We start from the raw sequence: 288,358 nt of genomic DNA, 5'->3' as shown, positions 1-288,358 counted from the left end.
CATTATTCGGACCTCAGCTAGCCCCTGGTCATCTCCTGTCGTCTTTGTAAAAAAAAGGACGGGTCCGTGCGTTTTTGTGTTGATTGCCGCGCACCTAACAAAGTCATTCGCAAAGATGTTTACCCTGTGCAACGAATTGACGACTCCCTCGACTGTCTTCAGGGCGCCGAATATTTCTCCACTTTAGATTTGCATTCCGGTTACTGGCAGATTCCGATGCACAAAGCCGACAAAGAAAAAACCGCATTCGCTACTCCCGATGGGCTTTACGAATTCAATGTCATGCCTTTTGAAATTTATAATGCCCCCGCTACGTTTGAGCGCATGATTAACACTGTTCTTAGAGGACTTAAGTGGAAAACATGCTTGTGCTACCTGGACGACATAGTTATCTTCTCTGCGACATTTTATGATTATTTCTCAAGTAATACCACTCACATGGGGCATTTGAGGCATTCGCAAGTAAACAAATAAATAAAATAGCGAACGTGGATACGCATCACGTGATCCAAACACAAATATATGTTACAGCATTGCTAAATCTATTTATGCTAGAACAATAAGTACAACATATATTTCTACAATTCCGCTCGATAATCAATTGCCGACTTCTCATCCGCAAATCTTTTACTTGCTTTTGATCCATGGGCTTTAACGTCACAAAGCAATTCAGGTTAGGAAAAATGTCGTAGTTAAGTGCTCCGGAAATATCGACCACCTGGGGTTCGTTAGAGTGCACTGACATCGCACAGCATACAGGCGCCCTGCTTCTCCCCTTCACTGAAGAGCGCACCGCAGTCGAGATTCGATCCCTCATCTTACGTACATCACTCTAGCAGCCTAACTATGGCGCGTGACGCCAATATTTTACTCTCAATTCTAACGGTACAATTCCCAATGCTGCGTGGGATTAGCATCCTGCCTAGAGATCAGAACCTTCTACTTGACTCAGATAGGTATAGTTTATTATTTTCCTGAGAAAGCCTTGACTTAGTTTCATGTTATTCTTAGTAAGGTGCAGTTCGGGCAAGTCAAATCTAATACTTAGTGAAGTTAGTGCTAATAAACGAAAACGAGCGAAATGAGCAAGACCCGACATAAGTGCTATTCCGAAACTGCGATTCTTAGCTGAGTCATACTTATTGTAAGGACGAGACGCAGAAATATATTTTCATACATTGTAATTTCTACTTCAGTGCGTTCTTACTTTAACAACAGTGGCCTTAACGAAAAAGAACCATTTTAGTGTTCCTGCAAAAAACAACCACCCTCCTTTTCTGCAGTCTAGCTCTCCGAGGTTCCGGCTCTTAAACTAACCGGATTACTTTGACAAATCCTTGTGCCGTTTCCGTTATAGAGGATAGTAAAAGTATGGCTAGACCACCTGAGTGAGCGTGGAAAACAGTTCTCTCTTACTTGTAGTCCTAGACGTGGATATTGTAGTAGTGCTTGGCCAGCTCGTAAATCTTTCTTTACGATACGCTTCGCACTCGTATTGACCGTAATAAAAATGTTGGGTGCCATTTTCTGGCCTTACGAGCCATATGCTGGTTGAAAACTGCCAAAAAAAAAAACACCTGCGGGACATCGTACAGGATGCTTTATTACCAAAGTTTCACTGGCTCGATGACTATAGTCTGGGCATAGGCGTTAGCTAGGTAGCTCATTTCTTTTGGAACGGTGTGATTCCATGAAGCCGATTGGCACCCCAGGTTGTCCAAATTTCCGGAGTCCTCCACTACGGCGTCTCTCATAGCCTGAGTTGCTTTGGGACGTTAAACCCTACAAACCAACCAACCAACCAACTTTCAGCCACTTCAAATACGTAACAGAATATGAATTTTTCTCATAAAGAACAAAACTCGGTTCGGAACTTGAATCAAAATGCAATGACTGCATATCTCTTTGAAAAATATTTTGAAATGGTTGCATTGTTAAAATACAAAATATTTTCTGCTAATTAATACATTAATTATTCTGCACGAACCAAGTTTCAAAAAGATGCCTATTTGCTACTATTCGCCGTATATTTCTTATAATTTAAAAGCAAAACTTGTTATTTGTATGGAAGAACGGTTCAAAATATTGGCTGGCATAGCAATATACCATTTTGAGAAATATTCTAACTGCTCTCACGTTTCATCCCTGCCAAAGCAGTTTTGATCGTGAAGAAATTCCATCGCGATCTGCTCGATAGTCCAGCTTATTATTGGTGTAAAAATTATGTGAGCAACGTTCGTAGGCAGAACGTTAACTGCGTGATCATAAATTTTCTGGACAGGGATAGTTTGAGTATGGAGAGAAAAGGCAGATTTTCGTAATAGGTAAAGTGAAGTTCTGAACTCTGAGGGAAATGCTGTGAGGGTATCATGCTTAACGTCAAATGTCATATCCATGGTGATAATACTGCTGGCAGGATCAGCGATTAGCTGGTCGGCTCATAAAGCGAGAATAAGCAAATATACTGTCCTATTCTTAGTGCTAAAGCTAAGAAAAACATTAGTGATTGCGACCAGGAGAAGCAAGCGATATAGAACTAGAAAATTAGTATATTTAAGCCCCTAACAAGTTCAACTTTGATTCCGAGCCTCTGAATGACTTTCGTAAAAAGTGTAGGAATATGAAGTATTAGAAGCACGTTTCAGCTTCGCCATTAAGAGAAGATGCGAAAGCACCTATTCACCGCCTTTTCATTCCGTAAATGGGTTCGGCGTATGTGGCTTAACGTCCCGAATCGACTCAGGCTATAAGAAACGTGGTAGTGCAAATCTTCAGACATTTCGACTACCTGAGGCTTCTTAACGTGCACTGATATCCCAGAGGACACGAAAGCTTTGCTTTTCGCCTCCTTTCAAAGATGGCTGCCACGGCCACTTCTTTCGTGTACTTTCGTGTGCTGTGATTACATCCCGCATTCTTGGGCGCAGCATTCGGACGCCGAGCCTCTTCACCCCCGCGGCGGGGTACATTCTTGGTGCTGAGAGTCAGGCACAGATTTTGGCAAAGTGCGAAGCGTCTTCAGTCGCTTTGCTTGTTTGGAAAACATGAAGGCGCAGTATATGTATATTTTCGGCTTACTATGGATGCCATTGAATTGGAGCAAATATGTCGTCATTTCGGATACCTATCTGAACATAGTCTCTAACTTTACTTGCAGATCGACGCTGAATGAAAACGAAATGTTATGTTACACGCCCTGAACACTGGCGAAAGGACAGTGGTGTCACGAATTTGATATGAAATCTCATGCACGTTTTATTCCAATACTTTTTACTAAGAACTAGGGCACGGGGAGGCTTTTTTTTCAATAAAACAAGCTGTATACTGTGCCGCGTGATAGTTTAGGCTTCTACCCATACCCATGTGTTATTTTGTAATTGCCGAAGCAACCTTTATATTGTGAGCCTTCTGTGGACGTTCTTTAGTTTGTACATGCCATGATCTTCTTCTTTCATGTGCACATACCATCATCATCTTCCCGCGGCGCCGTCTCCGGCACGCGCCTGGGTTTTGTCATCGGAGTAAAACGCCAGACACGGCATCCCTTGCCTTGCCGTCTCGACCTGGCCTTCTTTCACAATATGTACATATTGAGACATACGTTATATATATGTCAGCCTTCAGACATTCAGGACTGCTACTAAACCACATGCCTACGAAACACTTAATTTTATCGAGAGCGCAATCCGAAGTAACCTGAGGTCATGATATAAGCCATAACATGGAAATTGCTGCCACCATCTTGACATTCTGTAGCCCTTTGCTTAGGCGTTTCTTAGCGAAGAATATATTCCGCTACATAGGGGGATCCGTTGTCGTTCATTTGCACTACATATCTTGCCCTAGGCATGTGCGGGAAATTGCAGCTTGAGCTGGGCTTCTGAAATTAGGGCCCAGCCATGATGGTATTATAATTTTTAAAACTTTGTACTGTCTATTATTTTTTCCCGTGACGCTTTCACTCGAACATTCATTTATACGTCGGTATTTCGTCGCGAATATCCTTAAGCGGTGTTTTTTAGTTGAGGTCTTCTGTCCCTTTTTGCGTTTACCTTATATACACGTAAATTTGCTTTCAAGTCACAGCTATGTTGCTCTTAACTTAGGCAAAGCATCTTCCGTTAGGCTCGGTGCTTCTGCCACTTAGGCAAGCACCGATAAGTCATAGCAGCTATACAAACGTTTACTTTAGGCAGAGAGCCCAACTGGCCTTGATAATATGGAATATCCTGATGATAGTATTTGATCCCTACGTTATTTTCCGTTAGTTCACTCTCCTTGTACGAACCTCCGGTAACTTCCTGCTCTGCACTGCACGTCTGTGTTACATGAAAATGCATTTGATTAGAATTAATGGCAGCAGTGAATTGCTTGCATGGTGCAAGCATTGGACTCGTAGAGAATAAGAGTAAGAAAGACGCATAGAAATATTGCAATTATCTCGTTTATGGTCCGTAAAAGGAAACAATTACATGATATTTGACGCTCCCTCTCACTGCAATGCGAGTAAATATGGTGCGAGTTTATAAGAAAAGGAGAACAAATAAAGCGGATTCGTATTTTGACATAGTTCTTTTTTTACACCGGTATTCCGTATACAGGGATACGTCCAAGTCACATAGAAATGATGTTCTGGATGCCATATTTGGTCTATACTTCTCCGTCTTGAGTGAAGAGGGGAAATAATACGGAACGGAACGTAGCCTAAAGAAACCAGGAAATAGCTAAAAAATAAAAGAATTTATTTTTGTGATCAAGAATCGCAGCTGCCTTTCTGTCACATTTGGGTTTTCACTCATACAATGAAATATTCGTTTTTACGGTAGCCGCATTTTGGTATTTCGAAGATATGATTCCATATTTACTTGGCAGCATCGGAAAAGTTTCAACCCATTACTGCTGCGCTTTGGCGAAATTTTGTGCACGGTAATTTGACCCACTATGGACACTGTTCAAACATCATCGCTCTAAGTCTAACAGTTCATCACGCTGATGAGTATATGTCCAAGCGTGCATCTTTACTCAGCAGCTTCAAGATTGCAAAACTGATCACTCAAGGCACGTAGTCATTGAAGAATGTTTGTAGAAGCTTGATTGCCATTGCGTCACCAGCATGCTCGGCACCTCCTTAAATTTACGTAGAAAACTCCATGCCCTATTTCCCGCTGAGAACATCGTTGCTATGCTGAACTCCCTGAACTCCATGTGAAAGTATTTGATGCACGCAGATTAGGTTACTCGATTTACCCCCTCAATTAAAGTTAGTAATGCAGCATAAGCAGTTTGACAGCTGTTATCTGAGTGGAAGGCTTCATTTAGTTTCTTTTTGGGTAAGTGCGTGCCAAGCCTGCAAATTCCTGTATTAGGATATATGCTTATATATTCTTATGGTCACCGAAACGGTAAGTATGAGCATCGCCTGCGTTTGCCTGTGTTGAAGGTGTACGTTTGCTAACTAATTTGCACGAATTGATCACTTTATCAAGGCGGGCGCCAAATTTTAATGGCAGCCTTGACCAATCGGACTATGTATCTGGGGTATTCATCGCGTAACCGTAAATCATTTATTCATTTTTTGTTAATGTCCTTTCACGCTCGATATTCGCGGAAATGACGCAACTCATTTCATCACGGAAGACAATACCCGAATAAATGGCTACCGACCCGTTTAAAGGTGCCGCTCGTTGACTGATTTGTTGCTGAATCACAGAGCTCCTCAGCCTATCTTGGCGCTACCGACGTGACGTTTTCTTTTTACACTTGCCTTTTATGGCAGCAAAATTTAATAGTGTATGTGCGCGTGTGCATGGCTTGCTGCACATATAGTTATTGGGCACACACTTCAAGGATCACCTGGAGAGCGAAGCCTAATCGCTTACGCTTCGTCATGCGGTCGCGTTTTCGGCATAGGACAATTTTGTGATCTGCTGCTTCCCGAGAGCGCAAATAAGGGCGCACCCGTCACCATTCTTTCTGTCTGTTTCGAACTAATACGCTTTTGGCTATAGCAATAGCCCTCCCACATGGGCATAGTTGTACGAAGGTCTCTCGTTTAAATAATTACAGATTTCCATGAACGAATAGAGTCCGAACGGAATATTTCAACTACGGTAGCAGACGAAAAGGGTGGAAAAGGCATGAAATTCAGCTGTTCGTTTAAATGTCGTTCAGAGAGCGCGGTGCCCTGAAACGAGTATGCGCCGCTGTGAACACCCGTTTTCTATCGGCACTTGTCCCATGGTGGACGAAACTGTCTACCGCGTGACCTTCGCGACTCGTTATTGATAACGTGCCTATATGGTGCCCATAGTGCGCTGAAAGACAACTGAGGCCCTGGTGGCATGCTGTGCTACTGAACGGCCCTCTGCACTCAAGCAATGTAGCAACAGTCCGGAGAAACAAAACCCTGACAGAGGGTTGATATCCGAAGTGCAGCCTGATCCGAATAGCAGGATGTTCCCCTTGAAGTGTGACACCAAAGGAACAACTGGGAGGACACCTCTATCAAAATTTTGTTTGCATACAAAACGCCACTACAGCCTCTTTCTAGCTCCGGCTCTTTATTTTTCCGGCAGCACAATGTACATTTCTCGCTCCGTAAACCGAATAAAAGTATTTTTCGCTGTTCAAACTACAAGAAACGAGAAAAAATCAGGTTTCACGCATTGGGATTGGTCGCCGTGTTTATGACGTCATGGAATATTCGAGCCCAAGTTAGAGAAGATAGCATCGCTTGCTCTCCTTTCAAAAAACTTTGCCGCCGTCATTTTATTTTTTTTTTCTAGGCTACATGGGTACATGCAGTACAATATAGCATATATGTGAGTGTGTAGGCTTAGAGCTGAAAAATTACACTAAAATTTTGGAGTGCTGCAAAATCATTAGCAGGGCTCGTGTATTCGGGGACTGAGGTAGAGCACTTTAAATAACATCGGCTTTCAAAAACATTTCTCCGCGCAGAGCTAACATTTGCATGTGTATGTGTGACTACAATTCTTGGTGTCTACGTACTCTTGAGGCTTCAGAGAGCAATGTTTTTCAAGGAACCGCACTCTTTTATTCAAGTGGCAGTAGCGCAAGCCTTAGGTGGGTATTCTTATTATATCACTAAATTTGTTAAATTTTCGCGGCAGAAATTTACATCATCAGTTCGATGATATTAAAGCGTTATCACCACACCCACACCTCGATGAAAGGTTTCTTTCTTTTTTTTTTAGCGGGAACGGACCTTGTATATTTTACTAAATTTAATATAGAGACGTCGCCGTAGAAATTTACATATTTCAAATTTGCTGTTTACAGGGACTGAGACTCTATTTGCACCGAGCAAAGTTTTTATTTAAAGCATATTGTTTATTTAAAGCATAAAAACACTTCACCTGTGATTTGCCCAGAATTTTTATCGCCCCTGGTTGAGAATCACGTCCTGAACCTTCAGTGTATTAGTAGGTAAATACAAAAAGGAACAGGCAGAAAGATGTCACCAAGGACAGTGCATTTTCTCTTTATTTTCACAATACAATAATATTGCAAATACAGATGGACGTGTTACAACTTTAAACAAATTCTTGAACTCACTGGAAGCAATACGCCTAGAGAAAGCGAAGAAATCAGGGAAATCATTTTATTAGATGCTATGGTATCATCATGATCGAAAAACAGTTCTCGTGGTTGCGAAAAAAAAAAATGCCGACGATTACATTACTTCATAATGCGAGATTTGAGCGCAGTTCCTCAGCTGTTTCAGCTTTTCGATAGGTTGAGACAAATGTGAGCAAGACCTATGTACAGTTGCAGACAACGTTTTATTTTTCACATATATTCCATACCAGTGGCGTCGCTAGGGTTACTCGCACCCGGTGGGCGGAGACGCGGTCCTAATTTGATTCCTGCTGACATTACTGTTCCCTTTTGTGCACTGCCGCAATAATATTGTAGAGAATAATTTTACCATTCATCTACCGCCGTCAGCCCTAATGGGGGCCCATGCTAGCTCCATCGTACGCAGACATATTCATGACAGTTCTAGAATACAAGTTATTGTTTCCTTGAAAACCCCTTGATATACTTGCGCTATATAAATGAGATCTTCATAATGTAGCAGCATGAATCAGAAATACCCCAATCATTCGTCTCTCATCTTACTTCAGTTGTCACTATCCGAAACTGCAAGTCAAGTTTCTTGGCGCCACAGTGTTTTGGAAGTGAAAATCATAAACTTTGTGCAGAAAACGAATTAACCGGCAACAATATCTAGATATCTCTAGTCATAAGCCGAAATACTGCAATGAAGAAATATTTGTAGCATAGACGACACAGCTGATTATAGAATTTAGCGATGATAATTGTCATTTTTATGTAGTGCGCCTGGCGACGCAGAGCCCAAAGATTCAGGAGGTGGATGTCCGGGTTTGGCTCGTCTTCATTTACTGTGGTGGTAATCGTGTGGGACGCAAGTACAGCATGGCAAGTACAGCAAGTACAAGTATGGTCTGGCTTTGGCGTCCACTAAGGAAGCGTGGCTTAAGTCAGAAACGCTCGCACACTATATCGGTCCTTGTGTTATCATCGTTAAAATTAGTGACATCACCTATCAGATTGCGCGCCTCACCAAATGTGGCCGACGTTCTTCACGAACTGAGCTTTCTCTCGTAGCGCGTCTGAAACCCTGTCATCCTCGTGCTGACGATTAACTCGCCTGGAGGACTTCGCCTGCGACGGGAAAGTGTTACGGATTCGGTCTCCAGAAAAGCACTGAGTAGGGAAGAATGAAGAGGAAAAAGCGTTGGTTTCTGGGGCTAGCAGGCTTCACCTGGTCCGGCTGCCACTGCACTGTAAATAAACACCCCCTTGCTTATTTTACCGTAACAATATATTAGGTGCCTGAAACTACAAAGGTATCTATGGGATACGAAATTCACGAATATTTCCAGCTTGGTAGCAACGCCATTGCGTGCTTTACAGAAGCAGGATAACAAAACGTAAATGGGAACAGCGACGAAGAGCATATCCAGCAGGGCGCCCCCGCTTCCTATTTGCCACTCCCATACATTTTTAGGAGTGATTTACATATATCGCGGTCTTCGGGCTGCTGATTTCGACGGCTTTTCATCTTGGCGCCAGCGTTTTTATTACGCTTCTCACTCGAACCGCGATGTGAACCGCTTGAATAGTGTCGATTATACATCAAAGGCAGCTCACACCAACAAGATTTTCATCTCATCTCTGCCTCCTGTGTGGTTCCTTTCATCTAGGACTTCGGGAGGCACGTGTATGGATTGATTGATTGATTGAAAACTTTATTTGTTTTTTGGAAGTTTGTTAGCGGTGGAGGTCGAGGCTTTTTCTGGAAGTCCGTCACCTCCCTGGCCGTGGCTGGGCCCCTAGTCCAGGGCTCCACTGAGTCGGGCCACCTCGCTTGCGTGTGCTGAGTGCCCTCTGGGCCTCTAGCTCGCAGCTGGTGAGCCGGCTCTCCCATTGCTCCGCACTTGGCGTTTTCTGTTTGTGAAATGCATGATTTCTCTCGCATTCCCACGTGTTGTGATATAGTGTTGGTTTTGATCCGCACCATGGGCAGCTGGCGCTATATTGTGTTGGAAAAATCTTGTTTAGGTTTGGGAAGGAGCCCGTTTGTAGTCTCCTCCATCCCGTGGCTTCTACCTTGGTTAGTTGTTTGTGTGGCGGGGGGTAGTGGAACCTCAGCCCTTTATATAGGTTTAGTAGGTCTGAATAACGCTCTCCGCATCTGATCTGGGGGTCCTCCGGGGTGTGCGACGCTCCCGCTCGCCTGGTCATCCCTCGAGCTAGGTTTTCTGCCCCCTCGTTGCCCCTGATTCCCGCGTGGCTCGGTATCCAGATTATGTTTTGCTTTGGTGTCTCCTCCGAGTGCGCACTCTCTTTGAGGATCTTGAGTGCCGCACTGCTAATCCTCTTCTAGTGTAATTCCGGCACGCCTGTTGTGAGTCTGTTAGGATGTGGAGAGGTCTCCCTGTCCTATATCCTTCTCTTACAGCCAGAGCAATGGCTATCTCTTCTGCTTCTGTTATGTCAGACACCCTGGTCGTGATACTTGCGATGTGTTCCCCTTCGTGGTTTACTATCACCGCTACAGCGTTTCCTTTGTGCGCTTGTGGATATCTAGAGGCATCTGTGTAGACTGCGTCTTCCCTGTATCCCATGTTTTTCTCGTAATGCTCTGCCCTAGCTGCCCTTCTGCGAGCGTGGAGATTTGGATCCATGTTTCGGGGTATGGGTTGTGTGCTTGTCTTTCTTCGTAGCAGATCCGGTACTGTCACTCGGCTGCTCTGTGGTTCTTCTAGCTTGCGACCTAGTCTTGTCAGGAGCGCTCTTCCGGTCTTCGTACTGCTCAATATTTTCTCTTGGGCCTTAAGTTGGCTCTCTCTTAATTCTTCAAAGGTGTTGCTGACACCAAGTTGCATGAGTTTCTCGTTGGATGTGCCCCTTGGGAGGTGAAGCGCCGTCTTGTATGCTTTTCTTAGAATCGCTTCTTCCTGTTCCTTTTCTGCCTTGGTAATTACGTGATACGGCAGTGAATACGTCACTCGGCTGACCACCAGGCTGTTTACCAGTCTGAGTGTGTCTTCCTCCTTCATGCCATATCTCCTGTGTGCTATTCTGCTGATCATTCGGCCTTCCTGCCCTGCCGCATTATTCAACAGGCTGAGTGTGTGGCTGCTTCTTCGGCTCCCTTGCAGCCACATGCCGAGAATTCTAATCATCTTCTGTTCTGGGATGTTTTGCCCTTCCAGTTTTACTTCAAGTGGTGCGTCCGTGGGATGTCTTCCCGCTCTGAGGAGCTCTGATTTTTCTGTGGAGCATTTTAGTCCTCTTTGTCTCGTGTACTCTTCAATACAGGAGGCCGCCTCTTGTAGTACCTCCTGCATCTCTCCCAGTGAGCCTTTGGAAATATGGGAGCCTCGAAGTATTGAAGCAAACACTTCTTTCATTTTAGAGAGCTACAGTTCCTATTTAAATCGCACAGGGCATGCTACTATGAATTCAGAAAGAGAATATTTGCCAGTGGAATCATTCTGTACACGGAAAGAACAAATCACATCCTCCATAAAGTTATGTCGGAGTAAGCATTCTCTTCCCATTGTTATTGTTACTCAAGTCACTTTTTTAACTTTAAAAATATTCTGCAAGCGAGAGAGAGAAACCGAATAACGCAGTGGAAGAGAAACAATGGCCAGAGGGAGGGGAGGACAAAGAGAAAAAAATGACAGCGGCAACAATATCAGCTTTCCACGTGTCCACGTAATACTGGAACAGGAGGCGCGCGTTTAAAGTTTATAGTCGGTAGCTCAACACCGAGCCCTTCATAGAGGCAGTCTTTTTGAGTAATACAGGCAAATATAAAGCTTTGCGTGGATGTTATAATTTAGCAATGATTCTTGAACACTTATAAGCCTATATGCAATGGAAGCGAAAGCTTCACTACGCTAGGTATAGCAAGTGTTCGTGTGACACTAAGTTTGCACTTCAAGTGATCTTGACGTAATTAAGTATGGGTATCCACAGTTTCTAGGTGTAATGTGTGTACTGCGCCTTCTTTTCACCAAAACGTAACGGGATCGATCCCCACAGCAGGCGGCTGCGTTTTTATGGAGGTGAAACTAAGTCGCGCCCACGTGCTTTGCGATGTCAGTGCACGTTAAAGGTCCTCAGGTGCCGAAATTACTCCGGAGTCCTCCATTACGGATCCTCTCTTTACATTTTCACTCCCACCTTCCTCCCTTTCCTTACGGCATGGTTGAGGTGCTTACAGAAAACAAGTGAGGCAGTTACCGCGTCTTTTCCTTCCGATAAATCAGGTATCCTCAGAACAAGTGTGACAGATACTGCTCTTTTCCTTTCCTATGAACAAATAAATTATTGTTAACGGAGAGGCATCCCTAGGTTGTGCGATGTCAGCGCACACCAGAGGTCCAGAGGAGGCCAAATTACTCTGCAGCTTTTGACCTCTTTCTCTTCACTTACACTCCCATTATTTCTCAAGTCTTGCAGATACAGCACCTTTCTTTTTTTTATAGACCGATATGCAATATACAAGAAAAATAGTAAAACATGAGCTTGACGTAGGTGTCCACAATCCCGTGGCGTCGAATAAAAAGTATGAGGAATATTGTTTGTCGTTTTTGTTGTGGCTGTAGAATGAAGGAAAAGAAAATGCACGGGCCTGCTACTGGCTCTGTAGCTGAGCCACCTGAAACTGATTCGTTAATAGGATGGGAAAGGCGCGGTAGCTGTCTCACTTGTTTACTGTGCACACGTCAACCGCGCCTTAAGGAATGGAGGAAGGTGAGAGTGAAAGTGGAAAGAGAGAAAAAGGAGCCGTAGTGGAGGGCTTAGGATGGTTGGTTGGTTTGTGGGGTTTAACGTCCCAAAGCGACTGAGGCTATGAGAGACGCCGTAGTGGAGGACTCCGGAAATTTCGACCACCTGGGGATCTTTAACGTGCGCTGACATCGCACAGCACACGGACGCCACTTCGTTTCGCCTCCATCGAAACGCAGCCGCCGAGGTCGGGTTCGAACCCGGGTATTCCGGACAGTAGTCGGGCGTCTTACCACTGCACCACCCCGGCGGGGGCTGGAGGGCTTAGGAGTAATTTCGACCACCTGGGGATCTTTAACGTGCGCTGACATCGCACAGCACATGGACGCCTCTTCGTTTCGCCTCCATAGAAACGCAGCTGCCGAGGTCGGGTTCGAACCAGGGTACTCCGGTACAGTAGTCGGGCGTCTTACCACTGCACCACCCCGGCGGGGCTAGCTGAGCCACCTCCGCTGCCTCGTGCAGACAGAAGAGAAAATAGAGAAAAAAGAAAAAAAAAGAGAAAGGCGCGCGCCGCAACAGCCGTCGTCCCCCACCGAAGAGGTGGCGGATGCATTGACGGCCTACAACAGATAAACATTCGGTGCAGGCTATCCCCCGCCGTAAGCGGCGGTGACCTGGCCCAGCCCCATCAGGGGACGATTAGGGGTGTCTTAGTTAAAGATCCCCAGGCGGTCGAAAGTACTCCGTACCCCTCCACTATGGCTCCTCTTTCTCCATTTCCACTATCACTTCCACCATCCTCCCATCCCTTAAGGCGCAGGTAAGGTGTCCACAGAAACAAGTGTGACAGATACTGCGCCTTTCCCTTCCTGTGACCCTATTAAAGATAAAGAAAATTAATCTTTTCGTCAATACCCAATTGAAATACACAATATGAAATAACAGCGGAATGAAAAGCAGGTATTGAAGATGCTATCGCTGCAACACAAAGCTTTCAGTCTAATAATATAATTGGTTCACAGGATGGGAAAGGTGCAGTATCTGTCACACTTGCTCTGTGGACACCTGCACCACGACGTAGGGGAAGGGAGGAAAGCGGCAACGAAGGTGGAAAGAAAGGGAAGCTGTAGTGGAGGACTACGGAGTAATTTCGACCACCTGGGGATCTTTAACGTGCGCTGACATCGCACAGCACCCGGACGCCAATTCTTTTCGCCTCCATCGAAACTCAGCGGCCTGGGTCGGGTTCGAACACGGGAACTCCGGCACAGTAGTCGGACGTCTCGCCACTCCACCACCCAGACTGGGCCACTAAAGCCATTTTTTAAACCTACACGTGCTATACCAGTGCAGCAAATCTATACGTTCAATGGTTGTTCGCTACACTAGTGTAACTAATGTAGGTTAAAAAAAATCACCCTCATGACTAGTTTAGAGCACTGCTTGTTCTTTAATGCTTAAGACCCCAGAATTTTCTTTTTCGCCGGCGGCGTAGGCTGAGTTAAGGAGAGAAGGATCATCATTGTCCATCGCCTATATGCTCGGCGCTAATGCAGCTAAATGAAAAAGGTTTGCGTTGCGGAAATGCATAGGGTGCCTGTTGCTCGTACGCATTTTCTAATTTTAGAAAATTGTTTTTCTCGGGCCCTACAGAACTCCTGGAGCGCCTTCATCGCTTTACTTTATCATGAAGGTTTTGCCTAGGGGCCCAGAATATTTGCTTCTGTAAGAGAAGGAGAATTTAACTGGTTACGGTAATGAAGGGGGTTTAGACAAAACATTCTTCCCCATCATTTTTCATGGGTGCGATTAAAATTTATTTGTCTTACTCTTTCGTGTCTGATTATCTAGCTTACTTAAGGCACTGCCACACACGACGTACTGTACATGAATATTTACATGAAGGGAAAGGCGCGGCTACTGTCTCAATTGTTTTATGTGGACACCTAAACCGCGCCGTAAGGAAAGGGAGGAAGGTGGGAGTGAAAGTGGAAAGAGATAAAGAGGAGCCGTAGTGGAGGGCTAAGGAGCAATTTAGACCACCTGGGGATCTTTACCGTGCGCTGACATCGCACAGCACACGGACGCCTCTTTGTTTCGCCTCCATCGAAACGCAGCCGCCGAGGTCGGGTTCGAACCCGGGTACTCAGGCACACTAGTCGGGAGTCTTATTACTGCACCAACGTGGCGGGCACAATACTTTCCTAGCACGTCTCAAAACCAGCAATGGGAATCGAGCTAGCAGCCCTATCAATTGGTTTGGCATGTTGTGTACAATCATCATCAGCCTGGCTATAACCAATGCAGGGCGAAGGCCTCTCCCATAATTCTCCACTTAACCCGGTTCCGTGCTAGTTGCATCCACTTGACCCCTGCGAACTTCTTAACCTCATCCGCCCACCTAACTTCCTGCCGCCCCATGCTACGCTTTCCTTCCCCTGGAAACCAGTTTGTTACCCGCGACCATCGGTTATCCTCTCTTCGCCCTACATGTCCTGCCCATGCCCATGTATTCTTCTTAATTTCCACTAGAATGTCGGTAACTTGAGTTCTTCCTCTGACCCACTCTGCACGCTTCCTATCTCTTAATGTTACCCCTACCATTTTTCGTTCCATAGCCCTCTGGGTTGTGCAGAGTAGCAGGCCAGGTTCCCCAGTGCAGAGTAGCAGGCCAGATTTGAATTATTCGGGCCAACCTCTCTGCCTTTTCCTTTCAATAAATCCATCTATCTATCTATCAATTTAAGTAGAACTCTCTTGGTTAGCCTCCACGTTTCAGCCCCATAGGTGAGTACAGGTAAGATGCAACTGTTGCATACTTTCCTCTTGAGCGATACCGGTAAGCTGCTAGTCGTAATTTACGAGTGCTTGCCAAATGCGTTCCATCCCAATCTTATTCATTTTGTTATTTCTTTTTCAAGGTCCGGACCTGCGGTTACTACCTATCCTAGGTAAATATATTCGCCTACTACTTCCAGTACTTCGCTACCTAATGTAAACTGCAGTTCCTTCCCGAGGCTTTTGAACATTACCTTAGTCGTCTGCATATTGATTTTCAAGCCTACCTATCTACTTTTCCTGTCTAGGTCACCAATCATTATTTACAGCTCATCCCCCGAGTTGCTTAGCAAGGCAATGTCATCAGCAAATTGCAGATTACTGAGGTATTCTCCATCTACCCTTATCCCTAACGGCTCCCATTCCAAGTCTCTGAATACTTCCTCTAAGCAAGCTGTGAATAGTACTGGGGAGATTTTGTCTCCTTGCCAAACACTTTTCTTTATGGGAATTTTGTTACTTTCTTTATGCAGAACAATGGTTGCTGTGCAGCCACTATATATATCTTCCAGCACTTTTACGTACGGCTCGTCTACCCCCTGATTTCGCAATGCCTGCATCACCGCCGATGTTTCAACTGGGTCGAATGCTTTTTCGTAATCAATGAATGCTATGTATAAAGGCAGGTTATATTCCGAGCATTTTGCTATCACCTGATTGATGGTATGTATATGATTGATAGTAGAGAAACATTTCCGAACACCTGCTTGATCCTTTGCTTGATTGCAGTCTAAGGTTGTCCTGATTCTATTAGCGGCTACCTTAGTAAATACCTTATACGTAACAGACAGTAGGCTGATTGGTCTGTAATCTTTAAGGTCCTTAGAGTCCCCTTTCTTATGAATGAGGATAATGCTTGCATTCTTCCATTGTTCCGGTACGGTCAATGACACCAGGCACTGCGTATACAGGGGGGCCAGTGTTTCTAGCACGATATCCCCCCTGTCCTTTAGCAAATCTGTAGTTATCTGATCCCCTCCAGCCGATTTCCCCGTTTTCATAGTTTCTAATGTTTTCTTGGCCTCGTCCTTCGTTACTGGTGGAACATCTGACTGTTTTTCCCTGCCGCTAATCTCATTACCGTCCTGACTACTTTGGCTTCTGTACAGATTTGTATAGGTTTGGTTTGGTTTTGTGGGGTTTAACGTCCCAAAGCGACTCAGGCTATGAGAGACGCCGTAGTGGAGGACTCCGGAAATTTCGACCACCTGGGGTTATTTAATGTGCACTGACATCGCACAGCACACGGGCGCCTTGCTTTTCGCCTCCATTGAAAAGCGGCCGCCGAGGCCGGGATTTGATCCCGCGTCCTTGGGAACAGTAGTCGAGCGCCGTAACCACTGCGCCACCCCGGCGGGGTATAGATTTGTATAGAACTCCTCGGCTATTTTGACTATCTTGCCCATATTTGTGATGACGTTGCCCGCCTTGTCCCTTATCGCATACATCTGGTTTTTGCCGATGCCTAATTTCTTCTTTACCGCTTTAAGGCTTCCCCGGTTCTTTACAGGATGCTCAATTTTCTCCATGTTATGCTTCCTTATATCGGCCACCTTGCGCTTATTAATTAGCTTTGATATCTTGGCCAATTCGATCTGGTCTGTTCGATTGGAAGCTTTCATACTCTGGCGTTTCTTAATCAATCTTCCGTCTCCTTAGACAGCTTACCAGTACCCTCTCTATCTATCCTACCGCCTACTTCTACCGCCGCACTCAGTAATGATATCTCTGAAGTTATTGTTCCTTGCATCTAGGTGATGTCGCCATCCACAGTTAGAGCTGAATACCTATTCTGTAGCGAGATCCTGAACTCTTCTGCCCTCCCCCTCACCGCTAATTCGTTGATGGGTTTCTCTCTTGCTAATCTGTTGCGTTCCTTCTTCAGATTTAGGCTAATTCGGGACTTCACCATCCTGTGGTCATTGCATTGCACTTTCCCGATTACCTCTACATCTGGCATAATGGCGGGGGTTGAACACATTATGAAGTCAATTTCATTTTTAGTCTCCCCGTAAGGACTTTTCCATGTCCATTTCGGGCTCTTCCGTTTGCCAGAGAAGGTATTCATGATTCTTAAGTTATTGCGCTCTGCAAACTCAACTAGTAACTCCCCCCTGCTATTCCTAGAACCAATGCCATAATCACCTACTGCCTGGTCTCCTGCTTGCTTTTTCCCTACCTTGGCATTGAAGTCGCCCATTAGTACAGTATACTGCGTTTTTACTTTTCGCATTGCCGATTCTACAACTTCGTAGAAGCTTTCAACTGCCTAGTTATCATAACTACATGTAGGTGCATAGGCCTGTACAACCCTCAGATTATACCGCTTATTAAGCCTAATTACGATGACTGCCACCCTCTCATTAATACTACAGAATTTATCTATAGTACCCGCTATATACTTATTGACAAGGAAACCTACAATATTATGTACAATATTTGTTGCCAAAAACATGCATGCGGACCAATTCGTACCTTTAACACATTTTTTCTGCCTTTGATACGACTATGAAAAAAAGTAACAATATTGTTTTCAAAATGCCAGTGCTGAAGTACCACAGTAGATTATTCGGTGTCTTATAGCCTCAGTCGCTTTAGGATGTTACCAAAAAAAAACATTTATTTAGGTTGAGCGACGTTGTTGTTGTTGTTGTTCTTGTGGCTGTAGGAAAAATAAAAAAGAAATGCACGGGCCTGCTACTGGCTCTGTAGTTGAGCCACCTCTGCTGCCTGTGGTGTCGTATGCATAAATGGCCTGTAGGGCACACGATACCTCCTCTGCCTCGTGCGGACAGAAGAAAAAATAGAGAAGAAAGAAAAAAAGAGGAAGAGAAAGACGCGCGCCGCAACAACAGCCGTCGTCCACCATCGAAACGGTGGCAGGTGCAATGACGTCCTAAAACAGATAAAAATTCTGTGGCAGGCAAGTCCCCGCCGCAAGCGGCGGTGTCCTACCTGTCCCAGCCTCATCAAGAGAGTACCAGGGTCCTGAAAGGACACTCCGGATTTATTTTATTTAGGATCGCCGATCTCACCGCGATCACCACGCATTGCTAACTTTAAGCGGGCTTGTCAGAAGCTCTAAAGTGCTTTTTTTTTTTTTTTTTCAGGAAGGAAAGGCTTGTGTTGTTTTCTGCGTAAACCCTTTTTTCTTACGCTGTGCAGAATACAGCAAGGTGAGTAGTATGTCAGGGACCACCTTTAAAATGACTGTTTTAATGAGTCTATTAATATATTACGAAACTGTTTATTTCTCGAACGTTTTGCGAAACAATATGTTCTTCTATAACGTTCCATTTTATTGAGAAATGAATCATTTTAAAGAGCAAAAGAAATCTGCCTAATAAATTGGTTTCCACCTGACATTTATCTATACCCTCAAATGCAGCGAAAACTAGCGAACACAGAAAACGCAAGTGCACAGAGCCTCCCTTCCATGCTTCATAAATTGATACATAATGTGCACTTTTCTCCGAAAAGATGACCTCTGCGAGAGTAATATTACAAGCCCTCATTCCATCAGCCCTTAAGGTGGAAGTTGTTAATTCAAGCAGCTTAGGCGGATTACAAATGTACGCAAGTGTATTATGGAAGCGGGATTAGTTTATTGAACCTTTGTTTCTCACTAACGAAGCTATGAGTCAATGGGAGCAGGCTCTCTTATCCGGATCCTCTGAGGCGTATAAACATGTTTCCAGAGGAAATGAGAAGCCACTCAGAGGATTGCCTTTACTATGGAAATGTGCAACAACCGCTTTAAAGGAGAATATGTAACGCATGAAAGACAAAATAGAAAGAAATTTTGTGCGAGCTGTTACATTTTTACATTAGATCATTATCGCAAGCCCTTGTCTGTATACCAGTGCTATCCCCTCCTTGATGAGCTGCTTTTACAACGTGAAGGGGAGAGGAAAGTTTCCCTTTGCATATTCAGGAGTACACTGGCCCTCACAATGCCTTGCTCACGTTGAGCAGGGCGCCTAACTTTAACAATGCGGTTGTTTAGAGCCCTCGCTTGCCTCCTAGTCGTCACAATTCGTGATTACTAGAAACCGGATTTTAGGCAAGTGCCTATTTTTTAGTGCATCGAAAACTACCCCACTAGTTTTACATATGAACCCGAATTAGGTGCTGGGAATATGTTTATATACTAGTTCCATAGTTTCTATAAATGCCTACCTCTGACGCTCGTGCCTAACACTGCAGTATGTTGGCATTTTTAAAATATCCTTCAAACATCATGCTAACAACGTGAGGAGAAAATGCCGAAAAAATTACTTTCTCATTTCGGAGTTTTTTTCGTTCCGCCTTGCAGACTTTTGGCAGGTAATGTGGTTAATCGACCAGAAGGCGCTTCAGTTCCGAAATTATTTGAATTTTTCTTCACGTTCAAGCAAAGTAGGACATTGATGAAGCTAATCAGAACGATAAATTAAGTTTCAAAATAGCCAATAGCAAATCAGCATCCACACGATGATATCGCTCGCCAGCATCGCGTGTCTTCCAACAAGTCCTACACGCTTTGAACCCGTAATGATGACACACTCTCACGCTCAGAAGCGAAGAACAATGAAGCAAGACGCAGCCGTGACCTTCATCCACAAGGCTTAGGGAACCTGGGCCCCGGCGGCCGTAAACACTAAAGGAAACGTTTCCTCGCGCTTGCTTGCCCGGCACAGCCAGTACGGAAGCGGGCCTAGACAACAACGTCGTCCTTGTGCTTCCACGTTTCGGCGAACCCTTTATGATGCCGCCGCTCACAGGGGTCACGAAACGACTCAACCATAGACGCAAGGAGGCGCACGGGTTCTGAGCGGCGCCTAGGGCGACATACATTTTTGTCCGAAGCCGGCACCCGTCTCAGTTGGTACCACTTTCTCGCCGACATGCTTCATTCGAAATGTTATGTTCGCCATTCGAACGAGATACACTTAAAGAAACGACCCGCCGGATCTTGGCGATTTCTAGGAACGGCGAGAAAAGAGAACCACGCAACGAGATGCCGTATGCGACGCTACGTGAATGCCCACGGAACACCTCCCATTAAGGAGTGCCCGCTTCTTTTAAAGCATCAATCGGCTCACGCCGACTCCGCCCTACGGCCCTACAATACACCTGGCCAGTTGTCGTCCGTTCGATGCGGGCTCACCGTCATTCATTATTTTTTTAATACGAAACTTTGCTATGTTCGCAGATTTCCGTCCGCAGACCGTGTCCGAAAAATCGTGTCCGCAGCAGTTGTAACTGAGAAGTGGTAGAGGTTTATGAGGGGTATCAATCGATCGAGGCTGACGTAATAATATTGCGGAAAACATAATTAGGCCAATAAAGTAATGAGGTAATTAATTAGAATAACTGGTTCACAGGAGAGGAAAACCGCCGTATCTGTCACACTTGTTCTGTGGACACCTGAACCGCGCATAAGGGAAGGGAGGAAGCTGGGAGTGAAAGCGGAAAGAGAGAAAGGGGTGCTGGTAGTGGATATGACGTTAAGATTGTGACGTCACGCAACCGGAAGTAGAGCCAAAAAAGGGGCGTAGGGAGGGATTAGCGCGCAATTTGAAGGTACCAAAGACTAAAATGGGCAAACAATAAGTGAATTAAGCAACCAGAAGCAACCAGCAGCAGCACTGGTGCTTTCGCCTTACTCCAATGCAGGTGCTGCAGTGATCTTAATATTTTTTATCTTTTCCAGCAGTGCACGTTAAAGAACCCCAGGTAGTCGAAATTTCCGGAGTCCTCCACTACGGCGTCTCTCATAGCCTGAGTCGCTTTGGGACGTTAAACCCCACCAAACAACCAACCGAAACAACTCCGAAAAGCGACTGGGTGCGTCCGCTCGAAAACGCTAAAAAATAAGAGAAGACGGGCAAACTGACGGACAAACAACAGTGGGACAAGTAAGCCGCTCCGGTGCGCTCTCCCGCGCAGCAGCCTCGCATCTTAATTCTTTTGTTTAATGCTTGTACGAAGAACACTCTTCTGCCCTCAGTCACGCGCCATATTTTATCAATAGCGCTATATTACGCTCCGCCAGAAGGATTAACGCCCCTTTAAAAGGAACGCTACCTTTCCGCTTTCACAGAAGCAGTGGCATTAACGCGCCATCCTCGTTATATTCATATTTTACCACGAATCTTGACTGCGCTAAATAGTTACTCGAAAGCGAGAGAATGGGCGAGACACAAAAGAGGGCGTCGATTCGGTAGTAGAGCACCTGTATACCAGGCTGCACACTCCATATATCGACAATATCTTGTGCCAACCATGCGGTATGAATCGTTTGGTTTGGTTTTGCGGTTTAACTTCCCAAAGCAAATTAGGCTATGAGATATGCCGTAGTGGATGATTCCGGAAATTTCGACCACCTGGAGTTCTTTAACGTGCACTGACATCGCACAGCACACGGGCGCCTAGCTTTTCGCCTCCAATAAAAAGCGGCCGCCGAGGCCGGGATTCAATACCGCGTCCTTGGGCACAGTAGTCGAGCGCCCTAACCACTGCGCCACCCCGGCGGTGTCGCGGTATGAATGTGGACACGCAATAGACGTGTTTTAGTTGAGTCATTAGAGTCACCCGAAAATTGTCAAGCTCTGCACGCAGCCTTCCGGCATCATTTATTTCGTAACATGCCCATAGTTGAAGTCAGGTGGCTACATTTGTTAAAATTTGTCCATTGCGTGAGAGCGTATGGGGTTCGCTTCACCTGAAAGCCTTAGCTGTGCCCAAGTTTCAGAGGGAGCTTTCAAGGACTAGTCGAAATCAGGTCGAAAAAAGATGCATGTGATTTCGTAACTTAAACTGTGACTCAACATATATTTGTGCAGCGTTCGAGATGACGTCATACCACTTCGATTCGTATTTAGCATCTGTCTGTTAAATAAGTGGGTGGCTAATATACTTCGGTGATTCGAACCAATGACTCATGTATACATCTTTTTGTGCTTAGTCCCGCTTTACTGCTACTGACGTGCCGGCTCACATTTTTACAGTTTTATGCCTTGAAAAAAAAAAAAGCAAGCCGCAGCAGGTATTGTTACAAACTCGCAGTAGCTAGTCTTCATCAAATCTCATAGATCTCATTCGGAAGAAATAACTGAACAATTTTTGTTGTTACGACAAAAGTTATGCGCGGTTTTTCCCGGGAAACCTATTTCAACAGAACGTTTTGTAGTAACATCAGAAATTTCTGTAGTTACAACAGAAAAGTGTTAGAGAAACAGACAACAGATATTAACTACAGAAAGACTACAGTACTACAGAAAAATACTACGGAACTACAGAAACAACAGTTACAACAGAACTAAAGAATATTTTGAAGTACTTTTGACATGGTTCCGTAGTTTTTCTTGACTGGGATGAATATCTTAGACTAGGGTACGCCGCTAGCCGAGGAAGGTTTGTGTGTTGTCGCAAATTTACTGCAGGTACCGATTCTCATGCCGGTCGTCGCATCTCAGAGCTCCACTTGCGTCAATTCGTGGAGCTTCCTCCAAGGTAACATATGTTTATTCGAGTTATTTGTGTGGGGCGGAAGTTTTAACGCAGATCTACGAAAATATTATTCACCAATTGCGGAATGAGGGCTATCGTTATCAAACCTTTCACTGATTATAAATTAGAAATATTGCTAGTTAGATGATCTTCAGATAAATGTTTTGCATCCTCTCAGGCGCTTTAAAGCTTATTTATAGCACCATATTATCTTTACTCAGAAAGCTTTCGGAAAACTCTTAAAACGCTGTGCCTAAAAGTACATTATAGTAACAGGAGTCGAACTCGAAGCCACCACGAAAAGTGGGTACTTCCTATACCGATTTCTTTCATCTCAACTACTCGTCTAACTCAACAAATAAGAATCAAAAGGGTAAAGTTGTTTTCACAAGAATTTAACTTCATATATATATTTATCTGGAACGTGTATGCTCCTGTTACACTTGAAAGCTCAGCGATATATTTTGTGCCGCACGTCAAGAAGAATTACAGTGTGTAAAAAATTTTTCTGTTCTGTCAAATATTTGACAAAGTTCAGGATAAGAGCAGAAGAGAAAGCTGACATTATCTTTCGGTGTGAAAGAGTACAGATGGGATGACGATAAGAAAGAACCTGATACGAAGTTCTAGTCATGCATTACCTACACACCAAGAAATAACTAAGATACATGCTGATGGTCTAGCGAGGCAGGAGAGTATTAGAAAGTTATAGCGCGCGGCATTTAATGTGATACCACCGCCTTGAAAGATTGTATCCTCTGTAAGAGGTTCAGGGCCCAGGCGTCTGCTTCTAAGCCTTTTTGAGACACTCCTTCAGGGCTCTAGCAAATTCTTCCTTTCGGAAAGTGTCGAGTAAAAAATCACCTTGCCTTCAGGAGATTTCAAATACTGTGATTACATAAAGAACCAGATGATGTGGCTCGAGCGCGAAATCTGTGGGCTCTGAACTTGCTCAAAAAATGTTCATATGGCTAGAATTGGTCGATGCATAAGCATTCGCCTGCATGCCCCTGAGTATTCCTCAGTATTCACTTTCTAGAGGAAGCTACTCTATTTGAAAGGCCGACGCGCCGTCGTAGGGAAGGAGCAAAATAAACATAAAAAGTGCATAATTTTCGTTGCGTACAAAAATATGTTTTTCTGTACCGGATTGAAACTAGAAAACTTCAGAAGTATATATAGTGTGAGCACTCTTGGCGCTTCATCTTTCACACGAGTGAACGTGCTGCTTCATTTTCATCCTGCACTCTCTAGTAGATACCCATCGTCATCGCGGAGTGTGGTTCGCCCGATCTTCGCGTTACCTTACACGTGGTGGAGGTGAGCCTTGATTTCCCCGCTGCTTCGTCACCTGCTTCTAACTGGAGCTCCATTCTGGCCGCCGTCTGACCCCGACCACTATCGTCATGACCCAAGAGGACCGCTCCTCTGTTCTGCGTTCTTCCAACTCCAACCCAGCTTCCCTTGCCACTTGGACTGTCACTAGCCATTAGCGGAATCCGCAGATGCTCGCCGGTCTCCGCGGCGACGACACTGATGATTGGCTCAACAACTACGACCGTTGCAGTGCTTTCAACTGGTGGGACGATTCTTTTACACTAATTAATGTGTCATTTTATTTGATGGATGTGGTCAAAACGTGGTTCATTTAACCATGAATCAACTATTCCGGATTTGAACACCTCTAAACAAAAGTTACGCCTCAATTTCTGCTCTCCTACCGTTCGCACGGAATCCGCCAAGAAGCTAGAAGCCCGACTTCAGCGGTCCAATGAAACCTATACTTCTTATATTGAAGACGTTTTTACACTTTGTCCGCGCATAAATGACACCATGCCAGAGGCCGAGCGGGTTCGGCACGTCCTTAAAGGTATTGGGCCACTCGCTTTTAACGCCATGGCCGTGCAGAACCCTATGGACGCCATCATATCGACATGTCAACGCCTTGGCGAACTACAGTCAATACGCCTGCAGCCTGATCCCACCTCCTTTGGTTTCACTGCCGACGCTGACCTCCGTGCGCTTATTCGCGAATTAATTCATGAAGAGCTCGCAGCTCAAGGTAATTTGTGCCGCCCTGCATCTGACCCATATTCTTCAAGTTCCGGCCTGCGCAGCATTGTCAAAGAAGAGCTGGCCTCAATGACTTCTTCCCCCCCCCCCCCCACCCAACACCATTCGCTCCTACCACCTGTCATGTGCCAACGTACGCCCAGGTCACGTCCTTGCCGCCTGCAGTTGGAGCGCCTATGCCACCGGCGCCTATCAGTGCTCATGTCACCGCATTAGCACCACCTACCGCGGCGCCGACATACTACCCCATCTGGCGCGCAGTCCGCCCTCTTTGTTATTACTGCGGGTACCAAGGCCATATTTCCCGTTTCTATCGTCGCAGGCTCCAAAGTGAACGTCGCGGCTACGACATTTGAAGTAGACTACCCTCCTCGCTTCTCTGGCTGTAACCACCGTTAATTACCTGATTATCCCCGACGTTCATCGCCCCCGCCAGAAAGTCCCGCTCCGCCTGGTGGTTACAGGCCTTCAAGACGCCACTCTCTTCCGCCTTTTCGCCGCTCAATCTCGCCGCTCCGCCAAGCTTCTCTGACGACCCCCCATCTATAGAAAAACTGACCACTGCAGTTTTAGGAGGAAAATTTGCACTCTTCGGCCATGACAAAAATCCTCTGGAACGTCCCTCTAATATGATTGTAATTTGGGTTGAAGGTTTACCTTTTGAGGCTTTGGTTGGCACGGAGCCGCTGTTTCTGTGATACGCACTGACTTGTGCTCCTGCTTGAGAAATGTGAAAACGCCTTACGATGAACCTGAACACCGTGGAGTTAATGGCCTAATTATTCGGCCTTCAGCTAAGGGTACTGTGCGAGTTTTTGTTTTGACAATGTCCGCCACCATGTACAATTTGCCGTGATGTAACCGTGCGCTCACCCAAATATTTTAGGTTGAGATTTTCTGTCTGCCGCATCAGCCAGAATTTCGCGTAGAGACATTACATGAACGAGAGCGATCCGTCTCGTGAACCTCCCGAGCCCCATCATCGTCTGCTTGCCGCTACTGACTCAGTGCTGCCCCCTGGATGAGAACGACTTGTCGTGCTTACTTCTACTGACATTGATAATGTGGATGTGCTAATCGTGCTTTCTCATCGCCATCTAACCCGTGGAATCGCGTTACCACGAAGTCTTGTTCGGTTTCAACATGGCACAGCGCTTGTCGCTGCTTTGAACACATCCCCAGAGCCGATTGTGCTAACTAAGCAGACATGTTTTTCTTGTGCCCTGGACATTCATCCGGTGTCCCTCACCGCCCTCACCATCCTTACCGTCCCTTCTTCCTCATCAGCAGCTTTTTGCGATGCCTCTCTCTGTGTTCTCTTTGGCCCCATCAATCCTCACCTTCCTGCGGCTCACCGCCAAGCTTTGCAGGAATTACTTCGAAAATACCAAATCTCCTTTGACGTCTCTTCTCCGACCTTGAGCCGGACTTCTGCTGCACAGCACCGCATCATTACAGAAGGTACTACTATGGTTAGCCGCCGTCCTTACCGTGTTTCCTGTTGAGAACGCAAAATCATAGAAGATAATGTAAATGATATGCTTCGACGAACATTATTCGGACCTCAGCTAGCCCCTGGTCATCTCCTTTCGTCTTGGTCAAAAAAAAAAAAAAAAGGATGGGTCCACGCGTTTTTGTGTTGATTACCGCGCACCTAACAAAGCCACTCGCAAAGATGTTTACCCGTGCAACGAATTGACGACTCCCTCGACTGTCTTCAGGGCGCCGAATATTTCTCCACATTAGATCTGCGTTCCGGTTACTGACAGATTCCGATGCACAAAGCCAACAAAGAAAAAGCAGCATTCGCTACTCCCGATGTGTTTTACGAATTCAAAGTCATGCCTTTTGGAATTTGTAATGCCCCCGCTACGTTTGAGCGCATGATTGACACTGTTCTTAGAGGAATTAAGTGGAAAACATGCTTATGCTACCTGGACGGCATACTTATCTTCTCTGCGACATTTTCTGATCATTTATGCCGCCTTGATCAAGTATTAGCGTGCCTGGCATCCGCCACACTCCAGGTGAACAAATAAAGTCTAATTTCGTCGCCTAAAAAGAAATCAAGGTCCTGGGACCTCGTCAGCCGCGATTGCATTCGACCCGACCATGACAAGCTTGCTGCAGTTTTGAATTTTGCACGCTTTCAGCGGACTAAAGGTCTACGCAGTTTCCTTGGCCTATCTTCATACTTTCGCCGTTCCATTCGCCATTTCGCTACCATTGCTGCACCACTACACCACCTTCTTACCGACGGTACTATTTTGAATTGGTCCGAAGAATGCGAAAAAGCTTTTCAAACCTTGGAGAATGCCCTCAATTCGGGCCCTTTTCCCGCTGATATCGACGCCACTACTGCCTCCATTCTCCACACCGATGCCAGCAGCCTCCGTATCAGTGCCTTACTTCTGTAACGTGGTGCCGCTTCTCGGGAAAAAGTAATTTCGTTTGCCTGTCGAACTCTAACAGAAACCTAGTGGTTGTTTTCCAGTCTTGTCGAGGGATGAGAGTGCGAAGTGCGAACTCTTCTCGTTAAGTCTCATTCGTGCCCAGATTTTGGCTCCTGCTTCAATTACGGCATCACCTGGAGCCCACCGGCAAAGAGAGTTAAAATTAATGCTTAAAATATTGTACATACGCTAACATTATTCGAACACACGACGAAGTGCAGAGGTCCGCTTTAGAAGAGGCTGCATTTGGCAAGCAAACCATCGAAGCAGCCTGACAAAGCACGTGTTTAACGGCTACTCGTTCTCGCTCTGTACGCCCCCGTCTTCATTGCTCTACACAAAATGCCCTGCGCGAAAAGTGATGCCCCCCCCCCCCCCCCCCCCCCCCCGCCGTAGTGGTGCAGTGTATATGGCACTCAAATGCTGTACGTAAAGATGCGGGTTCGAATCTTAGTCGCTTCGGCCAGTTTTCAATAGGGGCGAAAAGCTAGGCCTCATATGCTGTGCTCTGTCAGATCAAATTGAAGAACCCCAGGTGGTCGAAATTTCCAAAGTCGTCCACTACATCGTCTCTCTCGTAGACGATTCACTTTGGGGCGTTAAACCCTATAAACCCATCATTCCACTCCAGCGCAAGTCACAAGCTCAGACCTCGCATACGAGAGCATCAGTCTTAAAGTAGGACCATGCACGCAGTCGCTTGTATGGGCAAGGCAAGATTTGAATGTGTGCAGCATCCGCTAGGGCAGCCTTGCTAGCGATATATAGGCTACTCTAGTTCATTGCAGCGGGAAAGAGCAGGTACAGAGAGGGAGAAGAAGAAGAATGCAGCTCTTCGCATTCCATGCCAAAGCCGAATGCCTTCTACCACTCCACACATTTCAGCAGAAAATGCAAATAACAAAGCTGATCGAAGCACAAAGCCGCTAAAGTTAGCTCTGCGAGTTTGTTGAGGGTGAGCGCTTCTAGTTACGATCCTTAGTGCCATATTTCCCACATTCGAAAGTCATGTGAGGCATATTTTCAAAATGGCCATCTAGCGTGTCCATCGCATATATCCCACGTATAATAACACACGACGAAGTTAGTACCATAACACGTGACCCAAATGGAACCATACCACGTGAATACCCGACAGCTGCATAGCAACAACGGAGATGTATCGGCGGCGCTCCAGCACAGTAGTTTATACCTATACTTTGTTTCGTTATATATTGACCAATCTGGCGGACATCAAGGTTGGACCCCTCAGTATCACTTTCGTATATAATGTGTGCGCGAGAGTCTTGGCGTAGCATTTCGGAATCGTGGCAAGCGATTTGGCGGGTCACTGTCAGCCCATTCTACGCTAGGCATTCGTACGCGTTAATTCTGATCTGCGAAACATTATAGATCTCCCAACTGTCATTTTGCCAATGTTCAAGGTAGTAGGATACTATTTTTGTTTCTCATTTAGCAAATAAACATGGCGGCTTGGTTGAGGTACTAGAACCGACGACATATAGGCTTCCAATTCTATGCCGTCAGTGGTAAGCGTAGGTGTCCGCAGAAAAGATACATATACGGCGCCTTTTTTCCCTCCCAAAAGCCAAACCAACTGACGACGTTTAACACTTTGCCAAAATATGTGCCAAAGTCCCAGTGCCAAGAATTTACCGTGTCGTGGTGGTGCAGCGGCTAGAACGCTCGACGTCTGTGTCCAATGATGTAGGATCGAATCCCGGTGGCAGCCGAGGCCGGTTATGAATGGAGGCGAGAAGCAAGGTTCCCGTGTGCTGTGCGATGTCAGTGCAAGTTATAGAACCCCGGGTGATTGAAATTTCTGCGGCCATCCACTGCGACGTCTCTCCCAGCCTGAGTCGCTTCGGGACGTTAAGCTCCGTAAACCAAACCAAATACCACAAATATGACAGCTTCCACCATTACCACATCGGTAAAAGAGGTGGCGGCGCCTTAACAGCCATTCATTGTAATCTGCAATTCAATACTTTAAAGATTGACTCTTCCCTAGAAATACTATTCATCTCTTCGAAAGCCTCGTTGACACCTACACAAATCTGCGCCTGCTACCATGCAGATAACAGCAGAGCTTCGTACATCACTTCCTGTCATATCGCCCTTCACACGACAATTTCAACACTTCTGCATGCCCGTCGTTTGATGCTGGGTGGTTTCAGCTTCACCGAAGAAACATTTAATTGTACTTCGCACGATTTGCCGGGAATTGCATAGAAACAGAGACCAAACACTGTTAATGTATTTCAATGTAAAAAAAACATCACTTTTATCATTCCATCAACTTATTCACAACCATCTTGGAGGTAACTTATCGGCGATTCTGAAACGAGCTCCGTGATAACTTACAGATATTTAGGCATCCACTTAAAGCGTGGTCTAAGCTATTCTTTTTGGGCATTTCAGGTTGGAAAAAGGGAAATAGCGTTTTCGGCTACTTCTGTTGAACCAAACGACAACCACCACCATCCGTGAAATTTCTCGCATATTTAAAAATTATTCGTCCCAAACTAGAATACGCTCGCGCTAACTGGGACCTTCATCACAAGAACATTTCAGCTACTCACGAAAAAGTACAAAATCGCGTGACTCGATTAATGTATCGGCTTATTCTCATAATATTAGTGTCTCTGAACTAAAGCGCAAAGGAAACCTGCTAACTTTGGCTAACCGCCGAAAATAACCTGAGAGAGAGAGAGGGAAAACATTTATTGCTCTAAAAAGTTTCTGGGTTTTGCGGCGGGCCGATGTCTTCGTATCTTCGGCCTCTTCACAAGGTCGGCGCCCCTATTCCAGGGCACCGCTGAGTCTTGCTGCTTCGCAGGCGTGCCGCACCAGTGCCCTTTGGGCCGTGAGCTCGCTGCTGGTCAGCAGACCCTCCCATTGTTCCGCACTCGGGTTATTTAGTTTGTGGAAGGCTCTGTTTCGTTCGCATTCCCATGTGATGTGGTATAGTGTGGGGGTTGCCCCGCACCACGGACATGTGTTCCTGTATTGTGTAGGGAACATTTTGTGTAGTATGTATAGATTGTGGAATGTCCCTGCTTGCAGTCTCCGCCAGCAGACCGCCTCGTGCTGTGTTAATGATGTCTGGGGTGGTGGGTATCTGAATCTCCGTCCTCTGTGCCAGTTTAGTATTTCTGTATACGTTGGTTCCACCGTTATGGGGTCCTCCAGGGCTTCTGACTGCCCTGCTCGGTTCGTGATCTCGCGAACTAGGCTGTCTACCCTCGAGTTACCCTCTATCCCGGTGTGTGCCGGTATCCAGAAAATCCTGTGTCTTAAGGTCTTATTTGGAAGCCTTGCTTCGATGAGGATGCTCAGCGCTTCCTTGCTTATTTTGCCCCATGTGTAGTTCCTGCATGCTGCTTTGGAGTCTGTTAGGATTATGAGAGACTTGTTCCTACGGTAACCTTCGGCGGCCGCTAGAGCTACGGCAGCCTCCTCCCCCTCCGTTACCGTACAGTTTCTTAACGTCGCACTGCTGATTGGTTCCCCCATGTGGTCTACCACTGCTGCCGCGACTCTGAACTTTCTGGTCCTGCGGTCCCATGGGTATAGGGCTGCGTCTGTGTATACCGTATTTTCCATTGTGGCTATGTTCCGCTGCACATAGTCTGCCCTGGCCTGCCTTCTAGCGGCGTGGAGGTTGGGATCCATGTTTCTCGGCAGGGGGCTGACATCCAGTGTTTGATGGACCTCGTCTGTAATGGTGGCTGTTCTATCGACGATCCCTTCTACGTCGTGTCCTAATCTCTCTAGGAGCTTGCGGCCGGTGACTGTCTGTTGGAGCCTGACTATTTGCGCACTTAGCTGGGCGTCCGTTAGTTCTTCGAATGTGTTGACCTGACTGTATTTATTCCAAACGTTTTACTACCATCCTTTTCTGAACTCCATTATCAACCCCGCCCACCGCATCCTTGACCGCACAAAACATGGAATGGCTGTCTTCGCGCCTCATGCCCGGACCTCTGCGCATTTGTCGTCTTTGTTGAGTCAACAAGGAATTTGAATGCCCTGCCAAATTTCAGCGTGGACAAAAACGACTCATCATCATTCAGATCACCAATAGAGAGTTTAATCTCCGAAATGTGCCACTCCCTCAAGAAATACCACTCACATGGGGCATTTGAGGCATTCGCAAGTAAACAAAATAAATAAAATAGCGAACGTGGATACGCATCACGTGATCCCAACACAAATAATGTTACAGCATTGCTAAATCTATTTATGCTAGAACAATAAGTACAACGTATATTTAAACAATTCCGCTCGTTAATCAATTGTCGACTTCTCATCCGCACATCTTTTACTTGCGTTTGATCCATGGGCTTTAACCTCCCAAAGCAATTCAGGCTAGGAAAAATGTTGTAGTTAAGGGCTCCGGAAATATCGACCACGTGGGGTTCGTTAGTGTGCACTGACATCGCACAGCATACAGGCGCCTTGCTTCTCCCCTTCACTGAAGAGCGCACCGCGGTAGAGATTCGATCCCTCATCTTACGTACATTACTGGAGCACCCTAACTATGGCGCGTGAAGCCAATATTTTACTCTCAATTCTAATGGTACAATTCCTAATGTTGCGTGGGATTAGCGTGCTGCCTAGAGATCAGAACCTCCTACTTGACTCAGATAGGTATAGTTTATTATTTTCCTGAGAAAGCCTTGACTTAGTTTCATGTTATTCTTAGTAAAGCGCAGTTCGGGCAAGTCAAATCTAGCACCTAGTGAAGTTAGTGCTAATAAACGAAAACGAGCGGAATGAGCAAGACCCGACATAAGTGCTATTCCGAAACTGCGATTCTTAGCTGAGTCATACTTATTTTAAGGACAAGACGCAGAAATATATTTTCATTCATTGTAATTTCTACTCCAGTGTGCTCTTACTCTAACAACAGTGGCCTTAACGAAAAAGAACCATTTTAGTGTTCCTGCAAAAAACAACCACCCTCCTTTTCTGCAGTCTAGCTCTCCGAAGTTCCGGCTCTCAAACTAACCGGATTACTTTGACAAATCCTTGTGCCGTTTCCGTTATAGAGGATAGTAAAAGTATGGCTAGACCACCTGAGTGAGCGTGAAAAACACTTCTCTCGTACTTGTAGTCCTAGAAGTGGATATTGTAGTAATGCTTGGCCAGCTCGTAAATCTTTCTTTACGATACGCTTCGCACTCGTATTGACCGTAATAAAAATGTTGGGTGCCATTTTCTGGCCTTACGAGCCATATGTTGGTTCAAAACTGCCAAAAAAGAAAAAAAAGAATAGCTGCAGGACATCGTACAGGATGCTTTATTACCAAAGTTTCACTGGCTCGATGACTCCAGTCTAGGCGTAGGCGTTAGCTAGGTAGCTCATTTCTTTTGGAACGGTGTGATTCCATGAAGCCGATTGGCACCCCAGGTGGTCCAAATTTCCGGAGTCCTCCACTACGGCGTCTCTCATAGCCTGAGTTGCTTTGGGACGTTAAACCCTGCAAACCAACCAACCAAGCAACTTTCAGCCACTTCAAATACGTAACAGAATATGAATTTTTCTCATAAAGAACAAAACTCGGTTCGGAACATGAATCAAAATGCAATGACTGCATATCCCTTTGAAAAATGTTTTGAAATGGTTGCATTGTTAAAATACAAAATATTTTCTGCTAATTAATACATTAATTATTCTGCACGAACCAAGTTTCAAAAAGATGCCTATTTGCTACTATTCGCCGTATATTTCTTATAATTTAAAAGCAAAACTTGTTATTTATATGGAAGAACGGTTCGATATATTGGCTGGCATAGCAATATACCATTTTGCGAATTATTCTAACTGCTCTCACGTTTCATCCCTGCCAAAGCAGTTTTTATCGTGAAGATATTCTATCGCGATCTGCTCGATAGTCCAGCTTAATCTTGGTGTAAAAATTATGTGAGCAACGTTCGTAGGCAGAACGTTAACTGCGTGATCATAAATTTTCTGGACAGTGATAGTTTGAGTATGGAGAGAAAAGGCAGATTTCCGTAACAGGTAATGTGAAGTTCTGAACTCTGAGGGAAATGCTGTGAGGGTACCATGCTTAACGTCAAATGTCATATCCATGGTCATAATACTGCTGGCAGGATCAGCGATTAGCTGATCGGCTCATAAAGCGAGAATAAGCAAATATACTGTCCTATTGTTAGTGCTAAAGCTAAGAAAAACATTAGTGATTGCGACCAGGAGAAGCGAGCGATATAGAACTAGAAAATTAGTATATTTAAGCCCCTAACAAGTTCAACTTTGATTCCGCGCCTCTAAATGACTTTCGTAAAAAGTGTAGGAATATGAAGTATTAGAAGCACGTTTCAGCTTCGCCATTAAGAGAAGATGCGAAAGCACCTATACACCGCCTTTTCATTCCGTAAATGGGTTCGGCTTATGTGGCTTAACGTCCCGAATCGACTCAGGCTATAAGAAACGTGGTAGTGCAAATCTTCAGACATTTCGACTACCTGAGGCTTCTTAACGTGCACTGACATCGCAGAGGATACGGAAGCTTTGCTTTTCGCCTCCTTTCAAAGGTGGCTGCCGCGGCCACTTCTTTCGTGTGCTTTCGTGTGCTGTGATTACATCCCGCATTCTTGGGCGTAGCATTCGGACGTCCGAGCCGCTTAACCACCGCGGCGGGGTACATTCTCGGTGCTGAGAGTCAGGCACACATTTCGGCAAAGTGCGAAGCGTCTTCAGTCGCTTTGCTTGTTTGGAAAACATGAAGGCGCAGTATATGTATATTTTCGGCTTACCATGGATGCCATTGAATTGGAGCAAATATGTCGCCATTTCGGATACCTATCTGAACCTAGTTTCTAACTTTACTTGGAGATCGACGCTGAATGAAAACGAAATGTTATGTTACTGCCCTAAACACTTGCGAAAGGACAGGAGCGTCACGAATTTGATATGAAATCTCATGCACATTTTATTCCAATACCTTTTACTAAGAACTAGGGCACGGGGAGGCTTTTTTTCAATCAAGCAAGCTGTATAATGTGCCGCGTAATAGTTTAGGTTTCTACCCATACCCATGTGTTATTTTGTAATTGCCAAAGCAACCTTTATATGTACATATTGAGACATTCGCTATATATAATGTCAGCCTTCAGACATTCAGGACTGCTAATAAACAACATGCCTACGAAACACTTAATTATATCGACAGCGCAATCCGAAGTAACCTGACGTCATGATATAAGCGTTAACATGGCAATTTCTGCCACCCTCCTGACATTCTGTAGCCCTTTGCTTAGGCTTTTCTTAGCAATGAATCTATTCCGCTACATAGGGGAATCCGTTCTCGTTCATTTGCACTACATATCTTGCCCTAGGCATGGGCGGGAAATTGCAGCTTGAGCTAGGTTTCTTATATTAGGGCCCAGCCATGATGGTAATATAATTTTTAAAACTTTAAACTGTCTTAATTTTTACCGTGACTCTTTTACTCGAACATTCATTTATACGTCTGTATTTCGACGCGAATATGCTTAAACGGTGTTTTTTAGTTGAGGTCTTCTGTCTCTTTTTGCATTTACCGTATATACACGTAAGTCTGCTTTCAAGTCACAGCTATGTTGCCCTTAACTTAGGCAGAGCATCTTCCGGTAGGCTCGGTGCTTCTGCCACTTAGGGAAGCACCGATAAGTCATAGCAGCTATACAAACGTTTACTTCAGGCAGAGAGCCCAACTGGCCTTGATAATATGGAATATCCTGATGATAGTATTTGATCCCTACGTTATTGTCCGTTAGTTCACTCTCCTTGTACGAACCTCCGGTAACTTCCTGCTCTGCACTGCACGTCTGTGTTACATGAAAATGCATTTGATTAGAATTAATGGCAGCAGTGAACTACTTGCATGGTGCAAGCACTGGACTCGTAGAGAATAAGAGTAAGAAAGACGCATAGAGATATTGCAAATATCTCGTTTATGGTCCGTAAAAGAAAACAATTGCATGATATTTGACGCTCACTCTCACTGCAATGCGAGTAAATATGGTGCGAGTTTATAAGTAAGAAAAAGAGAACAAATAAAGCGGATTCGTATCTTGACATAGTTCTTTTTTTACACCGGTATTCCATATTGAGGGATACGTCCAAGTCACATAGAAATGATGCTCTGGATGCCATATTTGGTGTATACTTCTCCGTTTTGAGCGAAGCGAGGGAATAATACGGAACGGAACGTAGCCTAAAGAAACCAGGAAATAGCTAAAAAATAAAAGAATTTATTTTTGTGATCAAGAATCACAGCTGCCTTTCTGTCCCATTTGGGTTTTCACTCATAGAATGAAATATCCGTTTTTACGGCAGCCGCATTCTGGTATTTCGAAGATATGATTTCATATTTACTTGGCAGCATCGGAAAAGTTTCAACCCCTTACTGCTGCGCTTTGGCGAAAGTTTGTGCACAGTAATTTGACGCACCATGGACACTGTTCAAACATCATCGCTCTAAGTCTAACAGTTCATCACGCTGATGGGTATATTCCCAAGCGTGCATCTTTACTCAGCAGCTCCAAGTTGCAAAACTGATCATTCAAGGCACGTACTCATTAAAGAATGTTTGTAGAAGCTTGATTGCTATTGCGTCAACAGCATGATCGGCACCTCCTTATTTTTACGTAGAAACCTCCATGCCCTATTTCCCGCTGAGAACATCGTTGCTATGCTCAACTCCCTGAACTCCATGTGAGAGTATTTGATGCACGCAGATTAGGTTACTCGATTTACCCCCTCAATTAAAGTTAGTAATGCAGCATAAACAATTTGACAGCTGTTATCTGAGTGGAAGGCTTCATTTAGTTTCTTTTTGGGTAAGTGCGTGCCAAGCCTGCAAATTCCTGTATTAGGTTACATGCTTATATATTCTTATGGTCACCGAAACGGTAAGTATGAGCATAGCGCCTGCGTTTGCCTGTGTTGAAGGTGTACGTTTGCTAATTAATTTGCACGGATTGATCACTTTATTTCAAGGCGGGCGCGAAATTTTAAAGGCAGCCTTGACTAATCGGACTATGTATCTGGGGTATTCATCGCGTAACCGTAAACCCTTTATTCATTTTTCGTTAATGTCCTTTCACACTCGATATTCGCGGAGATGACGCACCTCATTTCGTCACGGAAGACGATACACGAATAAATGGCTACCGACCCGTTTAAAGGTGCCGCTCGTTGACTGATTTGTTGCTGAATTAAAGAGCTCCTCAGCCTATCTTGGCGCTACCGACGTGACATTTTCTTTTTACACTTGCCTCTTATGGCAGCAAAATTTAATAATATATTTGCGCGTGTGCATGGCTTGCTGCGCATGTAGTTATTGGGCACACATTTCAAGGATCACCTGGAGATCGAAGCCTAATCGCTTACGCTTCGTCATGCGGTCGCGTCTTCGGCATGGGACAATTTTGTGATCTGCTGCTTCCCGAGAGCGCAAATAAGGGCGTACCCGCCACCATTCTTTCTATCTGTTTCGAACTAATACGCTTTTGGCTATAGCAATAGCCCTCCCACATGGGCATAGTCGTACGAAGGTCTCTCGTTTAAATAATTGCAGATTTCCATGAACGAACAGAGTCCGAACGGAATATTTCAACTACGGTAGCAGACGAAAAGGGTGGAAAAGGCATGATATTCAGCTCTTCGTTTAAATGTCGTTCAGAGAGAGCGGTGCCCTGAAACGAGTATGCGCCGCTGTGAACACCCGTTTTCTATCGGCACTTGTCACATGGTGGACGAAACTGTCTACCACGTGACCTTCGCGACTCGTTATTGTTAACGTGCCTATATGGTGCCCATAGTGCGCTGAAAGACAACTGAGGCCCTGGTGGCATGCTGTGCTACTGAACGGCCCTCTGCACTCAAGCAATGTAGCAACAGTCCGGAGAAACAAAACCCTGGCAGAGGGTTGATATCCGAAGTGCAGCCTGATCCGAATAGCAGGATGTTCCCCTTGAAGTGTGACACCAAAGGAACAACTGGGAGGACACCTCTATCAAAATTTCGTTTGCACACAAAACGCCACTACAGCCTCTTTCTAGCTCCGGCTCTTTATTTTTCCGGCAGCACAATGTACATTTCTCGCTCCGTAAACCGAATAAAAGTATTTTTCGCTGTTCAAACTACAAGACACGACAAAAAATCAGGTTTCACGCTTTGGGATTGGTCGCCGTGTTTTTGACGTCATGGAATATTCGAGCCCAAGTTAGAGAAGATAGCATCGCTTGCTCTCCTTTTAAAAAACTTTGCCGCCGTCATTTTATTTTTTTTTTCTAGCTTATATGGGTTCATGCAGTACAATATAGCATATATGTGTGTGTGTAGGCTTAGAGCTGAAAAATTACGCTAAATTTTTGGAGTGCTGCAAAATCATTAGCAGGGCTCATATATTCGGGGACTCAGGCTGAGCACTTTAAATAACATCGGCTTTCAAAAACATTTCTCCGCGCAGAGCTAATATTTGCATGTGTATGTGTGACTAGTATTCTTGGTGTCTACGTACTCTTGAGGCTTCAGAGAGCAATGTTTCTCAAGGAACCGCACTCTTTTATTGAAGTGGCAGTAGCGCAAGCCTTAGGTGGGTATTTTTATTATATCACTAAATTTGTTAGATTTGTCGCGGCGGAAATTTACATCATCAGTTCGATGATATTGTGACATATATGCCCTGCTTTATTAAAGCTTTATCACCACACCCACACTTCGATGAAAGGTTTATTTTTTTTTTTTTTTTTTAGCGGGAACGGACCTTGTATATTTTACGAAATTTAATATAGAGACGTCGCCGTAGAAATTTACATATTTCAAATTTGCTGTTTACAAGGACTGAGACTCTATTTGTACCGAGCAAAGTTTTTATTTAAAGCATATTGTTTATTTAAAGCATAAAAACACTTCACCTGTGATTTGCCCAGAATTTTTATCGCCCCTGGTTGAGAATCACGTCCTGAACCTTCAGTGTATTAGTAGGTAAATACAAAAAGAAACAGGCAGAAAGATGTCACCAAGGACAGTGCATTTTCTCTTTATTTTCACAATACATTAATATTGCAAATACAGATGGACGTGTTACAACTTTAAACAAATTCTTGAACTCACTGGAAGCAATACGCCTAGAGAAAGCGAAGAAGCGAAGAGAAGCGAAGAAACAGTTCTCGTGGTTGCAAAAAAAAAATGCCGACGATTACAGTACTTCATAATGCGAGATTTGAGCGCAGTTCCTCAGCTGTTTCAGCTTTTCGATAGGTTGAGACAAATGTGAGCAAGACGTATGTACAATTGCAGACAACGTTTTATTTTTCACATATATTCCATACCAGTGGCGTCGCTAGGGTTACTCGCACCCGGTGTGCGGAGACGCGGTCCTAATTTGTTTCCTGCTGACATTACTGTTCCCTTTTGTGTGCTGCCGCATAGAATAATTTTACCATTCATCTACCGCCGTCAGCCCTAATGCTAGCTCCATCGTACGCAGACATATTGATGACAGTTCTAGAATCCAAGTTATTAATTGTTTCCTTGAAAACCCCTTGATATACTTGTGCTATATAAATGAGATCTTCATAATGTAGCAGCATGAATCAGAAATACCCCAATCATTCGTCTCTCATCTTAGTTCAGTTGTCGCTATCCGAAACTGCAAGACAAGTTTCTTGGCGCCACAGTGTTTTGGAAGTGAAAATCATAAACTTTGTGCAGAAAACGAATTAACCGGCAACAATATCTAGATATCTCTACTCATAAGCCGAAATACTGCAATGAAGAAATATTTGTAGCATAGACGACACAGCTGATTATAGAATTTAGCGATGATAATTGTCATTTTGATGTAGTGCGCCTGGCGACGCAGAGCCCAAAGATTCAGGAGGTGGATGTCCAGGTTTGGCTCGTCTTCATTTACTGTGGTGGTAATCGTGTGGGCGCAAGTACAGCATGGCAACTACAGCAAGTACAAATATGGTCTGGCTTTGGCGTCAACTAAGGAAGCGTGGCTTAAGTCAGAAACGCTCGCACACTATATCGGTCCTTGTGTTATCATCGTTAAAATTAGTGACATCACCTATCAGATTGCGCGCCTCGCCAAATGTGGCCGACGTTCTTCACGAACTGAGCTTTCTCTCGTAGCGCGTCTGAAACCCTGTCATCCTCGTGCTAACGATCAACTCGCCTGGAGGACTTCGCCTACGACGGGAAAGTGTTACGGACTCGGTCTCCAGAAGAGCACGGAGGAGGGAAGAATAAAAGGAAAAAGCGTTGGTTTCTGGGGCTAGCAGGCTTCACCTGGTCCGGCTGCCACTGCACTGTAAATAAACACCCCCTTGCTTATTTTACCGTAACAATATATTAGGTGCCTGAAACTACAAAGGTATCTTTGGGATACGAAATTCACGAATATTTCCCGCTTTGTAGCAACACCACTGCGTGCTTTACAGAAGCAGGATAACAAAACGTGAATGGGAACAGCGACGAGAGCATATCCAGCAGGGCGCCCCCGCTTCTTATTCGCCACTCCCATACATTTGTAGGAGTGATTTACATATATCGCGGTCTTCGGGCTGCTGATTTCGACGGCTTTTCATCACGGCGCCAGCGTGTTTATTACGCTTCTCACTCAAACCGCGATGTGAACCGCTTGAATGGTGTCGATTATACATCAAAGGCAGCTCACACCAACAAGATTTTCATCTCATCTCTGCCTCCTGTGTGGTTCCTTTCATCTAGGACTTCGGGAGGCACGTGTATGGATTGATTGATTGATTGAAAACTTTATTTGTTTTTTGGAAGTTTGTTAGCGGTGGAGGTCGAGGCTTTTTCTGGAAGTCCGTCACCTCCCTGGCCGTGGTTGGGCCCCTAGTCCAGGGCTCCACTGAGTCGGGCCACCTCGCTTGCGTGTGCTATGAGTGCCCTCTGGGCCTCTAGCTCGCAGCTGGTGAGCCGGCTCTCCCATTGCTCCGCACTTGGTGTTTTCTGTTTGAGAAATGCATGATTTCTCTCGCATTCCCACGTGAGGTGATATAGTGTTGGTTTTGATCCGCACCATGGGCAGCTGGCGCTATATTGTGTTGGAAAAATCTTGTTTAGTATGTGTAGGTTTGGGAAGGAGCCCGTTTGTAGTCTCCTCCATCCCGTGGCTTCTTCCTTGGTTAGTTGTTTGTGTGGCGGGGGGTAGTGGAATCTCAGCCCCTTATATAGGTTTAGTAGGTCTGAATAACTCACTCCGCATCTGATCTGGTGGTCCTGCGGGGTGTGCGACGCTCCCGCTCGGCTGGTCATCCCTCGAGCTAGGTTGTCTGCCCCCTCGTTGCCCCTGATTCCCGCGTGGCTCGGTATCCAGATTATGTTTTGCTAAGGTGCCTCCTCCGAGGGCGCACTCTCTTTGAGGATCTTGAGTGCCGCACTGCTAATCCTGCCCCTAGTGTAATTCCGGCACGCCTCTTGTGAGTCTGTTAGGATGTGGAGAGGTCTCCCTGTCCTATATCCTTCTCTTACAGCCAGAGCAATGGCTATCTCTTCTGCTTCTGTTATGTCAGACACCCTGGTCGTGATACTTGCGATGTGTTCCCCTTCGTGGTTTACTACCACCGCTACAGCGTTTCCTTTGTGCGCTTGTGGATATCTAGAGGCATCTGTGTAGACTGCGTCTTCCCTGTATCCCATGTTTTTCTCGTAATGCTCTGCCCTAGCTGCCCTTCTGCGAGCGTGGAGATTTGGATCCATGTTTCGGGGTATGGGTTGTGTGCTTGTCTTTCTTCGTAGCAGATCCGGTACTGTCACTCGGCTGCTCTGTGGTTCTTCTAGCTTGCGACCTAGTCTTGTCAGGAGCGCTCTTCCGGTCTTCGTACTGCTCAATATTTTCTCTTGGGCCTTAAGTTGGCTCTCTCTTAATTCTTCAAAGGTGTTGCTGACACCAAGTTGCATGAGTTTCTCGTTGGATGTGCCCCTTGGGATGTGAAGCGCCGTCTTGTATGCTTTTCTTAGAATCGCTTCTTCCTGTTCCTTTTCTGCCTTGGTAATTACGTGATACGGCAGTGAATACGTCACTCGGCTGACCACCAGGCTGTTTACCAGTCTGAGTGTGTCTTCCTCCTTCATGCCATATCTCCTGTGTGCTATTCTGCTCATCATTCGGCCTTCCTGCCCTGCCGCATTATTCAACAGGCTGAGTGTGTGGCTGCTTCTTCGGCTCCCTTGCAGCCACATGCCGAGAATTCTAATCATCTTCTGTTCTGGGATGTTTTGCCCTTCCAGTTTTACTTCAAGTGGTGCGTCCGTGGGATGTCTTCCCGCTCTGAGGAGCTCTGATTTTTCTGTGGAGCATTTTAGTCCTCTTTGTCTCGTGTACTCTTCAATACAGGAGGCCGCCTCTTGTAGTACCTCCTGCATCTCTCCCAGTGAGCCTTTGGAAATATGGGAGCCTCGAATTATTGAAGCAAACACTTCTTTCATTTTAGAGAGCTACAGTTCCTATTTAAATCGCATAGGGCATGCTACTATGAATTCAGAAAGAGAATATTTGCCAGTGGAATCATTCTGTACACGGAAAGAACAAATCACATCCTCCATAAAGTTATGTCGGAGTAAGCATTCTCTTCCCATTGTTATTGTTACTCAAGTCACTTTTTTAACTTTAAAAATATTCTGCAAGCGAGAGAGAGAAACCGAATAACGCAGTGGAAGAGAAACAATGGCCAGAGGGAGGGGAGGACAAAGAGAAAAAAATGACAGCGGCAACAATATCAGCTTTCCACGTGTCCATGTAATACTGGAACAGGAGGCGCGCGTTTAAAGTTTATAGTCGGTAGCTCAACACCGAGCCCTTCATAGAGGCAGTCTTTTTGAGTAATACAGGCAAATATAAAGCTTTGCGTGGATGTTATAATTTAGCAATGATTCTTGAACACTTATAAGCCTATATGCAATGGAAGCGAAAGCTTCACTACGCTAGGTATAGCAAGTGTTCGTGTGACACTAAGTTTGCACTTCAAGTGATCTTGACGTAATTAAGTATGGGTATCCACAGTTTCTAGGTGTAATGTGTGTACTGCGCCTTCTTTTCACCAAAACGTAACGGGATCGATCCCCACCGCAGGCGGCTGCGTTTTTATGGAGGTGAAACTAAGTCGCGCCCACGTGCTTTGCGATGTCAGTGCACCTTAAAGGTCCTCAGGTGCCGAAATTACTCCGGAGTCCTCCACTACGGCTCCTCTCTTTACATTTTCACTCCCACCTTCCTCCCTTTCCTTACGGCATGGTCGAGGTGCTTACAGAAAACAAGTGAGGCAGTTACCGCGTCTTTTCCTTCCGATAAATCAGGTATCCTCAGAACAAGTGTGACAGATACTGCTCTTTTCCTTTCCTATGAACCAATAAATTATTGTTAACGGAGAGGCATCCCTAGGTTGTGCGATGTCAGCGCACACCAGAGGTCCAGAGGAGGCCAAATTACTCTGCAGCTTTTGACCTCTTTCTCTTCACTTACACTCCCATTATTTCTCAAGTGTTGCAGATACAGCACATTTCTTTTTTTTATAGACCGATATGCAATATACAAGAAAAATAGTAAAACATGAGCTTGACGTAGGTGTCCACAATCCCGTGGCGTCGAATAAAAAGTATGAGGAATATTGTTTGTCGTTTTTGTTGTGGCTGTAGAATGAAGGAAAAGAAAATGCACGGGCCTGCTACCGGCTCTGTAGCTGAGCCACCTGAAACTGATTCGTTAATAGGGTGGGGGTGCCCCGCCGGGGTGGTGCAGTGGTAAGACGCCCGACTACTGTGCCGGAGTTCCCGGGTTCGAACCCGACCGCGGCGGCTGCGTTTTGATGAAGGCGAAACGAAGAGGCGTCCGTGTGCTGTGCGATGTCAGCGCACGTTAAAGATCCCCAGGTGGTCGAAATTACTCCGTAGCACTCCACTACGGCTCCTCTTTCTCTCTTTCCACTTTCATTCCCACCTCCCTCCCTTCCCTTACGGCGCGGTTCGGGTGTCCACAGAGCAAGTGTGATAGTTACTGCGCCTTTCCCTTCCTGTGAACCAATTTAACTTTAATAGGATGGGAAAGGCGCGGTAGCTGTCTCACTTGTTTACTGTGCACACGTCAACCACGCCTTAAGGAATGTAGGAAGGTGGGAGTGAAAGTGGAAGGAGAGAAAAAGGAGCCGTAGTGGAGGGCTTAGGAGTAATTTCGACCACCTGGGGATCTTTAACGTGCGCTGACATCGCACAGCACATGGACGCCTCTTCGTTTCGCCTCCATAGAAACGCAGCTGCCGAGGTCGGGTTCAAACCAGGGTACTCCGGCACAGTAGTCGGGCGTCTTACCACTGCACCACCCCGGCAGGGCTAGCTGAGCCACCTCCGCTGCCTCGTGCAGACAGAAGGGAAAATAGAGAAAAAAGAAAAAAAAAAAGGGAAAGGCGCGCGCCGCAACAGCCGTCGTCCCCCACCGAAGAGGTGGCGGATGCATTGACGGCCTACAACAGATAAACATTCGGTGCAGGCTATCCCCCGCCGTAAGCGGCGGTGACCTACCTGGCCCAGCCCCATCAGGGGACGATTAGGGGTGTCTCAGTTAAAGATCCCCAGGCGGTCGAAAGTACTCCGTACCCCTCCACTATGGCTCCTCTTTCTCCATTTCCACTATCACTTCCACTATCCTCCCATCCTTTAAGGCGCAGGTACGGTGTCCACAGAAACAAGTGTGACAGATACTGCGCCTTTCCCTTCCTGTGACCCTATTAAAAATAAAGAAAATTAATCTTTTCGTCAATACCCAATTGAAATACACAATATGAAATAACAGCGGAATGAAAAGCAGGTATTGAAGATGCTATCGCTGCAACACAAAGCTTTCAGTCTAATAATATAATTGGTTCACAGGAAGGGAAAGGCGCAGTATCTGTCACACTTGTTCTGTGGACACCTGCACCACGACGTATGGGTAGGGAGGAAGGCGGCAACGAAGGTGGAAAGAAAGGGAAGCTGTTGTGGAGGACTACGGAGTAATTTCGACCACCTGGGGATATTTAACGTGCGCTGACATCGCACAGCACACGGACGCCAATTCTTTTCGCCCCCATCGAAACTCAGCGGCCTGGGTCGGGTTCGAACCTGGGAACTCCGGCACAGTAGTCGGACGTCTTGCCACTCCACCACCCAGGCTGGGCCACTAAAGCCATTTTTTAAACCTACACGTGCTATACCAGTGCAGCAAATCTATACGTTCAATGGTTTTTCGCTACACTAGTGTAACTAATGTAGGTTAAAAAAATCTCCCTCATGACTAGTTTAGAGCACTGCTTGTTCTTTAATGCTTAAGACCCCAGAATTTTCTTTTTCGCCGGCGGCGTAGGCTGAGTTAAGGAGAGAAGGATCATCATTGTCGATCGCCTATATGCTCGGCGCTAATGCAGCTAAATGAAAAAGGTTTGCGTTACGGAAATGCATAGGGTGCATGTTGCTCGTGCGCATTTTCTAATTTTAGAAAATTGTTTTTCTCGGGCCCTACAGAACTCCTGGAGCGCCTTCATCGCTTTACTTTGTCATGAAGGTTTTGCCTAGGGGCCCAGAATATTTGATCTGTAAGAGAAGGAGAATTTAACTGGTTACGGTAATGAAGGGGGTTTAGACAAAACATTCTTCCCCATCATTTTTCATGGGTGCGATTAAAATTTATTTTTCTTACTCTCTCGTGTCTGATTATCTCGCTTACTTAAGGTACTGCCACACACGACGTACTGTACATGATTGATTTACATGAAGGGAAAGGCGCGGCTACTGTCTCACTTGTTTTATGTGGACACCTAAACCGCGCCGTAAGGGAAGGGAGGAAGGTGGGAGTGAAAGTGGAAAGAGATAAAGAGGAGCCGTAGTGGAGGGCTAAGGAGCAAGTTAGATCACCTGGGGATCTTTAACGTGCGCTGACATCGCACACCACACGGACGCCTCTTTGTTTCGCCTCCATCGAAACGCAGCCGCCGAGGTCGGGTTCGAACCCGTGTACTCCGGCACAGTAGTCGGGAGTCTTACCACAGAACCACCGCTGCGGGCACAATACTTTCCTAGCACGCCTCACAACCAGCAGAGGGAATCGAGCTAGCAGCCCTATCAATTCGTTTGACATGTTGTGTACAATCATCATCAGCCTGGCTATAACCACTGCAGGGCGAAGGCCTCTCCCATATTTCTCCACTTAACTCGGTTCCGTGCTAGTTGCATCCACTTGACCCCTGCGAACTTCTTAACCTCATCCGCCCACCTAACTTCCCGCCGCCCCCTGCTACGCTTTCCTTCCCTTGGAATCCAGTTTGTTACCCGCGACCATCGGTTATCCTCTCTTCGCCATACATGTCCTGCCTATGCCCATGTCTTCTTAATTTCCACTAGAATGTCGGTAACTCTGACCCACTCTGCACGTTTTCTATCTCTTAATGTTACCCCTACCATTTTTCGATCCATAGCCCTCTGGGTTGCCCTCAACGTAAGTAGAACTCTCTTGTTTAGCCTCCACGTTTCAGCCCCATAGGTGAGTACAGGTAAGATGCAACTGTTGCATACTTTCCTCTTGAGCGACACCGGTAAGCTGCTAGTCGTAATTTCCGAGTGCTTGCCAAATGCGTTCCATCCCTACCTTATCGTTTTTGTTATTTCTTTTTCAAGGTCCGGATCTGCGGTTACTACCTATCCTAAGTAAGCATATTCGCCTACTACTTCCAGTACTTCTCTACCTGATGTAAACTGCTGTTCCTTCCCTAGGCTTTTGAACATTACCTTAGTCGTCTGCATATTGATTTTCAAGCCTACCTTTCTACTTTTCCTGTCTAGGTCACCAATCATTATTTACAGCTCATCCCCCGAGTTGCTTAGCAAGGCAATGTCATCAGCAAATTGCAGATTACTGAGGTATTCTCCATCTACCCGTATCCCTAACTGCTCCCATTCCAAGTCTCTGAATACTTCCTCTAAGCAAGCTGAGAAAGTACTGAGGAGATAGTGTCTCCTTGCCTAACACTTTTCTTTATGGGAATTTTGTTACTTTCTTTATACAGAACTATGGTTGCTGTGCAGCCACTATATATATCTTCCAGCACTTTTACGTACGGCTCGTCTACCCCCTGATTTCGCAATGCCTGCATCACCGCCGATGTTTCAACTGAGTCAAATGCTTTTTCGTAATCAATGAATGCTGTGTATAAGGGCCGGATATATTCCGACCATTTTGCTATCACCTGATTGATGGTATGGATATGATTGATAGTCGAGAAACGTTTCCGAACACCTGCTTGATCCTTTGCTTGATTGCAGTCTAAGGTTGTCCTGATTCTATTAGCGGCTACCTTAGTAAATACGTTATACGTAACAGACAGTAGGCTGATTGGTCTGTAATCTTTAAGGTCCTTAGAGTCCCCTTTCTTATGAATGAGGATAATGTTTGCATTCTTCCATTGTTCCGGTACGGTCGATGACACCAGACACTGCGTATACAGGGTGGCCAGTTTTTCTAGCACGATATCCCCCCTGTCCTTTAGCAAATCTGTAGTTATCTGATCCCCTCCAGCCGATTTCCCCGTTTCCATAGTTTCTAATGTTTTCTTGACCTCGTCCTTCGTTACTGGTGGAACGTCTGACTGTTCTTCCCTGCCGCTAATCTCATTACCGTCCTGACTACTTTGGCTACTGTAGAGATCTGTATAGAACTCCTCGGCTACTTTGACTATCTTTTCCATCTTAGTGATGACGTTGCCCGCCTTGTCCCTTATCGCATACATCTGGTTTTTGCGGATGCCTAATTTCTTCTTTACCGCTTTAAGGCTTCCCCGGTTCTTTACAGGATGCTCTATATCGGCCACCTTGCGCTTATTGATTAGCTTTGATGTCTTGGCCCATTCGATCTGGCCTGGTGGATTGGAAGCTTGCATTCTCTGGCGTTTCTTAATCAAATCTTTCGTCTCCTTAGAGAGCTTACCGGTATCCTCTCTAACTATCCTACCGCCTACTTCTACCGCGCACTCAGTAATGATATCTCTGAAATTATTGTTCCTTGCATCTAGGTGATGTCGCTATCCACAGTTAGAGCTGAATACCTATTCTGTAGCGAGATCCTGAACTCTTTTGCCCTCCCCCTCACCGCTAATTCGTTGATGGGTTTCTCTCTTACTAATCTGTTGCGTTCCTTCTTCAGATTTAGGCTAATTCGGGACCTCATCATCCTGTGGTCACTCCATCGCACTTTACTGATTACCTCTACATATTGCATAATGGCGGGGGTTGAACACATTATGAAGTCAATTTCATTTTTAGTCTCCCCGTAAAGACTTTTCCATGTCCATTTCGGGCTCTTCCGTTTGCCAAAGAAGGTATTCATGATTCGTAAGTTATTGCGCTCTGCAAACTCAACTTGTGTCTCCCCCTGCTATTCCTAGAACCAATGCCATAGTCACCTACTGGCTTGTCGCATGCCTGCTTTTTCCCTACCTTGGCATTGAAGTCGCCCATTAGTACAGTATACTGCGTTTTTACTTTTCGCATTGCCGATTCTACATCTTCGTAGAAGCGTTCAACTGCCTAGTCATCACAACTACATGTAGGTGCATAGGCCTGTACAACCCTCAGTTTATACCGCTTATTAAGCTTTATTACGATGACTGCCACCCTCTCATAAATACTATAGAATTCATCTATATTACCCGCTATATACTTATTGACAAGGAAACCTACAATATTATGTACAATATTTGTTGCCAAAAACATGCTTGCGGACCAATTCGTACCTTTAACACATTTTTACTGCCTTTGATACGACTCTGAAAAAAAGTAACAATATTGTTTTCAAAATGCCAGTGCTGAAGTACCACAATAGATTATTCGGTGTCTTATAGCCTCAGTCGCTTTAGGACGTTACCAAAAAAAAAACAACATTTATTTAGCTTGAACGACGTTGTTGTTGTTGTTCTTGTGGCTGTAGGAAAAAGAAAAAAGAAATGCACGGGCCTGCTACTGGCTCTGTAGTTGAGCCACCTCTGCTGCCTGTGGTGTCTAGTATGCATAAATGGCCTGTAGGGCACACAATACCTCTGCTGCCTCGTGCGGACAGAAGAAAAATTACCGACGATTACGTTACTTCCTAATGCGAAATTTGAGCGCAGCAAATAAGCTGTTTCACCTTTTCGATAGATTGAGGCAAAGAAATCGAGCAGCAGCAGCAGCAGCAGCAGCAGCAGCAGCAGCAGCAGCAGCAGCAGCAGCAGCAGCAGCAGCAGCAGCAGCAGCAGCAGCAGCAGCAGCAGCAGCAGCAGCAGCAGCAGCAGCAGCAGCAGCAGCAGCAGCAGCAGCAGCAGCAGCAGCAGCAGCAGCAGCAGCAGCAGCAGCAGCAGCAGCAGCAGCAGCAGCAGCAGCAGCAGCAGCAGCAGCAGCAGCAGCAGCAGCAGCAGCAGCAGCAGCAGCAGCAGCAGCAGCAGCAGCAGCAGCAGCAGCAGCAGCAGCAGCAGCAGCAGCAGCAGCAGCAGCAGCAGCAGCAGCAGCAGCAGCAGCAGCAGCAGCAGCAGCAGCAGCAGCAGCAGCAGCAGCAGCAGCAGCAGCAGCAGCAGCAGCAGCAGCAGCAGCAGCAGCAGCAGCAGCAGCAGCAGCAGCAGCAGCAGCAGCAGCAGCAGCAGCAGCAGCAGCAGCAGCAGCAGCAGCAGCAGCAGCAGCAGCAGCAGCAGCAGCAGCAGCAGCAGCAGCAGCAGCAGCAGCAGCAGCAGCAGCAGCAGCAGCAGCAGCAGCAGCAGCAGCAGCAGCAGCAGCAGCAGCAGCAGCAGCAGCAGCAGCAGCAGCAGCAGCAGCAGCAGCAGCAGCAGCAGCAGCAGCAGCAGCAGCAGCAGCAGCAGCAGCAGCAGCAGCAGCAGCAGCAGCAGCAGCAGCAGCAGCAGCAGCAGCAGCAGCAGCAGCAGCAGCAGCAGCAGCAGCAGCAGCAGCAGCAGCAGCAGCAGCAGCAGCAGCAGCAGCAGCAGCAGCAGCAGCAGCAGCAGCAGCAGCAGCAGCAGCAGCAGCAGCAGCAGCAGCAGCAGCAGCAGCAGCAGCAGCAGCAGCAGCAGCAGCAGCAGCAGCAGCAGCAGCAGCAGCAGCAGCAGCAGCAGCAGCAGCAGCAGCAGCAGCAGCAGCAGCAGCAGCAGCAGCAGCAGCAGCAGCAGCAGCAGCAGCAGCAGCAGCAGCAGCAGCAGCAGCAGCAGCAGCAGCAGCAGCAGCAGCAGCAGCAGCAGCAGCAGCAGCAGCAGCAGCAGCAGCAGCAGCAGCAGCAGCAGCAGCAGCAGCAGCAGCAGCAGCAGCAGCAGCAGCAGCAGCAGCAGCAGCAGCAGCAGCAGCAGCAGCAGCAGCAGCAGCAGCAGCAGCAGCAGCAGCAGCAGCAGCAGCAGCAGCAGCAGCAGCAGCAGCAGCAGCAGCAGCAGCAGCAGCAGCAGCAGCAGCAGCAGCAGCAGCAGCAGCAGCAGCAGCAGCAGCAGCAGCAGCAGCAGCAGCAGCAGCAGCAGCAGCAGCAGCAGCAGCAGCAGCAGCAGCAGCAGCAGCAGCAGCAGCAGCAGCAGCAGCAGCAGCAGCAGCAGCAGCAGCAGCAGCAGCAGCAGCAGCAGCAGCAGCAGCAGCAGCAGCAGCAGCAGCAGCAGCAGCAGCAGCAGCAGCAGCAGCAGCAGCAGCAGCAGCAGCAGCAGCAGCAGCAGCAGCAGCAGCAGCAGCAGCAGCAGCAGCAGCAGCAGCAGCAGCAGCAGCAGCAGCAGCAGCAGCAGCAGCAGCAGCAGCAGCAGCAGCAGCAGCAGCAGCAGCAGCAGCAGCAGCAGCAGCAGCAGCAGCAGCAGCAGCAGCAGCAGCAGCAGCAGCAGCAGCAGCAGCAGCAGCAGCAGCAGCAGCAGCAGCAGCAGCAGCAGCAGCAGCAGCAGCAGCAGCAGCAGCAGCAGCAGCAGCAGCAGCAGCAGCAGCAGCAGCAGCAGCAGCAGCAGCAGCAGCAGCAGCAGCAGCAGCAGCAGCAGCAGCAGCAGCAGCAGCAGCAGCAGCAGCAGCAGCAGCAGCAGCAGCAGCAGCAGCAGCAGCAGCAGCAGCAGCAGCAGCAGCAGCAGCAGCAGCAGCAGCAGCAGCAGCAGCAGCAGCAGCAGCAGCAGCAGCAGCAGCAGCAGCAGCAGCAGCAGCAGCAGCAGCAGCAGCAGCAGCAGCAGCAGCAGCAGCAGCAGCAGCAGCAGCAGCAGCAGCAGCAGCAGCAGCAGCAGCAGCAGCAGCAGCAGCAGCAGCAGCAGCAGCAGCAGCAGCAGCAGCAGCAGCAGCAGCAGCAGCAGCAGCAGCAGCAGCAGCAGCAGCAGCAGCAGCAGCAGCAGCAGCAGCAGCAGCAGCAGCAGCAGCAGCAGCAGCAGCAGCAGCAGCAGCAGCAGCAGCAGCAGCAGCAGCAGCAGCAGCAGCAGCAGCAGCAGCAGCAGCAGCAGCAGCAGCAGCAGCAGCAGCAGCAGCAGCAGCAGCAGCAGCAGCAGCAGCAGCAGCAGCAGCAGCAGCAGCAGCAGCAGCAGCAGCAGCAGCAGCAGCAGCAGCAGCAGCAGCAGCAGCAGCAGCAGCAGCAGCAGCAGCAGCAGCAGCAGCAGCAGCAGCAGCAGCAGCAGCAGCAGCAGCAGCAGCAGCAGCAGCAGCAGCAGCAGCAGCAGCAGCAGCAGCAGCAGCAGCAGCAGCAGCAGCAGCAGCAGCAGCAGCAGCAGCAGCAGCAGCAGCAGCAGCAGCAGCAGCAGCAGCAGCAGCAGCAGCAGCAGCAGCAGCAGCAGCAGCAGCAGCAGCAGCAGCAGCAGCAGCAGCAGCAGCAGCAGCAGCAGCAGCAGCAGCAGCAGCAGCAGCAGCAGCAGCAGCAGCAGCAGCAGCAGCAGCAGCAGCAGCAGCAGCAGCAGCAGCAGCAGCAGCAGCAGCAGCAGCAGCAGCAGCAGCAGCAGCAGCAGCAGCAGCAGCAGCAGCAGCAGCAGCAGCAGCAGCAGCAGCAGCAGCAGCAGCAGCAGCAGCAGCAGCAGCAGCAGCAGCAGCAGCAGCAGCAGCAGCAGCAGCAGCAGCAGCAGCAGCAGCAGCAGCAGCAGCAGCAGCAGCAGCAGCAGACGGAGGACTTCCACCGGTCGTCTCGCTCATGGCTCAGAAAGAACTGGCAGGTAATTTCGCAGTGGCGAACGGCAGCGGCAATTTCGGCTCGGGCGGTGCACATATACAGATCCGCCGCCACCGATCTGGCTCTCTGCCACCGCACAGGGGTTGCATTGGAGGAGGAGCGAAGAAAGGAATTAAGTTCGAGCCGGCGCTTTGACAACCGGAGACTCGTAGGAAGAGAGGGGAGGGGGGCGGCGTGTACACCCAGCGGCAAACGATGGGGGCAGAAGCGCGCGCAGCAAGCGGCCAACGCGATAAAGGGAGGAGGGAAGAGATAGCAGCGACTGACTGGTGCTGCTGACGCCGATAGTGAATCAACCCCAGCTGCGGAGTTGGTGTCAGGGACAACGCCGCCGATGCCGACTCAAACAATATGATACCCTCGCATCCGCAGCGCCAAGAACCAGGTCTAGCCGTGGGAAGGTGGTCACGTATTCGTCGACGTGCCGGGGCATACGTGAAATAACCGGCGCGTCGGCAACTGAAGAGCACCTTATCCGCCACACAGGAACAGGGGGGCTGGGACCCTCCCCTCCTCTTTCTGCATGGCGGTGATGGTGTTCTATGCAGTACGTTATCTTGATTCTCTACCGGCATCAGCGGCATCCAGCGATATCAGTCGGTCGCTGCTAGCGCTGGGGGGATGAAAGGGGGGCGGAGATGGTTACGAGGCCGACGCCGACGCCGACGCGAAACCCAGGACAGGACGCCAAAGAGGTGCGCTCTAAAAATAGAGAAGAAAGAAAAAAAGAGGGAGAGAAAGATGCGGGCCGCAACAACAGCCGTCGTCCACCACCGAAACGGTGGCAGGTGCATTATTCTGTGGCAGGCAAGTCCCCGCCGCAAGCGGCGGTGTCCTACCTGTCCCAGCCTCATCAGGGGAGTACCAGGGTCCTGAAAATACCCTCCGGATTTATTTTATTTAGGTTCGCCGATCTCACCGCGATCACCACGCATTGCTAACTTTAAGCGGGCTTGTCAGAAGCTCTAAAGGGCCTTTTTTTTTTCAGGAAGGAAAGCCTTGTGTTGACTTCTACGTAAACCCTTTTTTCTTACGCTGTGCAGAATACAGCAAGGTGAGAAGTATGTCAGGAACCACCTTTAAAATGACTGTTTTCTTGAGTCTGTTAATATATTACGAAACTGTTTATTTCTCGAACGTTTTGCGAAATAATCTGTTTTTCTATAACGTTCTATTTTATTGAGAAATGAATCATTTTAAAGACCAAATGAAATCTGCCTAATAAATTGGTTTCCACCTTACCTTTACCTATACCCTCAAATGCAGCGAAAACTAGCGAACACAGAAAACGCATGTGCACAGAGCCTCCCTTCTATGCTTCATAAATTGATATATAATGTGCACTTTTCTCCGAAAACATGACCTCTGCGAGAGTAATATTACAAGCCCTCATTCCATCAGCCCTTAAGGTGGAAGTTGTTTTCATAAGCAGCTTAGGCGGATTACAAATGTACGCAAGTGTATTATGGAAGCGGGAATAGTTTATTGAAGCTTTGTTTCTCACTAACGAAGCTAAGAGTCAATAGGAGCAGGCTCTCTTATCCGGATCATCTGAAGCGTATAAACATGTTTCCAGAGGAAATGAGAAGCCACTCAGAGGATTGCCTTTACTATGGAAATGTGCAACAAGCACTTTAAAGGAGAATATGTAACGCATGAAAGCCAAATAGAAAGAAACTTTGGGCGAACTGTTACATTTTTACATTAGGTCATTATCGCAAGCCCTTGTCTGCATACCAGTGCTATCCCCTCCTTGATGAGCTGCTTACACAACGTGAAGTGGAGAAGCAAGTTCCCCTTTGCATATTCAGGAGTACACTGGCCCTCACAATGCCTTGCTCACGTTGAGCAGGGCGCGTAACTTTAACAATGCGGTTGTTTAGAGCCCTCGCTTGCCTCCTAGTCGTCACCATTCGTGATTACTAGAACCCGGATTTTAGGCAAGTGCCTATTTTTTAGTGCATCGTATAATACCCCACTAGTTTTACATATGAACACGAATTAGGTGCTGGGGATATGTTTAATACTAGTTCCATAGTTTCTATAAATGCCTACCTCTGACGCTCGTGCCTAACACTGCAGTATGTTGGCATTTTTAAAATATCCTTCAAACATCCTGCTAACAACGTGAGGAGAAAATGCCGAAAAAATTACTTTCTCATTTCGGAATTTTTTTTCGTTCCGCCTTGCAGACTTCGGCAGGTAATGTGGTAATCGACCAGAAGGCGCTTCAGTTCCGAAATTATTTGAATTTTTCTTCACGTTCAAGCAAACTAGGACATTGATGAAGCTAATCAGAACGCTAAATTAAGTTTCAAAATAGCCAATAGCAAATCAGCATCCACACGATGATATCTCTCGCCAGCACCGCGTGTCTTCCAACAAGTCCTACGCGCTTTGAACCCGTAATGATGACACACTCTCACGCTCAGAAGCGAAGAACAATGAAGCAAGACGCAGCCGTGACCTTCATCCACAATGCTTAGGGAACCTGGGCCCCGGCGGCCGTAAACACTAAAGGAAACGTTTCCTCGCGCTTGCTTGCCTGGCACAGCCAGTGCGGAAGCGGGCCTAGACAACAACGTTGTCCTCGTGCTTACACGTTTCGGCGAACCCTTTATGATGCCGCCGCTCACAGGGGTCACGAAACGACTCAACCATAGACGCAAGGAGGCGCACGGTTCTGAGCGGCGCCTAGGGCGACATACATTTTTGTCCGAAGCCGGCACCCGTCTCAGTTGGTACCACTTTCTCGCCGACATGCTTCATTCGAAATGTTATGTTCGCCATTCGAACGAGATGCAATTAAAGAAACGACCCGCCGGATCTTGGCGATTTCTCGGAACGGTGAGAAAAGAGAACCACGCAACGAGCTGCCGTATGCGACACTACGTGAATGCCCACGGAACACATCCCATTAAGGCGTGCCCGCTTCTTTTAAAGCATCAATCGGCTCACGCCGACTCCGCCCTACGGCCCTACAATACACCTGGCCAGTTGTCGTCCGTTCGATGCGGGCTCACCGTCATTCATTATTTTTTTAATACGAAAGCTTTGCTATGTTCGCAGATTTCCGTCCGCAGACCGCGCCCGAAAAATCGTGTCCGCAGCAGTTGTGAATAACTGAGAAGTGGTAGAGGTTTATGGGGGGTATCAATCGATCGAGGGTGACGTAATATTATTGCGGGAACATAATTAGGCTAATAAAGTAATGAGGTAATTAATTAGATTAACTGGTTCACGGGAGAGGAAAACCGCCGTATCGGTCACACTTGTTCTGTGGACACCTGAACCGCGCATAAGGGAAGGGAGGAAGCTGGGAGTGAAAGCGGAAAGAGAGAAATGGTGCTGGTAGTGGATATGACGTTAAGATTGTGACGTCACGCAACCGGAAGTAGAGCCGATAAAGGGGCGTAGGGAGGGATTAGCGCGCAATTTGAAGGTACCAAAGACTAAAATGGGCAAACAAGAAGTGAATTAAGCAACCAGAAGCAACCAGCAGCAGCACTGGTGCTTTCGCCTTACTCCAATGCAGGTGCTGCAGCGCTCTTTATATTTTTTATCTTTTCCAATGGGCAAACAAGAAGTGAATTAAGCAACCAGAAGCAACCAGCAGCAGCACTGGTGCTTTCGCCTTACTCCAATGCAGGTGCTGCAGCGCTCTTTATATTTTTTATCTTTTCCAACAGTGCACGTTAAAGAACCCCAGGTGGTCGAAATTTCCGGAGTCCTCCACTACGGCGTCTCTCATAGCCTGAGTCGCTTTGGGACGTTAAACCCCACAAACCAACCAACCGAAACAACTCCGAAAAGCGACTGGGTGCGTCCGCTCGAAAACGCTAAAAAAAAGAAGAGATGGGCAAACTGACTGACAAACAACAGGGGGACAAGTAAGCCGCTCCGGTGCGCTCTCCCGCGCAGCAGCCTCGCATCTTCTTTTGTTTAATGCTTGTACGAAGAACACTCTTCTGCCCTCAGTCACGCGCCATACTTTATCAATAGGCGCTATATTACGCTCCGCCAGAAGGATTAACGCCCCTTTAAAAGGAACGCTACCTTTCCGCTTTCACAGAAGCATCGGCATTAACGCGCCATCCTCGTTATATTCATATTTTACCACGAATCTTGACTGCGCTAAATAGTTACTCGAAAGCGAGAGAATGGGCGAGAGAGAAAAGAGGGCGTCGATTCGGTAGTAGAGCACCTGTATACCAGGCTGCACACTCCATATATCGACAATATCTTGTGCCAACCATGCGGTATGAATCGTTTGGTTTGGTTTTGCTGTTTAACGTCCCAAAGCAAATTAGGCTATGAGAGATGCCGTAGTGGATGATTCCGGAAATTTCGACCACCTGGAGTTCTTTACCGTGCACTGACATCGCACAGCACACGGGCGCCTAGCTTTTCGCCTCCAATAAAAAGCGGCCGCCGAGGCCGGGATTCAATACCGCGTCCTTGGGCACAGTAGTCGAGCGCACTAACCACTGCGCCACCCCGGCGGTGTCGCGGTATGAATGTGGACACGCAATAGACGTGTTTTAGTTGAGTCATTAGAGTCACCCGAAAATTGTCAAGCTCTGCACGCAGCCTTCTGGCATCGTTTATTTCGTAACATGCCCATAGTTGAAGTCAGGTGGCTACATTTGTTAAAATTTGTCCATTGCGTGAGAGCGTATGAGGTGCGCTTCACCTGAAAGCCTTAGCTGTGCCCAAGTTTCAGAGAGAGCTTTCAAGGACTAGTCGAAATCAGGTCGAAAAAAAGATGCATGTGTTTTTGTAACGTAAATTGTACCTCAACATATATTTGTGCAGCGTTGGAGATGACGTCATACCACTTCGATTCGTATTTAGCATCTATCTGTTAAATAAGTGGGAAGCTAATATACGTCGGTGATTCGAACCAATGACTCATGTATACATCTTGTGCTTAGTTCTGCTTTACTGCTGCTTACGTGCCGGCTCAGATTTTTACAGTTTTATGCCTTGAAAAAAAAAAAAGCAAGCCGCAGCAGGTATTGCTACAAACTCGCAGTAGCCTTCATCAAATCTTATAGATCTCATTCGGAAAAAATTACTGAACAATTTCTGTTGCTACGACAGAATTTATGCGCGGTTTTTCCCGGGAAACCTGTTATTACAACACAACGTTTTGTAACATCAGAAATTTCTGTTGTTACAACAAAAAGTGTTACAGAAACAGACAACAGAAATTAACTACAGAAAGACTACAGTACTACAGAAAAATACTACAGAACTACAGAAACAGCTGTTACAACAGAACTAAAGAATATTTTGAAGTACTTTTGAAACGGTTCCGTAGTTTTTCTCGACTGGGATGAATATCTTAGACTAGGGAATGCCGCTAGCCGAGGCAGGTTTGTGTGTTGTCGCGAATTTACAGCAGGCACCGATTCTCATGCCGGTCGTCGCATCTCAGAGCTCCACTTGCGTCAATTCGTAGAGCTTCCTCCTAGGTAACATCTGTTTATTCGAGTTCTTTGTGTGGGGCGGAAGTTTTAACGCAGATCTAAGAAAATATTATTCACCAATTGCGAAATGAGGGCTATGGTAATGAAACCTTACACTTATTATAAATTAGAAATATTGCTAGTTCTTCAGATGATCTTCAGATAAATGTTTTGTACCCTCTCAGGCGCTTTAAAGCTTATTTATAGCACCATTTTATCTTTACTCAGAAAGCTTTCAGAAAACTCTTAAAACGCTGTGCCTAAAAGTACTTTATAGTAACAGAAGTCGAACTCGAAGCCACCACGAAAAGTGGGTACTTCCTATACCGATTTCTTTCATCTCAACTGCTCGTCTAACTCAAGAAATAAGACTCAAAAGGGTAAAGTTGTTTTCACAAGAATTTAACTTCATATATATATTTATCTGGAACGTATATGCTCCTGCTGCACTTGAAAGCTCAGCAATATATTTTGTGCCGCAGTGTGTAAAAAATTTTTCTGTTCTGTCAAATTTTGACAAAGTTCAAGTTGTTTGGAATGGCCTTTATTGGTTATTTCTGCAATTTTCATTAGCACACACCTGATTACAATATTACAACGAAATATCTTTATTAAATACAAAGTCGCACCCGGCCTTAATGATGAATTCCAATCGAAGAGATGGAACACTTCCAGAACGACGTTTTCTGCTCTTTTCGGAGCAACTGTATTTCAAACGCAGATTCAGAACATGGACCACGTCTTCCAAACGTAGATGGAGAGCAATCGCTGAGCCAAGATCGCTCCGTGGAGCAGTCAAAACTGCTCCGCCAAAATCTGCGGAAACCGCCGGAAGTTTCTTAACGTATTTCTTCAGCTGCTCTTTCCACTTCCGGCAACTTGTCGTCGTCGCTGCGATGACTCCGGCCTCAGCGCTTTTTAACAGACTATCAGTACTTGCCGCCGCTACGGATGCAATTCCCGTCGTGAAATGGCGCTCTCTCTTGGGGAACGCGAGTCGGAGAGCAGCCCCGGCTCCGTGAGCGAGTGCAAAACTCTGCTCGGAAACTCTATGAGCTTGTATTTCGTAAACTTGAGGTCATTCAATTACTGTACTGCGTTGCTGTACTGTGCATCGTGTCATTGCTTTTATGCGAAGCATATTGCTAGAGGTAAACCACAGCCCTTCGTGACGGTTACACGCCGTGCAAAGAATGTGGAATGCTATGTCACACCACGTGATACGCTGACGTCACGACAGAGGAGAGACGGGGGTACAGCTCGCGCCGTCGGCTGCGGTTGCACGCCTTGCGGACCACGTGGTATGGTGACGCCACACCACGTGATACGCTGACGTCACGACAGACGAGAGACGGGGGACCGGCTCACGCCGTCGGCTGCGGTTGCACGCCGTGTACGTCGGTGTTCTAAGAGCTTTTGCTTTGCGTACATATTCGCGTAGTGGCAATCGAGTATCGTTCGCCTGAGGGACGACATGTTCGTTGTGCGTGTCGGTAACGCAGTTAGATTAGAGATGAACGAGTCATGCTATTACCTAGTTTTATGCGATGGGAAAACATTGTGCCTTCCAAGTTTAAACCGTGTAAAAGCACGTGCAACCAAGGAAAGAAAAGTTTAGCCAAGTGTAACCATGGAAAGCCGAGTTTAGCAATCAATATGCTTCGCAACTGACCAGGCTTAACCAAGCTAAGAGGTGTTTGGCATGTTTTCGAATAAAATTGCTGAGGCTTAACCAAGCTAAGCCTCAGCAATTTTATTCGAAAACGTGCCAAACACCTCTTGCCGTGTGCGCCCGCGTTCCATTGCGTGAACGTGAAAGAAATAATCGCTAATAAACTGTTGATGTAAACATTTCAAGAAACAGAGGGAGCAGCGCGCTGATCTGTTACTGGTTTGAAAATTGACGACATGCGTACACGAAGCGCAGCGTGGCAAGTGCAAGTGACGATGGGTTTTTCCCTATGCCACCTCTGCCAGTTTGAGAGCGCCACCTACTTGCACCGGCAGGAGCTTGAGTGTTCCAAACGCAGAATCGGAACGCATGCTCCCCTTCGGATTAAGGCGCTCTGTCACGGAGCAAGCAAACCGCTCTGATTCTGCGATTGGAATTCCCCATAAGTCACTCCGCTAGATGGGGAGGGGGGTCTGTGTTTACGTCATGTGCGATACCGCTACTGGTGCACTGAGAAGACAGCATGCGCCGCTATTTTACAGTTTTATGCTTTGACCAAGTTCGAGCTGCTATGCAAACGTTGGACGTATAACCTATTAAAATAGTAACGTTAACAAGCCTTAAAAAAGTGAAACACACGTGAAAAACAAATACAATGGAATCCAAATGCAGGGAAAAACGTTCAGGTCGTTCTAATGTAATACCTCTAATACTAACTAGACAGATTTCATTTTAACAACATATTTAAGTATCTTTAACAAAAGCAGTTAAGGATACTGAAATAAGCTGATAAAATAGATTGCGTTAAGTGGGTATTCGAGGTAGAACTCAGGCACTCTCAATGCGAGACGGGCAAGCTACCATAGGCTACGAAGGCTCGTCGGCTCACGCATGTTAGAGGGGGACCGAGGGAATGCGTTGTGATATAAAACGTGGTAGCCTTCTTTGGAGAGGATTGCTGATAGTAATTTATTTGTCAGTATGCTTATTAGGCGCTAAATAATTGCGCAGAATAAGCGGTGATGTTATAGTAGTCCGGTAAAGACAGATGTATGTAAGTTTCGGTGCAATGCAGTGGCGCAGTATTTGAGCAGTGCTACCTGGCCCGTGATTGCTGATTGTTATCAGTGATTAGTAATCACCCCTGGTAATTTGAAGCGGCGAATTGCAATCGCAATTTTAATGTTTAATTGTAATTGGCAACTACATATTGGTAATGGTAATTGATGATCGATAATAATAATTGTGATCGGTAACCAATAGTTGTGACCGGTAATTTACCTCACATTGTTATCGCGTTCTACTCCAAACCGCGTAGCTTTAGCGACCCCGTTTTTTGCGAAAATTTCATACGTAACAAACTAAGTATATTTTATACAAGCATGTGTTTCACACGACCAGGAACAGAATATAACACAAATCAGGTACACCACAGGCCATCAAATCATTCTGAGAAAGTCTTATCATGTGTTTCCAAAGAACGTTCTTAAGCGTGCGGCTCCACGCGGTTATATTTTCCCATATAGCACTCAGATAGATTTGTGCATCTTGTAGCTTAAATACTGCTGCACGTGCATTTCTTTCACGACACATGCATTTCCAAGTTGCCTAAAAAGGTTAACTTGGCAACATCGTTTGTAAAACGCTGATATTAAAAATGGAAGCTTATTCCCCTAAACATAATTTCAGAATTCCTTGATGTCCGTGCAAATAACAAAAAAAAACTCATTAAAAAGTGGTGGCGTCGCTGTAAGCTTTCATATAACCTTTTCTTTCAAAGAAACGGGCGAGAAACGGCGTACGAAACGGCATCCTGTTGGCGATAAAAGTCGCGGGGCAGAAAGCAGGGGCACTCGAACAGAAATAACACTCAGAAGGAAAGACTAAGGCGCCTCTAAACTAATGTGGCCGAGCATGGGTCTATAATGAAAGGAAGAAATAATTTAGCGATGGCCACATGCAACACTTATTTTGGTTTCATCACTTTATTAAGAAGAAATTAAGGCACCTAATGCACATTGCATAGCCTTTGTGTCTATAATAAGTGACCGAAAAACAGTTCCTCGAACTTCAAAACGGTGATGACGCGGAATGTGGTTCATTGTTTCATAAAGGACAATTTGCTTTTGGGCACACCAATAAACAAGGATTATCCTTCATGCCTCTTCATAGTTATGCATACGGTCGAATTCCATGTTCTCTCGTTGCACTCCCTTGACCCTGCTTAAGCATGGCAATTTGTTTCCGACTAGGAAACTGCATCGGCACTACTTGAGTCGAAATTAACATTTTACGAAGCGAAAAACCTGGAAAGACGATTTTCCAGGCTTGAGGACTACGCTGGCCGTGGCCGGCGCATCTAAATCGGTGCCCACTCCATTAACCTCACCGCTGTTTTCTTCAGCTTTTTGCACAGAGGAGCTCCAACTTTTTTGCACAGGCCTATTTATTTGCACCTCACCGCAATCAGCATCCACATTTCTCTCTGCGCTTTGTCTAAGACAGCTGCAGCGGGATTGGGCGGCCCGTCTGCCGTGATCCGAAAGTTCAGCACGGGCAACCGGTTGATACGTGGATGCCCGTACCATCTCTCTGTCGACGAAATTCCTATTGGTAGCACTCGGGTGGAGGCGATGCCTAATTCAGACACGCGTATAACTAAACTTCCAGCAGTCCACTGTGCCTGATTTCATCTTTGTGAAAAGAACAGGTGGCTTGATGCAATTTTATGGCAATTACTGATGCACAAAGTACAGAACCCGTAAAGACACTTAATCGCAGACCATGATTGGTGAAACCATTGACGCAAAGAGCGGCGCTTTACGCGAAAGCGCATGCGTCTTTTCGATCAAAGTCGTTACCGTACCTCAGTTTCGGGTCCGTGTTTGCCAAAAGTGTTAGCAACGTCATAGCCAAAATATAGGCCTGTAGTTGAGACGGAGTACTTTTATTCATGGCTCCAGTTAAAGTGTCCACCGATATCTGTAACAGATATTGCTCCATCGCATTCCTGTAAATCAATTTACAAACTACGTTAGGCGTCAGCTGGAACTTGAGACAAATACTGCGCCTTCTCTTGCCCAAACCTCTCACTAAAGAAAATATACAAAGACAAATTCACGACATGGAAAGCGTCACAGATCCTCGGAGAACACTCGGGTCGAAACAATAGACTAACTAGGCAAAAAGCGTTCGCACACAGATGCACTTTTAATACACTCTACGCGACACAAACACTAGCCTACAAAACTAACAAAAAGCAGAGGCTACTAGTTTGCACGATCCGGGAACACCGAGTATTCGAGCGTTCGGACACTATAGTTCGGGGATAATGCTCACGGTTGTGTGCTGATGGAGCGTTGCATGGGTCCAGTCAGTGACAACCAGGCCGCAGGCGTCGAGGTTGCGTTATAATTGCGCAGGCTGGTTTCACTGCCGGCTTGGTTGGCGGCGTCGTACGAGCCCTCGGTCCAAGGGCCCGTGGAGGCGATGCTGGTGATGTCGGCGTTGTGCCCCCCCCCCCCCCCCCCCTCCGACGAGGGGTAACAGCACTGGAGGCAACAGCTGGCTATAGCAGGTGATTGCGTCAGCCGGTGACTCTCCGAAGCGGGCTCACGAACGGCAGGAGGTGTACGGTGCGACGCAGTAGAACTTGAAACAACGGAGCAGTAGCCGGCGTTGCTGTATCTAGAAGATGTGTCGTGATGTATCTAGAATATTCTCGCCACTCGCGTGTGTTTCTGCAATGTTTTAGGGTATGGTAGTCATGGTCGGCGGCTTTATCTAGATGATTCTTCGCTTCTTTTAAACTGGGCGTTGGCGCGTGCGACGGGCATTCCTAAGCCGACGGTTGATGAACACTTTTGCTGTTATCGCCGCCGCCAAATCGATTAATTCTATTGCGGGCGCATGTTACAATATTAATCTAAGTTATCTCTTTCAACAGCTTGCTTTCTGATTCTGCGAAAGGTTTGCCGTCGAGTAGTTGGTGAAATCTTCACCCATTGAGGAAGTTTGCAGCTTACTTGCCCTGTGCATTTACTTCCGGAGTTTTCTCCTAAATCTCACCTCTGTCGTCGTGCCTCTGACGAAACTTCCTCGCGAACTCGACGCCCCGTCAGGCTTGTCAAGTGCCTGCGGTGGCACGTTAACAGGTTGCGCGGTCCCCTAGTCTCAGAACCTTTCTTTGCAGAAATTTGACCAAACTGCGCTCACCAAAATGAGACACCGATGTTTGTGGCGTCAAACTAGTCGCACTGCGTAAGCAACGTAAAATAGAATTTGACGAGCTGTCTCCTGCGCACGTGGGCCGCGCTCTGAAAAGACTTAAATCCTGATATTACTTCACACATGCAGACCCACAAAAGCAGTGCATAGCATTGTTATCCCGTCAGAAAGTTAAGCTCTTGACGTTTATGGCTGCCCATCTGACATCGTCGTAGAGCGCCAATGCTTTCTTTACTGTGCTTTTGTTTGCTTGTTGTTTTCTTTCAACGCCCCAGCGCGCCGCTTCGCTAGCTGAGCCATACACCTACATAAGTGAAATATACACGTCATAAATTGCTCCGAGCGACAATACAATGACTCCAGCGCTTTGTCGCGCCGTCTGCCCTCGCCTAATTGTGCCTGCTCTTCACAAGTCGGTTAAGCTCCGGTTCAGTTTCTCTGGACAAAACAAGGAAAAAAACAAACATAAAATCCTTAGATAACTTTTCACGGCCGCCTTCCAACCCCCAAATGCCCAAGCAGCCTATGCTGTACGCCGCTGCTGCCCAATTCGCCAATGACTTGTGGGCATCGCTGACCGTCAGGTGTAGTTTCTGGTCATACCTCTTCATTACAGCCGAAAATCTGCGTCTGGTTTCACAATGATCCGCGGTATTCTAATGTAAGCACTCTAAGACATATACATTATCACCTCTGCTTTTAATATCGATGTATTTTTGCGTGCACCCGGGGGTACGTCCGCTTCTTGCGGCGACTTCCAGTGTGCACGGAGAAGTCTGTTTCTCGCGCTTTCTGTCCCTTTGACGAAATTTATGTCAACATCTGGGGACCCATTTCATACACTGCTGCTAGGAACAGCTCCCGCTCCATTGTCGGGTGCTTTTCGTTGACACCTGCCTTGCACAACATGGCTGGCGAGAAAACATGGGATCTTTGAATAGCTGGTCTTATCAATTTTCAATCACATCGGCCGGACTTTTCCTCATGCTGTCCGCTCCTATCTTGCTCACTTCGCCATTCGCGACGGCCCTCTGTTCGTCGGCTTGCTTGGTCTTGATGTACGGACCGCAGTGATGCCAAACCCCGCTTTCAACTCTGCCCACAATCTTGCCATCTTCAAACCCGCATCTCCCACCTGGCTTTGCGTGCCATTTACCACACTCGGTCTCTCCACCAAACTTGCATCCAAATACACGGATCCTAGCATCCTCGAGCGCACTTCACCAGTCTACTACATCGTGGAACCTGTGAAGCCAGCCGGTGATGTCCGCCCATTTAACCGGGAAACTGTCTATGTGTGCTGCTTCAAACAATACTATTACATCGTGTGTGTCGTTATCACTGTGAGCCGCCAGAATGGCTCGTCTTTTCACCGGGGGTAATTATAAAGACAAAGATGTGTTCCGGCAGCAGCCACACCGCGAGAGCGCGGTACGAGATCAACTTATTAGAGATTTAGCTTACCGTGATCCGCGATCCGCCACCATGACTCTCTACCGCGCGTGGATGGGGCGCTCAGGCTGACTGGTCCCGACGCGGCAGGTCTGTGTGCTGACATTCAGTATGTGGCGCCATTTATCGGCGTCAAGGGGAGTCTGGGTGTGCGCAGTGGAACGCGCGGTGGCAGATTACGGTAGCGGATCGCAGATCACGTTAAGCTAAAACTCTCTATTCACACTGAAAGCTCACCGGGACTATCGTTGTACGACTTCTCTCTCGATTACTCTTTACTGCTAAAACCTCGTTACAACATGTTGTCTTTAGTTTAATACGTAACTTTACTGTTAAGAACGCGGGATCTCACTCTTATTCCGTTTTCAGCTTCACGTAAGTAGCCTTCATCGTGGATGGTACTTTTAAAGAATATATGGTGACCTAAGAATCTCGCAGTCTCATATTTTATTTATCATAACTCACACGTCGGCATTCGAGCGTAGAGTAGAGAGACGATTATAACAACTAAATATAAACAAATCATTTTTGCTGTCTGTAAAAAGCAGGATATAATATTGAAGTTCTGTGTTGTCGTTTAAGAAATGTGTAAGGTGAATGCGAAGGTCATTCACCTTAGCCACATGTCACTCTATATACTGGAGGCTGCTAGTTTAATCTAATAATTTTGGCATAGCGTGACTTTTCTAGAACCGTAAACGTAGTAAGGGTTGATATGCAAGGGCAGTTTGCTCACTGTCAAAGACATTGAAAAAAAATGCTTTGACGAATTACAAACGCTTGGCGGTCTGTGTACTCTGCCAATATTTGAAAGAAATAAAGTTCGCCTTTTTACTTTACAACACGTGGAACCTTCATCGTAAAGTAAACGTTGCACAGACAATGACGGAACTTTCTCCTAGTTAATCTGTTGAATAACGCAGGAGCAAAGTTCATCAGCATCAGAACAAAGAGCGAATCGGCCCGATTGAAATTGATAACCGTTCCCTCGGTGACTCCCTTGCAGGTATCCTTGAACTATCTTAGTCATTTGTGTCTTTGTTACAAAGGTAATTGAAATAAAAGGAAATGAGCAGCTAGAGCCTTTATTAAGGATGTTGGAATGTCGTCCGTATTACATTTGTTCGGTTCAACGACATCAAGATGCATGTCGGCTGAGGAGACGACCTAAACAAGAGTCGAGGAAAATGTACGTACCACTTGGCCTCTTAGCATCTCTTCCGATTTCTACTCGCCTGTTGTGGTCGCCGTTCCAGTGCATAAGAAGCTCCAAATAGCAGTGCCATTAACTATTTCACCAGGCGGCATTCCGTGTTTTGGTGAAGAACATTAAGGAAATTGAGCTGCTTTATTTCAGTTGTAGTACAAAGTGTGGAAGCGGTAGCTTATACAAAATGTACGGCTGGCTGTAGTTCCTTGGTCTTCTCTGGGGACGCCATTTAAGGTAGGAGTTTAAATGCATCAAAACTAGGGCCACCTCCCTTGATGGAGAATATTGTGCTTCTTGACCTTCACTCAAATTTTCTTGAGAGCGTCCGCCAGGAGAGTCATATCCGCTGTGAAAAAAACAGAAGTTCGTTTTAAAATATCACTGCTTCATTGTTATGTTTTGTGTTCTAGACTTAAGAGCATAATCTTTTTCTCTCGCATGTTCTTTGGCAAATAATTACTGCGCGAACAGGGAGAACTGCACAGGTAGGCAAAGGCTGCGCGGTCATTGCTGGAGTAAGAAGTTTACTGGTCAACTAAGTGTGCGTCAGGCATGAAAACACATCGGCCAGGGATTATGCCACGAACACTAGACTTCCGTACCCCAATACGGGCTGCGGAAGCTATCCAATAAACAGTGACGTAAAAAGAGAATTTACTGTGACTCAAGTTGCCTTCTTCTACGAGCGAGAAAAACCTGGTCTTCCATACAGTGATGACCCATTCGTTCCTCTCCTCTCTAAAGTGGTGAGAGAGACGCCTCTAGCTCCAAAGTAAGAAGTCAAATCTATTTTTCCAAATTAAAAAACAAAAACAAAGCAGCAATGGACAAAATATTGGTAAACAAACGAGACACTAATACTCTCTACGCCACACCGTTCGCAGGGTTGCGATTCATTGCACGTAATACTCTCGAAATGCAAAACCAAGCACGTGGGACACGCTGTTTCAAGGATCTGCTCTGAAGTAAATTGGGCAGGCAGCGAACCTTTTCATAAAGCAAAGAATGCAATGCGGCAACAGAAAGCGCTTAAGATTGTCTTTCAATTGAGCGCAGCGAGCAACAACCTGTCAAGGCCTAGTCTACTGCCTAGGCCTTTCCCCTGCATTATCAAATAAATAAATAAATAAATAAATAAATAAATAAATAAATAAATAAATAAATAAATAAATAAATAAATAAATAAATAAATAAATAAATAAATAAATAAATAAATAAATAAATAAATAAATAAATAAATAAATAAATAAATAAATAAATAATCATCATGACTGTCGCTCCCATTACGGCTGAAAACTGCCAAGAATTCTTTCAGGAATCCTGCAACCAAGCGTGTCGTTATTTTCAAGTCATGCTTTCCTTTTTCACACAGAGCGCTGCTAAATAGGTGAGCTTTCCTTTTTGTGCGTTGTGCATTAAGTACCACTAGACAGCTCTTTTACTAGGCCATTATTTACCCACTGACTGTGTGCAAACAAGAACGTGTCTAGTGTTGCAGACAAAGCAAGTAACGAGTGTCGAAGGCTTAATAATTAGCTCTGGTGAATATACCGCAGGTGCAGTCTACTTCCTCGCAGTCAAGACACTTCCAACACAGAAGCAATATTAGGCCAATTATTAGTGCAGTTTCATTCACTAAGGGAAAAGCCAGGGCCGACAACGTCATTCCTAACGCACATAATCTGGATAACGAAGTCTTAACGCTGTCAGGTTAAAACTGGAAATGATATAGATGCGCTTAAGATAACAGTGAATACTAAAGGTAGTATTGAAGTACGACATCGTCTATTCAGCGAGTGAACGTTTTCGTTGCAACCACGTACATTGAACTTTATAACAAAATAAAAAAGATATAGCCAAGTAATAACCTGAAGGTGCTTATCCCCTGTCGTCGCCAGATTGTGTTTTTGTAACAATTTGAGCAGCATCACTATCCTAATTGTAGGCGATTATTGTCGTTTAAGGAGAGGAGTTCTCACAGGATTCTGGCCCCTATATCTTTCACTCTCCCATCCTATTCCAATTTTCAATGTTTTTTCTGATTCCTATACTATACTTTTTCCTTACTTATTTTCAATCACTGTTTTAATTAGTTGTTGCTGAATAACTGTATGACACTGTAATTACTGCTGAGTCATTTAGTTAGGCACCGTTTTCCCCCCCTGGCAAGTGGAAAAAAGATTTCTGTTCCAATAATGCCATAGTGGGCGCGTAGGGAAAAGCAACATCTCTCAAATACTTTTTGACATCTGACAGATGGAATGTGGAGATTTCACAGAAATTGTGAACGCGCCTGTGGTCGGTGTAGGCACTGATACCAGATGCTTTTTGTCTGCATGGCGATCTTAATGTTTACTCATTGAAATAAACATAAAATTCACTTTTTGCTTCGGTCAGTTAAGTCGACATTATCTGACGCAGTGAGGAAAAGGTTGTGCATATATTTTGAATGGCGAGATCATTTCAAATAATTACTACTATTTATGGCGTCACGCTTGTACACGCGATGAGCATGTTTTAGTACATGTTCGTAGGTACGTTTGCAAGGAATCGACATAAGTCGAGTCAGATCACCTTTTAGATAGAAAGTGTAAATATATTGAAAAGTAGGTAAATGGATGATCACACCTGTCGCTCTCAAACCTCGTTCGTTCAATGGAGCACTCAACTATATCCGCATTCTGACAAGTTCATGTATACAACCTACACGATGATATACCGAGGGGTGCAGATTATATTTTCATTGTTCATAGTTGATGTATTTAGGCCCTGCTTTCACAATGGCAATATAAATAGCGATGAGCGCTTTTCTCCTTCTTGAGAGCCATCGTATTAACCCCTTTTGCCAGAGTGTCTTAAGAGGCCGACTTTTAGTCATGCACATTATTTTGGTGCTTATTGCTTAGTATGTCGGGTTTATATTTTTTAACTGAGCCTAAAAGACGGTCGTAGTGCGCGGTAGTCTACGGTTTTTAGCATCATAATTGTCAGCGCTTTCAACAGCACTTTCAAGAAAGATGATCTCGGTGCGAGGAGTGTTTCCAACATCATGATTTCACCGAAGTGAGACCATCGCATAAGACATGGAGATTACGTTTTCTTTCTTTGCGACACAAGATGTGTGACACCCTACGTAGATGTGATGCCGAGTCACCACAACGTTTTTGAAAGGGACGTATTTCTGTGTGTACGCGGAAAAAAAAAGTTAGGAAAACGTATTCTTTAAAGAAAGAAAAGTGCATTTTGATGAATTTGCGGCTTGAGTAGTAATTACCGACATTCTAAATTTGACTCATAAAACAGATTTCAACCAGTTACTTTATGCTCTAACGGCAAAAGTGTGGCACCGTTGCTTGTTTTTGAGCCACCTAGCCCCTTATGCTCTTTGTGTATTCTTTGGAATATGTAAACCCACAAAGTTGTAGTCAAGTTGGGCGTGGATGCGGTGTTTTTTTACTCCGTAAAAAGCTGCAGAATCAAGTTCTTGGCTCAGGCACGGCCAACATCTACAGTGAAACCGGGAGTGGCAACTTTTGCACATGTCCTCTGGATGAGTTAAGGGTCAGGCAGGAGCCTGTAGTTAAGCGCCTTGCTGACATGGTGTGTCCGCAATCTGTATGCTGAACACGTATATCCTACCGAGTCTTTGACTTAATAGTTATGAAACTGTTTGCAACATTTCAAAGGAAGGACGTGCACTGCCGTATGAATTCGAAAAGGTGCGCTTCTGGTGCGCCTGTCTGCAGCACACGCGAGACATTCTACGAAAATATATGCTAGTGCCAGCACGTAGTGAGTACTTCTCGACAAGAGGTTTTCGGGAACCTCTACAAAATTTACCTTCGTGCGCCTGAATTCATGTCACGCACGTGGAAAAGCAACGCTGATGACAGCAAAGGAGGTTTCTAAGATCCCATATGAGAGGAGGGAAGTGCTTTTGAAGTTTTTATAGCGATTCATCGCCACATTCCACCCACATTCGCCACATTTCGCCTTTCCCCGGTATTCGATTGCATGGTTATTCGAAAATTTGAGAGAAACAATTAGTCGGTGTATGTTCTCGTGCTTGGGTAGCGTTGTCTGCATCGTGGGACCAAAGCAGATGGTTAACAAACATATTCGGCTTAACTCAAGGTTCTGAATTGTTATTATAAATACTTAACTTACTCGGTCGACATGTTAAGTAAATAATCGTATGCAAGCATATGTCTGAGCGAGGAAAACGGTACGAATAGGGCGCGATTGACAGAAATCACTCTATTTCATGATTTAACAATGACACCAGTGGATTGCATGCATAAAAAGACAAAGTACAATTTGTCACGTTTTGATTTCCTCCAAAACGAAATTGACATGATGGAAACGGTGAGATTTCGGATTCCAGGCAAGGAGAGGTTATTATATAAAAGTTGTGTATTAGAGGATATTCCTGCAGCAAATAAGAATTGTACAGGTTCCCTGTACCTAGACACTTACCTAGACACCTAGACTTTACCTAGACACTTGTTAAGTTCCTCAATAAGAAAGCATTATGGACGTGCTGCAAAATAGTTTGCTTGTTGCAAAGTAAATATGAATTCCGAGGAGTTTCTTCTAGACAGATAAGTGCATCCTCATACGCAGCGGTACCAGTAAAATGATGGAGGATGCTTTTAGGACTAGGCGAGCACCATACCTAATAAGTGTAATTTTTAACTCTGTGGGCACTGTTTTCATCGAGACGTTTATCGCGTCATGAAGTGTGTGCAATATATAGATGATAATTCTCAAGCATTTACAAAAGAAAGCAATAATAGGCATGAGGCTTTTACGTTTTTTAACGCATTCGACATAGTTCTTAATTACCAACTTGTTTCAGACCGGCGAAGCTTTAACCTGAGGAGATTAGTAAAAGGTATAAAAGTTGGGGAAACTGCTTGGTTAGTTATGATATGCCTCCCATATTACCAGGTTCCCTTCAGCGCCACCTCAGAATTTAAAGCTAGGTTAACTGTCTTTTTCATCACTTATTAACTACATTGTACATTGCACGAGGTACGTTTACTGGTAATTTACCACGTTTCTGTTTATTATGATGTGTAAATGCTTTAAATACTGTGAGTGATGCGGTTGCACACCAAGAAATCCTGAACCAGCGCGTTTATTCAAGTGTATGCGGCTTTTAAAGCGTAATTTTTGCATCTGTTGGTATTGTACCATACATTTATTACTTTATATTTGCAGTGGGGAGACAGCGATTCCGTTATTGTAGCGCGGGGCTGCGTCATATGGTTTAGTAATAGAATAAAGCCGGTAGCCGCTATCGAGATACATTCTACGGTCTTAGAGGATGGTGGAGAGTAAAAAACCTCCAACAAATTCTAAAGCGCAATACAGATTTGTAGGCGTGGCAGTTCCCCGTAGGAAACGCAATCATCATCTCGTGTCAGGTTCCGCATCGTTCTAGTCATAGCAATGTTCTCGACGTGTCGCAACTGCGGGCTGAAGCAATGTATCCAAGACTATTCCTTGGGGCTGTTGTAGCATTTTAATTTTTTGCAGTGTCCAACCGCGCTTCATTGGTTTATTCTGCCTGTCATAAGTAGCTGGTATGAACGCAGAACAAGCTTTAAAGAGAAGCTTTTATTATGCATTGGTAGATTAGACCACTCCCAATAATGTCTTCGAAACAGTAATTCGTATCACTCAACACTTTTCTTACAGTATAAAAAAAATGCATTTCAGAATTCATACTAGCGTATATTGGGCAATTTGGCATTAAAAAAAAGGGAGGAGAGGTTGCAACTCAGGATATGTGTAATTAAGTGGCTGACATGCACTGGATTTAGCTTTACAGCCTCTTTTCCTTTCTGTCGTGTGCCGGAGGTTCTGAATTAGTATGACGCAAGTAGCGATAATAGTAATTTAAAGTAGTTCGTTATTAGGAATCATGCGGGTAACAAACAATAAAAGTATGTTAACCATTTTTCATTGCATAGATAGCGTATCTCTGAGCACAGGTTAATACTTACACTGGATGTCCTGGGCGAGGTTCTGGACCTGAATGTTGGTGTCCACAATCTCAACGCTCTGAGTGTAAGGGTTGTAGCGCACCGTAAATGGCCTCGGGATAGATAAGGCGTACTCCCTGCGAGAAAGCAGAAGAAATACTGACTAATATCAGTTTCAGGATTCACATAAACTACTTTACAGAAGAGCGCATAAATTTCATGTTCGATGCTCAGCAACAAGAAAAGGGAACGTTTCTCCAAAAAACAAGACACTGTCTCCCTAAGAACCTGCAAGGTGGTACTATTTTTGTGCGCAATGTTTGAACCTGACGACTTGCCTTAGTACACGGATTCAGATCATAGATGTAAATATTCCACATTATCTTAGTTTGAAGATTTTTTTTTTCATGCAGACGTCGTACGGTCCCACATATATATATGAAACTAGAAGAAGCTTACCGATTGTATAATTTCCATGATATTTGGATTGAAAGTGAAACAAGCTATGATAAAGATTGCTAACATGCGTTTTACTGTACACTGGGTAGAGCAAATTATCGTGACGTCTATGTTTGAAATCCTCCGAATGTGATCCCTCAGAAGCCATGACAAGATAGCGATGACTCTCTGGCGCAACAATCTCTAACACTTCTCAAAAGCTAATAACATGGCCACAGATGGCAAACTCTGTAAACTCTGCTATTAAATAATTAACTCATTAATAATTCTTAATTAGTGTGAAAGCCGCTGTTCAGGTTTACCTGACTTTTTTCTGGGCATTCTGGAAACTCTCTGCCACAAAATAGACGGGCTGGTACTGAGTGATGGGGTACTTCTGCTCTCCGGTAACAGCCGGCTCGAAGGGCTTCATCTCGGGTTTTCCACTGAGGCAGTACTGAATGTGTAGAAGAGGAGTGGTAGAGACATAAACTATTATGCTTGCAGTTCCTAAGTACGATTATAACCCAAATGAACAACAAAGTGAATTGAAATGAAAAATTGCATAATACACCAGTGACGACGGTGCTGCAGCCTAGATGAACCAAAGAGAATTTATGTCTTGTAAAGGCTTATGCTCCTTACGGCTTATATGCAAGGAGTGATGAAACAATTGTGAATGGGAGTAATACATTGTTGTCCTTACTACAGTTCATGATTAGAGCATCAGGATGCCTATCAGAGGCCTCCAAAATGAGCCCAATTCAAAAACCAAAACCGGTCTTTCACTCTCCCTGTAGCTATGATTTCAAGTACAGCAGCCTTAAATTTCTAGATTGTTTCCTAGGTCTGGGCTCCACAATAATACCTCTACAGTACAGTAGGTGTCATGCCAATAAGACTCAAGGCTTCAGACGTCTTGACCCGCTGTACAGAAGGTACCCTGTTTAAACTACAGAACATAGTGTAATATGAGATAATGAGTTGCCGATGCAACCAGTGGAGCAGGAAACGTACCAAAATACCAAATTTTAAAGATGTATTACACGCAGAAAAATAATTTCGCGGGATGAATTAAAGGTACTTTTGAGGGCCATTCTTGAAGATGTATTCTTGCACTAGTAGAAATAAACTCAACTTTTTACTCATACCTCCCAAACGTTTTACTTGTAGATGCAAGAGCTACGAACCATAAATACTAGGTTACGCTCACGATAACAATCTATCTTAATGTGGCATAATCCATAAACTTTATAACGTGAATTTCAAGATGTATACGATGCATTGAAATAAGTGGCCTTCAGTCTGAGTATTGAAACAGGATATTAGGCACCTACCTCAAGCTCTCCAAACGATGACAGCAGACCAGCACCGTAAGCCTTCAGCTGGCCATCTTGTTTGCAGATCCCGAACTCCACTGTGAACCAGTAACACTGGGAGTGAAAAAGAACGGTTGGAGAAATTAAAACATAAAAGAGATATACTCAAAACATTAGAGAAAGTGAAGAATATAAAAGAAGAGCATTTGATAGGTTATGATGATGGTAAAGGAGGCACCTCATAGGGGGTGGCAGTGCGAAATAAAATTCATTTTCATGCAGAGAACGGTGCTCGGAGTACATAAGTAGTCAGACTATCCTACCTACTACAAACATGGGTGACAATCTTTGCTTTCCTTGTGTTCATGTTGTAAACGTTTGCTCTGTGATGAGGAAGGTCTAAGGATCATATAGAATTATGAGTGCTGCTTTTCACAAAGGAATAAAGTGCTTATGAATATTCGCTGTAGGCAACATCTAGCGACGCGTCTACACTCTATAAGTATTTGTTGGCAATCAACAGTCTTATTGCTTCCAAGTGAAATCGATCGTTAACAACAGAGTAGCTTTTACTATCCTGCAGTCAGCACAGAGCTTCAAGATTCTCGTTGAGTTCATATTCTTTAGCACCGCGTATACAAGCCTCGTCAAAAAACAAAGTGGCAGGTATTTGCGCTAAGATTGCGTAAATTCTCAGCTCAATAAAAGGAAATTTGAGTCTACAGTAACGCTTTCCTCGAAATGTCAGTTTCCACAAAACTGGCTTTTTTAGCTATTTTAGCGGATGGGCTGAATTTTGCCAGAGTAATGTTATTGAATTCTTTGTGTGAGCGATGAATAATTGCCAGAATGAATCCTGCGGTCACTATTTTGTGCAGCCCTAGCTTTTAAAAAGGCTTTCAGATTCAGGTTACCGAGACAGCAGTGATGATCAAGTGAAAAAGAAAAAAAAAGAAGGAAAGTTAACCTGGAAAAGCTCTCCGAAATAAATTCGGTTTGGAGTAGTATATTTTCCGGCAGGATATAGGAGAACGCTCACATCTTCGAAAAAATCTCTGCGGCTGGGGTTCTTATCACGACTGCCCTTAAGTAGAAAAAAATTGGTTTCTAGAACCATTCATTGTGGCGAAGAAGAGTAGTGAGGAAACACAAAATGTCGAGCGTTCCAGGGGGATCGGACCCCAATTTTAGGAGAGGCAAGCAACAGGAGACGACCAGAAAGAAATGAATTGTAGGAATTTTTTACTCGAGCTGCGACCATTCCCATCTTCCCTTCTCAGCTCTGCTGCATTCTTTTCATAGTTACGCGAAACCACTTTCCATGGCTTCACTTTCCATAACATTGCGCCCAAGAGCAAATACCATTAGTCATAAAACCGCCTCAGGCAGCGGCGAACAAAAGCCGCCCGAGCGGTTCTGCAAAACATTTTTCTTGGATCCAAGTAATGAACTGGGGTTCTGAAAATTCAAATGTCTGCCTAAAAACGAAATATATATCCACAATTCATAAAAGCTACGTTTAAAGTAAAAGCGGAATCGGCGAAAAAGTAGAGTCTAGCCGGGGAAAATGAGAACCTCCATAGTTTTGCTACTGAAAGCACAAAATATATTTCTCGAGATTAGAAGTTGGTAATGCAAACGTAACAATATTGCCACGTGCCTAAAGCCGCGCGACAGCCGTGCTTGGTGCCGACGACGACGAAGCGGTTGTTGGCACGAGCGACGCGCTGGGGCTGGACTCTGTGATCGGAACTACAAGCCGACCTTATTCTCGGGTCCTCGGCTGCGTGTACCTTCACGGCTCCCTGTGACTTGAGTCGTGACAATATGTTTAGCACAAACCATAATCGCCATCATTTTTAAAGAAGTAATATCTGCTGAGTAGTGCGAGTATTATTTGTTAATTAGAAAGAAATATACTGCTTGGAGGCTTTAAATAAGTCTTTAAAAGCCGACATTAATAACTCCCGCTAGCAGTACGATTTGTATATCCTCGTTGACGTCCATATTCTTAGGTACACGCTTAACTAACACATTCTTTTTCCCTCTATTGCACCCAACGAACACTTTATTATAGATTATAGGGCTACTAAAAAATACAAAGGACCAATAGGTGTAAGTATGCAGCTCCACTTTAACCAAGACGTAAAAGCATATCTGCTCATCTAGCAGTAACGTGTCTAACTACAGGTCTAAGACCACGAAAGGCTGCATTTTGATCTCATCCTCCAATGCGAAAAGCAACACTCGAGTTGGTAGCGCCTGCAAACCTGTTCCTGTCATATGATCACATCACGTGACCCACCTCGACGACCGGTCAGTGGACGGCCGTGTAACCGGCCAACTTATTTTCTCACTCGCAACGCAGACACACAATTGTCTGCAGAATGAGGCCATTACCGATAGTGTGATAAAATATACAAAGCCAATCGAAGGCTGCAATTGGCAAAGCTGGACCATATATGCACAATCTGCAGACAAATTTCATTCGCTTTCCATCGAAACAAAAAAAATGTCAAGAAACAAGAAAGTCTTCCGCAAAAAAAAAAAAAAAAAATTTCCTCAGAGACAACCACAAGATCTTTCGCCTCATTGTGCGAAAATTATGGATTACTTCACGTAAGCAGTTAAGTTTTCGTCATGAAAGCCGTGGGATATTTTTGAAAGATAGACTCGAAATGACATTAAGGTTATTCCGCTAGAAAATGTCTCTCATAAATAGTGGGAAGAGGCTTTTATCTTGGAAGACTGTAAGAAAGGTAAGTTGCTGTAGACTTTCTTGGAAGATGTTGCATTTCTGGCAATACAAACTCCGTATGTGATTTGCATTCAGAACAGCGGCCGTCTTACTTGACAATAATTCTTGTTTTAATGGGGTGTATGAGGAGAATATAATGACGTAAATTGGAATATAATTAAAAGAATAACCTTCGGATTTAGCGAAGGAGAGAGAGGAGGTTGAATAAATATCACCTTTCCTCCACTGACATGAAAACTTTACAGAGGCTGTGTTGTTGAGTTTGTACCCTATCGTGGTGTTATTTTACTATCGCATTAGTGTGTATTTGCGAAATGGTAAAAGAATGGTCGTGAGGGAGGTCCAATACAATCACTTTCATCTCTTTGAACTAATTAGGCTGACGCAGCGTTTTTACAGTAATGTTGCTGTGAGAGTTTACCCTTTTATTTTACCTCTTATTGAATACCTGACGCATGCAACAGATGCTTGGATAACTGCTGAATGTAATAATTAGAAAGATTTCCATCCCCATTATTAACTCAAGGAGGACAGACGGGTTATTGCTCACTATTTTTATTTTTGAAATCTACAGTCCGATTTCCTCATTGTTGCTTAAACCGATGAAAAAAGGATATGCCACATTGATTTAATCTAGGTAATCTTCAAGCTTTCGCCGTACGTATTCCTTCTTGAAATGGACACATGAAGAAAGGGCTAACCAGACGAGGGTTTTGCAGTTTTACAGTTGAAAAGTTTCAAAACTGTAATGATAACACAACAATTGCTTTTTACTTAACGAAAAGGTGTTTTCACTAGCAAGGTCGTAGAGGTGTTTGACTTCATACGTATTCAAAGAAACACAAAACAGGCAGATATTTACAGGTGTTTCGTAGTCATGCGCATAAATCCTTCCTGCAAATGAAATCTCAGAGTACGAAACATGATCTTGTGAGAGTGATTGAGTTAGATTTCTTGGCAAGACAGTGCCGCTATCAAACAAGGATATTATTACAAGCTCAGTGCGAGCATCTTGGGTGCGAACGCAGGTTTGTTCGCTTTCTATATATGTTTGTGGAAAGCATGATCATGAACACTTAGCTGGGCTCTGCAGGGAGATGTTGCTAAAGTACGATTTTCATGGTGGATTATCAGGTTTAGTGTGTTGCTGCTGGCGGTTGGCCATGAAGTAGGGAAAGTTGCTTTGCGACAGGCTGCATTTATATGCTTTCGGGGAGGTCGCAGTATTATGGCCAATTTATGGTTTACAAGTTCCTGCGATTAACATGGGAATACGTACGCTAGATTTAGCTGCTATTCGCCCAGTCACAGAACTTTGTCCTGCTGGATGCAGGGAATTCTGAAGAGTTAATGAATGAAAGCATATGTTTTAAAAGTTTCCTTTTTTCATTTTTTTGCGCAAATATGCCGGTTAGCATAAGGAATCTAAGTATAAAGATGCAGACATGTGGCACTAATAAATGCTAACAAGTCTCGGTGGTGGGGCCGCTGTGTCCATACGTTTGTTTCAGTTGGCCGACTAGGGAGATAAGATTGCCTTTGAATGCTTAGCTTGCTTGCCGCCTCAAGTTCACGACAGGTTAAGAAATAATCAAGCGTCAACTCCGCGGTTGCAGCGGAACAGAAACAGGCGCTAGCTTGCAAGCTTTCGCATGGAAGATTTGCAAATTTTGTACTACATTACCGTTGCGCTTCTACAAAGCGTTTTATCATATTTGAAGTTAGCTCGTATGCGAACAACGCCGTGTAAAGCGATGCGGGCAGGAGATGAAAACTAAAAAGTTACCCCATTAATTGTTGGCCCACGAGTGCTGTTAGGCGTTGCGGATGTGTCAGCATTCAAACGTTTTTCATTTCATGTTATATTACTTCAAGCGCATAGATACATTAAAGAAGGGAGTGGTACATCTTGTATGGTATAAATCGCAGAAACAAAATGAACAAACTACAATAAAGGCTATGCGAAAGAAGGCAGTATACAACAGTGAATACAAGCGCATAATATAGAAAATAGTACAGGCAGAATAAATTGAAAACATTCTTAAGCACTGATAAAACAGCTTTATACATTAAAACAAACAATCACACGCGGAGCAAGCATGCTTCGTTTACGCAGATAGGGCTCCAAGAAATGAATCTTTAGTAAAGTGAGAGAAATGCGCGATAATTTGAGCTATCACACCTTTAGGGCAAGAAAGTTTCGCTTCTCGCCTGGACAGAATTGCAGAAGTAGAAACAAAAGAACGACGTTGTCAAGGAGAAGGGAGTTTTAAGGATGGTGAACTTCTTGGAAGGGGCCTTTTATGTTGACAGAAGTCAATTACCGCTTTGTGTTGCGGCTCCTTTTCCTGGCGAAGGCTGAAGCATCTACATAACAGTCGGAAACGTTGCAGGACTTGTTCACATGTGTCATTGTTACCAACATCCACCTGTGAAAGTTATGCGAGAGTGTGTCTATAAAGCTTCCTGCTTTTGGCGCTTCCCCAACCTTTCCCATAGAGGTTAGGCTTGTGAAGGCAGTATTAGCGAGTTGTATTCCCCATTTAAAAAGCTCAGGACCACGGACTGCACAGAACAAGCCGATGTACATGTTGTGATAGGCTTCATCCTAATTTTTTGCCCAAACTCTGCAAAATTAGCTGAATAACTTGTAGAGTTTTCTTGTCCACCTTCCAGCTGTCATTATGCCATCAACAAATCAATCATGAGAGCCCATACGAAATTGAAGAAATCGGGCTCCACATCTTCAACAATGCTCATAAAAACAATTTGACGGCACTAAAGCCCGTCTTTGTAAGTATGACGTGATAGCAATATTGGCCCTGCTAGCAATTGTTGCCCTTCGTTCTCGCATAACTTCATGCTCTATGTGGATTTGCCGCCCGCCTAATAACACTCCCCGATTGTTTAGATGATCACACCTGATAATCATTCGCGTAAAATCTCAAGTTACCACATGATGTGAGACACCACCCGACGTATAAGTCCCGGTTTAACGAAACTTTACTCACGTACCTGGTCGCCTGGAACTAATGCGTTGGACTCCGCATAAAAGGCTTCCAAGTAGATTATTCCATTTAAGTAATCCTATGTGGCAGCTCCTGCCATGTAGGCCATGTCATGCGGTATTGTGATATCACGCAACCATCCGCCCTATCAGAGCAAGGTCATATCACCTGTTAACTGTTAATGTACTCTCGCGATTTTTCAGTCAGAACGTTAACAGCGCTTACACGGACGCTGGGTGCCCGGGAAAATGTAGCCTTTACTGGCAAAAAAGCTGTCTCAGCTTTACCGACGCCTTAGCTTTACGTTTTATCCCGGCAAAAACATGTGGCACAGATTGTGATGTAAAGCGGCTCACGGAACGGCCGATTGTTGTTATGAGTTGCATAAATTGTTAGATTAGATTATTAAACAGCCATCCCTGAATTCTGCCCATGTCTATGTAGAGTGATATGTGCAAGGTCTAACTCACTGGTGTAAAGGAGTCATTATTAGAAAATGAAACAACCTAAAATCATTCAATGCGACAGCACAGAGCCCACTCACGCAGCCTGCCCATATATAGCATTGTGGACTTTTCCATCAGGCGACATACCACTCTTTTAAAAGCGTCTAATAGTGTATAAAACGAGGACCGCGCAGAGACCTGCTAGGTGAGGGCGCGTACGCGATTGCACACCCAGCGGAACCTCACACCGTCGGTCGAGAAAGGGAATCCATGAACGTCTGTCCGGTTTTCTCGCCCCTCTCCTGTGCTGAATGAAAACTGCAAGCTGTGAAAAAAAGTGTAGCCTTCAGCTGACAGTAGTTGACAGCTGAGAGACGAGCGGCTGAAGGAATGTCAAGCTGCGGCGAAAAAAACAAACATAAAAGAGAGATAAAAGGACTTCGAGACGTTAAAACCTCTGGTGTATGCGTTCAAGAATATGAAGCGACATTAGCGCTCCCCGTGTGTGGCATCCCTTGCAGATATTCGTTGGCGTACACCCGCTTTGGTGTCTGTATAAATATTGATCTCATGATTATTAATCTATTACCTGCAGCATTACCGTATACGACCACAAACCATCATATCACCCCAGGTATCACAGAATGTGGGGCCCCAGTAGGTCCGATGTAGGCAAGTGGGGCTGGGGCAACCATCATAAAACCTGCATCGGTCCCCGATGGGGCAAAAGTGGGCAAGCCCCATTTGGGCTTGCCCCTGCTCCTCCTGCATGGGTCCCATAGCGGCTTTTGTTAGGCTAATGCAGAGCACATTCCTGCGTCGAGGCCACAAGGGTCCCTTGCCGGATATTTGAGGGCAATCGAACCTAAATGTGGGCTTTTTATGGAAAAGCCCTCATAGATCCGAAGTGAGGCCGCCCCCAATAAATCTTTGTGGGACCAACATCGGCCGTAGTGGGGCAAGAAAACGGACATACCCACATGCTGCCCAGATCGGCCCCTTATAGGTTACTTGAGGGCAGCTGAAATATGAATAAGGGCTCAATTTGGACAAGCCCTCGTGAAGCCAAAAGGAGGCAGCCTTAGCTAAACTGCTTTAGGTCCCGCATAGGCTGTAATGGGGCTGGAAGGCGGGCGTGCCCGCATGGTACCAAAATCGGTCCTTTGTGGGGACTTTGAAGGCCCGTGCAACAGCAGGTGGGCTCTAGGTTCAAAAACAACGTCCAGCCCAATTGGGGCTGCCCACATAAAACTGCTTTATATCCCACATGGGCCGTAATGGGGCTGGAAGGCGGGAGGGCCCGCATGATACCAAAATTGGTCCCTTGTGGGGAATTTAAAGGCACGTGCAACAGCAAGTGGGCTTTAGGTTCAAAACCAACACCCAGACCAATTGAGGCTGCCCACACAAAACCGCTGTAGGTCCCACATCGGCCGTAATGGGGCTAGAAGGCGTGCGTGCAATGGCGTAATCATTGTTTCCAACCTTTATTTGAATTAGATGTTGCCCTAAATTACTATTATAGATTATTTATATAACAGTTGTGGCCATGTTTAGTCGATTAGAAATTTACATGGCTTTAGTTCTCACACTCATGCGATTTGCGCTGCAAATACTAAAACAAACTGATTGCTAACTGTTGCCTCTTATGTGGTTGCTTTGGACAGCCTGCAACTCGCAGCACAATATTACTGTTCAGAACACACATCTCCATAGCCTGAACAAGATGTACATGAAGATATTTCGGCTTGATGAATGTTATGAATTAATGTAAAATTTAATATCGTGGCTGCTTAGAAAGCGCAGACATGTATAAAATAATTACTTAATCATGTGCATAAATATTGATTGCGAAAACTTGGACTAGGGCTTTCCATCAATTTTCTACGTCGGACCCCTATGAGAATAATGTGGGCAAGCCCAAGTGCGGCTAGCGCTATAGAACCCGCATTGGTCCTATGTCATTATCTGAGGGGCTAACTGAAATTTAAAAAAAAAAAAATGTTCCTTCAAAGCGGCTGCCCAAATCGGTCCAAAGTAGGACCATAGCGAGGAGTTGGCCGGATGTGCCCTTTTAACAATGCCGGAAAACTGTGGGCAGCCCCGCAAGGGCTGCCTGCATCGGCCCCTAGTGGGGCCCATTGGGGCTTTGTCGACAGCCCCCTTCGGGCCTACGTCGGCCCCTCTTGTAGCACCCACATTGAGCCCAGCAGGGCTGTCCTGCATTGCCTACATCGGGCCCACCGGGGCCCACCCTTCAGAGCCCACTTTGTGCTACCTGGGACAGAAAAGAGCAGCTGGCATTGATATCAACATTGGCTTCAATAAAGCCGCCCGCAAAGGTGGGCCTGCATGGTTTAATCTCACTCCTCGGCACCTCACTCGGGGTCCAAATGTCCCGGGCTCGACTGCCATAACATTAAAATTCACCAACTCTGCCATGACATGTAGTCCGGTTACGTACGTCCCACAGCACACTGTACATTGCGCCCCTGACCATGTCATCTGCCAAGGACGCAAAAGTGACTTTTCTTGCAGAACGCCGCAAACAACTGATGCCAGAGTTTCATCTGAGCAAGACCCTTTCCACAGTAGCGGCAAAGGAGTCATGTTGAGCCGGGTGATCAGAAAGAATTAAAACTGCGGAGTTGAAAAAACTTAAGCTTTGATCAGAACAGGCGGCAGGAATGAAAGGATATTATACTGCGAAAACAAAGTAAGGAAATAAAATTAGGAGAAATGATCGTGAAGGCAGACGCGGAGTAGTTGGCTGACTGGTAGAACTCAACACATTGTTACGTGCTTAGTATGCACGTAACAAGTATGGGGGTTTACTTGCAGAGTATCGCTCATAGCAAGACCGCGACTGCAAACGTTGTTGTTGTTGTGCCCTCAGATAATGGCACATACACACGAGGGAGATTGGCCACACGCGAAACCACTTGTAAGGAAGTTATGCTGTTGAAAAAAACAACAAATACATATTATTCCGCAAAATGGCAGACAAAGGCCCTGTTCACCAGAAAACAAAAATGAATAACTTCAACTAAATAAGTAAGTACCCGCAGAGGAGAAGCAGCGGAATCGGAACACCTAGCAGGGAATCCGACCAGAGGCGTTAACAAATGTGTGCACCGCTGAGCGAACTGTCCCGCTGCTGAAGCTCATCTGAGTAGCGCCAAACGAAAGTAAATTGTGAATAGTCAAGAATATTAATAAATGTTTTGCAAGGAATTTCTAGGAAGCGTTATCGGAGGGAGGCGAAACGGCGACAGATGAGGCAAAAAAGCTCCAACGTCGCAGGCTCATTACAGTATGAACACATGACTGAAGGAGAACAACCCGATATATGAAGATAAAAGTTAAACGAAGGAATCTTGCACTGAAATTTGTCAGACACACCTCGCACTGTCGGAAAAGGCCCTTTTCAGGATTTCATGTATACCTGAAATGCCTGAATTTGTCAAAAGATAAAAAGGCCGAATTTGAGGATTTCATCCAAATATTTTGTTTCAATCGCTCCACCACCACCAAAAAAATAGAAGTATGGAATAATGACAGGATAGGGCCATTCATAGAAGCAAACGAAAGAAAGTCCGCGGATTTCTTCATTGAAATTCTACAATGGTCGGGAACCCACACAAGTCTAATTTCGCGGAAATGAGACGGCTAGAGGTCATAAAACTGCCGACGCAAAGAAGACGCAGTCGAAGAAGTCAAGGAAGACGCTGCTTCTCCTCTGCGGGTAATTATTGAGTTGAAGTTATTCATTTTTGTTTTCTGGTGAATAGGGCCCTTTTCTGTCCTTCTGCGTATTAATATGTATTAGTTTTTCTTTATTCTCATATCAACAGCATAACCTCCTTACAAGTAGTTTCGCGTGTGGCCAATCCCCCTCGTGTGTATGTGCCATTATCTGAGGGCACAACAAAAACAACAATGTTTGCAGTCGCGGTCTTGCTATGAGCGATACTCTGTAAGTAAACCCCCTGTGCGTACTAAGCACGTAAATATGTTGAGTTCTACCACTCAGCCAACTACTCCGGCAAGGAGGGATCCGTCAAGGCAGTAGAAACTGAAAGAGCGTCCGTCGCATTAATAACATTGCAATGATCTAAAAAATTTTCCGGGTGACTAAAACAATAGCTAAAAATTCTGCCATACATATGGTAGTATAATTGGTAAGGCGGAGTGAAAAAGCCCGATCAAGTTGAGAAGAAAAAAATCCCAACACTCCTTTTTTCCTCGAGCTGTGCAACATCAGTGGCGATTACAACGTACGAAAGGAACTGTTGCAGATGGTCATTCAAAATAGAAACCTAGGTAGACACTGGAAAATAGTTGGCATGATTTCGACAAAAGTCATCATGAACCAAATTAACTTGAGGTGATCGAAAACTGGCTTGTGAATCAGAGCACGCGTCTACTGACAACGGAGTTATTAATGACTGCACTTATACAACCTGCGACTTTGATAGGGGGACTAATGCGTGCGAAAAATAAATTAGGGGAGGAACTGAAAATTGTTCGTGAACACGATAGGAAAGAATCATTTAATTTTAGAATGGACTGTACCGTAAGTTGCTGACAAAGGGAATCCAAAGGAAGTACCCGAGCCTCACAGTAGAATACTTTTATTGCCACACAACTAGGAAGGCCCAGGAAAAGCCGCAATGCTTGCCGTTCAATCAAGAGCAGTGGTCGAAGTTTGTAAGCCACGCAGCTTGTAAACTAGACGCAGCCGAATTCCATAATAGGGCGCACATAAAGTTTATAGATCATAACAAGGGCTGATCGTCTCATTCCATATCTCCTGTGGCTAATGCGACGCAGTATACCCAAAGCGCGCTCCCATTTGCGTGAATATGTTCAATATGAGGTCTCCAGCTCATTGAAGAATCATAAAGCCCAAGTACTCACCTGAACTAAAGGCTCTAGATGGTACTAAAGGGAAATAGAAACAGGTTGATTGACCGGAAAGACTAGAATGAAGCATTTATTGACAGTTTCAGTAAATCAATAAAGATTTAGCCAGAATTCAAGAGCATTTACATAATTTCATAAGGTATGATATAAGGTATATATTGCCACGTGTCTAGCGCCGCGCGATTGCTGTGCTTGGTGCCGACGACGACGAAACGGTTGTTGGCTCGAGAGGCGCGCTGGTGCTGGACTCTGTTATTGGAACTAGAGGCCGACCTTATTCTCGGGTCCTCGTCTACGTGTACCTTCAAGGCTCCCTGGGGCTTGGGTCGTGGCAATATATATTTGTGGATGAAGAAAAGAAGGCAATATCGTTTGCGTAGACGTGCTGGTGAACATCGTCTCGCAAAGAAATTGAAGAAAAAAAAAATATTGAATAGAAGAAGGGACAGGACCGAACCTTGAGAAATGCCTTTCGATTGAGAAAATGTGTGAGATGAAAGACCACCCTGACAACAGTAAAAAGATCTTCCTGAAAAAAAGTCTTTAATCCAGGCGACAGTATTCGGAACTTGATAATTTATAAAATAAGAAATTAGTAGTCTGTGATCAACACTGTCATAAGCTTTTAAAATTTCCAAAGATACTAGAGCAGATATTTCACGAGACCAATTAGATCAACGAATTCTGCTCTACAGGTCAATGTGAGCAGACCATATTGAGAATTCTGGATGAAAGCAAATCTGTCTGGGAGAAATAATTTTTGTCTTAAAATGAACTGAGACAAACGCGATTTGATTATGCGCTCTATTTTTGCCACCAAAGTACAAGTTAAAGAAATCAGTGGGATATTGTCAAGGACATAGCCAATGGCTTTGATTCTTTAGTAGTAGAACCACTTTGGCAAGCGTCCGGGAACTAGGAATCCAGGAGTCGTTTAGCGAACAGTTAACAATATCTTCTTCCGTCGATGGTTTGCGAAGGCGCTTGACAATATTGCTTTTTGTTCTTCCGGAGGTGTGGTACGTCGAAATACAATAGAAAAAGAACTTAAGACCAAGTTAGGTAACCGGGCTATTTTTGTTGGAGGTGTTCACAGAGCTCTTAATGTTACAATAGACGTTATAGTTAAGCTACGTTCTTGTGACGATGCCTACCTACTTCGAGTTAATGATTACCTAGTGGAAATCTAGAAGACGAAGTAGACATGGTTAGGGCATGTAATAAAAGACAGGATGATCGATGGTCGATAAAGGTAAAGAATTGGATTCCGAGGGTAGGAAACGGTTACAGGGAGCGACATAACTTTAGATGGCCGGGTAAGTTTAAGAAGTTTGCTGTGGTCAAGTGCAGGCAGTTAGATCATATGAGTGTTGGAGGGATGCGTGAGAGGCCTTCGCCCTGCGGTTGGTATGATCCATCTGATGCTGATGGCATAAAATGATGAACCGAGGCGTTGTCCTGGTATTCCGAAGTTATGCATTTTATTTGGTTCGCGTGTTTATTGAGACGCTTTTTTTTGTTAGCTACTGTATACTTGTGATTGTCATCACATCTGTGTTCTTGCAGTAGCAGATTTACGGGGAACTCTGACTCGTTTAGTTACCATTCCTATTAAACCAACCTTTGAAGCTATCGGCATTAATAAATAAAACAACTGATTGATGTGAAATAACATCAAGCTATGAACAAGAGTCGATATGAGCTGAGAGAGCACTAAGAAGCGAAGTCTGAGAAATCTGCGCGCTAGTCCTAATGATCTGAATTGCTTGCTGCATCCCACACATTAACGTCTTTGTCCGATAGTGCTCCGTTATCGGTCGCCACGCTCAGCGTGTTCTCGTCTGGCGCCTTATGAATAATGAGGCCCGTTTTGGAATGGGCACTCGTGTGACGCTGGATGTATATGCCTGGTGAGTGGTTAGAATAGAGCTTAAATTTTCCACAACGCGCCGAGCTGCCGGAGGGCAGAATATGCGCTCGATAATACCGCTAGATATAGGGAACATTCGAGTACGCAAACCTTTGCTTCGCACAGAGCAGCCAGCAAGTGAAGTTCGGTTATAATAGTAATGCAAGGGATATGAGGTGTCGTCACATTAGGAAGCAATATTAACGAGTCCTGTTGAAAGTTGAACAAAGAGGTGTGTACATTCCTTCATAGCAAAGTAGTCACGTTATTTGGCTCTGCTATTGTATCTTCTCACACAATCTCTTTGCTATAATGAGACGATATAGATAAGAATGTCTTCCTTAACTTAATAATCGAGTGAAGTACTGCAGTAAAACTTTTTCATAAGGAGAAAATGCCCCACGGCCACTGTTCACGCTATAACCCCACGATGCTCTTTTAGAGGGGGAAAGCTAATTTGCCTGTGCATTATGCACGATGTGGAGTGCGAATAAGCGTTGTAACTGCCTTCGCAAAGTGTGAATAGCCAATACCATCAGAAACATGGCTCAATGAAGAGTTTGTGTTCGTGTTTTAATAATTGAGTTCACTGCTAAAAACCGGAAATATTCTGTTGCTCTCATTTTCTGAAAACAATATATTGGAGTGGATGTCAGAATATGAATGGAAGCTGAAACAAATTGAGCAATAATACGAAGGTAATACGAACGAAATTCTATTTTGCCATCACCAACCAATAAGATAACCGCTAGACATGAGTTGGCTGCATGCTAGCTAATCTTGTGCCTTTTCTAAAATTGTTTTCGAGCTCTGTTATTTAGTGTAGGTTTTATGAGCGATTTATTATAGCATTTGGCATCGAGTTACCTAGATAATGCTTATGAAACAACGCTGTACGTGTTCTGCCTGAGTCGTTATATTTTCTGAACATTGTAAAAAGAATGAAATAAATAAGCATTGTAAATGCTTAGGTCCGTTAAAAAAACTAGCAGAGTGAATCTGCGCTGTCTAGGCAAAGGATTTTGCCGAATGCATAGACCTTATGCTTATTCCAGTCGCCGGTGGGGTTCTACCAACCAGAAATTTGTAAAGAAGCAACCAGAAAGGTCTGAAGGCATTTAATTGCAAAGAAATTCGTTTTGATGGCTCTGAATTATCAACTTGAAGCTATACGAATAACTTTTTGCATCACAACATTGTTTGTATGTATGTTGTGGCTGATATGTAGGTAGTTATCTCTTTGGCTGCCGAGATTACAACACGAGAAAATGTGCTTTGAGAGTTTCCTCCATGGCAAGAGGAATGCCACAAGCTCACTACTAGATATTGTTCCCCTGCAAGAAACCGAGTCATATAAGAAAAGTGTTCCGTGCCTTTTTGTAGAACTCGAGATTACAACGCGAGAAAATGTGCTTTGATAGTTTCCGCCATGGTAAGAGGAATGCCACAAGCTAACTACTAGATTTCGTTCCCCTGCAAGGAACCGAGTCATATCAGAAAAGTCTTCCGCGCCTTTTTATAGAACGCCTTCCAGAAGTTAATCTTAAATCGCATATGGTGCAGTCGCTGGTCTGCTTTAGTAAAGAAGCTGTGTAGATGGCGAAGCTGGTCAGCCTGGTTTTCGATATGTGCCTCACAGTCCCAATCTATGCTCCGTGAACGTGTAAATGCGCTGAAGCAGTTGCAGCTAGAATTAGCTAAAATAACCCGAAATAATGGCAATATACTAGGTATTCGTGCTAGGGCTTCGTGCTAGTTAAACGATTGTCAAGTAGCTTTTACGCACGGCTGGTGGAATTTAGAGACTATACACAATATATAGTATTCAATAATTAAGCATAAGTGTGCTAGTTCGCCTAATATTGAGGCTGAAGACACCAAGGAAGGGTTGAGCGAGGTAGAATATAGGAAGTAGCGACTGACATATTGTGTGCGAAAATATTTTAATTCCGCATCGCTGGACTGTAACTCTGTGGCTAAACAAATGCAACTTGACCAGTAGAAGTCATGAAAAGAAGATGCATATGAAATAGGCCACAAGAGGCTAAGTCGCTTTACATTTTGTGTTCATATTTAAGGAAGTCTCATAACGCAAATTAAAACCGAATGTACTCAGTGGTTCGAGGCTGACGTATCCTGATAAACACTCCTGCTGATAGGAGCTTCTGAACAGGTTGAAGAGAAGGTTAAGAGAAAAAATGGAAAAGTAACATGTGGATAATGACAAGGCAGTTTCCTCTTGAATTGACAAATATTTCGTTTTTACTTGAATGACCAAGGTTATGAAGCTGAGTTTTTTAGGAACTGCACACCTTGCCGTCGGTGTAGTGTTGGGATGCATTGAGAGCCGAAGTCGTAAAAATAAAGGCTATGAAGAGAATATAAATGCCTCAGGAGCCGCCTCTGCTTCGTATGGTATTAGGCTATGGATGCTGCGCATTGGTTTGTCTAAAGCAAAATTTGTGCTACTAACCTTCAGCTTGTTTCGTAAGTCTAAAAATAAAAGCACCACAATCCAATTCAGACAATTATGAATCAGCACTAAGCCAGTATCAGCATTTGGAGCGGCAGTTTTTGTTATTTGCATGCACTGTTGGTCCTCTTTCTTTTTTGACTTGATGCCGACGCGTTTTTTTTAAGTCCCAAGCAAGTTTCCTTTACCGGGTATCGTTGTTTTTGGTTACATGCACTGCGCTTGCACCATTCCGAGATCATACATTTATTTCACGGTAGAGCTAACATGAAATTTTACCCTTGTGTACTTCAAACGGGAGCGAATGCATCTGCCCCGAAATCGGTTTTCCGAAAACACCCTAATGACTTCGCGATGACTGCGCCCTAAAAGGATGGTAATGCGTATTTACTGCAGCACGACCACGTTAGAATGATTAGATTTCCCGCTTCCGATTCATGCTAGTCGCAGAGCAGAGACGTGTAGTTTCGACTACGCTACAGAACTGCGTAATTTTCCTGTTTCTTTTCGGCACGTAGCACAACATTGCGCATACGCTGAAGGATGTGTCGCAAAATGTCGAAGTGTTCGGAGCTGATTGCTTTTCTGTAAACTTTATTCTTCTATAGTTTTTCTCGAAGATGCACGTTCGTAACGAGTAAGCCATGATACGTCCTTAGGAGTGCTACTAACGTTATTTGCAGTAGTGCTTTTCCACCCTATGTGCAGCGTTTAAAAGATATCTGAATCACATTCAGTGACCAAGTCTCGAGATGTTTCGCATATTTCGAAACCGCACGGTTGGATTCTATGTTGACTTCTACACTGTTTACAATCCCTCAGTCCAATTGCAATCAAACGAGCCAAACAATGACAGAGGAAATTTGAATTCCTTTTAGTTCAACATACCACGCATTCTCCTGTTGACGAAAAGAAATCAAACATAAGTGCCGAACAATGACAATTTTGTTTGCGAGGTGGACCTGAAACAAATCAGGTTGATCATGAGAACAGGAGCATGATTCGAGAGTTTTCGCGCAATATGTACATTACGTTAAATGGAGGCGCCTCAAGCAGTACGTCTGGTGAGCGCCAATGAGAACAGACATTGCAAACTGTGGGGGATTTCATAAAATTATAACGACCGTTTTATAATTCACATTTGCCAACGTGATGGACTTATAGCCTTCAACTCAGCGTAATTTCTCTTTAAGGGTATTCTTTGCAGTTAAGATAGTTTGCCATTTTACAAAATACTCGTGAAGGACTTCGGCATCAAAACTCAGAGCGAATACATCCAGCAGTATTGGATTGAGAATGGTTTCAAAACGTTGTAACGTTCACACGAAATTCGATCATGGTCAGCTTTATTGAGAAAGCTCCGTCATCGGACGCTAGTTCTATCATTGCGGCGTCAAAAACCTGCTAATAGCAAAACAATCATATTTTGTGAAAGGTGTCACCAGGGATGTGGTATGCGACCTAAAGCCCAAATTTTACATATCGGGAGGCACTAAACACCTTCGCGTAATACTCCAAAAAGGCCAACGTTGCTTAGCTAGTACTTGTAAACAATGTTAAATTACACATCAATCCCATTATCGGAATCTGGGTCACATGATGCCGCTTATTAAGCACAGCTTTTCGCAACGAGCCTTCCCAGTGCTAAGCAGGCTTTGTACAAGAGTGAACTAAGTCATTCCTGCGCTATCCGGATAAGGCCTTTGTAATTCCATCTTAACATTAGCAGTTGTATCCGTAGATAAACCAAGGACTTCTAATTACAATTCATACGAGTTGCACAAGCTTTTGTTAAATGCCTACTCAAGAGAGCTAACTTTCATGCTTGAAATTTTTACAACCAGCAAACATGGCTGTACTTCCAGAAAAACATAATTGACGCTGTCAGCGGGGGCGAATGACGAATTTGTTGTAATCTACCACAATGAGCTTATTTTCAAAGCGCCCACTGCGGTCTAAATTTTCAATGGTATTTACCCCTGAGCTTGAGCATCACCATACAATGGCCAGTAAAAGAAACCAGTAGAGCTTCACATACAAACCCGCAAGCCGGTCAAGCCTCGTGTAAAACGTCAACACAATCTCGCGCTATGCAGCAAACACAGTGATCTTCATCAAAGTAAAACTATAAAACATTTTTGCGGTCTGCAATGAACATCATCATCTTCCAGAAGTTCTATCTGCGCCGCTAGCTCATATAACCTGCAGAAAAAACTCGGTATCAAGACGATACAATTTCTTCTTGGAATAAACGAAGTGGTAGTGATAGTAATATTGGTGATAACAAGATAAAACTCTTCGCGTTACTTCCATTGCAAAAACGTAAGTGCATCCCTGGGATTTCTTTCAGAAAGCGTTTACTCTTTCTTTACACTTCTTTTCCAGCAAGTCTCGGCCAGCCGTGCTGGGCCAGAAGTAAGGGCAAATGTTAAATGATTTCAGATCCTATTCCCGTGTGTTCGCTGCAAACTGCATGTGGGGTCCTCCTTCAGGATTTTAGAACACGAAGCACGTCCATGATTTGTTGGGGCGTACAGAGAATTTCGCTGATTAAGGAAGGTTAGGTAATCGAAACACACTGTACACGCAGAAGCCAGAGTAGCAAAGGAATTGGTCCATGATTTTACACTTGCTGCACCTAAACGAGGATTATTCGTTTCTTCTTGCGCTGCTTTCATCTGATCACCTGAGGTAATGAGATGTCTCGATAGAACTTCTGTCCTTCCTGAAACCTGTGCACGTTTCGAACTTCCTATAAGAGCTTGTTGATTGAATTTCTATAATTTTGTTATGATTGCATTATCATGGGGCTTACTTTTGTGCCCCGCTTTTTCACCAAAGAAGCTAGTAAAGACAAAACTGGGGAACTTAATTTTTTTTCCCGGATTGCTTCCATGATTGAAAACAAATTTGAAACAGGCTTAGTATTTGGCAAGAACTCGCGCTCAGCAATCAACTCTAAAGCCCTGCACGAGCTGCTCTTCAAACGAGAAGTATGTCACTTATACTAGGTCTGATTAACAGTGTATTCTCTCAGAAGTGACGGTTCAGAAACCGTTTGAAACTGTAGTATTATAAATATTCTTTACTTGACCACATAGAAAGACAGGCTACTTGAGCTTGTTTAGTAAGATGCATATCTTGTTCGGCGAAAAATACACATGAAAAAGGAAGCACAGACACAGTATGCATTTACGTGATTATATACGGCATACATGATTAAAAAAGAACATCAAACGGTGTAGGCTATAAGCAGATTGGTTTTATGCGCACAAAAAGACGACACAAAAAGACAAGGGAGACAGGACGGAGCGCAACTTTCAACTGTTTTATTCCGGAAATGTACACGACATTTATACCAAAATGTCTCGCACGAGGCACTGATGAATATGCACTGATACATTTTTTGGTATAAATGTCGTGTACATTTCCGGAATATAACAGTTGAAAGTCGCGCTCCGTCCTGTCTCCCTTGTCTTTTTGTGTCGTCTCTTTGTGAGCATAAAACCAATCTGAGTATGAACCAACTAGCCCCACAATGCATATTACTGGAATAGGCTATAAGGTCTGTATTGAGGAAGCAAATGTGCAGATTATTGGAGTGCATGATTACTCTCGGTAAATAATAAAAGAAGACCAAACTAGCAAAAAGCAGACAGGACTCTACCTAAAAGTACACACAAAGTTGAGCCATTTGATTTTGGCGCCAAATCTTCGAACAACTGCCCTGCGATAGAGCGGTCATGTCAGCTTTCCGCACATGGCTCTTTACAAAAATGAATACACGTTAGTCTCGAGGGCCAAGCATTAACGCGCATTTTTGAAGGGGTGCAGGCTCCGTATGCAGGCTTCTATGGAGAGCCCCATACATGTCTTCAGTGCACACAACGCCCATTGGCGCCGACCAAGTGCGCGTAAATCCAATCCCGGCAGTAAAGCTTGGAAATGAGGTGTTGGCTTGCAACTGCATCTCCCGATACTGAAACGTGACCAGTAAATGCGCCAAAAAAACAAGACAAAACAAAAACGTTCGTAGTAACTAGAAATAATAGCGAGCCAAACTTAATTTTCTCCACGACATAGACTCGTAAAGGAGTTAGTCTTGAGCAAATTAACTCCCAATAGCAGTCTCGCTAGAATGGCATAGTAGAGCTCTGGAGATGGTCACGCGTGCATGGAATTAGGAAGCCTAACCCGGTGTCTAGAAGCAATGCAGCAGAAGAAATTCTTAGACTGACGAACTGCAGTGGCCCTCGGACATAAGTATATGAAAAGTGCTAGCTAATGGTAATGGTGGTGGTGCGGGATATACCGGGCACAAAGTGAACTAGCAGTTTCGGTTATATCCCACGTGCCATTCAAAGAATCCGTGACGCCTTCGTCGATGTCATCGCAATCGATCATCTAAGGATGTGTAAAGAAGACAAAGAACGAAAAACGCTGCGGCATCGCCCTCACCATCGCTTGTCTCCGGCACCTATCTCTCGCGCTGAAGCTGTGCCCTGCGGCTGGCAATTCGACCCTGCTGTGCCCTAATTACTGGCAGCGCTAGACGTTCAAACCAACTATTAAATCCGCATTTCACTTGGTGGAAGTCCATCTGAGGCTCCCTGTACTCATCTCGCCCTGGAACTTCGCAGCAGAACGTTGACTACTCCAATGACGGAGCCGACTTCATTACGCCTACCTCCGCCCGTCACCTGCACAGGTGCCCTTCGTCAACGGGACCCCGCTACCTTCAGCGGAAGCAGCGATGGCGACGTCGACGATTGGCTGTCCACTTACGAACGGGTCAGCCGTCACAATAACTGGGACGACAATCCTAAACTCAATAATGTCATCTTTTACTTGAGCGACGTCTCTAACCAACTAATAAATCCACATTTCAGGTGGCATATTATGGTACTTCAGGATCGCAAATATATAGACTCTGTAATAGGGCGTTTATTGACGCTCAGATGGAGAGCTGTGAGGACAGGACCTTGCAACGGCGAGCCCAGCGTACTTCTTTGTCTTCGTCGCACCACGCACAGGTGCATGTCGATGGCTCAAGTGCTGACTATCACAGTACATTTTCCCCCCGGGTAAAAAAAAGGAGCCATCCTGGCGACTTATGGCGCGGAAAGCACAGCGGGGTCATAGAATGGCTTCAATCGGTTCGCGTGAACTGTTTCACGACCACGGCGACGCAAGTCCGCAGAGGGCGTGACGGGCTCAACTACGTAGTTGACTGCAGATGTTTGCTGGAGGACCCTATATGGCCCGTGGTAGCGAGCAAGAAAATTCTTTGAAAGGCCAGGAGTTGTGGAGGGCACCCAGAGCCACACCAGTGTGTTCGGGAGATATGACGAAGCTTCGCCGGTATCACGCAGGTATTTTTGTTGCCACTGATTTTCTGTTGTGAGAGAGAGGGCGAGCTGACGGCATTCTTCTGCGTACGTGACGGCATCGGATAGCGGGGAAGATTCGGAAACGTCAGAGCGGTAGGGAAAAAGTGTGTCCATAGTACAGGGTGGCTCGCGCCCGTAAAGGAGAAAGAATGGAGAGAATCCAGTAGTGGCCTGTGTCGCGGTGTTATATGCGTAAGTAACAAACGGTAGAACTTGGTCCCAATTGGAATGGTCGGTGTTCACGTACATAGCCAGCATGTCACCGAGAGTGCGGTTAAAACGTTCTGTCAGTCCATTCGTCTGAGGGTGGTACGAGGTAGCGGTGCGGTGTATGATGCGGCATTCTTTCAGGAGACCCTCAAGAGCGTCTGATAAGAAAACGCGTCCGCGGTAACTGAGCAGTTCGCGAGGGGCACCATGGCGAAGAACCAGGTTTTTGAGAATAAAGGCAGCCACGTCGCGTGCGGAAGCAGAGGGCAATGATGATGTCTCAGTGTAGCGGGTTAGATGATCCACTGCCACGATAATCCAGCGGTTGCCAGCTGAAGTTGTAGGAAGGGGACCGTATAGATCTATGCCGACACGATCAAACGGACGGGCAGGACAGGGCAACGGCTGCAGCGAAGCAGGGGACTTGAGAGGAGTTTTTCGGCGTTGGCAAGACTGGCAAGAGCGGACAAAATGGCGGACAAAGCGGTACATTCACGCCAGAAGAAGCGTAGACGCAAGCGCGTGTAGGTTTTCAACACTCCGCCGTGGGCGCACTGGGGATCAGTATGAAAAGCAGCACAAATTTCGGCGCGGAGATGACGGGGGATGACTAAAAGCCACTTCCTTCCGTCGTGAAGATAATTGCGGCGATAGAGCAGCCCGTCACGAATTGAAAAATGGTGAGCTTGGCGGGCAAGCGCCCGAAACAAACGACCTGGAGAGTGACTTGAAAGAAAGTCCAGAAGTGTAGATATCCACGGGTCGCGCCGCTGTTCCGTGGCCATGTCGATAGTGGCAAGCGAAGACAAATCGTAGGCGCCGATCTCATCAGACAACGAAGAGGGAGGCAGCGGTGAGCGCGAAAGAGCGTCCGCGTCAGTATGCTTGAGGCCTGAGCGATATATGACACGAATGTCATACTCTTGGAGGCGAAGAGCCCAGCGAGCAAGGCGGCCGGACGGGTCCTTGAGGGACGCCAGCCAGCACAGAGCGTGATGATCAGTGACCACATAAAATGGTCGGCCATAGACATACGGACGGAATTTGCCGATGGCCCAAATAATGGCCAAGCATTCTCTTTCCGTAACAGAATAATTGGACTCTGCCTTGGTCAAGGTGCGGCTTGCGTACGCCACCACATAGTCTCGGATACCAGGTTTGCGTTGGGTGAGAACGGCGCCTATCCCAACACCGCTAGCGTCAGCGTGAATCTCAGTTGGCGCATTCGGGTCGAAGTGGCGGAGGATGGGAGGCGAAACTAACAGTCGCAGTTCCGGGGGCAAGAACTGCACTTGTTTCGAATTCCTCAAGTCCTCCATGTCGTCCCGCTAACGTTATCAAAGTTTCTGTAGAAGGCGCCACAGTTCTCGCTCTCGTCGATACCGGTGCAGCCGCCTCCGTCATCAGTGAAGCGCTCTGCCGTCGAATTCGCAAAGTGACCACTCCGATTTCCGACTTTTCGCTCCGCACCGCCTCATCACAGCACATTCACCCCTCCGCATCTTGCACAGCCCGTGTGCTCATTCAAGACGTCTTGTACCCCATCGAGTTTATTGTTCTGCCGAACTGCTCGCATGATATCATCCTCGGCAGAGCGCTTCACTGATGACGGAGACGGCTGCACCGGTATCGACGAGAGCGAGAACTGTGGCGCCTTCTACAGAAACTTTGATAACGTTAGCGGGACGACATGGAGGACTTGAGGAATTCGAAACAAGCGCAGTTCTTGCCCCCGGAACTGCGACTGTTAGTTTCCCTCAACGGTGCTGGTAGAACGTCGCAGCATTGGAGAAAGCGATCGGCGCCGAGGGGAATGTGATCGACGAGTGGTATAGGTTTGGCGATCTTGTGGGACAAATTGAGAACCGGGCGGAATCATTTGCGAGCGTGAGTCGGTATCGTACTGGCAAAGTCGAATGTCAGGCTGTGAAGGTTGGAGGCGCTGGCGACAAAGGCGCGCAACATGGCCCGGCCGACCGCAGGCATAGCAAATCGGAAGGTTGTCCGTAGTACGCCAAGGTTTCATAGGATGAGGGCGGAACCTTGAGGGTGGGGCTTGAAACGAAGGCTCAGCATGCGGCGGTGAACGGTAGGCAGGGACCTGCACATAGGAGCCAGACGTGGGCGAAGGTGGTGGCCTAGCCGTTACTTGGGCATAAGTGAGAGGTGCCGTCACAGGCGGCACCACGGGGTTGGACGGCAAGACATCAGCGACGTGTTCTTGCACGACACGGCGTATAGCAGGGGCCAAAGATGGAGCCAGTTCAGGAACGAGGCGGCCCGAGTCTTGAAAATGGGGAAGGAGTGAGATTTGACGTGCGACCTCTTCACGAATAAAATCTTTGATCTTTTGATTCAGCGGGCTCCCTTCAGAAGTTGGCGAACCACCCAGGGCTAATGCGGATACGCCTTCGTCGCACCTAGAAGCGCGCCGCTTGCGGAGCTCGTCGTAGCTCTGGCAAAGCTTCACGAGTGCACTAACGCTGGTGGGATCTTTCGCTACCAGCATCTGGAAGGCGTCCTCAGAAATGCCCTCGAGGATGTAGCGGATTTTGTTTGCTTCCGGCATGGCCGGGTCGACTCGTTTGAAGATATCAACGACGTCTTCTATGTAGCTGGTAAAGGTCTCATCAGCGCGCTGAACACGATCGTGTAAACGTTGTTCGGCACGAAGCTTACGCACTGCCGGGCGGCCGAACACTTCCGCAAAATTCTTTTTAAATGTCGACCAAGATGACAGGTCAGCCTCATGGTGGCGAAACCAGAGGTTCGCCACGTCCTTCAGATAGAATATGACGTTACTGAGCTTGTATGAGTCATCCCACTTGTTGTAGCTGCTTACTCTTTCATACGATGACAGCCAGTCGTCGACATCTTGATCGGCCGTGCCGCTGAACAGGCAAGGGTCACGCTGGCGCACGACGCCAGCACACATGATCGTGGGTGGAACGGCCGGCAGCGTCGAAGTGGACTCGTCTTGCATGGCGGTCGTAGAGGGTAGTGTACGGCTTCGCAGTTCCAGTTTGGGTGGGATCGTTTCCGGCACCTCCGCCAATTGTAATAGGGCGTTTATTGACGCTCAGATGGAGAGCTGTGAGGACAGGACCTTGCAACGGCGAGCCCAGCGTACTTCTTCTTTGTCTTCGTCGCACCACGCACAGGTGCATGTCGATGGCTCAAGTGCTGACTATCACAGTACAACTCAGATATTACTCTCATACCTTTCCCTTAGTGTTATCGGCATAGCTACGCATATTGTTTCTCTCTCTAATGTTCGTTTTACATTAGAAAATGTCGCATTCGAGAGGACAGGCGACCATCGCAATCGTTCATCATTGGGCGGTTTGTTATGAAAGATCAGGATTGCAAATATACCCTCTAAGACGTCGCTCTCATACCTTTCCCTTAATGTTTGTCATCGACAGAGCTACCCATTAAGTTTCTCTCTGCAATGTTCGTCTTATATAAAAAAATTTTCGCATTCAAGAGGGCGGGCGACCATCGCAATCAATCATCAATGGGCGGCTTATGGTGGTACTTCAGGATCGCAAATATACCCTCTCAGATGTCGCTCTCATACCTTTCCCTAAGTGTTTGTTATCGACAGAGTTATGCTATAAGTTTCTCTCTGTAATTTTCGTCTTGCATTGGAAAAGTTTTCATTCAAGAGGGCGGGCGACTTTGCAGTCCTTAATATTTGATTTACCCACAAACAATGGTAGTACTAAACAAAGGAAAGACACTCTGGGCCGGTGTAACTTGGCGGGCTGTAAAGGGGAGCGTGTTTTAAAAATAAGTGAGAGCAATACCGAAGCGATGCTGTCTCATGTATAGTGATTTGTCTTCACCATATAACCCCCATGCTGTACCCAAAGGCAAATTTCAACCCTGTTTGTCGGAGTTTTAAAAAGAGGCCGCATTTTTCTTTTCGGGTTTGAAAAAAAGAACGACAACAAAGACGCTTATCAATTGAAAATTCTACGATTCAAAAACATCTTTCGAAGACGCTATGCTATCAAAAATAAGACAATAACAAAACAAATTTTTGTAACTTCCGGGCTTAAAAGCTCGAACTTTTAAGACGATAGATTTTACATTTTGTTTTGTTTTTGCAGTTTATTGAAGCATACACTGGAAGCAACATGTTTTTCGCTGAAACAAAATTTTCTCCTGGGTACTTTTGCTATCACTGGGCAGAGTGAATTTATTAGTGAACATTATTCTTATACTCTATGCTGAACATAAAGTAAGCTTCGTTCCAAATATTAATATTGTCGGCGATCGTATTTGTTTCCTATATAAGACACATGTCATGTATTTTCACTTTCAAGCGTTTGTCTCTCCGTTCAGTTTTGGCTTTCATAGACAAAAGCAATCTGATTTGCCACATAATATTTTATGATGTAAATGCTATTCATTTAACCAAGTTAAATAGCACATTTATTAATTAGTGCACTGTATTTTGCTTTGCTCAAAGGCGTTCATTTTGTCAGTGTTCTTGCCAGCCGTTTGACACATTCCAGATTGTGTGCTCACAAAATCATTATCCTAATCATCATCAGCCGGGCTATATCCAAGCAAGGCGAAGGCCTCTCTCATATTCCTCATAGTAACTCGACATGTGCTAGCTGCATCCACTTGACCCTTCCAAGCTGCTTGACCTCATCCGTCCACCTAATTTTGTGCCGCCCTCTGCTATTTTTTTTTCTTGGTTTCCTTCCGTTTCAGTTTAATTTGCACCCTCAACGGCCATCAATTATCTAATCTTCACAATTATGGGTTCCACCCTCAACGGCCATCAGTTATCTAATCTTCACAATTATGGGTCGACCCATAATTGTGAAGATTAGATAACTGATGGCCGTTGAGGGTGGAAATTGGACTTAAACGGAAGGAAACCAAGAAAAAATTGCAGAGGGCGGCATAAAATTTGTTTTCCTTGATTTTGACTAGAATTGATAACTATAGAGCTATTTCTTTGACGCAATCTGCCCATTTTCTATCGTTTTACGTTACACCTACCATTTTCTGTGCAGAGCTCTGGGCTATACTCAACATAAGTAAAACCTTTTTCATCAGGCTCCAAGTTTCAGCCCATACGCGAGCACCGGTAAGATGAAAGTGTTACATAGGATCCTCTTGAGTGATGTGTTGAACTTTGATTTATAATAGGCGACCACAGGCCAAATGTACTCCATCGCGAACTTATTCTCGTAATCATTTCGCTTTCGTAGTCCGGGTCTGTGGTTACTACCTGTCTTAAATAGGCACACTCGCCGTACATTCGCAGCACTTCATTACTTATTGTAAACTATTCCTTTCCCAGGCAGTTCAACGTTACTTTAGCCTTCTGCATAATAATTGTTAGGCTAAGAAAATATCTAGTGTAGATCCTGTTTAAACCGGTGCCCTTTCCATCGAAGTCGCTATGATCGCTTGAGGACAGCATACCGTAGTGGACATTTAGAATTGAGAAACATAGAAACGTATTTCGCAAACGTCTTTTTTTTTTTGTTCTTGAGTGGAAACATTAGGTCTCTGAGCGTCAGGTGTGCTATAATTTTCATTATTATAATAAAAATTCCGGAGTAAACGAGAACGCAGAGAATGCAGGCGTCCATGTCAAAAGGGGCCTGCATCTGGGCGACCAGATCGATTCTTCCAGCCGCTCATATAAACCCGATGCATGCCGGCTCAACGAAAAGTGTGAACGAAAGAAGATATTACGGCCGTTTCTATTCGACCCCAGAGAATGGAAAGCGAAAATCACCGGATTCTATATATGATCAGCACTAAATAAAAAAGTGACAGTTTTTGTGGAGACCGCATTGCTGAAGATAATAACACCAACAGAGAACTAAGGAAGTCGCAGGTATGAAAGGCGTTGGAACCCTCTGAAAGTGCACAATAAGAATAGGAAGCGTGCTCCTGCCGGCTAAGGGTTCATAACTTTAGGCACAGTTGAAGATAGATTGCAGCCTGTTATTTTCGCTGAATAAGGAATCACAGGTAATATGCAGAACCTCTCGTATTTTCGTGTGCATGTTCAGGGCCCACGCTCTGAATAAAGGAAAAGGATTGCCACATGCTCACCAAACCTTGCTGGTCCAGCAACGTATTATTGCAAGCTGCATTCATTGCCGAATCTTCACGTTCGGCTTATAGAGGGCAGGAAAGCTTTTTTGATAGTGTTTTCATCATCCACATCGTGCCGCTGGTTTTGTCGTGAGAAATACACAGGTGTGTCGCAGGCTACGGGGCGAACACCGAGGCCATTTCGAGGGAACCAGGAAACCAGAAAATGCGCGCCAGAGAGATAACGTCAGAAGAGTGCATTTGAATAAGACAGAAGAAAAACGACGTCTCAAATGTAAAGTGCGTATTCTGTGATTACTGTTGCGAATTGGAAGATTTGCGGTATAAAGACTATCCTCAGCTCTTATTTTCCAAATGACTAAAACAAAAACAGGAAAACGAACAAACACTAGAAACACGTGAACTAAATGGCTTGCGATATGTATATATGCATAATTCAGGCATAAACATGCCAAAAAGAACACAAAATTTCAAAGTTCGAATCTAAGGATAGCAGAAACTTGAGTACATGTGATACGCCTTTATGCATTTCCGAAGTGAGACACATACAATGTTTATGATATGGTAACTTTCTGATACACTTGGAATTCTTTATGCTTCAGAGGAATTGAAATATAGGAATTTACAAAAAAGGACGCACGAAGATTAGGATAACTGTTAGGGCTTGATTTCAATATGTGTTTTCCGCTTCAGGTCGTGGTTGCACGCACATATCATTTTTGACCTCCTGTATCTTTTCTTGAACTACAAAAGCTACAATATACTATTTTTTTTTTTACGCAGCTTCCCTCTCTCTTTACGCGATTTCGAATATGAATGGATTCAGCAAAGGTTTTTCTTGCATTGCGAAGCTTATTGCGTTCCATCATCACATATCCTCTGCAAATGGCATCAACAGAAAAATCAACTGCATAGTTAAGTACTTTCAAAAAGCGTTCCACACTGTCCAGTGGTGAGGTAATGTTGTATACCACAGAGAGTCGGTGGTATAAAACTTCAATTCATCTCCGTCTCGCAACAGTTATCTGGAATCAAAACAATTGTGCCGGTGCTCCATTTTATCGACATGATTGCGTCGCTGTCGCTTTCCAGGTCACTGCCGCTAGATGACATGTAAATGTAGTTTTCCCGAGCTCCAGAACCTGCTGCGTGTTATATATATGTATATATATATATATATATATATATATATATATATATATATATGTGTGTGTGTTAGGAATTCCTCAGTGGTCTGTCCTAGGTGCCACTGTTATTTTCGTTTCATAAATGATAGCAATAACAGCATTACAGTTCGAGCATGGTGGTCTCGAGTGTGGTTAATCGCAGATTGTGCCTTTTACACTAAAATGGCATGTGAAACGGAATCGACGCAGCTGGAAGGGGACCTCCTTGTCTGATGCATTGCTTTATTGAAATTTCTTTCCTTATGCAGAACTATGGTTGCTGTTCAACCTCTATAGATCTTCCAGTACTCTCACATATCACCCGTCTACACCCTGATTTCGCAATGTCTGCAAGACTGATGAGGATTCAACCGAGTCAAATGATTTCTCGTAATCAATGACTGCTATGTGTAGGGGCTGGTTATACATATTCCGAGCACTTATCTATGCTATGAAGAGGATGCACTGCCAAGTGGAGTGGTGGTATCAAGCACGGCGGGTTTGTTTTATAATGGCTTGTGTCCCCACATTACTTTGGGCTGTGTGCTTTTACTGAGTAAATAATTAACAATTCTATGATGACATTTCGGACTGATAGTAAACATTATTATCGAGTTATATTTATTTGTTTACACCTAAGCAAAATAAAGTGACATTATGTACAGGTCGCAAATGTTCGTTTTCCTTGAAATTCTGGAGTTTATTACATGCCACGTGGGTGGAAAATGGAACGGAACATTTATAGCACTATTTACAAGCGCTGCCAGAAGTCGAACTTTAAGGGACCCGTAGCTGTGGGCCATTGGTGACAGCTTTCGGCGACTGATCCCGAAGGCATGGATTCAAAAACGGAACCGTCAACCGCTTTGCACTGAAGTCGAAAGTCTAGGCCCCCGTGTATTTTGCTATGTTAGTGCTTTTGAAAGAACGCTTGGTATTTAAAATTTGCAGAGCCTGGAACCTCTGCGTTCCTCATAGACGATATCGCTTTAGGCCTTGAGCTCTTAGTAGCTAGACCAGCCATAGAAAGTTATCGATTTTCGACTGCGGTTAATTCCGCATCATATGCAACTACTGGCTTATACCAGACCCACTGCTGTTCCGAGTTTATTTTGCATACCCAAATTTTATCACCGCTTTTCTTCTCCCTGCTAACCAAGAAAGAAGCGAAAGTGAAAAAGAAAAGAGGAAGAGTGCTGGAGATTTTTCGATAATCTAATAAACAAGGCAGCTGCTTTGGAAACAAAGTTATCTGCTGACATAATTTTTTCCTTCGTCATTGACGCAGAACAGAGAGAAATAAAAAAATCTTTGAGAACTTCGTTGGCAGGGGCATTGCTGTTGTGAATATATTATGTAAATTTGTTAAAATACCCGAATAGTATTTGCATTGCCACAGAGTCTCAACGAACCGCATTCTTAGGAGAAAAGTACGGCGAGGAGCGTTATCACAGGAACAAAGTAGGCTTTAAGGAATTCATAGGAAACTTCTCCAATAAACACACCTTTTCGCAATGACACGTGCGTAACCCAGCCGAAGGAGGAAAGGGGAGTTGCTAAAATTAATCACAGAATGTCCGATCTTGGTGTGAGATAATGTCAGATATACTTGAAAGTAGATCTTTTTGCAGATTATGACGTATTCATAGTTAAAACACGTGTCGCAAAATGTCTGGAGACGACTGAATCTGGGCTTTTGTGACGCTGAAACTTTTTTCACTTTTGTACGGGGTTGCCATGAGTATCCTCATTACTAAACGTTTTTTATCAAAACTGAATAAAAGTTGTATGAGTGTTACACTTCGGTGCAATACCTTGCGCTCATTATTAGTTGCGAATTACTACATGATCCGGCTGTCATCGAGATCCTCGGTGCAGAATGCCAACACATTTAAACTTCGTCAGAATGAACGTTCACTCCCTCACTCACTCACGCATTCACACACTCACTCACTCTACTGCGTCTGCAGGATTTTTACGGCAGGCAGGCGCGTATCTCACGTTTTTTACGGACCGTGAAACGAGCTTACCGTAGCCAGCTTTTCGATGTAATCGTCAGGAGCCCCCAGAGAAGCGAGGCCGATCTCCTGGGAAAATCTGGCAAAACTTGGGTCGGCAAACAAGGGGGCGTGTCCGAGAAGTTCGTGGCAGATGTCACTGCGAAGTAAAGAAGAAAACCCAATTGGGTCGAAGCCGTTTAGTTTCAGCGACGGGAATGAAAACCTTAAGCGTAAGTTGACGGGAGTCAGCTTAAGCTTCAATCATTGCTAAAAAAAAAAAAAGAGTGGCGGCAAAGAGGAAGCGGAAGAAGCATCGCGGGAATATGCGCTTTTTTACCTTTATGGAACACATTTTGAAGGTAGGAAAAAGAACTGAACAAGGGTAAAGGGGGTACGCCTCAGCTCGCAGATGAACCAACGTTTCGACAAGTGGACTTGTCTTCGTCTGGGCATGCCAGACGAAGACAAGTCAGACACTTGTCGAAACGTTGGCTCATCTGCGAACTGAGGCGCACCGCCTTTACCCTTGTTCAGTTCTTTTCATACCGTGCAAACCATCTTCCTCCTTACATTTTGAAGGTAGGCATTTTGTAAAGAATCAACAAATGACTGATTATTTTCCCCTCAAAACTTGACATAGAGTTTCATGTGCGTGACCAACAGCGGTATATCTTTCAGAAACAGGCGAAAGACAAAAAGAAAGATCACTCGTGAAGCTTGCGCCACCGGGGAGGAAGAAACAGAGGTCTGGGAAGAGGGTGTTGTTGATGTATCGTGCATGTAAGAATGAACCATTGGGACAACGTTGCAGCTCAAGTCGAGAATGAGATATGCAGTCGTTCGTTATTGTTTTGTCTACACTCTTAAATGAATTAATGATACTCTTTGTGCTGAAGACAGTAAAAGCAAGAGGGAGGAGAATTAGCAATGCGAATTCATGTTCTTGACCTGTCAGTCAGAACCCCATCATTTTATAAGCAGTGTACTCAATACGAGACAAATGTAGGCCATTGGCTGTGGGGTTTCTGAAGCTCTTTTAATCCTTTCCACTAAGGGTGCTCTTTTCCCGACGACTAGGAGCTTGTGGGGGCAGCATAACTTTCTTTTTGTTGTGGTAGCGTGCTTTGCCTCCTTTAATTGTTGTCTACAAATACAGGCACAGTCCAGATTCTTGAAGAGGCTCAAATATGGACAGGTGACGTGCAGAGCAACAGCCAACTCTTTATCATAGAGCGCCACGTGGGATCGGCGGGGCAGTGAGATTTGATGGGGGTTGCGAAAGGCAGCGAAAAGGGATTACTACTAAAGAGCCGCTGGGGTGTGGCTTTGGTGTCAGTGACCAGCATAAGCCATCCGGACCAATATACATCGGAGGTTACACGACACCTTACAAGGATGAAGAAAGGAGACGCAGGCGGGATCGCCAGAGTCGGATCAGAAGTTTTCAGAGAGCTGCTGCGACGCGGGAAGCTTGTTAGTTCTAACGCTCAGAGCATCTCATTTCTCGCATCGCTTTATTTGCGCCGCGGTATGTTTCTGCTACTCTGTTCTAGTTTTATTTGTTGCAATTTTAATATTGCGCTAATGTAAACCTCGCCAACATGCTCCTATGCTCCGGTGATCCGCCCAATGTGCCTTTCGAACGCAGATGTTCTTCGGAAATAGACCAATGATTTTTATAAAAATTCTTGGCGTATCACTCACCTGGCAAATCAAGGCTCGCAGAACGTTTGTTGCGAAACTAAGTCCTTCGAGGTGTGAAATGATTTCACACTATTCGGGGTCGCCGTTTCGACATTGCGTATAAGGTGTACTAAATACTGTAATAATGTAAGTGCCTAATATTGTAACCGTAAGTGTTGACACTTCAGTAATATGTACAATGTCCTTGACCATATATTTCGATGAACTGCTGATTGTTTATTACGTGGCATGTCAGTTTAAGAAAACTTTATTTCTGGTAGATAAAAAACTTGAGTTAATGATGATTTGACACAATTTTCAGAGTGGAACCAATTGCTTAGGCGGTTGATGTACACATAGAGTTCGACGCAAGACTTTATCTTATGTCTGAACGGCGGATTTATTAAAGTTCTTTTAGATCGCGTCCCAGTGTCTTGATTGTACATACTTTGCTCCTGATGATAGCTCAGAGATGTAATTGCTGCTTTCATTGTAAGGCAGCATAGATTCTCTTTTTTATGGGGCACTTCTTTCGTCCGAGTGACATATTCTTAAGTTGGCTTGTTTCAAGTGCAAGCCGGAAATCATATACGTTTATAAAAAGGTGTCGGCATAGCACATACCAGTGACCTTCTCGCGTTTAGATTCGGCCTATAACTGGTTTATAATGGCTACCTAAACTTTCGATTTTTACCTTAGTTAGCCCGTTTGCGATTCAGTGTTTGTCTTTTACAGGTACCCTCTGATCACAAAAATCAGTTTATTCTCTAGCACCTACAAGATTAGGGGCAGCTTCACCTTTTAGGTAATCGCATGAAAAGAGGTTCAAGGCTGACAAAACGCGTTCAACTTGAATTGATAAGGCAAAGAACAATGAAAAATAAAATGGTAGGCGTGATTCTCAGCGAAAGGAAAATAATAAAAATGGCCAACGAACAAACGTGAAATACTGACATACTATTCTAAATTACGGAACAGAAATGGACAGCATAAAAACATGCAATGCGCGTCCAGGAGCAACTATCCATGAGCAACTCCAAAAGAAGACGAGCTAAAAGGGAGTGACAGATTGTCAGGTAGGAAGATCAGATTGGTAAGAAAGCTACTGTGGATGAGCCGATTATAGCTGGTGCTTAAGAGATAGAGATATGGAAGACGCCTTTCAGCTGCAGTGAATGAGGTCTGTATGAAGATCAAAATAATGGTGATAAGAAAGTCTTGTGAATGCGTTTTGTTGCTTATTTGTGTACGCCCTCGGCAACGTGATAACAAGATATAAAAAACACAAGAACACACCAAGGGGCAAAAAGTTTGCTCAGTATAAAAATGTGTGTGGTTCTTAGCAACGAATACTATTAAGAGGATTTTCTTCTGTTAGAAATGAAAATTTACTCACGGTTCTGGCGTGTACAAAGGTTGGGATGGATGGCGGATGTACTGGGTCGAGTGGAATACTCGGAATGCCAGACCAGCTAGGAAATCCCGCGACGACAGCAGTCCGGCGACTGGTCGCAGCGTAAAGCCCGTGCAGTCTGTAAGAAGATGACAAGAAACAATGTAAATGGCTTGGCGCCTCTGCTGTACAAATACTTGGAATCTACATCGGAACTCACTCGAGAAGCTTTTATGTATTTATCTAACACCAAAAGAAGGAGGGTGTAAACTTTCATAATGCACAAGGTGATGCACTTCTAGCTATGACACGGCTCCTGCTTTCAAAGCATCATTGCGTCCTACCCGACCATTCCATAAAGCTAGGCGGCTGACCATGCGAAGCATCACCTCCAAGTCCAACTGTGTATATATCACTTTGCTTCGATAAGCACCTGCATGCGACGCAATGCTGCTTTGAAAGCAGTGACCATGTTTTAGAGTGGCTAACAAAAACCTTAAAGGCTCATAGGCGAAAGCAAGACAACGAAATTCAAAAGTGTGAAAAGAAATACCAAAGCAAAATCCAGAAAAGCGAATACTCGAATATTCGCAGACCCAAAGATGATTCCTCTTTATCCAATCGCGAAGCGGGACAAACATCTGTTGCCCAAGATTTTCACGAGGTCCCAGCCACGATAGCTATCTCGATTTTCCTTTTTTTACACCTCGTTTTGGAAAGCTTTGCGCATATACACATCAGCAAGGAAGCATCTTGGCTACCAACTGAAGAGCGATATTGGAAAGTGAGCTGTTGTGTAGTGTCAGAAACCAGTCATGAACGGAAATTTATTTTAACAAAATGTACAGGAACACTGTAAGCTGCGTTGTAATCTGCTGAACGACCGCGTTAATGTGCTCTCACCTCAGGTTGTTCTAAAACCCATATAAACGCCAGCTTAATATTTTATTTATTGTTACGCATTTATATACTTTGGCACGTTCCAAAAATTGTGGCCATTGAAAGTAAAAGCTGCATAGAGCAGCTTGAAGGTCATCGACCTGTGTGGAATGAACATACATACATATATGAAGTCATATATGATACGTTACGAGCAAATAGAATGAATCAACTGATAACAACATCTTATATGAGTTTTTTGAATGAATGGTTTTGATTCCACGAATTTGAACATACTTCCTCTGGAAGCGGTACACAATCAATGCAGTTGCGGCCATAATGTCCTAGAAAACACCGCTGCAACAAATATTTTATGCCTACTTTGGGAACATTACATTGTACAAGAGATGCACCATTGATCATGTCGCTAGTACACTCGCTTATGGACTCATCTAGGCAGCATGACAGTTCTGAGAAATATTTTAAACCAGAACCATGCTCCGTAAGAGGTCGGCTGACCCAAAGTTTCAGGAGAGAACGCAAAGCATTTGGCAGCCCCGTCACAGTGGTGCAGTTTTGATGGCGCTCGACGGCTACGCACAAGGGTACCGGGATCGAACCTCGACTTCGGGGGAACCTTTTCTATGGAGGCAAAACGAATGCGTCCCTGGGCTGTACGATATCTAGGAAGGCTAAAGAATTATAGGTGGTCCAAACTCACGGAGCCCTTACTACAACTTCTCTCACAGCCTGAGTCGCTTTGGAAAATTAAACCCTTCAAATCAACCCAAACTTGAGCATTTGGCAGTAGTTTCCAAACCAATAGCGCCTTTAACACCGCCTTTTCGTTTTTGAAATTGGGAGCATTGAGACACTGGCACAAAGCTTTGCAAATTTTGAAACTACTTCGGAAAAGGCAAATTGGTTTATGCGAAAGGTAAGACGCAGCATCTAGCTGTCACACGTTCGGTGGACACCTGACTGGTGTCGTAAATGAAGGAAAGAAGGAAAGTGGGAGTGGAAGAAGGAAAGAAAGATGCCCGATAATTCTGACGAAGTGCACTCATATCGCGAAGCACACATAACGTGTTTGCGTTTGGCCTCCATAGGAACAAGGCAGCCGATTGATTGATTTATTTATAATTGATCGATTTAAAGCATCTTTATTTACACAGTTTTGTAGAAAATGAGGGGGGGGGGGTTCAGTCCGCTAGTCCACTGCATATTGCTGCCACGCTGGCCCTCCCCACCAGTCAAAGCTGACGATCAGGATCATTGCTGAACAGAATAGCCCCTCACTGCTCGTTTGACGGGTTCGGAATGGGATCAACTATGGGATTTATTTGGCATGTCCACATCATGCGGCACAGGTTAGCTACCTCTCCACAGTGTGGAAACTGCGGAGATTATATTGTACGGCATCAGTGGTGCAACCTAGCGGGTGTTAGGTATGTGTTTCTTTGTAGCCTCCCAAGGGCGTTGTCTTCTAACTAATTAAGGAATTTATGTGGTGTTAGGTGCACTTTCCTGGCTTTTCTGTATGGCACGAGATTGTCAGTATTCACGTCTGAAGCTATTAGGTAACAGCACCCTCTATGGTCATCAGGAGGAGAAGCGCGATAGAGAAGTGCTCGGGCATGCCTGTGCGCGTCTTCGTCTCCTCCTGGTGTTTCGGGGTGAGCGGGAGCCGGATGATTGAGGATCTGCTGTGTGGATGCTTTGTCAGCAATGACGTCCCTAACCTGTGAATCATCCTTTTTTTGAATTTGCGACAGGCGTTCTGGGAATTCGTGAGCATACCGGCGTTGGGGTTAGGCGCTATAGCCAACAAAATATCTGCATCCTTGGCGTAAAAATTGGGAAATATGCTGCGTACTCTGACGACTTTCAATAATGGTTAACGTACACTGACATTTCGTGCACAGCAGCAGCGTTTAGATAAAGGCAGAGTGCAAAGTCATCGGTTTCCTGTGTAGTATCAGTGCACGTCGACCATGCTGGAAGCCCTGAGAAGGCGCTGTGTCTCTCTCACTACTCGGCGAATGCCTGCACTTACAACTGACGGTAATGGTGGTAGGTATGTCTAGAGAGGGAGAATTGACGCTAAATTATTTACTACGCTGAACAAACTGTTCAAAGTTGTGCTTCGTTGTGTCTGCGTGCAGTTTGTTCTCTTTCGCAAGGAATTTAGCTCATCAAAAGAAGCAGATACATACACTGTTCTAGAACTTTATCGAACCCCCGTTTGAAAAATATTCCCGCCTCAACTGGAGGCTCATTTGCGCTGACACTGCGCACAGAGCTTGCGAGCTGTTGTTCCCTACTTTACAAGGTAATTTTGAGCATGGCGCTTACTGGGTTTGGCCGCGCATGACTAGAATACAGAACGGTCTGCGACCAGGCTGAGGAGCAAAAAACACCAGCGCAGAGTTTCTAGCAAAAGACAGCTGTGGCGTCATCTGGCGTCGCTGGAAGAAAACGCTGCGCTTTAAAAGCGCCCAGGAAAGCATGGCACGTGCTAGATGCTGCTAGATGGCGCCACTGCTGCCATTCAGCGGAATATTTGCGTTTAAGTTTTTTGCTCCTGTATATCGTCGACCAAGTGAGCACCAATTTTAAACTTATCTCGCAAAGAAGAGGACAACAACGCGCAAGTGTTCTGCGCAGTTTCAATGCAAATGAGCCGCCGGTTGAGGCGGGATAAATTTTTAAACGGGGGTTCGATAAAGTAGCAAAACGATGTATGTCGTCATTTAGAAACAATTTCGGAAACTGGAATCTAACTTGACTAGCAGATGATAGCAAAAAGGGAAGTTTAACGATGCAACGAGAACTGTTGCAGCAGCATTTTACATGAATTCCCGCGCGTAAGTTTTGCCGAACATTTTTTTTCTTAGTTCTGTGTTACGTGGAAGGCGGCTTCTGACAGAACGAGCCGTATACAATATCGCAGTAAAGACATGAAAATGTTCATAATTTAACCAAAATCTGGGAGTTGGGTGCTATATTTTAAATTTTCCTAAATGCAGCCATTTTGATTCCAGCAACTTTTGCATTTTGCACAATGTATAAAACATGAGCACAATATAGGCCTATAGAAGCTTCGAGGCCACACATCCCGGAAACGTCACTTCCTTGCGCTCTATTTTACATCTTAGGCATTTACTTTGGATTTAGTTTGCGCGAAATGCATTGTGCTATACCTTTTGCGCCGTGACGGGAATATATGTCTTAAAGACATCGTCCGCATTTTCTATCCAGGCATCTCGTGTACTGTGCGCTTGAGAAACGTCCTTGGACTTAGTGAAGAAAATATACATTGCACAGTTTGCATTCTAAGGTAAATGCATTTTGAATATACCCCTTTTTGAGAGTTTTGGTCGCCTCCAAGTATTGAAGAGGTTTAAAAATATGGATCACATGGCATGGCGCACTATTTAGAAAATAGCTATGCCTTGCACGTTCCTGCTATTTACCTACTTATTCAGCTTTCACGCTATGGAGCCAATCATCCTTTTAAAGCATTGAAAGAACGCATTGAGCATGTGCAATAAAAAATTCGACGCGGTTCTCTAAAAGAGCTTAGAAAAGATATTTCAACGCCATGCGACCAAAACGCAGTACGGAAACACTTGTATAACTACCTGCCCATACTATTCAGAGGCGCTGCTGAAGCTAGAAGCTTTCTAACCACTCTCTTCCATCTCAGAAGTGCCCCACCCGAGGGATAGTACATTTATTTTTATTCTTATATGGCAAACACTGCCATTCTAAGGCAGCAGCTAACAGTAGCATGCGCTTCAATCGATAGCTTTAGCAGTTACATTATTTTGTGCTTCATTTTTTATCGCTTTTAAAGCGGGCTAAAACCGCTCCCAACGGCCGATAGATGAAATGGCTCTTACTGCAAACGTTTCCAGCAAAGCACGGAGACTCAACTGTTGCAGCTCATAAATGCATTTATATGAATCTTTTATATTTCAAAGGATATATATCATGAAAGTGTAGACTATTCTTCGAAATAGGAAAAGCTGTCATTTGCTTAGCGATTGTTAAAAGTAAAAATGGTACAAATGTCTCGTACAATAACCGAGACATAAAACCCTGCTCAGCGAACGAGATGCGGTGCTCGGAAGTTCGGTTTACACCGGATGAAATGCCACCCTGCTGAAAGCTGGAGTAAAATTGCACGCGCCTCTTTATGTTTAGATATTTTATGCAGATGATCAGCTCGCACGTTAAAGAACCCCAGGTGGTCGAAATTTCCTGAGTCCTCCACTACGGCATCTCTCATAGCCTGAGTTGCTTTGGGACGTTAAACCCCACAAACCAACCAACCAACCAACCGTGGTTTCTTGGCTTTGAGCTATAAGGCGAATGCCTCTTCCACCTTCAACTTTCCATCCCAAACATTAATGAGATTATGACGCACAATGGAAAAGGCAAAGCTTATCCGAGCGGAATGCGTAGCCTAGGAACAATGCTCAGTTAAACTTTCGCTGCTATAGCGTGTTGGTTCACGTCTAGTCAAATATCAATACTGGGTTAACGCCGAGCGTTTACGTGGCTACAAGCATTTCAGGCTACAGGTGAAACTTTTATCAAGATCGGGATATTGCATTTGGCTTCATATTAACACTGAATAATGAACAAAAGCATCGAGTTCTTTATATCTTGTAATTAAATCAGGTGCATGTTTCCGCACGTTTTTTTGGCATTCCGGTTTGTCTCATTTTATTGTGGGGCAGCTGCGGGCTATTGTAAGGTAATGTTGCAAATGGTCTAATAATCTACCGATGCGCAGCAGGAATTGCTTTCTTTGAAGTTTTTCAATTCTTCGCACGAGTAATAAAACCACATTAGGAAACCAATCTGCCGAGCTCGTGAAAGTAATTGTGATGCCATTGAGCAATAATGTGAATTACTTTTTGTAACCATATAGGAATTGGCGAAGCGTGTTAAAGGGCATTTTTCGCCTTTTTCATGGCTTGTTAGTGTGTCTCATCCGTTCTTCTCCTTAAACGAAGGAATAGTATGAGTAAAGGTTCTAAGCCCCGCCACGATTCCGCAGTGGTTAGGACATCACACTACTCATCTCAAGGGCACGGGACGAAATACCACCCGCGGCAGACACTTTTCGATGAATGCAAAAAGCAAGGCTGCCATCTACTGTGCAATATCAGTGAACGTTACATAAACCCCATAAGGCCATATTTTCCAGAAAAATTTGTTCCAGCGTTAAAACAAGTTAAAAAAGCCAAACTAATTAAAATTTATTCGAAGAAACAATTACAGTTCCACAATTCATGGCCAGTTCCATAGCATAAAAATTATAATAAATTAGGGGCCTGAAATTAGGCACGCGTACTCTAAGATAACACTTTTGATACAAATATTTTTTTTCTGTAGTCAGTAAATGGAAGCCTTTTATTCTCAGGTGCAGTCTTTGGTTTAGTTGAGCGCTAGTGTGCGTGCTTGCCTTAAGGCAACCTACGTCTTGGTGATGTAAATTTTGGAAAGGCAATTAGGGTTTCAAAAAAACATTCAGTGTTTAATCATGAAGCAAAATGTACTCTAAAAGGGTTCTTGTTTTTCAAACTCATGCAGCTGCCTTTTATTTGCTCTTGTTAAAAATCACATTTGAGTGATTGGCCTACAAGCATTAGCCGAAAAAACATTTACCCTGTCAGTACGCAATTGTATGGTGTAATGACTCACATGCAGATCTTTAAAGCCTTTGGTGTGATCCCTGTCATCTAATCAAGGACCCTTCAAAGAGCTGGCAATTGACGTTGCTGTGTAATGGTGACATTCAAGAGCGTCAAGCAGTGCTGGCCTTTTCTGATCTTAACATGGTTTCATTATTGACTTCTGGCCAATTTCAACCGCTTCGATTTAAGAAAAAGTGACGTGCTTACATTGCGCTTGAAGAATAACGCTGCAAAAAGGCAATGTTCTAGTTTAATGTGTTCGTACTGAGCCAGAAGCATTATGATTATCGTCAGCCGGACTATAACCACTGAAGGGCGAATGCTCCTCCCACTTTCTTCCCTTTATCCCGGTCCTGTATAGCTGCATTCATTTGACACCCGCGCACGTCTTACCCTCATCCACCAACCTAGCTTTATGTCTATCCCTGCTACGGCTTCCTTCATTCGGAATCCAATATTTTATCCTACGGGACCATCGTTTATCCCCTCTTCTCCCTGCATGCCTTGCCCGTGCCCATTTCTTTTTGATTTCAATTAGAATGTCATTGACTCGAGTTATTTCTCTGACTCACCCTGCACACTTCCTATCCCTAAACGTTACACCTACCATTTCCCGTTCCATAGCTCTCTCCCTAGTTCTCTGCTTGAATGGAACCCTTTTCGTTGGCCTCGACGTTTGAGCTCCATAGGTGAGTACAAATTAGACGCCACTTATATATACTTTGCTCTTGAGCGATACCGGCAGGCACAAGAAACAAAATTTTTTAATAGCGCGCTAATACAGTTGATTCATTTTACTGGCCACGACACCACACCAGAAATCCATTTCAAGCCCATATAAACTTAGCGCGTCCAGTGCCACTGTTCGCGCTCGGTCGAAAAGCGGTCGCAGTAGCGGAGATGAATCCAGTAACCCATTTTCAGCATTTTAACTCCACATCTCCAATGCCAGCGAACGGGGCGTGAGGAACGTTGTGACGACATAACGTCTTGGCGAATATTTGTGACACGGCAGAACAAACGTTATTCCTAGATAACAATGTTCCTCACCCTTCAGGAAGTTCGAGACATCTTCCAGCTGTGGCACATTGTCCTCCCTGTAGCCGCAGTTTTCCATGAGGAGGGGGAAAATGTGGTTGTGCTCTCGACAGGCGTGTGTCTTGTAGAGTTTGGTGAGCTCGTGGAACACTGTGCCCCTAGCGGTCGAACAGAGAGAATAGATGACATGCATATGCCGGCTGAAAAGTTGTCGGAAGTAGGTCATTCTCTTTACACAGATGACAGCGATGTTACTTTTCAAATCATGCAATCGCCTACAAATCCACAAAAGTATAAATGGCTTGCTTCTGAAGTTCATAAGGAAGCATATGGTTCATAGAATTTCATTACACTTGCTTGACATATCGAATGTTGTCCGGTTGCCAGATTCGCGGTTAATGGGTGACGCTTAGAGATGTGGCTTCTAAAAGCTGTATTTTCACTTTCTTATAAAAGTGTAGCTGTTTTATGACGATGCAAATAAATATTTTGGAGAAAATGGTGTTTAAAACGTTGTGGCTCTAATAATATGACCTGGTAGTAAATGTAGTCAGACCTCTCGTCAAGTATTTTGCGGCAGCATTGCCCTACATTTCGCCCTTTAGTGATTATGTCTTTATATTAATGCAACTAAAGACTGCGCAAAAGAACATTAGGCGCATATATGCGCTCTTTATACGCCTAAAAAACACAAGGCATGGGGTGGTGTTTAACATCTCAAATCGATGTCATAACTATGTCAGGATATCCATGGTCAAGGCGCGATGTTGAATATTCTCGACAGCTTGGCGTTATTTACTGGCCACTGATATTTCAAAACCTACCCCAACCATAGCTAAGGTCAAAAGGCATTTCCAGATTTAGCAATCAAGCGCCCTATAACCTGAGTCATTGCGCTGCGGAACAATGAATAGCACTGTGAAATAATGAGGGATTCGAGCATATTTGCACATCTGCACGAAGGAAAGAATATAACACTGAAAACAAGGGGATATTAGAGTCCCTTTTATGAGTTATATTTTACTTTCGTCCACTTTATGTCTTGATATTTTATATTCATACGATATGACGCATTAGCTTTTAGGGGCGAAGTTGAAGCGCAAATCTGTTTATAGTCTTGAGCACTGGTCATAGTTATCAGTGTCACTTTCTAACGTGTGTTAATTTGGAAAATGAGAATTTGCACCTTTGGAACTCGGGAGCCAATTAACAGACATAAATTCGGCGGACGGCAGCAAGTACAGCAAAGCAAAAACGAGGCCGTGGTCTGCTGCAACAGAGAGGCTTTTGGTGTAATTACAGCAAAGCAAAAACGAGGCCGTGGTCTGCTGCAACAGAGAGGCTTTTGGTGTAATTTATTTTGGTGTTCGTGGGACACATCAAAAGTATTCATTGTGGTCCGCTATGCTGGCTACCGAGACATATAGGAATACCCCAGGATACCTTTAACGAGGGAAAGAGGAGCGGAGCGTGGTAAATCTCTCGGCTAACATCGATAGTTTCACCAATCCTACGACGCCGGTTGTGCAAAGGTAGTGAGCGGTTCCACCCAGCATACCTTCTCTAAAAGGTTTGGAGTTCTAGAGGTTTGCTTTTGAGTCACATCAGTTTGCTCGAAAGGTTTAAAGTGATGTAAATCTACTGAGGGCAAGAATATTCATGGTCCTGCCCGCTCCTCTCTCTGAGACTTCCATTATTTCTTAAAAAACAACCATTGCATTACGTACAAACTCACTGGGCTCCAAACCGTCCAAGAAGGGTGCACCTATAAAAGATTGACATGAACGGTGCACCTTTGGATCGCGAAGGAACGTCCCCGGCGTTTCCGCTGCTCGCAGATCTATGCGCGACAATACGAAGCTAGGGAAACTGCTCCCGGTGAGCATAACCTTCCGTGGCCGGAGTTGTGGAGGAACACGAGGGCGGACTTTCTTATTACAAGTAAAATCCAGAAGTTCCTGAAGGCGGAGAGCCTATCCGACGAACCGAACAAATGAGACTTTAAGGGTAAAAAATCAGTTGAGCGCAGAACGGTTCGTGACTGCCTAAAGCCAGCGGCCCTAGTCTGACAGCCGAAACTTCTTTAGCGGGCAAATGACAGCTGAAGGCCCCTTCCGGGTAACGGGACAGATTCCATTTAGCTTTGGTGAGCACGAGACATGACGACAATCGAAGTGCTCCTTGAAACTGCCTTTCCGACAAGCGAAGACAGCTCTGAAGCTGCGACATTCTTATCCTTATGTACTTCGGTTTGTTTGTAGTGCTGAAATATGGCGGCCCGATGCAAAAGTGTACTGCAGCCATTGCTTCACACTCATCCTGATCAAGCAGAGAGCTCAGCGTTGCTGCCAAGCAGATTATGCAACGGCACAATGGCTGAAGCAAATTTGCGCAAGTTGCATGAGAACATGGATGAACAGATCTTCGGATAGCGATCTGGTTAGGAAATCACACTGCAGTACCATGGTTGTGTCGGTCAGGGAAAACAACATTAGAGCCAGCTATAAATCCTTCTCTAAGAAGCAAAAAAATAAAACAATTGAAAGCCAGCCGCTGACACATATATGGCTTCTGTCAAGACGTCGGGTGAAGACAAATATGGACGTTGCCATGAAAAATTGTACTTTAGTTTCTTCTTACAAGCTTGAATAACGTAAAGTGTGTACCTAAAAAAGTTCACAGGTGATGACTGATAGCAGCTCACGGTGGGTGTAAGGAAAATCATTTCGGGAAACTTGGGAATTTTCATCACGGAATGGTGAGGTGCGCTCGTGAGATTTACCGAAATTTGTTATCTCTACGTATTGCAGCTTGCAACGAAGCGCACACTGACTCACACTAAACGTCATTTTTGTTTTTCGGTTGTTTCCATGATATGCTCATTTTATAGGTGTTTCGGACTACATGCAAATTTAGCTGCTCACCTTCACTTCAAAGAATCGAGTGAAAATTGTTATTTATTCTTATCCCGATCGATTAATGAATCATTTGTAAAGAAATAGTTTTTCGCGCCATTTCAGGCATCCACGTCGCCATGAAATATCTTCCAATTTAACAGTCACTTTATTTGTTCAGAGCTATGAGCTACCCAGCTGATCCAGCACCTTTGTACAAGAGGATGTGCACGCAGGGTGCCCTGCATTGCGAAGAGATAACCAGTAGTTATGATGAACGAACTAAGCTCCCAACCAGATTGCTACGAATAATTTGCGTCTTTTTAGATACTGATAGTCTCATAAATTAGGAAGTTTTGTTTTCGCATAATATACTCGTTTGTAAGAATGCTATTTAATTATATGCATCCGAAGAGTTCACTTCTTTGTGCTCACCAAAGTTTTAGCCCGCAAAGTTATTTTTAGAATAAGAGAAAACGCATCATTATTGCGGTTTAATCATTGAACGCTCAAGAAAGCAACTGAGCAAGGTTATAAAAAACATTCAATAAACGAGCTTTGTAAGTTTGCTTGAAGAAAGTTGAGCCACTTGACCAATAACATGATTGAAACTCTCACTCATTTCTCAGCACAACCCAAGCATTAATGAGCGGAATAGCAGCGACAATTAAACTAAGAAGGGTCTGACGGTTCAGAGGATGTGAGCAGGCATGAGAAAAACTGCTTAGATACTCCTTAGGGTTCTTATCACGTAATGCAGAAAAATGCTGTTGGATTCGCTCGTTATTTTCTGCTCTGATCCTGCTTGACAAGCTTTGTTGAGATTCCGGTTTGTTCCAAACTTTACTGCCAGACGGACCGTGGTTACTCAGAGGCCCCTGAAGGACGCAGATGTAGTTAGCGAGCGGTTAGTGTGCGTTGTTTCCTTGTCGTCACGTCCCTATCTCTGGGTTTTACGTCGTTTGTGGCAAGCATCTTATCGTGCAATAGCAATAGCAAGATAGAGTGGCAGGCAGACACGTTTTCTGCGTGACGAAGCTGTATCGTGCCGTTCTTGTTTGGTGTGCATCAAACGTTCACTTGCCTCTCTGGTTCGTTAGGACATATGGTCATCTTCAAATTAGGCAACCAATTTATCTCGACATTTTCGATCCGAACGAGAAAAAAAATTAGCTTCCTATGAAGGACAAGAAGTTAGGAGCTCGATGGGAATCCACACAATGTCGAGATATGCGAACAAAAAGGCGCACACAGAAGAATCCCCCCCCCCCCTCTCCACTACCCCAGACCCTCAAATGCCTCTAAATAGAATTTTCTCCAGCGCTACAAACGGGGACTTGTTTCCAATAGGTTCGAAAAATTCATTGCCCTTCTTTAGAAAGACGGAAAGCCAGTAAGCAAAAGCTATGTCTCACGCACAATATTGGGCTACCCACCTGTTTTTTTAGTTTTTGCTTGTATGTAAACGTATTCGAAAGGCAAATATTGGTTGTTATTCAGCAGCTCTGTAGGCAATATACCGGTAGGTGCTTTATCTGCGTTTAAATCTCCGATATTGAACGGGAAAGCTTTCTTCTTGCCTATAACTATTATAAAAAATAACACTGGCCACAATCCCTGGTTTGTAAAAATAATTTTATCGCATAATTTGATCATCAAGCTCTTCGCTTGCATAGCAAGAACAAACCAAGAACTTCGGTGCAAGGTAACAATTCTGTGCTGCCTGCGAGCTTCGAACACCGATTTGTTCATAATCGAAAGCCTATCTGTGAGTTGTCTAATTGTGAATGTGAATGAGACACTGCAAGGTGTACTATCACACTAATTCACCATTTCATACATATCTCTTTGTTTCAACAGACAGTATTTACTTGCACATTTTACGCACCATGAGCACAAAATTGTTTGATCAGGGCCTCTCCTATTCGTACTTTTGTTGATGACTGAGGATGCCCGTTCATTTTAATTAGAAGTTCAATTTTGTCCGCTAACCTACACCAATATTTGAAAACGAAATATATGTATAACTTCTATTTTTTTACCACAGAGTATTCTACCTAAAAAAATCATTAGTCATTAAGGAGAAAAGTTGGCTGAATCGCACAGAGAAGCGAATGAATTGATATCGGGCACGATCGCCCCCTAGAGAGGTGTGCTCTTTCGAAATTAATTGAATATATAGTAAGCCCTTGCCGTAGCGTTCCATAAAAAAAAATAGTTTTAAACAGAGATGAGCGTCCGTCGAATATTATGGAAAGTAAAATGACATCGCGGAAGTGCCTTGTTAGTCCAGAAGACCACGTGGAAACAACAATTACTAGTGTTATCTTTCTCCCATGCAAGCGATTGTCTTTAGTGCCACTTCCGGTTTGAGCACGGAACAAATTGGAAGTGTGCTTCAGAATCCGGAAGAATCACCGAGTGTTAGCATAACGATGAAAGCCTCGGGCTCACCAGAATATAATTTATGAACAGATGGAACACACATAGCTAATGATGTACATGTACCCTCCCAAGCGCTTGTTTTTGCTTCAACAGCGAAAACAGAGATCGATTGTTATGATTATTTTTCCGTTCTGTGGTTTATGTACGCCTGAATGTTCTTCTGGGTCCTTGAGACATTTTACTGAATTCTAAAATACCGAAGTGTATAAAGCTTTCTATATATTCTACATACAAGGATTTTTCACAAATTCGGCGCTTAAATATATCCACCAAAAATTTAAACTAAGTAGAGATGAAAGGCGAAAGTCTTCGTGATATTTCTTTCTCCAGTGAAAACTCTAATTGCATGTTCTGCTTTATTTCTGAGGCGGTGATAGAAGGGCCTATTCAGTTCGTCAGGGAAAGTAAATTAATTGTTTTGATGGAAGAGTGCAGCTTAGGCGCAGCATCAAAAGCCTTAAATTTGCATACCAAGACAATAGTGCTAGCATTAAGGTATGATTGCCTTTTTAGGACACAATACTTTAATTAATCGATGTTCTAAATACATACCACGTTTTCGTCTCTTCTTCGGTGTACTGAACCCGTGGGATCGGTTGGCCACTGAAAAGAAAATCATGCAAGAAATGTAACATATTATATTGAGCAGAAAACCAGAAGGAAAACATATACAGGTATTCCTACTGTGTGCTTTGGTAAGGTATTTTTTTCTGCTAAAATTAATAAAATACACTCGCAGCAACGGCTTCTGCGTCTGGAACATGCAACTCTGAAAAGGCGCAGTAGTCTAAGGACACTTTTATTGGGAATTCGTTGCACTTTTTTTTTCCTGAATTAAATGCTCATACATTGCTTAGCTTCGGAGCATTGTGAGTCCAGCAATAATATTTCAATTTCAACTACCTCTCTTCTTATTATCGGTCATTCCACCTTTGTCGGTTCTATATTGTAAAACTATCAATTTTGTAGGCTGCCATGAAAAACAGAAAACGTATCAGCTACATGATCAAACGGCGGTCAGCGTTTTATTGTTAAAGCGGCTATGTTTACTTATGAATTGATCAATATTTTTGGACTATACTTATGAATTACTGACCACTGGAAGCTGAAAACCATGTGCACTGATTAACTCAGTACTAGTCTTATGCATGCAATTTAATTTACAGATTAAATAACAACCTCGACCTCCCGTTGTTCTGTACATATTGCGCGTCAGTTCAGTTCAGGCGTTCAGTCGTGTCCGACTCTTCGTGACCCTATGGACCATGTCACGCCACGCTTTCCGGTCTCTCACTATCTTCTTAACATCACATAGCTTCATCTGCAATGCCTCGAGAATGCCATCTAACCATCGCGTTCGCTGCCTACCCCTTCTCCGGCGACCCTGAACCTTTCCCAACATCAAATCTTTCTCCAGCGACTCCTCTCTTCTGATCAGATGACCAAAGTAGCTGAGCTTTAACTTTAGAATTTGACCCTCCAATGAGCAGTCAGGGTTTATGGTCGACAATATGAACTGATTTGATCTTTGATTTGCGCTTAGCAGTTAAGAATTTACTGTGAGGTGAAAACGTATGGGTCCAGGTTGGCATTGGCGTTGAAAAAAGTGTTGTACGGAACCACTGATACTGTTGGAGGTTTTGCAGCCACGTGTTCTTTTACTCTCGGCGACCTATCGCAGAAGCAGAAAAATATATCTTACTGCTTGTAGGCGTAGGCAATGTCAGCGAAGTATTTTCGTCGTTGACGGTACTTTTCATCTGTGAATCCCTAAATGAAAGAAACGGTTGTAGTGAGTAAGCGATTGGATAAACAGAAAATGAAGGTTTTTGTGCGCCTTGGAGCTACAAATTTGAAAGTATAGTCCGCTCATTTTCATACGCTTAAAATCGTTATCTCCGGCTACTCACTGCATTACGGTCTTTATGACTAGGCTATATAAGTCATGTCCTTTTTAAAACAAATTTTTTTCGTAAAGTTTTTTGCGATTATAGCTATCAGCTTTTATGATGTTCTTGCTAAGAGAGCAGATGTAGCAGCTTCGGAAGACGAAGACAAGGGAAGGATTTCTAGACTATGTTTGAATTTTCTGTATTTTCGAAAAAAGCATCTCTCTATAGCAGCAATCTTGAAATGGTGCGTATGTTATTGGCGCAGGGAAGTCTTATGATAATATACAATGTTAATTTGCCGTTAACCTGAGACAACTAGACAGAACTTTACACACATTTTAAGGAGGCGTACACTCACTGCAGTCAAGCCTAGTGATTTCGCAGAATTATTTGCGGTAACTCACAGGAAATACATTATAATGAAATAAAGAGGATTTTATCAGTGATGCTTCAAAGTGATAACACTGAAGAACTGCAATATGTAGTGTAATACCCCGCAATAAGTTTTTAGGCTTGTATGCATAATGGAAGATGAAAGTCACCTGTTCGTATTGTAGAATAGAAAATCTTTATGTAATCTCTACTAGCGGTTCTACAGACGTAAATATTCAGTTGTTTATTCTGGCACGCAAGAAAGGTAGACTAAGGTTACGCCAGGTAAACCCCCTGTGCTTAAATGGCTAACACAGTGCGGTGTGGGTTGGAAAGAGATCACTTCTTGATAGTCTTGTTTGCTTATCCTCTAAAATAAACCCAGTTAATGGCGAACCGGCATGTTTTGTACTTACTTCCTTATCTGTCTTCCATATACTTTCGGCCATTCTCAATATACAATGTTTAGGGTTATCATAGCAGAGCAATAAGACGATTGTAGATTTAGCGCCGCCAATTCATTTCTGTAAGCAATCTCAAACATTTCAGCGAAATTACTACGCCTGAGCCTAAATCTACCTGAATCACATATCGTTACATGGGCTAAAATAATTTTCCCTTGAACGATGAATTATGTGGTTTAGACTAAACAGCATGTGAAGTGCACACTAATATTTACAGAATAGATTAGTCCAGCCTTTCGTTTGTAAGATTATTATTCGGTAGAATGATTTGCCTTTGCACAAAAGGGAAAAACGCATTTGATTGCTTGTTTTCTGACCTGTATACCAAGCATATCGATAAAGTGTTTGCCTTATTTTTAGGCCAATAAAAAGTACATAACACATTTTATGGTGAAGACAAGATAGCGAGACCTCGATCATGATGCAAGTTTTGGCAACGAATTCAAAAATAAGCATTGCAGAAAAGCCCAATCACCCATGCTTCCAAAAACTCATTTTCCGGTTTGCTCTTCTCAAATGCGCGTTGGAACAATTAAACCATTGTGCTCATTCCTTCCCTCAGAGCGTTCAAGCTTTGCGACATAAGTTTGGGGCGTCAAATCCAAAAACAAATGTTAATATGTCGTGTTAGTGTTACCGAATCGCTTTTCAGTGCTCATTACCTGCAGGCTATTTCGCATTTTTTTGCGTAACGGTCCACCTTCTCCGCCTCTGGAGAGCCTGTGTCTTTAAAGACCGCTCTGCAACGTCAGCCTCGACAAGCAAATGAAACTGCTGTACCCGGTATATACACGAAACCTACCGGATGGTCAGCGTCCAGTTCAGACCCGTAGCTCAGGATGTGATTGGCAAAGATGTCGAGGTCCTTAATTTTTCTCGGGAACCAGGGCACCGCATCTGCAAAACAAAACACAAAACATATAGCTCACAAACTCTGCAGCCGTTCGTGTGCACGCCCAAGTTGGCATTTCGTCGCTTGGATGCCACGTCTGTGCCGCTGACGCTGATGTTGCTACGCTCACAATTATGTCATTCTCCCTGCCACGGTGGTGGAGTTGTTAATGTGCTCGACTTTTGTACCCTAAGATGCGCGATTGAATCCCGGCCGTGGCGGCCATTTTTTTCAGGGGAGACGAACAACAAGGCGTTGGTGTGCTGGGTGATGTCACTGCAAGTTAAAGATCCTCAAGTGGTGAACATTTCCGGAACCCTCCACTATGGCGTCTCTCATATTCCGGAGCCCTCCACTATGGCGTCTCTCATAGCCTGAATCCCTTTGACACGTTAAGCTCCATAAATCGAACTAAACCAATTTGTTGTTCATTCAAAAAGCACAGTTTCCCGCAGAGAACAAACACGAACTAGGACATACATTTGGGGGGTATGGCCCGCTTGGCCAGCTCAATAAAATTTCCTGAGAGTACGAAGTCGTGAGGTAGGCCTTAGACACAATGTGTACCTCTCATCATCATCATCATCATCATCATCATCATCATCATCATCATCATCATCATCATCATCATCATCATAATCATCATCAGACTGATTATACCCACTGCAAAGCGAAGGCCTCTCCCATATTTCTCCACTTAACCCGGTTCTGTGCTAGCTGCATCCACTTTACCCCTGCGAACTTCTTAATCTCATCCGCCCACCTAACTTTCTGCCGCCCCCTGCTACGCTTTCCTTCCCTTGGAATCCAGTTTGTTACCCTCAGCGACCATCGGTTATCCTCTCTTCGCACTACATGTCCTGCCCATGTCCATTTCTTATTCTTAATTTCCACTAGAATGTCGGTAACTTGAGTTATTTCTCTGACCCACTCTGCACGCTTTCTATCTCTTAATGTTACCCCTACCATTTTTCGTTCCATCGCCCTCTGGGTTGTCCTCAACTTAAGTAGAACTCTCTTGGTTAGCCTCCACGTTTCAGCCCCATAGGTGAGTACAGGCAAGATGTAACTGTTGTATACTTTCCTCTTGTGTACCTGTACGTCTGTGTAAGGTACCCTCAAGAATGCTGGAAGCAGAGGTTCAAGAAAGCACGACTACAAAGAAAAGCCAGTGTTTTCCTTTATCATGGTCATTTTCTAGCGCTTTTCGAGGGCTTTTTTTTTTCTTTGAGCATAAACCAACTCCAGCTCTTCCGGTTTTGTATCCCTAATTGTGTGTAAGGCATCCTCGCTTCCTAATGGAAAGACAGGTGTATGGTCCCAGCCGTATGCAAAAATCGTGTGTAAAATGATTACATCAAGCTAATCTCTGCTCAGGTGGTTCAATCGGCGCTTATGTAGGTTATTATTTTGTGGAAAAGGGAGCCTCTCAATAAAGCGTGCTCCCCTTAAAATTATTAAATACTTCTTTTGATGCTGCATTCAGCATTACAATTGAATGTGGGTGGCGGGATGAGATTTACGAAAGGAAATATGAGAAGCCTTGTCACCCTTAACAAAGAGTGCATCGGCTATGGATCGCATGGCTACAGTTATTAGAGTAGCCGATTTATTCCCAAACCAAAGCAACCAAACAATTCATCTAGTTGGCGACACACTATTATGACTGATAAGAATGTTCGTGTATAAATTTCCGCCTAGTTAAAAGTTTACATGCCTCTAGATCTATGTGTGTAAGTTTATTCAAATAAACAAAAGCCGAAGCGAAAAAGAAGTTTGCAGGTCCTAGTATCTGCTATTTAATCCTGACAAGTACCTGAACTAGGCCGGCAGAAGTAAAATAATAGTCCCGATACAGTCACTGACTGGGACCTCCTTCTGTATGTATAAGCTGGAATGTACTAAACGGATATAATAAAATTGAATTGAATTGAGTTGAGCGAGAGGAAATCAAGGGGTGAGAAACAGGAAGAAAGTACAGGGTAGGTTAAAAATAAGCGGTGTGTTCACTTTGTTACAGGGGAACAGTGGGAGGCTTGAGGCCCGCCCGAAAATTATCTCGGTTAACGGAAGTACTCGTCACAACGGGCGGACCTCCACAACAGATGCTACTACGGCAGAAGCCTGCTGCCATTGCTGGGTTCCCTCCCTCGGAAAGCGGCCAAGAGACGTAGCTCGGAGAGGAATTGAAGATAGGAGAGGGGGAGAGCGTGGAAGCAGAACTAGTGGTCCCTGTGAACTCTGTTTCTATAAGATGCTCGTTACCGACAGGAGGGAGAAATAAAAAAAATGAAAGCAAATTGTTCGTTTTCTCTCTCGTTGCGCCTTCAAAGAAGCAAAAAGCTAAGTTTGACAGTTTGGCACCTCCTGTGTGAGGTACAAGTGCGAGGCGTCACGTTAGGTAGCGCTGCTTATAGAGAATGGCACTCAATGCCATTTTCACGCTCAAAACGCTCATCACAGAGCACGCAAAGAATATAGCCGAGCCACATCAACATGCAGTGAAGCTAAGTTAGGATCCCTCAATTTATCCTGCATAGGCTATTTGACTAATGTTTTTCACGTCATAGGGGGTCTTCTTAAAAGACAGTGATTTTCTCCTGCACTTGTTAAAAGTTGGCGGATAATTCTAAGATAAAGAAATCTATTTAAGAGTTGGCCATAGTTTTAAAGAGTGCATCCCTACGACGACAGTTCTTAATGCAGTGGAAATCTAATCCAATGCGATGGAAGTTTGCTTCGTTAGTCCAGTGAACTTTCGTTCCGCAGTAATTCGTCAAGGGGCGTATATAAGAAGTCTTTCGGAGTAGTTAGGTTCGGTTGGTAGCTGCTAAAGCCTTCTCTTAACAAAGGCGGGAAAATTACCCTCCGCCATAGAGAGACTCAATGCGCCAAACACGTGCACTATGTAAATTTAGTGGCCCTCCAATGGCTATCGCCTGCTCCCTTTTATCCGGTTATATCCAGGTCCCATCTGCAGCTGAAATCCAGTTAGGACTGGTCCAGTCAATTGTGTTTGGCAGAGAACAGGGCGAACATTTAGGGCCTGAGATGCACCCTATTTCCAATTTAATCATTATAGTTAGCCGGACTATACCCATTACAGGGCAAATGCCTCTTCCTTATTCTTTCAATTAGCCCGGTCCAGTGCTAGCTGCATCCACTGGACCCCTGCGCACTTCTTAACCTCGTCCGCCCACCTAACCTTCTACCTCCCCCTGCTACTCTATAAAGTTTCTTAGGATGCAAATGTGCCTGCATTTCTCAAGAGGCCTCAGAGACGAAAGGGCACGACCTGCCTTCAAGCCAAACTACATTTTGCTTGTTCCCTTAAAAGAGAATGTAGAGTCTTTGTCAAGTGTAGAGCGCGAAGGGGTGGGGGGGGGGGGGGCAGCTTCTGAGCAACTTCGTGCAGTTGGTAATGCATTTCCTACGCTCCGGAATCTCTTGCTGTTAAGGAGAACTTTTACCCTACCCTCTCCAACAGGAAGAACCTCTACTAATACTAAATTAGCACCACTACTTGGCTGAGAAGCAGACCCCGTGGGCTCTACACTTTTGTCAAAGGCTGTACATTGTCGGGGCTGTCTTTTTAGATTATTCTTGTGTGCCGACCATCTGGGATTTCAGTTGTTTAGATTGGTCTAAAGGTTGTGTTTTTTTCTTTGCTATGCCACGCTGCCAACCGCTCTTATCACAGTACATTTGCTCATAATTAGGCGCAATACTTATATATTACCATTACCTTTGTTTGACTGGAGTGGAGCCTCTTTCCAAGAGGTATTCCGGCGACCATGAACTCAACTGTGGGTCAGTTTAATTATTTTTCCCCTGATTTCTAGAAATCGAGACTATTTTTGTTGTATGCGAAAGGTACCTCTGTTTCAACAACTACTTGTGAGAGAAAATAAGCCTGTTGTAATATATGCTGAAAGCAACTGCTCGATATAACCGCTATATGTTTGAGGTAAAAGATTTCACTCGAGGACACACAACGTGCTACGTTTGCAGCTGCGTACGAGGATGGTACTGGTAAACACTACAAAGGGTAGGTTACATGCACCGTTAACTGGAAAATTATTGTGTGTTTTTCGTTCTATCCTAATTAGTTTTTCGCACTCCATCTTTATTATGACATTATGTCCACTGGAAAACACAAAACAAATAAAAAGCATTCGGCTGTGCTTACCTCGGTCCCTCTCAGTGATGCCTTCCATAGTTTTTATCTTAAATATAGGCCCTCATTCCATTGCATTCATTCGCTTAACAGGAACATGGTCTGTCGCAAAAGTAATGAGACAAGTTCTTGCGTTTCGCGCGTATGAACACGATTAGGAGACCGGCTTCTGGAAATTTGGGGGGAAGGTAAAGCTTCATATTGCGAAGAGGTAAATTAGTTTGGAGCATGCCAAGCGAGAAGCTCGGCTTGAGCGGGCAGCCATGTTTCCGTGCTGCGTTGAGGAGACAGTGGAGCGGGCATTGTAACAGGGCTAGTTATGTGCTGCAGTGAGGACGTCTCCTACCAAGACTTTTTGAAATTATGAAAGGTGAAAGGTGCAGATCGCAATTGTTCAAATCCCAAAAAGAATTTAAAGACGTCAGTGAAGTCGTCCGCGATAACCAAAGGTCTGGTGGTTTTTTGACGATGGTTACGGACAGCAATGTTGGTAGCGTATGCGCTTTAGTAAACACTAACACTAAGCTTTCTAAGTGTCCGCATAATTGTAGGATGTCTATAAAGCATACAGACACAAATGTCAATCAGTGTTCAACAATTAGCGCACCAAATCAACAAAGCACCAATAGAAGTCGCCAACTGGCGCCTGGACCATTGCTGGGTTGAGCGCCTTAGCCGCCGCCTGCAAATTATTTGTGCCATTGTAACAGTAACAGTCGCAACCAGCATATTCCATCATAGTCGTATATTGTCTAGACCTTGCCAAATGTCTCGGTAGGAGTCTGCTCTAGTTTATACTGCAAAACTACATCACTTAACGGTCTTCTAACGTTCGTTCCATTGTTTCCCCAACGAACATTCGAAACAAGGGTGTACGCTTAAGAACGTCCACTCGCTTATCCCGTTTGAAGAGAACTGATATCGTCACACTGTGAAGACGAAGGATCTGCACCAATACTGCGAAACTGGTTACCAAATCACGCTTATATGGGCTCAACGCCATGAAATGCCTCGCTAGTTTCGGAATAGACCCTGTATATTGACCATTCAGTCTCTAATAAAGAGAGTTATTCAGTTAAGCAGAAAATATGAGAATCTATGAGTATCCTTGATTATTTCTGCAGAAAACGTTCATAACCGTGGAGATTCGTAACTGATCTCTCTTTAAAGCGAGATAACCAATTCGTCTTGCAAGAGGCTGGAAGACCGGTAATTGGGTTATTCTTTGGTATAACGCGATAAATAGGAGAGCAATATTTTCTTGTATATGAAAGCAACTGCGCGTATCTTTGCCTACAAATTTATATTTTTTCCTTTAAAGCAGGATAACCTTTGATATTTAGTAACGGGAGAAAGATTTCTCTTTCGCGGGTGCCGGATGTTACCGGCCAAGCTTGAAACGATTGCCGGTAAGAAGAAAATGAATTTAAGTGAAATACCCTTGAAACATAGACAGTGCGCCTTTTTGAGCCAATTTCCTTCAGGTGTATCGAGTAAAGAATATTGCGTCTAGCCTCTAAAATCTGGGTTTTTTTACGTTCGTTGACGTAAGCAAGAATAGAGGAGGCTTGGTTTCATTTTCTGGAAGTGTGATTCAACACCCTACACTGGTGCAGCGGGATTCGCTTTCCCTGCTTATATAAGCCATGATCGGGGGGTTAATTCTGGTCACGGCGGTGGTTTTACAAGAGAGGTAAATGATAAACACCTTGTGTGTTTTGCAATCTGAGCGCTTGTTAAATAATCCCAGGTGGTTTCAATTTCTTTTAGGCCCCGCACTACGGAGTCATTCAGAAAAGCACACGCAGATTTTGGACTGTAGATCCTGCGATTAACAGATTTGAAAACTGGCTGTTTGTGAAGCTCCAGCAAGTACTTGTCGGTTTGCTCAAGATTAAAGTTGCTGAAATCATCCTGTTTTCCTTAAGTCGTTGTTTCTAATTACCCTTTATTGAAAATTGTGTGTTCGATATTATGTTCTTAATAAAGATGCTTCGACCTACACCTGAATCATCATATTCCAGGCAAGCGTTTTTAAGAGAAAGATGAATAAGTTAAAAATGTAAATGCCCTGCAACACTTCCGCTGGCATAACATTTTAACGCACCGATCTCACTATATGGCATCGAACATTGTTGTTCTAATGTGCTCCTTCAGAATGGGGAGAACAATGGTCACTACTACCCACACATGGAATTAAGGGTTAAGGGAAAACAACCTTTCGAAATGCCACCCCAGAAACACGAGACCTGTGAACCATGGCATTGCTGTACACAGTGTCTCTTGTCACTGATACTCGGTGTTTACCCCCGATGGCCTTATCTTATTTTCCGAGAATACTGGCGTACTTATCTTCTGTTAAGCTCCTGCGCTGTTCCGGATAATCAATAAGCAGGATCTTCATTGCCTCGCAGAAACTTTTCACAATTACTTCCTTTCCAGAGCTTCAGAGTTCAATAAATTTTGGAGAAGATAATGCCAGCTGCTTTTCGCGTGTAAAATGCTTTTTTGTATCTCGGTCCCAAAGATAAAAACAAGCATCATCTTCACCCACGAATATCGTTTAAATAGAGGCGCTAAACCTACCTCCATGTATTCGCGCTATGCTCTCGACCTTACATAGAGGCTGGGAAAAAAGAGACTATTGGTCGAAGACCTTCAGATAAGCAACAAAATTGTTGAATGAATCCGAAATGACATTCATATACTCTGTGGCCACTTCAGAAACCTTAAACCTTGCACATACACTATGCCACGTATAAGCCCTTTGAAGCAACAAAATCCTGCAGCATTCAAATGGCATTCGCTGCCTTATAATTTATAAATCACAGGCAGCCATTAAAATTCTGGAGCGAAATTATGTATATATATATATATATATATATATATACATAATTTCGTTCCAGAATTCTAATGGCTGCCCGTGATTTATATATATATATATATATATATATATATATATATATATATATATATATATATATATATATATATATATATATATATATATATATATGCATACATAATTTCGTTCCAGAATTCTAATGGCTGCCTGTGATTTATATATATATATATATATATATATATATATATATATATATATATATATATATATATATATATATATATATATATATATATATATATATATATATATATATATATATATATATATATACATGTATGGGGAAATGAGGGTGCTCGTTATAATACATGAAGGAAAGAAGCCAGCAGCCGGCGAGGCCAAGGGAAGCGTTGGGGATGGTACTTTATGTTTTTTTTTAATGTTTATTTGGATAATCACAGCAATTAGTAATGCAATCTGTTTCGGGGGAAGATAATTAAACACAAAGTAGAAGAAAAAACAACGTGCCGATGGTGGGAACCGAACCCACGACCTCCGAATATCGCGTCCGGTGCTCTTCCAACTGAGCTACATCGGCCGCTGTCCCCCCGGCTACTTGCTTGGGTATTTAAGTTGTCTGTATACGAATCTTGAGAGCGTTCACCAGCGCCACCCTCAACCATAGCGGCGGACGGGGAACGTCCTGTGTTACCGCCAGCGTCACGTAGAACGTGATCAAGTGCGAGGGCGAAAGCTGCGCTAGAACCCTCTTACGCTACCTATGGCTTCAAGACTGCCAGAACCGAGACCCCCGTAAGCTACAAGCAGATCAATTAAGGGGAAATGAGGGTGCTCGTTATAATACATGAAGGAAAGGAGCCAACAGTCGGCGAGGCCAAGGAAAGCGTTGGGGATGGTACTTTATGTTTTTTTTAATGTTTTGCGGATAATCACAGCAATTAGTAATGTAATCTGCTAGGGGAAAGATAAATAAACAAAAAGTAGAAGAAAAAACAACGTGCCGATGGTGGGAACCGAACCCACGACCTCCGAAAGTACCATCCCCAAAGCTTTCCTTGGCCTCGCCGACTGTTGGCTGCTTTCCGTCATATATACATGTATATATATATATATATATATATATATATATATTGTCACGTAGTGGTGACGAAATCGACGACACAAATGAAGGGTCGATGATTGCACTAAAGAGACTTTAGTTGGGCTGACTTGCGCCCGCAAAAGAACTAAGCAACTCGGCGGCGGCGACTGAAACAATCGGTCGTCGAACAAAGAATGCTCGTCACAATCGGCAACGCTCAATTTAAAGGCTGCACAGAACAATCTAGATAACGTCGCAAACAGCTACCAGCACGGGCTGGAACATTGTGGAAAGACACCCGAGTGGCCGGAACCTTCGAGACAGATCTCGGTGCATCTTGCGTTGACAAAACTGATAAAGGTGTGACTCGCGACATTGAGCATTAACAAACAAAGAATACAGAACTGATACGCGGTCCAGATTCAGAGCGATTAGCCCGTATGCCGGCGGCTGGTTAAAAACAACAAATACTGTTCTGAAGGTTTCGCGGCAATGTGTATATATCTATATATATCATTTTACTGCGAATCTATTTGGTTCGATATCCTTTCGACAAAATCTACACAAAGCTCGGGTACTGAAGTTGAAAACTGAGAGGAGAAAATGCTTAGTTCTTGCAGACAGAGATAAACCAAGAATATCTATTATTAAGATCTTGCTTGTCTCAAATGATGACCAAATCAAGGTGTATAGAGAGAAATTTGGTCATAAAAGAGTTGTATAATTTTTTATGGGTCCTCAATGAAGACTGATACGTTAGAGTGCTCTGGTACGTTAAAGTATTCTAGGACACTCTTCCCTAGGAAGCTGCGAAACATGTATTGAGAAACTACAATAGGTTAAACAATTGTCTTTGTTCCGTTCTCAAGGAAAAACACGCTGAATTATTGTCGGAAAAGTATTTTTAAAAAGTTTTTAACGGATGCTGCGAAAGCGGAAAAAGCATCTCGTATCAATGACAACAATCAAAATAGTATACATCGACACTAATGAGATTTGTATATTTGAAGGAATATAATACTGAAAGTCAAATTTAAAAACAAACTATATATTTCTAATATTAGTCGCTGCAAGGATAACGCTATATAACCGCTCCACGTTTCAAGAACGTAGTATGAATTTCGGCGTAATATTCAAATACTGAAGCTCAGGTTTCTTAAGTACACCGAACACTTTCTGTAAATGCGAAATCTGTTTGTCGGAACGCATTTGAAACAAGCGTACTTTCAACAAGGAGCAGCAAGATAAATTTGATCTCACCAATCACCATGGCGGTGTAATGCGAGAAGTTTAAAATCACTTAGTTTTGAATGAAGGCAGTACAGCCGCAGATGCATAGTAAAGATTCATTCTGTCAAACGCATGAAGCTAGTTACAAAGTTAGCTGAGTCCGTAGAGCTATTATTGCTTAATTGAGTGTAGACACATACATTTTCTGTCTCGGGATTTTAGTTTCATTCCAACTTCGATGGTCCAAAAAAGACCTGCAATCGAGAAAGCCCCAGCACACCTAAATTAATGAAATAGTGGTGAGGCCATTTATCAGCTCCTGTTTCGTTATCTCCGAGGACGACCTTTCGATGACATCAAATAAGCGAAAACGCCACATGAGCGTTCCCTATTGGCAAGGCTGATGGTCACGTGAGCACCGAATACAATGACGCATACGGTTAGCGTCTCCCTTCGGCTTTGGATCACATTATTTCGCCTGATGACGCCGGCGTTGCCGACATTGCGACCCGTTTGCCATCTACAAAGCAGAAAGGAACAGCCGCGTTGAAAGCTTGGCAGCTCGGCGTGTTGGTATAGTGGCCGATCTTCTAGAGCACTATATAGTGTTTGGAAGGCCACATGTTGAGACCTGCTGTTCAAACGAAGACACTACTTGTAATGAATATTCTGCCCTCAGTCCGGTTTGTCACTGATGTAAGCTTAGCCGGCTTACGAAAAAAATATTTAGCTGAGAGTCATAGCATAGCACGATCCCCCGCGATCAGCCATCGCGACCTAATACCACGTGGCTCCTCTGCTCACGAGCTGATTGGTTCCGACGCGGCAGGCTTGTGTGCCGCCGTGTTGAATTATTGTATCATCATAATCGTCATCATCATCATGACCAACCTGAGTTATACCCACTAGATGGCGAAGGCCTCTCCCATTTTCCTACCATTCACCTGGTCCTGGGCTAGCTGCATCCACTTGACGCCTGCCTCGTGTCCACTAGCGTAACTTTCTGCCGAACCCTGCTATGCTTTCCTTCCCTTGGAATACAATTGAATACTCTAGGCGACCATCGATTATCTTGTCTTCGCACTACATGTGCTGCCATCCCCACTTCTTCTTTATTCCGACTAGAATGTCAGTAACTCGAGTAATTTTTCTAATCCACTATGGACGCTTCCTATCTTCAAGGCGATCTGAAAATACAAAGACATAGCCTTCGCTATCGATAATGCATCGCAGATCGCCGTTTATTTGCGTACATAATCGCTTCTAATGAGGACTGTCAATTGCGAATAAATTTGGAGGAATGTTTGATCAGCGACGAGGTCTGGTAGAAGTGGTTATAGTGAGCTAAAAGCGAGCTTTGTTTCGCGCTGACATTTGGCTGATGCTGACCGATGCGACTCGTTTAGGGTCGGCTAGCTGCTCTGCCGCAGGCGTCGCGCAAATCACGAGTACGTTGTGTTATGAGATTGGCTTCCCACTAAAACGGCGCGAACGTCCAACGTTTACTACTGCGTTAGGACGTTTCGAAGCGCCCTCTTCAAGCTCCCGCTTCGGTGTGAAACAGGCTAGGCCTAGGTACGTCTCGGTAAAGCTGGGAGCAGCGCAGTTCGTCTCCTGGCGCTCCCGAGGTAGGCACCGTAGCCGAAAGCTCCGTGATTCTGCAGGCACACTGTTGGGGCCTGATTATAGTAGCCAGTCACCATATGTACAGTAAGTCAAAGTTGTACGATTCAGGCGTGATATGAAAAGAGTCAATTCTACGTCCCCTTTTCGGAGTCCGGACGGTATGTACGCGCGTGCGCGCAAAGTATATACAAGCTTTGCGTTCGTAAAACACATCAACCGCGAAATGGGCGTGAGGTTAAGTCATTTTAACGTCAACAAACGCAGACACTGCTAGAGGCGATCGAGTCAACCGAGCAGAAGCACATAGCATTTCAGGGGTGCACAATCGATGCATTGTAGCTATATACAAAATGAATTCGGAATAAAACAACGCTTTTGATTGATATCAACGTTCAAGCAGGGGAAGGCGCTTTTGTTACCGACAAAATAGAAGGCAGTCATGAAAAATATCCTTTAGTCTTTGAACATAAAGCCTTTGATCATCTTTGGCGCTAAATTAAAAGTATGTATTCTTTCATTCCAATGGTATTTTATCAACAGGGTGAAAAAGGGGCAAAGCATAGCCCAAGTAAAAAAAGAAACAATATTAACGTAAGCGTACAATAAATAAAGAGATTACATAACAATATGATTCGGCCACACTCCTTATGTACGCCACAGATGAAAAACTGCGCTCCCAGCTTCCAAGCATCAACAAGTAATGAACTAATAAGTAATTATTTCGTGTGCAGCGTTATTATTCCACGTTCATCAAATGTACATCTTATGCTAGGGTAAGGGTAACATTAAGAGATAGAAAGCGAGCAGAGTGGGTCAGAGAAATAACTCAAGTTACCGACATTCTAGTAGAAATTAAGAAGAAATGGACATGGGCAGGATATGTTAGTTACAAGTGTCCCCCGGCCTGGCGCTCGGCTTTTCTAGGGGTGTGCGTTTGGGAGCAGCTCCGTAAACCCCGCTGCGCGCCCCTCCTCCGCAGTGGGTACAAACCCAGTTTCGAACATCGCAGCCTGCAAAGGTGGTTTAGTTTGTCTTGCAAAGGTACTTCCTTTGAGCGTCACCTGAAGTGCTCCCTTTGAGCTTCAGCTGCAGCAGTCCTAAAAAAAACAAAAAAACAAAAAAAAAAGAGGAAAAGAGAGGAAAAGAGACTAAAGAGAGGATAACCGATGGTCGCTGAGGGTAACAAACTGGATTCCAAGGGAAGGAAAGCGTAGCAGGGGGCGGCAGAAAGTTAGGTGGGCGGATGAGATTAAGAAGTTCGCAGGGGTGAAGTGGATGCAGCTAGCACAGAACCGGGTTAAGTGGAGAGATATGGGAGAGGCCTTCGTCCTGCAGTGGGTATAATCAGGCTGATGATGATGATGATGCTAGCGCGGCTTAAAAAATGCGATTCCTATATAATTTATTACATTTTTCGGCACCTGGGGTGCTGTGATGGAGTAACTAAATGTCTGGTTCTGCGGACGAGCTTTAAAATACTTCAATTTTGCGCATGTCTGTCCGTCGCCAATTGTTCGGTTCCGTTTCTATTACTCTTGCCTTAAACACGTGCTGATGAATATATGAAGGCTGCTGGAACCCCTTGCGCATATCTTATAGCCATTTTTAAAAGCATTCATTGTTAACGCTTGCAGGTCGCACAAGCTGCGAATAAATTTCATGCCCGTGGGAGCTTTCTCAGTATTGCTACATGCCATAATGGAATGGTGTTTTGTGTGTGTGGGGGGGGGGGGGGGGGGATGGGGAGGCGGCAGAGTTCGCACTACAGATATCTGTTCTTCAGATGGGTATTCAAAAGGAAGGTACGTTATGTGAAATCACAACGTGGTTATTGCAGAACACAGATATGCTACTGATGTTTATGCTACTGATGATTTACACGACAAATTTCACCGCCATAGACAGGATACGTATTCTTGACAGTGTAGAGACTTTGTGTAAAAGCGGAGTGAAGGATTAGCACGCATTAAGCATCACCCTTAATGTACTAATTCTAACCGAGCAGTTATCAGTGCCGCGAATATAAATAGAAAATATTGCTTACCTTACGTAAGCATATGCGGGTGCTATGACCCAGTCAGAAAAAAAAACAATAGAACATTTTCTGTTGTTACGACAGAACTCTTGTGCAGTTTTTTATAGTAAACTCGTTGTTACTATTTAACGTTCTGCCACGAGAATGTTCAGTATCTACAACAGAAGACGGCTACAGAACTACAGATAAGAAAAAAATCTACTGCAGGAAAACCTTCAGACCTACAGAAGAGTATTACCAAACTAGAGGAAAATCTGACTAAAACGAAACAACTACAGAATATTTTGTCTTATGATTGACACAGTTTTGTTGGTCTTTTTCGGCTGGGGATACTTTTCGCAGTTGAAAACGATTGCACTCAACATTAGGGCAGCCGCAAGCACGTGTACCTAAATGCTGAATGATTTCTTAAATTGAAAAGTGACATGTACTTGAAATGAGTATCAATACAGCTAAGTTGCGTGGCCAGTGCATCGCGAAGTGAGGTCATATTTCTCACATCGAGTAAAACAATAGCACTTTGGCATAAAATAAATCTACATAGAGCAAACGTTTTATCAACACATCTACCAGACATATCTAGGCTGGCAGCATAAAAGCAGTCGTACTCCGGGCAATTTCTGTAGGCGGTATTATACATGTGTATTGTAACATTTAGGGTCACGAAGAGTCGGACACGACTGAACGACTGAACTGAACTGAACTGATGTTAACATATTGGCCACCGCTATATTATTTTTTCTGACTTCAGGTCCTTTCGTTTCTTCTTCTCTCTCGAATGTTGCTTGATTCTTAAAATAGTTACTTTAAAGTTTAGAACTCCGTTCTCGTGTTTGCACAAGCAAGAATAGTGGTGATCGTTGCGAACTTTCTAGCGGGTGATATGACATCAAAGGCAGAACTTTGGGCTAGTCCTCGCTTGTCCTGTCTTCTTCTAAGTCCGTTTCTTTGTTAAATGCGCTAGTCTTTTTATTGTTACGGCATTTAGTCTGCGAAAAGCTTTGGGCGAGCGATAAGACTGCGCCCCTTTTACTTTCAGCAATAAAAGTGGTTAAAACTCCACGTAGAACAACTGCGTCACACAACACGAGGAGTATAAAGTCGACTGGCACACTTTGCATGCAAATTGCGCGAAAAGATGGGAGAGTCTGGGGGCGAATGTTTGAATATTTACACACTCGAGGACTGCTATATTGAAATTTGTGACCCCCGGCGAAGTTCAATAGAATGCCTTTATCTTAAGCCTTGAGTGCGGGCAACGTGAAATTCCTCAATTCAGAACCCTCCAACAATTTGTAGAATTGTGGTGCAGACATGTGAACTTCTCCACACACTATGCGGCGCTCCAACTTTACACGCAAACTCAATGGGGAAGTGGAGATTGCATAAATTATTATTGCTGCTTTTACCTCAGATCAATATTTAGCATCAGCGGATCCTGTACGAATTTTTCACCTGAAAGCACGCAGCCCGGCACCATTACTTTAATACTCACTTGCACCGAACGCACGGCCACGGGTAGACGTGTGGACAATAAATATATTTTTCTTTTCTTCCGTCAAGATAGTCTTCAGTTCGGCGCTGCACCAAAATAGGCGAGAAATGGAGGGTATCCTGAAGTAAATATTTGACGCGAGGGACTCAAGAACACTTCACGCCAACCTTTGTTCTTGGTTTATTGCTCGTGCATGCCCTAAATCTGGGCCCAGAGTTGAACTAAATCTTTTCAAATAATATGTTGGCAACCACCGTACCACTCCACATTTCTTGACCAGACATACCGGTGTATATCTCCCCACATTTATTCAAAACACCTCTGAAAGCATGAACACTAGAATAATAATAGCTGAAGAAGTCTACAAATCCATTGTCCATTAGGTTTTCGTTGTAAATGTTTATGCTATCCCCAGTGACATTCATAACAATGAATCGCCACAAGTTCAATTTCCGTTTTACAGACAATTCAGCAGCTGCTGGGTTGGGATTGTAGCCGTTTTGAAGGGAAAATTAATATCCTGCTCTCAGCTGGCAGTAGTTGCCAAGTGACATGGCTGACATTGATTGGCGAGACCTATGTGTGACCTTAAGGCACGAGTAATTGAGTAAATAGGCAAACATATTAGCCGTTATGGTCTTTCGGCTTTTGTGTAAGATCGGTCATTCGAGACTAGAGGAGGAAAGTCTTTATTCCATACTGTTCCAGCTACTTCAAACGCCTAAAACGAGGCATTGTTGCGTTCTGCTACAACAATGCCGTCGAGAAATTTTGTTTACACATGAGTGCTCACAGTTTTTTATGCCAAGTTGACAGGTCTCATTGCCTGTAGTTATCCTATTCATATTCTCGCTTCTGGAGTTGAACGAAGGTTAAAAAACATGTAAACGTGGTATTTTGTCTACAAGCAGTAATACAAATATGGCGGTTTGGTTTGGTTTGTGGGGTACTTAACGTCCCAAAGCAACCCAGGCTACGAGAGACGCCGTAGTGGAGGACTCCGGAAATTTCGACCACCTGGGGTTCTTTACTGTGCACTGACATTGCACAACACACTGGCGTCTTGCTTTTCGCCTACATTCCTTCGATCCCTATCTTCATGGCGTGTCCCATAATTTGAAAATAATTAGGGCAAACGTTTCGGCTCCGGTGCAATCGGGTGGTGTGCACATGTGTATATGCTACGGAAAAGCATTATAAACTGTTCCTGAAGTAGGACCAATACAAATTTCGGCAGTGTGAGACGTTGGGCTAGTTGGTAGAGATTTACGGTAAATGAGTACAAAAAAGGAGAACATGAAGAGAAATGCCAATTTCGTCTCTTGCACTCGGTTATAATGAACACTATGGCAAGTATGTACCTTGTGAACACAATATTGTCTATTCTCTCCCTTTGTTCTGTGGCATCTACTAGGGTGGACAAACCAGTCGTTGTCTTAACGATAGATTATATAAGGGAACACTGCAATAATGTGACAATGCCACTTGGTACAATAAGATTCATTGCAGTAAATGTTCGTACTACCCGCTGGTCGAAGATTGTTAAGTTATAGCGTACCACGTAGATACTATTAAAAGAAAGATCATTCAGGCTTCGAATATTAGGCCCGCCATACGTTAGCTTTGCACTAAATTCAAACCAACCAAAAGACAAGACACAAAGAATAGAACACAAAGAGAGGAGCCTGGCCTCGTCTTTACTAATTAAAGTCGGAACACATTGTATCATTTTCAAAAATCGTTTAACGCGAGGAAAGACGCAATTGTCACAATTTCAGAGAAATGTAAACTTTTCCTGGCAAGTCTAATTGAGAACATGCAAATCTGAAATGAAATGAGTAGTTGGCAGGTAAAGTAATACACTGCTGATAAACATGCCTTGTAGATGAAGAGGACAATTAATTAAAAATGAATCCAATATTTTCCTTTTGCACCATAAGAATTTAGTATATTAATCATCGGGGGTTTCCCCAAACACGATAACATTTGCTCAAGCGAGTGTAGTGTTTTTTCCTTGGAGCGGAGGGGAAAATAGAACATACTTTTATTTAGGTTGTTCCAACAATTTTGGCATGTGCTTAACACTGACTGGTTAAGATGTATCACATGTCATTCGTTAGTGGACGTTACACCCATTGATTTTCAGGTTTCAAAATACTCAATTACTGTTGCTGAGATATAATAATGGGGCGGATAAATTATGCTTATTCTCATTTAGAGTAAAAGGAAGCATTTTTCAATGCGATATTAAAAGAAATTGTAATTACCACTGACGTTTGATAAAAGCTCGTGGTTTTGTGTGCAAGTTAGCTGTAATATATCACCGGATGAGAAATATAACCTTGTCTGTATATCTGTGTATATAATGTATCACCTGTAGCAGTAATTCTTCGGATAGCATTTACGTACATTAAAGAGAAATAGCCCTAAGAGCCCTTAGGGACGCTTTTAGAAACAGCTCTAATGTGATAGAGAAAACAATGATCGTAGCGTATTGGGATCACGAACAAATATACGACCGTTGATTGAAACACTCCAACGTTTTGTTGAAATCAGCAAAACTTGCAAGAATAAGAGGAAGTGTTTCAATTGCCTGCAGCTTGCCCAGTATCTCTTGTGGTTTAAGGGTTCTCTCCTGTGGAAATCAGAGAAGCGATGGCAATGAAGCCATCTTTAGCATTCGTGGAGCAGGCTCTTGCGCTCTGCGCATGCGTAATGATACAGCGCATTCGCCAGTGAACAGTCATGTGTTCTGCATATGCGCAACTGTATCCGTCAGTTCCAGAGTGAGGCCTTCTTACGGTTTAGAAGGGCCTCCTAAGAGCAAAAATAAAAAGAACCCTATTGTCCTCCTCCTGTCCCTTCTACAAAACGCCGTTCTATATGACTGACTGAAAGTAACTGGCCAAGTAAGATATATCTTACATAGCATAGTTACAAGACGTGCCAATGCGTCCATGCAAGTGCCGTGAGAGGCATGCCGGCTTTTCTTTCTCTGAACAAAAGCTTCAAACGGACCCTCCTTTTAGCAAACGTGCTGCCGCGTTTCGGTGTGCGCCTTCTTGCTCGTCAGCTCCGGCACGTGGTCGTTGCCACGTCAGCTGGAGAGCGACTACACGGTACCTTTCTTGTGAGCCGAGATGGGCGGCAGTCGGTCGCAGCGAATTCTTTGAATCCGTCGGCCGAGCCCGCAGCTCGAGTCACTTGGGTAGCCGTTCTGCGGCTGCGGGAGCTTGCGGCTTTGTGATGGGCGGTGCGTCCGTGTGGGAAAGAGCGGGATAGAGAGTGAAAAGTTCGCTCTCTACCTAGATGTGGGCAGGTATGGTGCGGCAGGGCCGCAGCCTGGAGATAATTCAGACATATCTGAGGCAAATCTGTGTTAGCTCATGCTGCCAGATGAGATGAGGCCACGAAGACTAAACTAGCAATTTTTTAGTTTTCTTCAGTTATATTCTTTCGGCACCAGCAAAGCATGATCTATTGACCTGTTGTATGTGAAGCCTTTTTGACAGCGAGGGATTGCGGGGTATTTGTGAAAATTGTTGCTGAGATGAGTGCACAAAATATGTTCAAAGACCTTCGAGGACTACCTCAATATGGATATATTCCTGTATACTTCAAGGCTACTCTAGGCCCATTTTAAAAGATTGCGGCTCCCCTTGCCAGGTCAATATCGGGATGTCATCAGTACGGTGTTGTATACATACGTATGGATTGTTACATATCTGCCTAGATCGTTTCACCGACCTACTTTAAATATTTTGCGTATCAAGACATGTCGCTTCTCTTAGGTGCTTGCATATTCTTAAAACGTCTTGTCGTAAGAGTCCGTTAACTTATTACCTTAAGAAGCTGGAAAAGCTATGACCTGAGTTCGTCACATACTTTGAACAAACATGTTATGAATAATTTTGCCGGAAACGAACCTTGACTGATGATGGGTGTTTTTGGCGCTAGGGCTACTAAAGCCAACGCGCGCCAGACAGAAGATTTGTGGTCAACGCATGCAAAATTACTTTATTGGGTGATGTTTGTGCATGTGTTAAAATGAGCTCCATGTGTATACGCCTTAAAATAGCGAGACACGAACCTAAATCTATTTCGCTATCGGTTATTAGGTTTGTAAAAGCTTGGTCTTTATTTAGTTTTGTCACATAAGTGCATGTTCAAAAGCTTTTACTTTTGGTTAAGTTTGTAAGGTAGTTGTGTATCGATTAAAGTATTATATAGACAGCTTACCTTGTTTGCCTAATTTGTCTGTTTAGAAGATTGCGCAGTGAGTTTTGCCATGATATATTGTCAGTATACATAGCTTTTACAAATGAGGCAAACAGCTTTTGCCTCTATTTCAGAAGTCGGGTTCCGTTTTTTCCGCTTGGCGAGCGTCCTTACAAGGTATAGTTTAGACTTTTGAGAAGCGGCCACTATATGCTGCAAGATTATTTCGAGGAAAGTTATAAACTCCGTCGGTTGCTTTTTCTTTTTAGACTCCCTCCCAATTCGTCAAAGCGATGCGGTTTATAAATAGATGAAGCCGCATCTTAGGAACATAGCTGCCGCTTAATTCGAATATATCTGTTTTTTCAGCCACAAGGAAACAAGCATGTGATTACGTATATCAGAAGCGAAATGACCCGAACGGTTTGTTGTTGTTCCGGACTATGATTTCAATACGAGAAATATTATGGTAATGTACTTAGCCTCTTTCCTGAGTTTTAAGAACTGTTGCTGTGCGGGCCAGACTGAGCTTACATCGATATTAGTCACTGCTATGTAATAATCAGCGATTGCATAAGGAACAGTTGATATTCAAGAGAGTGAAAGAGGTTTTGAATGTTCCGGGGGGGGGGACGAAAACCAGTAGTAAAGCTTGAAGCGTCGATTTAACAGTTGCGTCTCGATGTCATTAGTATACAAAAGCAGCGTTATGACAACAGCTAACAGGCATGCTTGTTTGTTTTTCTTATCAGCTGGGCGAAGCCTGCACCATATGTTTTCTGATGGGTTAATGTAAAAAAAATATTATACTATAGTATTTGTAAAAAAGGAGTTAAATCATTCGAGCAATACCTTTTTAAAGCAGAGGTTCGCACTCCTTCATAACTTTTCTGCTTTCTACTTAATCGTATCATTCATAATATACCAATAAATTGGGTGACAGGTTTCGAGTAAAACATACTGCACAGTGAATAAAACCTACAGAGCGATGGGAAGAAAATATTTGCAGGTGACACAAGGGATGACGTGCCAAATACATGGCCTATTTGAATAATTAATGAGTAGTTTCTCTTCTCTACATTAACCTGGGATGTTCACAAGTATATTGAAGAGTTTATAATACGCTATGTAGGTGAAACTAGATATCTTTATTACGATGTAGTAGTCGAAGACATGTGAGCGAATTGCCCTTCTCACTGTTACAGTTCTTGATGAATTCCGCGAGTTTTTGATGACAAAGCACATTCCACTCTAATGTCACTGAGAAAAACAGAGATTAGAACATCAGAGCTTTTATTGCCTGCAATGCCACATTTCTCTGGCAAAGGACTCGCATACCAGGCGATAAATGAGGCAAACGCAAGAATTAATACTAAGGTTATCTTTTTATAGCCTTCTCTTCACATTTTGAAGCTACAAGTCCTCTACGCGGCTTTTCCTAATTGATTATTGTAGGACAGTTTCGTTTCATGCTTGTGTATATATGTTATCTGCAGCCTTTAAATGAATTTCGGGGGAAATGGCAGTCAGCTACAATTTATAGTAAACACAGTTTTTTCTTTTTCAAATTCCAACGTGTGTATGTAAGTGAATATCTAATATCTTCGTTGAACATAGATTCCTAATTTCATGCTTACACCGAAAATCTCGCACTTTCTTGCTTTTATTTACTCCCTTATGACGCCTTTAAGAGAGTTGCTTTAGACGTGGAGAAAAATAGACAGTGCAAAATGTAGCGCCATTTTTGAAATGAGAAAATAAGTTAGACACTCTGCTTAAGTAGATTGCATTTAATGAAGAGATAACAGCTAGTTGCCCCTCCTTCGCCTAATTAGGAGACGGGAGGAAAGCCTTTTTCTTCAGACAAAAGCCGCCAGGGAATTGGATTCGGGAGGAAATCAGAGGAGAAGCAATTCTAGGATGGGATAAGCGACGGTTCTTTACGGCAACGGCTTGGATTATAAGGTGAGGCAAATGAAGTAAGGGTAGGCCTAGGCTCAGGTGGCCGGGTGAGATTAGAAGGCCTGCGCAGTTAAGGCGGCAGCTACTGTTTGCTTATCACGAGACGCTTTCAGGCTGATTATTATGTTGACGGTAAATGGTCCATAGGGTAGTTTAAAGGGGTAATAACAGATAAAATTTGACCATAAACATTCTTACATTTCACTCCACACCATATTAAATTAACATTCTTCTAACTTTGAACTCATACGGTGCTGTAGATACTTTTAAAATAATTTTTTTATTAATTCGAAATCTGATGCCAGGTCTGGCAACTTTTGGCCGCTGGCGTTACAATGACATATCATCCCCATGTCGCCTGCTACTCGCAGTGTTGGTCGCACTCTTGCATGCACGCCGTAAACGGCGAGAGCGCATTTTTTCTTCAGCAAAAAGAATTTATTTGCGTATTATCTTCTTTCTTTCAGAAGCATTAACTATAACATGTGATCTTAGTCATCCTCGGACTGGTTTTCTGCGTCTCTTTAAAGATTATCGAGGTGGCCGAAATCGATGGGGTCATGCTATATTATTTAAGCATGCGGTCAGAAGCGTATTATTCGTACGTTATGAGAGTTAGCTTGTTTTAACAACAAGCGTTTCCGCATATACAAAGGTACATGTCCAACGATTCTTTCCGCCGTGTGAGCCGCGAAAGCAGGGAGAGTTCACCGTTCTGTTACTGATTGCTATGCTAGCCCGTCCTTTTTCGGTCCAGAAACTAAGAGGGAACACCAAACAAGCATATGTTGACGCGAGAGCACATGTAATCACGACATTAGAATAGCAGTCAAAACTTTTGAACGAGGTGGCACCACTTGACCTGCTGTTATATGCGCCACTTAGTAAAAGCTAATTATCTTCGACTGGTAAATCATTTTCGCAAAACTATGTTCAATCAGGCCACGACCAATACCAGAAAGCACGCTCCGCTGCCACTCCAGTTGCGTCATCGCCAAACCCAACGCGATTCGTAGAGCCTTCCTGCCGCCGCTGTCTCCGTCTCTCCTCCTCCGTAGCCGCACCCGCGCGACTGCGACCGACTACTGCGCCCAACTTTGCGTTTTTCTGGTGCTTGTCCACCAAATGACTCATGGGGCTTGAACGTAAATAGACACCATTTAATATTCAGTGTGGGGGCCCGAAACTCTCGCAGGAACGTGCCGATTCGCGGAGTACGACTGCCTCCCTAGCGTGTTTGTTTACATAGTTTTTGTACATGACTGGATCTATGCTGCTTGTTCGCACGCCATAGAATGCAGGCTGAGCTAGCAATACCAAAACTATTCAATTCTTCTAAAACCAATTGTACCTTTATTTGTTTGCAAACTACAACAGCGCTCCATGAAGCGCCCTATTACTAAGTTCAATGCTTACGCCGGGTACCCACAAGTGACGCCGGCACCTGCCAGCTGCGCCCTCCAGAGAGGGTCACATCGACGCTTCCCGCTCAATGAGCACACGCACTGTGGTCTAAGCAGTCGTCGATTTTGGATCACTACTACCAGAACTACACCCGATGGCCACATACAACCGCTAAAGCTTGTGAATGCGCACCCCGTAATTTCCGAAACTTTTATCCCGAACCCTACCTTCTCGCGCTAGGCCTCTCGTCGCAGAACGCCCATAGAGAAACATACTTGTTTCTCTATAGAACGCCCCTGCAATTCGGCGTCGACAATTTTGACCAAGGTCAGAACTGATGAAACGTGGGCGCACATAAACTGTAACTGCTTGTTTCCTTTTTTTTTTTTTCTAACATGGCTAAGCTACAAACAAGCGCAGCCGTTCATGCGGTTAACTCATCGGGTGTCGAGTTATCGCTCGGCCACCGATCTGACCAAAACAGATCGGGTGACCGTCCGCTGATTAGTTCCGACGGTAACGCTGCGCCGAAAACTTCACAATATGGCGATAGGCGACCGTTGGCCGTACCGGCGTCGTCGAAGGTACAATGCGATAGATCAGTGTGTCGATAAGCAAAGGAAATAAACCGCGCAGCCCACTGACAGTGACCGTGCCTTATGATGAAGAAATCATAGCTTACTTATATATCGCTTTTGTGCAGTAACATCTTCATCAAGTACTTCAGCGTGAGGGATGACCACTGTGTCAATCATCTAAAAAGTAAATAGAGTCGTGTTCTTTGATATTGGAGACGACACTCCGCCGCATCTCGTGTGACGTCACACGAGCATTTCAATATGGCGGTCGCTCTCGGTTGGAGAAACTTCCCGATTCCGTTGTCTATCGCGTTTCTTTTTAAATATGCGCCGCGCGCTAGGCACTAAAACTTTGCGAGTATAATCACAGAGTTGTATAATATTCACAGAAGTATAAACACGGCAATACATTGACGACCCTGTCATCACCATTTTAATTGAATTACTATGATGACGGTAAACAAGCCTAGCCTTCGTGCACATGAGAGCGGAAGGCCGGACATAATTTTGTTCATTTTGGGGTTCTTTGACGTGCGCTGACGTTGCAGAGCGCACAGCCGCCGTGCGTTTCGCTTTCGTGACATGATGGACGCAAGCAGCGGAATCGAGCCCTGGTTTCACGTCTCAGTAGTCGAGCGCTCTAACCAATGAGCCAACGAGGCCGGATACTGGGATGGAATTATAGCTTGCGGTCTATAGCGGGTGTTGCTAGTTGTGCGAGAACAGTCTGGGGGTGAATAGTCCCTGACCTAAAATCAAAGATAGTAGAAGGGACCTTAAATAGTATCAAAAAATATGTTTTCTCGGAGGGCATTTGACAGGCATAATATATTCTCGATTAGCTGCCTACCGACGTACTACAAAATTGTTATTTATTTTATTTCATTTATTTAAAATACCCTCAATATAGAGATGTACGTTACAGACGGGAGGGGCGCATACAGGATATATGTATATATAAAACAGAAGGTTAACACAATAAGCGTACAAATCTCTGGAAAACAAAGCACATAAAAAAGAACAAGGAGGTACATCGGTAATTTAGAAAGATGGCACAGGTGTAAAAATAACAAAATATAAAAATAGAATGAGCAAAACAGTATACAGTGAAGATAAGCAAATAACCATAAAATGAGTTTTAATACTAAGCAAGAAAGAAAGTTTGTAGCGCGGATTTAAATTTTTGTTCTTCAGTTATACTTGTTACGGATGCAGACAGTTTATTCCAATCATTACAGGTGCGGAGTAGTTTTTCCCGGAGAGACTAACCTTTCGGTAATTTGACGGAAAAATAGGAGCTCTGTAGAAGCTTCAAATTAAGCGTATCAATCCTTAGGGAAAAGAACTTTATAGAGACGTCTGTGACACAGAAGAACAGAATTAGCGCAAAATAAAAAAAAACACCACTAAAAATGAACTCCAGCTATACTCGAGGTAGTGTCGGGTCTTTGCATACTCAAAAATGATTTGCAATAAAGATAATTGACAATCTACAAGTTTATTTATAAATTAAATGTTCACGACAAATGGGAAGCACGGACTATAGTGGCATGACGAGAGGCGGCCGGGTGATGTTGGCGGTTAACTAGAGTAGGGCTGAAGTAGCAGTACAATATGAGTGAATAGCGTTTGGTCGTGTGCCTTTGCTATCGCGAATGTAATGATTACAATGTGGAGGTCTTTCAATTGGTGCTCATTCCACCTGATGACAAGGCCTTCATGATCATCAAGCATTCCAACAGTAAGTTCCAACTGTGCCTAAACCCAAAGTTGCGTTAGGGGTCCCAAAATCCATATCGGCATCCCAGGCACGTGGTGGCATGACCTCGGGAGAAGTACAACAAAGGCATGAAAGAGGTGGGTTGCAATAGACAGTAGCACATAAAATTGTCCTGTCAGGATGTCAAAAAAAATGGTAGAGGTTAAACTGTCCTTGAACCAAACTTCATTAGTCTTAGCCTACGGCCGCAGCCACGATCGCTGCTGCCACTTCGATCTTGCCTCAGTTCCCAGTCAAAAAAAAAAAAACTACAGAACCATGTCAAAAATACGACAGAATATTCTGTAGTTCTGTCGTAAACGTCAGATTTTCCTGCAGTCCTGTAGTACTTTTCTGTAGTTCCGTACTTTTTCTGTATTAGCTTTCTGTTGTCTGTAGTTCTGTCGCACTTTTCTGCTGTAACTACAGAAACATCTGATGTTACTATAGAAAGTTCTGTTGTCACAACAGGTTTTCTGTCAAAAACCGCACAGAAATTCTGTCGTCACAACAGAATTTTTTCTGTAGTTTTTTTCGACTGGGTTCCGCTTAGGTAAGCTTCTCAGCAACGGCTAGTCTGCCTTTTTGCTGTTCGATGGTTTCGGCAGCCTGTCTGGCACTGCTGCGGTCTCTGGCTTTAGCGAGATGGCGTGTGTGTATGGGATATTTACCTATAGATTAAGTAAAAGAGCGTGGCAAATGAAACTTCATGAATGCGGCGATGTTCAATGCCCAGCGCGACAGTGCTTCGAAATTGATGTTTTATAAAGACAATTCAGTGCTTACTTCACAGCGCCACAGTGTGTGTCTGTTTTAAACGAGGCCTGACAGGCAGCAGCAATAGCAAAGTGCTCTTGTGCCTGGGCACGGCGATGTTTGGTGCGCAGCGCGAGTTGAAACAACACGCTGGGACGAGTACGCATTGACATCTGTGGAGTGGAAGAAATACTTGCAGGAATAAAGCTGAATAACGCGGAATTTGAAAATGGATGCATTAGAGATCATGCTCTGAAGGCAGTTTTTGGCAGAAAGACGCGTATAGGGACGCCACTTGGAGGCTACGTTTGTAGCCCAGACGTTCGCTGATAACATTCTTTTGGCATGTGAGACAAATTATCGTATAATTGACTACGTTGGATGAAGAGGCTAAGATTAGTGTGAGGACAGGTACGGAGCCCATTGAGGTGGAAAAGGATTTGTGTGGGCGACTTATTACGTGAAGCCAGGCTCGATATCAACTGAATGAATATTGGAAATTTTGGCTGCTTCCCGCGCATCTGAACTGTGTTTGTTTGTTTTGTATTTGCTTGTTCTAAGCTACACGCGTGATAATCCGCTCACATTAATAACAGGGAAAACATTTCTATACTATAATGAAAGCAATAAAATAAATTGCAGAAAATATTTACGCCGTATATTCGTCTATAAGCTACAGATGCCAATTGTTGCCCAGAATGTCACTGACGCTACTTTTTTTCTTATTTCTTCAAGGTTTCCTAATTGGAAGTGGCCTGTAGAGCTTCGTAAAAAAAATGGCGCTCGACAGCATATTCTAGGGAAATGAACAATAAGTCCATGATATCGATATTGGCCTCGGAATCGAAAGGTAGTGCAAATGAAAAGAGGCGAAAAACGGATTCGTACTATTAGACAAAAACACCCAGAAGAAGCAAAAATTGTTTACCTGAGACTACAGTGATACGATCCCCTTGTACTTAAGAATACGGTTGCTCAGGCCTCCTCCCGGGCCTACGTATGCATCTTTGGCTTGTCATACTATCACGATTAATATTATTATTAATATTTACGAATTACTTCCGACGCTATGCGAACCATATCCTAACAAAAGTACAAAATAAAAACAAAAACATGTCACAGGGGCACGTATTCGCCAATGAAAAGAAAAAAAAGACATGGGCATTGTACACTCCAATATTCCTTATCAGTGAAACAAATTAGTGCATAAGGTGGTTGTTAGAATTGAGAAATAGTTCTGCTTTGTATAGTGCGTCCTTTTTTCACTGTATTCTTTATTTTTAGATAACGCCGAAAAGATTATACATAGAAAATTTGACCTCCATTTCTCGTCATGTTTTTTCAGTGGAAATGGTTCCTTCACCGGCCTACTGACGTGATTTAAAGACGAGCGGGTCGATAACACTTCGCGAAGGTATTTTGGGTCGACGTTACACCATAGTAGACATTTTGTGAAGATTGGCTTGAGAAGTATTCGCGGTAACTTAAACCTTAAAAGAAGTTAGAATGTAGGAGCCACCGCTGTGGCAAATGGTTCGACGAAGTTTCATGAATACGGAACAGGGAAGCGCATCCCATATGAGAGCGTCGATAGAGTGCGTTAGGGCTGATTGTTCGCTGCCAGGAGGGCTAATAGGGTGACGAGCTCTGCACATAACTGCTGCTGTTAAAGCTTATGAGCAGAAATTACTGTGCAGAAGCACGCTATCACCCGCTTCTTGTCCGGCGCATTTAGGTTTTCTAAATGGTCTTCCTGGCATCCTACATGTTCTGTCCAACGTAGTTTTGAGGCAAGGGGAGTTAGCAAGCCTTTTGTTATTCGGACAACTTCTACGGACCAGTGACGTGTGTTGAGACATTTTGTTAACCTTGCGCGATATAAAACCTGCGATATAAAACCCTTAAAACGTTCTTATATATAGCTTTCATTTCATTCTGCTTTCTATTACACTGTAGGCCAGGTGATAAGCTGAAGAAATGGCGACCCCTTTCCTCCTTTTAAAAAAATGTTCTTGTTTTTCATCAGACCAAGAAAATGTACAGCACTTGCGGACGCGGTTTAAATTTTTTTTGGTTGCACAAGTGGCAGGGGCGAAAGTCGCAACCGAAAGTTCTGGCTCAAAACCTTTCGAAATATTGTTTACAGGCAGCGGATATATATAATGCATGTTTCATTCTATCTCTAATCTCTAAGTCAGGCCAGATGCATAAAATTTGTCTAATAGAGCAGCTGCTCTCCAGTCGTCAACTGGCTTCGGACATTGGACTAAAATTCGAACTTCGCCGAATGCAGCAATGATAACATATCTGTTAAAAAAAAACGTTCGAGGTCTATAAGCCAACTCTTTTAGGATGTAATTATATATTCTATCAGGGGAGCAACTTGTGTTCTCTGCACCTGTCGCAGCAGGCATAAACTGTATATAGGTCTGTATATTCAGCAGGTATGCTTACCATCGGACTTCGGTGGCAGGTCCCTGGAGATGACTTGCACGTACTGGGACATGCTTTTGATCTCTTCTAGAGCTTCGTGCACTTTTCCCTCTGTGGGGCTGAAGTTCACAATGAACTCGTAGCCGTCCTTGAATCGTGCTGAGGACCTCGACTCGATGTGCACCAAGTTGACGCCATTGTCCTGCAAGTGTACGCCTCACTCCTGAGCACCAGCCTTTGTACTACACATAGCAAGCGTAAAACCGTATAAAAATGTAAATACAAGCGTATAATCGTGAATTTCGGACAAACTCAGTGAATACTTAACTCCTCTTTTTGCGACGTACAGCAATCATTAAGAAGAAAAAAAACGAGCAACAAAGAGGACCCAAAATGATTTGGTTAACGTCGCTGCTATTGTTTGACAGGGAGGCACACTGCAAGACCCTCACCCTCCTACTGGCCTTGGAGCGCAGGACGTACCCGAGGGACATTCTATTGTGCAAAGGAATTGATAACATGCAATTTTGACATGAAAGTAGAAAACATTTCCTACTTGGAAAGCAAAATGAATTGCGCACACATGCACATGCTAATGTACTCGCTAAAACACGTTTACCTTCCCAGTAGTACATCTCAATTCATAATGACCTGCTCAAAGATCAAATGGAAGAAAAAATAACACCGAGAGTCGATTATGGCTAGCTTGACGGAAATTTTATAGGAGGTGCTTAAAATATATCAGAAAACAAGGGTCAGAAAACGCAGTCATAATATAATTTAAGGTTATTCCATACCTGTGATCCCCCAATTCCTAAATCTTTAACTTGGACAGTGAAAATACAAAACATGTGCACAGCGAAGGAATCCCTAAAACTAGATACATCACGTCCATAGGAGTTCTTGATCTGAAATCATTACCGCGCTTAAGTCCAGTTCAGGAGAAACAACCGAAAAACAATTTATGAGAGTACTGGCTACATGAAACTGGGTGCCATAGGAAAAGGAATTTCATTTAGCTTTTGTGTCGCGCTACGATCCGTACTCATTTAAGGATAGTTTTACGCTGTGTTAGGGCCACCATAGAAACTTCTTGCACCCGGTAGTATCGATGGATTTTTTTTCATATACATAGTACAAAATGTGAGGAATTGCAGCATGTACACGCTTCTTATTATTCCGTTATTATGCATATGCTCTGCAGAATACATTTCTCTCTGTGCAGCCTGTATCTATTCCTAACTAGATATGTCCATATCTGCAATTAAAAATGCTTCGTAAAACCAAAAGCGGAGTTCAAATAGCTTACTGTAAAGCTCTTCATTGAGCGTGGCAAGTCCCACCATTACGCAAAAGAAAAGAACTGCTGCCGACTTTGCCACAGTCCGCATTATAAAAGTCTAATGTTTATCAACAAAAAGACGAAACAAACTATCTACCATCTACACAAAAATTTAGATCTCGGTTAATACGCATTTACTTGTATGAGAATGTAGCCTATATCTTCTAGCGCTAGTTACTGAAGACAGGATCCTAAAGAGGAACAGTTTCGATGAACTATGTGTCTTTGTTACTCCGCTCCTGATTGTGTATATTAGAAGTTATGAATGCCAATTGATTGATGTGAAATTAGGGAGAGGGTACTAGTAGACGGTTTATTATTGTGTAATAACTGTCAATCAACACGTCTGCGCAATTACTGCATACCTCTGTTTCCTTAGTGACTGAGATCACACTGTTTTTTTTTTAATTTATAAAAAAGATGCTTATATGATTCGGTGGGCACGCCGTGCCCTTCTTGGTATGTGGAGTCAATATGACGCCAATGAGTCGCATAAAGCGGAGATTTGCAGAGAAATACTATCGCATATAAAGTTTCCCTTGAACTTGAAAAAACGATAAACATCCCAGCTGACTTACCTTGAATATCTGAAGTGCTCTAGCGAGAGCTCCGACTTCTTCTTTCAAGGAGAAGATGACCGAGTTTGCGCTGCTGGCCGCACTCTTGGGTTCCATGATGTAGCCCTTGGACACCCGTGTTGGCTGCGAGAGAGAAAGGCACGCATCTAATGACGATTGCGCAAACATAGAGAATATCTCAAGCAGGTTTATGTTTTAAATTGGCAACCAACTCACACCTCACTATTGAGAACGAAAACAAAAACATACTGGGCTTCTTACGTGTCGAAAATGACAAGCAAAATTTCAGTCTCGAAAATGTAAACCATGGAGTAGAATACTTGTTCGAAGGTTTTTTTTTTCTTTACACAGAAGAATCTTTATGACCAGTAGCACCGCTGATGTCAAAGCTACCTATCGATCTCCCATTTTATTTTGGAGTGAACTCTTTTCCTTAAAATGCTAGGTGCATCTATCCAAACTTCAAAGCACGACATGCGTTGAAAGAATCTGAAGAATTTACGGGCGCATCCCTTTTGCTGCCATCAAAAGAAGTCGATATTATTTATTAAAATAGCAGTAGAAAAATTTAAATGCATACTGATGCAACGCTTCTCGGTTTATGTATTTCAGTCGGTAAGGACTAAAATAAACATTTGAGCCCAAAACTAATCTTTAACTTAAAACGATTGTGAACGATTGTGAGGATGTTTTTTATACTTTGTGAAATTACTGTACACCGAATCACATGTCTCTTTACTGTGTACAGAAGATACAAACACAAAAGACCCCGCCGGGGTGGTGCAGTGGTTAGGGCGCTCGACTACTGTTCCCAAGGACGCGGGATCGAATCCCGGCCTCGGCGGCCGCTTTTCGATGGAGGCGAAAAGCAAGGCGCCCGTGTGCTGTGCGATGTCAGTGCACGTTAAAGAACCCCAGGTGGTCAAAATTTCCGGAGTCCTCCACTACGGCGTCTCTCATAGTCTGAGTTGCTTTGCGACGTTAAACCCCGCAAACCAAACCAAACCAAACCAAACACAAAAGAAACCACCAAAGTAAGCAGCAAACATTCCAAGCATACTGGTAGTAGGTTCAACGCACGAAAGCTCCAAGTTAAATTGTATTTTATTTGATTAAAAATACCTGCAGAACCAGTAGGCATATTATACCATGGTGGAGGATACATAATAAGCAAATACGCAGGTCTGTGATGATTATGTTTGAAGGTGATGCAATCATCACGGGTTTTAATAAGTTGTGATATCTCGCATAACATTACCACGAAAGTTATCCGTTATATACGTCTTGAGAAAAAGGAAAAATTTAAACCCGTTTGGGCGTGCACAATAATAACGTCACAGATGAAAACTAGAATATCACCGATCACGATCAGCGATCACCAGTGCCCTTCGGTCTCTTCGTCTTCCCACGAGGGCCGCATCACATCAGTTCTACAATACATGTAGCAATAAAAAAAAAAGTGTTTTATGAAAGAATCGAGGTTTCTGTTATTTTTCATATAATCAGGCGAAAACATTGAAACGTTTATGTGCATGTGAGTAGTGTGATGAGAAATGTTACAATTTTCGGTTTTCGTGTAAGGCCGTAATAGCATCTGGCTCCATTTAAAAATAAGATATTTTAAATCATAAACCTAAATATTGTTAGGGGAGGCAGTCGTCCAAGAGTGTCTTTCACTAGTTCAGGCTGAATGGCTACCAATCTATGCACACCCTTAGCCTCATCGTCGCCTGACGCACATAGTTCAATACCAGCATGTAACACTCGGTATGAATAATTTTTTCGCTAAATAACTGTGCCAACCAAATTAGAGAGGCGCTTGTTCGAGTTGGTACGGTGTTCAAAAGGCGTAGCAAAGAAAACTCGAGTGACACTGAGAAGGAAATGAACCGGTTTCTGCTATGCCCTCCGGCGCTTTCAGCTCCTTAGTGCTTAGCTTCATTTGCTAATGATCCTCATTCGAGACATCCGCGTAAAGTAGGTCCCAAATCCTTGTCAAATTATTTGGCTCAATCTACTATCTTGTCGAATCGGTGTCAGAGACTGAGTCTCGGTGGTGCAAATTGTCGCACTGCCAATTGTGTTTCGACCCCATGTGCCTTTCTGTCCAGCAAGGCTGCGTCAAACCGAAATCTAAACACTTCCTACCAGGGTATGCAAATGATCACTAATCTCTCCCCTTGTCTGGGCACCCTACTGCCGACTATTCAGAAAGGGGGAGGCCATAAGTATTTCATTTTTCCATCAGCACCTTATGGCTACACGAAGGAATGCATGTTGTGCAGTTGTAACTTTTTTATTGGGTTTAGTATGAAATATAGAGCGAGATTTTATGCGAGTTTATATTTCAAATCTTAGTAGAAGCGAAAGAAACACGTGACTTTCCAAAAATATTTCAGCATGTCATTTTACATCTTACGTGGCTTTAATTTGGTTAGCTTCAGAATTTCCACGGCATTTTTGGAAAGGGCTGCTTGCCTCTAGCCTTAAAAAAAAAAGCGATACCGCTATGTCCCACATCTTCGGTCTTTCTGAGAGGACACTCTTTTTCACTGCTAACAAAAAAAGTACCTGAAGCCTTATAAATGGAGTCCGTCAAATGCAACTTCGTGCCAGCGAATATGATGCACACTCCTTATTCGAATTTAAAATGAAGCACAATATGGAACACGCTGAATGGCCCTCTGTCTTGCGTACAGATGTTTGATGGGATAGGGGAAAACAGCATCCTGACAAGCGTTACGGCAGAGCCCGCGTGTAGAGGAAATATACCTACTTCTGTGAGTGCAAACAATTTCTCTAATAAGAATAATTGGAGAACAAAAAAGTATTGTAAAAAGCTTGGAAGTGTTTATGGGTAATGTTCTCATCCTCTGTGGGCTCTGTGCTAAGCCGTGCTTATCTTTTGCGTCTCACTCCGGCTTGCTCTTTAAATTGTTCAACTTGTCACGTTCCATGCGCATTAAAATTTTAGATGGGGTCTGGCAAATACTGAAATAAATCACCCGTAGTGTCGTTTGCATGCGGCGATTTTTTTTCTTTATTGCAACTTTAGATATTTCGCACCCCGAGCTATACTGCCCGATTTGCCCGTCGGTCATGATAAATATTCTAAACGTCAAAATTACCGAGATTATGTCTATGTGCAATGAATCCACATATTAGACCCTAAAAAAAGTACCTTATCTCAACCTACGAACATATACAGGTCGACGTTCAATTTCAATCATCAGTGAAATATTGTCGATCTGAGAATAGCTGTGGAGCTCTCTCTCTCTCTCTCTCTCTCTCTCTATATATATATATATATATATATATATATGAAGGGAAGAAGCCAACAGTCGGCGAGGCCAAGGAAGGCATTGGGGATTTTGTACTTTGTGTCTTATTTGTAATTATTTTACTTCGATGATCACACGAATAAATAATGTCTTCTGTTTAGAGGAAAGATAATTAAACACAAAGTAGAAGAAAAAACAACGTGCCTAAGGTGGGAACCGAACTCACGACCTTCCAATATCGCGTCCGGTGCTCTTCCAATTTAGTTACATCAGCCGCTGTCTCGCCTGCTACTTTCTTGGGTATTAATGTGGTCTGTATATGAACCTTGAGAGTGTTCACCAGCGCCACTCTCAACCATAGCGGTGAACGTGGAACGCCCTGTGTCACCGCCAGCGTCACGTAGAACGTGATCAAGAACGAGGGCGAAAGCTGTGCTAGAACCCTCTTACGCTACCTATGGCCTCGAGACTGCCAAAACCGAGACCCCCGTAAGCTACAAGCTATATAAATATATAGGTGGGGAGAAGTTGATGCTCGAACGTATCTGATCTGATAGGGCGCTGCCTTTCGGCCGGGATCCGGTCTTCACTATGAAATGTAGGAAGGAGTATATAGGCGGTGCCCATTACATATATACATGCACCGTCCATCAATAAGGTGCCACGCGCGTGATGTACTGTAAGATATACAGGTATAAAAAGACTACAGGTAGAATGACACGTGTTGCACTCAGGTTATGCCTGTTAAAATGTTCCGCAAAAGAAGATATATCACTCAAACATTTGACAGTCGCTTCATTACGCAATAGGCATAAATACCACAACAGTAGAGTATATGTTGCTATTAATCCTGCAGTATATCTGAGGGCAATTCCCTCGCTGAAAGATCATCTCAACTGGTGTGCGACTATGGCAGATAAAACTTGAGTATGATTTTACAGTGAAGTATAACTGCGATTTAGAACGGTAAAAGAAAATCAGTAAAGGCGGAGTAAGATATTTAAACAGTCATCAGGATAGTACTATACCAAAACGTCGGTTATGTGCACAATGCGAAGGAGACAAACAGAAGCAGTTCAAAATGTTAATTGTTAGTAGGAGTCTGCATTACACAAAGAATCGTGTGAAAGGCTATTGGATAACAGAGATTTTGCGCAAGTGGTTGAAATTTCTGGAGAACTTCACTACGGCGTCTATCATAGTCCAACCTCGCTTTGGGATGTTAAACCCCATACCATGCCACACAGTACCGTCCCGTACCGTATCATATCATACTGTTCCTTACCATGCCATACCATACCATACCATACCATACCATACCATAAATACCATACCCTACCATACCATATTATATCATACCATACCATAGCATACCATACCATACCATACAATACCATACCATACCATACCATACCATACCATACCATACCATACCATACCATACCATACCATACCATACCATACCATACCATACCATATCCTATCATACCTATCATATCATATCATATCATACCATATCATAATGTATCATCATACCATACCATATCATAATGTATCATATCATACCATTCCTTACCATACTTACGCACAGAACCAAAGGAAATATTCTCAGGTGCATCAACACGTGGTGTTAAGCATTCTCTACTCTAGTTAAGCATACACGTTTTTCTTACCAATAATTTCGAACAGCATAACTTTGTATTTACCCGATTATTGTCATGCTTTTTTTTCTCTGTTCGGTGCGAACAATGGACAGTTCAATGCGCGAAGGAGCGAAAATAGTGCAGACGCGCACAGTATGAGTAAACGCTGCTTGCAAGTGGGACAAGTATAACAATACCACGAAAAAGAGCTCAGTGCAGGGTTTGATATGCGCGAGAAAGACGTCGTGGTTACGGCTTCCTTTATCCAAAATGCAGCAAATCGGAAACGTTTGCTTTAATCATTTGCACAAGCAGGCTTGGTTTTTGTATAGAAGCCATGTTTGCGTAAGAAATGAGGGCATATTTGTTCGGCTGACGGGACACTCCGCAAACAGCGCGAGAAAGTACGCAAACGGTCATGGAGCCGCGTTCACTCTCGACGAATCTTTGTTTAGCGAGCTTCTGTTTACGTTTGGTAGCTGCTGTGCGTATAACAGAAAAAAAAGACAGTCATATTTTATGCGAACATGTTTCGAGGCCATTGCTCACGTTTAGAAGCCAAGTGTTCCGTTATATTTGGCGTGACAACGGGAGTTCAATTTTGCTCGAAAGCATTCCTGACGTTTGCGCTGACCAGTTCCCTTTCGATGAGCCCAATAGTGTACTGGGTAGAACTACAGAAAATAAAGTATCAGATTGTGTCTTGCCTCTTTTGGCGCATGAAAGCTCTTTTATGTCACTTGTTTTATTTTTAAACAAGACCCTCTCGAAGTTTTCTTTCCCCTCTTGACGGCTCCTCTTTTTGTTTTGCATTTTGGATTTTATGTTAACTTTTTCTGCTAAGAATTGGCGTAATTTAATTAGGAAGCAGCGCTGAGAGCACGTTCAGCTAGGAAGAACACGATAGTGGCAAGGGGAGCAAAGGATAGCAGGCTCCGCCTCATGCGGCCCTCAGTGGTAGCTTATTGAGCCGTTCTCGCGAAGGCACGAATAACATACACGAGGAAGCTTAGTCGGGAAACCAGGGCGCAGGAAACACCTACTACGTTCCGAAATAAAAGCCTGCATAGCCGCACGAAGAGCATCGACATGCCTTAAGGACGCGTTACTGAGAAGAGCAAAGATAAATACGAGAGAAAAGTCTCTGTTCTCACCTGGGTAGACATGTCACAAGCCGCGACAGATCGATACCAACAGGAGCTCCTTGTTTCTGCTCTCCGATCGCGAGCCGACACGCGGATTTTATCTGGGACGCAGCGACGCACGCGAGGTGCTGTCAGGTTCGACGAGTTCTCTCCTTTCTTCTGAGCGCATAGCTGCACACATTTTCTTTCTTCGTTTTCCCTGAATGCACTGTTAGAAGGCCGCGTGAGGTTTCCTCCAATTGAACAACGTGCACGCTTCTCACCCAGACCACTCTCTCTTTTTGGCGACTCTCCTGACGGCCGTTTGGACGCCGCGAAAGAGCACTGCTCGAGTTACTCGGCCAGAAGAGTTTTCTTTTCTTCCGCGTCTCTTTATATCCAGTCTGGGTCGACGCACAAAACCCCCTCTTATCTCCTAGGTATACTCGCATAATGGCGTGACTGAATATCAGTTCCGCATTGTACTGCAGTGTATATTTTTTACATTGTGCTGCAAATTTCGACAACTCTAAGTAAATTCACGGCTTGCATTGAAGCAGTATCATCGGATTCCTATGTATGTTATATATGTTGTATAGCCTGAAATAATGAGTCGTAAAAATCCCTAAGGTGTAGCAAGAATCGCCCAATTTATAGCCATGCTCAGATATTTTATTTTGTTCATTAGAAAGTTCTAGCTTTTCAGATTACACAAGCCAAAAGTCAATACGAAGCATAGCAAAAAATAACTCCCACATGAGCAACGTCTACGAGCGGTACTTGTTAAAATCTTCAGGTTATTTAGACAAAATAATATTTACTACGTCGTTGTCCTCGAGAAGAGAAAAAATATTACAGTTTACAATCTTCCAGCGTATTTATTTTTCTGGAGTTTGTTGTTTATCGGTACCTTTATCGCTATGAATGTTTAGGCTGAGGCTTTCATGAAGTACGAAAAAGTTTCTTGCCTCAGTTTTTATGCGCTTATGTGTAAACACAATGTAAAATTGACAAGAACACCTCAATGCCAGAGCTTCTTAATCAATGTCCAGTGGTAACTCGGCAAACTTGCTTAACAAAGGGTACCATAGCTTAGAAAAGGAACGCTTGCTAAAATGCACCATGCATGAAACAAGTTTCTGTTAGAAAGTCCCTTTCTGTCTTTTTCAATTTACCCACATTATTTTCTCGTGTTCTGTACAGCTCTGTTTTCAGTTTTGTCAATTTCTGTAACAGCCTCTTAAGAGGCTAATAGTATAACCAAAATAAACAAATAAAGGTGCTACAATAGCTTGGCCGTCATTTGTTAAGGAGCGTTACAGAAGAGCGTCCCTTCCTTCACCCGGTTTCTTTTCGACATTGCGCACAATGATATATCCGTTTCCTCGAGGAAGCTGTCGTGCTCACCACAGTAGTCAGCCCTTCTTTCCTGATATTTTCGATGACTCCCAAAGTTCCTGCGGAATAGCAGTATGAACGCTACGCATACGCAACTATTGTATTCCCCGTGCTATTTTTATACGCTCAGCGCTACAGATTGTAAACAGGCACGGGCGCCACTGACTGCAGTCCTCGCTTCTTACTCTAAGGGTAATATTATCCCAACAGCACAAGGCTCTCCTGCGCTTCTTAGTTCTCCGAATCTCCGCTTTGCAGTGCTTTTCCTTCGTGTGACTTTCTGTACCGGCTGAGATTTCATCTATTGTGTTCTGGGCGCGCTGTAGGGAACGGGGAGCTGCAGACACCATTATTGTCTTTTCAGCAGCCCTGTGTATAATTGGACACCTTTAGGTGTACTGAAGGTCCCAAGTTAGAAGGAAAACGGGGTTTGTAGAAAAGAATAATTGACTGGTAAAAGCTTTCAAAGCGCCTTCCTTATTTAAATGACACTATAATATTTTCTTAATACTCTAGATTGGAGATATTAATGCAGGAGTGAATATTAACCTTATGCACTGCATGTAGCTTGCGTCGGCGCTTTTTGATAAAGCGGAAATAGGGCAAGTACATGCTTTAGAATTTTACTGCGGTCTTTTCATGCACGTTATTTGCCTCTTTTTATATTATTTGGAGAATGACATATACATTTGACTATTTTCAGTAATCTTTACATTTTTTGACGATTGTTTAGTGTTATGGCGTGTCACTAAATTCCAATAATAGAGTTTGAAATCTTCGATGCTTTGGTATAATGAGAGTTGATTTTGTAGTTCTTTTTAATATTTAACAGAATGTTCACTTGGAGAATAGCCTTTTGCGAATGTATTGAGTATATTATAATTAATATGAAATGAAACGTCTTAGTTCAGTTGACGCCAGTCAAGAATTTGAGGAGGAAAATCGTGTCTTCTTGCGGAGAAAGCACTCATGTTTAGAGTGCCGTACTGCTGGTCTCAAATAAAACTTGCATCTACTTTTTCCTCAGTTTTTCTTGGATAGGAACGACGTTAGCTCCACAATTACCGCACAAAAAAGACAAAAGGCCAGATTCTCCTGGCTTACGTATGTTGCGTAATCACCCACGAAACAAATACTCAAAATGACTGCAATCTAACTAGAAAGTACTGTCTCAATCATACAGAAAATGTGATTACAGAAAACGACAGTTTCTTATTATATCAATTTGCACGGGCGAATGTAAGAAACAACAAAAATTTAGTATTACGGTTTTTACACTCCGTTTGATTATTATTTGCATGCCGCTTCAGCGCGGTGCGTTTTTCTAACAAACGTTTTCCATGCAAAGAAAGCGAAGGCAAGAAATCGTATATATTTTTACTTTAATACTATCTTTAATAACTCGAATTACTCTTAAAAAAGGGAAATGAAACCTTTCAGATTCGAGATTCAGGTCTGTTAAGAGAAAACGTTGAAGCGGCAATGTCATAGACAAAATATAAAAAATAGTGAGATTTTCATACACTAAAGAGTGGTAAACGTTCCAAGTCCATTCAATAAGAATTATGTACATTGTCATCATAGTCCAGTTCGCTATTCGCGAATTCGACCATAAGCAGAGTGAATTGGTGATGAGTGAAGAATCACAAAACCACCTATTGTTAGAACCCAAGCTACCGATGTTTATGCTTGGCTGGACATGAAGAACCATTCTTTTGTTCCTTAAGTGAGTGGGATCGACTATTTTGTTTCATGATTTCTTTCACCTGCACGTCTACTTGTCCCATATCCGACGTTCTGAAACTGCGATGAAGAAATCAATACCCATAAACAAACCAAACAGAAAACTATCAAATAGGATGAAAAAGTGGAAACCAGGTTTCCCCAAAAAATAATGTTGCGGAAATTACAGACCACGGAGGCACAATATAGCCGGGTTAAATCGAAGTCGAAGTGATTCGAGGAACTGCGGCCGTAATTACTTTCTTGCTGGTGAAGGGAATGGCCGGTCCCGCACAGCAAAGACCGCTCCAAAAGCTACGAATACCAGCATAAATAATACGCGATCCCGATACACTTTGCTGTAGAAGAACGGCTGATTGGAAGAGTTGGTGAACCATGACGGACAGTAATATAAGTGTGCAGCAAAAACTTGACAAACCGGAGAAGTGGACAACCGTGTTTCTGGCTTTGTTATGATATTGTAATTTCTACCTTCTATATTTTGCTTTATATTCTAAGCGTGAATTTGCTCTTGCTATTTTGTTTTCATTCTTAGTCTCTTTCTTTGGCGGCGAATATACCTTGTGTTTAATTTGCGAGTATGTCTGTACGTTTGCGCGAGCTGGCGTGTGTCCGGTCGTACGCCTGAATACTCGTCCTTTAACACAGTTTTGCTGTCTTCCGCACTTTTCTTGTTCAGAGTTTGCCAAACCACCTCATTATCCCCTGTGCACTTCCGCTTTGCCGAAGTTCGACAGCGTCAGCCGATTCGGCTAGGGAGCCGCTAATGACGCCGGTAATTGGCGGCTACGGCACCTCAGCTGACAACAGCGCCTTAGGCATCATGACCCCCTACCCTTCGTCGTAAGTATTTACTTGACGGAAAAAAATAGATCGCCTTATGCAGACACAAAATCACTTTTTTATTTAGAAAATATCGGGCTAATCAAGCTGTATGTTTTCGTCAGGAAAGGACTGTGAAGACTTGTAGAAAAGAAGCAGGGCGAGAAATTCTGTATCAAGAATAACCCACACTGCTGATAATGATATCGTCTAAGGGAATTTTATCAGGGGATGCTACTTGCAGAGCGAGCACAGGAAAAAAGTCGGAAAGAGAGGAGGTAAATGCCGCGTCCGAGGGGTTTCGCTGAATAACTTCTGATGCAAGTGGCGGGCGTGACCGGCCGGGAAGAAAAGAAGAATAAAACCGGGAACCGATGGGCGTTTGCCAGACCTTGACGACCCGTCTACGCAAGTCCTAAAGCCGAGCGTGATGCAATTGGCCTGCACTCTTTCGACAGACAATTGGGGTCTGCTTTCGGGAAATACGATAATAATGTTCGTCTGGCGTCAACGCAATCGAATTACGCAGCAAAATTTTATTCATTAAAAAGATTAATTTTTAAAGACTCTGAGCGATTTCGAGGCCTTTAATTGTTCAAGGCATAGCAATTTTTATCAGGCTGTGCATTTGACACGATTTTCATGCATGATTTGGTCCAGCTTTAACTTCATAAATTGCCAGAGTATATGAAAGTAGTTACCTCAGTATGCCAAGAGGCGATTTACACGAGAAAAGGTCAGCGATTTCCACGCTTCAAATGCTGGCTTGGTCACCATTCTTGTGGAATATATATCCTCGTTAAAATTGGGAGCGGAGAAAAAGTGGGTACAACAAAGGAAAGTGTAGATTTCCTTTAAAATATATTACACTACAAGCGAAGTAACTTTCGAAAGAAGAGATAGGAGAAAAGAGAAAAATTCTTTCCTTCTCGTGACCTTTGTCTCACAGTATTACTTACAAAAATGTTCCAGTATGCCTCCCTCGGAATCTTCGGTAATTCTAGTATGTTGCCTTTTGCAACGGAATAGCTGGCGATGGTCAAGGAAAACGTAAGGTAATATGAGATGATCTCGCAAAAACATGGTTGCAACTCTTTCGCAATCATTTATAACCGTGTATGTCATACTTCTGAAAAGCTGTATCACGGCCGCTCAATGGAGGCGCACTTGGGTGCGGCCCGTCGCGTCGCCCAGAAGAGCCGTATTGCGCCTAGTTCTCATCGCCACCGCTGCGGCGCCACCGCTCCGGGACGAGTCCGGGCGGAGAGCTGCGCGCAGCGGCCGTGGCTGTGCTTTCGTTCGGCGTCCGCGTGGTCGGCGCTTGCTCAATTTAGGATTATGAGCGGCGTTTCACACAGTATGTGATGCTATGTGCAAGTTTGCTATTGATAAGGTGATAGCGGCAAGTCATCATCACTAGGCTTTTCCAAGTCATTCGTGGTCTTCCGTTTACAACGAGAACGAGGCAGTCGTGTGCTTCGCTGAGTACGCACCCATTTAGTTGCGTTTCAACCACTGTAATAACGTATTAGATATTGCAATCTTTAAATCGGGACATGGTTTGGGGCCATTTATTCAGCGTGCACTTTTCTGGAAACTTACAATTCAGGACGTAGCGTTCAACATTATTGTTCGGCCTGTTCCTCCGTTTTCACTGGAAATAATATTCAAGTGGGTACCACCACCAAAACATACTAGCTAAAACAAACTGTTGCAAAAGAAACAACACAAGACAGCCAGTTCAACGCCACACACGCAGGCTCAGGCAATTTTTTTCTCGTTTGATTATGAAGCCGCGTGATGCACAAAAAACACGCAAGCTTATTTTACATGCGAAGAACTTTTCTCGAAAAAGGTTTATGTGCAAGCGTGATTTTTTTCACTGTCTGATTGATGTTGCCTGTCCAGTTGGTCAGCAGTGGTCGCATTAGTTTGGTTAGGTCCTTAGCGTGACTGCGGTCTTCTCTCTCGCAAATCAACTCCGGAAATTGCACAAAATAGGGAAGACGGGATGAAATTAACATGTTGCATAGCTTGCTGCTTCTTATGACCTGCGGGCACTTCATCACCTTGCTAACAAATGTGCATGGTGATTTTGAGATACCATAGGCGTCCATCGTCAAGAATTTTGATAAGTCCAGGGTTTTGCAGGAATCACAAGGCACAAAGTTAATAAATGGATGGGGACTAATAAAATAAAATTATTGACAATCTAAAGTAAGCACTACAAGTTATTTAAACTTTGGTAATAATTTGTGATGTATGGATGCGAGAGTTGGACTGTGAAAAAGGCTGACCGCCGAAGAATTGACGCGTTTGAATTGTGGTGCTGGCGAAGACTCTTGAGAGTTCCTTGGACTGCCAGAAGATCAAATCAGTCAATATTGTCGACCATAAACCCTGACTGCTCATTGGAGGGTCAAATTCTAAAGTTAAAGCTCAGCTACTTTGGTCATCTGATGAGAGGAGTCGCTGGAGAAAGATTTGATGTTGGGAAAGGTTGAGGGTCTCCGGAGAAGGGGTAGGCAGCGAACGCGATGGTTAGATGGCATCCTCGAGGCACTGCAGATGAAGTTATGTGATGTTAGGAAGATAGTGAGAGACCGGAAAGCGTGGCGTGACATGGTCAATAGGGTCACGAAGAGTCGGACACGACTGAACGACTGAACTGAACTGAATATATAAATATTGAAAACACGAGCAGGCACTGAAAACAGAATAAAAATGTTTCATGAGATTCTGTAAAATTATTCATACTTTCTCTTCAAATGGACGTGCAAGGTAACCAACCAAGAATGCAATCGGTGCTAACTCTGTCAGCTGCTGGTTCACATCACACATGAATGAATTAAGCAGACTCGAAAACTCTCTCGCAGCAGACGTGATATGGCAGTTGGCAAGGTACTTTCATAATCACGAATACCAAGTTTTATAGCTGCCTATTGTTGATAGGTGCACTTGCAGACTGATGCTTGCAAGTTGCCAACCTGCACAAAGCATGGCAAAATGTGTATAATCTCAGTCGATATAATTTTTTTTTCGCTAGTGGTACCTTCAGTATTTTCTCCGAGGGGAAAACGGCAGCCCTTGCGTCAACTTTGTCGTTCCCGCCTTTGAATTGCCTTAGGCTGCTAAAAAGCGATACTAGAGGCCCGCTGTTGAGGGCCTGCTTTAGGGCTTATCGGAAGCTGAAAGTAAGATTCGGTTAAATGCAATGCACTAGTAAGGCACACAGAAGACATTGTTGTAAGATACTTGATGTGATCAAGAAGGTGATTAATTTGGGCCACTGTGGATCTGGTTGTCATGATTGTTGCTTCGTACGTTTGTTTGGTTAGCCTTTGCTTCGACGTGCCTCCTTGGACCTGAATGTCTTCGATATGGCAAAGTCCAACTCTAACCAAGAGAGCGGCTCCTCTTGGTGTCCCCATGGCTTCACTTATGCGATGTTGGGCAAGGCATACCATTTTGATATCATCGTCATAAAAGTGATCGTGGCGCAGCTATCTTGAAACACACCTGCTTCAGGATGACACGGGGGGTTGTCCAGGAGGAAATGAAGTGTAGCTATAGCTATAACAAGTGGGGAAAATAAGGCTATTGACCTGCGCACATTAATTTTTTTAAGGTTGTTTTTTTCAACATGAGCTCGCGTGAGTAACTTGTAATGTGGGCAGTTCGGGAACACGGAGGGGACAGCTGAAGGAAGCAGGATCTTCAGTTTTATGTTCTTCCTGTAATCGTCATCTGTGAAGTGCAGTCAGTATACCCGTGACTTGTCACTCGGCTCCCACCGGCTTCCTTTTCCGTCCTAGTCCTCCCGAGATATGTTTTTCAGCCATGCTGCTCGACGTTGTGAATCCCATGGGAACTCGTGATAACCGATCTTTTCTTGCTTTCGTGGTGCACAGCGGCACACAGCAGTTGTCTGGCATAGTGCTGCATACGCTTAGGACGCTGTTGACACAGGCACCGATGACACGCATGCAGAACTATCAGAACCACGCGGTTATGCTCAGTAGTCAAAACGATAACACGCACCAACCCAGCCAGCGCGCTCCTTCCGCGTCGTCTGCTCGTCCGTGCCGGCGGCGCCTTGTCCTGGAGTGGTGGCGCCCCCGCGGAGAATGACGGCGGAAACTGTAACTTCTCCCAATACGCGCTTCCCCAGCTATTGAGGCGCGACGCGACGGGCCGCACCAAGTGCGCCTCCATTGAGCGGCCGTGGCTGTATTAAAGATACGAAGGAAGGTTATGCGAAAAAAGCACTCTTAAAGACTAATCAATGCCACAGATGCAACATCTTGTAGATAAAACATGTTCTGCTCACAAATCTTTTGGGGATCACACGCTGTAGGGACACTAACTTTTCGGCGTTTCTTGAGTCAGTGTTGCGGATAGTTAGCTCAATTTTAGTGCCCTTGGGAGAATGAGCAAGTGTTATTCTGCTTTGCAAGAGTTACTTCAAAATAATCAATTTTTTCGAAATGTCTTAAATGGAAGCTTCTAATGCCCTCTGGCGAGCTGTTTTGCTCTAAACGATGTTTCAGTAAAAACGCTATCCGTTTCCTGGTGGTAGAGTTTATTTTAAACGGAACCTTTGTTAATTTTTGTATGCATTTTAAGAAGGTTAACAAAATTTTGTTACAGTTAAACTTACGTACGCTACGCATTGCTCTGCTCGGGCTGTAAATGTAGTGAGCCTTTTTCGCGTCCCAAGGGACACTGCTCTGGCACGGCCGCTCGATGGAAGCGCAGGTGCGGCCTTCTGAATCGCGCCGCCGTCAATGGGCGAGCGTGTCCTTGGGGAGTTTACAGTTGCGTCCGCTGTTTCTGCTGAGGGCGCCACTGTTCAGGGACACGTCACCGTCGGGATTGCGGGCTCGGGGCGCGCGGTTTTGTCCGTCTCTGGACGCGTTCGCCTCAGGTCGGCGTAATCAACTCAAGTTTTATTGTGTGCGCGTGTGTGAGCTCGTTTACGTCTAGACGGGACGCGTTTGCGTTGTGTGCTGGGCTCGCTTCGTGCTTTTTGCTGTGCGCACGTGCGGTGGTCCGTCTCACGCGTGCGGCGCAATGCCGCGAAACTGCTGTGTGCCGCTCTGCGACACAAACGCGAGAAAAGACCCTACCGTGAGGTATCATGAGTTCCCATGCGACCTCCAGCGTAGGGAAGCGTGGCTCAAGAATATCTCCCGCCAAGGACAAGCGGGAAAAAGTAGCGAGTGGGCGCCTAGCGACAGGTCTCTGGTATGTTCCTTACATTTCACAGAGAATGACAGAGAGCTCTTCGAAATTCAGTCACAGCTACTGGTTAAGCCAGTCAGGTTCCTTACTCGTGCACACGTTGAATCAAACAACCTGGAGAAAATGAAAGTTTGCAGGGCCACTCAAATCTTTTCTCCGGCAGTAATAGCAACGCTACAATTTCTTCAAGAGAACCCGGAATGTCATCCTGAAGCATGCCACTTCAAAGACAGCTCGGCTACAATATATTTCATGCGAATGGTTGCGAAATGGTATGCCCTACATGATATCGGTGCAGTGAAGGCAAGCGGGACTCATGAGAAAGCATTCTTTTTAACAGATGATGAACGACTCTCCTGGCTGGAGCTAGATTTCATCTGTTACTTGGAAGACCTCCAAATGAATGCTGGGCGGTCGAGGCGAATCACAAAAGAGACCTACGAAGCCACACTCCTGACAACACGGTCAACAGTGGCACTGATTGAATATCTTCTTGACTACCTAAAGTAGGTTCTTTTTTTCTCGGCTCAGTTTTAGGTTGTTTGCAACAGGTTACTCAAATGAATTTCATAACTGCAGCTTCCACTATGTCTTAACACGCGGGCTAAACAGTGACCCTGTGGAATCGCTGTTTAGCTGTCTTCGGCAGGTCAACGGCGGCAACGACCGGGTGGATGCCAGGACTTGACAGCGGAGAAACTGCTAAAGGTACTGCTTAAAAATATTCCAAAGTGTGCTCATCAAGGTCACGTTAACATGGTGATCACTTGGACCAGTTCTTGTGTCCCCGTGTCTTTCGCTGGTACAATATGCAAGGTCACATTCCTCTCTTTTTTTTTTTTTTCAGGTTGGCATCCTTCAAGCAGCGAGAAGTGGCAATGCACCCACTTCTTCTGAAATGAAAGCAGCGCTGAAGGTAACAAGTCCAGATGCTGAAACATATGCCCTGCCAACTGCCATTGAATTTGCTACCAGGGAGCTGACCAGTGAACTCGGATTTTTAACGCTGTGTTCTGAAGCAGAGGAACACTTTGAAGTGGCACCAGTAGCGTTCCTCGCTGGTTATGTTGCGAGAACATGTCAGGAAAAGGCATGAACTGTTTTTTTTTACATAAACATACACATTGTTATAAAATTTCCTCTTGTCTGAACGGCCTTGGAAGCAAAGAAACCTGTGCATACAATATTTGTTTATACTCCTGAGATTGTCTGAGTAGGAGCCAATGCGATAGCGTTAAAAGCCCTGTTCCGCAGAAACAATGGTGACCGCCTTGTCGGCAAAACGCCGTGAGAATGTCTGTGGCAGGAGGTTTTTTACAGGTGATGTGGCCGGACCTTGATTGTTCGGCGGGATGTGTGGTGCAACGAGACCACATGACATGATAAAGTTGGCAGGAGCTGCGAACTCTGCAGCTTCATTAAGATGAGAGGGTGAGATGGGAATGGAAACAGGGATCCTTGGATCATGAGTCAGGCACGCTACACCGAGACTACACAGGGACGTTCGTATATGACTTGGTTAAAGCGGGGCTTTATATCTGTGTCGGGTGGTATATTTCACATAATGTGGTTGCCTCCGACTGTATGCTAAAGAGTATGCATGAGAGGGATAGAGGCGGTAATTAATGGATGTGTTTAATAAGCGGGTAGCAAGTGCATGTATGCTAACGAGGATCCGTAAGGGGAGAAAGCTCCAAATTTGTCTACCACTATACCAAGTTGTTGGTTTATGTGATATTTTCTGATGGTTTTCAGGTGACGTGCGAGTCGTGCAAGACTCTGTTGCAGGAAACAGAGCCAACCGACCCTGTTTACGGGCTAATGAAAAACATGGACAACGGAGGCTTGGTATACCCCAAAATGGAAGCAATCAAGCTTTGTCAGCTTACGTGCGTCTTCATTAACCGGACAATGAAATCTCAAGAGGTCCGGCGAAGCAGCAAGCTGTGTGAACTGTTCATTTCAGTATTGCTTCCGCACTTTACACAGTATCCGCAGCTAATCTGCAAAAAAAAACAACCGTGCCCACACTGAGGAGCTTTGCAAGATATTCCTAAGTAAGTTGCTGCGCCCACTGATAGCGAACTGGGCCGGGAATCTCAACGCAACAGTGGAGCGACTTTTAAGGCTATGCCATAAACCTCTCTCCAGGAAGGTTCTCCGTTTGTGAACGTCTTCTTCCTCTTTTTGTGTAACTGTGCAATAAATGTATCTAGTCTTGCTGAAGCAGTTTGTGGTTTCCTCGGCTCCAGTTGCGCTTAGAAAAATTCACAACTTCAGTATACTAAATGTATTTGTTTTTCTAAATTACAACAGTTTACAACCTTGATGTTCCACGGAAATGTGCTGAATATTAGCGAAGCATTAAGCAATTTTTCTGATCGCGGGTAAGCTAGTTTCAAACTGGAAGACTTGATGCGCAATCTTGAGACTAGAAATTGTTGAATGCTAGCTGTAAGTTGCACAGTAGAGTACAGTCGCCCAGTCACAGTAGGATCACATTTTGTTATTGGATTGCGCTGGCAGCATAGAAGAGGTTGACATCAATCTTTTGTATACGCATTTTATGCAAGAATGAGTAAACGGTGTGAAAATGAGACGCAAGGAATTCGCGACATTGTGATGTAAAGGATAATGCATTGTGCTACCTTGGCCGCTGAACAGCTTCCAATTGCTGACAGACGAGTGAAATTTTCATCTGACAACCAATTTGACCCGAATGCACATCACGGTAAAGCGCGAACTATCGAGCGGCTTTGAACTACCGTCACAATATGTTTTTGGTGTACACGCCAGTATATACATCCTTGCGAAGAAAACGCGGTAGTGCTGACATGTTCACACTAGACATGACAGTATATCGGAATTCATGTTTCAAAATTGTGTGAAACGGAGCTCTTAAATCCGGAGCTTAAACAGTAAGCTCCGACCGTACCGACGCCTCGCTCAAAGCGCAGCCAGGCGCAGCGCTCCGCGTGCGGCTGTCCCTGAACGGTAGCGCCGCGGCGGTGGCGACGGGAAGTAGGCGCCTCCCGCGGGTTTCGGGCGATGTAGCAGGCCGCACCTAGTGCGCGCTTCCATCGAGCGGCCGTGGCTCTGGAGTGCGAAACTTTGTTTTCGGGTTACTAAACTGCTTTACTGCGGTTTCATGCCCTTGCGAACCAACCAGTGTTTTCTCGACATTCATTTGGCATATTTGTAACCGAAAAGAACCTTAATGTTATCGTGTGAACCTAATTCTACATGCTTGTGGCATCCGCAAATTAGTTGAGCCAGCGAACGCGTGTGTAGAAGAACGACAGGCTGTGTATGCTTCAGTTTTGTAGCAAATTTGCATTAGTCTCACGTGGATAATTTGTACAAGAATTAAATCACTTGTTTGACAAAGTTTATCTCGGTATATGGTAGATGTAAATCCTTGTCGCTCTCTTATCGCCATTACCCGCCAAGTTCGCGGTTGTGTGGAGGATCGTAATGTCATTACTCAAGATGGCACTAAATACTTTGGTATAAAGACCTGGTCTAACAGTGCGCTGCCTGGGGTCAGGCTGTCTAAGTTGACTATTGAGGGACATTAGAAGCTGGTTTCGGATTCCCCTCCCCTCACCCCATCCTAAAAGCAAACCCGAGATGAAAGCGCCTGCCGGTATGGGGACGCTGGGAATGGTGGGCCGGTTAGATGCCTCGTAGTAGTGCTCTCACAATAAAACTGTGGTGGCAGCTCACAGCAACAATAATTCATAAAAATGACTCGCAGTCCGAGTTATATAAGACGAGTCTTCTCCAACCAGTAAGCAACAACTGTAGTGCTCTCAAGCAAGTTGTGAATTCTGAGTCTCTTTGAAGAAGCAATGAAGTGCAAATGTTGGTTGCCTAGAACAGTTTCTCGAAAAATAAAACGCCATGACAATTCAATAAAAGGCGCCAAAAATACCTTCTTAGCATTTCGATTACAATCATCTCTAGCGGGCTGCACCAGATCTTTACCACAATTGTAAGAAGTCTCTAGTATTTTATGACGCTGCAACCTACAGTAGTCCTTTTACGTCCTCATTACAGACGGTGCAGAGTATACCCCACCAACGGCTACTGTTGAAGCTTGAGCTTTGATTAAAATCGTGCCAGCGGCCTACCACGGCTGACGCGAGGAAACGGTCTCCTAATTTATATTTTATATTGTTTGGCTCCTAACCGCAATCTTGCTTAGCTTCCAGAAGCTGATTCCACACTGTTGAGACAGGGGCTCAGCCATTTCGTACTGGTTTCAAATTTGAGACAATTTACAATGAACTATTTATCGTTGAAGTGTACGATATGCAAGTATTCTGTGAAACGTTGCTAAAGAAGACTACATTATGCAAAGAATTTGTAAGAAATTCTTGTATTTTACTAACGGTTTCAAAGTAGGTCAAATAGAAGAATCGTACTAAGTGTACCTTTACTGTGATGACGAGATAACCCACACGTCTGTCCATTTGAAGAACAGGGTGAAAAAATGCTTTCACGTGAGAAACAAAAAACTGAAAAATGTTTACTGTAAACTTTAAAATGATGCGCATCTTCTTCTTGTATGGATAAAAATCATACACATCCATTCTCGCGAATATTTAACGTTTGCTACAGCCTCATAGCGTGGTCTTTGTTAGGCGTGTTTCGATTTATTTTATTCACAGCCCTTCGGAAGAGAAACGGCAGACACACTTAAAAAAAAAGGACAAGACTGATAATTGTGCTTTGGTTCTGTGACCTGTAGTCATCAACCAGTTCAATACCAATCACTGAATCACATCCGTACTAGGAAAGAATATAAATTGTGGACCCCGAATATGCTAGCCCGTGACGTCAACTCTTGTCGTTGAAGCCTGATATCGGCTTTGACTTTACCATAGCACAACCCCAATTACTCAGCATGTGTGAAGCTGCAATCAAAGTGTAGTGTTTTGATAACTTTTCTCCCGTTGAAACATAAGATGCTGCAAGAGAAGTAAAGACCTCAGATGAAAATAGGCTTAAATTTATTGTTTGACGCCATAAAGAGACGACAAAATACTCCACGTTTATAGTGTCCGCATAATGTTTCCATATATTTCTGCACAGGGTGGTAGAGTAGTATAATGTACATGTTCTATATCTATTTGTCTAATAAAGAACCAGAAACTCTCACAAGAGGAGATATATATGTGTGGGAGGAGGGGGGGGGGGGGAGGATTAACGGAAAGCCTACTTTCTTAAATATAAGAAGTAACGTTGGTGGTTAAATTGCCCTAAAATATAGAGATAGAAATATCACACAACAAGTAATTATTCTTGGAAATATCCAAAAGAAGTGACCGAATTCATATAGCGCTTTATAATTGCTCTGCAGAGAAAGAAACGTCGGTTCTTGAAAGAGTTAAATCATTTGTTTCTAATTAAATAAAGAAAAAAAGTGCTCATCATGGAAACTAAGTTCCACTGACGCCATTACTGTATTGCTAAGGTTAAAATTGTAATTTTGTGGTCATCCATGCACTCAATAAAACCTATCTCAGCAGCCCTAATCGATACGCAACTAGTCATGATGCAGTTGCAACATATGCGACCTCGCAAGTATTTGTTTCTTTTGATACAATGTATAAAGCATGTTGGGAAAATACTTCGCCTATAGGTACATGACAAGAAAGCACTGATAGCTCCCGTCTTTGCCTACCCTTCTGAACCCTCGTTCACTCGAATTATATTTGGTACTTGTTTAATCTGAACACTAATCCTCGACGTTTTGCCTCCAGTATCTTACTCATAGCCATTATCGCGCACTCTTAGGTTGTGACATCGCGTTTAAGACTAGCCGAAATTGATAAAAAGAACCGCCTAAGGCAAGCCGTGAGAACATGGCTTATGCGTCTGTATATATTCCCTTACCATCCTTCAATAAACTCAATTGACAGTCGGCGCTTCTTTTGTCCTTGTCCCGCCTTTATTGCGCAGTTCCCCAGTGTGAATGCATACCAACTCGCCCAGATCACAGCTTTAATTATGCATAGCGTGTCTTAGCTGTGCATTAAGTGCCCAAAATATTCAATATTCATTTCAAAGGAGTTAGCCCAACGGGTAGCTCCTACCAACTAGGTCCCGCCCACATGGCTCACGATGTCACTAACTCTGCGACTAATTCCAGGACATTCTTCTCTTCGTTTCTTCACTTCGAGCGAGCCTTAACACTCACGTGGTAAAAAGACAGCGATTTCAGTGTTCAGGGCCTAAGGAAGGAGGACCATTTGGGAGCTCTCTTCAGTTGCTTTAATATCTTCGATACGTGCAATCTTTATGAGAATAAGAAACATTCGCGCATTTGTCACTGCGTGCTTAAGTGCAGATGGTTAGGGTTGTAAATTCTTCTCATAAACCCCCGATATGGGCTAAATGCCTATGGTCTATATTTTTGCTCACATAGATATATGTGCGCTGTCGTACAATCGAAAAACATATACTTGTGGCGAAAATCGTTGCTAGGTTGTCTGGTAAGTAGCTTGCCTTGCATAGTTCATGTTATAGAAAGGCGTTGAGAGTGCAAATGCTTCACAAACTTGTTGGGTGCCCTAGTTTGAGCAGATTAACGAACTGTTAAAGCACCGAAGCGGTAACAGGAGATCGAACTGGGATGTCCAGCCCCATTTCTGTTTCCATATTCAGCATCCAAATGTTACTTTCCACATTTACTGCAAATAATTTACATGCTGAGCTCTGCAGTCAACTTATCTTTTGCCTTCGAAGTCGCAGCATAAATAATTCGCTATCGTATAATCAGGATGAAATGATAACTAAATCAATAAAAATATTTTCATTTTGAGTCACTTTGCTAAAAAAAAATATATCGTTGCAGTGATTCGAAGAAAATGTGACGGCTCGAGCTATTTTATAGCTCGCTAAAAAAATGTGCAAATGTGAAATATCAAATGCTAATATTTGGAGCTGCCTTCAAACATATAAATATAGCGTTATGTTGTCTCTTCCGGCGTCGTTTCAAGCCAACCGATGTTTTACTCCCTACACCCGTTCACTGGTTGATATATAGAGGTCGGCCTAACCGAGAAAAAAAAAATGAAACGTTTACTTAACCACCAGTGAATGGTTCCAGGCGGACCATTAATATTGTAATTTCTGAACGCATAATAATTGTAGTGTTTAATAGACATTGCTCATGAGCTTGCGATAATAATGCGGGTTATGGATCAACAGAGCTGTTTTTCGTTGCTGGTATACTTTGTGCGGTGTTTTCACGCGTGGTGGCGTCCCCGTCCATCCCCATGAGTACCTACCCATGAACAGAGTACTCTATACTGAGTAGTGTTGTTTATTGCCTTTCAAGATAGTAATCGACCGGAGAATTATAGGAGTTGGTAAGGAATCTGTTATAAAACAACCCCGTGAAAAAAATGCGAATACCATAAAGTACGTAGGAACAGTCCGAACACAGACGCTCAGCAAATTTAGCATGTGAAATAATTATAGGAAGGAGCTGCTGTAATCGTCTAACAGAAAGAAAGGAAAAGTTTGCTCACGCTGATTGGCCAGACACGGCGCATTACAGTACATGGACTGTTTGATTTTTTGTACGCTTGCTAATTTTTCTTTGTTATATTGCAATTTCTGCCCCTTATGTGTATAATTTTGCGTGCCATTGGTAATAAAGTTATTTTGCTCTTTTTCATTTAGAAATAAACAGGTGTCCTTATGTGCGCCTCAAAGATTGCTCGCTGTTTTCGTTTTTCGGCTCGAAAAGGAAGACAAAAAAATGTCTGGGCTCAGCGAAATGTTCCCCTATTAATCCACATCATTTTCATGTTATCTTGCATCGGAAGCATAAATTAACTGGATGAAAGATGGAAACCGCTTTACTGTACACACGGTCTCACTATAGGATGGAAGTGCTCCAAACTAGACGAGTATTAGTATGCAAAGAACTCTTTAATTACCGGCAGCAACGCCTGCAGACATTTTGGTTTTCGTTTGCAGGCTAACGTAATTATGAACACTTAGTTTTTTGTCCCGTGTACTAAGCTCTGTAGAGGAGCAAGGAGTTAGTGGTATGTTTATCTTCCCTGATTTGCCCGCACTCCACTAAAGGCGGCCTTTACAGATGAAGTTCATGCTTTTCTTATTGCGTTTAATCAGCCCCGGTATTTACCGCGAAAAAACGTTTTTGTGCATTTTAAATTTGTAAGAGCGTGTGGATTTCTGGGCGTGCAGGTGAACGGTTCTCACACGCTCTGGTGAAATACTTAGGAAAGAAGAGAAACAGAATTGCCGTAAAAACGCGTTGTTTCTTCTATTAAACTTTTATTATTTTGCACTGGTAAAGGTTCCAATTTTTCTGAACGATTTAGAATGCATCTTATTGTTCGCATGCCTCTTTATTTTAGCTACAATGCGAGGTTTGGTAACTTTGCTATATATTCTCAGAAATATTAAAAAAAAGCATCAAAGCTGATTTTATATTCATTTGTTTAGATCAATTAGCATCGCATATTTCCGTTTTGTTTTTTTAAGAAATTTAAAGCCGCCTAAAAAATGCGAATTTCTTTATGTGTTATACATCTCGTTCAGTAAAAAATGCGTCGCCGTATCCTGGAATTGAGAGCAACGGTGTCGGAGAAAATAAGACTCTTTTGTATTAAAATCAAAACGAATTCGTTCTTTGTGCAGCATTGAGGGTGGTGGCACACTATTTCGATTCCAGTTTAGCGAAACTAGCCACTTTGGAGGCTAATTTGCCATAGTGATTCAAGCCAACGACTTATGTGACTCAGATAGATGAAGATGTCCATTGAGAAATGACACAGATGCTGTTCTTAATTTCCCAGAAACCGACTGAAACAAAAAAAAAATATAAACGTTTACGAATAATAAAAAGGCAGGATGAAAGATGGGACAGCGTCTACTGATAAGATTTAGCATCCTCGCATTTGTTTTTTCAAATGTTATGCACAATGACTCTTATTGCGGCCAGTTTACTGGCTCACTGCTGCCAGCTCTAAATATTTCTCATAAACAATTATTTTTTTTTACGGAGATAGAGGTTTATAGCAAGCCCGGGCGCAGTATTAAATGCAGTAATTATACGCCAAACTGAAAAAAAGCATACGGAATGAAAAATGTTAATTTGCTCACGAGGAAAAGTAAATGACAGAAAACTATCCAGATCGCGCAGCATTATAGTGGAATGTTTTCGTTAGATAATATCATGAAATCCCTGGTTCTGTCCTGGGATAAAACAGCGAACTATTTTCTCAAGCAGAATGCATATTATGAGAGTATTGACGGAAGCTGATTTGTAGCATCTTGCACATGGAACATCGTTTTTTTAGTGTTTCATGTTAGATTGCCACATATTTTTGCGCTGGTAAACGATTATGTAGCTCTCGAACAATCGTTTCCTCCTCCAACAATGGCATTGAAAAATAGAAATAATTAGGAAAAAGTTCGGTGTATATACAACGCCATTTGTCGATGATGTTTTGCCTTTTTATGAGGCGCATGTGTGTGCTTGGCTCCAGGAATATATTAAAAATCTGTTACGCCAGTGCTTTCTATCAAGTACTCAGTACACGTTCCCGCGTGGAGATAATTTATTCAATTTATTAATGTCCATGCCATTCTGAATCAAGAAAGGAAGCACCTCACGAATCCCCTGCTAAGCTTCCATTAAGGCTATTCCTTTCTACCAGCAGTCAAGATGTACTCCTTAAAACAGAATGGACTGTGTGCTTAATAGCTGAGTTGAGGATACGGTACGGCTAGTGTCGCTGTAATGTCAGCATTGTTTGCCGCAGTGACGTGCAAGAAGGTTGAGATCAGAATTGAACCTACCGGGACCGTTGAATCTCGAGCTAGATACAGTATCCCTAATCCCCGCTATCACGTTCGTACAGATCTGTTAAAGAGGGGTTTGATATCTGTGCCAGCTAGTGTGCAAACGCGATAGCTTGCGCTAATATGTTTGCTATACTAGACGCGTAAGAACAAATTTGTGCTTGGGCCAGTATCAAAATGTATGAAGGCGGCCCAGGATCCTATAGAGAGGATCCATTGAAGGGTACCAGTAATCCGTTCGCGTCACACCCTTAATAGCGAAACTTACGTTGCCCCCCCCCCTCCCCTGCCCCAACTAATTTTTTTCAGTGCGTCGAAAATCAAAAGGTACATCAACATCAACAGCACGAATGTGTTGACATTTACATCTTAAGTTTTCAATAGGCGTACTATTAAAAGTTTGTAGAGCATTGGAAGCACCGATAACCTTCTCCGGCAAGAGCGAAGGTACCGATGCAGATTTATTTTTCTGATCATGATGACTGAAGCTGTTAGTAATAACCAGTAGCAGAAATGAATTTACTAGTTACAAATACATACTCCGCTGACACCAAATTACCAGCGCCTCTTCCCTGCGGCACCAGCTTGCACATGCTGTCTTCTATAGTCTTGTCCACCTAACCAGCTGGTTACGCATTCTGCAAAACTTACCTTCTCTTTCACTCTACCCCTTATCCTTAGAAACCAACGCATACCTTTCTTACTCATTGAATTTCATGCCCATGCCAATGGTCAATTTTTCTTTTTGATTACGGTTTTATCATCATGAACGTCAGTTAGTTTCCTGAACTACTGTCCTCTTTTTGTGTCTCATAGGCTACAGCTATTATTTTCTTTTCAATAATTCGTGGTAAGTGAACCCCAAATTCTACATTAGCGCTTTTCCCTACCAAGCAAGCCTTTGCTCCATGGTGAGTACTTACATCGATACAGCTGTTTAGTAATTTCATCTTGGGGAGTACTGCAGCGCTGTTATTCATTACATGAGAATGCCCGCCAAAAGTGCCGAACTTCATCCTTATGCAAGAAACTAAAGTTTCGTATCCACGACTTGAAGTAATTATTCGCTCTGAAAAAAAAAGAAATTCTTGCCTTATCAGCTCGAAGCTGATCCTGTTGAACCCTATCCAGATTATCGTCAATTTCTTACACTGCAGAATCTAACTTTAACTCGTTCCCAAAACATTTGGCCATGCACAAAGTTCATTGGCCAAAATCTATCTCGTATCTACGAGCAAAGCACACCACATTGAATACACTCCGAATAAGAAGCAGGCGTAGCTAGCCGATAATATAATTTATTATACATCTTCGTTTTCATGAAATCTCGAGGCTTCTGTCTCTGTCCATGCTCAATGCACACTTGTAACATTTCTGTAATTTCTTACGATTCTTCCTGGTACGTATGGAACCAAAAGTCTCACTTTAATGGTCGAGGGTATAAGTGCGTTGGAGTGATACTCACATCAGTAAGTCGCGCAAATCTTTTCTCCAAGTACAGCTGCCACGAAAGCAACTGCAGAAATCACCTTATATTTTCAAAGCGTGAAATCGTAAAATCCCAATTAGCTATTTATTGGCAGAGTTTATTGGTACCAGCATATAAATCTAAAACTCGGAGAAACCACTCACGGTCATTCCTTCATAAAAAATATGTATGTGAAGCAAACGGTTTCAGAGCCTTTAAAAAATATCTATATCGATGAGAGAAAATTGTTATGCATGGAGAATATTTATGAAAAAGTAGTTTCAAAAAGCAATTCAGGAATGGCGAAGACAAACACTGTAGTGGCGAGGATATTGACCACGTGTATGGCTGAAAGCCCTCGAATCCTAAATTTCTGCCCGTCAATAAAAATTTCAGGTAGAGCATCACAAAATCTTCGTGGCATAAATTATATCTAAAGACTATAAATTAGTGAAGTAGCTATTCACTGACTGATTTAGGCCTTTGCCGGTATGTGGACGTTAGTTGATGAATATTTGCATATAAAAAAAAAGTATTTATCGCGTTTTTTGAACCTGTAGATGTGCTGTTCTGCATGCAAGAATTTGGGGTCGCATTTCTTTTCTGAGATGACAGACCGACGTTTTGCGGCAAAAGGTAGTGCCGCAAGTTGCAGGTGAAATGCAACTCTAGAAACAATTTTCATTATTTGGTTGCCTTAGAAAACTGCGTCTTCAAGGTCGGATAGGCTGGACCAGGTAGGAAGAGGAAAACATGTTTTACTCATGTAACAAATATTGCCGCCACATTCACATTGCACGGACGATTTCTTCACATTTGTGCCATTAATCGGTTGTTGTTTATTTGTGTTTTGCGGCATGACATCGAATCGGGATCTATGTTCATAAAGGTGAACCACGCACACGATCAGGAAAGCTGATTTGTGCTTCCATATGAGCAAAATTCTCGTCGGGATTGCGCCTAACGCCCCTATTTCGCGTGATGTGCATGCAGCGTCCGTGGCGGTAATCATTGACAGCACACCTAGGAACGGCAATCATAGCTATCGTAATTTCTCACCTGTCTAGCGAGCTTCATACATATGGATATGCGTATAGCTTTAGGAACGGGTATTATGGGCCTTCGGCACTTTCACCACAATGTTGCACAGAGGTCATGTGGTATATTCATGGAGATATATGTCACCCAGTGCGGAAGCAGATATTATGCGCCATTTATTACCGAGCAGTATGACGAATGATGGCGCGAGCGGAATGATAAAATGTATGGAGGAGTGGTACTGTGGGCTCAATACTCGATTGCTCGTCCACGTGAAATGTGGGCGAATCTTTGTTTTTTATTAGGTCACAAGGAGCACTGACTGTGGTGCTGCGAAAGATACGCCAGTAGCTTCACACCTAGCACGTAAGAACAAGATAACTCTGTTACCGAAAGCCACGCCATTCGATAGACAGGTTGCGTTGGTTTTTGGATTGCTTTAGGGGGTCTAAAGCCCAAATCGACTCAGGCTATGAGAGACTCTCTTGTTGCGGTTTTGTCGGGAAATTTCAGTAGAACATAGACATCAACCAGACCCGGTAAACAGCGGTGTTCATGTGTGGCTCTGGGTTCTGTGGTAGCTTTGCACTTCTGTTGTTTTGTTTTCCACATGCACATATTAACCTATTGTTTAGGCAACTATCATTATCTATTATGCCTTATCGACCCTCAAGGGGGCATTGCATAAGAGGGAGCAAGAACCCAAACGTACAAGAAAGATGAACCATTGGCATATTGAAGTGAAGATTGTGAACGCAATTCTAAACAGGGCATTGCATAACGGAAAATGGAACAATCTTGAGTACACAGTGCCCATCTCGCTATATGATGAACAAGAAAACAGAATGTCTATACTATTGATTAGTGTTCAAAAACTAGGAAAAAATGTAAGAGTGCAGAAGTGGTTTCGCAGCACTGACTGGCAATAAACTCAAAACGGCAAAAAGCGGAGAGATAACATTAGCGGCGTTTGTTGAATTTTTTCATATCGCAATAAAATGAAATCGACTCATACAGCTCATTTCAGTGTTAAATGGGGGATGGCAAGAGGGATTTATGAAAACAATGCATTCATATAAGCGCGGCTCTAAGAGTGTTGTAAAACGCGCGCGATGTTCGATTCTGAGCTAGCAGATGTGGGCAGTACAAGGAAGGGAAAGCGTTGTACATATACAAAAGTCAGATTTGGCCGATGTTTTGGCAAAAAGGGTGCGCCCGTCTCGAACGAGACTTTTATGCCATTAACATTGGGATTCTAATCATACTACGGCCCCACCGGGGTGGCGCAGTGGTTACGGCGCTCGACTACTATTCCCAAGGACACGGGATCGAATCCCGCTCTCGGCGGCCGCTTTTAGGTGGTGGCGAAAAGCAAGGCGCCCGTGTGCTGTGCGCTGTCAGTGCACGTTAAAGAACCCCAGGTGGTCCAGATTTCCGGAGTCCTCCACTACGGCGTCTCTCATAGCCTAAGTCCCTTTGGGACGTTAAACCCCACAACCGATTATAGACATCCTATTATGATGTCTATAATCGGACTGGGTGTCTTTTTACTGCTTCTGGTGACTCATTCAGGAATTATTGGTGTGGATTCTGAATGGTTGGGGCGTAATATAGTTCTGTGCGGATAAATGTAATCTTGCTGAATTTTCCGATGGAAGGAAAGGACACGGCAATCAATCTTAATCGATTGAGCAACTTCGAATTTTAAGCAGCAAACTCTGTCTGTTCCTCCCTTCATTCTCTTTTTTGAATTTGTTTCTCTTTGATTTTCATATGCCGCCGTGCCAACGAACATGTCTTTGCTGATGAAAGATATCACAAAAAAGTGAGGCAGCCATGTTCGTCGCTAGGCTTAGATGAGGAAGCGTCAACCGCACAGCCTGTAGACGTAGGCTCATTTCTGTGGGGCGTAAGGACGGGCAGAAACAAAGACGGAGAAGAGACCTTATGCAAGCCAGGGTTTAATATTTGCTCCTTACAAACAATTGGTTGCAATACAAGAAACTCTCCAAGTGATGTGAGGAAATGAGAGGTACGTAAACAAAAGCTAGTATGTTCTGTATACATACGGCTGCACGCTTTCAGACAATGTAAGTGAGGCATTTTTGTCGCACGCACTGACCTACTTTGTAAAAGGTATCAAGAATTTCGACGGCGTTCCTGATTTTTCGCTGATCACCTGTTCATATTTGCGCATACGTATCGGGTCCTTTCGGACGTTTCAGTTGGGGAAAACTATATATGGTAAAGAAAATCTCATAACGACTGATCATCGTTCAGATAGAACTTGTTGCAGTATTCATCGTGGCAAATATCTTTTTTTTTTCTATTTTTAGTTCCTTAATTGGCAAGCAGCGTGCTCGTACTAACTTAAACATGGCTTCATTCGATGAGAAGAGAGGAGTCGCTGGATAAATATTTGATGTTGGGAAAGGTTGAGGGTCACCGGAGAAGGGGTAGGCATCGAACACGATGGTTAGATGGCATCCTCGAGGCGCTGCAGATGAAGTTATGTGATGTTGGGAAGATTCACCAAGCCGGACCGGAAAGCGTGGCGTGACATGGTCCATAGGGTCACGAAGAGTCGGATACGACTGAACGACTGAACTGAACTGAACTGAACAGACAAAATAACGCATTCTGAGGTTCGGCCGATGGACCTAATTTTATAATCCTTCTGAAGACTCTCAGGGGCTCTCAACTTGGAGGCATGCATCCTCATTTTTAGTAATGAGCCGCTACCATGTTACGTTATTACCATCTGTTATGAGCTTTAAATATTGTGTTTTATCCGCCGTGCTGCACCTTAAGTAATCATAATTGGCGCCTACTATTGACACCCCCCTCCCCCTAGGAACCCAAAACTTCGCGTAACCACAGTGATACTCTAAATGAAAATAATATCCTATAGCCTAACTCGCACATACCTGTCTTCAGTCATTTTTATTACGCTGCTGTCAACAGGCCGAACACAACGCCAACAGGTAGGGCTTAAAAAGGATATTTTTGAGGCGTGTATATATTTTAATCTACCAAGTTAGTAATAAAATCTACCTACGTCACACATCAATTTCCAACCATCCGGATATAACATGAAACAATCACTCTGAAAGTTTATCATCCCTGACATATCTACTCGAAATTATCAACCGCAATGTCCTGCATGCTACCTTAACCTTCGTCCCGGAGCCACACCAGACTTACATAAACTATTCTCTTGTACAACAGAGATAATTAGGAGACCATCAATGACCAACCATCAATGTCCAGTATTTTAAATAGCCTTTCAGGAATGATCTTGAAGATCACTGCCTATTTTAGAAGACTAATATGGCAGAACTAGTAACCGAATGTATTCTCACAACATTTCGCGCAATACTCCATAGTTATCCAAGTCATTGAATTGCGCAAAATTAAAGAAAACCTGATCAGGGATGAGAAATTGGTATAAAATGCATACGCCTGAATCAATTAATGGCTGAGGACAAGTATCGGCAATTCATTCGAAAGGTTAAGCGGCCGTTTGTTTGGAATGGACAAGCCGAAAATATGAATCAACAACCCGAGAAAAGTCTTGCAAATACTAAACCCTCACCATACAAGCAATATGACCCTTAGCAATGCACTTGGATAAGAGGCCAGTGATGTCGAATGTGGGAATGCCTTTAACACTACTCTGCCATATGATCCCACAAAAGGAACTTCTGATCCGATGTCCCCAATTATTTAACCGCATTTTCTCCACCTGTAATAGGCAGCATTATTCAACACATTGACCTACCATCCTCACCGTGAACTGAAGAAATCATTCCAAGCTGTTACAAATACTCGGTAGCTTATAGGTAGCTTGTACTTATCACTGCTTTCTGTATAGTATTCACACATGTGAGTTACCCAGATATTGGCCCCTGGTTAAAGTCCTACACACATCACTGTAGTCATGTGTCCATTCAAACTTTCTGAATGTATAATGGCTATATTTATTCGAAATATATTAGGTTTTACACACGAATAATATAGCTCTACCTTACCCTTATATAGTACCCTCCAATGCCGGGGTCTTTGTAAAGTAAAGTGAACTGAAATCTACAACGAACAAAAAAAAATATTTTTTTTTTTCTGTCGCAATGCCATATATAGTAAAACAAAACAAAACCCCGCTTGCAAGAACGTATGGGACGAGCCTCAGTAGACATCTGTGCTTAAACATACTAGTTTGGGATCTGTATAAAACAGGTTTCCGAGACCAGTAATCTCAGCATGTAGTTGATTTGAAAAAGATACTGCAGAAAAGAGTATTATGTGACGCAGGCTGTTAGCACCAATAAACAAAAAATTCAAGCTTGCATATTAATATGGCAAAAGAAAAGAACCCCATTAATGCTACAAAACATGCTGTGCACTATAAATCGCCGCAACAATTTTTTTAAAAAAGGTTAAGAGCGATACATTGGTCACTTTTCCAATTTGTCTGAAACATTTGAAGTGTGAGTTCAAACACTTGGCCAAGGTTGTCTGTATAATAAGTACATGAAAAGAATGGCATAGAATTTTGTAGATATCTCTCAACTGAATGGAGCTTACAAGAAAGATGAAAACTGGAAATAAAATTTACTGAACAATTTTTGGTTAGAATCTTTCAGCGCCTACAAATATTTTCCTAATATTCACCAGATACAAAAACTTGAACCTTCGCATGAACATAAAATTATATTGGTACATAACCACGAAAATAATGAAGCGCCTTTACGCAACAATAGATTTTTACTTACTTCTTTCTTTCAGTGCCAATAAAGTGCCACCGCTGAACGTTACTAGTCAGCTCCAATATATTGATTGACATGTGCAGAAATGTCTGTTGAAAACATCTCATAATCTGATACTGAAAGGTACATAAACGTGCAAATAAAGATGTTTTCACAACAAGACGGAAGTTTTCAAAAAAATAGCGGGAAAACAGATTTAAAACGTATGTTTTAAATTGGGAAAGTCCACCGGTAATATACCGCTTGAAGGTAAAAACGAAATAATGTCGATGCCACAAGATACGAATCGATATTTACTAACAAAAAAGAGTTTTGGTCCATAATAACTTTTTTGTGATTGCCCTGAACACTGGATGGATTACTGTGCGAGTTTCTGAGCTCAAATGCCCGCAGTTGGAGTAGAGAGGCGACTTTGAAAAGTAGTTTGGGGCTATTAGTTTCTGTTTCCGCATTTCTGGGCAGCATGTGACTTAGCAGAGAGAATCGGCGACTTGAAATATCAGTAACAATGGTAACGGGCTTACGTCAGTGCCGGCTAAAAATATGGCGTCAGCGGCTTGACTTAGTTTCGTTTATAGCGCAAGGTTTCCATGACAGCTGGATTGAAGCGTCTGAAGACGAACTTAGGAACTGTGAGATAATTTCGAATAAGAAATCTCGCGGCGATTCACTTGGCACTTCAGCAAGTTGCCCAAGAAAAACATTGTAAAAAATCAACTAGCTGTGGACCAGCTATGACCGGTCAATGTATGCCTATCCGCTTATTTATCTTCTCTAGGGTTTCAACAAGGAAATATGCGGCGCTGGGGTGAATACATTAGAAATGGAAGGAGGTCTGGAGCACTTGCACACACGTCTAGCCGAGTTTGTTCAGTTAACTTCGTGCGTGGAGCACTTTAGTATTTTTTTATTGGCAAACAAGATCGCGTCCGCCATCCTGATCAATATGTGCCTCAAAACTTGACAAAAATAGATTACGAAAAGCTTGAAAACGCAGAAACTGCTGGATGTGCTGGCTTCCGAAGAAGACCGTGCGCAAAATAAACATTCTACTATTATTATTATTATTATTATTATTATTATTATTATTATTATTATTATTATTATTATTATTATTATTATTATTATTATTATTATTATTATTATTATTATTATTATTAATAATATTATCATTAATATTATTATTATTATAATTTCGGTTTAGCAATATTGCTATGCCAACGGCACGCTTTGCAATTAAGGTTCACCCCGTAACATATTTCGTTCTCGATAAATTACCTTCACTGCTTTCGTTACAGTGCCAAGGAGAGCGAGAGCATCAGGTTTTCCTTAACAGTGGACGGGTCAGCACCTTTAGCGTCGCCTTTGAATTCAGCGTGTATTGAAAACGTTTAATCTTTTATAATATATTTTAAAATTATTTGCCTCGTTATTAATACCCCTGCCATACGGCAAAGTTAATGTCATTTCCAGCGAATGACATTTGTTTGTTTCCTGCCACACGAGAAATTATAATGACTTTCGATGAGAACGACATTAGGTATCGAATGAGTTTGAGGAACTCATTCGAATGCGATCAACGACGACATATGTTTGCTTTACACCAGAGACTCGGTGAGAATATACACTAAACATCAACTGCAAAAGTTCCGCAGGCATTACAATGCTACTGTGAATCTAAAATTTTGCCTTCATATTTCATTTTATAACTTTTTATAATGGTCTTTTAATAAGTTTCGCTCGTAAACATAGTGCCCTATATATTATGAATCTGGAATGATATAGATGACTGCGAAAGGTCACCAAAAATCGGCATTCTGGAATGTATATCAGCTAGTGTGTGTTCGTTCCTAATGCTATGAAATAGTTTGTGGAATTAAGTAGCAGAATCCCACAATTTATTTCCACGGTTCCGAAAGTGCTCCTAAGCAATTTCGCTTCTTTCTCTATTCCGGCATATTTGTGATGCCGGAATAGAGTTTGGAGTTTGTCCGTTAAAAGTAGTTGACGCGTTTGTAAATACGCAATTTGTGTTTGTTTTTTTACCAAATGCACTTAAGGGCGATTTGAAATTCGAGATGCGTGCCTTAGTGTGAGCCAAAATGAGTCCGTTGAACCCCAACTTTCAGGTAAAAAGTCTGTAGCACCCAAGAAAGGAAAGTGCACCTGAAATGAGCAAGAAGATAAGCATTGTTTCCTAGGCGAAATATAGGTAATATGTTTTCTGAGGTGAAATCGCCAATGGCTCCCTGAATAAAACGGGTAATATATTGCCGCATAGAAGACGACGCAAAAGATGACGACTGGGACCACAAGCGTGAGCCTGCAAGAGAAGGAAGCTTGAGCGCAAGACTCGTTCTAGTCAACTATTAAAACCGTCTTATCTTTAGGCCCTCCTTTGCGTTCGATCGAGACGTGACAATATATTGTGGGAGAAAAACGTTAACACCTCTTAAAGGGGCTTCAAGCTAATAATTTGAAGCAACTCAGAGGCGTTTGCTCTATCGCTACACGCTTTGCATAGGGAGAAGGTTCTCCTTAGGCTCTTTTTGATTCTTTGATTGTATCTTTTGATTGTATACCCTAATATGTTCAGAAATAATATTCTTCGCCAATTTACCGCATTGAGAGAAGTATAGACGGCAGGTATCAATAAGCCCTTTTTCATGAAGCGCACTCTGAGTGCGGACAATGCATGAATTAATGGTGTAAGACTATGTGTCAAGAAGAAGAATCTTGCCGTGCTTGTCAAAAGAAAATTAATAGGCTGGCCGACATTTTCAATTACATTTCATAATACCGAATCATCAGTTAGCCACATAAGCGGGAATATGCTGTTGGTCTCGAGAAAAATACACCAAAAACTGTTTGCGGTGGCTATTTTTCATGCTTGGGTTACCGAAAACTTCAGAAAAATTTCAATAAACAACGCCATGGGTGGCGAAGCAACCCTGATATTGTAGCTGTTCGAGAAGCTGTTCGAGTATCGAGAAGTTATCAGTGGCTGCACAATAGCCGTAACGCCAACTGTTGCGACAGAGGTGCCAGTCTATGAAGCTCATGACGGCATTGGCGAGCACTTTGTCGAATCCGGCATGCCTAATTTGTTTTGTTCCGAGAACCCAGGGAAAGTACAATTGGCGAGTTTTAGGATTGACTTTAACGCAGTGTAAGAAATTCCTTGAATTTTAATTCTTGGCATTACGTACTTCTTTGCTCCTTCCATAGAGCTGGCTGAAGAGCGAAATAAACTTATTTTTGGTCGCTCTTCATGCCTGCGGACATTACAGCTGGTGAAGGCTATATAAACAACGTCTCTCTATTTTATGACGATCCCCCTGCTATGCATACCCAGTGTGAAAACAATATCTTAAAAATACGGCAGTCCATAGCACGAGTTATACGGATCTTGGTTGGCAGAGACATTAGTTTGCCAACCAAGATCCGTATAACTCGTGCTATGGTCTTTCCAGTTGTGATGTATGGATGCGAGAGTTGGACTGTGAAGAAGGCTGACCGCCGAAGGATTGACGCGTTGGAATTGTGGTGCTGGTGGAGACTCTGCGGAGTTCCTTGGACTGCCAGAAGATCAAATCAGTCGATATTGTCGACCATAAACCCTGACTGCTCATTGGAGGGTCAAATTCTAAAGTTAAAGCTCAGCTACTTTGGTCATCTGATGAGAAGAGAGGAGTCGCTGGAGAAAGATTTGATGTTGGGAAAGGTTGAGGGTCGCCGGAGAAGGTGTAGGCAGCAAACGCGATGGTTAGATGGCATCCTCGAGGCACTGCAGATGAAGTTATGTGATGTTAGGAAGATAGTGAAAGACCGGAAAGCGTGGCGTGACATGGTCCATAGGGTCGTGAAGAGTCGGACACGACTGAACGACTGAACTGAACTGAACTGACGCTCTGATATCGATTTCTCTTTTGTAGCGGAATAAATTTCTTTTATAATACAGAGTTGTCCATTGAACGTAAAATTACTCTCTTTACAGTAGAAGGCACAATGCATGAGATTAGTTGAAGTGCAAGCGATCGTCAAGCCGCCTTGCCTAATCATAATTAGTTCCTACTAAATTAGCGTCATTACACCGTGGCCGCGGGCGGCATAAAGAACTAGAGAAATTCACCTCAGATGATTAAACAGTAATTCCGAGATATAAGAAGTAGCCTAGGTTACTTTCTTTAGGTCTTTGTTTCCATACATTCTTTACAACCTCAGCTCCTTTTCCGGCAAATCAAGCTCTTCGTTGTGAGATATAAAGCTTTCCTTCTACGTCAGGAATGTGGAAAGAATGTCCAAATAGACCAGTGTCTTATGAATATGAACTAAGTAAAACTACACTTTCTGTACTCATTTTTTCGCACTCTTCACTTAAGACACCACTTAAGACTCACTTTAAACATGGACGTCCTTCCTGTTGTGTGCTCTTCAGCGAATGCTTTTAATCAATTTAATTCCTTAACAATATTACCGCTGCCTTTATTAACATGTCCAACTTATTGTAACTTAGGACACATGACAGAGTGGGCCCTCTGTCCTATGTCTTAGTGTCTGCATGGGGAGCTCGAATAGCAATCCATTACATATTTACTTTAGAAAAAAAAGTCATGTCACTTGGCTTTTGCGCACATTTTATACTCACTCGTTAGAAGATGTCTTAGGTATTGCCGGCCAATACCGATAAATAATGGAAGATATATACTTTATCATGAGTGTAATAGTCTGGGAATCCTGATCAGGGCCAAGGTTCCTACGCGAAGGTAGATGAGACCTAGTCAGCCGCCCAGTCAATAAGAACAAATGGGACATGCTTATGGAATAGGAGATGAAAGCTATTATTATAGTTAGCTAAGAAAACTAATCCATCTAGGAGTGATGACTCTCGCATACCGTAAAAAAACAAATGAACAAGATCTGCTTAGATAAAGACCAAAATGAGAGCCAAAACAGCATGAAACAGTGCTCAAAGCGTATTACAGTTTCTTGTACTGCAGCTGTTTTTTTAGTGTTCTATTGACAACCCACAAACACACACATGACCATATATATATATAAATGAAGGGGAAATGAGGGTGCTCGTTATAATGCATGAAGGAAAGAAGCCAACAGTCGGCGAGGCCAAGGAAAGCATTGGGGATTACAATCCCCAATGCTTCCTCGCCGACTGTTGGCCTCTTTCCTTCATATATATATATATATATATATATATATATATATATATATATATATATATATTATTCTGCGTCATATTGTGTTTTTGAGCTGCAGCAGATTGCACTGTTTTTGTATGTTCATCCTTTAATGTTTTGTTCTGTTCTGTCAAGGTGCTTAGTGCTTCCCCACCCTGCTGAAATCCCGACGTCGGAATTTTAGTATCAATAAATAAATAAAATAAATAGCACATCCTACTCGATGTGTAAGCGCTATAAGTAAGATGTAGAGACCATAGTATGGTGTGCCCTACTACTAGCGTGCATATGATTAGCGACGGCAAGAAACCACGATTGAAAAACGACATAATCAGGGAACAGTAATAGGAAGCAGAATGCTTAGGACTGTACATAAACATCACTATCTATCGAGTGCGATCTTATAGGGCTCGAACTTTCGATTACCTTCAGAAATAATCTACGAAAGCCCACTAAGAACCTTCGCTATGAAACTGTTGGTAGAATACCACTGACAGATTCCGCCGCGATAATCGATACGCGTACTGTAAAGATCGTGAAATATAATGTACCAAAACAAGTTTTCATATTATATAGGTATTCTCATAAGCGATCGGGAGAACATAATGAAAGAGAGTGTAAAATTTACAAAAATGGGCAGAATACCGAAAATATCATTTCGAATAACCTCATAGCACGAAGGTGGCGGAAAACTTGCGGGTGGTGTAGTAGTAACTAAAGGAAGCCTTAAATGTATTGCCTAGCGAGAAGCTGCAAGTGAGAATAAAGTGCAGATCTCTTTAATTATAATAAAAACATTGTGCTCGAAAAAGTTTCCGCCTCGGGCTTATGGTCATCTTTTAACTATTATATGTTTATCTTTATCCATGAAGAATAGGATGCAAAGGAGCAGAGAAATGTTGAACCTTTGATATTACTTTCTGTTCATTAGATGATTTCAGTTTAATGGTCAATAAAACGAACGACAAACGAGAATGCGGACTGCTTCGAAAACGAACTGAGAAGGCGGATATTTAGAAACAGACCGAAAGCAAAACGGTTAAGGTGCGAAGAGCTAGTTAATTATACCCAAGTTTAAGAAATAACCATGGAATGTACAAAACGACGTTATGCGATACATTTATTACCTTACGGTTCTTCGCGCTAACGAGGTAGCTTTCTAGAGTGAGGGTGGATAAAGTTAGATCAATCAGGGGCAGAAGAAATCCTTAAGGTGCCTCGAATAAGGTTGCGCTATAGAGAATAACCTCGCGGTTTATTCATAAGTTGAAGCTGATGTAGTCGCTAGTAGGGAATATATTTCTGCACTTTATTGAAAGTCTCGAAGATGGTGACGACGTAGGTAGAGTTCTAGACTCAGCAGTCATCAATTAAAGGGGATATCGGATAAGTCTCTATTTCGCAGTATATGTAATAATCATAAAGCTTTTGGAAACGCTACCACTGCAAGTGGTGGATCATGTAAGGTATATTTTGACATTTTCTAGCTTGTGAAGAGCGATTTCAATTAAAGGTAACAGATGTGTTAAAATAACTTGAGGTACGGGGAAATTACCTGGCCCTCAAATTTCTTTTAGGTCCTACGGTGGCAGCAGAAGCTGCATTGCAGAGCATAATAGAATATTCGCAAACCGTATTTTGCTTTTTTTTTTTGCGAGCAATTAAAGGTAATGCGTAAATTTCATTTTCTCTATGTGTCGAATTGCAAGAAGCTATCGCAAATGTAAAGATGCATGCGTGCATTTCAATTCGCTCGGCCTCCTTTGATTCTACAAAACGCCGCACTTGCCGGAGTAACCGCGCCATAATGCGGTCTAAAATTTCACTGGCCTTACTTTTTCAAGGCAAATATCTCCGCGTGGCAGAGTGTTGCTAAACCTTCGTCGTCGTCTCGAGGTTTAGGGAGATAAGTTGGGCAAAATCGAGAGATAGTAGCAATGGCCACCGTCTTGCGACGTCAGAATTGCGGCAGCTTTCTTGTGAGTGGAAAGGGGTAGGATAAAGAGACAGCCTGTGATAAGTTTGTAAGTTCAAGGATATATGTTTCTCCGCGTGATAAGCTTCCGTGACGAATACCGCCTATAATGCCGGCTAGACAGACTGACGCGACCGCTGACCGCGACCGCTGACCGCGACCGCTGACCGCGAATAGTGCAGAGTAGGCCACGAAGAACTTGTGGCTTTAGTATTTTAACATCTGAGCTCCCTAAGATCAGGTCGCAACCTGTATCCTGACACGAGTCTGTGAACCCATAAACCTTGGCGTGTGCTTGAAACTTTCGTAGCTTTTGGAAGCGCTGAGGTAGACTTGGACGACAGAAGTGGACAGACCAACGCTACTTGCTACTGTGTTTATTTGAACCTTCCTGTCCGGAGACCATGTATTCCTGCACAGACGCAACAGCATTGACTAGTGCAACGTAATCAACAAAGATGAAACAAACAACATCTAATTAAGGGGTAGATGCCACGTGTGCGTGTCGCTATTTATCCTCATTGTCGATAAGCTCATCATTGTCTATTTAGCGACACGCACACGTGGCACCTACCCCTTTGATTAGGCGTCAGTTGTTTTATCTTTGTTGATTACGTTGCGCTAGTCAATGCTGTTTTGTCTGCGCAGGAAGACTGGTCTCCGGATTTGAAGGTTCAAGTAAACACAGGGTCAAGCAGCGTTTGCCTGTCCACTTCTATCGTCCATGTCTGCCTTAGCGCTTCCAAAAGTTACGATGTTATACAAACTAGCCCAGCAAATAACTTTGTTACACCTGTAGCCTTCCTTCAAGACTTGTACGTTGGATGTCGCGAGAGAAATTGGCTACATGAGGAATATACTAATGGGATCCTGTTCCGCGTAGACTGTAAAATAATGTGTTGTTTGCAAACTGCACATACTGCATAATTCTGTACTTATCGAGAAGTTTCATATTCCTAGCTGAATGTGCATTTCCCAAGGAGGCGTTAGTACATGTGCTCAGATATGAACGCGACAAAACCTTTCACAAGCGCTAATTATCAACTCATTTGTAGTATTGCTTGTGGCCTAACATACCGAAATACCTTTACACTACAAAGCGTCACAAAAACTAAATTAAATCGCTCATCGTGCTGTTGATTTATCCGGCTGGCAGCGATTTGCGGTGTTAACGCTTCCATTGTTCCAGCGTCTTTTTAGAGTCCACATCTTCCTACCACCCTACAATTCACAAAGTCACAAAATTTTCACACATGATTTTTACTCCTCGTATAGGAATACGGCACACTGATTCTCTGGAGTGGTCCGAATCGCTCTCTGAAATGTTTAGGCGAGAAGATAGGGTGAAGCCAGTACAGCATACTCTAAACACGAGGTTTTCTTAATTTTTTTCAATGCTTCTACGACCCCTGGCGGTAAAGAACGAATAGAGAGAAATAACGCTCCGTTAAGGACAAAATTTAGAAGAATAGCGCCAGTGCGTTTCATTGTGAAGTTAAGCAAGCTCTGGTCTGAAACGTTTTATCATTCCTCGTGTGTTTCGAAATGCAATTTGCCATCGTCTTGCTGTACAAACGATTGGAAAGACTTCAAAGTTTCTTGGGCACCGGCTTTCGCGAATGATATTTGAAGGGAGAGATATATATAATAAAACAAAAGCTGAAATATATTAGACACTGCGGTCGAAAGCGACGAATAAGGGATTTCTCGGAGCTTCGGCTGAAACAATGGCACTCTTCATTTTGAAACGCATTACTAGTGACCTGAAGGAAACGGAACTGCTCTCGGAATCGCATTTTCATTTTTTTCACGGATAGAAATGTTATGCTTGGTGAAGAAAACCGATTGAGACGAAACCACTTTCTAGGGATATTGCTGAAAGGAGCCGTGCAAGTTGAGAGTAATGAGCGGAAATATCTTGCTTAAGTGCTGAGAGACGTCTTTAGGGAGTTGGGAAGCCTTTATGTGCTGTGTGCTCATGAACACTCAAACGGCCAAACAGAGAAAACCGAATGATGCTATGAACGTTTTTCCCAAACAGCCCGTTTTCAACAGACAATTTTTTTGTTCTTACAGAACAAATTTCAGCTAATTTCTTCAGGCTTTGTAAAGAAGGCTTAGGAAACGTTTAGTCGATTTGAAGTCGACTCGAAGTCATAGAGCTTTTGTTGCTTGACAAATGCGCTCAAGGGCTCAAACTTGAATGCACATATGAGCGCGCATACTTCGTCAAATATATTCCTGGATTATTACCAACCTCAAAAAATAGATTCCATACATTGCGAGGGAGCATTTGCCTTAGTAGAAACGTTATTGGTAATGACGGCACTAAGAAATCAGGGGGCTGGTGGGCCATATATAAAAAGTACTGGAAGGTATACATGACGTGTGCACAACAGCGATTGTCGGCAATAAGGAAAGTAATGAGATCTCAATATTGAAGAATATTAGGCAAGGAGAAACAGGTTCTCCAGTTTTAATGAACTCTCCAATAAAGAAAGTAGGGGGCATCGATTGGATATGTTAAGAAAAATAGTTAAGAATATACCAATAGTATGTAGATTTGTTATGACATTGCTTTTCTAAATTGTTCAGGAGGCTAATGGCAAAGATCCAGTAATGACGTAGAGTGGCTAAGTGAAACGGTAATCCTAAATTAACACGTGGAAAAAATCCTAAGGAAGGGATTTACTCTTCAGAACGGGTTGTGGGGTCCCGAAAGTGTTAAGGGGAATGCTTCTATTTCGGAGAGGTAGTGGTAGAAGATTTCAATCGCAAAAGTAAACCAAGTAGAAGAAAAAAATGGGGATGGAAACTCATTTAGCCAGTACTCTCAGGCATTAATTGTAGCTTACTAGTATCGCGCAAGTGGAAAGTCTGTAACAGTTGTATTTTACCGGTATTCAGGTAAGGGACAGGAATGTGGAGGTTGAAGAAAAGGCTCCTTCTTAAACTGATGTCATCGCCGTGAGGCATAGAAAGATGATAGGTGTAATGTGAGGGATAAGAAGGCAACAGAGTGACTCACAGAACAAACGCGAGGTAATTACATACTAGTTGAAATCAAGAAAAAGAAATGAGCCCGAACAGGTCAAGTAGTGCGAAGGCAAGCTAACCAATGGTCGCTAGGAATTACTGTCTGGATCCTAAGCGAAGGTAGACGTATAAGGCGGCAGCATAAAGGTCTATTCACACTTGCGACTAGCGAAGGACAAGCGATCGGCAGTCGCATGCGACCAGGGAGCAACCGATGTTCACACTTGCGAATGCGACTTGTGGGTTGCTTTGCATATCGTATCTTCCTTGACTGCTCACCACATAGAGAAAAGCTAACTTACGTTCACGTCAGCTGAGCCGCTGATTGGCTTAGCGGTTTGCGACCAGCAGTAGAGCGACTGGAAATCGAGCAGTGCCCGGACGGCCCGTGGCAGTCGCTTTTCGACCGATGCGACCCTTTGCGACCGTCGCTTTTCGACCAAAACAGTCGCGCGAACGCTGCGAGTCGCAAGTGTGAATAGGCCGTAAGGTGCGTGGATTCAATTTGAATAGTTTCCGGACTTTAGAAGGGTGCGGCTGGCACAAAAGGGGTTCAAGTGAAGGCATCTTATCTCTTAGTGTGCGACTAATAAGGCCTTCAAACCGTTCACGGGATAAGAATTTGATTACGGAATGACACTGTTATGTGGCGAACAATTTCCCTCAAATCTATGGCCGCCTTAAGAAGGTGTCGTATGATGTCTGATCAACTGGTCTTCATTAGCCCTTAATTGAGAATGTTCGGAAAGTACAACGCACTATATACTCACCCGTAATGTACTCTTGCGTGAATATTACACGCGCCCTTTACCTCGGCGCTCGTTGGGTCGTCTTCTTGACTCGTGTTTATGTTACGTGTTTTGCACTGTTAGCTTAAAAAGAATCACCAACAAGCCAGAACTGCTGTTCCGGCTAACTATATTTCCTCTACCTCGGGCTTTTTTCTGTGTTTCATCACGACGGTCATTTTGTCGTCCTCTTACCTCTTGTTCCCGTTACGTTTTTTTGCACTGTGAACTCAGGAAGAATCCCCCAAAATCACAATCCATTACAGGTTAAAGGCGCTTTTCATTTCTTTGCTGTTATGTATTTTAAGTTTTTCTTGTACTTTACTGTGCAACGATGAGCACATAAGCTCAGTGATTGTTACGTTTGCGTATGTATAAGCCTGAAAACATTTGTTACATGTCCTTTAGCGTGTCTCCACTGCTGTGTATATGTATGTATGTATGTATGTATGTATGTATGTATGTATGTATGTATGTATGTATGCATGCATGTATGTATGTATGTATGTATGTATGTATGTATGTATGTATGTATGTATGTATGTATGTATGTATGTATGTATGTATGTATGTATGTATGTATGTATGTATGTATGTATGTATGTATGTATGTATGTATGTATGTATGTATGTATGTATGTATGTATGTATGTATGTATGTATGTATGTATGTATGTATGTATGTATGTATGTATGTATGTATGTATGTATGTATGTATGTATGTATGTATGTATGTATGTATGTATGGGCCTAAACTAGCTTCGGCTATTGGCCCAACATTTTTTGCAATTTGTATATTTATTGAAATAAATGATTGCTTGATTGAGTGATTGAAACAACTTAACGTGTATGTGGATTCGATTCCAATGAAATTTGGAAAAGGTATATAAGGAAAACTGGGAAATGACAAAGGTCGAAGACGAAAAAAGCGCAAAAATAACATTGAGCAAAGTGCAGACATATCGGAATATATATAACAGATTGCCCATCAAAATCTTCAGAGCAGAAATTGCACAGCACACCCTCCCTATCACTGACACAAACAGAAATCGAATATCTCAGAGATCAGTAGCACTGTAGAAGGCAGGTTCACTCCCGGGCAGATGAGCCAGCCAGAGATATGATAGGCTTTCATGTGGCATTTCTTTTTCTTTTTATTGTTGGAAAACTGCTGTATTAAAGCAGGTAATTCCTGCAATAAAATCTCAATTATTGGTAGTGCTGTATCCTGTCTTGTTTTCAGTGTTTCTTTTGTCCTGTCTTGCCGCGCTTAGCATCTAGCGAAGTGCATGCACCTATTAGCCTGCAAGAATGTTCTAAGAAATTGAGCGTCGCGAAGTGTTTGAAAACCATAACGAACAGCCGGTGCGCGAGATAGTAGAGTCAACTGTAATAACTGGACTACAAGAACAGAGCGTACGCAATACGTCCTTACTGCTAACAATAGAACTCGAGATATTAAACGTACAGTTATTTTCATGAGAGCGCAAAGGTATCTCTGTGTCGCATAGGATCCACGTGCCTGGCCACGTGTGGTGTCGTACATATAGATGTGTGATTATAGAAATAAACATTGTTGAAAGTTAGTGCTCGTTGTGTAGTCGTCGTTTTTCGTGTTCCGGTTATGTTGTTTGCACTATTAACGTATAATAAATCACCAACAAGCCCATGCTGTTGTTATGGCTAGACAAATCTGCAGTTATGGTTCCTACGGAGTCATAAAAAATGCTAGTTCTAATGAAGTTTTTATTATCCCTAAAAGGTCTTTTTAGAAAATATAAATAAAATTAGGAAAACAGGAAGCCCATAAACTAACTCACTGCCCACTGTTGTAGGTCATTTCCTTTCAACCGTCATAGTTCTTCGCTTAGACAATGCAGATCTATGGGCCGGGATTGGCTAATGTTAAATGCTTGAAGCGAACAGTTCTCCGAACATTCCATATTTTAATTTGGGGGTTTTCCTACTTATGAGATGACCGCCCTTCTCTTCTTTGTAGAAAAGTCATAAATAATATTTGATGTTGGAGTAACCTTCAGATGCACATCTAAGTGAAGTAAACCGAAAATTCCCATAGAGGCGAGCAAAAAGGCCAAGGTACGCTAGAAGCAAGAAAAAGGAAAGTGAGCAAAAAGCACCTGTCCGTGTCGTAACTAATTGTTGGCCACGTTTGCTTTTCACGCCTTTTTTAAACCATGAATCTCAAGTAACTTGCCCAACGTTCTGCTCTTCCAACCAGTAATTGTTTGCCCGAACAGCTGCATACTGAAAAGGTAAAGTGGCAATCGGGCTTTATAATTGTATGGTGTTTAACCTCACAATATGTATCACGGCACGCTGGGGGTTAGTTTGCAGACAATATTTTAATGCATATCTTGAAAGGTTTCGGTTAAAAACATCAGAAGCAACGTACCAATTTCCGTCCTGTTTTTCGTTCGGCTCACGACCCATTGTGGGAAACGCAATGTGTACGACCACGACAGGCGTAAAGTGATCGCAAAAATTGCGGGAAATGCCACTACAGCTTATGTGTCGTGCATTTCGCTTAATAGCAAGCTGCATTGGTTAATATTCTCAACATTGTTTTAATCTCCATGAAGGCTCTCTGCCCTATAATTCATTCGCGATGTAACATTATCCTTCTTTAGATGTGTGCTACATGTCTCTAGATGCAGCAAGGGAGATGCATAATGAACAATAAGTTTGGTATAGAGTAACGTTCCTTGTCACCACTAAATTTTCTCGTTTCCTCACTCTAACGCGCTATCTAGGGTGGTGAAAACAGTCACTTCCTACCTCTCCAGCCGTTTCCGCACGGTGACTGAGGGCATCCATGGTGACGGGAGTCTTTCTAGACCGGTGCAAGTCGGACAACTCGTGAGACTGGAGGTCCTGCTCTTTCCGTTCTGGCCTGACCGCGAGCGGTGAACGTTCAGCAAACAGGGCCGGCAGGAATATTCTTCACCAGTCAACTGGCTTGCAGCTCTCTCAGCTGGCTGGAGCAGCAATTAGACAGAGTGGACGTCGGCACGTGGGGGCCTGTTTATGCCGGCAGTCTTGTGATCTGACCATGCTGGCGCCACCCAATCGCGTCCTGAGACCCCCTGTAATCGTAGCGACCTTGTTAACTGCCGTCTATCTCGGCCTCGGGCAGACGCCGTCGGCTAGCCGGGACTGTCTAAGACGTCTGCTGTTACCCCCTCAGGGCGAGGGCTTTTTCCTGCGCCATAGGATAACGAGTGCTATTGCCGTATTGCTGCTGGAAAGAGTCCTCAAAGAGGAGGTGGAGGCTATCTATTTTGTTGTCACTCTTTGTAAAGCCAGCTAGGACAGGCGTGGGAAGATTGGCGGAAGAAACGTGGTCATGAAATAGACGGGCTTCAATTGAAAACTGGTGTGACGTTTCGAAGTGTTAAATGACGTAGTGGTTTGAGAGTAGAGATCACCTATACCAATCTGCTCACTTCTAACTGGCATTCGATGGTTTCCCGAGGCGGCCACAGTGTCTTTAGTCTCAGAAAGCTAGTAGTTCTGCTTCAGGTTCGCTTCGTTCCTTGTTTCGAATACGTATTTGTAGCACTAAACGCCAAGTACTATAGAAGAAAACTGTGTTCATAGCGCCTAAAGTGAAAAGAAAAGGTTACTTTTGCCCTCCTGTATACGGTGCTGATGGTATAGCTGCAGCAATTTCGTATCTCTACTTTTCAACAGAGTGTTTCTTCAGGTGAACTTCCTGCACCGTACTAAACGTGATTGATCATCGTAAAACCAGCGTAGTAAGAATATCTCACTCTGCTTCACAAAAAATTTCTAACAGGAATGGATGATTACTCTGCTCATTCTCTCTATTAGTTTTTTAGAGACTCTATTCTCTTTATATTTATTTTTGGCTTCTGAAAATATTTATTTTAGTGAAAGGAGGTTTTATTTTATATATGTTTTGAAACCTCGCCATTGAATTGAAAAAAAGAATGTTATGAGTGGTGTGAAGAAGGCTTCTGCAGCACCACCATAATAGCGCGGGTGGACATCCAAAAACAGATTAACAATGCCAGATTGTGGTCTGGTTATTTGCCTTTTTATTTAGTAGAGTTTGGCATATTGTTAAAGGCAGATACTTAAAGCCTGCCGGTAGCAATGATCTTTGAAAGTACTTATTAATTCGGAAAATTCCAGTCACCTGAGCACGGCTCCTGAGCACATTTTGGCTGTTTGGTGCTGAAAATGTTCAGGTTTTAAACTATCGAGCTATCCGCAACTTCTGCAGCACACTAATTCTATGGCGCCGGTGTCACGTGACCTCCTCTGTCCTGACGGCGCGTCTATGTTGTCCCACTTTGCTATTCCAGCACACAGTTCCCTGCTTCTTGTATCCTAAATGACAGGGGTTGCTTGGTTTTGCAATATTTACTACAAGTGCTGCAATTAGAATGAAAGAGACACACTCGTATGCATAAGAAAACCCACGTTTACTTAGCGAAAAAGTACATTTCGCACACACTCTGCCCCAATTCTCCGCTGAAGTGGTCTAAGGAAATGTTGAAGCGCAAATTCCAGAGGCAATTTTAGAAAATTTCTGTAAACGCATGATTTTTTTCCGATTTGACTTTGTTGAAAACAGGTAAAAATTTCGAATTTTATTTCCCGCATACCCAGCGGCCTTGGATTTCTGTCGCTACTCTTTTGCAGAGGGTGCCTCAGCACGCAACCCAATCTTCAGACCATAGCTAGGACTTGGTCGTGACTCGCGGTGCTTATGTATACTCTTTATTCCGAAGAGATAACCAAGGAAAGGGAGAAAGCTATCACTGTCCTCTTGCTGAAACGTTGGCTTGCGGAATGCGGCTCCCTCTCAGCACTTTTTTCTTTTTTTACTGCTTGCCGTTATCTTTAACGGGCTCTACCCTGGATGCCCTCTTGCATGCTAAACAACGACATGCTAGCTGCGCTACTTCGTGATTTAAGAAAATTTGGGACATCTTTGGAAGCTCAGGTTGGGCGAGCTGTAATCAGCTTGGCGTTCAAAGGTAACGCTATAAGTGAATTAGGTCTCTGCAATTTCATCGAAGCTTCTCGAGCTTTTTGCTGTATACTGGGAGTTTGAAGTGAGTCAAGATTTAAATAAAAGCATTAGGTTTCTTCAGAAACGGAAATCAAATACATTATATTGAAGGCTACGTAAAGTACCGGCTGGTACGTCTTTCGTTCTACTCATTGAAATAGTTATTGGACGTTACCCATTGCTCTGTTTTAATGTGGCTTTACACTGAATGTATGAAGAACAGGTTCTTTAGCTTACCACATGACCCCGTGCTACTCGCTCGCAACAGAGCTTTTTGTTCATACTGGCTCAGAGTTTAGCGCCCATGGCTGAAACTGCTACTGACGCACCAGTAATCAGCCCTGCAGAAGCGCCGGTTAAGCATAGCCTGCCGTCTGCAGCAGCTGACTCTTATCTCGCCACCAGCAGCAAAACGAAGCTCTGTGGAGGGCTGGACAAGCGGTCATAATTGGCCAGCCCCTTACCTCGTTGCAGATGAGATCCCTCCCATGGCTTCGCGTTCGGGGGACACGGAGATACGCGGTCACGGGGTGCTTTCTAAACATTCTGGGTTTTCATCCATGGCGAATAAATAGCTGTACGGCAAATTTGTCTCGTCGGAAGCTTCTGGGTAGATATCTGCTGCTTTCTTTTCACATCTTCATCTTCGTGTTTAAACTAAGGATGCTTAAATCAGTACATTCCTTGGTCAGGACGCGTAAATGTGCAGAATGACTTCGAAATATATTTTGCTTCTAATTATACCTTGGGAGAGCCGTTGATATCTGAGGTTAAATGTGGTTAAATTTCGAGTGACCAATAAACGTGCAGCCTTTGTCAAGCGTTTAGAGCCCAGGGGATTTGCTTTTAAGTCATATATTATGACTTCTTTAACAATCGTAGAAGTCATAGTCATTGGAGAGGGTAGGAAGAAAAATAATTTTGCCTTCAGCAGGTTTGAAACCTTGGAATGCATTATGCGCCAAATAGTATGGCTCAGAAGTAGACCCCCTGGGCTCTTATTATTTAACAAAGGGCGTACACCTGCGTTTTTGTGCATTGCGTTCCACTGCTCTTTCTATACGGCCATTTTTAGCACAGTTTTCAGGAACTACGCTTACATCTTTAGAGGCTTGACGTAAAATGCCCCCGAAGATTCTCCCCAGTGATCATACAAGAGTGGTGTCACGAACAACTTTGCAACGTTAAATAAGTGATAAACAATTGACTGAAAACTTAATTCAACAAGGACTGGAAAAGACAGCGAATATGATTCCGATCATATAACGGCCATGGCAGCCGTAGCGCACTTGACGATGTCGATGAACTTGAGGGGATCTCGATTATCACTGGTCAATTTTGGCTCCGACTGCTCAAGCGATATTTGTGGTGTTGTTAGGTATGATGGTTTACCACTGCAGTCCCACGTGACGGGGAAGCGAAAGTAGTTTGGGTGGTTACTGCACCAGGCGTGTGCATTATGGCATTGATCAGAAAAGAAAAGCTATCGAAAGCTACATAATTTTCAACTCCATTTTGTCTAAGCCACTGTGTCCAGTAGTCCCAATGGCCATAGATACCAATGCTTACAGTGTCGAGGATTCTACTGTTTGTGATGTCTAAGCCGTCTTTCGTATGAGGAAATAAACCTCCTCTAGGGATGCACCTCTTTGCAGTTCATAATTAAGTCTGGGGAAAAGGAAGGCAAAATTTATCCCTATGGAATTTCTGTTTTAGCTTTACCATCAGTACCGAAGCATCACGAACAAAGGCCACCTGTTGGAAGACAGTCGATAAAATGTGTATAGATTATCAGCGATCAGTGACGTTTGCAAAAGCAGCTTGTGGCATTCTACCTTTTATAGGCAGAATGCCTATAAAGGCACGCTAAAACAAACATTTTCAAAAAAATTTAAGAGGACACAGTACGCCAATAGTGTTTTCCTTGTTTATGAGTATGCCTTGTAAGCACTACAAATGAAAACGAAGGTATCAAAATTCGTTGCGCTGGAGTTACTTTTTCAAATTCTGCAAAAGCGTATGTTCGTATTAACCAGGAGCGCCCACCAATAGAAATATGTACCATGTAAATTTACCAAAGCAACTCGTTTGAAAAGAAAAAAAAAATGTTGAAGTAGCTGGCCGGTAAACTTTCAAGAGTGGTGCGAAAAAGAGTTGATAAAGCATGCTGCGTCATAGGACGGCAACTCTAAAAACTGCTCGATAAATGTTTATTCTGAAAGCAGACATGCCGTTCCGATAAATTCGGCGCATCTGCGAAACATACAAGCTCCAATACGCAGCTGCATACGCAACATTGCATTGCAAATACAGCATTAAAACAACACAAATGTTTGCATTGAATTCACTACATGGCGCAACATTCTTACGTATTATACACAACGCTGCCGCTTGCACTGCATTTCCCCACAACTATCTCGTTAATGCGACGCAAACATCTATAAAGACGGCAGTCAGTCCATGGACACCCCAGTGAATAATAAATGAGTCACGCACAGTAGCAGACGACTAACACCATGTTTACAAACGCAGGTAGCGCTGGCGGTGCAGAACGTATAGTGCAGTGCTGAGATCTGTTCCGCCCACTTGCCGTGCCATTCGAGTACTAATATTTTATTGCATCGCAGTCTGGACTGTACAATTTGAACGGCACTATAAGTAATGTCTACTTAGGACAGGTAGTAACCGCAGATCCGGACCATGAAAAGGAAATAACAAGAAGAATAAGATTGGGATGGCGCGCATTTGGCAAGCACTCGCAGATTATGACTAGCAGCTTATCGGTATCGCTCAACAGGAAAGTATACAAAATTTGCATCTTGCCTGTACTCACCTATGGGGCTGAAACGTAGAGGCTAACCAAGAGAGTTCTACTTAAGTTGAGGACAACCCAGAGGGCTATGGAACGAAAAATGGTAGGGGTAACATTAAGAGATAGGAAGCGTGCAGTGTGGGTCAGAGAAATAACTCAAGCTACTGACATTCTAGTGGAAATTAACAAGAAGAAATGGACATGGGCAGGAGATGTAGTGCGAAGAGAGGATAACCGATGGTCGCTGAGGGTAACAAACTGGATTCCAAGGGAAGGAAAGCGTAGCAGGGGGCGGCAGAAAGTTAGGTGGGCGGATGAGATTAAGAAGTTCGCAGGGATCAAGTGGATGCCGCTAGCACAAAACCGGGTTAAGTGTAGAAATATGGGAGAGGCCTTCGCCCTGCAGTAGGTATAATCAGGCCGGTGATGATGATGATAAGTAAGCAAATGTAGTGCATTCGACAGGCAGGAGTTTGCACCGTTAGAAGACGACACAGACGATGGTGAGCTTTTTATACATGTGCTTCGATTCACAACACATATTTTGGGGGCATATAAAAGACAGATTACTTGAAAAATGGTGTAGCCAATATGTTGCCCTTTTATTCCAACCCCCCTTGAACATTTTACGACCGCCTACCTCCTATGATGTGGTCAAAACAAAATGTGGTTTGAGAACTTTCGTTGTCATGTGTTTGCTTTGACGTTAATCTTGCGTATAACCTCAATATATATATATATATATATATATATATATATATATATATATAGTGGCTGCACAGCAACCATAGTTCTGCATAAAGTAACAAAATTCCCATAAAGAAAGGTGTTAGGCAAGGAGACACAATCTCCCCAGTACTATTCACAGCTTGCTAGAGGAAGTAGTCAGAGACTTGGAATAGGAGCAGTTAGGGATAAGGGTAGATGGAGAATACCTCAGTAATCTGCGATCTGCTGATGAGATTGCCTTGCTAAGAAACTCGGGTGATGAACTGCAAATAATGATTGATGACCTAGACAGAAAAAGTAGAAAGGTAGGCTTGAAAATCAATATGCAGAAGACTAAGGTAATGTTCAACAGCCTCGGGAAGGAACAGCGGTTTACATTAGGTAGCGAAATACTGGAAGTATTAGGCGAATATGTCGATTTGGGACAGGTAGTAACCGCAGATCCGGACCATGAAAAGGAAATAACGAGAATAAGATTTGGATGGGGCGCATTTGGCAAGCACTCGCAGATTATGACTAGCAGCTTACCGGTGTCGCTCAAGAGGAATGTATACAACAGTTGCATCTTGCCTGTACTCACCTATGGGGCTGAAGCGTGGAGGCTAACCAAGAGAGTTCTACTTAAGTTGAGGACAACCCAGAGGGCTATGGAACGAAAAATGGTAGGGGTAACTTTAAGAGGTAGGAAGCGTGCAGAGTGGGTTAGAGGAATAACTCAAGTTACCGACATTCTAGAGGAAATTAAGAAGAAGAAATGAACATGGGCAGGACATGTAGTGCGAAGAGAGGATAACCGATGGTCGCTTAGGGTAACAAACTGGATTCCAAGGGAAGGAAAGCGTAGCAGGGGGCGGCAGAATGTTAGGTGGGCGGATGAGATTAAGAAGTTCGCAGGGGTCAAGTGGATGCAGCTAGCACAGAACCGGGTTAAGTGGAGAAATATGGGAGAGGCTTTCGCCCTGCAGTGGGTATAATCAGGCTGCTGATGATGATGATGATGACGATGATAACCTCAATCATTGTGCGGCGTCTGTGAACGGCTCCTTCTGCTTAAACGTGGTTTTATTCTTTAAACCTTTATCTAGTCTATAATTGCGCGGCGTACTTTTTTAGAAAGATGATTATTTTGCACACCAGTGGTCAATGTCTGACAGTTGCCGAGAAGTTGCGACTAAATTATTATAAGCTACTGGTACAATGCATGTAACGCGTCAAGCCGGCGACATGGGCTACGCTGTGGCCGTAATAAAGAGCTGCGAAGCAATTTCGGCCATTGTGTACTTTTTAAAACTCCAAAAAACAGATATGGCGCCGTGTTTGCGCATCTTTTGTCCGCTCTCGTAATTCGCGCTGGTTATTTCATGTAGAGTCTGTTCAAAACTAGCCCAGTTCGCCGCTGCGGAGTGCTTACATCGCAACGTGCACGTGAGCCTTGAGTCTGGCCTCTATTAAAGCGCGGCCAACAAGCTTCAGACTGAACTTGTGTTTTTAAAATTACCTATCGATATCCTCGAATACTGAACTTTTGTGGTGTCGCTGTTAGGAACAGCAATGAAGAAATATCCATCTCAAATATGCTTCATAGGTCTACTAACAATTCCATAGTTATTCTCATTACTGGTGCCTAAAATGTGCATTTAGAATAAATAAAATGGTTAACAAACATTTTCGAGAGAAAAATTATATTCCAGGTTCGAAAGCGCCTGTAATTATGAGCCACGAGATCCAAGGTTTCAGGAAACTCGAATTACAAACTTAATTTCGAAGACCCCATGGCTTTGCGGCTAACTCAAATACAATGTCAAGGTTCAGTGGCCATTAAGAAGAAGCTCAGAATACACAGTTTTCTTGTAGTTACGTGCGATCATTCAGCTTTTAGAACCAGCTTTACATTGTTCTCACCGCCTGTATATTCCGATACTATTTATCACCTATGGCGGAAATGGAGGGGTGGTGGAGGAATCGTTAGAGTGGTATGCACTACGTTGAATAATTCATCGCAGTTCTCTCACGTGGAACAATTCGGTGTGCAGAATATGGAATTTTTTTGTGCGCTTCATTCATTCACAAAGGTCTTAGTTGGCTTGCATTCCAGCCTCACGTTGCATCCATTCAAACATCCTTCTGTGCAACTGCGCAGCATTGCGTCAGTCTTCCTTACGTAGAGCTGTGGTATGTTTTTGTTCTGGATGCCGTGTCACCGTGGTGCTCACCGCGTTCCGTTGGAGCACACTTTGTCCTAGCACAGTTGATCTAGGTAAGCTGGCCAACTCCGCGGGAATAAGCCTTCGCTAACATCTCGAATATAGTTTGGACGAAGTGTCGCTTTCTTGGAGCTTCGCGTAAGGAAGAAAAATTATGGGCATCATTATGCTTGCCAAAGGGCTCTGCGTGGAGAAGGAGGAGTAGGAGGAGATGTTTAATGAGGATATAAAATAATGGTGCCGTCATTCTTAAGTGGGGCACTAAGTGGCAGTCCCCATTTACTGGCGCGTGGTCCTACAGGACATTCTGCATAGAGGCTGTAAGCTTTCTCGTAGACTTCGCTCTCTGCTCTGTAGTGGAGTGCAATAACACTTCAGACGCCTATAATTAGATGCTTGGTGAGTGCAAAACCAAATGCCTGTGAATGTTGCTTACATACTGTAAGTGCAGATAGTTTTGCATATGTACCATATATATATGTAAAATTACTTGCACTTCCGTGTGCTGCGCGATGTCGGTGCACGTTAAAGAACCCCAAGTGGTCGAAATTTCCGGAGTCCTCCACTACGGCGTCACTCATGCCTGAGTCGCTTTGGGATGTTAAAACCCCAAAAACCAAACCAACCAAAATATGTAACCACAATCCATAACAATATCTGCTTTCGTCTTAAGCGATATATCAAGGGGCTGAGGGGCGAAGAGAAGTCGTTCTCTTAAGAGAAAATTAAGGCAGACAACTTATTCTTTTTTGTGCATAACATTGAACTGGGCATACTGAAGGTTAGGATTTCTTTTTGTTTACAAACTGCAGCGGCTATAAAATGCATCTTTCAAACAGCTTTCTTAGTTATTTTGATTACCTCTTTTTAACGGCTTTACAAATGAAGCGTAGTTCATTTTTTTAGCGATGTGGAGTGTTTACCATCTAGCGAATTGCAAAAGCTTCTGCGATAATTCGGCTGCTTCGAGGAAATACTCGAAAACAAAACTGATATCGATGAAATACAAGAAAACAAAACTGAAAGATAGCTATGCCTCTCATAAAGCCATACAAATAGAAAGCCACAAGTCAACACGGGAGCACTCGCAGAGGCCGGGGAAATTTTATGTAAAAAATCTTTGGTCTGCCACGCTGCAGTTCTAGATAATTAAGAGTACTACTTTTACATGAGACGTTTTTCTCAATCTGTAATGCCTAAAAACACGTTTGGGCTTTGTAAACACAGGTTTAGGACTTCTAGGGCTCGTCATCTGAGCTAGACGCAAAACCAAGATGTATGCACAGATAATAGAAAGAATTCTTGAAATATGAGCACTGTGAGCTCTCCAGAGTACGCGGCGGTATACCTGGTGACCAAAAGGACTAAACAGAAAGGAGGGGCTTATCGCTACCAGTGCGTAAGATATCAAGATCCTGGCTGCGCGCTGTTGAATAGAATTACGAAGTACATGCTGAAAGAAGTTTAAACTTGGACGGCAGATGCAATGGATGGAAAACAAAAAGCAAGAAGAAACGAATGTCATGGCAGTTTAACCAACCAGCTTGAAAAAAGAAAGCATACATTCACATTTACCACACAAAACAAAGTTGCGCATGATGTTGAAGTTGAAGTCGAAAGTTTATTTTCGAATAAAAAAACAACGTATAAGAATATACAACGACAGGTTCCATGGTACAAGACTGCAGGTGGGACCTCGCATGGTAATAGATTTCGATCGAAGTTGAAAACAAGATGAAATGACCAGAAGTAAAAACAGCATGTCGTGATTTTACATGAACACGAAATTGAGCCAATGTTGAATTCTTTAAGACAGCCATAGACTCAAGCCATTTCCGTGTTATGTTGACACTGCAAATAATGATTTTACAGAAGTGTGCTAAAAGAAAAGAAGGTGACACTGTTATACCACCAGGGCGCAAATTACACGCGCTATCCGACCCGTAAAATCCTGTATTATCAATGATAAACGAGAATCGTTGCTTGCTCTCTTCTTAGCTCGGTAAAATAAAGGTTTGGAATATTTGATATGTCTTCAAAAATGTGCTTCCGAGATTACATTGTCGAAAGCAATTTTAGAGCGAAAGCCTTTCTACGCTCATGGAACGAAATCTTGTGCACGAGAGTTGCGCGTCTGATCTGTGTATGCGATCTGGGCGCTGGTGTGGCATTTGTCAATTAGTTTGAAGACGTCCTTAGAAAAATAAAAATCCTGTGTCCACCGGTAATCGATTCTCCATCTCTGAGACCCCCAGTTAAGCGCTTTAACCAATTGCGCCAATCCCGAGATTGTGAAACGCACTTCATAACTCTCTTTCTCCACTTAAAGGATTTAAATAACGATGACAATGACGCTGCAATTAGTGGTGATGACAATGATGACACTAGAAATTATAATGTAAATGTATTTAGTTGATAATTATAATGAGATCAAACGTGACGCACAGTGTAGAGCAGCAACGTTCCGGCTTTCACATTTCTGCAGCGTACATTCCACAGTGCTGTCGGAATTTTTCGGCCGTATTACTAACTTTGTGGAGAACATCAAATGGGATAAAATGCAGGATTTAGTTCTATTTACTTGGCACTTAGTTACTACACTCATTTTGTGTTTTTGTTTTCGTCGCAAACGCAGCTCCTCCCGAACCGAATATTTGAAGTGATGAAAACATCGATCATAGAATATATATAATATTTTTGAGAGCACAGCGCGCGGCAAGAGATGACATAGATAACTGTAGAAGAAGGAAAGTATACTCCATAAAGCGGTTACGGTGGGTAATTCCACTGAGGAAGTCCTTCAGATGCTATTGGACTTGTGAGGCATAGTGAAGTAATCTGGGGTCCGTGAAGGTAGCAAAAGGGCTAACAGGGCAATAAAGAATACGCACACGAGGAAGGCACCCGCTCAGAGACAGCAAGAGGTTGCGAGAATTCCTTGGTAAATGAAGTTTCTGCGCATGACTGAGGCCTATCAGTATATACTGTCGACAAAGACTAGAGGTGGACTTTGCCTAAACAGTAATGACAATCCCTACCACATCATTACCTTACCAACTTGTGTCGCGTCCCATTTTCTGAGGACAGATGAATCTTGATCTCACTAATTTTCATTAGGTCCAGTCAAGCAACAATCAGCACTTTACCTTGGTCTCCATGGTGTGTGCACAGCATTGCTTTGTATTGCATATCTCTGCTTTGAGTTGAGCCACTTCTCTCATCGCCTCAAAACACTCGCAAGCCCGTCGTCTAAGCACCTTAATAACTAAGCGTACTAGGTAGAATAAGTGTGAAAAAATGATAGGCGCATTATAAGTAGCACAAATAAAACATGCATTGGATATCGAGGGACGCACTAGTTAGATCATCAGTTTTCATTGAAAACCCACATAGATAAGAAGTTAAATTACCCTGGCCTATTGAAGCAAGCGGAGATCAATTATCTCTGAAGCGCGACACGAAGGAATAGCTGGATGTCTGATTTCAAACAATTTGCTGCAACATTCTTGCGCCCTAGGATAAAAATATATGGCCTAATTTGGTTCCATTTCTTTCACTTCCCCTCTCTAACCTTCTCCGACCTCCTAACCTATAATTATGGTTGGTGATTTTGATAACGTGACCACATTTACCTGCATACCTATTAATATTCGTAATTTGTGTGACTGATGGTGAATCAATCGCGCAATATGTTTGTTCAAACTATTCAAAGATGTCACGAACATATAAACTGCGGCCATAAGTCCGGAGTCAATACCTAACACAGCGTAAAAACAAAACTAATTGAGATGTATTTATGAGAAATCTGTACTGTATATCGATTATAAACTGTTAGTTATTCTTAGCGTTGCAGAGTCTAACAATATAAAAATTCGTTCAAGTTAAAAAAAATAAAATGTTTACAAAATCAAGGGGGAAAACCAAAATTCTGAATTAAACTGTTGTCTTCGACGCTGAGCACGATACATAACAAAACGGCAGCAGCTTAGACTAGGAACCTTTGCCTGCATTTCCTGCACTCAGTATTTTAATTCGAAATTTTCTAAGCTCATTATCAGTGCTGTCGTGTTTTCATGCAGGCAACAAAATGACGCAAACATACGCAACTAAGCGTAGTAGCGGCACGCCTAGCGTTAACGCCTGTAAACCTTGCATCATTTCAATGCCTTGTTTGGTAGTAGTTGATAGAATGCTTCGAGGCACCGCTGAAGGCCACCCAGAGCAGAAGGATGCGTATCTGATACCTGTAATTGTTTATCTCACTTACATGTTAATGCTTCTGGCAACTACCTTATTTTTACCGGAATTATTTATTGTGTACTGTAGCCGTATTTCTTGTACTAATGTTGCTAATTCTAGAGTTGTTTATTCTGGTTTCCGAGAATGGATGGCCCACACGCCTTGTCTGACTCGGACCTCCATTTCCTTGTTCATTTCAGTAAGAGTATACTAGACACGATGTATCCAAAGAGGAGATTACAAATAACCCGGAACAGGTGCACGCTGTTTTAATAGGCTCAATTCAATTCAGTCGTTCAGTCGTGTCCGACTCTTCGTGACGCTATGGACCATATCACGCCACGCTTTCCGGACTCTCACTAACTTCCGACCATCACATAACTTCATCTGCAGCGCCTCGAGGATGCCATCTAACCATCGCGTTCGCTGCCTACCCCTTCTTCGGTGACCCTCAACCTTTCCCAACATCAAATCTTTCTCCAGCGACTCCTCTCTTCTCATCAGATGACCAGAGTAGCTGAGCTTTAACTTTAGAATTTTACCCTCCAATGAGCAGTCGACAATATCGACTGATTTGATCTTCTGGCCGTCCAAGGAACTCTCAAGGGTCTCCGCCAGCACCACAATTCAAACGCGTCAATTCTTCGGCGGTCAGCCTTCTTCAGAGTCCAACTCTCACATCCATACATCACAACTGGAAATACCATAGCACAGGTTATACGGATCTTGGTTGGCACTGTAATGTATCTGCTCTTTACTAGGCGGTCAAGGCTAGCCATGGCTCTCTTTCCCAGAAGCAGGCGTCTCCTAATTTGATGGCTTTAGTCTCCTTCCGGAGTAATCTTGGAGCCCAACAAGAGAAAATATCGTTTAGTTAATTGAAGCACCAGGGATGCTTTGAGTGGTACATTCTCGGAAAGTTTGAAATTTCATTAGGTATTCAGTGCCTCTGTTACCATTAACGAAACATAAAAGAAACAAGGAATAATTTATTAATGCGAAATTCGAGTTCCTAAAAGCGTTTTATGCCATTCGTTGATGAAGTGTTCAATAAATATATCCGCTTATCGTAATGCCTGAGCAGTGTAGTAGGCACGTAATGGCTAATGTGAAAGTTTTCAAACGTTGTCTAGCATCATTTTGCACCCTTGTTTGCTTTTTATATTTTAATACGCCTGCACTAACTGTGAGGATGCTAATCCATTCCACGTGGGCTAGTAATTAGGTTTGGAGGCGAATTTACTTGTCTGACAGCATACACACTTAGTTTGGAAGTGGAGACATCTAGGTAATTTTAAACTTAGAAAGAATGACCAAATATAACAGCACGATGACAGCGCGCGAAAGTAAAATTTCAATGACTTTAGGCGACTGCAGTAACAGCGGTGGAAAGGCACAGCGGCTGCTTCTAAACGGGAAAGGCAATGTTTTTAGCTGGTGCAATGTTCATGCTTCTTTCGGAATAGAAGTTGCTAGTATGCTAGCATTGTAGAAGAATGTTCGCCGCAAGTTATACACAAAATATTTATTAGTATTTTATGCATACAATAGATCTTAAGGAGTAATGCCGCAGCACATGGTCAAACTGAAATAAAAGCGTTTCTCGGCGCCATGGTTTACAGGCTTTATAAATAAGAAAAGGATAGCGATTTCCTCTGTTAGACGTAGGAAAGATGGAAATCACGATGATACCTTTTTGAAAAAAAAAAAAGGGCATTGTATGCTCTCTTTATGAGCTTTCATTATGCTTGGAGCATGATAGCATGACTTTCGTATACGCCATAAACCTAACACACAAAGCTTTCATTATGCCCAACTAAAGCGTAGTTTCGAAGCAAAATCGGTGGCCAAAAACTGCAGTCAATTTCAAGTAGAGAATGTTCTTAATCGATTTTAGAATATTTTGTTCTGAATGATCTGAAGAGAATGAGAGAATGAATTATTGAAATGTTCAAACCAATTATTCCCCATTGCAGATTTGCTTGCAGTTAATTATAGGCAGATTTAACCTCAAGGATCGAGACTCGGAAGATACAAACGTTTGCAAGGGCTCCTCTCGGTTATATTTGGAGCTACTGTAGAGTTAAATAGATGCCGCCACTTCGCACGAATCCTTTCCACGTATCAAACAAATTGGTTGGACGCCATTACGGTTACTTGTACTGAAATAAAGTAGTCACATTACAGTTACAAGATATAAAGCATACTGATTTCTCAGGAACTAATTCCGGTGAGGAGGCTATTAACTAGCGCTGTTGCCTTGGCAGCAACCATTTCTGAACCTATTTTTGCTTTAGCGTAGTCGAAGAGAAAAATATCTTGTACAAAAACGTCATGTATATTTTGAAGTAGGCAATGTTGATTTTGTTGTTTTTGGCCCCGCGGGGGTGGCGCAGTGGTTAGGGCGCTCGCATAAACTCTGCCTAAGGATGCGGGATCGAATCCCGGTCTCGGCGGCCATTTTTCTGCGCAGTCTAACAGTATGGCGCCCCTGTGGTGTGCGACGTGATTGCACGTTAAATGACCCTAGGCGGACCGGAAATTACCGGAGTCTTCCACGACGGCATCTCTCATAGCCTGAGTCGCTTCGGGACATCAAACCCAAGACACCAGATCAAGCCAAGCCAAAGTTGATTTCAGGTATTTTCAAAGTCTCAATGTTAAAGGTGCCATTTTTGTAGAAACTCTATAGATATAGACATTGCACAACTTTTTCAGAGCAGTCAAGTGCTATAATACGGCAGGTGGCAGTTTGCAGGAGAAAGACGGACGTTCATATTTGTTGGGTCACGAGGCTCCGCAACAGGGTTACCTTGGCAGCAGCTGCCAGCTCATGTAGCTCCTCTTAATTGGGCTGTGAAATGAGAATAGAGCCAGAGTTACTGTAATCCCGAGTCATAGACGCTGCTCCTGCAACATGAAAGCACGTGAGTACGGTTAGTGTAATTGTGAGCATTATAATATGCCTCGGGTGGCCCTTAACATAATTAGGTAGCCTTCGCATTTATGGCAGTCAGTTTGCGTGAGATAAGAGAGGCAAAAAGTGATTGAAAAAAGTACATGAATGCAAATGAAAATTCACTATTGCAGCCCCAGATGGTAGCTTGCAAACTTGTCGTGCGATACCGTTATGACAAAGCTTATTCTTCGCAAATATGTTTTGGATACCATTCTGGCCGATGATATGACCGTTCTACTGAGGATTAGCATGACGTCCTGGTCGTGGTTAAATTTATTAACCAAGACTTCTCTTTCTCAGCGCATCGGGTTTAAAAGTGTATCGGTGTGATAAAGGCCGGTTGAAACACTACATCTTTGGCTGTCACTCATGTTCGAAGTACGTGTTTAAAAAAGCGGGAATAAAGGCTAATAATGCTATATATTTCGTCGTTGCGCCACGTTATTAAAATCATGAATACCTATTTACGAACGCTTGCTTTGGGGATCAAAACACTAGGTCTTCTAGAAGAGCATTGTTAAGAGGGAAGTAAGTACATTAGAAGGCGGGCAGAGAAATAACGAACATTATGTCTTATGAAAAGACTGGGTGAGAACCTTGTAAAATAAAATATAAAAACGATCGTTATACCCTGCTTGAAGTTTGAAAAGATCATGCGGAGGCAAGTTAATATAATGCAACGCTGTTGGAGCTTATCTTTCTATGATAAAATTGAATGTAAAGCTAAAACGGTTGGAAGAATGAAAACGCCCCGCTTTCATCATCCGCAATTTATTCTGTGTGTCTTGTTTTGTCTCTGCTGAAGCTGTTAAAAGCGAATCGTCCAGATTTGCTTTCCGATCCTTCGAACGAATCAAAATCGAGCAGAGCGTGATAAAGCTGATTTGCGTAAAGTTGAACCCAAACAGAAGGTTTTTAAGATCAAAGCCTTCAGACGAGACGGTAAGGTGAACTAATTAATGCGGTTGGCGGCAAAGTGCAGAAAAGGGGGATTCGAAGCCGCAGGAGAAATATACATGCAAAAGCATGTGGCGAAATGGATTGCTGTTGATTTTAATAGAAGAAATAAGGTCCTTTTTTTGTTATAAATCTTTGCGCAATTTTCAAACGAATGAGATGTGTACTTGATGTAAACTGGATCATGTGGCAGCGGCTTCCAAAGAATATAGCAAAGTGTACAGAGCGACCGCCATCATTCACCTGTGAAATGCATTTCGATAGCACTCATTTTAGGTCATTAGAATAATTTTGATTCATAATTTAGATAATACTTCAGACAATAAAAAATTAAAGCTTAAGGTAAATTTTATGATTCGTGTTTTTCAGATCATGAGTAAGCGTTGAGAAGTCCTTAAAGCGGAAATTATTTTTCTTCGATTTTTACGAATTCTTGTGTTAACCATTTTGTTTTTTGGTAGGCATACTGAGCTAACCTAACAAATAAAATACTTCATATTACTACATAATACATATGCGCGAAAGGACAGCGGTAGATAAGGAAAGCAGCAGAAAATGGAATCGTTTACAAAGTTTTTTAAGAAAGAAAGAAAATACAAGGCTCAGCAACCCCGGCGCGGACTCAGAACTCATGCAGAAGAGAAAGAAGCGTCGGGCTAAAAACAATTTCAATCACTCATGTTTAGTACGAAAGAAGCAATCAAGGGGTCCAGCTACGTCCCTGGTGCCAACCAAGCGATTAAGCTAATTATCCAGCGCTGTCCCCCACTATCCTGCTCAATTTTTCTTTTCTCGATGTAGCCAATAATTATCTGTTTCTGAGCAGCCCCAATTGACTGCTCAGAACGGATGACTGAGATCCTTGTTTGGAAGAGGCAAGATGTGGTAAGAGGACAGGCGTAAGAGTACTTGGCAGCGCGGATGGCGTCATGTCGTTAGGAAATCTTTTCTTCCGCGTTCCGGCGTTTTCGGTGGACTCACTGTCCAGTGGAAGTTGTCCACCCTGAAATTATCTCATTTATGATAAGCAGCATGCAAGACAAACTCATAAATCAAACTAGAATGCCCACTGTTTCTTTTTTTCACGAAAACGCAGATCAATGCATGCAGGATTGACGTTTAATAAAACCCAGGAGATTATGTTTCTCTGCTATGGTTTCCGTAAACGTAAAGATACGATTACGACTCGTACTACCTTTATTCCATTATTCTTCACGACTGTGTAGACGACCGGATCAAATTGTACTTACTCTATTAATGGCGCTGTTTAGTCAAAAACTAATGCCGTGTCACTATCAGCAAAAAGAAAGAGCAAAATTCTATCGTGTCGCAGACCAGATGGTTGGATAACATCGGACAGTTATGACAGGAGATTGAGAGTGAGCCGGCGGCAACAAGCCGGAGAAGCTGAAGTGTAGCCTCTGCTATTTGGCAAAAGGGCAGACCCTTTTCAAAAAGAGGGGGCTCTGTCAAACTAGGTGAGGAAGTAATCAATCAAGCAGAGCAAATACACAACGACGAATATTATATAATACGTGTGGGGTGACCTTCCCCCGCGTTGTCACATGTACATAGGACCTCGCACTTTAGATGATCCAGGTCAGGCGTGCCCTCATTCTTTCCGTCACTCGGACTTGGCCTCATTTTCGCCATGTATATCCCCACCCTGAGTGTCCGATAGGCAAGTGCGGAAAGACTGAAGCCGACATTCACTAGTTGTGTGAGATTGCCCAGCCTCAGACAGACAACAATCAGACAACTGAGGGAAGCGGATCTTTCCCCAAGAAATCCTGCTTCATATATTGGCTGAAACAAGGGACCTATCGTAAGAATGAATGAGTGGCGGAACAAAAAAAAAAACCTGCTTTATAACTATTGGGTGAAATGTAAGGCAGTGCGCTTATTAGTGAGCCGCCGCTGAACGTTTGTATGAGTCAACTAAACTTTGAGCACTTCATCCAGTAGGTGGGTGAGCACGAATGTGTACGCACCACAGAGGTCCAAAGAAGGACTCAGTGACAGTGCAGGCGGGGAGGCAGACGTAAATATATTTAGTGTACTTACGGAACAAAGTATCGTTCCACGTGTAGATAAACGTGCAGATAAGCTACACTCAATAACATGCGGGGCGTTAGCTCCCATGCTGTATTCTTGTGGCGCGATGGAAGAAGCAAGCCACAAAACATCTCAGGACGATTTTATGGCAGTCGCAATAGGTCGTGAGCGGTGAAGGTTGCGATAACAAATGTTCGGCGTCAAAACAGCTTCGTAAACGCCGTGTCAGGGTATTCCGCAAACAAAGAAAATATGTCTTGAGGCTGATGCAGCTGCGTGAACGCTTCTGGGGTTAACGACACCTGTATCTTTACGACATGGGACCATGCGGAAGAGGGAAAAAATGTCTCGTGCGTGAAAGTCTAGAAACAAATCATATACGTCTCGTGTTATAACGCCATGGCTTAGAAGAGAGAACACGGTGGGCACTTTCTAAGGAATTCACAAACTCCTTTAACATTTAGCGCAAACTGAAGAAAATTTCCGATTTTAGACGAATCTCTCTAACCATTAGACGGCGAGCCAGCTCTATTTACGGTTCTGAATTTGAAAAGGCCGATTTACTTATATTCGAAGTCAAAATCCAATTTCGCGCTCCACTTGCGCTATACAAGCTAATTGCGATTTATACCGCCATGGCTGTCGTAAGCACTCGTGGTATGGCTTCCTGCTTGGCTACAAAATTGGTGGAACCGAATTTAACTGGATTGACCTTTCAAAGAGAGAAGATACTCTAGCTGTTTATTTAGCGGACACAATCAAGGTAGGCCTATTAACCATTGGAATGGCATTCATAGCCTACGCGCAGAATGGCTTTCATAATGGCTTTCATAGCCTACACGCCTACTTTCATAATGGCTTTCATAGTCTACACGCCTACACGCAGTGGCGAACTATGGAGGCTGGGGCGCGCGCTGCCCCGGCTGCGGAGCTGGCTACGAGGGACAACACTGACGGGGACGGTGACGACGACGATGCGAACACAGGAACGGACTCCAAAGAGCTGCGCTCTAAATGCGCAATGAAAAGCTCCTTGATCATTTATAAAACGGCTGCTAAAGACTGAAACATCACCGTATTGAGCCGCAGTGTAGTAGCAGACATCATTCCAGGTGCCCTAACGTGCGTCTAGCTGACATCCGTCGTCAGGCGATGTGCTAAAGCGGGTGGCACTGTGGCGCTATCCATGCAGAAGGCGTGCAAGCATGAGACAGCGTCGAACCTGCCTCGTTAAATATCGTTCGGTGCCATGATGTTCACTTTTAGCGTCCGGACGTAGGAGAATCAGTGCCCGCAGGAATGAGAACTGGTTGCCGTATGTTTGCTCGTGCTGCTTACTCGACTCACGACAGCTCGTGCATCGAAGTCGTCCCGAGTTCGCTGTCAACGGGATCTAAAAGCATTTACCATTTGCAAACAAGATGGCTAATGACTATATCGTCTGAAGTCAAATAAGAGGAGCTCCATTACTTGTGCACTTTATCTTCTATTTAAGTATTGCTGCGGTGGACAAATTGCGGAATCCGCAAGGCTAACCTCGCCCATAACTAGCGAAAACCTCAATCTCAACCTCAACCTGAGAGAAGTAATAAAGCGTTCACTGTCACACATATAAGCAAAGTCTCTGTTACTCCCTCTCTCAAGCCGTGCTAGCGGTGTTCATTATATTTTCATGACAACAAAAATACTAAACTCGGACTAAGAGCCAATTCGCCGTGCATATTATATTAGCACTGAGAAGGCTTACAGCTTAGCGGCTGCTGTGAGAGATAGACCACCACATTCTGCTGTGTGCTGGCTTTGAATAATTTAACAGGGGAAATAAGTTCTACTTGAGGTGTTCAGTTCCACGGACTTATTCAAAAATACGGTTCGCCTAAAGAAAAATTTCCGTATGGTCGTATATAAAAAATTTCCCTCGATATCTGAACACATTTTTGTGGTTGCCTTTAGCATTCTTGTAGTCTACCATGTCCAATTCTAATCCTCATTGCCGTTGCGTATGCTGCGATACGCAATACCAACTATTCAAATGAAATTCCGTGGCTGGGTGGTATTGCTCCTCCCAAATAACTTCACTGTAGTTAAAAAGCCACACTTCATCGTAGCTGTACCTTGGCTGATCAAACTGTAATTCTTTCTTCTGCCCTGCTGAAACAAAAACGGAGACATCGAGGAATGAGTAAAAATGGGAATTGTGTACTCGAACTTGCAGCATGCCGCCTCTCACGATGAATTTCGTGGCTCGCCGGTTCTGGCTTATCACAGCAGAACTGGAACGTTAGGTAGGCAATGGTTTAAAAAAAAAAAACGGCACTTATTCGTAACTGCAGGTCGGCTGATATAATTTTAATTACATCTTCTGCTGTGCTGATAACAAAACTGAGATATGAAGCAGTCAGCGGAAGTCTCTCAATTCTAGTCAATCTGGTGGCATTGCCTCTGTGTGAGGTACACCTTCGATATATATTTACAGCAACCGCACAAAAGGTCCAATATTTTGTTACGGCAACGATTTTGGTAGTGCATGTGTTTACTGGGCGTGAAAAATAAATTGGACAAGTAAGAGCCGCGGTATTTTTCTATTCAAAGGCAACATGCATTTGCATGAACCATTCGCTTCACTTGTGACTCTATATGTGCTTGCCTCTGGTGTAGCAAAATGGGAAGAACTGCCTTTTCATGGGGCTGCAATCTACTCTTATTTAGTTTACGAGCAGTCAGTGCGGAAAGAATCCAAGAAACGTAAAAGGGCGAGCGCTACTATTATTTCTGGCCGCCTAGTTTGGCTGTCCATACTCCAGACATGGCCTCCGAGATCACCTCCGCGCGCACGTTTTTCTCCGGCCGTTCCAATCTGCCGGAGAGAGCGTAAGTTGGAAAAGGGGCGTGGCAGTGTCTTTCGCCGCACCGCGGCGCTCGCCACCTATGCATCAAGTGTTCCGCCGCAGCTTGGCGCAAACTATAAAACACGAGTCTCCTCAGCTTGCGCTCGTACCACAGTCGAGCTGCCAGCTTTAAAATGCCACGGGCAAGACGGCAGCCAACATTTTCGCTATCGTTAAAGTACTAATAATATAAGGCCCACATGCGCAAAGTTAGGCAGCGACTACCCGAAGCTGCATGCCTGCCCGAAGCATGCATGCGTGCTCTGGCGCACTCTGCTGCGGTTTCGCGTCTTTTTTTATTTGTCAGTGCGTATATACACGCCGTACATTTTCGAGTTCATTAACTCGCTAAATATTTATGAGTGCGGCGACTTACATAAACATCCATCGCACGAATGCAATTCTCTAAATGATTCCCCAACATAATTATTGCTTAATTAGATGCATGTCACGATAGCTATTTTTTTTCTCGCACGGTTTTAAGCAGCCTTGGAAGATCGTAAGCACGCAAGTTCGATAGAGTCCTTACGGAAAACAATTCACATGGGTTTTTATAATATGCTTTATGGCAAGCTTACGTAATAAAAAAAAAGTTCGATAAAGGTGAAGGTTAAGCGGGGCCCGTTCTGGTACCTCTGCCGTCATATGAGTATATGCGAGGTTTTCGGAAGTGATCCCGTTAAAAACGGATCAACTTATAGGATCGAAAGTGAGGAGAAGCTATTATTACCTCGTTTTTAAACTACGCGGCCCGCCATGGAATAAATGTGCGTAATTATCACGCGTGTTTCAGCTTACTTCTTGTGTTCACTTGTTTGCATAAGCTACAGACTGGGTGCAGTGCTTTTATGCAGAGGGCCAAGCCGAGCAAATGGGTTAATACAAACGAATTGGATAGAATGGCACTATTATACACGCCTGCCACACTAGTTACCAATTTTTGATTAACTTTCAATGATATGCGGAACTTATCAGAACATTTTTTGCACTAAACATCCGCCGGTTGTAATTATACTAGCCACTTTCTGAACAAAATTGCGAGGTGAACACTGTGAGCAATTTAAAAAAGACTTGTTTCTTTATTTACAAACCTCATGAGGTGGACAAAGAGAAAAACAATATGGGCAAGCACAATCAAGAAGTACACACAAACATTTCGTTATTTACCAAGTTCAATCACCACATGATGACTACTTGCGTAGTTTTCTATTCGCAAAGATAAAACTCGCCAGTCTAAACACGCAGTTTCTATCTTGCTCAGCAGTTCTTTTTTTCCGGTAAGCTGCTTGATTAATCACTATTTTTCCTGCGTTGATAAGCTGTGGCCTAAGAAACGTTTCTATGATTATCTTCGTTGTTTCAGTGGCGTGGTCCTTTCTTGCTGCACAAAGCTAGAAGAGAGCACCTCTCGAAGTAAGCAATATAAGCTAGCGACATGTACGCTACACATGGAACGTAGCGATGTACGCTCCACTGGAATTTGTTATATTTGCAAGCAAGCGCAGAAGCCTTAAGATTAAAAATGGAGAGGAAAACGAATGTCTCATCAGTTCACCAAACTGCAACAAGACCTTGCAGCTGAGAAACATGCATGCCTTCGTCCACTCGAGCATACGCTCGTAACGTTGATTGACTGCCGGCTTCACGAGTGACCGTTAGGCACTCAAAGACTACCACCTACACGAGGTAGTCTTGACGAGTAACTGTTTCACAAGCAAAGAAAACTATCTACACGAACACAATGCGTAAATTCCAAGTAGAACGGAACGCATTATGTGAACGCAGCAAGAACATCAACACTCAGCTTCGGTAGTAAACACAACACTTAAATTGTGAAACATTTCGGACACACCTTGCGGTCAGCCTTTGCTGGAAAACCAGCTAAAAATGAAAGGCTACGTGACACGCTCATAACAAATTTTTCGTCAATGTACACGCGCAAAAAACGAGAGAAGCGCCAGCGGAGATACGCCACGAGCGGGCTGGACGATGTATCGACGCACAGGCGCGCGCTGCCGCCTGGTGGCGCTTGGATGAACTGAAAAACTTACAACATTTGACTGGGGCGCGCGCCGATTGGAACGGCTGGAGAGAAACACGCGCGCGAGGGTGATCTCGGAGGTCTTCATTAATAAAAATTAATTAATTAATTAATTCACTAGAGAGGAAGGGGGTGGGTTAGGTGAGGTTGAGGGCGCCAGACTCCGACATGAAGTCTAGCAGGGCACTAAGCTTGCGCTTGGCGTTGGTATTGGGGGCTGTGCAGTCTTCGTAACTCTGAATGTGGTGAGCAGATGTGTAGCGTGCGCGGAGGCCAGCCGTGCCAGGACAGGTCCAGACCAAGTGCTGCAGGTCAACGGAGTCAGCAGGGCACTTGGGGCAGCTGATCTTGGTTCGGCGCCATTGACTCAGGATGTCCGGTGTGTACGCTGCACCGGCTCGCGCCTTGTGAGTTAGAACTTGGGCTGGACGAGAGAGGCCGGGAGGGATACCGGGGACAAGGTCCCGCAACAAACCCCTCCGCTCATGTTTAAGCCGCGTGATGAGTGTCCGGTATGATGAAGGAGACGGGAGAACAGTAAGGGTGGTCCGAGTTGGAGGGGCCCACATCAAGGCTATGCCGGCGGTCTTACTCTAGCTGCGCGCCAGCGGCCTCTTGGACCATTCTGTTCCCAGTTCCTTGTGCGTGATGTCCAGGTGTCCAATGAATTCGTACCGAGATTTGTGAGGTCTCTCGCAGGTATCGGCAGCGCTCTTTGATGCTGTGTTGTACTGAGGTCTTGTAAGAACGGGCTTGCAGGGTTTTTATAGCCTCTTGACTGTCGGTGTAGATGTGGATGAAACGATCGGTTCCTTTGGTGCAGTGTTGAAGGGCCTCGTCGATGGCTGTTAATTCGAGTTCAGTTGCGGACCAGTACCTGCGACCACTGTGGCTAGTTACGTGCAGCTGTGAACCCTCTTGGTAGTAAGCGGTGGTTGCAAACGTGATGCCGGTGTCATCGTCATGATATAGGGCGGCGTCGGTATAAATGCGGAGACCGATGTGCTGGTTTTGTGAATCAATTATGTGGCGTTGTCGGTGATCTCTTCCTGGTCCTTTGGTGCTGGTTGGAAGGGGTTTTGGATCTGTTACCAATGTTTCTGTTCATGGTGCTGTAAGGTGGTCCAATATGGGCAAGTGTAGGTTAGCTTCCTCAAAGATTCTAGTGAGGAGGCGATGCCCATTGGGTGTGTGACGCAGGCGAGTTTCATGGTTGGCTCGGTGCGTAGCAATAAGTGCATCCACTGGTGGGAGCTGAGCGAATCTGTGAAGCTCCGTGATGCGCGTGTGTACGGGTAGACCAGTTATAACCCTCAAGGCAGAGTTATAAAGTAAGCCAAGTGTCTTGTAATTGGCTGCGGTCAAGTCAAAGTAAGGGGCACCGTAGCGGAGCTTAGCGAGCAGAATAGCGAAGGTGAGGCGACGCGCTACCTCCGTCCCTGCGCCCCCACTCTTGCTGCTGAGCCGTTTGATTAATTGGAGCGTTGGCCTCCATTGAGATTTTAGCTGTTGGATCCAATCCTTAGCAGTACCATGCTGATTGATGGGAACGCCAAGTATCCGTGCTCCAGAGCCTGTGTTTGTATGTGGCACCTATAGATGGCGCTACAGAGCTCTCAAAATGGCGGTTTAATTTTTTCCAAAACATCCGGTCAGTAGCTTAGGAAGCGCGCAGTCTTCTATTGCTACTTCCAAAAATTTGTTCAGGTTAGAACCCAAACCCCATATGCCGCAAAATTTCAAATGCTGTCTATAAAATTTCTTACAGCACTTTTTATACAAACTAAAAAGTTTGCAGGAATTTACAGCACGGCGCAAAGATTTCCATTGCCTCGAATAGGTCATTTTTGCATTGAATATGTAGCTGGAAACAAGACGAATGATTAGAAAAAACCTTCATCTTTGTGATGCAAATACGATTCATTTGAACGCTTGATAGCGCATATTTTTCGCAGCCTCACGGCTGCTCTTGGGTTTTCATAGAATAAACCGCGAAATAGCTTCTTTAATGCGTGCGTGTAAGTAAGTTAACCCAACACTACAACCTGGTGTGAGTCCAATAAAGAGGTTCCCTAGTGAAAACTAAGAAGCAGCTTTTGTCCATGAGGAAGTGCACTATAGAGCGGAGTGGTTAATACCCCTCCAGTCTATCGCCTCCTACGACATTGTCGCGGTTGATCTCGAGTGCAGCTTTCTGCAGCTCTGCAGCAGATGATAGCGCAAGCATTTCCATGGCAGTTCTCGGCGCGATGCATGCGTAAAAAAATGCTTCGCATGTTACGTTCAAGCGCATCGTCTGCAGCGCATCGGGACACGTCATTTGCCTTTACTGATAGAGACACACCTAATATCATGCTAACGCATATTAGTAGAGGATGAACATTAAAATTCCGAGAGCACTGCAAAATCTGCAGTGAAGTAATACGAAAGCCTAAGCATTCCAGCTGTGCCCGGTACATCGCACGCCCCTTGCCGAACACGACATCATTCCGTTTTAACGCATCAAGGTCACCGGCATTCTATAATGGATTTATAGGAAAGAAAAGGCGCAGTATCTGTCACTCGCTGAACCTCGCTACTATCATCCCCACTTTAGTAAAAGAGAATTATTATGTGCGTTTCGTCATCCCGGGCCTGGCGCATTTGGTTAAAGCGCTGGGCGGGGGAGGGGGGGGGGAGGGATGGCGGTGAGATTCATGGGGGAAACAGGGTTTTTGTTCTTCTGATGACATGTCATCAGGACGATTGACAAGTGAAATCACGCGATATCCCACGTAATGTCGTGAAAAATTTGGGCACTTCTCATTGACGCACGTATGGATACACTGGCGAGTCATGAGCCATAAAGGGCTTTCGCCTTAATATGCATCGGCAGCCTTCGTTTGCTGGAAGGGAGTGCTGGAAGTTTGTGATTCACAACCCAAAATTTATGGATCACTAACGGAGCGTGAAAAACAAACTCTGCAGGCACAAGCGTCGATAGTGTTTATGGGACTCAGTTACAATTTGTATTACAGCGCGAACCACAAGAAGGGACGACGACAGACAGAGTGAAAAGAGCGCTGACTTCCAACTGTTTGTTATTCTGATATGCCACGCATTTATACACATTTGAAGCTTCAGCAGGAAAGCAATCAGCATGAAAGGCATAGGCGATAGGACAAGGCCCTAATCACCATCGATCCAGAAACTTCAGCTCTTTCTTGGTTAGTGCCTCTGATGGCATGCTTACACACCTTTCCTCTGTACGAGCAATGTTCACCGCCTCAATTATCTCCCTGACACACTGATCATTGTTTCGAGCAACGATTGTGCTTTTTTGGAACTCGGGCACGCAAGGTTTTCTGTAGCGACGTGTAGACTAATCGCCACAATTACGACAGTGCGTGCTAAGATGGCCCTGGTCACCATCATTTACATTCTTGTTGTGTTCTTTCAATCTGGTATTTATACACCTGCCGGTTTGTCCAATCTATTCGCGTCCGCAGGGCAACGGAACGCGATATACAACACCTTCGTCGCAAGTGACAAACTGATTCTGGTGTCTAATCATGCACGATGTTTTCTTTTTGCTATAGCACGGGTTAGTTTTCTAGCATAGAACTGATAGTTTGAGTGGGGCCGTAAACACGTGCGTGCTCGAGTTCCAAAAAAGCACAATCGTTGCTCGACACAATGATCAGTGTGTCAGGGAGATAATTGAGGCGGTGAACATTGCTCGTACAGAGGAAAGGTGTGTAAGCATGCCATCAGTGGTACTAACCAAGAAAGAGCTGAAGTTTCTGGATCGATGGTGATTAGGGCCTTGTCCTATCACCTGTGTGTTTCATGCTGATTGCTTTACTGCTCTTTCCTGCTGAAGCTTCAAATGTGTATAAATGTGTGGCATATCAGAATAATAAACGGTTGGAAGTCAGCGCTCTTTTCACTCTGTCTGTCGTCGTCCCTTCTTGTGGTTCGCGCTGTAATACAAGTTAGATATGAACCAACTAGCCCGCCAAGCAACCGTTCAGTTACAATATTGAACAACAAACGCTCACCCGTATTTTGCAAACTTACCGAACCGACGGCGCTTAGCAACACATTCGAAATTATTCCATTGTGATCCTTAAACTGCCATTCGTGTTATGTTTTGCTGATGTCATTGCGGTAACTCCTTTTTGATGAAAATAGCCATTGAAAATATCTCCCTCTATGGCACCGACACCGAATTTAGCAGCCATCCCACTTTTGTTGCGGAATACGTTAACATACATGCATCGGAAATCGCATACTTGAACATGATGTGCCTCAACCACACCTTAATCTATGGAGCAGACAAGCTCATGTTAATCTTTCAAGTGACGCGTAAATTTCATATTAGGCAAACAGTCTGCATATGCATATATTCCTTGTTTGTCATTTGTTTCTGGATATAGGTGCAGGGACACCGGATATTATAAGTTTTCCACTTCGGCATTGCACAAGCTAGGCAGACAAAGTCGGAAACCTCTTCTTCCGGTTTATGCCGGGCTGAAAATCAGTAACGCGTTCCTGTATCAGCATTACACAAGCTTCAGGTATGGTGACAACTATGGAACAATGAAATATTTCACTAAAAATTAGTGGATGGTAGTGTGTAAATATTTTCACAACATATATAGCCGGGGCTTAGCTATATTGCATGTGGAGCGACAGAATAAAAGTAAAGCTATGACCTATATTTCCAAAGGCATAAGCAGAAAGGTTTTACATTCACTATTAGCTAACTTTGGCAAGAATATGCAGGCTCAAGACAAAGGAAGCTTTTTGCAGTTCAAGAAACAACTAAGCTTAACAATTCATTCAACAAATAAAGAGTATTGAATAAACCCGGAATACAGGGTGTATGAGTGAAAATTATAACGTGTATAGAGCACCGTAAAATGTATAACAGTTTTTCAGAACATGCAATGTATATGCAGGCCTGGTATTTCGACAGTAGATATTTATTTTACATAAATATAGGTTTTGTGTTTATGAACAAGATATGAGAAAACGTTTTGCTAACAAGAAATAGTGGTGTTTCTTTAATAAGTATAAAACGCTTGCATGAGCAAGCTTAGTCCTGCATGTTTTTATTCTACAAGACATGCTACCTATGGGGACGGTTTTCCTCTTCTGATGTATATATCTGGGATGCCAGCAAATTAATGAGCAGGTGTAGCGACCTAGTGGAGCTACCATGATTTTCAAGTTTGTACATGAGCCGATACCGTTCGCTTCTGACGCTTTAAGGCAGCTACTCAGCTTCGTCGCCCCTCAGTTCAATTTAGCAGCTGATGGTACTGTACTTGGCCTCCCCAGAGGAATTGGTTGGGGCGTTTGAGTTCCGCATAGAGCAGCCACAAAAGCAAGAGCTACATAACATGCAGCCGTGTAGTATAGCAGAGCAATATGGGACATTCTTTTGTATGGTAAGCCACCTTTAAAAATGAAAACTAACCTTTTATTAGAGGCTGTGACTTCTTGAGCGTCAATCAGCATGAAGACAGAATGGCAGAAGCATGGTGTCCTTCAGACAGTCAACGAGCTAGTCCCGCGGGAAGCCAGCAGGACGTAACAAATGCCAAAACAGCCACAGTTTATGATGAAGGAAACCTCAACTGAGACGAGATATTTTATTCTTTCTTGATTGCAAAATGCATCCCAGAGAGGTGAGTGGCACCATGAAAAAGCAGCACAATACCATGCGGTGCACACATTTGCCGTCAAAGGAGTAAGTATACATTCCCTTCAGCGATGCCTTCAACGATTCGGCTATCGTCAGAGACAGCTGCGACTAACTTGCTTGCTTGAGGTGGTAGGTGGAGACCAGAAGCGCAGATGAATTGTCCTTAAAGAGCTTTCATCTTGCTGAAACGGAAGCGCTCAGTCAGTAGAAAGTTTACTAGAATACTTCGAGGTAAAGTAAGCTTATACTTAGAAGCATTTCCAAGGAGGGCTTCCTAGCCACATCGTATACACTATGTACATCTCTCCTGGTTGCTTACAAAGAATAGTAAAGCCACTCAATTCCTCCTAGCACAGAATAAAGCGGTGCCTGAATTACCAGCTCTCATGTGCGGGCTTAAGGGAGCTCTTGCTTAGTGGTGTTCCGAGGATGCCATTATGGCAATGCCGAAGGTCCCTCCACAGCTTCTAATATAGCTCTAATGATACGGCCCACATAGCCTACAAGATGTGATACAGGGTAAAATAGCATATTTGTTCAAATATTAGAATATAAATAAGTAATCTTTTACACCGCAGTAGAAACTCTCATTAGAAAGATAGTCTTGAACAAAAGGCAAACACTGAATTAGTCGAGAAGAAGCATCTGGTAAAATCCCCTATTCATTCTAATACCGCATACTACCAATTATAAAACAAGATTCAGTATCTCGCTTTAAGAGTCTGTTTGAAGACCAATCTTATTTGTTTTCTCACATCACAAGAATGCTCATAGTAGACGTCTGCCCCGACCTTTTTCCGGAATAACAATAATTCCAAATAATATCTCATATTAAATGTGATGATAATGAAATAAACCAAACATTTTGATAAGCAGGATTTCAGCACAAAACGCAAGCGTTAATATACTTTTGCATCGATTGATAAAAATGCGCGGCGTCTCCAGCTACAGCAAAGACTAAAGACGTGCCATATATAAGTACTTTTTCAATGGCAGAGTCATAGGCTCTCCGCCAGATGTCATTGGTTGTTTAAGTTTCCACTGTGCATTGTCTGCATGTGTTCTGAGCCAATTTTTGCGGCTGTGTTCGTTGAAATGTAGTCGAGCGATATAGCATCTAGAAGAAGTACCAATTTGGCAACAGCAGCAAGAACTGATCACATGAATGTGCAGATTTTGCGCCTTGTATTTTTCACTTTACCTGACACCATAAAAGAATTCTATGCACTCCGGCGAGAGCATTAATTCGAGGGATCAAGTAAATCATAGCAAAGGCACAGGAGACAACGGCTCAGGAGTATACAATCCACCACAGCGCTGTTTGACCCTTCTTTCCATCCAGAGCTTCAAGCATCGCACTGCTTGACTTGATGCCATATCAGACCAACTTGCCTCGGAGTTTATGCTAACCTATAACGGGTCGTATAATTATTCACCTGCCTTTCTAATACATACCATCATCCCATAAAGCTGGCTCTCATGAACCTAATACTTCAGTGAGCCCACCTTCTCTGTAAGCAAGAATGACTAAACACAGAACATCACAGAACATTACGCAATGATTGCCTACAATATACTGTACTTTTTGTACCGTATTTGTATTTGTATTGTATTTGTATTGCACTGTATTGTACACAGAACATCACAGAACATTACGCAATGATTCCCTACAAAATACAGTACTTTTTGTTCATCATAAACACTTAGTCAAGAAACTCTTTTTTTTTGTAGACGAGCGTTCAAACTCTCCACACGTTTTATCAGTTGCTTGCTATTAAGAGCATATTCCTTCCAACTACAGAATAAGTCTGTATTATCTGGTGTCCCCATAGTCAAAAACATAGCAACCAGATTTAAAATGTACAGAAAAGGGTGGTGAGTTTTATTTAGAACAGCTTTGGGAGCACCTCAACGACATCAGCTTTAGCAAAAGGTATACTTTCTACTGTTACAGAAAGGAACAGAGCATTGCATTGGAAATGTTTATTTCAGGTAACGAAACGTTATTGGAAAGTAGACCTTTCACATATAATTTCCTTCTCAAAGGAATATGCCACAAGACACGCCGAAATAATTACTCGTCATTCAATTGGCAATAACAGCTTCAAATATTCTTTTTTTTTCCAGAACTATTACTGAATAGAATAAGCTAGACAATGAGACTGCTTCATTGCCATTTCTAAACCGGATTTGCTCCTCGATCTGTGATGTTTGTATACGCATTAAAATGTTGCCTTTTGTCATGATTTATTTAGTGTCAATTGCTGCGTTTTATTTTTTGGTATCATTGTGTTGTCTCCTTGCTGCCTATATTATTATGCGTCACATTGTGTCCCACCCTGCTGCAATTTCGTATGTCGTTTTAATCCCTGTAATCCCTTATTCCTCCTTTCACTCCTTTAACGTTACACCAGTGCTATGTTTTTCCAATGCTGGCTTGAACTCTGTAAATCTAATTTTCACCCACACATTTCCTTTCTGAAGTAACCGTGTCACAGCAGCGCGCACAATACGGTTAAAGTCGCCGGGAGCTCGAATTGTGTTAATGAGACTATTGGCGGTGTCGTTCAAAGCTGCGAATGCATGTCCATGCACAGCCAGATCTTTTCGCTCTTCTGGTGGCTACTGTTCGGTAGTTGAATTTGCAGTTTATTACGAGCGGAAACAAATCACGTGCTGAGTATAAGTATAACATGTGGCCGCAAATCTGCACTCTTAATCTCGTTCCACATAGGTTCCAGTTATAAGTAGAACTTTCAAAAAAGTTCCGCCTAATAAGTAGAACTTTTTAAAAGTTCCGCTTATAAGCGGAACATATGTGGAACAAGATTAAGAGTGTAGCAAGCGTGGCGCCCACAAGAGCTAATTCGAAATGTTTATCATCTTTTAACTGAATTGAGAGCAGTGGTGTCCCACTGCATGCCCAAACCCGTCAGAATATTACCCCTCATTTGCGTAATGTCAAATGCAGAAAAAGTGTGCTTGTATGCTAAGCCACGCTTGAAGCAAAATTTCTCACTACCTTAAAACAGGAAACTTGTTGGCGCCTAAATGATAGTTATATAAAAAAGCATGGAACAAGAATCAACGGCTGTGCCCTTTGTAGTGTACCATCGCAATTCCAGCGCTTTCTTGAACGTGCACGAACGCTCTGGAATAGGCACGCTAACATGAGCTGGCTACAGCAGTGCTGGCTCGTCCTGGATAAGAGCGACAAGATTCGATTTTTACTTAGAGCAGCTGCCAAACAAGATAACAGATTTCACGTCGATGGCCATCGCGAAAGTGAAAAGTAGTTATCTACTCGTCCTTGCTTATCCCGACAGTCTCGTTTTGCGCCAAGAGATAGCGAAGTGCGAAATACTGATTTAAATATTACGGAAGAGCTCATATATGCTTATCCAACGTGCCCTAATCCTCAGAACGTGCCGCCAGAACCAACTTTAAGAGATTTGTGAAATTAGAAGCGCACTGTGGCTAAGCCGAAGTGCCTTCTAGATTTCCGTGTAATGTGAGCACAGACCTGTGCTCAAGGACAAAACCCAACGGCCTTTAAAAGTATATGTTTCTCAGCATTTTATTTACCCAAAATTATTTAGAGTGTTATCACTGAAAATATAGCGGTGCAGAAACCCATGAAAATAATTTTTAAAGCACAAAAAAACAGCCGCTTTGCTTAAGAACAACACAGAATTGAACCCGCTTAGAAACATATTTTATTAAGTATCTATCAAATATCTGTTGCAAGTAAGTCTTTGAGGTCATGTAGATTACAGGTTTTTTATTGTCCTCCTTTTGTAAACAGACACTGCTGCATAAACAAGGCAGATTGGCGCAATTATCGCAATGTCCGGGGACCAGGCCTGCAGTAGCCGGCCGTTTTGTCAATATTGTGGCGGCAGTGGACGTCTAGATGTACGTTCCGCAGGAAAAATATGTTTTCAGTGTATGCGTATTTTTCCACGAAGCGTCCAAGAAGTGAGAGCTAAACACTTTGAGATCTCTTATTCCAAGGCATAACAATATTTCGCTACTGTCAATGAGACTGAAACGTGGCTAGCTCGTAAACGTTCTCTGCCATCATTGCTCCAAATCAAATTACTACATCTCCGCAGCTGCATTATTTCCTCGCATGAAAGTGTCAGAGATAATATTTATATGGCCTTTACAGCTATGTGCAGTATTTTTACCAAGAAAAGGTACTAACTTCAATACACTGAAAATGCGTTTAAGGCGACTTTTAGTGGATAAAAATTCCGGGCTGGAGGGAATGCTTGGAGAAAAACTAATCTGCTGGGTTCCTACACTTTGTAGGGTTGAAGTCGGAACCTTATCAGGCAAACCTATTTGGAAGTAATTGATTACCCTTTTACTGAAGTACAACGTTTTGCTCGGCGACTTGGTTCATAATCGTAAGAAAAGTAAGCGCAAAAGACATGAACACAAGATGCATTGTCCTGTCTTTTCTCCTGAGTTCGTCTGCTTTACGCTGACCATTTTCCCGTACGTCCCTTTTATTACGGATCTAGGTATAGGCTGCATTCTTCCATGAATTCGTCATTCTGGAGGTCACGAGGCAATATATGTACACGGTGGCCAGATTAATAAGCTCAATATCTCAAATTTTTATGAAGACTATTTACTGTTGCTTGATCTTCCCGAGCTACTTTCCCCTTTACATTGCTTATAATGTTGCCTTAACTCTCTCTTCGTTTGAAGTGGGACCTCTAATCTTTCTTGACTGGTGCACTCTAAATGTCATCCAAATTTTCTTTTTACAACAATATGCATTAGTGTAGAACTAATCAGCCATCTTTAATATTTCACTATCCTTTTCATGCTGATAATAATATTGCCCGCCATGTCTATTTGCGCATATATATGAGCACTGTCCACATCTAGTGTACTCTTGACTGCTTTCAGTCTACCACCACTCTTTATTTCATCTCAAATTCTCTCAATAATATGCTTCATTATGCCGAGTAATTTACACATATTTTTTGGGCTTCTTTCTTCTTAGTTGGGTTTTGGCTTTCCTGCTTTTGTGATCTTCAACTGGATTTTTCTTTGACTTAGGCTGTTTGCAGTATCCCTGCCAAATATGCTACCACGTACGTCTGCTACATACTGAACAATATATCACAAATTATCGCTTATTGTTCTACACAAGGGGCTTGAGATAATGGGGAGTACCTGAACAGCGGCGAAAATCTTAAACCTTTACTTTCCGTATTACACAGCTAATATGTGACTGGTTTCTTGTGCACTGGCTTCTTTTGTTCCTTCAATGACTCTAGATTAACTGAAAATCTACAAATATGAAGTCTGCAAACGAGGCCACTTACGAGCCGCAAGAATTTGAAGCGTGTATACGCAACCTTTTTGGGGTACAAAACATTCTGTGACACGTGTGCAGTCAATACCATATATATGCGGGCCTACGAGAAAAATCCAGCCACAACAAGAATACATTGGTGAGAGTAAAATGCCTGGAAAGCGACTCTGTCCGACAGCTCTGACTATGAGGGATTTTGTCCAATTTGACCACTACTGATGTCTCAAAGTAAGCACAAGCAAGGAAAGAGTGAAACCCTCTACTCTCCCCTAAAATCTATCACAGTGCAAATAAACATTATGCCACCACTACCACGACACCTGGATTCCAACCATGACCATTTTTCTCTCTAGATGGATTTTCTCCCTCTCTTCCATCGATTCCATATTGATACATGAATTCTCTTCTGTGAATAACGCTCGCAAAGATGTGGTGCGTAAATTATTCTCATAAGCATGCAAGCTGAACTTTATTATCCGAAAATTTGCTGGAAATGCCTCTACGACCAAACAGACTCACCCCTAAAGTCTCTCTCTCTTTATATATATATATATATATATATATATATATATATATATATATATATATATATATATATATATATATATGTATATATGTATTACAACGACCACACTCATTTCCCCTATATATATATATATATATATATATATATAGGGGAAATGAGTGTGCTCGTTATAATACATGAAGGCAAGAAGCCAACAGTCGGCGAGGCCAAGGAGAGCATTGGGGATTGTACTTTATGTCTGTATTTTTTTATTTTTGACTTCAGTAATCACATAAATTAGTAGTGTAATCTGTTTAGAGGAAAGATAATTAAACACAAAGTAGAAGGAAAAACAACGTGCCGATGGAGCTACATCGGCCGCTGTCCCACCTGCTACTTTCTCGGGTGTGTTCACCAGCGCCACCCAGTTGGAAGAGCACCGGACGCGATATTCGGAGGTCGTGGGCTCGGTTCCCACAATTGTCCCAGTGTTTTTCCTTCTACATTGTGTTTAATTATCTTTCCCTTAAAGAGATTACGTTACTAATTTATGTGAATACCGGAATAAAAAATAAAAAAAGACAAAGTAGATGCTCTCCTTGGCCTCGCCGACTTTTGGCTTCTTTCCTTTACCTATATATATATATATATATATATATATATATATATATATTGTAGGGGTGTGTTTATTCGGTGAACCCAGATGATTCCAGCCGCTCAGGGGAGACTCGCAGCGAAGCGTCAGGCGTGGCGAAAGAGCAAGGCAGCGAACAACTTCTTCGTCCTTGAGAGCGGCAGCACGCGACGCATGTCAGTGGTTATATCGATGAAGATTACCACACTACAGTTTCCCCCCGGGCAGAGAAGGAGCCATCCTGGCGACTCATGGTGCCGAAAGGACAGACGGATCGTAGTAGGGCTTGATTCGGTCCACATGAACTATTTCGCGTCCACGGCGACGCAAGTCCGCAGATGGCGTAACGGGCTCAACTACGTAGTTCACAGGAGATGTTTTTTGAAGGACTCGGTATGGACCGTGATACCGAGCAAGAAGCTTCTTTGACAGGCCGGCGGTTGTGGCAGGAACCCAGAGCCACACCAGGGAGTTGGGCGCATATGAAGGCGCCTCACCAGTGTCACGATGGTGTTTTTGTTGCCATTGATTTTCCTTTGTGAGCGAACGAGCGAGCTGACGGCATTCTTCTGCATACTGGGCGGCGTCCGAGAGTGGCGTCGATTCAGAAACATCAGGGCGGTAGGGAAAAAGCGCGTCCATTGTGCAGGTTGGCTCGCGCCCGTAAAGAAGAAAAAAGGGAGAGAATCCAGTGGTGGTCTGTATCGCAGTGTTGTACGCGTAGGTTACGAAGGGAAGAACGTGGTCCCAGTTGGAATGAGCGTCGTTGACGTACATGGCCAGCATGTCACTCAGAGTACGGTTGAAGCGTTCTGTCAGGCCATTCGTCTGAGGGTGGTAAGAAGTAGCGGTGCGATGAATGATGCGACATTCTTTCAGTAGGGCCTCGAGAGCGTCGCACAAGAAAACGCGTCCGCGGTCACTGAGCAGTTCCTTCGGAGTCCCGTGGCGAAGAATCAAGTTGTTGAGAATGAACAAAGCAACGTCTCTTGCAGAGGCAGAGGGTAACGGTGATGTTTCAGTGTAGCGAGTCAGATGGTCTACTGCCACAATAATCCACCGGTTTCCAGCAGGAGTAGTCGGAAGAGGGCCATAGAGATCTATGCCAACGCGGTCAAACGGACGAGCAGGGCAGGGTAACGGCTGCAACGAAACAGAGGACTTCTGAGGAGTTTTTCGGCGTTGACAAGATTCGCAAGCGCGCACGAAATGTCTTACGAAGCGGTACATTCCACGCCAGTAAAATCGCAGACGTAGGCGTGTGTAGGTTTTCAATACGCCACCGTGAGCACATTGTGGGTCACCATGGTACGCAGCACAAATGTCGGCGCGGAGATGACGCGGGATGACTAGAAGCCACTTCCGTCCATCAAGCAAATAATTGCGGCGATAGAGAAGACCGTCACGAATGGAGAAGTGGTGTGCTTGGCGGACGAGCGCTTTGGAGGAATGACCGGGAGTAGGACTTGAGAGAAAATTCAAAAGTGCATTGATCCAGGGGTCATTCCGCTGCTCGGTAGCCATGTCGATAGTTGTAAGAGTCGACATATCGTAGGCACAGACGTGGTCAGACGAATTATCTCTAGGCAATGGCGAGCGGGAAAGAGCATCCGCGTCCGTATGCTTCAGGCCTGATCGATAAATGACATGAATGTCAAACTCCTGGAGACGAAGAGCCCAGCGAGCAAGGCGACCGGATGGGTCTTTCAGAGAGGCAAGCCAGCACAAAGCGTGGTGATCGGTCACAACGTAAAACGGTCGACCATACACATAAGGACGAAATTTTCCGATAGCCCAAATAATGGCCAAACATTCCCTTTCTGTGACTGAATAATTAGATTCTGCCTTTGTCAATGTTCGGCTGGCGTATGCCACAACATACTCGCTGTAACCAGGCTTACGTTGGGTAAGGACGGCACCAAGCCCAATACCGCTGGCATCAGTGTGGATCTCCGTAGGCGCAGCCGGATCAAAGTGGCGTAGAATGGGCGGCGAAACCAAAAGGCGGCGTAAAGTGTCAAAGGCTTTATCGCAGGCTGGAGTCCAGGCGGAAAGGTCGGAGCTGCCGGCAAGGAGCTGGGTCAGAGGAGCGATGATAGAGGCGAAGTTCAAGATGAAACGTCGAAAGTAGGAGCAGAGGCCGATAAAGCTCCGAAGCTGCTTCAGGGAGGTTGGCTTCGGGAACTCTGCAACTGCGCGAAGTTTGGTGGGGTCGGGAAGAATGCCGTCCTTAGAAACTACGTGGCCTAAAATTGTGAGTTTTCGAGCGGCAAAGTGGCACTTCTTCAAATTCAACTGAAGCCCAGCGCCGGCGAGACACGTGAGGACATCCTTTAGGCGGAGAAGGTGAGAAGAAAAGTCGGCAGAAAAAACTACGATGTCGTCCAGATAACAAAGACAGGTCTGCCACTTGAGTCCACGAAGAACAGTGTCCATCAGGCGCTCGAAAGTAGCCGGGGCATTGCAGAGGCCAAAGGGCATAACGTTGAACTCGTATAATCCATCCGGTGTTATAAAGGCAGTTTTCGAGCGGTCATTATCAGCCATCGGTACCTGCCAGTAGCCGGAGCGCAAATCCAAAGAGGAGAAATACTCGGCTCCCTGTAAACAGTCCAAGGCGTCGTCGATTCGCGGCAAAGGATAGACATCTTTGCGCGTGATTTTGTTAAGCCTACGGTAATCGACGCAAAACCGGATGGAACCATCTTTCTTGGTGACCAAAACAACCGGAGAAGCCCATGGACTGTTAGATGGCTGTATGACGCCCCGGCGAAGCATGTCGTCCACGTTGTCAGCAATGACTTGGCGCTCAGAGGCCGACACGCGATAAGGACGCTGTCGTAAAGGTGCGTTTGTACCAGTGTCGATTGCGTGCGTAACGACAGACGTGCGACCCAGAGCAGTGTGAGGAAGGTCGAAGGCAGAAGTGAAGTTCTGTAGAAGAGCAGCGAGTTGATCGCGTTGTGTGGGTGGGAGATCTGCGTCAATAGCTTGTTGAAGAACATCGGGTGGTGTCGAAGCGGTCGCTGTATCGCAAGAGCTGAGCACATTAACGTCTAATGAAGTAGGCGTTGCAGGAAGAGTATTTACAAGCGCGGGATCAAGTTCTTCAATACGACCGAGACACTCGCCGCGTAGCAGGACGGACGGGCACGAAAATGGATTTGAGACGTACATTGCACTAAGGCCATCTTCGAACTTGAGGACCGCAAATGGAAGCAGGAGGCAGGGATGGCGTGAAGCGGCGTCGGAAGGTGTGAAGAAGACAGTCGAACTAATAACGCTTTCACAGGAGAGTGGAACGAGGGCAGCAGAAAATGGAGGAATGTCTGTGTCACTGGCGACGAGGAGTTTTGCAGGCCGGGTAGGGACGTCACACAAGACGGTATCACAAAGAGGTAAAAAGGAAATTTCCGCGCGGGCGCAGTCAATAACGGCATGATGAGTGGAAAGGAAATCGTAGCCCAGGATGATGTCGTGTGAGCAGCGAGACAGTACAATAAACTCGATGGTGTATAAGACGTCTTCGATGAGAACACGGGCCGTGCACGCCGCTGAGGGATGAATGCGCTGTGATGAGGCGGTGCGAAGCGAAAAGTCGGAAAGTGCGGTGGTCACCTTACGAAGACGACGGCAAAGAGCTTCACTGATGACTGATACGGCAGCGCCCGTGTCGACTAGAGCGAGTACTGCGACGCCGTCGACAAACACTTGAATTACGTTAGTGGGAGAACACCGAGGACTTGAAGAGTTCGAACCAAGCGCAGTTCTTGCCCCGGGAACTGCGACTGTTAGTTTCCCTCAACGGTGCCGGTAGAACGTCGGAGTGGGGACGGGGAACGGCGACGAGGGGAAGGTGATCGGCGAGCTGTGTACGTTTGATTGTCACGAGATACAAATTCGGAACTGGGCGGATTTCTCGGCGAGGGCTGGTCTGTATTGTAGGAGTAGTTCCATAGTTCAGGTCGAGAAGGTGGAAGGCGTTGGCGGCAAAGGCGTGCGACATGGCCCGGCAGCCCGCAAGAGTAGCAGATTGGTCGGTTGTCCGCGGTACGCCAAGGGTTCGTAGGGCGTTGGCGTACCCTTGGAATAGGGACATGGAATGCAGACCCAGGCAAAGGCGAAGGAAGGTTGGAAGGAGCGGCCTGGTAGGAAAGAGATGCTGATGGCATGAGCGGCCTGGCCGCAACTTGGGCGTAAGTCAGTGGTGCCGTTACTTGCGCTGGCACGGGGCTGGGCGGCAGCACAGGGCTGGGCGGGAGCATGGAGCTGGGAGGAAGAACGTCAGCGATGTGATCTTGAACGGCACGCCGTATGGTAGGGGCCAAAGACGGAGCCATGTCAGGAACAAGGCGGCCACTATCCTGTAACTGAGGGACCAGCGATAGCTGGCGGGCGACCTCTTCTCGAACGAAGGCTTTGATTTGCTGAAGTAAAGGGCTGTCCTCTGATGGGGTAGAACCGCCCAGCGCAAGTGTAGAGATGGCGTCGTCTCTAACACCGGACCGCCGGGTAGAAGCGCGCTTCTTACGAAGCACGTCGTAGCTCTGGCAAAGCTTAATCACGTCACTCACCGTGGCAGGATTTTTTACCCAGAGCATTTGGCACGCGTCGTCAGAGATGCCTTTCATGATGTTCTCGATCTTATCCGCTTCAGTCATTAGCGGATCGACACGCTTGCATAGGTCCACGATGTCCTCTATATAACTAGTGAACGACTCATCGACTTGCTGAGTGCGCTCACGCAAGCGTTGTTCTGCCCGGAGCTTGCGAACTGCAGGGCGGCCGAACACTTCTGCAAAATTCTTTTTAAATGCAGACCAAGATGGCAGGTCTGCCTCATGGTTGCGAAACCAGAGGTTCGCCACGTCAGTCAGATAAAAGATTACATTGCTTAGCTTGATAGCGTCGTCCCATCTGTTGTAGCTACTGACGCGCTCATATGCCGCCAACCAATCGTCGACGTCCTGGTCGGCTGTGCCACTGAAGAAGCACGGATCACGCTGCCGTAGAGCTCCAGAACACAGCACGGTGGTTGGGAGGGGCGACGATGTCGTGGCAGTGTCATCCGGCATGCTGGAAGCAGAGGGTAACGTGCGGCTTCTTAGTTCCAGGGTGGACGGGAACGTACCCAGCAGCACCTGCACCAATTGTAGGGGTGTGTTTATTCGGTGAACCCAGATGATTCCAGCCGCTCAGGGGAGACTCGCAGCGAAGCGTCAGGCGTGGCGAAAGAGCAAGGCAGCGAACAACTTCTTCGTCCTTGAGAGCGGCAGCACGCGACGCATGTCAGTGGTTATATCGATGAAGATTACCACACTACAATATATATATATATATATATATATATATATATATATATATATATATATATATATATATATATATATATATATATATATATTGAGCCTTCACGGTCTTATTTCAACACGACTTCCTTCCTTTTCGTCAGGCATGCTAGCCAGCAGGCTAGGAGGTCTACGAATTTACGGTCAGTTTGTTAAGTGGAATGTATATGCTCAGATTTGAAAAAAAGATGGTTGGAACATTGAGAGAAATTTGAGAGCATGGGAAATCTGCATAAGCACAGCATCCATCTCACATCAATAAAAATCGTTGTTAAGGGATACAAAGAAGTAGAAATTGTCGTTTGAGCCCTTAGTTTTCAACGCACTTCACAGAGAAAGGTTGGTTTGTGGGGTTTAACGTCCCAAAGCGACTTGGGCTTTGAGAGACGCCGTAGTGGAGGGCTCCGGAAATTCCGACCACCTGGGGTTCTTTAACGTGCACTGACATCGCACAGCACGCGGGCTCCTTGCTTTTCGCCGCCATGGAAAAGCGGCCGCCGAGGCCCGAATTCGATCCCGCATCCCTGGGAACAGTAGCCGAGCGCCGTAACCACTGCGCCACCCCGGCGAGGTCCCCAATGAAATGAAGAACGAAGAGAAGGGTGAACGTAGCGTTGGCTGATAACTGATCTATTTATCGGAACACAAGCAGCTTAAATTATTTGAGACAAGCCTAGGCGCAAACCGTCTAACGAAAAAAAGGAACAACGAATGACACCTTTATCTCTGAAACTTTGAGAGAAACGTCTTTGCTCCGGTATGCAGTACAATCGACGTCCGCTAAAGAGCACCAAATCCGCTTTCTGGATATACCATGCCGCTATCGTTTCACAGGTAGTTTTCAACCGTCGTCCGCCCAGATTTCTCACGGTAGAAATCACCAGTGTAAAATCCTAAGCTCAACAACGTTGGCATTACGCCTATTCTGTACATCTCTTGAGTACTCTCTAAGCAGGTCGTTGACGCAACACCCTGGCTGCCCGATTTACGACCTGCCACACATGGAAAGATTTGTATGCAACGTCTAAAGAGCATATCACACAAAAAAGACTCCCTTGCTTCCTTTTACGTCCACGATGTTTTCCCAATAGGGAAAGCGTAGAAAACGTAGGGAACAGCTGGCAAGCTTTCGCGGGGCTGAAGTTAACAACGGCATGTTATGCCGGTTGGTCCTTATTTTGAGCCAATAAAAAACTCGTGTACGTAATGTGTCAATTCGGGCTTTACCTCAGCTTGTGAAGGGGTTATGTCTCCTTTTTAATTTCTGGGCTTTTTTTTCTTGAGGGACGCTTAAGCTACAGCGACAACGAACCGAGGAATGCCAGCGGCAGGAAGCCTGTCATATTGATTTGTAGTTCACTTGTACCAGTTCACTCATGTTGTCTTTGTTCATTCATGCGCACTCCATCATACTACGTCTGCATAAGAAACGCGTAATATACAAAAATGTTTTCAAATTTTACTCAGTCATAGAACGTTCAGCTAGTTGATCGAACATCTTGCAGGCAACAAGAGAGAACAAGCACACACAGACACAAGGATAATGCTGTACTGAAAAATATATTAACCTGTACCCGCGCACCTTCTTCTCCCTTCACTTTACCTCTGCAGCTAACTTCTTTCTTAACTGCTGATGAGCGTAAAAAATATATTTTTTTTTTCAACACTACCACTGAAGACATGCTAACGCATTGGTTCCCAATGCCCAGCTGACCTTCACAGTCTGCAGGTTTTGAGAAAGAATAAGGACAGGTTGACAAGGAAACTTTTAGAAGAATGTGCGTTCAAGAACTCGGGAGACCAATGCATTAGCACGCCTTCGGTGGTACTGTTGAAAAAAGGAATATATTTTTTTACGCCTTCGGGCATAACGTTTACATTAAGGAGGAATTTAACTGTACAGGTAAAGCGAAGGGAGAAGTTGGGTGGGTTCAGGTTAATATAGTTATCAATGAAGTATTGTACTTGTGTGTGTGTGTGTGTGTGTGTGTGTGTGTGTGTGTGTGTGTGTGTGTGTGTGTGTGTGTGTGTGTGTGTGTGTGTGTGTGTGTGTGTGTGTGTGTGTGTGTGTGTGTGTGTGTGTGTGTGTGTGTGTGTGTGTGTGTGTGTGTGTGTGTGTGTGTGTGTGTGTGTGTGTGTGTGTGTGTGTGTGTGTGTGTGTGTGTGTGTGTGTGTGTGTGTGTGTGTGCGCGCGTGTGTGTGTGCGCGCGCGCGTGCTTCTTCTCACTTGTTGCCTGCTCTGCTCTTTTGCAAGAAGAAAATTTTACTCTGTTCCTGATTTTTGTTTGCGTGTTTTATCTGCTTTGCTACCATAGTCCCAAGCAACATGATTGCCAGAGTCCTTTTATCGTACATATCCTCAAGAACCTCTGAAGCAACTTAAGGCTGGAATCAATGGGCTAGCTGACTGCAGCAAGTGCTATCCCATAAGTAACAGCAGCTAATTATTCTTCTCGTATCTCTGTCCCCAGTAACCATGAAGTTGTATGCTATGCCTTGTTTTCATTCTTAGGCACCTGCCGTATACAAGTAACAGTTATATTGTATCACTAGTGCCTCAAAGACGAGACAAGGGGGGAGACAGGCAAGTTAGAAAGGTGCGCATGTCTCCAGTCAACCTCTTCTTTCCAGCTCTTTTTACGCAATATGAGCGCATACTAAGTAAATGAAAGAGCAGCTCTTCTAATGAAGAGTTATGTCCCTTTTATAAAGCACAAATTTTAGATATTTTAGAGCAGCAATGTTTACGGTACTGCTTATGAGCAGGTTTCAAATTAAGTAGAACTACTTTTTTTTTTGCTGATGCCTGCCAGGATTCAAGTTATCAAGCCCTTGTCCATGTCCAGAAGAAATGGACATGGGCAGGACATGTAGTGCGAAGAGAGGATAACCGGTGGTCGCTGAGGGTAACAAACTGGATTCCAAGGGAAGGAAAGCGTAGTAGGGGGCGGCAGGAAGTTAGGTGGACGGATGAGGTTAAGAAGTTCGCAGGGGTCAAGTGGATGCAGCTAGCACAGAACCGGGTTAAGTGGAGAAATATGGGAGAGGCCTTCGCCCTGCAGTGTGTATAATCAGGCTGATAATGATGATGATTTTTTTTATTTATCCGCGCTAAGCACCACATCAGAAGACTTGCAGCGCCCCCTTTACCGCGTTGAATTGGCAACGGCTTCTCCTATGATGATGAAATATTTGTTAACGTGTTTCGGTTAATGCTGTGATTACAGGTATTCTCCGCCTCTTCAGTTGTGATCAACATTAAATACCGGTAGTATCCCAAGGGAATGTTTGGGTTTTCCCCGCATCGCTGCTGGCCTAAGTATGATAAACACTGGTGCAACAGTTTTCGCATCGGTGAAGTTTAGCCTCCGTCAGTGAAGTGTTTACACGCCGCGCAGATCTCTCGACGGTAAAATCGAGATTGTTTTCCTGCCTTCCGAAAACAAAGAGGGGGATACACTCTCTTTTTGCGCAACTCTCAAGAGTCGACGCGGCGTCTTCGCAACTTGTTGGCAGCATCATTGGCTACTATAGGGTCCTGTGCGTTCTACCTTTCGCTGGCCTGCTAATAGGGTGATGACAAGAGCTCATTATCTCCTCCCGAGTGTCTCGTTCCCTGGCGGGCAGACGCAAGATAGCAGCACCTGCTTCCGGCAGGCCGCCGACAGGTTGGGTTGGAGCAAGCGCATCGATAATAGGCATCAGAGGCGCTACGCGGAAAATTATTTTGTATATGTGGGCAAGTGAAACTTTTTCAACAGCGATATTCATGCCCAGAGAAAACAAAATGGCTGCTACGAAACTTTGAAACACATATTTACAACAACAATGGCGCTTAGGAGCTAACGAACCAGTTGAGATAAGCTAGCATCGTGTCACTACAACTATTTAAGGACTCACAAATTTTCAAAAACTAAAATTTATATCTGTTCATATCTTCTCAACAGATCACGTGAAGAAAACTTTCTCTAAGAAAACTTCGTTAGCCTAGGCCGGATACATTTAGATCGGTGTGATAATAAAATGCCAAGCGTATATATGTTTGGGATAGCAATAAAAAGTTAACGATACAGTGTTTGTTTTAATGGAATCTTTTTTGCCCTACTGGAAGTTTCTTCTAATGCGACATAGCCTTTGGATTCCCTGGCTTGTAATCCGCTCATACTGCGACTGCTGAGTTTTGAGCGACTTCCTCCAAAGACCAATGGGGACTGGTGCTGTGGGCTCCACCTACTGTTTGTGTGGGTAAGGGCACTAAGCTTCATCCTAGATCAACCTCCATGTAACTTCCGTTTTAAATAAACTTTGTTATTACCACCACCATCGTCTTGACGCTTAGTATCAAAGTTCGCGCCGCGCAATAGTTAATTAAAACCTGACCTGGTGTAAAAGTGTCCAGCTCTCATGGCCTCACTTCACACGATTTACACGAGCATCACTCATTTCTGTACTTTGTTTCCCCCATCCAATGCTCGTGCATGTGTTCTTTCAATACTGGAGGGTACGTCATTGTTTCGTCAACAGGGACGTCATTTCAGCCCACGAAGCAGTTTTGGTTTCGAGTTTCTGTTCTTTCTTTTAAAAGTAGTTCTATTCAGAATTTCGCAAAACGGTTTGTGTCGGAACGAGAGCGCACTGAGGAATGTAATGTAATTAAGAAGCATAATGTTGAAAAAACACCGTAGTTGCCCTTAACACGGCCGATTGGGGTGGCGGGTTCAGCATCAATTCCTCAGCTGCATTTCATTGTTTACAGGTGTGTTTTGACTGGACCAACGAATCGCTTGCCTACAGTAGTGGGAATTTCATGCGAACACAGGATATCCATAGAAACGTGTCGCCAATGAATGAGTGTCCACGTCTGCACAGGCTCAACCCGTGTGACGACAAGCAGTGATGAACCCCTAGGAGCATGTCGAGCGCACTTGAAACGACCACATATCGCATTTTTTGCATGTATCGTAATTTTTTTTTTCTTTTATATGATTTGAAGCAATATTTCAATAGCCCTCTAAGTAAACAACCGCACCTAGCAGTTATAACTCAAAACGTTCCTTATGCAAAAACAGTACCTTCGAACGGTGTGCCCCATGCCCATGTCCATACGGTGCCCTCTGCCGGGAAGTTGCAGTTGCGCTATTTACGAGAGTCAGCCAGATTTTTTGTCTCTCTCTGCTGCCCGCGACGGCTACTGACTGCGCACTGTGCGTGCTTGGGGGCCCCTTAGAAATAATTGCGAGGTGTCTTCTTCCTTCGAAGAAACCAGCGCTGCTTGTTTGGCGCACCTGAATTTCATCAGAAAGGTAACCTTGGTTTTAAATATGCAACGGTGCGGTAGAACAGAACAGAAGAACTGGTCGAAGCCAGGCGGTGCCGGCAAACTAAAAGACGCGTTTTTTTTTTATGTCGTGCGTAATGGTTATTCTCTGCTACAACGTTCTCAAGAACAGTACTTTCTTGAGTACTTAACAGCACCAATCCACCGGTACAGATGTTGCCAACTTTTCTATGAGCCTAGCACTCACACCATGGAATAAACACAACACTACTGATGCGATACCGCACGAGGTATTAAAACTGAAACGTATATCTTCAGGATTTTGGTTCTTAGGGTGGCTGCAAAATACGGTGGCACCGCATTGAAAATAATATGTGGGTTGTCCAGGAAACAAGCTTCCTCTTTGATGAAGGATGACTATTGGAAAAGATCATAAATATTATTAATTTGAAACCCATATTCAGCAGGATCAACATTCAGGTGAAATTCTTGGGTTCGGTGGCGGTGTACACGGAAAACATGTTGGCGAGTGTAGAGCTGTTTCGCTCATTCAGCCTATTTGTGAAAGGCCTAGATTTATCGAAAATGCGTTGTACATCAGCGATTGAGTTCTTCAACATCAGCGATGAACTGGTGGCCTCGGTCACTGATGAACAGTCGTAGTAGTTCATGGCAAATTAAAACAAAGTGCAGCAGGTAGAGGGAGTCCTTATACGCTGTAGCCGACAGGAGAGCAGCCGCTCGACAATAACGTGTGGGATAATCAGTGCAGATGACAGTCAAGCTGTTGCAGTTATGAGACGTCTGCAAAGTCTCCGACAGGTCTACACCGATCTGCTCAAATTAAGGTCTTGGAAATGTCATGGGGCGTAGGAGACCATAAACATAGCAGTGTGGCACTGCGACTCGCACACTGGGCACCACTATACACGTACGTCTTGGTGGTTTCTGACATCCGCGGCGCATAGAAACATTCTTGGATACGTTAGAGTGTTCTTGCATATCCCATATTGTCCCTATGTGGGGTCGTATTGCCTTACAAGTAAAACAGAAGAATTTTATGTCAATCGCCACCAGAAGGTCGCGGAGGCCAGTAGCAGAATAATCCTTGGAAAATAAAATTACCGCCACCGTCTGGAATACATTGATGTAACGAGTTTAAGCTCATTGGTTTACAATGAATTTATACGAATGAAATTAAAATAAAACTGAATGAAATTACGGTAATCAAACCACGGAGGTAATAACGCAAAATTTTAATTGTCAAAGTGGCCGGCGTCAAATTCTGTTGTCACAAGTGAGAAACGTGAGAGTGCGCGTCAGGGTGCTAGCAACCACTCTTGTATGACACTGGCTAATCGAATTCTAGCAAAGGGATTGTCGCAGTTCAAGACGGCCAGACGAGTCGCTGAGGCTGATTAGGCAAAATAGGGAATGATGGTCAGTAGCGACTGTGAAAGCTCGTTCATACAAAACGCAGCGAGACCACTGAACGACGAAAACTACTGACGCATTCTTGTAAGTAGTTGGGTAGTTGCGATCTGGAGCATTAGCAATAACATTTTCCTTGTCGTAATAACGCTGAATCAGCACCGGACTGATGCCAATACTACTGGTGTCAGTGTGCATTTCTGTGAGGTAGAAGGATTGAAATGCCGGAAAATCGGATGTGATGTGAGAAGAAACGCAAGTTGACGAAGAGAAGAGTCACGCTCGGATGTAGTACACTCGACTTTGTGGAGAAGGAACTTGAGCGGATGAGAGATGCCTGCAAAACGGGGAATCAAACGGCGAAAATACTAGTTGAGCCTCAGGAAACTTAAAGCTCCTATACATTTAGAGGTATTTGGCAATGATGCAGCGACCCTGGTCTTCTGTTGGTCAGATTTGACACCTTCACGAGTGACGAGGTGCCCAAACAATTCTCAATTTCACCGGCATGAAAGTTCTTCGCATTAAAAACCAGATCTGCGTTTTCAGGCAGCACAATACGAGCGAGCTCATTGTGCTTATTGAATGTCCGGACATAAATGACATTATCGAAATAGCACATAAATTTATGCCAATTTATTTAACGTAGAATTGCATTTAAGAATAAATTCACCATTGAGGGAGTAGAGCAGATACCTAACGGAGCCCTAACTAAAATAGGCCGCCGGGCATAATAAAAGCAGCTTCTTCCTCACCCTTCCTGACATCCGGGATCATTTCTATAAGCGGCATCTCTTAAAGCGAGCCATTGTGGGTTAATATTTTTCACTGTTCATCATCGTTCACTATCCATCAGTTGGCTGAGAGTTTTGTTATCTCGCAATGGCTCTCACACCCACATATGCCACGCTGAAAGTTCCACTCATCAAGCCTGCATCTCCATCTATCATTCAGTTCGTTTGGGTGCAGATAACGCCTCATTGACACTTGATGTTTATTTTCGTGTAGATTCAAGAGGCGATGGCACATTATGTAAAACATGATAAAGCATCACAGAAGCAAAAGGCGTAAGGATCTACCTTACATGTCCGGCTGAATTGCGCCAACTCTGCTTCTGCTCATTTTTGTCTGATAAGGATAGACAAGCACGCAAGCACAAATTACCGCAGTCTAGCAGCTGGAGACGCATTACCGTGATTTGTCGCAAGCCCTCTGATACCTGCAAACGTGTTATCCGCAGTCGTCCTACTATGCACGTGGTATAATGGCCTCTTGGAGTTGCTAGAGGTACGCGTGCAGTTTAAGCTTTGGGTTCTTACAAGTTATAGTAGAAATCTCATGTCGTTTGCAGCGACACCCCGTTTGGAATGCATCTTTGGAGCATAGGACATAGCGTCCCTTTGTTCCTCTGTGAAAATCATGTCTACGCGTAGGTTGTCGATGCTAATTAGTTTTCTCTGTAGAAAATTGCGAAGCTGCACAGCTTCGTTTAAATCGCCGAGAGCAATTTTCCACGAGATACAGCGATAACAGCATCGGGCACTATTTCTCAGGGAAGTTAAAGCTCTCCTCTGTCCATGTTTTGCAGCAGCTAACGTGACCGCTGCATCGGCAGCCCTGCAGGAAGCATCATCTTGAATAGAACGGCCGATCAACACTGACCACAATCAAATTTGTTACCTGCACTTCTTGTCTAGCAAGGAATGCTTTCTGCTACACATTTACACGCGTATGCGAAAAATAATATTAAAATCTAAGGTGGCTCTGTCAGAGTAAAATATTGATTCTAAACAGTTATTTCTTGCTTTGCACTGTGTTTTTTTAGTATATGCTTTTGCAGGACATTTCTCTTCTCACTGCTTTGCAATTACATAGCTTTTGTTTTATTTCAGCATTTTTCGGCATGTTACGTCATGCTCCAACGTGAAGAGAAAGTGCTTGCCAATAAAACGTTAAACACGAGAGTAATAGTCGGTCTAGACGTGGCCAAAGCTTTCTACAACGTTGACCCCTCAGCCATACTGGCAGGCCTAGAAACTCTAAATGTAGGTAGAAAGATATACAATTACGTCAAAGGCTTTCTTTTAAAAAGAACAGTTAATATCTGCCTAGTAGGGAAATGGAAGGTATATAAATAAGACTGGGTAACAAAGGTAGTCCCCAAAGCTCAGTCCTATAACCAACACTTTTCAATATTGCAATGATTGACCTACCGAAGAATTCGGCAGGTTTAGAAGGACTCAACTGCGCATATACGCGGCGATCTCACCCTCTGGGTTACCAGAGGCAGTGATGCGCACATCGAAAACACCCTCCAAACGGCGATTGAGGCAATTGAGTCATACCTACACTAAATAAGACTCAAATGCTCTGCCGAGAAATCGGAAGCACTCTTCCTCGGCCGATAAAATAGACAAAGAAAGCCTCAGTAACCTGGGATAACACTAACGGTAAAAGGGTACAAAATAACCTGGGTAGAAACATTAGAGTGCTGGGTCTTCGGATCCAGTCAAGCGGCGAGAACACCGAAATGATACAAAACTCAAATTGTCAGTTTGCAATAAGGGTCGGCTAATCAAGAGAATAGCAAACAAATACGCAGGAATGAAACAGGGGAATCTATTCAGTATAATTCATTCATTCGTAATGAGTAGCATTCCATACGTCCATACCTACGGCTGGCAAAAGCAGAAATGAACAAGAATAAAATCCTAATTAGAAGTGATGTCAAAACTAGCCTGAGCCTTTCGCTGCACACATTCACCCAGAAAATTTTCAACATAGGAATCACAAACACGCTCGACGGGCTCATTGAGGCTACCAGGAGTAGCGCAACATCAACGACTCCTACGCAGCCGATAGGAACTATATATACTAGAAAAGCTAGGCTTCGAACCACGAGCAAGTCTCAGACTGACTCAGAATATCCCAACAGACAAAAGGAAGAAAATAAGAATCCCACCACTCCCAAAGAACATGCACCCGGTACACCATCGGGGTAGAAGAAATGACCAGGCAGGACGGGGACCGGGTCTCGCGCTGCCGCTTTCAACAGAGGGAAGCAACAGAGGCAAAGGAGGCGACCATTCCGCTGGCCCTAATACAACAGAATGAAAAGGCGATTGTAACCGATTTTCAATCGGTTATCTGTAACTACAACGCAGGCAGAATATCTGCCGAAGCGGTTAAAATTCTGGCTGCCGGATCGCCACCGGCAGAGTTAACTACCCTCGTCTGTACTCCGGCCCACGAGGGCCCGCGAGGAAACAGGAATGCACACGCACTGGCCACAGGCCGCACACACGGAATACCAGTGCGGAATCTTCGAGCAGAAACCTCCTTGGGAGCAAGAAGTTGAAAACATACCATGATGTTCTAAATCATTACAGATTAGAAAGACAGACATTGCCTCGAGCGAACAAAATTCTAAGCCGAAAAGAAGATGTTATGAGGAGAACGTTGCACGGGGGTTTCCCCCAACCCACTCGAACTAGTCACATGGCATCCGGCGATACAGGACCCGCGGTGCAAATACTGTAACAAAATTGCAGGTATGATGCACAAGGTGTGGACATGCCCTAGATACAACTAACCAGATAGGAATCTGGAGTCCTGGGAGGATTTAATGTTCAGCCAGAACAAAACATCTAAAAGAAAACCATCCATCTGGCCCTGGACACCACTGAATCCCGAAGGATTCAATCGAGCCTGCTGAAACGAAAGGAAGATTCCTAGATGGGTGTAAATAAAGATATTTATCGTCATCATTCATATTTCTGCAGCAAACTTGCTATAGTCTGATCAAATTAATCTGTGCAGTTCCCTTAAGAGCAGGCAGGTTAAGCTGCCTTGCAAGAACAGAAATTTCTTAGCCCGTGGAACTGCCATTGAGAGGCATTTTCCTTTTCTTGTCTCCCATTGCTTCTAACGTTCGTATGCGCGATTCTAGGATGAAGAAAAAAAAAGCTTTTGGTATGCTTTCTTCTCATCCCGAACAATCTAGGCGTGTAGACGAGTGAGTTTTCTTTCTTTGGGATTACAATTCACGTTTTGCAGTGTTCAATTCTGCAGCTGTTATTTTTAGGGAAGAAGAGGGATTTATTTATTCAACTCTTGACTTTGTCGCTAACGAGGACGGTTTTTAATTTTCACCATTCTTCCCACTGCAGGTGCCGCTGCCTTGACTTTTAGCAGTGCATCTCTGGCACATATTTGTATTTCCGTTTCTAGTTAACCTTAAAGAATATTTTTGCCCTGTTTAATTGCTTTCAACTGTGCCTCTGCAAATAAACAGACTAATTTTTCATTTCATGCGATGCCTAATATATAAGGAAAACAGGATGATGTACATATAAAAGCACGCCTTCAAGTCCACAGCATCAATGCCGGACATCCGTCGCATTAACCTGCCTTGCGTACAAGGAGTGCTCACCAAGCATCAGTAGGACAGGATTATTGAAGGCACACTAAAATAAGAAACTGAGAGAGCTGGTTGAAATTTTCACATCGCCAAATATTAGGACAAGTGAATCACCAAACCCAACATTTATCTCTCCGGCATTGAAGTCATATTTAAAGACTGAAGATTACTAAATGCTGGTCTCATTTTCATATGTACCGGTGCGGAGAATTGTAAACTGAGCACGCTATTTTTTTTTATTTATTTTTTTCACTTGTGGCGTAATTAAAATTGGGGGTCATGATATGTGCAGAAATGACGCCAATGGGCATTCTCCTGGACTAATATTGTTCTCTAATATTCAATACAAAAGGCATAGTTGTAATTTGAACTGGAACGCTTGATCCGTTTATTTCTGTCTGTTCCTATACATATTTAGCATATTTACAAATAATTTCTTTCTTTCCTTTCATTGATTTCCGTCACTCGTGCGCGTAAGTATTGCGTAACATTTGAAAATAACGTAGTTTAGCGTCAGGTCATTCTGTGTTGTAGTTTCCTCTGTCTACGTGTTTTTCGCGGTGTTCAATGCGATGGTGACGTTAGGATGAATTTAGGATTGAGAGCGTATTTTACCGGCTTACGTGCGTTATGTTGACAATAAATGTTAACAAAGGCATGCGTTGAATTAAATTAAAATCATTATTTCCATCATGACGATGTTAAGGGCGCATAAAAAAGTTCACATCAAAGAATGAATTCACACCTGCTTCCTTATACAACGGTTCAAATATTAGTATTCAGATTATACAATGACAAGTACATAACAATGTAATTCCACTAGTGGATAACAATGTGCGAGACACTATTTAAAAGAAAGGGAAAATAAAAGTGGACCGAAAGAGTGACACAATTATTTGAGAAATAGGAATTTGATTAGATTAACGCAAGGAGCTCAGCAATGATTGCAAAACCTAGGTGGGCATTTCACGTCTGTAATTGGTTTGCATCTGTGGAATGAACCATTAATTTATTGGAGACTTCGTATGACATGACTGCTTTCTCCAATATTTAGCTGAGTCAACTTCTCCAGGAAAGTTTGATGAAAATTGCTGCTTTTACAGCATAGTCGCAGGCGCTTTCGGTTCGCCGCATGTGAAAGCACCCCATTCTCCATGAGCAAAGGCTTCATTGAAAGGCGCTAGATTGCATGCGTGCATAGAGTTTGTTTAGAGCCACTGTTCGCACTGTGCAGATGTTTGTTCCGCATACGTGTTTTGCGCGCGCTTTGATGCAAAGGTGCAGTCAATTTGGCGCGTCTATGATTAGGACCGTATTTTGCCGGCTCCCAGTGTGTCTACGTATAAATCAGATCAAAGGCATGCTTTTGCAGGCGCTTTCGCTTCGCTGCATCTGATAGCACCCTACTCTCTGGGAGTAAAAACAAAATTCAGTGACAGGCACTAGGTTTAGAGTGGCGTACTGGTTACCTGGCGTTTAGCATTCATCAGGAAGTGGGTCTCATGTTTCTAATTCACTTATCTGTCAAACATCAGCGGTGCCGCCGTGGACGGATCAGAAACAGCAGTGCGGTAGCTTGGCGGAATTCGTCTAACAGGTGAGTAATTGCGATTCAGTTTCTGTGCTTACTCATTGGGCGAAGGAAGTTCTGTAATTAGATTTCTCCGAGACTAACGTGCACCAAGCAGCCGCTCGCTCGCCACATGTCTGTGTCAAAGGAGGCTTGGAATGTTTCGGAACTGCGCCCTTATGGAGGCACGCATTCGGGTTAATTACGTTCTCCTTCGGACCGGGCCAGGATCGCCTCTATGCCTTAAGTCGAGTTGGAAATGTTTCACTGCGCGTGCATGGAGTACTTCGAAACTTCGCCATATATAAGATTCGCGCATCGCACCAGAGTTTGAACGGAGGCATGATTTTAGGCCACTGTGCGTCTTTTTATATTTTGTAAGATTCTTTGACGTTTCCCGACAAAAAGAAAAGGGCTTATCATTTTTTTTCGTACCTGTCGACAAATGTTTTATGAAGTTCGAAAAAAAGGTAAAGAAGCAGGAATACCTGAAAAAAAAAAAAAAAAAACAAGGTCAAATCTTAGAATCTCCTAAAAAACGGATATAATCTATAGCTTCTAACATTTCGAAGCGGACAAAAAGAATGTACAGTTGCTCGAGTAGAGATCATATTTCGGTTGAAATCGATTGCGCAAACCTAGGCTGGCGTTTACAATCGCTTATTTGTGGTGTTAATAATAGGTCGTTAGCATTCGGTCGAGATTTATGTAGCACTTCTTACGTCTTCATTGTTGGATGCGTATACGAGGCAACATTATGTTATGAAAATGTGGATGGGAATGGTAGAAGCCTCTGATTAAACACAATTAAAATGCTTCTACTGTTTTCCTTGCCTCACAGCGAGTAGGTATACAACCTTTCATAGAAACACAGAGGGATACGTTGTCTAAAATGTTTCAGGCAACTGTGGGATAATGTGAGGTACTTCTATGACCATATTTATATAAGTATTCTAAGTCATCGATACGTAGAAAAACCTTGCTTCTGAAATTGGTTCTACGCTTACAACGAGTAAATCGACAATTTATTGCAGTTTAAGGAGCTTAGTTTATAAAGAATTACGAAACAACTGTTGAAACTTGTAAGGCACATGTATAAACTTGTTCAATGATCCAAGCTTATTGCTTTGCACCACTTTCTGCAGTTGGTCGACTTTCACGTGAGCAAAGGACCAATGTTCATGCAAACAAACGTCTCTGAGGACTGTTAGACGTCGATCAGAGCGCTGAACTTACTGCACCTGAAAAGCCACTGCATGGGGCAGGCATCGCCGGTAGGAAATGTTCTGCTGACTGGGAAGCGCTATGTGCTGCCACCCAAATCATTAACTGATGCGTAAGATGGCCATCTTTTTTGTGCTCCTGATCCGTAGGGTGGATGCAACGTTTACGAAGGTCAAGATTAAGCAAGTTCTTTTTGAGCCCTGCCCATACTTGGACTTATCGCTGGTTGGCACCTCTGGACCGGTTAGTGTCGCAGAAAATGCGGTCGTCGCGCATGGCAGTTAAAGATTTGGGCGGCTGTACAAACGGAGGCAAAATAAATTGGGGCACGCGAAAGGCGAAAATATCACATGATGGATGGAATATAGGAGCGCCCCCTTTGAAACGGGGTGGTAGCAGTTGCTATCACCTAGTTTTTTTCCTATATCTGAATTATTGTTTAGATCAGTTAATTATACAATAATTCTATTTATTGAATTTTGTTTCTACATTACTAACATTATGTCACCTTTATGCTTTTAAACCACCAATCTTACAATCGTTTTCTTTTTTGATAGTTTGTACCGCAGGTTCACTCACCTGGCCACTGGTATCTCTAAACCCCAGGGCCTCTGGAAAAGTCATTGTGCCAGCATCGAGGTCCGGGTGGATACCCTCACATTCGAGTAAATTATGGTTATTGTTTCCATTGATTTACCACATACTACACATGTGTCATCTTCAAGGCTGAACTTCTTTTGGTAGCTGTTTGTTCTAACCCACTTTGATCTAGCATCAAAAACTAGGGCACTACTTCTAGAGTTATGAAAGAAAGCCTCCATCCTGGTGTGCATTTTCCAATTTCGGTGTAGCTCTACACTCTCTTTATTTTCCATAAAATATATCCAGTTTTTACCTTCTGCGTTTTTCCCCTGTTGCTTAACGTTGTTTATTTCTTCGTCCTTATGACCAGCATACTTACTGGTTAGTTTCCTAGTTCTTTTCCTCCAGTGTGAGCCAACGATTTTAGGTATATATATTTAAGTACTTCAGCTGCCCACCTGTTATTGTCCAATTTCATCAGGCGGTCCTCATACAATATTTTACTCTGAGCTTCCCGTGCTTCGAAAGATGGACAGCCCATATCTCCCTGTATCGCCTCATTTGTGTATAAAGCTGCATCGCCGCTCCTTCTATTATTGAAATTTTGATGGGGAGATGTAGCACTTCGCATCCCTTCATTTGATGCTCGCAGTTGTACGTCCTTGTTTGCAGCGTACGAGCTTACTACATGAAGCGCTTGGCCTCAGGGGTCGCTTCCTTTATTCACTACGCAACGCGAGCAATTCAACAGGAACACGACGAGGGTAATAAGACAGAAGAGCCTCCATAAGGCTGACTGCAAATGGCTACGAGATTCGTATGCTTGTTTTTTTATTTAAAGTTGTATATACCCCTTCTGGCACGTCGCCTTGTTACTTTGTCTAACCAAGGCGGACGCGTCGCAATCTTCAATCTTGCTCGCCGCGAGCAGATGGCTCCAGAGGGGCGCGATCACTAAGGACGTGCTAGATAATGCATTTCGTTGAAGATTAGAGGAAAACTACGCAGTTGAAAAGAGATGAAAAGAAATATTTAACGATACAGACACCGTGTTTCGTATGTACCGTTACGTGGGCCTTTTTGTGTCATCTAATTCCGCTGTTTAATTTTAAATTCTAGGTTTTCCGCCTAAGAAAGCCACCCCTGGTGCCAAGCCCAGCATGTCATCAGTTGGCACGCAGCAAGGGAGGAAAAAGCACACCTGCGAGAATGATACGGTGCGCCGGCGCACAACTTTCAACAACGGAAGGGAAATGGCCGACGGGCGACGATGCAGTTTGTTGTAATTTGTTCTTCCTGTTGCGTGCCTCGACTTATTTTGCAACTGGCTCAGAGCCTTTTATATGGTCACGATGCGGCCAGCCGATGAAGAAAGGCGACAGAACATGACCAATGGAGATGTTTCAGTTCAGTTCAGTTCAGTCGTTCAGTCGTGTCCGACTCTTCGTGACCCTATGGACCATATCACGCCACGCTTTACGGTCTGTCACTATCTTCCTAACATCACATAACTTCATCTGCAACGCCTCGAAGATGCCATCTAACCATCGCGTTCACTGCCTACCCATTCTCCGGTAACCCTCAACCTTTTCAAAACATTAAAGCTTTCTCCAGCGACTCCTCTCTTCTCATCAGATGGCCAAGGTAGCCGAGCATTAAGTTTAGAATTTGACCCGCCAATGAGCAGCCATGGTTTATGGTCGACAATATCGACGTATATGATAGTCTGGCAGTCCAAGGAACTCTCAAGAGTCTGCGCCAGCACCACAATTCAAACGCGTCAGTTCTTCGGCGGTCAGCCTTTTTCACAGTCCAACTCTCGCATCCATACATCACAACTGGAAATACCAGAGCACGAGTTATACGTATCCTGGTTGGCAGTCTGAAGTCTCTGCTCTTAACTAGGCGGTCAATGCTAGGCATGGCTCTCTTTCGCAGAAGCAGGTGTCTCCTAAATTCATGGCTGCAGTTACCTTCCGGGGTAATCTTGGAGCCCAAGAAGAGAAATTCTGTCACGGCTTCCACTTCTTGTCCCTTGATGCTCCAGGACTTGATAGGGCAAGACGCCATGCTCTTTGTCTTTTTAATGTTCAGTTTAAGCCCAAACGTCTCACTCTCTTCTTGTACGCGCATCAGAAGTCTCTTGAGTTCCACTTCACTTTCTTCCATTAAAGTGGTATCATCCGCATATCTAAGGTTGTTGATGCGTTTTCCAGCAATCTTCACTCAAGCTGAAGACTCGTCCAGACCGGCCTTCCTCATGATGCACTCAGCATATAGATTAAATAGGCAGGGCGACAGTATGCAGCCTTGTATCCCTCTTTGCTCAATTGGGAACCAATCACTAAGACCATGCTGAGTTCTGACTGTAGCCTCTTGTACTTCATACAGGTTTCTGAGGAGACAGATAAGGTGAATCGGAACTCCCATCTCTTGCAGAGCTTGCCACAATCTGTTGTGATCTACGCAGTCAAATGTTTTCGTATAAGCAATAAAGCAGAAGTAGTTGGGCTTCTGGCATTCTCTTGCTTTTTCCAGGATCCAGCGATGGTTGGCAATCTGGTCTCTAGTTCCTCTTCCCTTGCGAAACCCAGCTTGCACGTCCGCAAGCTCCTGATCCACATATATGCTACCACAGCCTACCTTCGACGATTTTCATCACCTTGCTAACATGTGAAATAAGTGCAATCGTGCGGTAGTTGAATTAATCTTAGGCGCTGCCTTTCCTTGGAATGGGGATGTAAACTGACCTCCTCTAATCCTGTGGCCACGGCAGGGTTGTTCAAATGTGCTGACATAAGTTATACAGAACGTTAACTACGTCATCGTTAAGGTTTTGAAGTAACTCAGCTGGAATGCCATCAATTCCGCTAGCTTTGTACTTAGCAAGGCTGGCTAAGGCCCATTCAACTTCACTCTTTAGGATGCCCGGCTCGATATCAGCGATCACAACCGTCTTATGTTGGGTTTGCACATCCGGGTCCTTCTTGTACAGTTCTTCTGTGTATTCTCGCCACCTCTTCTTTATCTCTGTCGCTTCAGTGAGGTTCCTGCCTCGTTTGTCCTTTATCACGCCCAGCTTAGGACAGAAGCTTCCTTTGATATCTTTGATTGCCTTATACAGAGCTCATGTGTTCTTCAATTGGCTGTTGTCCTCAACTGCTTGGCACTGTGTGTCCAGAAAGGCATTCTTACTTCTCCTTGCTATTCTCAGAAAGTCCGCATTGAGAACCTTGTATCTTTCTCTTTCGCCCATAACCTTTGTCATCCTCCTTTCATCAGCTATTTGCAAAGCCTCTTGAGAGAACCAGTTTACTTTCTTGCATTTCGTTTTCTTTGGAACTACCTTAGTAGCAACTTCTGTATTATATAACGAACATTAGCCCACAAGTTTTCAGCGCTTTCCTTAATCGAAGCTGAAATTTTGCAACAGGAAGCTGATGATCGGTGCCACAATCGGCCCCAGGCCTTGTTTTTACTGCTTGTATAGCGCTTCATCCCTGCTGGCAAAGGATATGACCAATCTGATTCCTGTACAGACCGTCCGGTGAGATGGAGATGGTAGATGGCGTTTAATGAATTGCTAGTGGGCCTAGCGGAAGAGCTCCGCCCGCGCCACTGCCCGCTTCTTCCTCCTTGCTGGTCCGTACCATGGCCCGTGGCCACCGAGCGATCGCCCCGATTGTGACGAGGAAGTGTATCGATGTTGATGAGTTCATGGCATTATGATGGGCGCGTGTTGTCTCGATGCTTGAAGAAGAGGAAGAAGGAAGAAGAGAACGGCTTGCCGGCACGATGATTCCCAATGAACCATGACCTAGGACACTCTCGGGCCACACGTCGCCACTACCCCATGGCGGAGGCCAATGCACACACCGCATGGCATAGGCAGGGGATCGTTGGTCAGCACAACAGGTCAGTGGGGTCACATATGATCGTACGGGTCTCTCCTTAAGTCATGTGGTCATGTGGGGCGTCTCAGGTCAGTCTCTCCTTCGTCGTGCCTTGTGGTCGGGGCGGTGGGACGGGGCGGAGGAACGGCAAGATCTTGCTGGGTCCGGCAGGCTGGGGAACAGCCATGCAATGCCTCCTGACTTTCAACCAACCGCGCACGAAGTCGCAGGGTGCCGAAGTTACGGACCAGGATGAGGGGGTGATGATGAAGTACCCAGTACATCCAACCAAATGTTACAATGCGGCAAGCCGATGAAGAAAGACGACTGAAGGTGACCGATGGCGATGATAGATGACGTTTAATGAATGGCTAGCGGTCTTAGCGCGAGGGCTCCTGCTTTCTTCCTCCTTGCTGGTTCGTAACAATATTATTCATACCCGGTCAGAAGCGCTCACATTAATAAGGATGCCGACCGTTGCGCTGAATTCCATGGCGGAAAGCGTAGTGCTGCGGCGGCGTACTTGCGCTTTTCCAGATACCGGCCACATATGTGCTGTTAGTGGCAGCATTGTATTTGACGAAGTCTACGTTCCACTAATTTCACTGGCATTCACGCGGAAATTTCGCGACCTGTGTCGACAGTAAACAGTGCTGTATTGAAATGGAACTAATATATATATATATATATATATATATATATATATATATATATATATATATATATATATATATATATATATATATATATATATATATATATATATATATATATATATATTTATATATATATATATATATATATATATATTTATATATATATATATATATATATATATATATATATATATATATATATGAAGGAAAGAAGCCAACAGTCGGCGAGGCCAAAGAAAGCGTTGGGGATGGTACTTTATGTCTTTTTTTTTTTTTTAATGTTTACTTGGATAATCACAGAAATTAGTAGTGTAATCTGTTTAGGGGAAAGATAATTAAACACAAAGTAGAAGAAAAAACAACGTGCCGATGGTGGGAGCCGAACCCACGACCTCCGAATATCGCGTCCGGTGCTCTACCAACTGAGCTACATCGGCCGCTGTCCCCCCTGCTACTTGCTTGGGTATTTATGTTGTCTGTATACGAACCTTGAGAGTGTTGGTCAGAAAAGTCTCGTGTTTAAAATTTGTGGTACGAAATTGCGCTTTGTCGAAACGGCTTTTTGTGGTGACGTAAAAATGATGTGAATGTGAAAACGTATTTTTAGCAGTGGCATTCATGATGTCTGGATGGTATTTATAAGTAATTGTGGAGAGAAAACAAATGTATATATAATAAAAAGGGAAGCACTTACGCTTGTATTACGAATGGGCTGAAATGGACAGCCAACTGTCAAGAACCGACTCCTGAAATTTGATTGGCTGACATTGTGTGACGGGAATTACGTCATGCATTGGCTGACATTGTGTGACGGGAAATACGTCATGCATAAACATTTATTAATGACGTCAAAATGACGATTCATTACGTAAAGGATGTTCCGCCATTGCTGTAAATGACTAAACTTGGGCGCAGCATTTTGAGCCACTTGAGGAGGCCGCGTAAAAAGTATGGCTAATTCGACGTGCAGTGCAGGCGGCTATTAGCTCACTGGAGTTTGGTAGACAGCTTGGTAGGTGGTGAAGTAATCTGTGCGATTTGTTGTAATGGGAGAAAGCACAGAACTGACGTCATAAGTGAACTTTTCAGCTTCATCATCCTTTAGAGGATTAATAATGAGTACACAAATTTACAGCTGCACTAGTGTCGTAGCTACCCTCCCGCTGCAAATGCTTTCCTCTCATAGAGAAACCATCGATTCTCGCCGTCGTTACCAAGCGCAGCAGTGCGGCCCGTTAGCTCAAATGGTTTACATGCGCGAGCCGAGCCATTAAAAGAGCAACCGAAGGAAAAGTTGAACGAGTTGTTGGTTGTTAATGATGGTTTTGTGGCACTCTTTAACACAGAGACAAATAAAAGAAGAGAAAGAAAAGCGCCAGCGCCGTGTTTTCTTCTCTTTGTCTCTGTGTTAACAGCGCCCACCAAGCCATAATGATTTTCAGAGAGCACCACGATGCTTTCTAATTATCTGTCTGATCGGTTCGTGAGAACAACCTGAAGGGTCATATGGTGCGATGGCTCTGCAGGGCCTTCGCGCGACAGGCAGCGAGGGATAACCAAAGACTGTCAAACGCCGGCTCCAAACACTGCCTTTTTTCCCTTGAACTATGCACTCACTTCCATGTTAATGAATTGAACAGCTTTTCCACGATGGGGAAAGAAAGCAAAAATACTCACAGGTGGTATTTTAATAAAGGAGGGTATGTTCCATATACTTGGTACATGTTTGCTTGCCACATGTGATCTGCTTAATATATAAAGTTTAGTTTTATTATGCATGCAGGCTCACCATCAGCTTACATTTTAGACAAAAATAAGTACTCCAGAGCCCGTTATGAAGGTACGCTCTTATCATATGATATAGTTGAGTGACATTTTGTGTTGATGAATTCTTCTTATTACAGGCGGAAAATAATCTCCCCTTATTGGTTTGCATTTTACCGTTTCGACCGTAAGAAATGCGTGCGCGCTGCGCCGCCCTAGCTTCATACCATAAATTCCTCAGTCATCTTTCGCTTTCTTTCCTTATTCTCCTTTTATCCCCGTCTGCACGTGTACAGTAGCCTGGGCATCACCTAATTACCCTCCTGCTATTCCGTTCTTTTGTTTCTTTCTCTTTTCTCGTCTTTTGCGTTTCGCAAGAGCTTTTCGCATTCCAGCGCATGAAACTTTAACCGACTAGTTCTAAGGCCAAGCGTATGCCTTCCAATTCGTCTGTGTGTATGTGTAAAACACACAGACACACACACACACACTTTCTCTTCCTTTCTCTCTCTGTGTCTGCGCTGCTTTCCGCGCTGTACACAACTCAAGCCGACACAATATGTTAGAAACTTAAGCATACTTGGTGGCTTGACGGTAGCTGGTGATTGCGCGGCTTTTCGAAAAAGGTGGGTGCTCATCCAGTACCTAACAGTAATTGATACTTTGAGACTGCGAGCGTTGTCTACAGACATGGACCATGCCGGCTTCGCCGGCTCCTCTTCGTCAGTGCTGGAGCTACTTTGGAAATCGGCCGATTCCAGATGTTTACGACCAAATCCTTAAACGTTTTATATCCAGCATTTAAAAGCCGCTGATAAGTGAACGTGAGCGATTACCGGAATTTGTGAGGAGCATTGCTACTTTCCGTGCCCATTCTGCGGAAAACTACTGCTCATATTCCGTTGACTTTCATGCCGTTCAGCTAAAACTAGCGCAGCCTCCCCGTGCATAGCTGTTGTCGTATGTTCGACCGCAAGTATGTCATGACACACTGATACCGCAACGCCACAACATACTTCACTCGCCTCACTGCAATCTGAGTCTTTCGAATCCCGGAACGCTCCACGGAGGATCGATTTCTGCAGCAGCATCGTCGTTTTTTATATTTGGCGCTGACGTGATCGGGGTCGGGGTCCGGGCTTCACCGCAGAAGGGCCATGGGGAGCAGAGACGAAGGACCAGGAACAGCCAGGGAGGAGAGGGGAAGAAGAATGTTTTATACACATTTTACATAATGGAATATTTACAGGTAGGATGAAGAAAACGGGGCCTGCAGTGGAGACAATTTTCACGGCTTGAATACGGTCGGTTGTCCCCACTTCCCTAGCTCGGGAAACCAAGTTCAATCAGTGCATTCCAATTACTGGGGCACAAGAGGTCACTAGAGGAGTCGCCCACTGCCGAGGGTGATGTTCGAATCTGCTCACACATTTTTCAGTGGCGAGGGCAAACATCTCTCAGTGTCGATGACGATCTTGTGCGGGCGATGGGGTTTCTACCCCAAGGAGAAACAGTCAGAGAACATGATGCAACACGGAGCAGAGGAGGCGATGAAACACAGGAGAGGCACACAATACACACATATATATAAACAAGGACAATGCGACACTGACAACTGATTAAATCTAACACCAACATCGTCTTCCTTCTCCACTTCTAAGGACACACACCACTACTTCTTTGACGGTCCTCCCATCAGTAGATCATTGGGAGGACCGTCAAAGAAGTGGTGTGTGTTCCTAGGAGGGGAGAAGGAAGAGGGCGTTGGTGTTAGATTTATACAGTTGTCAGTATCGCATTGTCCTTGGTTATGTGTATGTGTGCCTCTCCTCTGTGTCGTCGCCTACACTGCTGCGTGGTGCATCATGGCGTCTGACCAACTAGCTGGACTTTCAATGGTAGTCAGAGAAGTCGCCCGTTAGCAGGGGTCAATTCCCTCACGTAATTCCAAGGAGGTCACCCGCTTGCCTCGAGAATTCTGCGATTGGGGTCAATGCTGTTCGGCGACGCGCCTCTGCTCCATTCAGCACAAGGATAGGTTCCCTGCTGTCGCCGCCGTGGCGCCAAGGGGATTAAGGCCCGAAAGGCAGCGCGTCTCTATCCCGAAAGCGGGGAGGCGGGAAGGGTTGGTCGCCGCAGCCGGAAACATAGCGTCGCTCCGCCGCTGTGGGCGCCGCATCGCTGCCTTTGGGGCGTCCGCTAGTTACGCCTCCATTTTCAGCTGCTGGAATCTTCGCATACCTCGGCCGGAGTCCCGGTCACAACAGCGCCAATGTACGGTAGCAGACGACAGCACGTTTTTATCTGTCACTTTATTTCTTTTATTCCTTAATTCAGATAGCGTTACTCAATCGTGTGCTTGCGTAATCTGGCACCGTCCTACGCGCACGTCACGCGTACGTCACAATTTGAACAAAATGGTGAATTGTCGAAAATAGGGCCCTCGGGCATGTTAGGATGCCTCGATAGCTGCACCATCGCTCAAGGTAGTGGCAGTGTTTACACAGCCCCGCGCCACCCGTTTGCTGAAAACTACTCCTAAATATCAAAACGCCCCGAACCTTTAAAACGTGATCGAAAGCGGTGGCCTTTAAGCGCGTCGTTAACAGTTCCACTCGCGTACAACTAACCGCGACAGCGAGCCTATGCGACGGATGTGACAAGATGGCGGCGACGCTGCACGTTTCACCATCCTGAACTAAGAGACGCGGAACTATCGAGGCAGGCCATGTAGAAAACAATCTTGAACGGCGACATTGGAGCAAATGACCAAGGATGAAAAATGTAGCACACTACGGCCGCTTGTACACTTTCTGCCGTTGAAGGAAGAGCTGTAACGGGCAGCTTATAAATTTTCAAGTAATGAAATATTCAGAAGTGGGTTTAAAGATAATGAGTTGAAAACGTGTCACTTTCCAGAGCGGCTCATGAACTGCAGTAATCTCCCATTTTTATTATTGTTCCTGTATATAGCCGCAAACTTGTAACCTTTATTCGTTGCTGCTGACAGCCTCTGGCATCTGTCTTTATCACTTTCTGCGTACCACGCAGAAATATTTGGGATCTTCGTTTATTGACACTTAGGGTCGTTTAAACAAGACTATTATGAGTTGCGCGAAATGCACCGAGAGTATCACGAATAATTGCAGGTGAGCCCAACGGCTTTCATATCGTTCTACACAGTTATTAGCTGCATTTGGCCAGTTTATCTAGATGATTCTTCTCCGAGTTTAGATTCTGTACTGCAAATTAGAGCTTGCATTTGTAGTTATACGGCCGCGGAAAACATTTGCTGCTATCGCCGGCGCCTAGTTACTTTTGCGGGCGCAAGTCACTCCAATAAACATAATATTTCAGCACCCTCTCAGACTCCTGATTAGTTGTCAACGGCCTTGTCGCAAGCAACGTGACATATGATCTAATAGGAAGCAGGGCTCTGCGACTGTTTACCAGGGTGCCATTTCGTCAAGCGTTTAAATTTGATGCAGCGAAGCCGACTTCTAGGACACGGCTCCCCTTCATTGCACGTCCGGATATACTCGAGATCTAGAGGGGCCACGAGCCTTTAGTGCATGTAAAATTCCTTGGAACGGTAAAAATTCTGCGTTTGCTTACTTTTCGTCGCCACGCACATGACCCTGCGTTTCGTAATCCGTGGACGCATGGCCATCTCCCTCAATAAATGAACTGCCAGGCTTCTTTCGCGTGGCAGCCGGCATGCACCTCGCACGAAGCATTGCTTCGCGTTTCCTTTTATTTGTTCGAAAAAACTAAACAAAAGAACGCACGGTCAGATTCACAGTGGAACATGGAACTTTTTAACGAGTGCACAGAGGCACCGAAGAATTCCAGGGTGCTCTAATTTTGAATTCCACAATGGCGTAAATTGCGCAAAACGCTCTCGCTATTGCAAGCGGGAAAAAGACAATAAACGGCGGGCTGTATGGCGGTTCAGAGTCTGATGGGAGAATTTGTGTTTATACGAACGTTACCCACCTCTGTGAGGTAAGCCCGCTTTCATGAATATTCGCAAATATTATTTACGTTGCTCCAGTTCCAGTCGAGAGCGTGTCACGTGATTTCTGGGGAAAGTATGAGCGCAAAAAGATTGCCCGGCATATGGTATTTTGCTTCTTGTGTAATTAGGGCCTTTCGGCGGCAAAATAACAATTTACGCTCCATAGGAATCGACCGTTACCGAATTTTAGATGGAGTTACATTTTGATTTGCTATAAATTGTTTTTATTTCCGCGCAGCATAGCTGTGGTAGCTTTTGCCGAATAAAACTAACACTATTATTTTAACATAAATGATCTTTTTGAAGTCTGCCATAATTTTGCATTATCACATGCAACTAGAAATGAGTGGTTGTGAGCGTCTGCCGCATAATTTTGCTTTATATATCGTGACAAGTGTGGCAGACCTATTTTTCTGGTCTCATTTCTCTCCATACTTGTGATCTTATTTCTTGAATGACAAGATTAGATGTTCTCATTCTTTATAAACTCAACCCCACTTTTCTTAGCTTTACAAAAAAGCAGCCCTCATAGAAGAAACGTTTTTGAAACCATCGCTGAGCTACATTTTATTCTTATCACATGAAATTAAAGTAAGGTGGCAACTAATGTACTTTTAAACAGTATAATTACTTGATATAATATAGACCATTCTCATGGGAAGTTTTGTCTGTTGGAAGCATATTTAATTGCATATACCAAAGCTCTAATAGACGCCTAAAATTTTTCATATTTGAGCTTTTACTTAGGTTGTTTCAAGACAACTAACGCTTGCACTTGTTTATAGAACGAGGAACTACGTTACTTTAAGATTCCTGATAGCGATATGCCACACGAGCAAATGACACATAAAAGAGAAATAGCTGATTCGATGCTTGACAACGGCTGACATCACAGTTCCTATGGCAACGGCTCCGCCGGCCGTGCGCTGATTAGACACAAGACAACACTGAGACGAGCATGGCAGCATCAGCGCTTTCGAACTAATGCGATTACAATCCGCTATTTACACTAGTCCCCTCGTGAAGGCTTTTAGCGGCTGAATTATTAAACAAATATGAGGCCCTCAAATTCAAATGTTCTGGAGACCGCGACGACGCGGAATAAGGAGAGGAGAGTGTACAAAGCACGATATAGGATAAAAAAATACAGACTGGAAAGGATCTATCGAAGGCGGGCGACGCAGTCTGATCTCAGCTTGTTGGCATTCTTATTGCCATGGAGGAAAAAAAGAACTTAGAAGAGGCCTTGGCATCATTTTTGGAAGCCGCGCGGCCACGCTGCGGCCGGACGCTGCAACGTCTCTGCTCCTCCTTTACCCTCCGCATTCTATTCTCCGCGACGCTCACGTTCCTAGGGCCCTTAGTAACGCTGTTGCTAGTGGTCCGAGTTTTCATAGCAACAGCGTCGCAGTTGCTAATGGCCCGACTTGGCTAACCCTAAATTTTGACGTCAGCTCCGCCACACTTTGTCCAATGCATTGAGAATGGCAAGGGCCTCTCCTATGTTGCTTCCTTCCTCAATGCTTATTGCAAAGTCTTGCGTTGCGAAATTTATGCGGCCGCATATGCAGATACAGAGGAAAAATATTGGCATTCTGGCTGTTTTGGGGCAACAGAGCGAGTGCTTACATAAATCGACTAAATGGTCACTCGAAAAAAAAAAGGAAACATTTAAGATGCTTAATTAGCACCGTTCCTGTACATCCGCGTTAGACATCCAGCAACTCTGGCAACAACGAAACCTTCGAGGACAATCCACAGAGATTTCTGTACCAGTCGGCAGACAAGCACCTGATTGATGCCGCCGCATCACCCAAGTGCACGTTACTACCAGGTGTGCAATCTCCGCATTCAATAGTGATTAATAATTGTGCCTTTGTGCTTTGAAATTCCCACAAGAGTGAGGCGAATAAGATGCGCGATGTTACGAAACTATCTGCGAATTGTTTCTAATTTTTGACTGCAGCGCCTCTACTCCTATGCGGCTACTTGGAATTTTATCCTGGACCTTCGGTAGAAGCTCAACTGGCTGGCTTCAGAAAGAACCACCTAAATTTCTCGACTTATTTGAAAGCAGGTAGAAAAAGCTTCACTCCCATATTTCAGTGAGGAGCAAAATACTGATTTTTATTGATTCGAAACTAAACTCACTAGCACAAACAGCTCGAATGATGGGGAATCTAAATGGTGAATTTGCTGCTGCGCAATTAAATTGGCCTTAATATCATTAATGGCACGTAGTATAGGCTACCTGCAAAGTTGCAGTAACCGAAAAAATGTGATAGTCTGTGATGTAAAAAAGAGACAGATACCCATCGGACACCATAAGGAGGCTCTTGTTGCTGCGGAAAGTCTTCAAACCACTTTTTTAAACCGGCGGGATTAGTGTCGGCTGCACTAATTTCTGAAAAAAATTGACGAACTCGTGATCTGCTATTTTCAGGATGCATAATTTGTCTTGCAAAGCTCTACTTTTCAGAAAGTAAAAAAGAGCAAAAACATGTCCGTGCGTGAAGAATATACATACCCGACCTCCAAAAATCAGAAAGCTCCTATGGTGAGCGGTTGATAGCATCACGGGAAACGCTTGCATCAGATGCATTTGGCTCTGTACGCATGGCTCTGTACCACTGTTACGCATGAGATGAAAAATATGCGAACGTCGTACTTACCAACCTTTGTTATCCACAAGTAGGCCGATCACTTGACATCGTCGCACAGTATAAACAAGTAGTCCATGATAATGACCTTAAAGTTACAATCTATGGAAACGAATTCTGAGCGTTAAGTATCCTTAAATGCTACAACTGCAAGCGTTAAAACAGCTCACACGTAAGTATATTTTTGGTCATATCTCTCATTCTATGTTATTGTCAAAGCCTTGGCTATATGGCGACATATACGACGAATTTATTGCGTCGTCCTTGTACAAAATAACGTTGTGTGACCTGCAATCTCGCGGGGGAACAGTGGGCATCACACTAAATGCTCCACAAGGCTGCCGTAAGTGTACGCCCTTCGTTCGCTTGAAAGTGTCCTCTCAAAGGTGGACGGCCGTTGCCATACTACAAAAGCATTTGTTGGGCGAGTTGGTGTTTTTGATGATCCATAACTACAGCGCAAACGACAGGACAGAGATGAAGGAGGAACACCGATGAAGGAGGGACACCACACAGCGCTGTGTGGTGTCCCTCCTTCATCTCTGTCCTGTCGTTTGCGCTGTAGATTATGGATCGTTGCCATACTGTTTTGATTGCCGATGTTTCATTATTTCTGATGCCGATAATTGATTCCTTCAGCAGTTTCATGTAATGCACGGTTTCCATTAGTTTTGTATGTGTAACAGTGGACAGCTTCCGCCTGAAACCATGTTGATAGGGATTTAGCTTCATTGTGTCCTTGTATAAACAATTTAAAGGTGTTTAAATAAACAGTCGGCCACGACGTGTTCATGTATCTGGCAACAAGCGCAAGTTATAGAATGTGGCCTGAAATTGCCAGGAATGTGCTCGCTTCAAGAATTGTGTACTCATTCTGAATTAGCTTGCATCCAATCATTTTGTAATGAATGTTGCTTCAGAGATGCATTAAATTAAATAAATAAATATTTGGAGACAAATTTCGTGTGCCACGTCAGGAACTCATTAGAAAAGTAACCTGGATTGGAAGAGGTTTTTGCATTTAAATTAAATACGAGGAAAAATATGGGCTCTCTTTTCGCGCCTAAAGTACCCACCGGGCTTAAACATTTGCTATTGCTCTCGCGTTCGCAGACCCCCAAAGCAAGGATGTGATTTCAGAATTAGTTTTAACTTGCAAGGCGCTATTTCAAGGGTTAGGTGTGTCCTTTAGTCTATAACATACTCTACAACGCCGTCATATACGCCGAACCCTTACCTAGACGCATCGTATGAGAGCCATCCTGCCGGAGACCCCTACAGGTAACGAAGTTGTGAATGTGGCTTCTCTAGCGCTTATCCTTCGCTCGCTTATCTCCGTGTCTTCCCCAATCGACGAGCCTAGCCAACCGCTTGTGCGGGTTCGGGAAATCGTCGAGCACAACAACTGCAGGCGTATCCAGTCCCCCCCTGCGTCGGCAAAGGGGCTGTCGAATGCAGATGAACGCATTCCGCGAACGTTGCAGTCGAACACCTACTGGTGTCCCGCCAAAGCTGCTCGATACGATCCGCCCCTTCCTCCCCGCCCCCAGTATAGAGGCTTGGGGGACATTCCTCCTAGTGTCCTTGAAGGCGGAAGTGCAAGCTGTGCTCGCACGCCGGGCTCAAAAGCCGGCGGGATCATGTGGTATCCTGGACTAGGGACGCGGACAAAAAATATGCCGGCAATGTTTCAGAGCAAAAACACAGAAAGAAAAAAAGAGACAGACGCAGGACGTTCCTTGCAGCAGTACGGTTCACCATCTGCGCAGGCTCATATCGTTTTTCTTGTACAATAAAGAATTTCTCTCGCTTTCTTTCTCTATCTCATTTCCTGTGCGCATTATGGCTGAGAGCATTTCTTGTGCGCACGTCGTTCGATCAGAAGTGAGAAACTCGACTCTCAGTCTTGGGCACTTTAGCCGTCCGTTCTCGCCGTCCAAGCGGACACTTGAAACTTTCAGAGAACCCAACTATCGTGCCAGAGAGTCGGTGGGCCGTGCGAGAGCTAGCTTACTTTCGCTGGACAGCTAAATAACGCAACCAACACAACGGTTCTCTTACACATGTGTTCCCATCAGTTATTTTGCCCAGTAGATCCAGCAAGCTCGCAGCGCGCGCGCCACCCGATAAACCGCTATCTCAGGCACCGTGTTTCAGCGCAATGCCAGCATGGTGTACAAAACAAGATGCCAAAAGGGATCAGGCATTTCGTTTCATATGTGAGCACTGTTTTTTTTTAACTGTTGGGCATATCTTCCCTCCTGCGTTTCTTTACCGGTTGTATTCTACAAGCATATTCACGTATCTCTCGTAAGGGCTCGCCACTATTTTGATCAATCTTCTAAATCGCAACATTGTCCAAACTTGTGAAACGAATTAGGACATGTTCAATTGGCAATATGTTATTACGCCGCAGGACCGTTTAATGGACCGCACCACAACGCACTGCACATACAGCGATCTGCGATGCACGCGGCCCCCATGCAGGGTCCCCGTTTTGCCAACGTTGCCAGGATGGCAGCGCGCCAAATGTCCAGTGGTAGTTGGTCCAAAGGTCGCGTGTAAATTGCAGGCTGCTATGCTTAAAGTACCATCATGGCTGCGAACACGAGTAGCATAGGAGTGGAGAGGATGTATATGGGAGTGCAACCGTCGCCTTCTCTCCAGTCTTGATTGTATTAACAATATCGTTCATTGCGTAAAGCCGCTCGATGTTTTGGAGACGGGACTAATCTGTGAGACCACTCACGCTCAAACGCCCACCGAGGCACTTTCTTCTTCCCTGCATCTTCGGTAAGCACGTTCCATATTGTATTTTTGTGAAGAGAAATGGTGGCTACCGAAGCGGATGCAATGCACGATAAGGTATGGCAGCGTCGTGACGACAATGTGGTCCTATGCGAGGCTATGAGTGCCCTGAGAGCACCTGTTACCCTTTTTACCAGGGTCGGAGCAAGCAGCGAATACTCCTTAAGGGCATCTCTTAGCCTTTATACAACGGCCAGAGCAAGTAGCGAAAGCTCGCTCTCCCACTCCTTAGAATCTCGCAACGACGCGGCTGAACAGGCAACAAAACCTACTGCCCCCAATTCGGCTTCATCCCCTAGCCCATTAACTTCTTAGCACCAGCTAGCTTGTTAGCACCTGCCCAAAGCGGTAAGCAGAACATCTCAGCATCGAGCGACGGCTGGCACAGCTATGCAGGTCGTTCTTATTGTAGTGCCCAAAATAGAGGGCAAGTTAAACTTATACCTTTTCCACCTGGACTTAACTACAAGAGCGTCACATATGGAGGAGGTTTTGGCGGGTGTGGTAAGCGACAGGGTGGATGCATGTACAAGACTTGAAACGAGGTTGCTTTTTCAAGCTTTTTCCGGAGGCGGTTTGTTAGAACTTGTGATCAAACTGGAAGTGTGGCATATTTTGTTTTTTTTTTCTTCTGTTGAGGACTGTGATTATCACAGAACTTTGGAGACGCTAATATTGCGTTACTGCATACAAATAGCACATGACATTGGGATCTACTATGAAGTCATGAGAGGGCTTCGAATGAAAATGAAAGAACTCTTCACGCATACTCAGCATAGTGACTGCGATATTCTGTGCCTATGAACAATGGGCTGTACAGAATATATGCAGGTCCTTCGTAATGCATTCTGCCCGGGTTACTCTGACAATGCTAAATTCGGCAGTCAAGTACTGATGGCCAGCTTTTCCATGGCAAGTGCATTTTGATAGCCAGATCTGGAGACATGAATAATTATGTGTTTGCAATTTCTTACAAGAGCGAAATTGCTCTTTCTCTTCGACTCTTGTTACTTTTCGCCATGTTCACCTTCCAACCACTTTAATGAGTCAAATTTTGGACAATATTATGTACATAAATTTACATACAATAAATATTGTTTAAAAGTAGAAGAGTATAAGGCTCACATTTACCGTGCAACGTCTATCTTCGTACAATCAAATCTATCCAGCTACAGAGTTCGTTGCTACTAGCACCACAGCCGTACTAAAAAGCTGGAACTCATTATTTTAATAATTTTCGTAGATTGTGTCACTATAATGATATTAACTGTGGTGGAAACATTTGAGATCTAATAAAATATAATGTGCCTTCTTTCGGCCTGCAAGCCAGGCACGATTTTCGTTTACTTGTTACCAAATATAATTACTCGGTTACTTTCATGCTTTTTGTCCTTTTGCGAAATAACATCAGGAAAATATGTGCCCTTCACGGTGATTACCTTGAGCTCTGCAGTCAGGCTCAGAACTACGACTAACTTCGATATTTTCATACCAAGAGAGTGGAGACGGACGTTTAGCTATTGAGATCAGTTTACAGGGAATAATGAAAAATTGTATACTACGTCGTCAACTTTACAAATATAAATTTCCTATTGTTTTTCGTATAGCTTGGGAACATCTTGAACAAATGCGCTTTCACAGACTGTAATCAAAATTCTAAAATGAATATTCGCACCGAGTTTTCATCAGGCAGGCAAATTGTGAAACAACTAACTGCACGCAACAGAGTGACTACCACAAATTCTCTGCGACAATTTTATAAAGAATTATTTTCTTTTGAGATTTTGCGCGTAATCAAAGAAGGGGTAAGGTTGGCGCTGCTTTTTCGAATGTGCTTGATAATGTCCTTTTTAAACCACAAGATGTATACCAAGCTTTCGCTAATTAATATCGTTTCAGGTACTCTTAAAATCATAGCAAGAGTCATCCCTTGTTTAAAGTACGTTGACTGCTTAGGGCCTGTAAATGTCGCTAAGCAAGAGTTTCCATTGGCAATCCACAAGCTTAAACCAGAAATTTTAGGACGATTCGGGAAAGTTCCCAGCTTCATAATCAGCCGAAATGATGGCATTTCTGATTCTCTTGAAGCTTATTTCTTGAACTTAATTTTGCGGATAATGTTTTTTCTCCTCGTTGAAAGCTGCCGATACTTGTTTTTTTTTTTTTTAATCAAGGGTGGCAATGCTTGTGACGCTGATAATTTACGGTCTGTGCCTTTGGTTCGTTTTTTTTGTAAAAGTTCTTTAAATGGTTATGTGCGAACACAAGAGCTCTGATTTCAAACAAAGATCTCAACTCTGAAACAGTGTTTATAAAAGGACGATCTGTAGAAATGCAATTATGCAACATTCCCAGTTAACCATCACATGTTTAATCGTTGCAGGTAGCCACAATCTACATTGACATGAATAAAGGTTTTCACACGGTTTCCCACGAGGTAAATTTTTTGAATATAGAAAATAAGGACTTTTACACCAGCGCCACTATTTGGTGCGATTTTCCGGCTCTTTATACGACACCTTTGCATCATCATAGAAAGTATCCTAATGCTCCAATTCAGGACCGCTGTTGCTTTTATTGCTTAATAAGGATTAGTTGTTACATGTCGTGAACTGTAGGGTTTTGCTATTCGGAGATGGTTCGAAATTATTCTGTAAGGTTAAGAACGTAAAAGCATGCTGGCGATTTCAAGCAGACATTAACAACACCGAGAAGTGCAGCTGGAATAATCGTCCTTAATTTAATATTACGAAACTTCTATTTTGTCTTTTAATTTGAAGAGGCAAGCGACTTAGTTATATTTGTTAAAACTTTTCCATTGGGCCAAATATCTTGTACTCCCCATGTACGAGACCCTGATGTTATTGCTAACTCAAGACACAATTCAAGATTCCGTGTACTTCAATTGTTTACGGGCGGAGTGAAACAAGACTGCATATTGTCGCCCTACCTATTTAATCTATAAGCTGAGTGCATAATGAGGAAGGCTGGTCTGGACGAGTCTTCAGCTGGCGTAAAGATTGCTGGGAAACGTATGAACAACCTCAGATATACGGATGATACCACTTTAATGGCAGAAATTTAAGGGGAACGCAAGAGACTTCTGATGCGCGTACAAGAAGAGAATGAGAAGCTTATGGCTTGATCATCATCATCATCAGCCTGACTATACCCACTGCAGGGCGAAGACGTCTCTCATATTTCTCCAATTAACCAGGTTCTGTGCTAGCTGCATCAACTTGGCCCCTGCGAACTTCTTAACCTCATCCGCCCATCTAACTTTCTGTCGCCCCCTGCTACGCTTTTCTTTCCTTGGAATCCAGTTTGTTACCCTAAGCGACCATCGGTAATCTTCTCTTCGCACTACATGTCCTGCCCATGCCCATGTCTTCTTAATGTCCACTAGAATATCAGTAACTTGAGTAATTTCTCTGACCCACTCTGCACGCTTCCTATCTCTTAATTTTACTGCTACCCTGTTTCGTTCCATAGCCCTCTGAGTTGTCCTCAACTTAAGTAGAACCCTCTTGGTTAGTCTCCACGTTTCGGCCCCATAGGTGCGTACAGGTTACCGAACGTTAAAAAGACGAAGATCATGGCATCTTGTCCTATCAAGTCCTGGAGCATCAAGGGACAAGAAGTAGAAGCTGTGACAGATTTTCTCTTCTTGGGCTCGAAGATTACCCCGGAAGGAGACTGCAGCCATGAAATTAGGAGACGCCTGCTTCTGAGAAAGAGAGCCCTGGCTAGCCTTGACCGCCTAGTAATGTGCAGAGACATTAGACTGCCAACCAAGATCCGTATAACTCGTGCTATGGTCTTTCCAGTTGTGATGTATGGATGCAAGAGTTGGACTGTGAAGAGGGCTGACCGCCGAAGAATTGACGCGTTTGAATTATGGTGCTGGCGGAGACTCTTGAGAGTTCCTTGGACGGTAAGAAGATCAAATCAGTCGATATTGTCGACCATAAACCCTGACTGCTCATTGGAGGGTCAAATTTTTAAGTTAAAGCTCAGCTACTTTGGTCATCTGATTTGAAGAGAGGAGTCGCTGGAGAAAGATTTGATGTTGGGAAAGGTTGAGGTTGACTGGAGAAGGGGTAGACAGCGAACGCGATGGTTAGATGCCATCTTAGAGGTGCTGCAGATGAAGTTATGCGATGTTAGGACGATAGTGAGAGACCGGAAAGCGTGGCGTGATATGGTTCATAGGGTCAAGAAGAGTCGGACACAACTGAAAGACTGAACTGTACTGATTAAGACGTACTTTCTTTATTCCTAGACTTAAAAGAAGGTGTTTTCGAAACAAGTCTGCGAGTAGTCTGTTTACACTTGCTAGGTGGCACGTGAAGCATATCTACGTTTATTCCTTGAAAATTCTGCTGATGACCTCATTAACTTCTGAAGCATACGGAATTATTATCCTCTTGCTTCTGTCGATGTCAACGCTTGTGTAAGAACCCCAGTTGTTCAAAATTTCCGAAGTCCTCCTCTACGGCGTTTTTCATCGCCTGAATTGCTTTGGGACGTTAAACCCTATAAACTAAACTAACTCCTCGTCCTTCTGTCAATGGCAGTTTCTTCTGAATTTTAACGCTAGCAGCGCCGTTCTTCAGCGTTGAGCATCTGTGGCAGGCACCTATTCTTGGAAAGGTCATTCCTAACTATCTGCCTTTCGCCGCGTGGTTTTTTCGGGCTTCCAGAGACGGCATGCCCGGCGAAAAATGCAGAGGCAACGAAGATTTTTTGTTTGGCACGTTATTCCGAAAGATGCATTCGGCGCCAAGTGGCGTGAGTGGTCTTTTATTGTTACCTGTTGATGATTAAAGTTTTTTACAGCCTTCCATGTCGCTCGTAAGAACACCAATGTTGGACGAATCCTCACAGATTGGTTGAAAATGTTTTTTAAACAGGTGTGACGCCTTCACACTCATGTTATTGGTAAAAAGTAGTAGCAACAGAATAGCTAAGCGGGCGAGTTGCTGACAGATGGTAAAAAATAAACCAGCGCGAAGGACACAGTCAAAATAGAAATACACATCACAAGCGCTACTCTTGACTGACATTTGATCATCGAATGCACGATATACAAGAGAACACTGCAAATACAATGAACAGACCGTCTAGCTACGTGTTGTCAAGGTAGGCCACTTCACTATCACGCAGTAACAGCGAAGGCTTGCTGATGCACAACCTTGGTTTTTCTTCATCTCAAATGCTTCAACGATTTCGCGTGTCAACTGCACCGTTCTATTCCATTCTGGCGACATTTTGTGCAAACACACGGTGCAGCTGACACGTGAAATCATTAAAGCCTTTGAGCTGAAGAAAAGACCGAGGTTGTGCGTCTGCAAACCTTCGCTGTTACCGCGAGATAGGGAAGTGGCGTACCTTGACAACACGAAGATACACTTGCTGTTTTTAGTGTTTGTTGTGTTGTCTTATATATCGTGTTTCCGCGGATTAAAGGTCAGTTGAGATTCAGCGTTAGTGGCGCGTGTTTCTATTCTTTAATGTGTGTGTTTCGCGCTGTTTTATTTTTAGCCAATTTAAAAAGTATTACCCGCACTAAATAAAGGAAGAAGAAAGAGTGAGCTCGAGCTTACAAAATTCCTGGTTAAGCCACATTATCACACTGAATTATATTCCAAGCCGTCAAGGGCACTGTGGTAGCAATCAGTCAACCCATATTGGTATATTATATTATTTTTAAAGGTTTTTAACCGAACAATTATTAGGGATCGAAATCTTTGCTTCTCTGGCGCAGCTAAGTATAGAGTCCTCTTTATTGAGCTTTGCTTACTTGGTGTGTCCTTTTACGGAGAGTGTTGATTTCAACCTGTTTTTCTAATACTTTACACATACGTCAGGAACATAGAACATCGTGGAGGTCTTTAAAATAGAGTGTTGAAACAAAAATTGCTTCTGTGGTGCAAAACATTACCACCTTTTTTCTGAATTCAACGCATCGCAGTTCAATGTCCCTATGCACCGTATTTTACAGGTTAATTAGATTTTATTTACATCAGTAACATATCAGCTGCCGCTTTCCCTTGAAAACGTTCTGTCCGTTAGGTTGCAGCCTTGCATGTTTCTCAGCAAGTGTAGCTGTTTAAAAGAATAAATAAAATTAAATTAAATTGCTGTTTCTTTAATTTCAAGCAAATGAACACAGAAACCAAATGGTTCGTTTGTGTATGCTCAGAGTATGCAGTGCATTCTAGGTTGCAAGCAGAGGTGCTGGTTGCGACAATGCTCCATTACAAACATTTCACAACATTTCACGCGCCATGCATCAATTTTGCGCAGTGCGTCCTCTGGAGATATGTTCAAACGCAGTACAGAGGTAACAGTTATGCTGCTTGTGGACAGCCAGCTTGAACCTATACATCATGTGTGGCCCCTCGATTCATTTTTTTAAGTCGTTTACATAAATAATGCGACTTTAAAAAACGTGTTGTGACAATGGGTTGTGTTCTGACATTGGCGCAAAACCAGAAAATCGCAAGGGGAACCTTGTGCATGGAAGACGAATATTCGGAACCCTCCATTCTTGTAAACTTCGATGAAATAAAACGAACGAAAGCTATCTCGGGCGATGATGCGAAAAGACTCACTCATCGGAGTGATTAAAGAGTACCGCGACTGCTTCGCAACGTCCCTGTTGGAAATCGGCTGCACACGCACAACTGAAAGGAAGATTGAGGTTACCATGGACACTCCGGTAACGTACCGCCCCTATCGCCTAGCCCACTCGGAAAGGCAGGCTTTGAGAGCTATTATCGGATCGGCGAAGTGAAAGAGGCTGGAGTGGTTACGGACACGAACTCTGTCAACGCGAACCCTATCCTGCTTGTAATAAAAAATAGGCCTGAGAAACGGTTTTGCGTATACTTCCTAGCCCTCAACAAAATAACCAGGAAGGATGTGTATCCGCGCCCATTAATTGACGACCAACTTGACAGGCTCCATGACAAACGACTTTTCACGAGCCTAAACCTTGCGTGTGGTTATTATCACGTGCATATCAGTGAAGACAGCCGAGAGAAGACGGTGTTCGTCACTCTGAGCGGTCATTACGAATTCACCCGCATGTCATTGTGACTTGTCAACGAACCGAACGTGTTTCAGCGCATGATAAACCCAGTTCTCGGACCGCTCGGACACACAAAAGCCATGGCCTACATGCATGACTGGCTGATTCCCTCAGCTTCATTTGAAGAGAGATTACACCACTTGACACAGGTACTTGAAGTCCGGAGGGCTGCTGCTTTACGTTGCTCTTGAAAAAGTGCTCGTTCTTCCAAGAGAAAATTAGCTACTTGGGTTACAAGATTTCCATCTCGGGCATCAACTCCGACAGCCTCAAGCTGAAAGGTATTGCTAATTTTCATACACCTGCAAATGCCCACGATCTCCGATGTTTCTTGGGACTTTGCAGATATTTGAGAGGCTTTGTGGCCGGATTCGCTAAGATAACAAAGCCAATTACGACCCTGCTTTGTAAGAGACAGTGCTAGTGTTGGAATAATGATCAAGAGGCCGCATTTAGAGTACTTAGATGCCTAATGAGTAAGCCAACGCTGGGACTTTGCGCACATGGAGCGAAGACGGAGATGCACACCATGCGTGCAGGGTTGGTCTCAGGGGAGTGCTGTTGTAGGAACAAGCGTACGGTAAAATGCATCCCGTAATGTATGTCAGCCGTAGCACTACCAGAGACCAGGAACGGTACTACTCGTACGAACTTCAGGCGTTAGCGGTTGTATGTACTATTGAGATTAAGCTTAAGTCATACCATACCGCACCGAGTTCTTCCTTTTTACAGACTGCAACTCTTTCAGTACTGCCTTGTCAAAGCGGGATCTGATTAGGGTTTGCGTAATCTTAGTAGGCAAACTCAGTTATGTCTTCTAAAGAATAAGAGTATTAGTGTGGCAGCAGTCCAGCAAACAAAAATCTCCTCTGACAAGGATACGAAAGCTGCTTTCGAGCCAGGTTTGCGAGATTACAGTGTTATCGTTAGTCACTCAAGAGGCTTATCTGGAGATTTCACGCTATACTCGGCCAACACAGTGGGTATTAGAGCAATGTCATACTGCATAGGTGATGAAGAGTGACTTATACGCAGCGACCTCGAAAATGTCAGGTATTCCATGGAGAATTATGGGCTTACACCGCTCTTAAAGCGTCAGAAATTATTCTGATGCTTGTGTCTTTCATGTTTTTTTTTTTTCATTTGTTGACGCTTTGTGCACAGATCCTAAAATAATACTCTTGGGAGATTTCATTTTATGTGCAGCCATGAAGACCGAATAGTGTTAAGTAAGCATTATGAATTAGCGCCTCTTGACGTATTGATTTAGGAATTGGCTTGTGGATCTTGGTTAAAGTGAGGTTAAAAGATTTATCACGTAGTGGTGACGAGGAGGCTTGAACTTCATTTTCATAAACATTTTATTGGGCTGACTTGCGCCCGCAAAAGATTTAAGCAACAGTCGTGCTCGGTGGTCGTCGAACAAAAAACGCCCGTCGAAACTATGAACGCCCAACATAAAGGCGGCAAATAAACATCTAGATAAAGCCGTAAACGATGAATAGCACAGCCTAGAACATTCCAGAAACATATGTGAGTGGCCCGAATCTTTAAGATACATCTCAGCACATCATGCGCGACAAAGAAACTGATAAAGCTACATCTCGCGACAACGCGCATGAACACATAAATAATACAGAATTCATCGGCGTGCCAGGTTTATAGTGATAAGGTCGCGGGCCGGCGGCTGTGGAAAACAAAAAAGAAAAAATATTTTGAATGGTTTGCGGTAGTATTCATTTCACTAATTTTCATAATTTCTCAAGCCCTCGACTCGACAGGATTTACGTTTTACAAGACGGGTTAGGCACATGTATTGAATACTGGGGGCGGCCCATATTCTTCAGCGATCCCTGCATATTGTTTCCCAGGTAGGAAAGTACAGTCGGTGCCTAATGGACCATCGTTGGGAGCTGTAGAAAATGAATAGCTGCTAAAGCCAGATGGAATTTTCAGTGTGCTGTATCTGCCCAGTCGAAAAAAACTACAGCACTGTGTCAAAAGCACGACAAAATATCCTGTAGTTTTGTTGTAACCATCAGATGTTTCTTTAGTTGTGTAGTTTTTCTTTCGTATATTTCTGTTGTCTGTAGTTCTGTAGCACTTTTCTGTTGTACCTAGAGAGATTTCTGATGTTATTACAGAATGTTCTGTTGTCACATCAGGTTTCCCGTCAATAACCGCACAGAAATTCTGTCGTAACATCATAAAATTTTCTGTAGTTTTTTGCGACCGGGCATGCTTGCGAGAAAGACACATGATCGCGCATTGATCTCTGCAGTTTTCAAAAGTAGGACTTATTTAAACACAAGAGAAAGAGTTTGGTAATAGAAACTTCACCAAGGATCGCATTCATGAAGACGCATCACCTTCGTAAGATAGGGAGTACGTTATTTGGGCTACGTGCGCTAGAGAGAATTCGCCCTTCCACCTTTGCAGAGATCAATAAAGCCAAAAGAGAGTAACTGTTTCTAACTGGGATACATAAGGGGGCTGAATAAGGTCTAGAGACAATAGATTTCTAGACGAACAGCTATCTCGATAGTGTATGAGTTATATAAGGGAGACTGCTGTTCCCAAGGAAATATTGAATATTCAAAATGACGATTTTACATACAGAGAAGTACCTGGAATTCTGCATTTATTCTTTCATTAATATCGGAAGATCTTTGGGAGTTGGCAGGATCAAATGGGAGATCAACCTTTAGCCACTTGCTCGAAGCTTTTCCTAAACTTGACATTGAGCAGCGTGCTGTATTAGAGACCTGTCATATTGTGTAGTCGACACAGTCGGTTAAACTAAACCACGGAACAAATTTGTTGTTCCTTTCGTTTACAGCACTCGCTCGCATGGCGTACAAAACACACACTGCCCGGAAAGGGTCCGTTTCGGTGGCGGCACGGTCCATTCGGTCTCTCTCAGCACACCCTCTCCAACGAGATGTCCGAGGTTCGAACGTCCGTGTAACCCGAGAGCTACTTTGCCGCGGAACAACAGAACCCCCCCCCCCCCCCCCCCCCCCCCCCGTAGAGTCCGGGGCAGGAGCCCGGAGAGGGTCGGCGCGCATTACTTTCGTGGACCGAACGTGCGTGGCGTCTCTGTCAACAACATTTGGCCATCCTTTTCTTTTCAATCGCCCTCGGTTGGAATGGGGTCTTGCGCTTTCTCTTTTTTTTTTACTCGTAGGCCGCTTGGCCACCGTCGCTTTCGGTGTCTTCTGAAGAGGAATCGCCGCTGGCCGCGGTTACCTGTGTGAAGCGCCTCATCCGGTCCGCCGCCATGACGCCTTCGTAGAATCGCCTGGAACGCTGTACATCGGAGAAGTCTTGTACTTTGTATCGGTAGTTGGGAAGCATTTCCACGACAATGTACGTTCCCCTGTACTTTGGGCACCGCTTGCGCGACTCTCCCGTTGAAACTGGCTCCCTCTCGATCAACACCATGTCGCCTGGTTGATAGCTTGGCGCGTCGCTTGTTGAAACTCTCTCTCTCTGCTTCTGCTGGTCGCGACTAATATTGTCGATGGCCGTCTCCCGTAGCTTAAGCAGGCCGGCGTCAAGCTCCCGCGCGATGGTGTCATCAGTGGAGTCTCCTGTCACGTTTCAAGGGCGAAAGTTGAAAAGCAGACTGAATGGCATCGTTTTCGTCGCTCGATGTAGGGTGTTGTTGATTCTTCATTGCACCTGCGTGCGTTAGAGTTTTGTCCCAGTCCTTTCTGTCGCCTCGTTCTGATAACTGGCAATGGCGGCCGTTATCATTCTGTTTTAACTCTCGACCTGTTCGTTAGCCCCAGGTGTGCACGTCGCGTTCTTCACGTGAATTATGTTGCATAATCTCCTGAAAAGCACGCTTTCTAACAGGGCACACTCATTGCTTATGCGGCTAGCTTCTTTCGCCTTTGACGATCCCTTCAAGGTGTCTGCGACAGACTGTAACGTAGAGTCCGTTTTCTGTGCTGGCATTAACCAGTCGTCGTCGGTGAGCTCCGTTACAAAGACATTATTGTCTCTTGCAACATCAGTATCTTCAGCTTCCGAGGCAGGCGCCCTGCTGAGGGAATCAACATGGCATATTGAAGCTCCGGGTCTGTGTTCTACATCAAATGTGTATTCTTGCAGCTTCAGGTATCACCTTCGCTCATGTGACACCAGATCCCGCTTTTACAAGGCAGTCCTGAGAGAGTTGCAGTCTGTAACAACGAAAAGCTCGGTGTGGTACGGTATGACCTAAGCTTCTCAATAGGGCATACAACCGCTAACGCCTCACGTTCGTACGAGTGGTACCGTTCCTGTTCTCTCGTAGTGCTACGGCTGACATACATTACAGGATGCATTTTACCGACCGCTTGTTCCTACAACAGCACTCGCCTGAGACCAACCCTGCACTCATCAGTGTGTACCTCCATCTTCGCTCCATGTGCGTAAAGTGCAGGGTTGGCGCACTCATTAGGTATCTAAGTAGTTCCCTAAATGCAGCCTCTTGGTCATCATTCCAGCACCAGCACTGTCTCTTACAAAGCAGGGTCGTAAGGGACTTTGTTATCTTAGCGAATCCAGCCACAAACCGTCTGAAATAGCTGCAAAGGCCCACGAAACGTCGAAGATCGTAGACGTTTGCAGGTATAGAAAAATTAGTGATACATTTCAGCTTGAGGCTGTTGGGGTTGATGCCCGAAGCCGAAATCTCGTAAACCAAGTAGCTGATTTTCTCTTGGAAGAACGAGCACTTTTTCAAGCGCAACGTAAGGCCAGCAGCCCGCCGGACTGCAAGTACCTGTGCCCCCCGCCCCCCCCCCCCCCCCCCCCAAGCTGTCTAATATTTCTTCAAATGAAGTCGAGGGAATCAGCAAGTCATGCATGTACGCCATGACTTTTGTGTGTCTGAGTGGTCCAAGAACTTGTTTATCATGCGCTGCAACACGCTCGGTGCGTTGTCAAGTCAAAAGGTCATGCGGGTGAATTATTAATGACCGTCTGGAGTGACGAGCACCGTCTTCTCTCGGCTCTCTTCATTGATAGGCATCTAATAATAACCACACGCAAGGTCTAGACTCGCGAAAAGTAGTTTGTCATGGAGCGTCATGGAGCCTGTCAGGTTGGTCGTCAATAAAAGGGAGCGGATACCTATTCTTCTTGGTTATTTTATTGAGGGCTCGGATGTCTACGCAAAGCCGTTTCTCACCGCTCTTTTTTATTACAAGCAGGATAGGGCTCGCGTTTGCAGAGTCAGTAACCACTCCAGCCTCTTTCAGTTCGTCAGTCATAGTTCTCAAAGCCTGCCTTTCCCAGTGTGCTAGGCGATAGGGGCGGTACGTTACAGGAGTCAACATGGTAGCCTCAATCTTCATTCCAGTTTCACGTGTGCCGCCGATTTCCGACAGACACGTTGCGAAGCAGTCGCGGTACTCGTTAATCACCGTGACGAGTGACTCTTTTTGCATCATTTCCCGAGATTGCTTTCGTTGGCTTTCTTTCATTGCAGTTTACAAGAATGAAAGTTTCCGAATATTCGTCTTCCATGCATGCGCAATGTTCCCCTTGCGATTTTCTGGTTTTGCGCCAATGTCAGAACACAGCCCATTGTCACAACACGTTTTTTAAAGTCGCATTATTTATGTAAATGACTTAACAGAATGAATCGAAGGGGCAAACAAGATATATGGTTCAAGCTGGCTGTCCACAAGCAGCATAACTGTTACATCTGCACTGCGTTTGAATATATCTCCAGAGGACGCACTGCACAAAATTGATGTATTGCGCGTGAAATGTTGTGAAATGATTGTAATGGAGCATTTTCGCTCCCAGCACCTCTGCTTGCAACCTAGAATATACTGCATACTCTGAGCAAACACAAACGAACCATTTGGTTTCTGTGTTCATTTGCTAGAAAGCAAAGAAAAATCGATTAAAAAATTTTTTTTCTTCTTTCAAACAGCTATACTTGCTGAGAAACAAGCAAGGCTGTAACCTAAGGGACAGAACGTTTTCAAGGGAATTCGGCAGCTGATGTTAGTGATGTAAATAAAATGTAATTAACCTGCAAAATACGGTAATTAGGGACATCGAACAGTGATCCGTTGAATTCAGAAGGAGGGTGGTAATTTTTTGCACCACAAAAGCAATTTTTGTTACAACGCCCTATTTTAAAGACCTCAACGATGTTTAATGTTTCCGAAGAATGTGTAAAGTATTAGAAAAACAGGTTGAAATCAACACTATTCGTAAAAGGACACACCAAGTAAGCAGAGCTCAATAGAGAGGACTCAATACTTAGCTGCGCCAGAGAAGCAAAGATTTTGATCCCTAATATTTGTTCTGTTAAATACATTCAAAAATAATTTTTTTTACCAATATAGATTGACTTATAGCTACCACAGTGCCCTTGACGGCTTGTAATATAATTCAATGTGACATTGCGGCTTAACCAGGAATTTTGTAAGCTCGAGCTCACTCTTTATTCTTCCTTTACTTAGTGTGTGTATTACTTTTTAAATTGGCTAAATAAAAAAGAGCGCCGCGAAACGCACAGACTAAAGAACAGAAACACACACCACAAGCGCTGATTCTCAACTGACCTTTAATCATCGGAAACACGATATATAAGGGAACACAACAAACACAAAGAAGAGCACGTGTACCTACGTATTGTCAAGATACGCCACTTCACTATCACGCAGTGACAGCGGATGTTTGCTGACGCACAACCTCGGTCTTTTCTTCAGCTCAAAGGCTTCAATGATTTCACGTGTCAGCTGCACCGGGTGTTTGCACAAAATGTCGCCAGAATGGAATCGAACGGTGCAGTTGACACGCGAAATCATTGACGCATTTGAGACGAAGAAAAGACCAAGGTTTTGCGTCAGCAAGCCTTCGCTGTTACTGCGTGATAGTGAAGTGGCCTATATTGACAACACCTAGCTACACGTGCTCTTCTTTGTGTTTGTTGTGTTCTCTTATATATAGTGCTTTCGATGATTAAATGTCAGTTGACAGTCAGCGCTTGTGATGTGTGTTTCTATTCTTCCGTCTGTGTCTTTCACGCTGTTTTATTTTTAACCATCAGTCAGCATATCGCCCGCTTAGCTGTTCTGTTGGTACTACGTTTAACCTGTAACATGAATGTGGAGGCGTCACACCTGTTTAAAAAAACATTTTCAACCAATCTGTGAGGAGTCGTCCAACATTGGTGTTCTTGGGAGCGGCATAGAAGGCTGTAAAAAAATCAATTATCAACAGGTAACATTAAAAGAACATTCACGCCGCTTGGCGCCGAAAGCATCTTTCGAAGCAACATGTCTAACATAAAGGCTCCGTTGCATCTGCATTTTTCGCCGCGCATGCCGTCTCTGGCAAGCCCGAAGAAACCACGCGTCGAAAGGCAGATAGTTAGGAATGACCTTTCCAAAAAAGGGTCCCTGAAACGGATGCTCAACACTGCAGAACGGCGCTGCTAGTGTTAAAATTCAGAAGAACCTGCCATTGACAGAAGCACGCAGAGTTAGTTTAGTTTATGGGGCTTAACGTCCCAAAGCTACTCAAGGCTATGAGAGACGCCGTAGTGGAGGACTCCGAAAATTTCGACAACCTGGGGTTCTTTAACATGCACTGACATCGACAGAAGTACGAGGATAATAATTCCGTATGCTCCAGAAGTTAATGAGGTGATCAGAAGAATGTTCAAAGAATAAACGTAGATATGCTTCACGTGCCACTTAATAAGTTTAAACAGACTGCTCGGACGCTTGTCTTGAAAAAAGCTTCTTTTAAGTGTAGGAATAAGGAAAGCACGTCTTAATCAGTTCAGTTCAGTCGTTCAGTCGTGTCCGACTCTTCGTGACCTTATAGACCATATCACGCCACGCTTTCCTGTCTCTCACTATCTTCCTAACATCACATAACTTCATCTGCAGCGCCTCGAGGATGCCATCTAACCATCGCGTTCGCTGCCTACCCCTTCTCCTGTGACCCTCAACCTTTCCCAACATCAAATCCTTCTCCAGCGACTTCTCTCTTCTCATCAGATGACCAAAGTAGCTGAGCTTTAACTTTAGAATTTGATCCGCAATGAGCAGTCTGGGTTTATGGTCGACAATATCGTCTGATTTGATTTTCTGGCCGTCCAAGGAACTCTTAAGAGTTCCGCCAGCACCACAATTCAAACGCGTCAATTCTTCGGCGGTCATCCTTCTTCACAGTCCAAATCTGGCATCCATACATCAAAACTGGAAAGACCATAGCACGAGTTATTCGGATCTTGGTTGGCAGTGTAATGTGTGTGCTCTTTACAAGGCGGTCAAGGCTAGCCAAGGCTCTCTTTCCCAGAAGCAGGCGTCTCCTAATTTCATGGCTGCAGTGTCCTTCTAGGATAATCTTGAAGCCCAAGAATAGAAAATCTGTCACGGCTTCCACTTTTTGTCCCTTGATGCTACAGGGCTTGATAGGGCAAGACGCCATGATCTTTGTCTATATTGTTTAGTTTAAGCCCAAACTTCTCGCTCTCATCTTGTATGTGCGTCAAAAGTCTCCTGAGCTCCCCTTCACTTTCTGCCATGAAAGTGGTATCCTCCGCATGTCTAAGGTTGTTTATACGTTTCCCAGCAATCTTCACTACAGCTGAAGACTCGTCCAGACTGGCCTTCCTCATGATGCACTCTGCATATAGGTTAAATAGGTAGGGCGACAGTGTGCAGTCTTGTCTCACTACGCAAACAATTGAAGTACACGGAATCTTGAATTGTGTCTTGAGTTAGCAATAACATCAGGGTCTCGTACATGGGGAGTACAAGATATTTGGCCCAATGGAAAAGTTTAAACAAATATAACTAAGTCGCTTGCCTCTTCAAAATTAAGACAAATTAGAAGTTTCCTAATATTAAATTAAGGACGATCATTCCAGCTGCATTTCTATGTGTTGTTAACGTCTGCTTGCAATCGCCAGCATGCTTTTACGTTCTTAACCTCACAGAATAATTTCGAACCATCTCCGAATAGCCAAACCCTCCAGTTTACGACATGTGACATCTAATCCTTATTAAACACTAAAAGCAGCAGCGGTCCTGAATTGGAGCCTTGTGACAATTCCTATGATGATGCAAAGGTGTCGTATAAAGAGCCGGAAAATCGCACCAAATAGCGGCGCTGCTGTAAAAGTCCTTATTTTCTATGTGCAAAAAACGTACCTCGTGAGAAACCGTGTGAAAAGCTTTATTCACGTCAATGTAGATTGTGGCTACCTGCAAGGATTAAACATGTAAGGGTTATCCGGGAAAGTTGCATAATTTCATTTCTACAGATCGTCCTTTTATAAACACTGTTTCAGAGTTGAGATCTTTTGTTTGAAATTTGAGCTCTTGTGTTCGTACATAACCATTAAAAGAACTTTCGCAAAATTACTAACCATTGGCACAGACCGTAATTTATCAGCGTCACAAACATTGTCACCATTGATTGGAAAAACAAGTATCGACAGCTTTCAATGCCGCAAAATTAAGTTCAAGCAATAAGCTTCAAGAGAATCAGAAGTGCCATCATACCAGCTGAATATGAGGCTGGGAACTTTCCCGATTCGTCCTAAAGTTTATGGTTTAAGCTTGTGGATTGCCAATGGAAACTTGCTCAGCGACATTTACAGGCGCCAAGCAGTCAGCGTACTTTTAACAAGTGATGACTTTGCTGTGATTTTAAGAGCACCTGAAACGGTGTTGATTAGCGAAGGCTTGGTATACATCTTGTGATTTAAAAAGGACATTATCAAGCAAATTCGAAAAAGCAGCGCCAACCTTGCCCCTTTGATTACGCACAGAGGTTGGAAACAAAACAATTCTTTATAAAATTGTCACACAGAATTTGTGGTACCCATTCTGTTGCGTGCAATTAGTTATTTCACAATTTCCCTGCCTGATCAATATCTCGGTGCGAATATTCATTTTTGAATTTTGAGTACAGGCTGTGAAAGTGCATTTGTTCAATAAATTTCCCAAGCTATACGAAAAGAAATAGGAAATTTATGCTTGTTAACTTGACGACGTAGTATACAATTTTTCATTATTTCCTGTAAAACTGATCTCAATAGCTAAACGCCCGACTCCACTTTCTTGGTATGACCCCGCCGGGGTGGCGCAGTGGTTACGGCGCTCGACTACTGTTCCCAAGGACGCGGGATCGAATCCCGGCCTCGGCGGCAGCTTTTCGGTGGAGGCGAAAAGCAAGGCGCCCGTGTGCTGTGCGTTGTCAGTGCACGTTAAAGAACCCCAGGTGGTCGAAATTTCCGGAGTCCTCCACTACGGCGTCTCTCATAGCCTGAGTTGCTTTGGGACGTTAAACCCCACAAACCAAACCAAACCAAACTTTCTTGGTATGAAAATATCGTAGTTAGTCGTAGTTCTGAACCTGATTGCAGAGCTCCAGGTAATCACCGTACGTGTGCGCATATTTTCCTGATGTTATCTCACGAAAAGACAAAAAGCATGAAAGTAAACGATGAATTATATTTGGTAACAAGTAAACGAAGACCGTGCTTGGCTTGGAGGCCAAAAAGAGGCACATTATATTTTATTAGATCTCAAATGTTTCCACCACAGTTCATTGCATTATAAAGACACAATCTATGAGAATTGTAAAATAATAAGAGTTCCAGCTTTTTAGTACGGCTGGGCTGCTAGTAGTGACGAAACCGGTAGCGGGATAGATTTGATTTTACGAAGATAGACGTCCAACGGTAAATGTGAGCCTTACACGTCTCTACTTTAAAACGTTATTTATTGTATGTAAATTAATTTAAACAACATTGTCCAAAATGTTGACTAATTAAGCGGTTATAATGTGAACATGGCGAAAAGTCTCAAGAGCCGAAGAGAAAGAGCAATTTCGCTCTTGTAAGAAATTCCAAACACATAATCCTTCATAAATCTCCAGATCTAGCCATCAAAATGCACTTGTTATGGAAAAGCAGGCTATCAGTACATGGCTGACGAATTTAGCATTATCAGAATAACCCTAGCAGAACGCCATCCGAAGGACCTGCATATATTCTGTACAGCTCATTGTTCAGAGGCACAGAACATCGCAGTCACTATGCTGAGTATGCGCGAAGAGGTCTTTCCTTATTATTCGAAGCCCTCGTATGATTTCATAGTAAATCCTAATTTCATGTGCTATTGTGAATCCAGTAACGCAATATTAGCGTCTACAAAGTGCTGTGATAATCACAGTCCTCAACACAAGGAAAAAAATACAAAATATGCCACACTTCCAGTTTGATCACAAGTTCTAACAAACCGCCTCCGGAGAAAGCTTAAAAAAGCAACCTCGTTTTAAGTCTTGTATATGTATCCCGCCTGTCGCTTACCACATCCGGCAAAACCTCCTCCATATATGACGTTCTTGTAGTGGGGTCCAGGTGAGCAAGGCTTAATTTT

The 288,358-nt window shown here is 44.0% G+C and overlaps 1 protein-coding gene and 1 pseudogene across 1 annotated transcript; one reads left to right on the top strand and one right to left on the bottom strand.

The window, feature by feature from the left end:
• Positions 1-65,479: 65,479 nt before the first annotated feature.
• On the bottom strand, positions 65,480-199,167 carry Hn (phenylalanine hydroxylase). The gene is made up of 13 exons (XM_084585046.1): positions 198,878-199,167; positions 152,708-152,830; positions 150,809-150,989; positions 123,078-123,172; positions 121,250-121,317; positions 120,100-120,150; positions 114,221-114,366; positions 106,584-106,719; positions 103,535-103,661; positions 73,141-73,236; positions 72,127-72,260; positions 71,387-71,502; positions 65,480-65,721 (listed from the first exon to the last, which is right to left on the bottom strand). The coding sequence occupies exons 1-13, from the start codon at positions 198,914-198,916 to the stop codon at positions 65,681-65,683; spliced, it is 1,353 nt and encodes a 450-aa protein (XP_084441172.1). The 5' UTR covers positions 198,917-199,167; the 3' UTR covers positions 65,480-65,680.
• Positions 167,792-169,058, top strand: LOC146173836 (uncharacterized; annotated as a pseudogene).
• Positions 199,168-288,358: the final 89,191 nt, after the last annotated feature.

This window comes from Amblyomma maculatum, chromosome 11 (genome assembly GCF_055883805.1).
Source record: "Amblyomma maculatum isolate TAMU_Amacu chromosome 11, ASM5588380v1, whole genome shotgun sequence".
Classification (NCBI taxonomy): domain Eukaryota; kingdom Metazoa; phylum Arthropoda; class Arachnida; order Ixodida; family Ixodidae; genus Amblyomma; species Amblyomma maculatum.
Note: the sequence above shows the minus strand (reverse complement) of the source record. Positions and strands in the feature narration are given on the sequence as shown.

Excerpts from the sequence above, each read along its gene's own strand:
- Hn (XM_084585046.1), bottom strand. The coding sequence starts at position 198,916 with ATGGATGCCCTCAGTCACCGTGCGGAAACGGCTGGAGAG. Across the intron at positions 123,173-150,808 it reads CCTGCCACCGAAGTCCGATG|ATGCGGTGCCCTGGTTCCCG; the intron begins GTAAGCATACCT and ends TTTGTTTTGCAG. Across the intron at positions 114,367-120,099 it reads GAAGAAGAGACGAAAACGTG|GGGCACAGTGTTCCACGAGC; the intron begins GTATGTATTTAG and ends TTCGACCGCTAG.